We start from the raw sequence: 288,358 nt of genomic DNA on the forward strand, positions 1-288,358 counted from the left end.
AGAACAGGATACACTGTCAGTTTCATCTTTTATAAAAGGCTTTTGCAGCTTTCCCCCTCTCTGTGCTCAGACTACAGAAAACATAGTAAGAATAAAAGCAGCTCTCCAGCTTGTGATGCACAGCTGTGGAGCAGCCCTGGGCTTTCAGGGATGACATTTATGGCTGACATCAGGTCTGAGTATTTGCATTGGATTTTAGTGTCAGCATTGGAGGTGGGGCTTAGCAAGGACTCTGTTTTGTGTTTCTGATCTAGCTAAGAGGCAGCTCTGCCTGGAAAGATACTAATTTCCCCCCTTTCTGCTATCCTGCTTGGATCTGACTCCTCCCTCCTGCAGCTCTGAACAGCGCAGGCTGAATCAAAGAGCCTCTCATTCTCTACTATGTTTCTCCCTGAACCAGTGGGCTTGAGCATACCTGACATTCTGCCTTCATTTCAACTGAACTCTCGAGTAAGGCACATTGTCTGCTATCTGTCAAAAGTGAATGGTATTTTATTTCCGCAAGAACCCAATTTAATCATCCTCTTGCACTTGGAAGGATTATAAAGAACCAGCTCAACCCCCAAAGTCTGTTTTAAGGAGGAATTGCTTTTTTGTCAGCATCGTGCGCTCTTTGGTACATGTGTTAATGTTTCCTTTGATTTGATGGAGCCTGCTTTTTGGGTGTGAGTTATCCTGGATGTAGAGGACACACACTCCTGAATGTATCCTGATCAAGTGTCAAAAAGGAGAGTCTATGAAAACAAAGAAGAAACTTGTGATGTGGAGCAGTTCCGATTCAGCTGACGAAAACTTGCGGAGTCGGTGAGAAGGCAAAATAAAATCCCTAACAACCATGTCGGTAACACCTAGTCATTTCCCACTGAATGGGACAAGCCTCTTTACTGAAAATCATGGCATTATGGATATAACCAATGGACAAAGAACTTTGAATATCTTTCTTTTTTGCTTGATGTTTATAATTACGCTCACTACCCTGCTGGGCAGCATTTATTCACTAGTGTCCTTACTGAAAATTCAAAACAAAACCACACTTTCAATGATTGTGACTTCCTTGTCTGTGGATGATTTGATAAGTGTGGTGCCAGTGACTATCTTTATGCTCATGCAGTGGTCAAGCGAGGCGCTCCCCCAGCCTCTGTGTACCACATCAGCGCTGCTTTATTTATTTCAGGGCATTTCTAGCAATCTGAAAGGTACTCTTATAGTTTCTTACAACTTCTACACGATCAACAAAACTGTGATGTGGAGTCAGTGGACCTCCAAACAGCCAGTGAGCATGATATGGGCCATTCTCACTATCTGGACTGTCAGCTTGCTGGTGTGCATTTTGCCTCTCTGTGGTTGGGGCGCCTATGTCCCCACCTCTTGGGGTTGCCTCACAGATTGCACCAGTTCCTATGTCCTGTTTTTATTCATTGTCTACTCGCTGTGCTTCTGCCTTCTCACCGTGCTTTCTGTCCCTCTAACTTACCAACTGTTGTGCTCAGATGAGCAACAGCGTCTTTATGTCAATTACCAGGAAATCACCCGAGGCTATTTCACCCCTGGGACGCCCCCAGTCTGTAGCACCTCCCTTTCTCTGGAGGACCCCGTGGATAAAACCCTGAAGCATTTCCGAAATGCCTGCCCCAGCTCGGAGATAGTATTCAGGCAAAGCCCAGCTGAGCACTGTGGGCTGGACTCCCATTGCACAAACAGTGTGCAGAGCAGGAGCTACACTGTGGAGTTTGCTCAGAAACGATTCTCGCTGATTCTTGCGTTGACAAAAGTCATTCTCTGGCTTCCAACAATGGTAAAAAGTCAGACTTCTTTGCATATTTGTAATGATTTATTTACACAGGGAGAGAGTTTGTGTGATATTAATTGAAACAGTCATCCAGCAATTATGAACAGCATAAATCACATCCATAGAAGTCATTTCAACTAGAGCTGTGTTTGTCTGGCTTTCATCAGGATTGATACATTCATACAAAATCAGTGTATTTCAAAAATGAAAAGCCAGATTCATCATTGTTTTTCCAGTTTTACATCAGTGTAACGCCACTGAACCCAGCACAGAGCTAGGCTAATGGTAGGGGTGAATCAGGTTTTGTGTTTCAAGCAGTCTGGCAGGCATTAGGTTGACTCTCTGAGATCTGTGAGTTTTACTAAGGCAGATTGTTTTTCCTCCATCCTCACAGTTCTGAGTCACGCCCTTTGCCAGTCATCTCTGGGTAAGAAACTGAAGCTTGTCTGAGAAGTGATGAAGAATGTTTGTATCTTTGTAATTATTGAAGCATTACAACATTTTGATGCAATGTATGGAAAGGATAAATATAACAAAGGATACTTATAAGTGAGTCCTTTGCTGGGCATGTGAACATGTTGGGAATTGTTCAGTGTCATCCTTGTCCTATGGATGTGTATGGAGTCAGCCTCTCAGCTCCTTTCCATAAAGAATGAGAATTATCATGCATGTGAAGCCCAATCCTGCCTGGCACTGAGTGCCCTCAAACCCCATTGACTTTGGGAGTGGAGGATGCTCAGCGCCTCACTGGATTGGCTCAGTCATCCCTAAGAATTGCTTGGAATCTGAGCTGCTTCTTTGGCAGACCTCAGGCATCAATATTTATCATTTCATTTGCAGCATAAGGCATTCTGAGAAATAGAGAGAGAGGGAGAGGGACTGTATGAGGACATTTGTCTTCTAGCATCTGTCAAAGTCACAAAGCCTAGCAGGAAATCAATGAAAATCTGTGACCTCTATTTTTGTCACATTAACAATGTGATGTTTTTGTTATTCCTGGAAATACAGTATGTGACTGAAGTGATTTAATTTCTTAATGTTCTGCCTTTCAGATACAGATGGCTGTCCAGCACATAGTTGGTTTTCAAAGCCTTTCCTTTGAGACATTCAGTTTTCTGCTGACTTTACTAGCTGCCACGGTCACCCCTGTGTTTGTTTTGTCAGAACGCTGGATCCACCTGCCCTGTGGCTGCATCATTAACTGCAGGAGGAATGGATATGCCATTTCTTCAGAAGAAAGGAAAAGTAAGTGTGGGAGGTTGAAGGATGGGATATTGGTTTAAGTGATGTTCCATATGGCAACGGACTGTTAGAGTAAATTTTATAGTAGATTGCATAGAAAGTTGTCTGCAACAGTAACAATACTCTGCACTCCTGTAGCATATTTCATCTGAGGATCTGAAAGGTTTTCATGGACATTAATCAAATATGCCTAACAACATACCTATAAGATGGCTAGAGAGCATTATTATGCCATTTTACAGGCAGGGAAATTCAGGCACAGAGAAGTTAAGTGACTTGCCCAAAACCACACAGCGAGTCATTGTCAAACCTTCTAATGGAAACTATGAGTTCAAACTCTGACTCTTCCCCTAGCCTCCTCCCCACCCCTAGAAAAACCCATCTGCCAAAATATGACATGCATTAAGAAAATACATTGACTGTGTTAAACACATTTTAAAAACAGGCAAAAACACCTCTGAATTCTGAGTGACTTCATGCCCCGGAATTACAGGAATTTTGTCAATGAGAGAAAAGGCCCTTCGGATCCTACTGCTCACACATCCATCATGCAGCCACTGAGAGGCTTTTGATGTTGACAGGACCTCAAAGCCACAGCAATGTGTTGCAATTACTTTCAGATGTAATAATAGTTTTCTGTATTAGCCATTCAGCAGTGAGAGCTACTTGCAGATGTAGCGCCTGATTATCTTCTCGCTATAAGGGCCTGATCCACAGAAAATTGAAATCGGTAGAAAAATTCTCATTGACATCAACTGGTTTTGGATTAAATTCTTGTTTCCTGTTTATACCGGTGTAACTCCATTGACTTGAGTGGGTTTACTCCTGATTCTCATGGGAGTAAATGAGAGGAGAACAAGGTTCATGATCTTCAGAAAAGCACCTTTTGGTTCAAGTCATTTGTTCTCTCTGAATTGGATTCTTCTTTCAAATCCAGACCATGAACTTTTAACCAGTATCCCAAGGAGAGGGACTGCAGTTTGTCAAGAAAACTATTAGTTCCAGATACAGCTTTGCTCTGAATCTAATCTAATACTTACAGAGGTAAACTTATGATGGTGGTAAAAAAACAATTATATAATAATGTAAATAGTAGGGCTGTCAAGCAATTAAAAAAATTAATCGTGATTAATCGCACTGTTAATAATAGAATATCATTGATTTAAATATTTTTGAATGTTTTCTATGTTTTCAAATATATTGATTTCAATTACAACACAGAATACAAAGTGTACAGTGCTCACTTTATATTTATTTTTGATTACAAGTATTTGCACTGTAAAAAAACGAAAGAAATAGTATTTTTCAGTTCACCTAATACAAGTACTGTAGTGCAATCTCTTTATCATGAAAGTTGAATTTACAAATGTAGACTTATGTACAATAAATAACTGCACTCAAAAATAAAACAATGTAAAACATTAGAGCCTACAAGTCCACTCAGTCCTGCTTCTTGTTCAGCCAATCGCTCAGACAAACAAGTTTATTTACATTTGCAGGAGATAATGCTGCCCGCTTCTTGTTTACAATGTCACCTGGAAGTGAGAACAGGCACTCGCTTGGCACTGTTGTAGCCGGCGTCACAAGATATTTACATGCCAGATGCACTAAAGATTCATATGTCCCTTCATGCTTCAACCACCATTCCAAGGGACATGTGTTCATGCTGATGACGGGTTCTGCTTGATAATAAACCAAAGCAGTGCGCAAGTTCATTTTCATTATCTGAATCAGATGCCAACAGCAGAAGGCTGATTTTTTTTTGGTGGTGGTGGTTTGGGTTGTGTAGTTTCCGCATCAGAGTGTTGCTCTTTTAAGACTTCTGAAAGCAAGTTCCACACCTCATCCCTCTCAGATTTTGGAAGACACTTCAGATTCTTAAACCTAAATCTCCCATGGGTACCTTCTTTGTGTTCTTAAAATGAACAACATGTGCTGGGTCATCATCCGAGACTGCTATAACATGAAATATATGGCAGAATGTGGGTAAAACAGAGCTGGGGCATACAGTTCTCCCCCAGGGAGTTCAGTCACAAATTTAATTAACACATTTTTTTAACAAGCGTCATCAGCATGGAAGCATGCCCCTGAAATGGTGGCCAAAGCATGAAGGGGCATACAAATGTTTAGCATATCTGGCACATAAATACTTTGCAATGCCGGCTATAAAAGTACCATGTAAATGCCTGTTCTCACTTTCTGGTGACATTGTAAATAAAAAGAGGGCAGCATTATTGCCTGTAAATGTAAACAAACTTGTTTGTCTTAGCGATTGGCTGAACAAGAAGTAGGACTGAGTGGACTTGTAAGCTCTGAAGTTTTACATTGTTTTGGTTTGAGTTCAGTTATGTAACAAAAAAATCTGCATTTGTAAGTTGCATTTTCACGACAGAGATTGCACTACAGTACTTATATGAGGTGAATTGAAAAATACTATTTCTTTTGTTGATCATTTTTACAGTGCAAATATTTGTAATAAAAAATAATATACACTTTGATTTCAATTACAACACAGAATACAATATATATGAAAATGTAGAAAAACATCAAAAATATTTAATACATTTCAATTGGTATGCTATTGTTTAACAGTGCAATTAAAACTGTGATTAATCACAATTTTTTTAATCGCAATTAATTTTTCTGAATTAATTGTGAGTTAACTGTGATTAATCGACAGCCCTAGTAAATAGAAATGCTTTGTTTTTAGGATGTTCGAGCTAAAGGCTATTCTGGATTTTTAACTGAATAATGGTTGAGTTTGTGATTTCACACTTAATACTATCTTTTGAGAAATAGACTCTATATGCTGAATAAAGACACTATTTTATAAATGGTTCTCTGTACTTTGTGTCTTAAAATGTTTTTAGGTAGATTTGTGAGGAAAATGCTTTCATGATTTGATAAGAGACATACCTTTTAATTACTGTATCTAGTACTATGAAAATGGGAATGCAGGGTGAAGAAATGGAGGGAATTTATGGTAGAGGAGAGAAGTAATTAAGGGGATATGTGGAGGTAGAGCACTCTTACCTTAATTCCTGAACTACTATATCAACTAAAATAATTAGTCAGAGTCCTGATGTTAGAATATAATTTTATATGTGGAATGTATATATTGTCTCTGTATGAAGGTAAACTGATTATGGAATTAGTTTACCTACATGATTGTTTTCTAATGTAAAAATGTATTTTTCTTATTTGCCTCTTGGCACTGAAGTACAGTTCTGATTGATTCTCAGAAGTAGAACATAGGGAGGCTGTGGAATCACTGGAGGTTTTTAAGAACAGGTTAGACAAACACCTGTCAGGGATTGTCTAGATAATACTTAGTACTGCCTCAGTGTGGGGGACCAGACTAGATAACCTAAAGAGGTCCCTTCCAGTCCTATATTTCTATTATTCTAAGTGTATTTTTCTGAAAGCATGCTATGTTATCTTTTTGGGGTTTGGGGAATTTCTCATTAGCTGAAACTGAGATATACTGCGAAATGAACCATAATTTGGTTATTTACTTCTAGCATAACTTTTATAAGGCTTTGCAAATCCTGTTCTTTAAAAAATGATGGGTGAAACTATTCCTATTTTCTGGCAAAGAACCACCTTCAGAACATAGAAATTCTACCATGCTTTGACAAAGGAATAAATAAGCTAATTACCAGAATGTCTATAATGCTATGGTTAGTATTTAATTTTCCATAATAATTCATACATTTTGGATACCAAAAAGTCTGTTGTTAAAAGTAATCAACTTGTATTTTAGTTTTAAATTTACAGATAAAATTAGGCATTTTTTAAAATACATTTTCTAACGGTGTTTCTTTTATGTAACTTTTTTATGTTTTAACTAGAGCTTTTCTCTTTCTGTTTAGCAAAAAGGAGGGGTTTTGAATTCAATCTGTCATTCCAACAAGGTTATGGAATCTACAAGATATCCCATGAAAACCACCACCATGATGATGATGATGATGGTGATGATAACTCTATATCCTATCATAACCTGATGAACTATGACTGTGAAAACACACAAGAATCTCAGAAAGATAGCAGCAAAATCCTTAAATCTGCCAAAATTGAGTTCAGCACCATACCCATCGAGGATAGCTCCATGTTTAAAGATTTCAGCAAGGGCAAAAGTACGGAGACTAAACAAGAACTTGCCAAGGACAAAAGCATGGACCGTCTTCTTTCTGACAAACTAGGAGCCTTTAAAAGAGAGGAGGTCAGAAACTTTGACAAATCAACATTTTTTGAAGCGCAGGAAAGAAGGCTGTCTCATGAGGAGAGCCGTAAACCAGAACTCACAGATTGGGAGTGGTGCAGGAGCAAATCTGAAAGGACTCCCCGTCAGGTAGAGCATGGTTTTGTTCTTCATTCTTTTTTTCTTCTTTTGAAGAGTTTTAAAGAGTTCTTGTATAAAAACATCTTAAAATACATTTCTAATTTTGTTGAAAAATCCCCTTCAGCTAAACAGGTTCTAATTCCAAATATTTAAAGCCATATATTTTGGCAGCCTCTTCTCACTTCCCATCTATTTTCTAATTCTGCTCTTGGAATTGTGTCCCATTTGAACCAGTAGTTTATGGATTTTCCTAAAGTGCTACATGTGTTGAGGTGGTACACTATAATAAAAAGTTCAGTGTGAAGGGTTTTAAATGATTTTAAGTTTACATTGTGACACAATGCTCCTATTAACCAAAAGATCAAATTTTCAAAAGCAGTTTTTAAATGTGTGCCAACACTTTTTCATGCCTGAATTTTGGATGGGCAAAAATGTGTAAGCATGAAAAAATGAATATGTAGAAATACGGGAGTGAAGAACATGTGTGCAGAAATTGGTTTGCCTAATTTTAGAAGTTCAGTGAAGGCCCCTATAAAAACTGACCCACCAGTTCAAAACAGCTATAATATATATCAGTGGTCTTAGTTGATTCACCTCTGATGTGTTAGTTCTCTAGAAAGGAAAACAAAATCAAACATATTTGAAATGTCTAAAATGAGCATTAATACATTCTGCAATTCATAATTAAACAATATATAGACCCTTTAATGTTTTGCACTTTTGCACGTGTAGCTTTTCCTATGAGACTCTCCTGTGTGTAAGAATGGATGCATTAACCACACAGGGCAAGATTATGGCCCTTGCTGTATGCTTGTACAGGAGAGTAAAGGACATAAAGAACCCTCTTCTTCTCCTGCCTGCAGCTGCCATCAGTCTCCTTCCACTCAGATGGGAAGAGAATGTATGGAGCCTTGGATTTCCCTCCCTTAACATGCCAGCCAGTGCATCTGAGCTGGCACAGAGGGGGAAATAAGCTGTACCAGGAAAAGGGCTGGCACTTTTCTTCCCCCATGAAGCAAGAGAGGAAAGGGGCTGAACTGTGACTCTGACACTAGTTGTTCTTACTCAGGGCAGACTGTCAGATGGGAATCTATCTCATGGTAGGCGTTTTAGCAGAAGACCCAAATGAAATGTGACATGTCCTTTGGATGACATGCCAGGCATTTATTTATTCATACAACTGAGTGAAACGCAGTTGACTGTGGATTTCAATATGGGTATCAAGATTACCGTTCTTTTGGACCCACAACATTGCAAGTCTTAGTATGATTATCCCTTTGATTGCTTTATAACTTGGATAGTTACTAACAATGAGCAGTGCTCAGGAGCTGGTTAGTCTTCTAGTGCACTGTGGAATAACTGGTTCAAGATAAACTCCTTATATATGTCATTTTAATTTAATGATCTACTTAGGTGTCCATAAACTGGTCTCTTATAGTCCTGTAGATAAAGGACCTAATTCTGCTCTCACACTCAATTTACGGTGGTTTAATTTCATTGGCTTGAATGCAGTTAATTATCGCTTAGACTAGAGTAAGAGGAGCATCAAGGGCATAAGATGTATGTCATGTAAAACTGGGCTGGTCCTGATCCTGCAATCTGGTCTGACTCATATGCGTGCAGAGATTCCCACTGAAGTCATTCTAGTTTCTGCATCGTGGCTGAGATCTGCCCTTGTGGATCAGTTTGCATGATTGGGGCCTACATGCTTCCTCTTCCACGTGCCCAGCACTCATTTGTGTACTCTCTACCATGCTGATGACATATCAAGAACTGTTGAGACATAAAATGTATACTGATCTCCTTAACATGGTGATATTTTGCTCTGAGAGCTCCATTCCTAATGCCATTGCACCTTCATGGGTGTTAGGGACACAGGAATTTTTGCATTGATTTCTGACTATAATTGAGTTCAGCACCTAAAAGAATTCCTGTTACTGGTGACTACTTAAAGCTGTCATTTGTAACCATGGCACTGATCATTTGAAATGGGATCCAAAAAAATAAGCAGGGGTATAGAACAAACCTATGCCACATTAATGTCTTGTATACTGTATCAAAGACACAGGAGGACTCAGAAATGGGTACGACTATTTGATTTTCCATAATTAATGTGTTTGTTTTAGGAGCGCGGAAAGGCCTAGCAAGAAGTGATGCTGAAGAAAATCATGTTGTGCCTAACAGAAGGGAGAAAATATTTGTTAGCTAGCTCATCTGTATTGAATGCAAAGATCGTTGGTATTGTAATGCAGTCAATGGACACTTGGGTTTCCTGCCTCCTTAAAAGTTCATGATTATGAACTAAAGGCCAAATACTGGCTTCAGGATACATACAACCCTCTACAGCTATATCTATAATGGCACCTGTAGTGAGCAAGTGTTGTGCCTCAATCCTGTCTCCCCCAGGACTGTTGAGTTTACAGTCCAAAGACTCTTTACATGTTGAGCTGTGGAAAACATTCCAGGGCAGGTTTTAGGAGTGATAAAGGGTAAAGCATGTGTTGTTATTGCACAGCCCCATGATCTGCCCCTAGCTTGTATACACCTTCTCTAGCTTGAAGTGGTCATGCTTCTGCACAGCGATTTTTGGCCTGCCTTAATGCCAATAATGATATTTTAATAACCATGAATGTGGCTCATTTTCAATTTAAACCCCATGGAGGCTCTTTGAGGGGAGCGTTGCCTACCCTGTTTTGTGTCTGATAGTCTAATCACTGCTGTGAATTGGTTCTGAGACACTTTTAAATATCGGTCTTGCCTACTCACTTTCAGATGTCACCAGGCTCCTTCGGTTAAATCCTGAAGGTTGTGATCTGATGATGAGATGTCCAAGAACAAACATGGAGCATAGGCAAAAGAATGTAATGCAAAAGTCAATACAGAGCTTTCTTCATTACTGAATTACTGGTCAATTTGATCCTTCGTTTTATTTGATTGAAACCTCAGGAATCAGGTCACTTGTTTTGTAAATAACAAAATTTCAGACCTTTATTCTGATTGCATTTGACACTAAGGAGTGCTTAATTAGTTCATTGGCCATAGGAAAAACACCATTTAATCAATAAGGTAGTCTCCTACTGGCTTTTATACAGGGTTGTAATGCTGAAGAAAAACAAGAATCTCTCTCCTTAAATGAATGAGCAAAATATTACACGTAAAATGAAAGACTAGAATGCTCAAGAAAGATGGTTAAAATTGAAAAAGCTGCGTTACTGCATCAGTGACATTTTAGGACAGTACTGGGCTGTGTGAATTATTGTAGGTCCACTGCCCTCCAGTGGTCACACATATAAAACGACCAGTTGCCTATCCAAGAGATAGATTCATAGTTATTTAGGTCAGAAGGGACCATTATGATCATCTAGTCTGACCTCCTGCACAATGCAGGCCACAGAATTTCACCCACCACTCCTACAAAAAAAAACCTCACACCTATATCTGTGCTATTGAAGTCCTCAAATCGTAGTTTAAAGACTTCAAGGAGCAGAGAATCCTCCAGCAAGTGACCCGTGCCCCATGCTACAGAGGAAGGCGAAAAACCTCCAGGGCCTCTTCCAATCTGCCCTGGAGGAAAATTCCTTCCCGACCCCAAATATGGCGATCAGCTAAACCCTGAGCATATGGGCAAGATTCATCAGCCAGAAACTACAGAAAATTCTTTCCTGGGTAACTCGGATCTTACAGGAATAAGTGGAAGACTCTGTAAGCTCCTGGAACACATTTCCGGGGTAGGTGATAGGGTTTAATTATCCCACTTGCCAGAAAGCAGGAAAAAAGGGTTAATAAGATTCTTGGGAAAAGAGGAAAAGTACCTGCCATACCCCGAAGGGAATATCTAACTGCCTAGGTATGGAGGGAGGAGATGACAACTGGGTCTGATTAAGAAAGTAGGCTTTTTAAAAAGGCAGGATTAGGTCATGGGTGTGGTCTTGGCTCCCAGGGAGGAATTTGCCTTTCCTATGAGAACCCTGCCTGCAGGAGCCAAAGCTCAACAGCATGGTGAGTGGGACACTGATCTTGGACTGTTTGGGATTCCTGGTCCTGTTTGTGTAGCATTCCCTGCAGAATGGGGAATATGGTGTGAGTTAACTTTTCCAAAGGGTTGGGGTCTAACTGAGAGCTACATTGGGGATCAGGAAGGAATTTCACCTCAAGTCAGATTGGCAGAGACCTTGGGGGTTTTCGCCTTCCTCTGCAATATGTGGCACGGGTCACTTGCGGGTTTGAATGAGAGTAAATGGTGGAGTCTCTGTAACATGAAGTTTTTAAACCAAGATTTGAGGACTTCAGTAACTCAGCCAGACATTATGGGTGTATTACAGGAGTACATGGGTGAAGCTGTGTGGCTTGCGATGTGCAAGAGGTCAGACTAGATAATCATGATAGTCCCTTCTGGCCTTAAAGTCTACGGGTCTGAAAGGCTTTCATTAGGACCTACAAATGGAGGGGTGTGCCATTGTTTGTTTGAATCCTGAAGTCACCTGAAACCCTGCTGGAGCTGCCATAGAGGGCTCCAGTTAAATCAATAGGGGCAGATATTTGGGGCTGGATGGCTCCTACCTGTTCATAAAATAAAGAGACCATTTGAATATGTTGGATTTACTCTCCCTTTTTTTAAAATGCAAGTGTTTGGTCACTTACAGCCTGCACAGATGAACAGTTGTGCTCTTTGCAAAAAGTAAATGACCATTCAGCAGTTTTAATGCATTGGCCTTTGCTCATGTATCCTGTATAATCTAGTTGACGAAGTCAGATCATGCTGTAATAGGTTTATCACTAACTGTGACTGTCCTTGCGGTAGCCTCCAGTCACTTTTTCAACCAGAACTCCTCTACCATTTTTTTGGCTGTCCTTTCAAATTGCTCGTCCTGTTGTGACTTCTGCTTATAGCTAATGCCAGCATCTCTCTGTGAAGCAGCTAGCAGTGACTGCATGTGGCTGGCGTCCTTTGCCCTGGAGACTGTGTTTGTCACTTCTTGGACAGACTACTTCACCACTTTCCATTGCCCAGAATCCCAATTTGTGCTTTACTGACATTTTCCAAATTCTAACAGAGTGTGTGGTTGGCAGACTATTATGCTTCAAAGGTCTAAAGTTCAAGATGCTAGTTACAGGATCTCTTTGTTTCTGACATTCAACTCTAACTTGCAGATCTCCACAATGCTGACATTTGCCCCGTTGGCGAGAAGGGCAAGACAAGGAGATTCCCACCAGGATTAAAAGCAGAATTAAACTGCTGGGATCTTGGGCTGACTTGGGAGAAAGGATTGTACATGATTAATAAAACAATCATGTAGGTTAATTAATGTTTGCAAAGTGTTTTGAAAAAGCAAGGTACGGTGTAAGTGCTAAGCAATATTGGGCCAGGTCCTCAGCTAGTATAAATCTGCATATCTCCATTGACTTCAATGGGGTGGGATCAGCTCTCAGATCTGTAAAGAGGAATTTTAATAACTTAGTACAAGGCACATAACGTTAAAAGTGAACTTTAAATATTGTTGCAACCAACTAAGTGGACATACATTTTTATGTGTTGAATGCCCAAATAGCAAAGGACATGGGACACTCAGCTTAAAAACTAGCTTTGGGCTAACTTGTCAAAAACTAAATATCCAGTATTCTGCGGGTTATACTCGTTGGAGCAATGGACCTGAACCATAAGGACGTGAGCAGGTGTTACCTAGTTTTAAAGGTTTTTTTTTTCAATAGCTGTTTCCAAAGATTCTGAAAAACAATAACTGTAGAACTTTCAAAATCATGTAATGTTATTTGGCGAGGGGAAAGGAAACCACTTATTTGAGCATCTGCTGACTGGCTCTGTCGTACCAATTAGTTCCTAGTAACAGTGATGTCTGAGTAATGGATTTTTGGAGCATTCTAGTGATAAGGTATGGACAGAAAATCCATGGATGTGGTTGGCTTTATTTTCCTCTTACAGAAGGGTAGTTGCAAATTTAAAATTAGAGCAAACAAACTACCAGGAAATGTACTGAAGGGAACCAATAATTTAATATAAATGCTATGTTTATATATTATATACAATGTTTTAATAATCTGGAGATGTAAGTACAGTGCATTGTGATCAGCAGAGATCAACTCTCATTTAGCTTTATACTGGCTATCTTACATTCAGGAGGTGCATTGCAACTGGTTTTCATGCTTTCGTGCTAGGGAGGAGCATGGTTTGCCATGTTGCTTCCTGTCTGCGAGTGGAAAGCATCACATTTCTGCCATTTAACTGGGGCACGTGCTCACAGTGTAAGTGCACATTATCAGACAAGAATGCTATCAGTTCTGTCATATTGTTTTCCTTATGGCCAGGTCAGTGCTGTGCACCAGTTTCAAGGTCTGGATACAAGGTGAGAGAAAAGCAACATGGGGGAGAGAAGGAAGGGGGAGTACACTCAGTCACATACCCATGTTACTTTAGAGCAAAATAGCTGTAAGTCCACTTTGTTAAACGGCAACTCCCAGGAGCCTTTAAAAAAGCACTATTTAAATGCAGCATAGAAATCAAGAATGCACTTCTCTAACCCAGGTAACCTCCTTTTTCGAGTCTACCTTTTAGGGAGACCATTAACTAATTTACCACCCTCATTCTCCCTCACCCAACTAATTGCAGTCAGCCAGTTCCAGTGATTACAGAACTGCTCTTTAACAGCACAGAAAGAAATGGTTACTACAAAGGAGCAGGGTATAAAATGGTTACTACAAAGGAGCAGTTTTTATACCCAGAAACTGGGCCATATATACAGAATATCCTTCCCCTTTATTTAAAAAAAATGATGGTTTCCTATAATAAAGGTTCAAAACTCTGTGGTCACTCTATTGTAACCTCTAATGTTTCGGGCTATCCCTGCTGATTATGTATTGCAGTACATTTTATATGGGCTCCCATCAAAATGAACATGGAGTAGATTTGACTGGGTCCTTTCACAGACTGTTGTCTCACTCTATCTTTGAGAGTTGACCTACACCTACTGTACCAGTTTGGGGTCTAGTACAGGGGTGGGCAAACTTTTTGGCCCGAGGGCCACATCTGGGGAAACTGTACACAGGGCCATGAATGTAGGGCTGGGGCAGGGAGTTGGGGTACAGGACGGGGTGGGGGGGGAGTGGTGTGCAGGAAGGGGCTCAGGGCAAGGAGTTAGGGTGCAGGAGAAGTGTGGGGTGCGGCGGGGGGCTCAGGGCAGGTGGTGCAGAGTGTGGGAGGGGGCTCAGGGCAGGGGGGTTGGGGTGCAGGAGGGATGCAGCAGGAGGCTCAAGGCAGGAGGTTAGGGGGCTGAGGACAGGGGGTTGGGATTTGGGGTGCAGGAGGGGTCCAGTGTGCGGGCTCCGGCCCAGCACTGCTTACCTCGAGCGGCTCCAGGGTGGCAGCGGCGCACAGAGGGGCTAAGACCTGTCCGGCAGTAACTCCTGGGGGTGGGGTGGGGCAGGAGTCTCTGCCGCGTGCTGCCCTCACCTGCGGGTACTACTCCTGAAGCTCCCATTGGCTGTGGTTCCCCATTCCTGGCCAATGGGAGCTGCGGGGGGCGGTGTCTGCAGGCGAGGGCAGCGCATGGAGCCCTCTGCCCTTCCCCCTCTCAGGGGCCGCAGGCACATGGTGCCAGCCGCTTCCGGGAGCAGCGCAGGGCCACGGTAGGCAAACAGCCTGCCTGAGCTCCACTGTGCCATGGGGCTGGCAATCCTGCGGGCTGGACTGAAAGCCCTGACGGGCCGTAGTTTGCCCTCCCCTGGTCTAATATATAATATTCTAGTCGTACCCTACTCCAGATGTTAGACCAAACTCCTCTCTGGTGTAACTCATTTTCTCTTCAGTGCAGTTACCTCAGGGATTCATTTGATGGGTCCATATCACCAGTGCAGTGCAACAGCTTTATATTGCTGTAACTCCACTTATTTCTTTTTGTCACAGCTATGTTTGCTGCATGCATTTTCTATGCTATTTTGTGTGAGGATTATTCTTCTTTGAGCAACGTTAACAGAATTATAGAATCATCATAATGCCACTAGAACTATGGGTTGAGCTTCAACAATTCTCTTTACTGCATGTGCAGGCTATTAGCCCTTTGGGCCCTATCCTGTGATATTTTTTACGAGCAGTCATGACACCAATAGACCTAGTGAAGTCAAGTAGTCAGTGCTAGTATTCATGTAAGATGGCAGGTTTGGGCCCCTTACTTAGCTTAACACTACTTGCTGGGTGCAAGGAAGCAAGTCTGAGAGAGCAGGGAATGAAAATGTCTGACAGAACACGAAAAGTTTCTTCTTCCACTTCTAAGCCTTCCAGAACAGATAGTTTCAACTAGAAGTAAACTCATCATTGCTTTTTTATAAAAAGTATAATAGGCTCCCATTTTTCATCTCTTTATGGGATTTAGCTCAGGTATATTGGGAATTCGATTTGCAGGCTGTCTGAATTACTGTGAATTTTTGTTACTTTAAATCTAATCATGAAGGTTGAGATTTCAAAGCTGAAGAAGTGTTTTTTTTCTACCCACGAAAGCTAATGCCCAAATAAATCTGTTAGTCTTGAAGGTGCCACCGGACTCCCTGTTGGTTTTGTGTATAGAGACTAACACGGCTGCCCCCCTGACGCTATGGGACGTAGATGTACAGTTTCTATTGACACTGATGGGAATTGACCACCTAAATCCATGGGCAGATTTGAAAATCTCAGTGGAATTGTGTTTTCTCTGATAGATGGTTCTTTAAAAACAATATTTAGAAATGTTCCCCAAAGTGTTTATTTTGATCATGTCCATGTTTGTTTGCGCAAACGTTCGGGGAATGGCTGTTTTCCCTCCAAATACTTGGATACATATGTGAACAAGGCTCTTCACTGTTTGTTACTCATCGCTCATTATTTTCTCACTTTGAAAGTTTCCCGTGACCAATCAAGGAGCAGAAATAATCCCATATTAAAAGAGCCTATATTGTCAATAACTTAGTCACGATTAAGAACCAGACCAGATCTGGCTCTGTATTGGAATTCATAAATGGTTACTTTAGAAATAAAATTTGGAAATTAAGGTAGGAAGCAGTATGTATTCCTATTTACTTGCCATTTTGTTTAGTAACCGCTTGATAAAGTTTGTGAAACCATGCAATGTCAGAATCGTTGGGCGGCTGAATACAAGGTCCGGCAAACACGAGGTCAGCTCCTCAGCTGGTGTAAATGGAGCTATTAACAAGAAGACTTCCCCACTTGGTGTGGCAGCCTTGATAGCTATAGGCTGAGAATGAAGTAGTTAGTTATGCTTCTGCCAGGCAAAATACAGGTGTTGGAAAGCTAAGGATCTCCAGCCGTACAAAAATGTAAGATATAGGACACAAACACTTAGAGTTGGAGATCCAGATCCAAGTAGCTGTGATGGGAAGGGAGAAAGAGCTTTAGCCTTAGCCTGGAGGGGGGGATTCCTGAAGCTGTAGTGGCTATAATGTGCCCTCTCTCTGCAAAGGGAAGCTGAGCGGAGCTATGTAGCGGCAGATACTTTGGAGCCTCTGCGTTGCCATAATCCCAGTCTGACCTATATCCTGCATGCTGGCAAGTAGGGAGCCACCCTGGTTCTCAGTTCCATACTGCACAGGAGATGTGCGCCCACTGCATTTCCTTGCCCCCCACTTGCACATCAGAACTGAACCACTTTTGGAGCTATGGAGGAGGAGGAGCAAAATTTGTCCCTAAGATGCAATTCATCAAAATAATCTTTAAAAACCTTCATATTTTCAATAAATTACGGTAAAATAGACTTAGGGCAGCAAGCTTCTCCTGCTCTGGAGCACCTAAATCCTGTAGGAATGCAATCTTTTACGAGCTATAGATAGCACCTGCTCCTGTCCTTTTTCTGTATTGTGTCTGTTTAGCATGTGCAACAGGATAGTCTCATCTGTTTGTAAAGGATCCAGCACCCTGCTGGTGCCATTAAATAACAGTAATACAATATTCACTTGCTCCTTTTTGGTCAAATCAGCACCCGGTGACATAGCTGGTCCCCTGAGAGGCAAGCAGAGGAGGACTCAAAATTAAATCTACTGCATGGCTCAGGCTCAGAGACCTGTGGGCAGCTGTATTCACGGATTTCCCTGTCAGGAAATTTAACCACAAATTAACCATTTTCAGAATTAATTTTCTATTCAGTCACAATAGAGAGAAATAGAACAATTTCCTTGGTTATTCTTCTGGTTTCTTTAAATGCCATATTTATATAGAGCTCCATTTCTGGAAACACCCTACTCTGCCTGGCCCATTGACCTCAGTGGGACTACTTGTGGAGCAAGGAACTATACAGGACGAGTGAGGGGATCAGAATGTGGCTCACTGTGATCAAGGAACGAGTGGAAGTTATCAGCATGGTAAACTAAATGCTAACCTGATTAATGAGAACATACATATCTTGTAACACTAGTTCATATTTTATCTATCTTTAGATTGGCATGTGCTCCTATTTGTCACTTCTCATCTATTTATAGGTTTCAGAGTAGCAACCGTGTTAGTCTGTATTCGCAAAAATACTCCGACACCTCTCTATCCTCTTCTCCCTTCCTTCTCAAGTTCCTTCCTTGCTCCTCTGTCACCTTCTAGTAGATTTGCCTGACTATCTTGTTGCCCCAAGAGCTATGTTTCTGCCTCTGTTTTAACTATGGTAAAATACTAACACAAAAATAAAGCTGCTGTAATTTTTTTTTTCTGCAGAGCAAGCAAGGTCTCTGCTGAAAAGATGTGGATAGAGGCAGAATTAACAGATGCAGTGTTTTGTACTAAATCAGAGTGTAGATGAATCAAAGCTATCGAGGGATATCTTGCTTCTCCCACTAATGTTAATGGAAGTCAAGTGGCTAAATCCATACACAGTACATTGAAAATGTACCCCTTTCTGTCTTATAAAACTGTCTAGTACATTTTCTTCCAGGTCTGTTCCAATGCAATGTGTGTTCAAAGCTTATGCTGGTGGGTATATGCAGTATTCCCTAAGTCACCAGGTAACTCCAGTCTCATACATTCTAAAATCTTCCTTTTTGACTGGAAAATAATTCATTTTAAGAGACAGTGTACCTTTCCCTCATCATCAAACTTACAGATGTTGGGAAAGGTGTTCTTCCACGCTGCCAGATTTTCTATCTAAAAACCCTGTAGGGAAAGTGCACTGAGTTCTGATCTCACCTCGGTGTCACTTCAGGCACAGCTGGGAATAGCACCTGGGTCACTGACGTGACAGAACCAAGTTTTATCCATTCAGCTACACTGCATCTCAGAATGAATGTGCAAAATCTACGGGGTTGGATATACTGTCTCTAGTCATTGTGCTACCCATTAGACACACTCCCTCCCAAAGACAGAAGTAAAACCCGGGATTCCTGATCTCCAGTAGACTACTATTGTCTAGCAAATAGTTTTGTAATCCACTAGTCAAGTTTGTGTTAAATCCATCTCTACAGAGTGGTCCACCTAGGGGATAACAATTCCTCCTTTAGCTTAGCTAGTAAAGATCTGTGCTGGAGATCTCAGAATATGGAGTTCAAACTCAGCTGATAACCCATGTGAGGGAATTCTTATTTCTGCAGATGATGGAATTTGTCTTTTAGTTTTTTAAAAAAGCTAATTCACACAGTGAGATGGCATCCTTAAAAATGGATTTTATAGTTGCACACCATTATCTATCATTACGTATGGTACAGATGTTAAGAACATTTCAGTCCTTTCGTCACATTTTGTGTCATACAGGTTTGAAGGTTGAGAGTCAGACTGTCTGACCTTGCTCTAAAAACACTGGGGGAAAGAAGAGAGGGGAAGCGGAACGGAAAAATAAATAGTGCTAAAAAGTAAAACTGGCTCAAGGGAACAAATGCCTTAATCCAGCAGCTGAGGATATGTAGTTTGGGGTAGTGGCGGGGGTTTGAAGGTCAGAGATTTCCAGGGGTGTTGGAACAATTTGTGTAGTGGGGGTGCTGAGAGCCACTGAACCAAACAGTAAATCCTGTATATGATGGATACCACTTCAAGCAAGGGGGTGCGGTAGCACCCCTAGTTTCAGCACCTATGGAGATTTCTGATCTGTTTAGGTAGCTCTGAACAATGCAAACTTTTTCAAAATTAGAAAAACTATTTTACTGAAGCTGGTGAATAATGACAGTCTGACCAAAAAACAACAAAGGTCCAAATTTAGCAGTTCTTTGCCAGGCAAAACACCCATGTTATGTAACAGTAATTTTGTCTCAGTAAAGGATTCATCCCAAAACTTTCACAATTAGAACTGTCATTGCTTACTTTATTCTTGGTCAGAGTTTGGCAAAAATTCTGGTACTACTTCATGTGGACATAACTTGTAAAGAGACTGAACATTCTTCAGGGTACTTTACTGCTCTCCAAGGTAGATAACTCAGGAAGATGAGCAGGGTAGCGTCTCAGACTGTGTGTAATGCTCACTTACCTGAACTAATTCAAGGACGTAAGAAAGGCACGAATAATCCTTTTTTAAAGCTGCCTCCTCACCTTGCTTGCTGACTCCCTCTTCATTATCCAGCGATGCATGTGTAAGGATACCCATTTTAATTTGTATCTTAGAAAGCAGCATTGTCCTTTTTTTGTTATTTTAAGACCCTTAAAGAAAAACAGTTTAAAGGGCACCAATCATTTTCATTTAATGTTTTCAAGAAATAGGTTCCAAGAGACTGTATGTTGTACCCCCTAGACAGCATGTTGGAGACTTGGATATGTAGGAGTCTGTTGCCTGATTGTCTTCTCCCTTTTGAAAGTAATGAATCAAAAATCACTCCACTGATGTCAATGAGAGTTACACCACTATAAAACTGGTGTCATAGGGTAATGAGGCCTTCTGTCTTATATATCCACACACTAGCTCATATAGATGGGTATTGGAAAAGAGAAGTGCTCAAAACAAAAAAGGCTTAGAAAGTTCCCTCCATCGATAGAATCCGTGGAATTGCACTAGTGGTAGTAACAATGAAAAATTTGAGAGGGCTGGGAAGCTGAGTGTAGCCCAGGCTCTAGAGAAACTCTATCTAGGTCAGGGCTCAGTGACATTGACACAATAGAGTGAGGAAGCCTGTCTTGCATTGTGGCTGCTTATTCTGTAGTTCTTTGGTGAATAAATAAGTGTTCAGAGCTGACACTCAAGAAGCATCTTTTTATGAATACTAAACTCCCACAAAAAAGCACAGAAAAGCATAAGAATACCAAGCTATCGTCAAAATCAAAGTAGGCATTTCATCCTTCAACATCTGTATTTAAAGAACTATATTTGTATACAGGAGAGCGAATCTTGCTCCAAGCCACTACTGATATCAGACAGCCTGTTCTGAGTAAACAGACAATACCATGAACGAGACTGATATCACTCTGATGAAATGACCTAGGCTCCTTCTACTCCTTCTATGGGTATGTCTAAACTTTGAGGGGGGTGTGATTCCCAGCTCAAGGAGACATACTCAGGCTAGCTCTCGTCTAGCTAGCGCACTAAAAAATAGAGGATAGCTGTGGCAACAGGAGCACTGGGAGGGGCTAGCTGCTCCAAGTACTTACCTGTGATCTCGGATAGGTACACGCTCAGAGCAGCCGCACACTAATGATTTTACACACTCTTTATCGGGGCGTGATAAATGGTTTATTATATGATTTACCATAAATGCCTAACAGCATTATGAAAGCAGATGCCCAAAAGAAGTGAAAAATGATCAAATTCTCAATTGCTCACCTTAAAAAAATTATGCACGCAGATCGAAATGAGCAGTCCTATGTTCCCGATTATTTTCCACTGTAACTGTAGCATGTAAAACGGGTGTTCAGAGTGAAAGTAAATGTCTGTCAAAAACCAGACCCAACACCAAGTCCTGCTGGGCGAGTCTGTTTCTTTACTCAGTGGATTCGGTACTGATGTCATGCACATGATTTTGCACCCCTGAACCATCAGGTATTCAGCCAGCAGAAGACCTATTTAAATGCAATCTATTTGAGCGACAAAGATCCTTTTTTGTAGCACCATATTGATTGTTTATAATAATGTTAGCATAAGCAGTGTGTAGTGATAGAGCATCTTGTATTCTGCAGGATATCAGCAATTATAAAATGTAAAGAAACTGAGACCCATGATGAATGGCTCTCGTAAAATTTCACAGCAGGAAAAAAAACATGTAGTCATTTGAATAATATGAAGGTGATCAAGTAATGGTGTCTTGCTTAGTTGAAGAGAATGAAAGAAAACTTTTTGAATGGTGTTTCTTTATCTTCAGTTAAAACTTTCTGTATACAAAATATATCTAAATATAAGACTGAATAAACATGGTCTTGTATTTTGTATAAAACTTTAATTAAAATGTAGACCTGTAGAATGCTGTTGGTGAATTGCAAGAGTCATCTGAAAATACTAGGCCTGATTCACTAATATCTATTTAGCACATAGCTGCTCTAGACCTGGTTTAACTAGAACCTGGAGAACTCCCTATGTATATGGAGATCCAGTTGTGCAGCATCTGTGCTGTGCTTCCACGTGGTTGGTGGTTTAGGGTGGTTCCTGAGCTTGACTGTTCCCTGGGTGCTGTAGTTGCTGTTGGCAGCTAGTGTACATTACAGCAGTGGCTCTCAACCTTTCCAGACTACTGTACCCCTTTCAGGAGTCTGATTTGTCTTGTGTACCCATTTCCTCTCACTTCAAAAGTACTTGCTTATAAACGCAGACATAAAAATACAAAAGTGTCACAGCACATTACTGAACAATTGCTGTCTTTCTCATTTTTACCATGTAATTATAAAATAAATCAATTTGAATATACATATTGTACTTACATTTCAGTGTACGGCATGTAGAGCAGTATAAAAAAGTCCTTGACTGTATGAAATTTTAGTTTGTACTGACTTCACTAGTGCGTTTTATAAACTTTGTAAAACAAGGCAAATATCTAAATGAGTTGATAGGCCCCCTGGGAAGACCTTTGCGTACCTCCAGGGGTACGTATACCCATGGTTGAGAACCACTGCATTACAGTACCCTTTGTCTTATTCTGGTTTCTACTAGGGACCAGGCTGGAACCCAGCTAATGTCAGTGTTAGGAGAGACACAAAGGCTCTGAGATGCATTTTGCACTTCCCAGCTATGCTTCCCCAATGCAGGGCATGGCTAAATACCCCCACGTAGCACTATCTAATTGCTGACTATTAAGGAGTGCTGGCTGCTGAGCTCATTCCCTTCTCTTGCAGACAACAGACTACAAAAAGTACAGATGCCAACTTATATTTGTATAGCTCTTATTTTGAAAAAAGAAAAGGAGTACTTGTGGCACCTTACAGACCAACAAATTTATTTGAGCATAAGCTTTCGTGAGCTACAGCTCACTTCATCGGATGCATTCAGTGGAATTTTCCGATGCAGTGAGCTGTAGCTCACGAAAGCTTATGCTCAAATAAATTTGTTAGTCTCTAAGGTGCCACAAGTACTCCTTTTCTTTTTGCGAATACAGACTAACCCGGCTGCTACTCTGAAACCTGTCTTATTTTGAACAGTGTCTGTTGCTCCTTTTTATATGAATTTGCTCCAAGTACAGATCTGGACAGATTGCCATTGTCCTACCCAATGACTGATTTCCAAGTCACTTGGGGTGACCTCATCTCTTCCTTTAGCTACCAGCCTCTAAATTTACTGCAGTCAGCCTTCCAAAGGCCAAATTACTGCAGTAATAAATGTTACTGCAGTTAATTTTTATTTTAGGGGATTTGAAGAGAGTCTATTTTAAAGTAAACAGAAAAAACATTGTCCATGAAAAGCAACAGTGAAGGCGTCCGTGGAAACATTCTAAAAATATAGTTCAGCTATAGTCTGCATTCCTTTAAAGTTATTAGGCTCACAAACCCCTTAGAGGTTTACTCAGTTTTATTTTGCCATTAGGGGAAGCAGACAGGGCACTGGCCTAGGAGATCAGGGTTCTATTCCTGGCTTTGCTGCTGGGTGACCTTGGGAGTGTCGCTTCGCCTTTGTGTGCCTCTGTTTTTCCATCTGTAAAATGGGGATAAGACTGACCTCCTTTATAAAGTATTCTGACAGCTAGGAATGAAAAGCACTACATAGCTTATATTATTAAGGAGTAGACTCTTTGGGTTTTGCTATGGACTTCAATAGGGCAAGGATTTCACCCTCTGTGTTTAAGTTTATAACTAGCTTTTTGTTACAAACCTATTTTTAACCCTCTGACAGGGTATAGTACCCGTCTAGGTCCCAAGGGGGGCAAGTGTGACAGGGTCAGAAAGCCCTGGAGCTCCAGACCGGCAAAGCAAGGGTTAACCAGCAGAGCTAGGAAACAGCTGTATAGAAGGAGGTACAAGTCAACAACAGCTGTTGAAAGTGAGGAAGCAATTTGTGATGACAGGCCAACCCAAGCTCTACTTCTCACAAGGTTACTGCTTCTAGGGACTTGTCTACACAGGGTTACTCAGAAAATTAATCCAAATAAATTAAGGGTGTGAATTTAAAATGGATTACTTAAATTGCATTAAGTGTCTGTGTGGTTATTCTTATTCAGAATTAAAGTGGCATTAAATTCAATTAATCCTAATTTACTTCCACAGTTAAAAGATTTTGAGTTTGATGTAGCATGCCTCAGATATTTTCTTGAAGGAGGAGAAGGAACACCAAAGAAGTGTTCCTAACAAGTGTGCTTCCAGTCTGGCTTTATTTTTTGTTTTGAGGAATAAAGGAGCTCTACAAGGCTGTTTTCTAACATTTTGCTATTCCCAATTACTTAATGCAGGTCATAGGTGAAAATCTCCCTACATTATTTTGACTGTGGCTGTCTGCAGGCTAGCTACAACCTTTACTCTGTTCATGTGGCTTTGAAGAGGGAGAGGAAGTGGTCTAGGGGGAAACAAATCCCAGGGGCTATTTAGATATGAGACTAGGATGTCAAAAACAGGGTAGATCACAAGAAAAGGCTCATATGTGGCCTTCTCGAGAGGAGACTGTTGGTTTGTAATGCGATAAAGTATTGATGAGAAAGTATTCTAACTTAGCTGACGTCAGTGCAGTTACTGTAGATTTGCATTTGTGTAACTGAGATCTTAGTCTAGTTCTATATGAACTAGTGATGAAGCCACTTCTAAAGAGTCCCTGTTCAGTATCATCTGGGTCTCATTGGATGATTCTCCAGTCTGAAACAGGTATTCACACCCAGTGTTTATAGTTGTGTGAATAAATATTTATGGCAGCCAGGCCTTATCCCCTCCTATTGTGCGTAGATGTGCAAAGGTCCTCAGAATGAGGATGATAAATATAGACCATAGATGCACAGTACATAATGAGGATAAAACAATTTCATTCTTAATGCTGAATAATTTTTGCCTTTAATATTTTTAATGTCTTCTTCTATTTTTAAAGAAATTGCCGTTTCTAGCCCTTATGGTTGTAGAGAAAAAGCTTGAAAACATGAACCTAAAGGCTCCAAAACCAGAAGGAAAATTAAAAAGAATCCAGAATGTATTTTTCTTAATCTCCGATTCTTATGCAAACATCGTGATTGGGGGAAGGGCATAATTCATGACTTTTTTGAATGCTTGGGGCTGGCAATATAGCTGCAGTCATTTTTGTCTCACTAATTCACTCTGTCGGAAATTACTTGAGCCATCGTTCAACTTCTGTTTTGTTGCAGAGCACTTTTTCTCTGCTTTTAGCACAAGGCTAACACAAGTATTATCTGGCGGAAGACACTCTTGGAGCAGATTTGACTTTATTCTCTGGATAGAGTATATTAATAATCAATAAGGACATTCAGAGAATGGAGCTGGATTTTTTCCTTTGCCACTATGTAGTTCCTGCTAACAAATCTTTCCTAAAATGCTTCTTAGTAGGAGTTAAGCATGTGCTTAAATGACTGCACAGGGTGCAAGGCAGTGGAGACTCATACCCCCTGAGTTCAAGTTCCACATGTGTGAATAGAATAAGGTCAGTTGTGTTCAGTACAAAATGTCAAATATGCATAGAAAAGTTTCCCTGGTGAAACTGAGGTATATTAATAAATCATCCTCAAACAATACTTTTTGCCTCATTTTCTAGGCTCCCTCTAGCGAAATAAATACTTCATCTCCTCCCAACCCACACTTCTAACCAAAAGTATTTTGCACATGAAGTATAATTCCCACAGGAAGCAGAATACATAATTGATTATAGTGAGATCTAGCTGAGGAGCACAACATTAATGGCCTCACCATGAGGGCCCAAGGTGCTCAGCAACACTTATTTAAATCAATGGAAGTTAAAGGCATATGGTACCTTTGTAGGTGGTGTCTGACACTTTGCAGGAGCAAGCTCTATTTCAGCAGGTGATGATGTTACGACTTCCCTTAACTATGTACTTGCAAGTTAAAATCACTTTATTACTCTTTCATGGGTGCATAACCAACATTTCTTGCAAAAGTGGATCGAGTAGTAGTTTTTTGCCAGTTTGCAAAGGGAAATACAGCAGAAGATTCTAAAACTTTTTTTTCCTCACGGAACACCTTTATTATGGGTCAGATCCATCAGTTTCTACTCAGGCAACATTTCTAGTGAGTTCGGGCTGCAGAGAGACTAGGCTCCATAAATAGAGCTTTGTTATAACAAGAATTGCAATTTACGTGTCCGGATGCATTCAAACAATCTGGGGTTTATATTGCAGCCCTTTCTCTTGTGATTTCAGTCAAGTTACTCATGAGTCAGGCTGTAGAATTTGCCATTTTACTTTAGCTTCACTGGAAACAAGCTATACGCTGCACACACCCAGCATTCTTTCTATCTTGGCTTCCTTTGGGTATGAAATCTTATGGATAAGGCACGGCCCTGGACTCTTTCCTGCACTGTGATCGGCTCTGCACAGGAGCAAGAGGAAGCCATCAGAGAGCGAGCTATGCCTCCATGTTTCTTAGGGTGAATCTGAACCAGTCCTAGACTATTGGTGGTAGAGAAGCTCTAACTTACACCAACAGCTTGGCCATGTGCCAGTTGGCTGTATTGGTAGACCACAGCTGCCCCCCTTGTTCACTGCCTCTGCCATGGCTCCTTGGCCAGGTGGGCGTAGGAGCTGGCTATGCCTCTCACCAGCTGAGAGCTCTACAACATGGGGGAATTCTCAGCTGGTGAGCTAGGCTCAGATTCTGCCTGAGCAGCACAAAGTAGCCAGGAAAGGAGGGAGAATCTAACTCACTCTGTATGTGTCAGTGGGGGGAGGGTCATACCTGCCTCATAAAGGGAGGAGTATCTTCGATTCTCCACAATCATAATAGGCTACAGTGCGTGACTTACATGAACAAAAAAGGATTTGCTGCAGGGATTGTGCAGAGATTACTTTGCTCGGAATGACTTCCATTGAGGTATGAATGATGTATGTGAGGTATGAATACATCTGTTATTTATTCCACTGTAACTTTTCGTTTCTTCGTGTTAAAAAATGAATGTACTGGTATATGTAGTCCTCCAGTGAAAACAACATCCTAGATTCTAACAGACAAGATTGCCTTCAGCTATTCCAGACAGGAATTCATACAGATGAAGAGCCCTATGGTAAGACATGATGGAAGTACACATTGTTCACACAGTAAAAATAGAAAATAAAGGGCTTGATTCTGCATACACACTGAGTGCAAGGAACTCCTAGGGAAGTTAGTGTGACTTGTGCACATGGAATTGGGGCCCAAATCTTTATTTTTACTTAATCGTATGTTTCTGGCGTGGCATCACAGATGCAGATATAACATGTTTAAGCATCTTTAAAAATATTAACAATTTTTTTATTTTTCTCAGATCGAAGCACTTACATTTTAGTGGAAAACAAACTTGACTGATCTAAGGTGCACTGTACATACTGCTAGTCAAATTGTTCTTTGTGAAGCAAGGGCCAGATCCTAGGCCCCATTCTACAGCTCTAGTGAGACACTATGCTGTATGTGTCTGATCCTCAAAGGCCTGAGCATCCTTTGTTCCCATCAGTGACAGTGGGAGTTCAAGGTGATGAGAAGCTCTTGAAAGAGCTACTCGTTACCACACAGGGACTAGCTCTTCTGAAATGAATTCAAGTGTCCATTTGGCCTGAAGAGTTACAATAAAAAAAGACTGGTAGTGGCAGCATTTGTTAAGAACACATGCAGATCAGGCTGCTGTGGCCTGCCTCCATGAAACTATAACAAGTCATCATAGAACCAACACAGTGTTAGACTTAAAGAATTTGGAAGCAATATTCTAAATCTTACTCTAGCAGACTATGCTACTTTAATATGCAAATCTAATATGCTGCTAGACTGCCCGTATATCATGGATACTAAAAAGCATTTTCACTAGAAAGAGAGAGCTTTTTTTATTTCTAATGGCTGTTCACCCCTATGCAAATGCATAATTCCCTGATGCATTCAAATGGATGATGCATTAAGTCAAGACATCTTCAAAATTCTCTCTCTCTGAAGGTGATCAAGAGAATCAGACTATCAGTAGGCTTCCTATTCCTCAGTTAAAGAACCTTTATAATTATGCTTTTAAAAGAGGAGCTGTAGTATATACTGTGTGGGAGCAGTCTGAATTTTAAATTTATTTTAGAAATCATACTCTTTTTGTTGTTGTTGTTTTTTAAGTGTACCATTGTAATATAAGGCGCAGGGAGGGAGGAATGTTGAAAGAGACGAAAGGATGGAGTCTTCCTCCAAAAACATTTTGGGCTTATGAAGAGTGCCCTTGTAGATTATTCAAAAAGAGAACAGCTGATTGCTTTCAAATTTAATTGTATTAAGAATGAATCCTATCCCTGCTACATCTGCAGATACCATTGTTTCACTCAGATAACACTGCGGGTGATAAATGAACCTGACTAGAATAAATGGGAGTCCATCACTGAATTACTCAGACAGCTTCCTGCTCTTAATGTTTTTAAATTCAAATTGCATTCAAAGATTTATAATCAAAACATAAAGTCAGGTTTACGAAGATACAGAAGGCAAAATTCTGCCTCATGGAATGTACCAGAATCAGGCTTGTTTTGGACAGAAGTCATACTCCAAACGCTATACTTAATATTGGATTAGTTAGAGGTGCTGAAGTAGAAATAGTAGACCCATAATGGACATCTTTATAGAAATAAAAAGAACAGCCAGCTCTGATGTAGACAAACAATGACAAGACACACTATTTATTGTTATATCCTTGTAGGCAAACAATACCTTATTTTATAAAGATAATCAAGCTTAATAGAATCCAAGGTCACACTTTGCTCTTATTCATATCAGTTTACATCCAAAGTAACTCCACAGAAGTCAATGGAGTTACTCCAGGTTTACATGGGTGTAGAAAAGACCTGTATCTGGTCTGCTCTCTTGCAGAACGAACAAAGTTCTTCCTGTTCCAAGTCCATTCTCCCTTATATTAAATTTGATATGTCAGATACAGTTTCTACTTAGGCTATTTCATTCATGCATGAGATTTGCAACACAAGCAAACCAGCCTAGGTAAGAGATGTGAATCCACAATAGACCTTAACCTTTGGCTCACGTTGTTCAGTGCATTTTCAGTTACAAACTCTACATGAAGGAGTGTCAGATCTTGTTTGCATTACTGAGATCTAAATAGAGGGCTAATGGCCTTGTGCTAACTCAGTAGGTTAATAGGGTACTAGATTCCGCAAGTGTTCAAAGAAGGTCAGCTGCTTAGAGGGTTTTCATCTCTGGCTAGCCAGGAGGCTGAAACCACTCCAGGGGACCCCATTTTCCTTCATGGCCCTGTCACTTCCAGGCAAGACTATAGTAATACATTCAAATTAGAGCTGACCAAGTTTCACTAGAGTAGAGCGCAGAAGCACTACTTTTTAATGTGGTAGGCCAGTATGAACATGGAATATCAATACTCAAATCTCTGTCCTAGCTCTCACTTCATCTCCTAGTGCAGTAATAGGTATTGCTTTTATATGTATATTATAGAGAGGGAGAGAGAGCCCAGAATGCTCTGGGATGCAGTTAGTAACCAGAGCTGGCTGAGAATTTTTTTCTGTTTCGTTGAAAAAAAATTACAATTTGTCAAAACTGAAACTTCATGAGAAAGGATCAGTTCTGAAAAAATTGGGAAAAATGTTTTGAAACTGACAGCACATCCCACTTCAACATTTCAAAATAAATTCTGGATTTTGGTTCACAATGGCTTTTCATTTTGAAATGTGAGTGAATTATAGAGATAGTTTTAAAGTCAACATCAAAATTAAACATTTCAAAATTATCAAAATGAAATATTTTCAATTGATCCAAATCCAGCTTATTTTAAAGTTTTTTTCACTTCACAACATTTTTTGAGATTTCAATATTTCATCCCAATTTGGGAAAGGGAAAAAAGTTTGAAATCTCAAAAATGTTCCTGGGATGGGAGAGCCATTTTCTCCCCAGCTCTATTAGTAAACACCGTGGAACAATATAAGGCCTATTAACTTTATTTAGTACTAGGTTGATTTGGAGTTTTGTCATAATATTTTGCATTTTTTAACATGTTTGTTTCAATAACATTTGCTCTGTTAAAGCATGCAGGGGATAGATTACTGGCCATTTAAGTGGCAGTTTGTGAGTTTATGCTTTAAATTCTGTGTCTGCTACAGCTGTCATGGCTATAACGATTAATAATATTTATTGGCCATTAATACACAGGTAAATTATGATGTAACTATTGAAATTATATAGTTCATTGAACACTGGAAAAACATAAATTTGGCATGAACATTTGGCTACTTAAGATGGATGTTGATCTCTTACTCAAAAATAAACTATGCAGAAAGAGCAGCGAGAACTATGGCAGTGGCAATTACTCATTCTGTTCAAGAAAGAATTCACTCTGAAGGCCTCGGATTTACTCTGTCTTTAAGATATCCAATTTTACAAATTAGTAATATCTTAAACGAGAATCTAACCTTACACTTAATAGGTGCTAGCATGTTCAGTCCTTATTGATCTTGTTTTTTCATACACTCCAGATGTCCTTCACAACCTAAGTGTGTTTTTTAGAAAGTACTCCAGACTCTGAACCAGATTAGCTGCCAGAAATGCAGACACTAATAGACCCTTGAACAGAGAACTTCAAATGGTGCGGACTAAGAGCCTGCACAGCACAAAGAAAGTAGCTAGAGCCAGGGCTGAGAATTGAGTCCTAGGTCTTATCAGTTATTTGGAAATTAATTTCTGAACTACTTCACTCTCTGTCCTACTATCCTCCACTGCTACAAGGCAAACTGTTTCTGCCCTCCCTATGAATTCAGTTTTACACTGTGAATTGAATCTGGCTTTCACACACTTATAGACAGAACTAAAAGTTGGACCCAGACACAGAACATCCGCTGCCTCTGTTACTTAATGTAAACTGGAAGAATTCTTGACAAATTCTTTCTCTGACAAATCTATAAAGAAGGCAAATATTATTTTTATTTCCTTCCAGCAGGGCAGGCCAATTTCTGGCAGGGCAAATCAACTTCTTTTCAGGCTAGTTGCTTTGTCCAAGCACCAGACTAGGTCTGAGTCTAATAAGATTCTCTTGCACAATAGGATCCCATTTTTCTTTGCAAGTGCAGCCTTTTCATATCTGTGTTAAGGATTCATACAGCTTGATTATCAGCATGGCAGCCCTGTAAAACTCCTGACTCATTGTACCAGGTTGCATCACAAGATCTTTTCCTTAATAACCAGCAAATAATTGCCTTCCTTGCCCTCTCAAGAGCAAATTTACCTTTCATGTCAATGGGCTAAGCTGCTTTGATACTAAAGATTTGCTCAGCTTGACTGTGAAAGAAGATGAAAATCAAGGCCAGTCAAAATGGAGGAACCCTCTTTCAGTTCCCAAGTAATCCCAATACACATCCCTGTTTCCATTTATTTTACCTGCTTCCCTTCTAGTAGTTAGCCATTAGACAGAATATGGCCCCTCTACTAGCATTAGCTGAGAGAGTGTCCCTTTGACTCAAGCAGTGAAGGCCTGTGGTTTTTGGAACTGAGGAACTAGGGTTCTACTCTGACCTCTCCACAGTGTAGGATTTATCCAATATTCATGTCTGCCAGCTGTACGTGGCTTCATCACAACAGTAGCACAAATCAGAGGGAAATTCTGCTGACCTTGGAGCCTTTCCATCCAGTCCCTTTTTAAAGCCCTCCCTTGGGAAGGGTTAGAGGGCTAGTAGGTGCTGCCCCCACTCTGCCTGCCTTATAAACTTGTTCCATGTCTTGACAAATTTGCTGACATCGCTCTTTTTCTGTCCATTTCTTTCTGTCCATTTTCTCCCTCCAGTTCTGGTTGTCTGTCTGTTTGCAGGTTTTTCCCTTCTTGACATCCTTTTTCTTTCTGTTTATTGCCAGTCCCCTTTTGGCTGATTCTTCTCCTCTCCCTTCCTCCTCTGGTTACTTCATTCCCCTCCTCATCCCCCAGTTTACCAAAAAGCTAAGACCACTGCATTGGAATGGCGGGAGGTGAAGGGGTCCAGAGAAGAGAAACTGGGGCTGGTGGTTGCTTCTTGAACCTTCAGCCTTGTGTACAGCAGCTGCTCCTGTAGCCAGCTATGTTGGACCCATAACATGAGCAGGGAGGAAAGCTGGGTGACTCTCAAAGAGCTACCTGAGGCCTTACCTGCAGAGGGGGCAGACCCTTAAGGTCTGTCTTCACTGCAACTGGAAGGTGTAATTTCCAGCACAAGTAGAAATACCCACACTGGTTCTGACTGAGCTAGCATGCTAAAAATAGAAGGGGTAGCCATTGTGGCGAGAGGGACTAGCCACCCCTAGTACAGTCCCATCCGGGACCCTAGATACATACTCAGGGTGACTAGTTCCTCTCACTGCTCGCGCTACCAGGGTTATACTTCTGTTTTTAGGGTGCTAGCTCAATCAAAGCTGCTGCAGGTACATTTGCTTGGGCTGGAAATTATACCTTCCAGCTCCAATGTAGACATACCTAAGTGTCTGGGGATGTGGATTTGCGCTCTGCAGCTTTCCAGAGTCACAGTGATCTTCTCCTCTGCTCTGCATCCCTCCTCTTAACTATTCTGGCACCTCCTCCCAGGGTGGCCCACTGCAAAATTGGCAAGTATTCATCTGCCTGAGACAGTCTGCCTTGGGCAAAGCTCCTCCTGCCTTGGAATAAGGCTAATTAGAGATGCTGACCACTGCCCCTCTGGGGACACTCCAGGCGCAAACTGTAGCAGATCTGCTGGAGAGCAGGAGGTAGAGAAGCCCTGCAGGCAGGGGCAACTCTCCAATCCCTGTGTTCCAGGTAGCTCAGTCATTTGTAGCTTTGCAAGGACTGCAGTTACTACTGTCACAGTTGCCAGCATGCCCAATACCAGGGATTGAACTGGAGACCTCCAGAGTTAAAAGACTGAGTCTTCGCATTTTGAGCTAAAGTCCCAGGCTCTGAAGCAAGGAGCTGTAATCGATGATCCTTCTCTGTGGATCAGGCACAGAGGGGGACACAAAATATACAGACGAACCCCAGGAGGCTATGCTACTTCAGCCCATATAGAAGTGCTCAATTTCTTCTAGTCCTTTTCATGCAGATTCTTTCAATGACTCTCTTTGTAATGCCTGTACCTTTACTAACATGGTTTTTGGGAGGAATGTAACCTTTGGAGAGACTTTTCTCTGTGTAAACTCAAATGCAAATGCTAAGAATTCCTATCTGCAGCTTTACACAGGGTACCTCAGGACTGCAATGGAGTTTATTTTCAAATGGTTTTAACATCATGACTGTTCCTCTGTTGCAGGGGGGATTGCAACCCTTTAAAATCCTGTCTTGCTCTGGGAGCAGAACAGTGGTCGTTACTGTACAACCACGTTGAAGCATGGTAGTTGCTAGCAGGGTTCTAACACAATTTATCTGTAACCAAGTTAGTTCTGTTATAAATCTGTGCTATAGATTGGCAAAATTTATCTAGCACCCTTCTGACCATTCCCTCTCCTTCCCTCTCGGCCCCTACTGGCTTGGGAAACTGACAGAACCTCCCATTACCAACTGTGCTTTAAATATGTTCATAGCTAGCGCAGTGGACCAGGCTTTGATGAAATTTGAATCCTATAGAAATCTTATAATTAAGACCTTTGTGACCATGCATATAACTGAGTCATAGTCACTTTTATAATAATAATCTTGCCTTTTATATTAAAATGCATCATAAAGAGCCTTGCTCACTTTAAAGCACCTATTGTTTTCACCCTTTAAAAAAGTCATACTGTTGATTTAAATACCAGGCTTCTAATGTTCATAGAGAAAATGTACAGTAGTGAAAGCAAGCTAATAAACTAGGCATAATTGGCTTGTTTATAATGGATTTTGACTTCAGAAATGAACATTAAATAATGGCAATTCTGTTTCTTTCCAGCGCTCAGGTGGGGCCTTAGCTATTCCTTTATGTGCATTTCAAGGGACTGTATCTCTCCATGCACCCACGGGAAAAACTCTCTCTTTATCTACCTACGAGGTAAGCACTGAAGGGCAAAAAATAACACCCACATCAAAGAAAATTGAAGTATATCGATCCAAGAGTGTTGGTCATGAGCCAAACCCTGAGGATTCTCCTACTACATTTGCAGACACAAATGTTAAAATTCATTTAGAAGTTCTTGAAATTTGCGACAATGAAGAGGCCATGGATACTGTATCAATCATCAGTAATATCAGCCAGTCCTCTACCCAGGTCAGATCCCCGTCCTTGCGTTATTCACGGAAAGAAAACAGGTTTGTTTCATGCGATTTAGGAGAAACCGCTTCCTACTCTCTCTTTATACCATCAAACAATCCTGACAGCGATATTAACATATCAATTCCAGATACCGTTGAAGCTCATAGGCGGAATAGTAAAAAGCAGCATATGGAGAGAGATGGTTATCAGGAAGAAATACAATTGTTAAATAAAGCATACAGAAAAAGGGAAGAAGATGGCAACGGCAATTAAAAGACACTTAGAGTAGTAAATCTGATTTGACTGACACTCCTCTTCTCATTCAATTGATCTATCAAACACAATGACTTTTCTCTTCTGTAACATGAAATTTTATTTTGTTTGGCTATACCAATGGTTCCCAACCTGCGACCAGTGGGCTGCTTGCTCATGTGACATCCTCAGGGCCATACAGATACACTGTATGGATGAGGCCCAAATAACAGAGAGCTGCATACATGGCCCACAATGGTAAATAGGTTGAGAATCACTGGACTATACCAATAAGTAGGTTTTTTAAAATGTATGGGTGGGAAAACATCAAATAGTTAATTGCTTTTATAATATTGATTAGAGAATTGCAACACTGGTGGTGGTTGTGTTTTAGCTTTTGGTTTTTGTTACTATAATTTCTAAAACCTTTTCTGAATAGAAGTTTAGAAGCTGCTTTGGTTGCTTGTTGGCACTAGGCAATCTACCCAGGGAAACCTGTGAAAACTGAATGATCAAACCATTCCCATCCAAGGAAAGATTCTTAACATTTTTTGTCCTTCTGTCACAATTTTGCTATGACTGATGTCTTGTGCCTGAAGTATTTATCAGAAAACAGTAGCTAAAGTCAAAAGCTGAATACAGGATTTGGTTAAATACAGGATTAAAAGAGGCCTAAGTGCTTTAAGTTTCCACTGTTATGTACACAATTCCAATGTACCACATAAGTAACTAACCATTATAATATCAACTTTTGAATCTGGGTAGCTGAAATGTAAGCATGCACATTCTGTAGATATGGTAACATGTATTTCAACAAGGTTCTAATAGCTCAACATTCCTGTGTACACGTGTATCAATGTTCAGTTTACTTATCCCATGGAATCTAAGGAACCCGCTTCCTGCCCCCACCTTCTCTTCCCATGTAAGAAAAAGAAGCTTTCCAATCTTACAGGGTGTCTATACTTGATCCAAACAAGGGTCATGTTGGCAACATGCCAGGAGTCACCCCATCATGCTTAATTTGCATAAAATGCAGCTGCCTTCATCTTTAAAGGTTATCAAGGCCAGAGTCATCCCCATGCAAGCGCTAGCATAGAAAGTGTAGGTGACGTGCACTCCACCTCTGCAGAGGCTGCCAGGGATGATGCAACCCATGGCACAACCCTGAGAGTTGCCCTAACTTGCACTTTTGTTGCGATAGTCCCTACATGCCATTGCAGGGTCACAGTATGGCTGAGGTGAAGGTCTGTCCCAGCCACACATCCTCCTTCAAGAGGTCTGTTATCTCTCCCTCCACAGCCCCCAGTGCTACCGGAGGGAGGAGCCTGCTGCAGAGCTGGTAGAGCTAGAAGGGAGGGGTTACACTTGTTCTTTGACCCCTTTGTATCAGTCTAGCAAATGGACTGTAGCAAAATGATGTATCAAGCCCTTTTCTTCCATCTGTTTGTCAGGCATTTCAGTTAAATAGGGATGAACAAAATTAAGAGTTTTAAACAAAAATCACATTCCCTCTCAATCAGCTTTCATTTTCATGGTATATGTGATGCCCTAATCCCTTGTAGAGCTAGAATGATCCCAAATTTTCCAGGAGAGAAGTCTAGAAAAGGCCTGAATTTCTAAGGGATGGGGGGGAAATAAGCAGAAACCCTTTCAGACCTTCTTTAGAGACCACAAAGAAGCAAAACAAAACATGGGCTGACTTTATTTCTCTTTGCAGTTAACCCTCAATATTGAGGTGTGAACACAAATGACCTGATTCCCCTCTCAGTTACACCAGTGTAAGTTAGAAATAATTCAGTTGAAATCACTGGGTTTACACTGGTGTAAATCTGAGGAGAATGAGGACCAAAGACTGGAGGTTGCTAAGATAGAGACAGATCACGCTGTGCTATGAGTCGTGGTTTAATGTGCTGCCCTTCTACACTGAAATTGAGGGTGGTAACACTATAGCTGCTTCTTCATTTCAGATTTAACTAGAAACTATATTGTTAAGAAAAATCCATTCTAAGATCTATTCAACTATATTTTTTCTACAAATTGTGAATAGGCACCCTGCTATTTCTGAAATTACTGCTTTCTGCTGTCTTCTACAGAAAGCAGGTAGAAGGCAGTGTAGGAGCACAGCTTGATCTGATAAGCCCTTCTCAATTGAATTCCAGTCTAAAGCTCCAGATCAAAGGATTGTAAACATCTTGCTAGATGCAAGTCTTGGGGCCCAACAAGAAGACGTGGCATTCTTTAAAACTGGAATGCTTGGCTCAAAAATGAGATGGCAACTTTTCTCACAGGCTTGTTCAGCGCAGGAAAAAAATCCCAACTAAGTTTAAGCAAGTGCTTTCCTCAGAGCAGCCATTTATTAATCTATGGGCCACATTACCCCAAGCCCAGGACAACAGGAAATGAAGGGTGAAATCCAGTAGCCAAGATTGAAAAGCAATACACAGATGAAGTTCTCTTAATGTGGCTCCACTTTCCTTTTGCTTTGACTTGTTGGTATGTTTTGCTCTTGCCCACTGGATGCCATCTGATTACTTGAACATGTGTCCAGTGTGTTCCTGGATATATTTTAAAGTTTTATTTATTTGCTAAATTCAGCACCGATATCCTAGGTAGTGTCCCAATTGGGGCAACATACCCATAGGGAGAGTGGGCTAGAGGGGCAACATTTTCCCACCAGGGCACCAAAAAGGGTTAATCCATCATTACCTTGGAGTCTTCTTTGTTGATTGGTTCTTTTTACCACCTCCTCCCCCTCCCCAAGAGAGATTAGTATTGTGTATAGGAAAAATATTAACTGATGGTGTGTTAACATCTGATTGTATTTAGGAGGGATTCAAATGCAATCTAGATGCAGCCCTCAACTTGACCTAACTGTAAAGTACTGTCTTACTAGTCTATAATAAATACATTTTCTTCAGTGACGATTCTGTAAATAATTTGGTAATGTATTAAACATCTATTTTATGTTTTGTTTTAAAATGGTTGATACAATTAAACATTTGAAACAGTGTGAACACCCATGTCTTAATTATTCAACAGACACGAGCCATTTGCAAAGTGCTCCAGAAAACTTGCTTCATTTTCTCCTGGTTCATGTATTAGGACTTGTCTACACTACAAAGTTAGGCTGCTGTAAGCTGCCTTGCATAGACCTAGTTGTGCATGTGTCTACACTTAACTTGTCTCCCACCGATATAGGTTCCCTGTTACAGTGACACAGTAACATCACCTCCCTGAGCAGCACTGAGCCATGGTTGATGTAGTGAGGTTGACACAGCATAAGTGTAGACACTGTGTTACTTGTGGCAACCCAAACAGTCTCCAGCAGCTGCCCCACAATGCCCAACACTGACTGCCCTGGTCACAGTTGTGAACTCCATTGCTTAGAAGGTCACAGACACTGAAAGTCCCTCCCTCCCCTTTAAAGCCCAGTGAATTTTTGAAATGCCTTTTGTGATTCTCCATCCTGGCAAGCACACACAGCAGGTCTCCATTGTTCTGCAACTGTCCAGCTGACCACACGCCCCAGATGCGCTCTGGCTTGGAGCAGACAGGAGCTATTGGATCTTCTGGGCCTGTGGAGAGAAGTGGCTGTGCAGGCACAGCTACAGACTAGCTGTAGAAATGTGGACACCTACGAGCAGATTGCTCGGGGGATGCAGGAGAAGGGGTACGACTGGAACCAGCAGCAGCGCCGCGTGAAAGCAAAGGAACTGTAGCAGGCATAGCAGAAGGCCAGGGAGGCGAACAGTTAATCTGGTGGCAAGCTACAGACCTGCTGCTTTTTACGAAGAGTTGCATGCCATACTTGGCGGAGGCCCCACCACCACCCCACAGACCACCGTGAATACCTCTGAGAAGGACAAGTCACAGGCCCCTGGCATGAACAGCGAGGATGAAGTGGAGAAGTAAGAGGAGGAGGATGGGAGACATTCGACTAGGAGGTCCCACTGTGCCATGAACCAGGACCTGTTGAGACTTTACTGCAGTCTAGTCAGTCCTGACAGTCAAGCATGGGTGAGCCTGATGCAGGAGAAGGAACCTAAGGTAATTGTGTAATTGTATTTCCCATTACAATGCTGTATGTACTGATGGTACCCCATCTCCCCCAACTCAACAGGACACAGCTGACTTTTCATTAATTTACTCATACTAGAAGAGGTAGCAATGCAACGAGAGGTGGAGTTATCTTCTGTTCATGCCTCTGTAGAGTTAGGCAGGGGAGGTCATGTGGAGCATTTTGTTTATATGCAGAGATGTCCCTGGAATCCTCCTGAGAGATCACAATGAGCCTTTCATTACTCTGCAATCCTCTCCCTAAGGCTTTTAGGGATGGCAACCTTATTTCTTCCTCTGTGGTAGGACACTTTCGCATGCCAGTTAGTGATAACTTCAGGTGACACCATTGCAATAAACAGGCTAGCAGCATATGGGCCAGGACGGCTTCGGGATGCGAGCAGCCGCTGTGCTCTCTGTGCTTTTGTTACCCTCAGGAGTGAGATATCAGCTAAAATCACCACCACCTGTGGAAAAAGGTGCCAGTATTCAGTGCCATTTCATGCAGCTGAGCAATTCCCTTGTCATTACCCCAGCCGGAATACTCTCCACGGCTGGTTCTGTGAGTGGTGCTGTGCACAAGCACTCTGAAGCAGAAATGTCAATAGGCATGTCTTGTTTATACTTTAGGGGAGCAAGGGAAGAGAGATCTGAATCTTAACTTTTGCTTTCCAGTGTGACTATACTGACAGTGGTAATTCTGTGTTTTATCTGCAGCCGCTCCCATTGCAGCCTTGAGTGGTACCCCTCCACACTGTGGAACACCTGAGCGAGGTGGGGTAGGGGGGCAGGGCAGGGGGGAAGAGGAGATAGAAGAGGACTGGGGGTGATGTGTTCAATGAGACTGTGCAAGCCAGTGCTGCATCAGACCATGAGAAATGAGAGGGAAAGAGTGAACAGGAGAGAGGCCCAGCAGAAAAAGGAGAGGGAGATGCACTAGGGCATAAGGGGGCTTCTCTGGCAGCAAATATAGATGCTGCAGACACTTGTGGATCTGCAGGTTCTACAATCATGGACTCGCCTCCCTTGGCAATCCATAGAGAACTCCAGCACAGCATCTCCTTACATCCCACCCAACATTCCACATGGCATCAGGGGCCACATCCCTTCCCCTGCCACTCCATCCCAGGGGACATTAAGGACAACCACAGCTTCACATGCACTGACCTGGGAAAGCCACAGTTACAGTATGAGTAGGTAAAATTTTCTTTCTCCTTGTAAATTTCTGTTCCATTAATTTATTACATTTTTAATGTATTTGCTTTTAAATTACACCACTTTTTCTTTGTACTGGTTTTATTATGAATAAAATTCTATTATTTGGAAAATAATTCATCTTTATTAGTTTACAACATATGCTGCAGAGTGCTAAGCAGTTGTGAAAACACCCACTTGTTATTGTACAATGTGACAACTCATAGAATCAGTGAAAAAACAGTGTAGTAATCATAAATGTACAGCAAGCACTACAAAATTAATAGATGCATTGACACTGTTATATTCATAGATGTATATAAAGCACCACACAGTTCCTAACTGGCCCCAAAACAAAAGGGCCAGGTAGAGCACAGACCACAACGATGCAGTACTATCGCTCACTGTCCAAATGCTCTTTGAAAATCTCCCTGAGCTCCAAGTTGAGCTCTTCTAATAGCACTTGTGTTTGGCTGTTCAATCTCAGACAGCCATTCCAACTCCACCCTCGCAGCAACTTTTCCCCCTTTGCTTCAAATATATTATGCAGGACATAGCAGTCAGCTATAACCATTAGGATGTTTTTTTCAGTGAGATCCAATCTTGTGAGTAAACCATGCCAGCGTCCCTTCTATCAATCAAAAGCGCATTCAACTGTCATTCTGCACCTCTAAACCAGTAGCTGAATCTTTCCTTGGGGATGTCAAGGTGGTCGGTGTACGGCTTCATGAGCCAGGGGAGCAAGGAGTAGGCAGGTTCCCCCAGGATCGCTATTGGCATTTCAACATCATCAGTGGTAACCTGCCAGTCGGGAAAGAAAGTCCCTGCTTTTAGTTTTCTGAACAGTCCTGTGTTCTTAAAGCTGTGAGAGTCATGCACCTTCCCTGACCAGCCAACACTGATGTCAGTGAAGCGTCCCCAGTGATTCACCAACACATGCAAAACTAGAGAAAAGGAGCTCATTCTGTTGATATACTCTGTCGCAAGGTTGTCTGATGCCAAAATAGGGATACATGTGCCGGCTATTGCTCCACCACAGTTCGGGAACCCCATTCCTGCAAATCCATCCAGTGTGTCCTGCACATTGCCGAGAGTCACAGTGCTGCATATCAGAAGGCAATTAATGCCCCTGCACACTTGCATGACAGTGATTCCACAGGAGATTTTCCAACTCTAAAAATGATTTCTCGCTGACCAGTAGCAGTTTGGCATTGCAAGTTTCCACACAGTGATCACCACTCACTTGCCCACTGTCACGGCAGCTCTCATTCTGATGTCCCTGCGCTGGAGGGCTGGGATGCGCTCAGCACACAGATCCGGGAACGTGGCAGAAAAGTTTTGCAGCCTCTGCTCATCATCCCAAGCCTGCATTATGATTCTATCCCACCAGTCAGTGCTCGTTTCTTGGGCCCAGAAGTGGTGCTCCACTGTCTGCAGCTGCTCTGTGAATGCCACCAACAACCCTGACTTGGTTCCCCCTATGTCCCACAGAAATCTGTCCTCCAAGAAATGATCATGTTACTCACTGAGTCAGTTCTTCTTATGGCTCTGCAAATGCTAAAGGATCATGCGTCCTGTGCGTGCAATGCTTATTACAATAGTGCAGAGCTCTGCAGGCACCACGCTTCTGTCAGGGATGGTGGACAATGAGGAAGGCTGTGCAGGTTCGTGGGATTTTTAAAAAAGGTATGAAGGTTATGGGATATAGATGACATAATGGGATAGAGACAGTTGCATGCTGGGAAGTTGACCCCCTTGCTCCCAGTCATCCCAGTACGACTCATGTAGTGCCAAAACTTCCCAAAAGACAGCGTGCTGGACGATGCTGGGTTTCACACTGGGATATCTACCCATGGTGCACCACACTGTGCATTGACACAAGCACTCATAGGGAGTACACGCAGCACTGACGCCAGGAGCCAAATATACATGCACGCAGGGTATATATATTAACTGCAGTGGCTTTATGCCGACGTCACATGCATCGACCAAAGGTTGTAGCGTAGACATGGCCTAGTAAACACTGTACATTGGGCTCACTTATCACTTCTAGAAACCTAGGTGGATTTAATTTTTTAAAACCCTCTTGTAATAACTAGTAAAAAATATTCATATCCCTTTCCAGTTTGAATTTTTTTTCCGGCTGACCTTTCGTGCATCTTTCAACAACAGCTTGACATTTGTGGGCAGAGGGATGGTTGTCAAAGTGACCTTTAGAAGGTGACTTCAAAGAGAAGAGCTCCGTCTCTGAACAGAAACCCAATAAGCTGAAACAGAAAAAAAAATCCTTGAAAAATATGACATGTGTCTAGCACCTGAGCACCTGTTTGTAACTTTAACTATTGAATAATGCAAAGCATATTGCATTGGAAGCTGAGGAAAAAATATGCAGGGCAATTTCTGATAAACAGTATATTCATTGGGCCAGGTTCTTCTCCAACAACACCAGCCTAAAACGGGAGTAACTCTCAGTTAACAGCAAAGGTAAAGTCGATGCATGTAAGTCCAGAACCAGGTCCTGTATGACCTAGCTCAGAGGAATATGTTTGGTTTTTTTTAAAGGTATCAATCATAATGATGTAAGGTATTTTTACAATTTCACATTATTTTAACATTTATTTCCTGTAAATTGGTAATTAAATAACTGCAAATATTTTATGTTTATAGGTTTTGTGTTAATGGGTGACTTATAGAACTGGCGTACAATAGAACTTCCCGACATTTATCAATATAATGAAATCAAAGATGAGGGTACATGTGAATGTATTGTTTCACTGCCCTAATGGCATTAGACAACTCTTGCAGGCAGACTAAATTTTGCTTTCTCAGACTCAAACAAAAGCTTTTCATATGAATTACAACATCTATGTATAACTCTTGTTGATTTTGAGAAAATCTAATAAGGCCTTCAAATCCTTATAGGGATAATCCTTATACACATAATCTTTATTCACAGAAGTAGTCCCACTGACTACTTGCATTGCTACCTGCATTAGTAAGGATTACTCGTTGTAATTGTACAGTTAGGCCGTTTATTGTCATACCTCCTCATTTGCAATCGCATCTGAGCTAGCATCTTCATTGTACTATAGTAGAACCTCAGAGTTACAAACACCAGTCAGTTCCAGACTGACCAGTGAACCACACACCTCATTTGGAACTGGAAGTAGATCATCAGGCAGCAGCAGAGATTAAAAAAAGCAAACATAGTACAGTCCTGTGTTAAACATAAAGTACTAAAAAAAAAAGGGAAATTAAAAAAAAAAAAGATTTGACAAGGCAAGGAAACTGTTTCTGTGCTTGCCTCACTGAAATTAAGATAGTTAAAAGCAGCATTTTTCTTCTGCATAGTAAAGTTTCAAAGCTGTATTAAGTCAATGTTCAGTTGTAAACTTTTGAAAGAACCACCATAACATTTTGTTCAGAGTTATGAATATTTCAAAGTTATGAACAACCTCCATTCCTAAGGTGTTCGTAACTCTGAGGTTCTACTATATAGACTTGTATGTAAAATTATGTCTTTTCACATTATAATGGTTAAGTATTTTTTCATTACAAATGCCACTTTATTCCATTACAAATGGCACAAACGCCACCTTAAAGTAAGAGGCTCTACCTCTCACTTTAAACTACCGAAAGGAATGTATTATCTTTCATCTTTTTAGAATATGCTACTATGCCAGAATCCATCCTGTAGGGGTTCATTCTTTCACATCAAGATAACGTACTATTGAGTTGGACACAAAATTAATATGAACAGCAACCAAAAAAAGGGGCTGGGAAAAGCATGGCAATTTTTCAACTCACTAAGATTATACTAAGAAATGTCTAATTTTATTCAATTATAAATGCCACTTATGTGTACATGTTATTATAATTTTAACCACACTAAAAGTCTTTGCATTTTTATTTCATTACTTTTTTAAAAAATGTGCATTATCCTACTTTTAAAAAAACCTGATTGAAATGTAGCAATTTTCTGTATGAAGCCTTCAATCTTGCATAATTTCCAGTGTGGGCTTAAATCCTATTGATTTCAAGCATGTGCTTAGATGCTTTGCTGAAGTGGGGCCTATATTCATCTAAAATGTCAGCTAATAATGAAAAATATCTGCCATTCATATAACAGAAGAATTCAATGGAAAATCTAGGCTAGTGAATCTGTGGCAGACCAAAGAATATAATAAACTAGGATTCCCAAATCTACTCCCCTAACCGCTAGACTTCAGTCTTCCTGGGTGGTTCATACTTTGGTAACTTTAGGGTATGTCTACAATGCAAATGAAGATGGGATTGTAGCACTAATAGGCATACTACTAGTTTTAATCTAGCTAGCACAAGTAATAGTAGTGGTGTAGATGTGACAGCACAAACTTCAGAGTGAACCAGCCACACCAGAGAAGCCTACTAGGAAGCCTGGCTAAATACTGGGGTTGCTAGCTCATGCTGAAGTCGGTGCTGCCACGTGCACACTTCCATTGTTACCTGCCTTAGCTAAATTAAAGTTAGTGCAGGTATGCCTACCCATGCTATGATCACACCTTTGTTGGCAGTGTAAACATACCCTTAGATACATACAAATTATCACTGAAACGCGTTTGATTAATTGAAATTGCAAAAACTACAAAGGGCCTCAAATGGTAGAGAATTTTCTGGTCTTAAGTACTGTCTCTGGAGGTGGAATAAATTAGCGCAAAATAAGAGCTAAGTGGTCTAGGAGCGTAAAGGTAAGCTGAATAGCAGTACCATGCTGATGGAGTGGTATTACAAGTGATCTTATTATAACCAGGACTGGGATATTGCCACTGCAATGCTTAGAAATGCCCATGTTCTCTCAGTGCATGTTGAAAAGACATGAAACTATTAGACAGATTTTTCTGCTAACAGTACTGATTGATTCCAAATGACCCAGGGTATAATCATGTGGAAATACTGGGCCAAATGGAGCAACTCCAGTGAAGTTATATGACCATTCTTCCTGCAAGGTGGTGATGAAATCTGAAAAATCGGATTTTTTAAAATTATTAGCTTTGACTCTTCCCTTGCATCTGCTTACATGGAGAGGTTAAGTATCACATTTGCCTGGCTTGTAAATCTATGTGGTAAATCTATGTGGTATTTATTTATATAAATGAATTCAGCTATTAATCAATATTTTCTGTTGTGACATGGTCGGGCCAGATGACTATAGGAGAGTAATAAAAGGCAGATATATTAGCCCTAGGCTAAGTAGGTCCCCTTTCCCTGGGTAAGGTAACAGGGAAGGTTCCAGAACAATCAGGAACCTTCTGGAGACCATTAAGACAGGCTGATTAGAACACCGGAAGCCAATCAAGAAGCTGTTAGAATCAATTAAGGCAGGCTAATCAGGGCACCTGGGTTTTAAAAAGGAGCTCACTTCAGTTTGTGGTGTGCGTATGAGGAGCTGGGACCAAGAGGCACTAGAAGCTGAGAGTGAGAACGCAGACTGTTGTAGGACTGAGGTGTACAAACATTATCAGACACCAAGAGGAAGGTCCTATGGTGAGGATAAAGAAGGCGTTGGGAGGAGGCCATGAGGAAATAACCCAGGGAGTTGTAGCTGTCGCACAGCTGTTCCAGGAGGCACTCTAGACAGCTGCATTCCAGAGGGCCCTGGGCTGGAACCCGGAGTAGGGGGCAGGCCCGGGTTCCCCCCAAATCCTCCCAACTCCTGGTCAGACACAGGAGGAGTCGACCTGGACTGTGGGTTCAGAAAAACGGCCAAGCTGAGGGCTGCCGTGAAGCTCCAAGGCGAGCAAATCCGCCAATAAGCGCAAGACCCACCAAGGTAGAGCAGGAACTTTGTCACACTGTGTTTTGAGAATAATGAAGTTTGGTTCTATTTTCTGGGCATTCTGACTTGTCATCGTGATATCTATTTCAGAAACAGATGGGGAGATAAGGTAAGTCCTTGTAACCTGGTGGAGTACCCATTCAGCTCCATACAGTCAACATATTCATTGTAAAGAGTCAAAAAGTCCTCCTCTCCTGGATTTAGTTGTATTAATAAAAGTAATTCAAACTAACATGACATAAACCCCAGCCTAGACCTCCTGTCCTGGCTTGGCTACACCTAGGTTTCCTCCCTCTAGACCCTGTTTGTCCCAGCCCTTCACCTCTTTCCAAGAGGGTTAGGTTGTCCTCTCCTGGAGCATGTCTATGCTACAGTGGCACTGCTATGAATCTGTAGTCGTTGTGCCATAGTGTAGACACTTCCCATGTTGACAGAAAGGGCTTTCCCATCAGTGTACCTAACCCTTCTCTCCGAGAGGTGGTGGCTAGGTCAACGGAAGAATTCTTCTGTCGCCCAAGCCATATCTATACCAGACGTCAAACTACAGCACTCAGGGTGCAAAATTTTTCCCAGTCCTGAGCTACGTAGCTAGGTTAATCTAATTTTTAAGTGTAGACCAGGCCTTAGAATCATTGTGAAGTCTAATGAGTCTTTGAGCCAGCAGTAATTAACTGCGCCTTGGAGGCTGCCAACAATTGTTTAAAAACCTGGGAGGAATAGAAGAATCCCCTTATTCAAGCCTTATTTATAGGGTTATGATTAAAAAAATTTGGTATCGGTACCTGAGGACATCACTGGCTGACATCATAACAGGCCAGATGAATACTTGCATGTGAAAAACAATCTAGTTTTGTTTGCCTCCCATAAACAGAATTACTTTTTTTCTTCTTCAAATCAAAGGTGATTTCTCTGTTCCTTTTCCTTCAAAAACTGGAACCTGTGACTTCTGATTTAAGCAGATCCTGAGGAACTTTCCTTGAATGATGTGAAAGAAATATAAAAACAAAAACAAATAGGTTTTCAAAGGCTTAAACATGCACATAGATGTTAATGCAAGATGTGGCTATAAGTCAAGCAGCATTAAGAAACGTATTGTTGCCCCTTTTCAATTGAGCAACTAGTCAAGGTTTGGGGCCCTGAGGATGTTCCTCTTAGAAGCAGAAATTGGTGATAGTCATGTATTTCCCTGATGCAGTTTTCTTTATTTGCAAAGAATGTACCAAGTCCTCTGTCTCTGAATGCAGCAGGACCCAAGAACAAAAGGAGCAATTTCTTCGCTTACAGTCGAAAGTCTCTTCAGCCAACAGGTCCAAATAGGGTTGCCAACTTTCAAATTTCTTAAAACCAGACACTACAGCCCCCAACCCCTGGGTCGCTCACTCCCCCCTGTGCCCCGTCGCTTGGCTGCTCCCACTCCCCCAGTTGCTCGATTGTTCCCCCCGTCCCCGGGACTCACCTGCTGCCTGCAGAGCTGGGCTGGGAGCTGACATGGAGCCTGCCTGCCCACGAGAAGCAGGTAGGAGGTGGATTCCGACTGAGAAGGGGCTGGCATGGGTTGATGACCACTCACCCCCAGGCAGGGGGCAGGCTGGCAATGGCATTTCCAGGCAGTGACCCCCGTTTCAGCACCCCTGCAGGCAGTAACGGACTTTTGGTATCCAGTCAGTTGTGAGCAGACATCCTTCAGGTCCCCTTTTGACCAGACTTTCCAGTCAAAAACCGGGCACCTGGCAACCCTAGGCCCAAAAGCTTTTCCTATGGTCACACTGTGCTTACAGGCTCCAGCTTGGCTTTTTCTTGTCTCTTTTCTGCTGCCTCTCTCTGTTCTTATCTGTGACTTCAGTATCTGCTTGTTTTCTCACACTCCGACACACAGTTACCCAACTTAATACTCAGCCCAAAAGCTCCTGAGCAGGTAGATATACACCTTTTTGTTTTAAGGGAGACTCATATTTACGGTTATGTTAACTGAAGGGTGAGTTCACACGTATCAACCTCAATGGGGTTTTAACCCAACCCATAACCCAACCTCAGCTCTTACTAGTGTACTGAACTGAACATTGCTACAGGGACAAACAATTTAAGCACCGAATGGTGGTAAGTGCTACAAATGTCCATCGAATTATGATAAATCATTTCCTTTTAGCTCCCCACTGGTTTCAGACTATTGTAGGGCACTTCTCCTGTAGGCTATGTCGATTGATTTAAATCACTGGCTTCTAAATTAGAGATGCACTAATTGTTTTGGTTTATATTCATCAAAAGGCTTAAATCCAGACCAAAAAATCACTTTCACGTCCATCAGCTCACATTAGTTTTAAGAGGATGAGGGTTGGGAAGCAAGACCAACATTACAAGGGCATGAAAATTCTTACTTGATACTGTAGCTACCTGAGGGACTCTCCACTGCCTGAGATCTCAGATTAGCTAAATAGCTGTTGAAAGGTCACAGCTGCACTGTATTAGAAGAAGCAAGAGAACTTCCTCTTTGTCATAGGGTTGGAACTGCAAACTGTCGCACTGCACAAACAAGCTGAGAAGATGGGGTATACAGATCCTTTTCTCTCTGTCTCATCCCTTCTTTCTCTTCCTCTCAGGAGAATGCAGCTGTGGAATTCTCTCTCACTAAACACATAACCATGTTGGTGGCGCATTTCACAAATGAGCCCTAAACTTTTTAAAATTCCTTTTAAGAATTCTCAGTGTTTATTTTGTGTGATTTTGTTTGGCTATTTTCTGCATGTCTATTCAGTGTGTCTTTTTAAAAAAAATTGGCAATCTATTCCCTCCAGAATTTGTGGCCAGTTGGGGATTCTTTCAAGAATTCAGGTTTCAGAGTAACAGCCGTGTTAGTCTGTATTCGCAAAAAGAAAAGGAGTACTTGTGGCACCTTAGAGACTAACCAATTTATTTGGTTAATAAATTGGTTAGTCTCTAAGGTGTCACAAGTACTCCTTTTCTTTTTTCAAGAATTCAGTGTATTCATCATAAATTTGCAGTGAGGTGATGAGTGCCTCCTGAATAATGCTGAGCCCCCTCAGCTCCCATTGATTTTAGTGGGAATAGAGGACATTCAACACTCACAGGCTTAATAGATTGAATTTGTACTGAACCACAGAAAAGCCTCACACATGAGCACTTAACAACTATTACATATTCACGCGATAGAACATATTTGCATTTGGCAAATTCATTTGTCCATCTCAGAATGGGAGATAGGGACACCGTATCATCCCCCTGATAATGATGAACTTGCTCCCTTGTAAAAGCTGCCAAATTACCAGCTATCTCAGTATTTCCAAAGAATGATTTGATACTACACGGATTTTTGTGCATCTAGGTGAAAAAAGAAAATGGCCAATAGGTAAGTGGGAAATTACTTAGTACAATTTGCAAAGCATGATGATGCTCCAATCATGGACATCACAGTGCTATATTATTTTTGGCACAGTTTCAGCTTTGGGAAAAATTCTATTAGTGCTTGATTGTGTTTGAACATACTTCCTCCTAGGCACCACTTTGAAAATTTCTCTCCCATTAATTATAAGCAGAAAGCTTTGTTGTTTCTATAGCCGATCTTATGATCCTACATTGGAAGAACATGTACAGATTTAAAATAAACCTTTTTCTAATTTTCTCCTCTTATTAAATCTACAAATGTAGTGTTCATGAGAGACACCAGACTGGCAGTGCTGGAAACTATAGTCCAGTGGCTATCAACTGAACAGGTACAGTATGGACTAGACCTGTGTAATCTATGCCAAGATGGACCTAAACTGTGTAGCATGTCCCCTGTTTCCATGGCACCTCTGTTCTGAATTCTACAGAAAACTGGACATTCTGTCTCAGATTCTTTAGTTTGAGCACTGTAAATGTTGGGAAAGGGGCTTTGTGCATCTTTGCATTCCCACAGTCTTGAGGAAAGACTGCTCTGCATTGTGCTCTGCTAAACCAGGGATCGGCAACCTTTGGCACATCCGCAGGCTCAGCCGATCACAGCTCCCACTGACCGCGGTTCACCCTTCCAGGCCAATGGGGGCTGCGGGAAGCGGCGCGGGCTGAGGGATGTCTGCTAAATCGACTCCCTGTGCATTGATCGCTGCAGCGTCTATCCTCCGGTAAGTGTAGACAAGTTCTAACTCTAGTGTGGGAGGAGAGCACAGCCCAGTTGAAGATGAAGGTGGCTGAGAGTTGCAGTGTAATGAGCTCCCCATGGTGTTCAGTGATCACACAGTGCTTAAGGTACTTGCAAGAGCTCTGTTTTATTCTGTGTCCAGTTCCAGCTGGCTGTGCATGAGCTTCACAGACTCTCTGTCAGGGAATCTCAGCTCCTAAAGGCACATTCCCAATGCCATACCCATTAGCTGGGTTGAAAATGTGTGTGGCTTGAGAGAGGCAGGTGGAATAGGATTTGAAATAAAGTGCTGTTGTGGTCGTGGGTGCTGACTGTTGTCAGCTTTAGGGAAGGAAAATGCTGCAGTGTCAGGGCTCTGGCTATATTAAAATTAGTTGGATTTTTAAATAATGTGCTCTCACTTCCATTCCTTCAACTCCCCCTCCTGTTAGAATATTATCATCTTTCTTCTATCTATGAAGAACACCTCCGTGTTCCGCTATTTTAAAAATTAAGAGCACTTTCTCAAACACGGGCAGGTAACGATCTACACTAACAAAGGAAATAGAGAGAAGAAAAGCAGGAGGCTGACATTCAAATTTGCATTAAAACAGGATGTGACCAATTTTAATCCAATATTGCTCACAAGAGATAGAGCTATGCTGTATTGCTAATATTACTGCTACTCATTTACATGAGCTGAATGTTTGTAAAATCAAAATGCCCTAGAAAGAATAATGTCTGGATGTGAATACAGGGCATTTGAAGTATGCTAAAATATTTTAAATTATTTACCACAAAGAAAACACAGCACACTGCATTAGGTCATGATTCATTTTTATGGAGCTTCAAACAACCACCTACTGCGTTATTTGGTTTCTTCTGCCATCTTTAATTTTATAAAGTGACAGTCAGATAACTAGCTAAAAAAGTTTTATGAAGCTAAAAATTGATGACTTTATGCCAGATTTAAGTAAAGGTAAATGAAGCATCTTCACAGTGGTTCGTAGCAAAATCTAATATTTATTTACTTAATCTGATTTCTCAAACAAAAATGCACCTGTCCAAAGTTCTAGGCACCCTGCAAGCTCCTGAAATGACATTTAAAAAAAATCATACGGTAATACACCTCACTCAGCTTTGCATCTTAACAAAATCCAGCTGTACTAAAACAACCATACCATCTCAGCTCCTACCCTGTTCTCTATATCCATGAGCCTCTCTCAAGCCCCAGAAAACAAAGGAATCCTGCAACATGCTGTGACATCCTGCTTGGGGTATCCAGAACTGTGAGCCACTATGTTACCGTCCCCACAGTCTCACCAAATGAGAGCTTTGCTGCTGCTAAGCTATGTGTCAGCTCCCTGACACACTAGTTCAGGGGTGGGCAAACTTTTTGGCCCAAGGGCCACATCGGGGAATAGAAATTGTATGGAGGGCCATGAATGCTCACAAAATTGGGACTGGGGTGTGGGAGGGGGTGTGGACTCTGGGATGGGGCTGGGGATAAGGAGTTTGGGGTGTAGGAGAGTGGGTGTAGGGCTGGGACCGATGGGTTCGGAGGGTGGGAGGGGGATCAGGGCTGGGGTAGGGGTGCGGGAAGGGGTTCGGGTTCTGGGTGTGGGCTCTGGGGTGGGGTTGGGGATGAGAGGTTTGGGGTGCAGGAGGGTGCTCCGGGATGGGATCGAGGGGTTTGGAGAGTGGGAGGTGGATCGGGGCTGGAGCAAAGGGTTAGGGCATGGGGAGAGACTAAGGGGTGTGGCCCCCAACCCACTGCCCCCCGGAGTGGGGCCGAGCCGCGTGATGTGGCCCCAGACCCAGCACCCCAGCCGGAGCTCCAGAGCAGGGCCAAGCTACACGGTGCAGCCCCAGCCCCAGCCCCAGCCCCCCGGCCAGAGCAGGGCCGCACCACTCGCTTGGCTCCCGACCCAGCGCCCCAGCCAGAGCGCTGGAGCAGAGCCAAGCCGCTTGGTGCAGCTCAGGGGCTGGCTTTAAACGGCTCACAGGCCGTAGTTCGCCCACCCCCGCACTAGCCCATCTGTCTTGCCAGCAAACTCTTCAGGACTCTGCCAGTCCAAACCTTGCCTTGCAGTTAACAATCAGTGAATCCCAATTCCTGAGTTCTCCAGAGATGTCTGCCTGCAGTGTCCAGTCCCTCCAACTGGACACTCTCAGAAGTTATTAAGTTTGTTGCCTTCAAAGAGACAGAGCACACACCAGCCCGTTAGGTTAGCTGAAGACTCACACTTCACTGTAATACAGAGCCCTGTGATGGTTTTGTAAAGAAACAAGAATAAGTTTATTAACAAAGAAGAAAGGTTTAAGTGATAATAAGGAAGAATAAAAGAAATAGGTGTGGTTACAAATAAAACAAAACAAAACATGCTTTCTAGTGACTAAAACGTAATTTCAGCAAGTTTTTATTTTTGTCTTAGCAGGTTTCTCACCTATATGCAGTTTCCAGCTACGCTTGCCTCCCAGGCCAAGATGATCCACCTTTCAGAGAGCACTGAACCCTAAGTTTAGGACCAGCATGTTACCAGTTTGCATAAGATCCCTTACATGACACCTTTAAGATACACATTATGACAACAGTGTGTTGGGGAAATGAGTGGGTCAGGCCAGATGTGAGTAACAGTATGGTGTGCCCTCTACCAGTTAGTATCGAGTGGCTCCCAGAGACACACGTGCCCTGACTGTCAACATATCTGGGCTTTTTCAGACCAAGCTGAGGAGTGAATTCCAAAGCTGAGGAGCCCTGCCTGCAGATGCCTCTCCCTTATATACTAAGGGACCGAGTTTGAGCATATAGTTTGAAGTCAGCTCTCACAGGATAGCATGGGAAAGTGATTTCTCATATAGACATGTCCCAGGCCATTTTAGGCTCTGTATTTTGTACCGTGCCTACCACAATGGGGTCCAGGTCCATTTCTAGGTCTCCTAGGTGCTATGGTAATACAAATGATAACACCTTAATTTCTACTTGGAAACCGGAACACATCACAGAGAACTCATGACAGGTATTTATGGCATCAAGAACTCCCAGTAGGACACTCCACTTACCAAGTGAGCTTCTGAATAGTCTTACAATGTAGCTCTATGAGGAGCTCATAGCAGTAATCTAATCTTGAAGTGACAGAGATATGGATGATGGTAGCAAGAGCAGCATCTGGCGGAAGAAGAAAAAAGAAAAGGGGGGTGCGGGGAGCCTGCAATCTTCTGGCTAAGTACAGATGAAAGAAAATCTGTCCTGATCACAGATGCTACTTGGTCATCTAAAAGCATCTGCTGTCTAACCTGACCCCCCAACCTATGACTACTGGATGACTTAAAAAGGATGAATGTCAGATACCCATATATGAATTAATATTTTCAGCTACTATGCATGCTTCCAGGTTTTCAGTCCTTGCATGCCCTCTGTTGCTGTACAAAAACGAACAAAAAATCCTGCCTGACACTGTCCTAATGGGTAGACTTCTCCCTGTACCCCACTTCTTAGCTTACGGTGGATTTTGAGAGGTGGGAAGTGTAGGCTTGTAGTTGTACATCCCCTCCTGTATGATGCTTTTAGGGTGACTGGCTGGTCCCTCCCCGAATACAATCTTCAGAGGCAGGGTCAGCAAAGACACCCTCCATCCCTACCCCTACAAATCTGTGTTAAAATCTGAGAGAGCTGGCTGCCTCCAGTTCTGTAGTGGGGCAGGAAAAGCTCTTGCTACTATTGCCCATCTGCCTAGGACTCCACAGAAAGCAACTGCATGCAGTAACTAGGGAAACCTCATGAACTGTACTAAGCCTCCATGGTCTATGGCAGGGATCTGCAACCTTTGGCACGCAACCTGTCAGGGAAATCTTCTGGCAGGTGGGGACAGTTTGTTTACCTGCAGCGTCCACAGGTTCGGCCGATCGCAGCTCCCACTGGCCACGGTTTGCTGTTCGAGGCCAGTGGGGGCTGCGGGAAGCGGTGTGGGCCGAGGAATGTGCTGGCCGCCGCTTCCCACAGGCACCCCACTGGCCTGGAACAGTGAACCGCAGCCAATGGGAGCTGCGATCAGCCGAACCTGCAGGTAAACAAACCGGCCCACCAGCAGATTTCCCTGATGGACCATGTGCCAAAGGTTGTCGATCCCTGGTCTTACAGTGATGACTTTGAGCACTCCCACTGCCCTTGTCAAGACTCCCTTTTTATTTAATGAAGGGATATATGACTATAAGAACTCTGGATATAGAGATCTCAAACCCAGTGCTCCAATAGTTCTTAAACCATGAGCTGATAGATTGTGCCCAGAGTTTCTTCCATCACAATGTAAAGCATGAACCAGTACAGGAGAGGGAGAGAGACGGATTCAATTATGCATTCGTCTGTCCCAAACAAAGGGCAGTGGGTGGGTTAAGCATGTAGTCAAGCAGCTGCCCCCATCTGTGTTTCTGTGTTTATTTTCATCTTGCCTCCAGAGTACTGTCTTACTATTATTTTATGTAACCAAGTGCTGGAATTGTAAGATTAGATCGGGGTAAACTGTAGCATTGGGACTTCCGAGGGAAATTAGTCTACGAGAACAGAACTGTTTTAAGAGGCGGCTGTTAACATGAAACAAATTTGAGAACTAGTGCGCTGGATAGTTGGTATTTTGGAGAATCAGACTTCAAAGCATATGCTGTGAAGAGTGGTAGACTGACAACAAAGCAGAGAAGGCAAAGAATGCTATAGAGAAATGAGAGTCAAGAGCCATTTATAACCATTTATAGCAGGGATATTGTGATGCTATAAACCAGGGATCGGCAACCTTTGGCCCGCGGCCAGCCAGGGTAAGCCCCTGGCGGGCCAGGCCGGCTTGTTTACCTGTCGCGTCTGCAGGTTCAGCCAATCGCAGCTCCCACGGGCTGTGGTTCACCGCTCCAGGCCAATGGGGGTTGCGGGAAGCGGCGTGGGCCGAGGGATGTGCTGGACACCACTTCACACAGTTCCCATTGGCCTGGAGCGGCGAACCACAGCCAGTGGGAGTTGCGATCAGCCGAATCTGCGGACGCGACAGGTAAGCAAACCGGCCTGGCCTGCTGGGGGCTTACCCTGGCGGGTCGTGGGCCAAAGGTTGCCGATCCCCAGTTTATAGCATCACAATGTTACTCAAGGAAACAAAAGGAGTATTAATTTAATTAACAGTGAAAGATTAATAACCTAAAAGAATTAATTTAACATTTCAGAGTTTGGACAAAATTTACTACATAAAGCAGCAATCAACACAGAACATCCAGAACTAGTACTAGTCTAAATGTAGATAGAATATAAAAATCCCAATAATAGAAACACCCATCCTGAGCCATGTTTTTTTATAAGATTTATAGTTTATCAATAAATCAGAGAATCACATTGGATATTGCTGCTTTCTCCACAGTCATAATAGCTACCGCCTCAAGAAGGGAAGGGCAAACAAAATCTTTGGTTGAAACTACAGGCACATTTTTAAGATGATGTAACTACTCACATTGGTATTTAGAGATGACATGGGGGTTAATACCCATACTCTTGTGAAAAATAAGACTGAATCTTTTCTGACCATGGAGTATGGATTGTCTTTCAAAGAAGTTGGCTCTTCTGACAGCACAGCACCATTTAGGACTATTCTGGGACACTGGTTTTCTATGGTCTTAGACGGAAGTGTGTCACCTATAAAGAACAAAAAACACTTTACAGGGTGTTTTTAAATGTTTGGAAATCTTTAAGTTGACTTCAGCTGTTGGAGCAGAACATTTCTAAAACAAAGACTGTCAGAAATTCATATGAAAAGTAAAAGGCAAATATCTTATCCAGAGCTCTAAGCCTGGATTTCAGATGAGTTGGCCAAGATGTTTGACTAAAACTGTCCAAATAAATCCCTCAGATGACCATTCTGCTTCCATCAGCCTAGGTCATTTAACAGCAAGGCTAACCAGCGAGAATATGTGCTTTGGCTATTTTCTCCTTGCCTAATTAAAGCATTCTCTCACTTTCCTTCTGCTAAATAGTGTATGGTGACTCCCAGTGCAATAGAGGATCCATTATGATAACCTGATGGACTAGAATAGATGTCTATTGTTTTCTGCCCAGATAAACTGGCATCTCTCAAGCCACTGCACTAAAGCTGTTAGGCCTGTCCTACATTTTCAGGACATTAAAACAACCCTGAAACCTATCTGGGGATGATGCAAATGATGATGCAACATTACAACATATACATCACAATAGTGTAATGTGATAACTTTGTCTTAATGGACAACGCCCAAGAACAGTGGCAATACTTGATCTAGCTTCCAGTACATAGTCCCTACCAGTTTGTTGTGCTCCTGGATTTAGTGGCTCCTTAACTCAAGGCACTTGACAGTGCAGCACATGGCTTCTACTCTGTAGCAAGGTGCCTGGGTGCTGCAGGACTGTAGTGAAAATTCTTCGGCATCTATGTAACACCAACAGACCCTGGTTGGTGGCGGGTGGGGTCAAACCTGGGACCCATGAAGCTTAATGCATGAGCCAAAAGCCACCTGGCCGTTAGCCAGGGCTGTAGCAGACTCATTCATCTCTAAGTAGTCTTGGTACCATTTAGAGGGGACAGAACACCATACTCAGGAGGTGTGTGGGTCACATCTACAGATGTTTTTACATCACACTTTTATTTAAGCGTGACATGACTAGTAAAAGGAGTGCAGTAGCCCCTGCATTTTACGCTGTTCCCACATTTCTGGCTGGTAAGGTTGGACACTGATGTTGTCTGTAGGTTTCAGAGTTAACAGGGTGGGCAGAGGTGGATTCTAGGCCTTCCTTCTCAAAGGGAGAAAGGTTCTGAGTCACGAGCTGACTCCTCCCGCTTCACTGCATAGACAGGCACCAACCCAGACTAGAAAAAGGACCTGTGAGCTCATAGCGAAACACAGCCAGGACGCTTCACGGACCGCGGAGAAGGGAGGGAAAGTATAATTGAGCAAAGCCCCCATGCGGGCGGCCGGGATTAGAACCCCGGTCTAGGAGGGTACCAGGCGGCCACTCTAACCACTGCGACACGCTGGCACAGTTAGAGAGTCTGTTCCCCTCTCCCCGAATTTCCCAACACATCCCGCACAGCGCTCCCCGCTAGGTCTGCACAAGCAGCGCGCGCGCGCCGCCCTCCCGCGCGCCGGGGAACGTGCTGATGTCTGCCACAGCGACACACCAGCGCCCTCGGAGGCGTTGGGAGGTGGAACGGAAGTGAGGAAAGGGAAAGAGACGGTCGACTTCCGGTTCCGCCAGGCGCTGCCGCCGGCTTCTTGAGGGTGCTCCGCTCCCTGTGTCCTACCGCGTGCGGCGACCTGAGCGGAGGAGGATGAGCTTCGAGCACCGCAGGGACTGGAGCCGCGGAGGAGGAGGGGGCCCCCGGCCTTCCTCCTCCTCCGCGGGGGGACCCGAAGGCCGCGGGGGCCGGGGCCGGCATCCCAGTCACCTCAAGGGCCGCGACATCGGGCTGTGGTACGCGCGGAAGCAGGGCCAGAAAAGCAAAGAGCCCGACAGGCAGCAGGTAACGGCCGCGGCGCGTATCGGGCGCCTCTTGTCCGCCCCTGACTCCTGTCCGCCTCCTGGGCCCGGGGCTCAGCCCCCGCTGCCCCCCCGGCTCTCCCTCTTCTCCCTCTGCCCCTCGCCCTTCCCCACTGGACGGGCCGCCAGCCCCTGGCACTGTCCCCCGGCCCTGGGACGTTTCCCTGGCAGCGGGTGGGTGCAAAGCCCGGGTTCTGCTGCGCTGGACCCTGGGCCCATTGTCGGCTACTGTTGTGTGGTCTGTCGCTCTCTCCATGCACATGCACACCCCCAACTTCTTTGTCCCCCCCGGAGGGGAGGGGCGCATGATGGTCTCAGCCACGGAGCCGCATAAATACTGCAGTCAAATCCGCCCCGGTACCAGACTGCGTGCATAAAGAAAGCTACCTAGGGTGCAGGACAGGAGACCGCTAGTAAGCTGTGCCGCTTGGGCTGTGGTCAGGCATGGGAATTTTAGTCAAGATTGTGAGAAACAAAACTTTGCCCTGAAGACAAGTGCTATGAAATGTTTGGGCACGCAGAGTAGACAGGATGTTAGTTTTTAAGGTTTTGCTCAAAAAACAACAACAAACAAAAGAACCCCACCCAACCTGCCCTACTACAGTAATCTGTAGAGAATACAACCCAGCTTAAAGATGACATGCTGTATTGACAGGTTTTAGAGGGGTAGCTGTGTTAGGGCATGGCTACATTTGCAGATGTAGAGCGCTGTGAGTTAAACCTACTTTCGTAGAGCGCAGTAGGGAAAGTGCTGCAGTCTGTTGACACTGACAGCTGCAAGCGCACTGGCATGGCCACATTTGCGGCACTTGCAGCGGCATTGGGAGCGGTGCATTATGGGCAGGTATCCCACAGAGCACCTCTTCCCATTCTGGTGCTGTGGCTTGTGGGAAGGGGGCGGGGAGTTCAGGGTATTCTGGGTCCTCTCCCAACGCCCCGTGATGCATCGGTTCACATCCCAGCAATCCTTGTGCTTCTATGCACATTTGGCGCCATCTTTCAAGGTTTTTTGTGCTGCGCACTCTGTCTTCCCTTTCGGTCTGCGGGAATGGAGCCCGAACTGCTGAGGACTATGCTGACGAGTCTCGCCAGCACATCACTTTGGCAGTCGAGTTATTCCTTATGATCCAAAGTGACAGTGAGGGCTCAGACGATGATATCAACTCGAGTAGCGCATGTGATGCGAGTTTGCTTGTGGCATTCACGGACATGCTCACCACCTTGAAACGCCGTTTCTGGGCTCGGGAAACAAGCACTGAGTGGTGGGATCACATCGTCATGCAAGTCTGGGATGACGAGCAGTGGCTGCAGAACTTTCGGATGAGAAAAGCTCACCCCCACCCTGAGGCACAAGGACACAAGATTGAGAGCTGCCCTGATGGTGGAGAAGCTGGCAACTCCAGACAGCTACCAATCAGTCCCTAACCAGTTTGGAGCAGGGAAGTCAACCGTTGGAATCGTATTGATGCAAGTTTACAGGGCCATTAATTGCATCCTGCTCAGAAGAACCGTGACTCTGGGTAATGTGCATGACATTGTGGCTGGCTTTGCACAAATGGGTTTCTGTAATTGTGGAGGGGCAATAGGTGGGACGCATATTCCAATTCTGGCACCTGCTCACGTAGCCTCCAAGTATGTTAATCGGAAGGGGTATTTCTCGATGGTTCTCCAGGTGCTTGTGGATCACCGTGGGCATTTCATTGACATTAACACAGGCTGGCCCGGAAAGGTGCATGACGCACACATCTTTCGGAACACTGGCCTGTTCAGGAAGCTGCAAGCCAGGACTTTTTTCCCAGACCAGAAGATCACCGTAGGGAAGTCAAAATGCCCATTGTGATCCTTGGAGACCCCGCTTACCCTTTAATCCCGTGGCTCATGAAACCCTACACAGGGAGCCTTGACAGCAGCAAGGAGTGGTTCAACAACAGGCTGAGCCGGTGCAGAATGACTGTGTGCTTTTGGCCATCTAAATGGCCGCTGGTGCTCTCTGTATGGGAAGCAGGACCTGGCCGATGACAGCATCCCTGCGGTTATATCCGCATGGTGTACCTTCCATAACATTTGTGACGGGAAGGGTGGAAGATTCACTCAGGCATGGAACTCGGAGGTTCAACACCTGGAGGCTGAATTTGAACAGCCAGAGAGCATGGCTATTAGAGGGGCCCGGCACAGGGCTGCAAGGATTAGGGATGCCTTGAGGGAGCAATTTGAGGCTGAAAGCCACCAGTAATGTCTGATGCCCTGCACGGGAGTGAAGTGCAGTGGTTCCAATGTTAGTAGGAATCTGTGTTTGCTATACTGACTTGCAGTGTCTGTTTCTTTCCTGGGCTAAGGTATCTTTTACTTTATGCAATAATAAAGAATGTTTTCAAAGCCAAAAAATCCATTTATTGAAAAGAAAATTATTTTATTGAAAAGAGACACAACTGCTTGGGAAACAAAAAGGGCAAGGGGGTGGGGTGGGGAATGGTACAATCACCGATTTGCGTATGTCCTGTCTGGAGTGCTGTGCAATGAGTGCTGCACTTCAGGATGGCTATACTGCATGGTGATGGGGGTTGAGCGCAGTGGGTAAGGGTCATAGTTTTCAGGGCTGGGTGGTGAAGCTACAGGTGTTGGAGGCAGGTGTTGGTGGCGGTAAGAACCCGGATGTTGGGGAAAGTGGGTTGGAGGTGACATAGGGGCATAAAGGAAAGAATTTTGGGATAAGGGCGGTGGGGGTGGGGGGGCAGTAGTGCTCCGCCTGCATCGCTACGAGCGCTTGTGTCGAGTCCACTTGGTGCTCCATGATGCTTAGCAGCCACTCCGTGCTTTGGTGCCGGTGATCCACATTCTGCTGGCTGACCCTCCTTTCACTCTCCTGCACTCTTTGATTTTCATTACTTGAATGCTGCATTACTTCATGCAACATGTCTTCCTTGCTTCTACGTGGCCTCTTTCTGATTCATGGTTGCATCTATAAAGGCAAAATGCAACACTTAACAGAGGCAGCATTGTTCATACCAGACAGAGCAATGATTCCCCCATACTTAAGGGCAAGCACAGTCTACACAATAGCATAATTTGCCCGTCCCAAAGCGAGCGCACATGACCCACAGGAGCCCCAAAATGGTGAGTAAGCACAGGGTCAAGCGTGACTGATTGTTTCACAGCTGTACTTTCCTCTGGGTTTCTGTGCCTTGGGGAGAGCCATCCGCGGCAGGGGCCCCCTTTACTGAACACCGTCCCCACATTTTCCACAGGAGTTCGTCCTGGAAAATAGCTCACTGCTGAAGGTGACCTGGGAAGCAAGGGAGGGTCTTCTACTGCAATGCGGCTTCCGCCCTGGCCCATACGCAGCTTGCCTGTATGCAGCAATGGTTCCCCCGCCGCTCACGGCACAGTGGCACGAACAAGTTAGCCTGACTGGGACAAGGACCACAGTGGCTCTCTCGAGAAACCTGCGCAAGCACATTGCCCAATTTCTGGATGAGGCCCTTGAAGAGATCACTGAGGCCGATTACTACGATGTGAGAGAGCACATCATCGCCCTATTCCGCATCTAGGCATGCATGCAGCCCAAACCCTCCTCGCCCCAAGAGCCCGCACGAATAACTTCCTTCCCAAAATAAAAGCCGCTTACCGGGAACCTCCTCTGGTGTTTGTCCTTTATCAAGCACCAGCCGCTGCGACTGACTACCTTCCTCCTGGCTTGAGAACAGCTCCTGGCTGCATGCATCTCGGGATTCTGGGGCATCTTCCTCCATCTCAGCACCCTCGCTCCCGCTTTGCTGCTGCTCCTCCTCCTCCTGCCTTGTTGCACTGGGCTCTGAAGTGTCCATCGTGGTCCTCGGAGTGGAGGTGGGGTCGACCCCAAGTATTGCGTCCAGCTCTTTGTAGAAACGGCAGGTCGCGGGGGCAGCACTGGAGCAGCGGTTTGCCTTGCGGGGTCTGTGGTATGCATTCCGCAGCTCCTTCGCTTTAATCCTGCACTGCAGTGCATCCCGGTCATTGCCCCTTTCCATCATGTCCCTTGATATCTGCCTGAAGGTATAGTAATTCCTACAGGTGGAGTGCAGCTGGGACTGGACAGCTTCCTCCCCGAAACACTGATGAGATCTAGCAACTCGCCATTGCTCCATACTGGGGCTCGTCTGGTGCGTGGAGGCATGGTCACCTGGAAAGGTTCGCTGAGAGCACTCCACGCCTGGCTGAGCAAACAAGAAGAGATTTTTTCAAAATTCCCAGAGAATTTAAAGGGTGGGTCTGACGGTTGGTCAGCTGAGGGCAGGGCAGTAGAGTTCAAAGTGATGACCAGAGTGGCTAGCACAGGCATTGTGGGACACTTCTGGAGGCTGATCAGAACGCACTATAGGACCAGGACATCCACACTGGCGCCGCGGCACTCCAGCGGGGGCGCAGCAAACGTTATTCCACTCGCCAAGGTGGAGTACCAGCAGTGCTGTAGCCAGAGTCAGAGCACTCTACATGCCTTGCCAGTGTGAATGGGTAGTGAGCTAGTGTGCCCGGGGCTCCTTTATTGCGCTATAAGTTGCAAGTGCAGCCAAGGCCTTAGTCTGTATCAGCAAAAACAACAAGGAGTCCTTGTGGCACCTTAGAGATTAAATTTATTTGGGTATAAGCTTTCATGGGCATTAACCTTCATCAGATGCATAGAGTGGACAATACAGTAGGCAGGTATAAATATATACCACGTGAAAAGATGGGAGTTGCCTTACCAAGTGGGGGGTCAGTGCTAACAAGGCCAATTCAATTAGGGTATATGTGGCCCATTCCCAGCAGTTGACGAGAAGGTGTGAGTATCAACAGAGGGAAAATTATTTTTTTGTAGTGACCTAGCCACTCCCAGTCTTTATTCAAGCCTAATTTGATGGTGTCAAGTTTGCAAATTAATTCCAGTTCTGCACTTTCTCATTGAAATCTGTTTTTGAAGTTTTTTTGCTGAAGAATGGCCACTTTTAAGTGCTCTCCTGCTGGTTTTTGAATGTTACAATTCTTGATGTCTGATTTGTGTCCTTTTATTCTCTTGCGTAGAGACTGTCCGGTTTGGTCAATGTACGTGGCAGAGGGGCATTGCTGGTACATGATGGCATATATCACATTGGTAGATGTGCAGGTGAACGAGCACCTGATGGTGTGGCTGATGTGGTTAGGTCCTATGATGGTGTCCCTTGGATAGATATGCGGACTGAGTTGGCAATGGAGTTTGTTGCAGGGATTGGTTCCGGGGTTAGTGTTTGTTCTGTGATGTGTAGTTGCTGGTGAGTTTGCTTCAGGTTAAGGGGCTGTCTGATGCGTAGTTGCTGTCTGTCTGTTTGCTTCAGGTTGAGGGCCTGGCTTGTCTCCCAAGGTCTGTGAGAGTGAGGGATCATCCTTCAGGATAGACTGTAGATCCTTGATGTGCTGGAGAGGTTTTAGTTGGGGGCTGAAGGTGATGGTTAATAGCGTTCTGTTACTTTCTTTGTTGGGCCTGTCCTGGAGTAGGTGACTTCTGGGTACCCTTCTGGCTCTGTCAATCTGTTTCTTCATTTTTCCAGGTGGGTACTGTAGTTTTAAGAACGCTTGATAGATATCCTGTAGGTGTTTGTGTGAGGGTTTGGAGCAAATGCGGTTGTCTCTTAGGGCTTGGCTGTAGACAATGTATCATGTGATGTTGTCCGAATGAAAGCTGGAGGCATATAGGTAAGTATAGCGGTCAGTAGGTTTCTGGTATAGAGTGGTGTTTATGTGACCATCACTTATTTGCACAGTAGTGTCCAGGAAGTGCATCTCTTGTGTGGACTGGTCCAGGCTGAGGTTGATGGTGGGATGGAAATTGTTGAGGTCCTGGTGGAATTCCTCAAGGGCCTCCCTCCCATGGGTCCAGATGATGAAGATGTCATCAATGTAGTGCAAATAGAATAGGGGCGCTAGGGGACAAGTGGTAAGGAAGCGTTGTTCTAAGTCAGCCATAAAAATGTTGGTATACTGTGGGGCCATGAGGGTACCCATAGCAGTGCCGCTGACTTGAAGGTATAAATCGTCCCCAAATCTGAAATAGTTGTGGGTGAGGACAAAGTCACAAAGCTCACCCACCAGGTCTGCCGTGACGTTATCGCGGATACTGTTCCTGACGGCTTGTTGTCCATCTCTGTGTGGAATGTTGGTGTAGAGAGCTTCTATATCCATAGTGTAGACTATGGATGTAAAAGTCTACATTTCACCTATCCAGGTGTTTCTGGAAGATCACCAATGGATTGTAATTTCCTCAGGAAGTCAGTGGTGTCTCGAAGATAGCTGGGAGTGCTGTAGCATAGGGCCTGAGGAGAGAGTCCACATAGCCAGACAATCGTGCAGTCAGGATGCCAGTGCCTGAGATGATGAGGAGTCCAGGATTCCCAGGTTTATGGATCTTGGGTGGCAGATAGAGCCCTGAACAGGGGTATTCTAGGGGTGTATCTGTGTAGATTTGTTCCTGTGCTTCTTCAGGGAGTTTCTTGAGCAGATGGTGCAGTTTCTTTTGGTACCCCTCAGTGGGATCAGAGGGTAATGCCCTGTAGAATGTGGTGTCAGAGAGTTGCCTAGGCTTCACGCTGTCTTATCCCTCTTTCAGCTATCCTTTCCAGAGCAAGCAAGCTGCAGAAAATGGTAAAGGAAGTATCCCTGTGTCTGAAAAGCTAAATGGTTAAAAGCAGGTAGCCTGGGAGAACGCTGTTCATGTTTGTGCTATTCCTCATTCCTGTTTTTAAAACTCCCCTGCAGAAAAGGGGGATCGCTTTTTGCTTCTCTAGCAGTGACATAAAGAGCTGTAGTGGGAAAAGTGAGGATTCTCAGGGGTTGTGTTTTTTCCGCTATGGGAAGTATTGTATGCAACAGTACAGGTATTTCTAATAAGAAAAGGAGTACTTGTGGCACCTTAGAGACTAACCAGTTTATTTGAGCATGAGCTTTCGTGAGCTACAGCTCACTTCATCGGATGCATAGCATATCGTGGAAACTGCAGAAGACATTATATACACACAGAGACCATGAAACAAAACTTAATAGCATTTCTCTGTAGTATCTGTACACCTCCACAGGTGCAGAGAAGATAGGAGGCACGGAATATAGAGGAAGAGAGAGAGAGAGATTCTTTTTAAAAAGCAACGAAAAATTTATTATTTTGGTTTTGTAATTAATAGCTAACCATCGAAAAGTCCTAAATACGTCAAAGCTTGTCTTAACCTGTTAAAATGGTCAGAAAAAAGTCTCCTTGGTGGCTATTAACAGGATTCACTGTAAGTAGGGGGTTTTGGTATGTCGAGGTGACTAAAAAGATTAGCATTCTAGGAGTGAGAATGTGATGTCTCAGTTTCTTAAACTTGGTTCTCCTTACATCTGTAATGCAAAGAATACCACTTAAAAAATCCTCCTTACAAATAATAATTTGTGCATGACTGACTGCAAGTATATAGATAAGTCAAAATCTGTGTGGTTGCTATGTCTTGTAGGGCATGATGGAAAAGACCCACTCACCACCTACATTGTGGATAAACAAGTTTAATTTTGTAGTCCCATAAATTATACTACTGTTACAATTGCAGGAAAATGGAAAAACATTTTTATGGTTAAACCAAGCCTGCAAATAAATTTTGAACATGACTATATGCTCTTAAACACTGGTGGAAAAGCTGTTTTTCTTTCCTCAAATTAGAGAGCTGTGGTGCGTATGGATGAACGCAGGGAAGAACAGATTGTTCAGTTGCTGAATACTGTCCAGACTAGAAATGAAAAAGAACAAGAATCTGTGTCATGGTGGTCCGGTGAGGAAGAAGGGTAAAAAATCAATCGCTTATGCTATGGGTTTCTTTTTTAGAAAATGGTGGCAAACGATTTCGGTAGTAACTGCTAAAGTTAAAGGTGGTGTCGTCACGTGGGTTAGATTAAATAAATAAAATTTTATAAATGCTGATTTTTTTTTTTTTAAGTAGTAACACATGAAGGAAATAATTAGTTTGAATTAAAATTGTTTTCAAACAATTTTCTAGGTTATGCTTGAGTTCTGGGTTTGAAATTTTTACCCACAACAGAAGACTAAATGTACTAACCATAAATAAGCCAATAGGCGAGAACCTTAATTTTTCGTTTTTATTTTGTTTACCTGGGCATTTATAAGTGTTTGTTACAAAAATTAAATGGTTGAAAATTGGTGCAAAAAATTAACTTCAGTTTTCTGGATAAATATCGGGTTTAGTGTTGGGGGGACAGGAAGAAGCAACAAATAGTGGAAAAGATAAGAATATTGAAAGTAAAAGCAGTGTAATGCTGTGGTTTATTTAATGAACTGAATATCAACAGGATGTACACATATGCACACCTATGTGTCTGTGTGTATCTTCCGCCACATGGCCTTACTTAGTCTTGCATTTACACGTGGACTAATTTAATTTAATATAACATAAACACATCTACCTAATGTAATGGATTGGATTTTCTTAATGTAACTGGTATTTTCATGTACTTGTGAATTTGGGTGAAAATCAGTAAAAAATGAATAATAGTTCTTGTAAAATGTGGGAAAATTTGGGCAAAAAATATCAAAGGGCCATACTAATAGGAAATATTGGGGGGTAGAAGGTGGAGGAAGAGGGGGTATCTTCACCCAGCGAGTTCCACAGATTTTTACCTCTTTTTCATACCCAGCTGCTGGGAGGGAGGGGGCAGAATGCTGGACTTCCAAGGATGCTTGTGAACTCCATTTTTTTGATACAGTTTCTCTCTGGTCTTATGCTAGCAAACTTTATAGCTGTAATTCACCATTAGTGGCAACAACTGTAGAAGCTGTAGTGTAGAGGAGACTCTTCTTTGCCACTGTGGTATTTATTCCTACTCAGTTTAGATGTAATAAGAATTCCTGACTCTCTTTACACTGCAGCTTGGATATTTTAAGCGTGCATTAAGTCCCTAAAGCCAGATTTTTAAGTGTGTTTTGGTGCCAAAACTACCTTTGAAATCAATGAGAGTTAGGTGTCTAAATACCTTTGGCCTGGCATACTCTTAAAACATCAAAGTTAATCTTGAGTATCAGACTCTGGCTAGTAAGTATGTGATAAATGTTGAGGCTCCTCTTGCTGTTGGAAGGGAAGAGTGCTCTCTTTCCCACCCCAAAGATTGTTGGGGAATGGGTGTGGTTCTGAAACTGTCTCTGCACCCCAAATGCCAGAGTACTATCTTATTCTGTTCTTCCCAGGCCTCCATTTTTTGAGTTCTCCTCGTGAATAGGTTCAGCCTCAGTTAATGTTTTCCAAGCTGAAGTGAAATAGGCACACTTCTTGACAATTTCATTTCTCCAGACAGGATTCTCAATAGCAGTAATGAAACAAACCACCAGAATCTTGTTAATTTCACTCTGCCACAAGAAAAAAGTTATGGTCCTGTTCTTCCAGTCATATCCAATTATGAGATGGGGCAATGAGAATAGTTAAGGCAGTAGTTCTGTCTGCAGACTCAGACACCATTACATTGGTTTACAGTCGGTATTCTCTGCTACATAAGTAGGAGAAACCTATTTTAGATACAGACTTAAAGGGACACAACATAACAATCCTATGTTGTAAACAAAAAGTCTATTACTTGTAATAAAACAGACACCATCTACTTAGCAGTCACTCTTCTATCTGAATTTTTTTACTTGCTACTGTGATAAATTTTATGCATTTGACAGCAATTTGTATCTAGTTTTCCACAGCTCGTATGGATCTTTTGTAATGGGGATAAAAAAAAATTTTAAAGGAGGAAAAAGTGAATTGTAGAACCACAAAAATTGTCAGAGTGCTGGCAAGCATAGTACCTGAAATAAATTTTAACTAACTTCAAAAAATTGACTATATCTCAAATTGACAGTATTTTTAATACCAAAGATTATTAAAATTGAGAGCTTTAAAAATCCTATTTACTTGTCACTATACTCTTTTATACCTTTTTGCATTTCTCTCAGCTTGCATAACGAAACTCAAAGCCTTTATTTGTGTTTAGTCAGTTTCACTTGCAGATGGCTTGTATGGCAGTGATTGGGTTTCAAACACTGCAGTGGAATAGTTTGTTAAACTGTTTGAAAAAAAATATAATTTTAATTATGGTAATACTGTATGTCTATTGGTATATGTAAAAACAACTTCACCAAATTATATTCTAGGACAATTTAATTTTGTATGTATCTTAAATTTTGCAGAAATTGATAACGTCCCCATGCTCACCAGGGAAACTTTTGTACTTACCTCTGCTGAGTGGACTTTTTCAAGCTATGCCTGAGTTGATATGTGGAAATTGCATTATAATCAAATCTTTGTTTCTGATATAGTCCAGAGGTACCTCTAGAGAAACCAACCTTGGCGAAGACTTCTGTAAAGCAGAGACCAATTTTGGAGAAAACATTCCTAGATCGAGATTCAGAATATCTCTTTCAAGAAAATGAGCCAGATATTGATTTGAATGAGAAATTTAGAGAAGAGTTAAGAAAGAAGAAATTTGATCCTAGATACATTGAAATGCAGGTACTAGATAACGGTTAACTAGAAGCCACAACTTATGCTAATGTTTTTATTTATAATAGTTTTTTATTTTTATAAGCAAAAACTAGTTACCTTTTATACCCTTGTTAATGGAAAAGTGTCATTATGAAAACCTGTTTAGTGTCACGTGAAAATACTCTTTTTGATACTGTCATAATGTTCCTTTATGCAATTTATCAGCTGTCCACCACTTCAATAAACACTTGTACATGGAAATTACCAATAATATAACATCTGGAAAATATTAACACTCCTGTGACTACTTCTGAACATAAAAATTTATTTTGTATAATATTTTTCATATGAATTTCATCCTAAAATGCTAAAATCTAAGTGCAAGGCAGTGGACAGCATGATATGATTTATTTTTAAGTGAATGAATTAGATAATTGATCCATAATACCAGTAATCCACCTTTAGACCAGTTTTTGGCCTAAAAATCATTCTGGTTGCTCTGGTGGTGGTGAAAGAACCAACAATGTTGATGTGGACATATCAGTTGCTTTTGACACAGTTTATCGTAAGGTGATGCTGATCTGCCTTCAAGATCTTATGTAGGAGGATGGACTCATATCAGCTAATTTCAATTATTCCTTTCTGGCCAAATCCAGAAGGTCATAATATGACTCTGAGGCAGGGGTGGGCAAACTTTTTGGCCTGAGGGCCACATCGGGGAATATAGATTCATAAATACTAAGGTCAGAAGGGACCATTATGATCATCTAGTCTAACCTTCTGCACAACGCAGGCCACAGAATCTCACCCACCCACTCCTGAAAAACCTCACCTATGTCTGAGCTATTGAAGTCCTCAAATCGTGGTTTAAAGACTTCAAATACAAAGAATCCTCCAGCAAGTGCTACAGAGGAAGGCAAAAAACCTCCAGGGCCTCTTCCAATCTGCCCTGGAGGAAAATTCCTTCCTGACCCCAAATATGGCGATCAGCTAAACCCTGAGCATGTGGGCAAGATTCACCAGCCAGATACTACAGAAAATTCTTCCCTGGGTAACTCAGATCCCACCCCATCTAACATCCCATCACAGGCCATTAGGCCTATTTACCATGAATATTTAAAGATCAGTTAATTACCAAAATCATGTTATCCCATCATACCATCTCCTCCATAAACTTATCAAGTTTAATCTTAAAGCCAGATAGATCTTTTGCCCCCACTGCTTCCCTTGGAAGGCTATTCCAAAACTTCACTCCTCTGATGGTTAGAAACCTTTGTCTAATTTCAAGTCTAAACTTCCTGGTGGCCAGTTTGTATCCATTTGTTCTTGTGTCCACACTGGTACTGAGCTTAAATAATTCCTCTCCCTCTCTGGTATTTATCCCTCTGATATATTTATAGAGAGCAATCATATCTCCCCTCAACCTTCTTTTAGTTAGGCTAAATAAGCCAAGCTCCTTGAGTCTCCTTTCATAAGACAGGTTTTCCATTCCTCGGATCATCCTAGTAGCCCTTCTCTATACCTGTTCCAGTTTGAATTCATCCTTCTTAAACATGGGAGACCAGAACTGCACACAGTATTCCATGTGAGGTCTCACCAGTGCCTTGTATAACAGTACTAAAACCTCCTTATCCCTACTGGAAATACCTCTCCTGATGCATCCCAAGACCGCATTAGCTTTTTTCACAGCCATATTACATTGGCAGCTCATAGTCATCCTATGATCAACCAATACTCCAAGGTCCTTCTCCTCCTCCGTTACTTCTAATTGATGCGTCCCCAGCTTATAACTAAAATTCTTGTTATTAATCCCTAAATGCATGACCTTACAATTCTCACTATTAAATTTCATCCTATTACTATTACTTCAGTTTACAAGGTCATCCAGATCCTCCTGTATGATTTCCCGGTCCGTCTCTAAATTGGCAATACCTCCCAGCTTTGTATCATCTGCAAACTTTATTAACACACTCCCACTTTTTGTGCCGAGGTCAGTAATAAAAAGATTGGTCCCAAAACTGATCCTTGAGGAACTCCACTGGTAACCTCCCTCCAGCCTGACAGTTCACCTTTCAGTAGGACCCGTTGTAGTCTCCCCTTTAACCAATTCCTTATCCACCTTTCAGTGTTCATATTGATCCCCATCTTTTCCAATTTAACTAATAATTCCCCATGTGGCACGGTATCAAACACCTTACTGAAATAGAAATTGTAAGGTAGGCCATGAATGCTCACAAAACTGGGGTTGGTGTGCGGGAGGGGTGAGGGTTCTGGTTGGGGGTCCGGGCTCTGGGGTGGGGCTGGGGATGAGAGGTTTGGAGAGCGGGAGGGGAATCAGGGCAGGGGGTTGGGGCATGAGGAGAGGCTCAGGGGTGCAGGCTCCGAGCAGCGCTTATCTCAAGCGGCTCCCAGAAGCAGTGGCATGTTCCTTCTCCGGCTCCTACTCAGAGGCATGGCCAGGTGGCTCTGCACACTGCCCAGTCTGCAGGCGCTGCCCCTGAAGCTCCCATTGGAGAGCTGGAGGGGGCCATTGGAGCACGTAGAAGCTGGAGCGGGGCCATGCTGTGGCAGGAGCCACTTGGTGCAGACCCTGACCCAGCGCCCTGGCCGGAGCGCTGGAGTGGGCCTGAGCCACATGCTGGAGCGTCGGAGTGTCGCTGAGCCGCGTGATGCAGCCCCGGACCCAGCGCCCTGGCTGGAGCGGGGCAAAACCCAGACCCCATTCCTCAACAGGAGCCCGTGGGCCAGCTTAAAACAGCTCGCAGGCCGTAGTTTGCCCACTCCTGCTCTAAGGCCACAATCTTGCAAATGCTTACACACATACCTAAGTATATGAATAGTCTCGCTGACTTCAATGGGACTACATACAAACTTAGAGTTAAGCATACACATAAGTGTTTGCAGGACCTAGGACTAAGCGTGTACAACTTGTTATACAAGTAAGTTATCTTTTTTCAGATTAAACGTTTGTTGATCATAAACAAAACTGATTGTATTTTTTACCTCCAAAGCATAAGTGTATTTTAAAAATGAATATAACTTTGTTTTTTTCCCCAGAGATTCCGAGAGAAACTTCCTTCATATGGGATAAGAAGGGTAAATGTGTTTATTTTTACTTTGAAATCCAGTGCACCTCTGCTATTTTGTTATAAATATAGAAAAATAAGGGTTTGTAATTCAGACGAAAAATATGATTACTGGATCCAGATTTATAACAGAAGGCCTCTGGTTTGAAATATTTTTTTAGAGGAAATGTAAAGAATCTTACCACCTTCTAAAGACATCAGAACACGTGAGGTTTCATAATTACAGCTAATTTCTTTTCAGAAAAGATTTCGAGCACATTGACGTGCAATATAGGGAAGCTCACTCTGCTTATGTTGAACCATACAATTTTACAGCTAGGCAGCAGTCTCCATGGAAACCAGGAATGAGCACCAAGTATATTTAAAATACTATATAGCTTTTTCATCCTTCACTTTGCAGATTTAACTTTTAAAATGTTACATGCTGTTTGAAACTAAGGTGACTAATTGCCGTACTTACTTGTAATTTTAATAAACATTTTATTTACTGTATTTATATCTAAAATTGCCAGGTGTGGCTATTTTTATTGCTGGTCATGGTATGTATGTGAGACTTATGATTGAACATTGATTAAAATTTGTCTTTATTCCATTTTAGTCTCTAGATCACACAATTGTGGCTGCATGCTGTTTTATGCTACCTACGTGCAATGAGTGAATTATGGACCATTTTAGCCAAAGGGGGTTATTTTCATCTTAAGTTAAATAATTTGTATGTTACATATCAAGGTGAAAGTACTCCATATGCTTTCTTTTGTAGGTTTGTTAGACCTTTAATGGACAGTATAACTTGTACTGTAAATGGACACTTTGAGGTCCATTTTGGCCCCTGATTTTAGTTGTCTCTTTCAAAAAAGGACAAAATCTAAGAAACAAATAGTTCCATTGCTCTTCCGATTCCAGTAACCTTTTTGAGGGGTTTTAAACATTCCCTTGCTGTGACTGCAGCACAAACACTGAAACATTGTTCTGAAATATGTGAGATGGAAAGTGCTGCTGAATGCTATCAAGAAACAGACCAGTCTCTTTTCAGTGACTGAGCTGAACGAAATACAAAAGTCAAACAGGAAAAGTGAGAAGTTAAGCTTTCATTTTCAATTATCTAGGGCTAGCTATATTTTCAAAGGGGTCTCAAACCCTGTTTGTTCATAAACCAAAGTGTTTGTGCAGGACTGTTCATTGTGCAACCCTATTTTCATAAATGATAGTATTCATTCTGTATACACAAGTAAATCGTGCATGGCCTTAGTCATATATTTAAAGTGCATGACACACTTTGAACCTCTGGCCCTAAACTGTTAATAAAATGTGTGTCTAAATGTGTCCCTTTAAAGTACTGTGGCTTGTTCTTTTAAATTGAATTCAAAAGAATAGGGAATTATACAGTTTAAAAAGACTATTTGTCAACATAACATTATATTTTCTTTTCCTTTTAAAATAGGAACTGATAACTATGATCAATAATAATCAGGTGACTGTGATAAGTGGTGAGACTGGTTGTGGAAAGACGACACAAGTTACTCAGTTCATTCTGGATGACTGTATAGAGAGAGGGAAAGGATCTGCTTGCAGGATTGTGTGTACCCAACCTAGGAGGATCAGTGCTATCTCAGTAAGTGCAGTGCTGAAGAATTGAATTGTTTCTTTGAATATTAATTTCCTTTTGCAATAGAGAAATTGTGGGACAAATTATTTACTGCTTGTATTGCAGTACTGCCCAAAGTTCCTAATCAGAACCAGGCCTCGTTTTGCTAGGCACTGTACAAGCATATAGGATGTGTCATTCCCTCAAAGAGTTTACAATTTTAAATTCCCAATTCTGCGAATAGTTGCACCCATAATTAATGTATTTGAGTCATGTTGAAGCGTCTATCAAGTATGTATGTGCAGGATTGGAGTTCAGTGTTGCTTTTCTGAAGTAAGCAGCATTGAAGCTGAACTCTTTGGCAGGTCTGTGCAACCTGCAAGGGTAGTGGAAGTTCACCCAGAGCTTACCTATAGACCTTTGTGGATCTTATTAGTTGGGTTTCCTGCTCAGCACTCTTACCTAATATGGGCATAGTTAAGGGTAAAGAAAAATGTGAAAGTGTCTGTACTTAGACTCTTGCTTTTTGGATACTTTATGTCTTGCTGTTCTTGAGCTGCCCAGAAAGTGTTTTCCTATCACTTTCCTGGACGAAGCAGCACAGCTTCAAAAATTAGTGTCTTCTATGCTTACAGCCTCATTTCTCAATCCTGTGTGATGGTCACAGAATAGTACAGCTAACCGTTGCTAAACAATTCGATCTCAAACTATTGATAAAGAAAATTAGAGGTGAGCATTTCTCAGCTTGGTTGATCTCGTGAAGTTTGACTACTATAATGTACAAAATGCATAGTTTCCATTAAGTACAAATATGAGGTGCTGGGTTATAAAGAGGAGTTCCACTACTGTAAAGAGTTGCATGTCATGCTGTTAAGTTATAAGGGGGAGGATTGAAATACCTTTAGTTCCATCCTTTATAAAACAGCTCTACTGTCTTTTGAAATATATTTTGGGTTATACACCAGTTCCTGGATTGTGGCGAAGGAGTGCTGTATCCATCAGAGGAGGGTATTAAAGGTAGTTTTAGCATTATTATAAACTGACATGTAACTTCTTTATGGTAGATAGTTCCTACTGAAGAATACCTGTAAGTTCAGATAAGCCTTATTTATTTTTATTTTTTTTAACATGATGCTATTTGGTTTGATTTTAAGGTGGCAGAGAGAGTTGCAGCTGAAAGGGCAGAAGTGTGTGGTAATGGCAAGAGTACAGGATACCAAATTCGTCTCCAGAGGTAAATGATAGTTTTCTTGGTGTTTGTATGCTGACTTGAATGTAAACTGACAAATCCAGTACAAATCAAACAGGAAAATTTGAAATACTATTTTAAGCATAGACAGAACATACTTAACTGCTTTCACCCAGAGGGGATTCCTGAGCAATTTTCCTGTAAATGGTTGGGAGGAAAAATAAGTACTTACTTGAAAGCTTGACTACAATGGTTGAACTTTGATGCCACTTAAATTGGTGAGAAGCCAATTTTTGTAGTATAGTCTACTTTCCTGTCACGGGGGAGCAATTTTAAATCTGTAATTCTGTTAATTTAAAGGGGATTTTAATCCTTTATAGATAAACAAAATGAACACCATATGGTGGAAGGATTACAAATAGCACAGGGTAAACAGGCTATCAATATGCACATCTTAAACTGTTAAAAGGTGAGTGAGATAAGAGATGTGGTTGAGGCAGAGAAGGAACAAAACAATGTTATGGTTCAAAGACTTAAAAATATCTTTTGTACTAATTCTGGTTACACTGGAAACCATTTGACTGGTCAAGTTGAAAATCACAGCTTGTGCAATCTGGAAACAGCCTTATTACAACAGACATATAGAAGGGGGTGTTAAAGTTAAAAATGTCAACCGTTTTAGGCCCTGATCCTGTGAACATTTATGCATATGTTTGACTACCATGTGTAGTCTGATTCAAATCATGTAAGGTTAAGCATGTTGCGTCAGTGTTTGCAGGCTTAGGGCCCTAGTGTAGGTGCTGATGTATCTGGAATAATCCTTAAATGAAAAACTAAGCTGAAAAGCTAAAAATAGAGAATATGTTGTAATTTGATCTTCCAGTGTTGTTTTTGTGCCCAGATGGTTTTTATTCAGGATGTACAATTATTCATGGAGCTAAATTATATTCTCATGTATAAACGCTGTTTAACAGAGAACAATATTTTGCCTTGTCTTTAGTGTAACAACAATTTGGGATGAGTAGGGAAAAGCTAATCCTGACAAATAATGGCTGTAAAGCCTGGTACTGTTAGATTGCAAATGATCCATTCCTCATCATAGGCATACTGTGGTCTAGCCCTGACTTAATCCCGTTTTGCACTAATTTAGTTCTAAATGAGCAGGCCTAGAGAATACGTTGAATGATGTAGACTGTCATTATAGACACTTTAAAGTGCATTCTGCTTTGGAGCTTTCAAAGTACTTTCTAATATTTTACAAAAGAGAATTCAAGAATTCTTAATGCATCTCTTTTCAGTCGGTTACCAAGGAAACAAGGTTCCATTTTGTACTGTACAACAGGAATCGTCCTTCAGTGGCTCCAATCAGACAAGTAAGTATTTATATTTAAAAAGAAACTAGTGAATACAACTATCAGTGTTTTAGTGAGCTGGCTTTTTAATGCTTCTGTGTTTTGTTTCCATTCTTTAGCGCTTGGCGCTCTCTCTCTCTCTCTCTTTTTTTTTTTTTTTAAATGCCTTGCTTCTGCTAAACATAAATGTTATCAACTTTGCGTTCTTTTATTTTAGGCAGTTGTCCAGTGTTAGTCATGTTATTCTTGATGAAATCCATGAAAGAAATCTTCAATCAGATGTCTTAATGACGGTTATTAAAGATCTTCTAAATGTTCGACCAGACCTGAAAGTAATACTGATGAGTGCTACTTTGAATGCTGAGAAATTTTCAGAATATTTCGGTGGGTGATATGCTTGAATTGTAATATTGATAAGATATGTAACATACTTAATATTTGCTGTATATTTTGGACTTGTACTTTTTAATAATGCAGTTTTAAAAAAAGAAAAGTGTGGGTTTGACTTAAATCAAAAACAATGATTATATCAATGTTAAGAGGCCTCAAAGTAGGGTGCAATCTTAGAGATTCCTTGATTTATCCCATCATGGTTCTATATTGCTGCTTTTGTTTTCCTCCATGAGATGCCTTGCATTAACTCTACTGTTCTGAACACTATAAGTTGCCAAACAGAGGTTGGCATTATCTTTAATTTTTAAAACTCTCATTTAGCACCTGTAGAGGGCATGAGTGAGTGATAGGCAGTGCAAATCTTCCTGTGGTATTCCAGCCAGTCTACAAGTGGTTCATCTGCCTTGGGTTTCAGTCACATTGGTTAGAACGTAGGGAAGCATGCACTGCTGTTGCCTGTGGTGGTCTATTTAGTGACTTTCTGGGGGTGTTAACTTGATACTTTTCACAAGCATTAAGTGTACATGAAAATCAAACTTAATAGATATGCAGTTAAGTAGAAGGGAACTGTTTGACATTTTTTCTAACTATTTTTGATATAGAATATAGTTACAGTATTAAGTATATTTTATTAGTTTTCTCAGAATTAAGAAGTTGCACTCTTCCTCAATAGACAATTGTCCCATGATCCATATACCTGGATTCACCTTCCCTGTTGTGGAATATCTTTTGGAAGACACAATTGAAAAGTTAAGGTCAGTCTATTTCTGAAAGTAAAGATCCACATAACTGTTGGATACTACTAGGCACGTACGTAGAATGATGTTCACTTTTACTCAGCCTAGCAGTTTGGATTTTCCACAGTTACAAGTCGCATCACACCATGAATAAACTGATGTGTATTTCGGTCTTATTTCAAATGACAACTGACATTTCTGAACTGATAGCAAACATCTTGTTTTTAAAAAAGCATTTTTGACCATGGAAAATTCAGTAGTTTTTTCTGTGTTTTCACAAATGGCATCATATTTTTAGCAAGATGCTGTCAGTAGTCAAAATCAAATTAAAAAAAAAAATCTCAACTTGAAGTCCTTTGGTTTTTTATTTTTTTTTCCCCCTCCCAAACTAGGTCAATTATTCATGTTAAAATGCTTGATCATCTTTGCATTTTCAGGTAGCTAGAGAAACTTCAGTAATTCTTTTTCTGCCTATTTTTATGCTTTGTAGAAGTGGAGCCCACTTTGTAGATAAGGCTTCTTCAGCTGTTTTTCTTTAAAGCATAATATTACAAGGTACAACTAAAATCTTGCACGATATTATCAGTGGGCTGAATCACCAATGTATTTGTTAGTCTTTAAGAAGTGTTTTTTTTTAATTTTTAAATTAAAATAAAATATTACCATAATAAATGTGTACTTTAGATATACTCCAAAAGATACAGATTGCAGACCACGGTTGAAGAAGGGCTTTATGCAAGGACACATAAGCAGACCAGAAAAGGAAGAGAAAGAAGAAATCTATAGAGAACGATGGCCAGATTATCTAAGGCAGCTGCGAGGAAGGTAGGTATTATTTGTTCATTTCTATGCTGTCAGGTATTACCAATTATCTATGTACTTCTACAGCTGAGAAACATGCAATTAATTAGTTTTTATAACATGATTGCCAGTTACGTAAAGATGGCTATAACATTGTGAGTAGTACAGTTCAATGCTAAGTGTAAGTGTGTCCTACATGAGTCAACATACTAGCATAGTATCACACACGCTTGGTTAAATTAAAAGTTGCAGACTCCAAGTCTGATGTAGGGGAAGAAGTCGCAATCCGCCATTTACTATTGGCATGCGCATGTATAGTCCACAATTCTTTCTATTCATCAAACTGTCAGGCTGCTTATACTCTGATCCCTAACTATTTCCCTGATGGCTTCCCTACTTGCTCTATCTTTCCCTTTGTAGTAGATATTGCTAGTAGTCTGGCCTCATAATCAACAAAACAGAACAGTAAACACTCCACAATGTTTTAAAAATATTTTTGACATCCTTTTCTTCAGACTATTCCTTCATAACCCTCTAAACAAACGGATTAAAAATAACATAAACCAAACCTTTGTTATACTTACCATTTTAACTGATACTCTTTGATTTTTTTCAGTCCTTTCCCTTTGGTTGCTTACACTGCTTTGCTCTCATGGACATTACACTGGTTATTTCAAGAGGCATGATATAATCCATCCTAGAAATCCTTTTTTTGTGAATGGACAACCCAGCCAATCCTTCTCCCAGGACTGCACAAATTACATCCTGCTCACTTCCCTACCGTACTAACCATTTTGTCTATTCTGAGGCCATACTCCAAAACTGGATTATATATGTGTGGCTCAATTGTTTGCCTACACTTGAACACACAATTACAAAGATTCTACCCATAAATGACCAGTTGGAAGCCTAAATGTCAATTTACAAGTTTTGCAAGTGGACCTCTTTTCGAAAACATGTCCCTCTATGGGAGATTTTGTTTGAGCAAAATGCATTGGTCAGTTGCAGTAAGAAAAACAAATTGTAGCAGCATTAATATCCCAGGCAGTTAAGCCTTCCTTGCCCACAGGCTTTTGAGGAGTAGTTTCCTGCAGGAGGGGGAAGGGAAATAGGGTGACTGGGGAGCAAAAGTTATCTTAACCCCGTCATGTCTCACCTGTTTTTCCTTCAATAGGGTCATGACAGGGATAAGGAAGGAAGATCTCCTTTTCAGGAACCCAGTAAACACCTTTTTTGCCCCACTTTTCAGAGCTTTACACTACAACATTCAAGCAATGGATAAATGATTTAAAAAAAAAGGTTGTGCAACGTGTTCCCCACCACAGGGACATGTTGCTTCACTTGTCATCCCTGTCTTTTTCAAAGTTCACCACTTTCTCCTCTCAGACTTCTCTTCCTTCCCCTTTTTGCTGGAACTTCAATGATTTTTAATGACTCATTTATAATGCATTCCAAGGTCTTCACTGATTGGATAACTGCTGGCTTGAAGAGTTAAGTCCCTGAGGCACTTAATTAGTTTGAATGGTGAAGCATGAAATATTTGGCTGCAGCAACTTTGTTAAACCAAATAATTAATTTAGCTTAATTTGGGCATGTTATATTCAGAAACTTGACACTTCACTTTACTTATCAATGGAACTCAAAACATTTTGTATATGTTAAGTACATGGGCTAAATATTATGCAGTCTCACTTTGTACTAATTTTATGTCTGTCATAGTGTGACCTAACTGTCTCAAATTATTTAGAGCAAAGTATCATTGTCTTAAAGCTCTCACATTATTCCAGACACTAAATCTAGGGCAAATGTGGTATAGATCTATGCAAGTCTAGTGTATAAACAAAAGAGAACTATATCATACAAGAATACTGCATTTTCTTTGCTGTCAAATTGCAATTGCCTTGTAATAGAAACCCTTGAAACGAGTGAATGTTTTTTTTCTTAAAAGCCTGTCATTATGTACACACTGTAGGTATTCAGCAAGTACTATAGATGCATTGGAAATGATGGATGATGACAAGATTGATCTTGACCTTATAGCTGCACTTATCAGACACATTGTCCTAGAGGAAGAGGTGCGTTTCTCTATGATTTGCGTAACTTATTTTAATAAGTTAATTTTCTTTCTAGCTAAGATCACTTGACTCATGGTGTCTAACAGTTTTCAGAAAGCTCGATTTTAATTGTAGATTTGAATTATTATGCTGAAACCAAAAATCTGCCACTAACAAGCAATCCTGTAAATGTTCTCAAGTCATACTGCTTAGCAAACTGTTTTTCCTCCCACTAGGAGCTACATATCTAAAGGAACAAAAGCCTTATATGGACTTGTGCATGTTCCCATTGGATTTATATTTTTTACAAAATCACTCACTCCAAATAAAATATTTAAGTTAAGATTCTTCTCTGCTTGCAGTGGTGTTACAATAAAAATATTAGGTGTGATCTATTTTAATAGCCAGGGGAAAAGGATACAACGTTAGAACATGACACCACACTTCAGGAAATTCTGCACTGTGATCAGCAGTCACTAAAAATGTCAAAACGGAGATGGAAATTATTTTGGGTTACATCACTACATTGAGACTGAGATTTTCAAAACCACCTGTAGGCTTTAGTGCGTAATTTTCATTTAAGGCCCTGATTCAGGAATGCACTTAAGCACATGCCTTGTTGAAGTCAACAAGATTTAAGCATGTGCTTAAAGTAAGGAAGTGCATATAAGTGCCTTCCTGAATAGGGGCCTTTGACAAGAGTTTGCATCTAAATCTTCGTAGCAGCTTTGAAAATCTCACCCTAAAAAATTCATGCTTCTCTTAGTGATACTGAACCATATTACATAGCCCTTATTACCTAGACAGGGAGCATTGTTTAGTGAATAAAGCACAGAGCTAGATGTCTGAGAATCTCCTACTAGTTCTGACATTGACACACTTTGTTTTTTCCCATCTGTTAAGTGGGAGTAATAGTTTAATTGGATATTAAGGCTTAATAAATTATTTGTGAAGTGTTTTGCAGTCCTTTGATGGAAGGTAGCATAAAATTTAAATGAATTTATTGCTAATTGATATCTTTAAATTCATTGTTGTACTCAATGTGTATGTCAAAAGCAATATCAGTAGTGTAGTAATCAAAGAATGTAGTGAAGAATTTAATTGTGCAAAATCACATTAAAAACACTGCCTAGAAACTTCATGAACATAAAAGTAAATCACCAGCCTTCCACCTTCTTGCTCTTTGTTGACAAATGGGTAGAAAAATTAACTGTACTGTTTTGAGTTGTAATTTATTTCTTTAAGGTATCATGTACTGGGCAAATAGTTTAAATTATTTCAGCTGAGTAAATGCAGTGAAGCCTGTGAATTATTATAATTTAATGATGTCATATTAGTTCAGACATTTACTAAACACGCAACTAGGAGGCTCTTGTCCTGGCTTGTTTTAAGGCTGTTAACTTGTAAACTATAAACTTAGTATTAATATTTAATACAGCTTTTGTATTTTTTTTTAGTTAGCCCTGGAATTACATTACCCCATTACACCTCTGTATGTGCCTAATTACACATCTAACCCAATCAGTTATGTTTTGTTTGCTTAAAAATTAATGGACTTGAATTCTTACTATTGCTTACTTCTGCAGCATCGTGCTTTTGCGGGTGCTAGAAGCAGGATACCAGACTAGATTGCCATTGGGTCTGATCCAGTGTGGTAATTGTTTTCTCTTTAAGTTAAGCTTATTTAGAATTCAAGTTTCATTCTGCTGGTTTTTATTTTAGAAAGTATGTCACGGAATATGCAGACATACATTAGTGATTAAAATCCCTAATGAAATTCTGAGAAAAAGATATTTCAGTTACTTATATACATTGTCAAAAAGATTCTACACTTGAGACAGTATAATGGATATCAAGCACTACAATATGAGTTAATTATAGGAAGAAATAAGTGGACCATGGAATAATTCTGCCTTCTTTGGACAAGCAACGCATCTGTTGACTGTTACCTTATTTTAAAGGGATAGTCGGGTATCAAAAAAACCATATTTATAAATATCAGATTTCCTGTGTTACAGATAACTCGTTAGATAATTAAAACCTGAGAAAAATAACTTTTTGCTGTTTGTGCTGCTTACTTTGCATTCTTTTGTTTGGAAAATTAAAATAGACTTGTTCATAATTCTCATATTTAGTTGCACTGTCAGTTTCTCAAACTAGTGCAGAGCTACAATATTGTGGATTGCAAACACTATAGAACCTTTTAAAATCAAATTTCCATTGGAATTTTTTTAAAATCCAGATAAAATGTATGCAGTCATTCCTGTTTTTAAAAAAAAAAAAAAAAGAAGAAGAAAAGAAAAGCTCATAAAATTTTGTGGAATATTTGATTCAGTAGTGCCTCAAGTTAAATGTCATCTATCCAAGATATTTACACGAATGTACAAATGTTTGAGTATTTAGTATGTAATTTAATCTGTTTTTCCATTCATGTATAGGATGGTGCAATACTGGTGTTTCTCCCAGGCTGGGACAATATTAGCACTTTACATGACCTCTTGATGTCACAAGTCATGTTTAAGTCAGGTAAAAAATAATTATAAGAATAGCATTTTGTTCTTTCTTAGTGACCATTTCTTCAGCAACTTTTCTGGTTCATCCGCTTCTCCATCTTTGTTGGCATTCCTCTATTCTTTTCCTAGCTCCCTCCTCTCTGTGCTCATTATATATACGATATCTTTGCACTTATGTATTGTCTTTCATCCAAAGATCTTGCCGGTGACATTTATTCCCATGGTTGAGTTTCCATCTCCACGTTGATGACTCTCAAAGCCACATCTCCCTCCTTCTGTCCGTTCTCATATACAGAACTCTCCTGGATGGTCCATCTCTCTCCAAATATGAACTTTCCTTTTTTCCTTCCTCTTTGCTGTTGACAACTCCTTTAAAACTTATTTCTTCTACAAAGCTTTGTTATAATTCTGTCCAGTGATGCTTTTATTCCCTCCTGCCACTGAACTGTTTGCCCTGTGCTTTAGATACCAGTGGTTTGGGGAAGTGTTGCTTCTTCAAATAGCAATTGTTGAAGGGAACTAACAGTATGTTTATATTGCAGTTAAAAACCCGTGGCTGACTTGTCAGCTGATTCAAGCTAAGGGGCTGTTTAATTGTGGTACAGATGTTCAGACTGGATCCTGGGCTGTGGGACCTTCCCATCTCACAGGGTCCAAGCTCTAAGACCCTGTGAGATGAGCGTTCCAGAGCCCAGACTCCAGCCCAAGCCGGAACGTCTATACTGCAGTTAAACAGCCCCTTAGCCAAGTCAGCCAGCATGGGCCAGCCATGGTTTTCTAATTGCAGTGTAGACATAGCCTAAGTATTGAAGTGCACAAGTATATTAATAGGCTTAGAAGGGTTAGATTTTTATCTATAAACATTGATTTCATAGTACACCCACAAACCAACCAAAAAATATTTTCATTGATGACCAATGAAATTTACACACAGGCAAAGTCAGAAAAATGCTGCTTGAGGACTTATTAGAGTTTGATTTAAGGATATTTAATTTGTATATTTTGATGTGATGTTGACAATTTGATTTTTAATAGTTATAAAGCTTTAACTTTTTTTAATCGTCTACTGTCATTAAATAATTGTTTGACACCCCTCCCAATAATTCCTGCATCTATGAAAAATGTTAATTTCTAGAAATTGAAAATAAAACAAACATTGATATTATCCACTGAATTTATTTTAAAAAAAATTAAAATTGAATTTAGCCAAGCCTATATATAAAGCGTTCACTTCTGGACTTGTAAGTTAAAACTGGTTTTCATCACAAGAATACAGGTGTACAAAGTACCATTGTATAAAAACACAAACATGGAGTATATTCCTACCTCCAGTGATAATACCAAAGATGGTAATTTCCACAGCAACAAATTGTTGCCACATTTGATACTAGGTATAGATAAAACAGTAAAGATAGGTGATCTCTTAAACACTACTCTTGGTATATTGCAAATGCTTTCAATCAAGTATCTGCAGAATTGATACTAAATGATTTTTTGGTTTTTGCATATTTAGAAGCTCTCAAGTTGTGCTAACTAGCCCAAATACAGTACAGCAAGTTCTGTTCCACAGATCTTACCAGTTTCCTTTTTTTTCAAAATCTTAAAATTACCCTAAAGGTACAGATGTTACAGCACAGTTATGCTTAGAGGGCCACAATAAATGGATGCTATGATTTTTAGAATTAAACCAAGGACAATGGTTTAAAATATTTTCCTGTGGCTGACTGCCGCCTTTCTCTTCTTTTTGCTGATAACTTTGCTGTTGACCAACTAGAAGGCCATCAGCTCATATTTTCAATGCTGACAGTCAGCTTGTTGCTAAGCACTTCATCTGTCATTAACCAGCCAGTACTGCATTGCCAGCAGAAGCCACCTATGTTCTCTGTAGTATTGCTTATATGTTAGTGTGGAACCTGAACAAAGCATCTGATAGAATATGGATTGAAGATGAAACTGATCACAAATTAACTCATTAGAAATGTGTTAACCTTTTAAAAACTCCATGGAAACTGGTAATTTTTCCATAATGTATCAGTTAAATTAAACTGCATTATTTCATATAACTTTTTTAATCCCAAAATCAAATGGCCGAACACAAAAGTACAATTTTGTCACAATTGCAAAAGCTTGCCAGAACTTAAGAAAAAGACTTTAAAATGAAAGTGTTACATCTGTATCTCAACAGAATGCTCTGTATGTTTGTTTCTGTTTAAGTTTCACCGTATTGGGTGAGAACACACTTTTTGCCCTTGAACCTTTTTTCAAGGTTAACACTTGAGCAGAATTTTTAAGGCTGCTGCCCTTAATGTAGTGCATATAGAACAGGCTTAACCCTCCTATTTTGGAGTGTTTTGAATTAGATGTCCTTCTTATTAGTGAAACTTCACTAATTTTAGAAATGGAACATATTTCAGAATCAGAGTCCATTCAAAATAACTGAGTGGTCATTTGAATCAATGTGTTGTTTCTTGAATTGATGGTATATGAATCTGACTTGTGGTAGATCCAAAATGGAAAACTGTTCATAGAGAGAAATGAATTCTTTATCCGGAGAAACTGGGTGATTGCCATGTAGCTATGCTTGTCAAAAACCTCAGCATAGTTATAGCTAAACATTATTTTAATATGTTTGTTTGGCACAGGAATGTGTGTAGGTTTTTTTAACTTTAATTGTAGATGCTCATATCCTGAACAACCTAACAGAGATATGACCTGTTCAGACTGGGACATAATTCTGTATTTAGTAAGTGTTTCATCCCCTTTCTCCAATGAAAATTTAGAGTAATGCAGGTTGGCTGGATATGGTGTGGTCAAAAGAAGCGTTAACTTAGGTATAATGATGTATTACCAAAGTACTGGAAAGTACATTTATACCTGTTTGAAGAAAGGTGACTAGGAATGAGAAACAGTAGATTTACAGCTTCTCCTTTTTTATCCTTTGTGTCCAGATGATTTAGTTTTGCAGTACAGCACTGAATTTTCCATGACATACCATTATGATTACTGTTTTAACTTTCAGATAGATTCATTATTATTCCTCTGCATTCACTGATGCCTACTGTTAATCAGACACAGGTATGTTTCATTACTTACAATATTCTTAACTTTTATTGTGTTAAACTATAGTAAACATTGGTAAATTATAATAAATGTCTTTTTGTTTTAAGTGAAATCTTCTAAACACATAGATTTTGAGGATAAAAATGTTTTGCTATAGGTTCCCCCCCCCCCCCCCGCCCAATATAGCCTATGCATAATTTAAAATAAAGCTAAGTGAATATTAAATTTCTCTTTGGCTTGTAGGAAATAGTCCATTTATATTTTTATAGTGCTTATCTGTCCAGATAGCACTGCTGCAGGTACCTTTGAACATGGTGTTGATTATGGCATTGTTTAGCGCACACGTGTATGTGTATAAAATACTCTTATTAAAGAAGATATTCATCACCATAATATACTTATGTTTAACTATATTTAGGGAATACACGTGAATTATTGACGTTCTCAGAGTAGCAACCCTATAAATATTTATGACTGGGATACTTTCACAAACAATTTCCAAGTCCGTTAACTGCATGAAAGCAGTTGCTGGAAAACAGATAGGAGGGCAAGTGTAACTGTTCAGAGCTGCAAAACACTGAGAATGACTGTGCTTTGTTTGATTTTGATAAATAGTCTGTTTTACTTCTGTTAATTATATATCTTTTCAGGTTTTTAAAAAGACCCCTCCTGGAGTACGGAAAATTGTAATTGCTACCAACATTGCAGAGACTAGGTAAAACATATTTTTGTTTCTACGTAGGTAGCCACGTTTTAATCAAATAACACAATTCTTGCAAAATAAATGCTAAATCATAACATTAAAGCAAAAATGTAAATCTGTTAAATATTTCTGAAAACATGCATTTGGTTATTCATAAATAGGTGGTACAGTGAATTAGGGATTTTTCTTTATAAATATGCTAGACTAGATTGATTAAATCTTCAACCCTTTTTATTGGACGCTGATTGCTCTGTGGAATGGTCATAAAGTGACTCAGTGAACAGATCTGTAGTATTATTAATCTGAGCTACTTACTACTCCTGACAAGCTTTTTACCCCTTTATGTAAATCCTGTTACCACTGCAGGGCCTGGTTGTCTCTTTTTTGCATTGCTCATCAACATGACTGACTACATTCCACTGTAGAATTCTGACAGTTCATGCTTAAGAAAATATACAAATTGACTGTAAGATCCCATGTTGAGTTTGCAGAGCTGACAGTTAAACCACCTTTTCACTTGTAAACTGAGAAAATATAGAAGTTAAGACAATAAACATGAGCTTCCATAATGCCGTCTTTAGATGCTTGAAGCTTTTTAAGTATTGGTCAGACTTTTCATATAAATCAAGCTAATGTACATTAGCCCCTTTTTACCATGCTTATGTTTTCTTAAGTTCTGTCCATTACTTTCTATAGTTATTTAAAACTAGAGCACCCTTCTGTAAATCGTCCATACTTTCTTATAACATGTAATGTAACCTATGCCAGATAGCTTCAGCTATGAGTCCTGCTGAAGCATGGAGATCATCTGCAGGGGCTCATGTAAGTGTCGATTTCAGTTCATGGCAAAGCTTTAGAAATTCTTTTAGCATATGGCATGGCTTTGGAGAATTAATTTTACTGTTTTTGGTATATGAAATGCGTTTTTAAAAACACACACAAATCTTCCACTTATTTGCCCCTTTTAGAATGATTCTGTGGTAATGTGGCATCTACTAGTGAGTGATACCAAATATTATTATCACTACATTATACTTGCTGTTGTGCTTCAGCAGAGCAGGAGCTGCTTAGCCTTACTTCAGAGAAATGTGAAATGAATGTTTTTAAAATGTGTGCAGGATTGTCCCTCTATTCTCTTGACGTGCAGCAAATACATTTGTGTATTTGCAGAGCTCTTAAAATGACACCAATGAAGTTTGTAAATATAATTCATCAATTAGTACAGCAAGTAGATAAAGTATATCCTGCACTCTGTAGAATAACTTTTCTATGCATACTGTAAAGATACGAAAACCACTTATTTTTGACAGCATTACCATTGATGATGTGGTGTATGTCATAGATGGAGGAAAAATAAAAGAAACTCACTTTGATACACAGAACAACATTAGCACAATGGCAGCAGAGTGGGTCAGTAAAGCTAATGCCAAACAAAGGAAAGGTCGAGCAGGAAGGTAAGAGAAATGACTATCGATATCAGAAAATTTCTGGGGCAATACACTCTAAAATGGAAACAAATGTGATCACATTAGACATTAAAGTTTTCAACTTTCAATCAATTACAGTAGTGTACCTTAAGACACTTTCAAGTGCTTTCTATTCTGTTTTTCACTTTCCATTATAAAGCATAAGCCAGTATGACTGTCTCATTCCTTTCCTGTGGAATGACTTTGGCATAGTTCTGGGTATGAGTTCTTATTTAACTTGATTGGCTTTTGAATATTTCTAGTAGTAGTACTGAATTTTTTAAACTCCATGGTGTTAGTAGTCTGTTATCTCTTCATCTTCGCACCTTGGGAGAATGAAGTACATTGAAGCAAACATTTGTCTGTAAACTTAAAAACTGCTTTACTAGTCAAACACTACATGGACCCCTTGTTGTCTAGCTCATAAGACCTTGTCTATGCTCCCCCTCCAACCATTTCACTGCTCCTTCATTACATGTTGCCACCAATGGTTTGTTGTTCTCTAGTGCTTCTGCTGTCTGAAACATTCCTCCTGTATCCTTCTGCCTTACTGGCTCTTCATTGTATTTCAAAACTCTGACATTTCTTTTTTCACCCCATTTGAATACACCTTTTAACTTGTATACCTTTATTTTAATGCCTTGAAGTGTTTTGGGATATACTATGAATTTTGGAAATTTTTGATTTTGGGGGAATATACTATTAATTTTTGAGTGTTTGGGAGAAGCTGTCAATGTAGTTGTAAGTATTGTTGAAAGACAAAATATTTCTTACACATTTTGAATATTAGAGTCCAGCCGGGTCACTGTTATCATCTATACAATGGTCTACGTGCCAGCCTACTGGATGATTATCAATTACCGGAAATCCTAAGGACACCTTTGGAAGAACTTTGTTTACAAATCAAGGTAATTATCTGATATGGGTTAGTTGTTCTAATATATTAGAAACTTTGCATGCTGATAAGAGAGTGAAGGGTTTGGCATTAGGTACTGTGCTCAGAAACTTACTCTGAGTCTGAGGTTGTTCCTAAGCATAACTTGATATAACAGATTACAACTGTTTTGACAGACTATTTGACAGACCATACTTTTAAGTAATTTGTAATAGTCTCCTAAATACCTGGTTTAATATTAAATAAAAGACGAACTCTATTAAAGTAAATCTGAATTATGCTGTTTCCATGAATTCATATTCCCACAAGCCAGAGAATTTTTTTCTTCCTGTTCATTAGCAGGTCATAAGACATGGCACCTCAGAGATGGGTGTCACATAATTTACTAAAAACGATTAAAGCTGACTGAGTTCACTGGCTTGCCGTTTTGTGTCATTACTTTTATTGAGTTTGTTTCTTTAGTAGTTTTGACATGGCAATTTTCAGGGAAATTGGCTGAACTATTTGCTGTCACTCTCACATCCTGAAATATGAAGTCATGGAGATAATTTAAACAAAAACGATGAAGTTCATGACTTGTAACAATTGTTGACACAAGTGCTGGACGTGTACCTCAGATGAGGAGTGGAGCCCTAAACAAAACTTGTGACTGCACTAATACCTTTTCATTTTTTTCGGAATTTAACTGATTGTAGGAAAATAAAGGAACACTTGATAAATCTGAGTTCACTAACCTAGTGAAATTCAAACTTAAAAGTTCTGATGTATTAGTAACTTTGCAAATTAGGGAGTAGCAGCTCAGAGGTCTGCAAATGTACACTGAATTAGTGGTAACACATAATGTGCACTCAGAATCATATCTGTCAGAACTTGCATCTCTTTTATTTCAGATTCTAAGGCTTGGTGGAATTGCTTATTTTCTGAGTAGGCTAATGGATCCACCATCTCGTGAAGCTGTGATGTTGTCCATAAATCATCTAATGGAACTGGTAAACTAATACTTAAACATATGCTAGAGCACGTTATGGTTCATTGTGTTGACATATCGAACTACAGAAGTCGCTCTAAGATCAGTACTCAGTAATATTGTTGAGTTACCTTATTATAAGATAATTCAGACCTTGCTGATTATATGCATTTTGGTTATTGGAGCCAGTCAGCTTCTAGTGGCTCTATATGCATCCAGGCTGTACTTTACTTACTGGAGGCACTACACTTTCTCTCATGCCTTAAGAGGCATGCAGTGACTGGTACTAAGCAGTGACCTGCCTTCCAGGGTCCTGTGTGACTGAGGTACAAAGGGGAAATAATTTTAATTTTATTTTAAATATTGAAAATGTTTACTGTGCCAGATTAAAGTCACTCTCCAGGAACTTGACTTTCTAAATTATTCACATCTATGCAACCTTTTCTTGAGGTTTCCTAGCGGAGCTTTAATTCCCCTGTCTCTGCTGCTTGAAAACTGTGCCATCTGCTTATGACTGTGTCTACCCAAGACATCCCAAAATAGCCAGATCGATGAAGTGTTTTGAGATTTTTCCATGGAAAATAAAAGTAATTGGGAGGAATAATCTAATTGTGAACAGCCACTTGAATGGCAATAGGATCACAGGCATAAGTGGGGACTGAGGCCAATAAACAAAGTAAGACAGAAAAGTCACTTTGAAGTATCAATCAGTTGTCAAGTGTAGCTTTGGTTTTCAGATGATGGGGTTTAGTGACACACTTGTGCTGATGATTTTTCAGTTGGTACTTTTTGTTACCTACGCATATCAATTGAAGCAGCCTGTTTAGTTGCAGTGCAGCATTTGGAAGGATCCACAACGTTATTCACAAGTTGGAGGGATTGTGAACAAGTTTAAGCAGAAGGAAAAACTCGGTGGCATAGCTGGTAAGGGCGTGGGAAGAGAACATTAGTAGCAAAAGGAGGGGTAAACAGAGTCCCGAACAGAGAGGGGAAAAGATGTAGGAATGGTAACAAACGGAGGAAAAAAAACCAGAAGAGCACTGAGAAAAAAGAGCACTTTATAGTGTCTTCAAATCTATTGTTGTCTCTTTTTTCCATCTAGGGTAGTGCCTTCAACATACTCAAGAAGTACTTTGTCCAATAAACTTTTACTAACACCAATAAGCTTTTTAAAGCCTAAATAAAAGGATGATTGTTGTTAAAGTAGCCTTCTTGAAGACATTCTAGCGCTCCATGTTCTGTATTGCATAATACATAAATGAAACTCAGAAAAATTCAAGTTTGATTCTTGATTCTTCAGCTGTCATGTTTTCCCCTTTTCCACTAGGTACAATGCCTGTTTTCAAAAAATTCTTCTCCTACCCCCACATTCAAGAAGTGTGTTTCTTTTTCTAACAGAATGCTTTGGATAGACAAGAAGAACTGACTCCATTAGGTGTCCACTTGGCACGATTGCCAGTTGAGCCACATATTGGAAAAATGATCCTCTTTGGAGCTTTATTCTGTTGCTTAGATCCAGTACTCACAATTGCAGCCAGCCTCAGCTTCAAGGACCCCTTTGTGATTCCACTGGTAAAGTATCTAAAAAGAGAATTGCAAATATAATGAACAAATTCTTTACATTTTAAAACTTGGCAGGATATTAGTAAGAGGCAGTATAAATACTTCAGCTTAAAAACGTCAATCTAAAATTTGTTTTCCATAAGTGTGGCCCACCAATCTGTCACAATAGTGTGTTGTTGTTACCTATTGGAGGTAGCTTTAATTTGCATGCATAGAGTATGCTACGTTTATCCTTACTATAAAAAAAAAAAAAAAAAAAAAAAAGGGGAGAAAAATAGCTTGCCAGAGTCATGGATGTGTGGTATATTCTAATTTTATTTTTTCTTTAAAGGGCAAAGAGAAAGTAGCAGATGCAAGAAGAAAAGAATTATCAAAGAATACTAAAAGTGACCATCTAACTGTTGTGAATGCTTTTGCGGTAAGTCTGTTTTAATTAAATGTTCAGTTGGCTTAGCCTTTGAAGTTGTGCTTTCAGTTTAACTGAAGAACTCTTGAAACAAAATACTTGATTCAAAGTCAAATCTCATTCCCATACACTCACAAAGCGTTTGTGTATGGCCTCTTCACACAACACAAAACCGTGTCTGCCCTGTTAGTGTTTCAGAACCTTGTTTCTGACATGATAGTAATAGTAATAACCTAATTCCCTGTTGGTAGCATTAGGGAGAGGTGGGGAGAAAGGGTAACTTCATAGATATGTTGCAGATGTCTAAATAGCTATTAAATATAAAATGCTCTGTATTGAATATATGGATATCAAATCTTTTCTTTTTAGTTTTAGTCAATTCCACTCATCCTCCCTTAAAAATCAACAAAGTCCATAATTTTTCTCTCAGACTCTACAGGGGGCTGGTACTGACTGCACCAGTCTTGGGGAGATTCTTTCTTTAGCTTTTCCCATGTTTCAATGAGAACTAAGAAAATACTTGGCCTAAAAGTCCTGCTGCACTATTAGCTCCAGGCTACTGCTATTGTCATCAAGAACTGTTGTTAGCAGTGAATGGAGTTATAACAGCAAAGATTAGAGCTCAAACCTAATTTTTAACAAATAAATATCCAATGCACAACTAGACTGATTAAACAAAAAATGAATCAAAATGTCATTTTACTTTTTCTATATACTAACTATTACCTTCACCTGGCAGATTATTTGCATTACATGAAAATCAAACATAAAAAGGTGCACTTCTGATCCCTTGGGGAAAAGTATAGCTATACTTTTTGCCCTTTTCTGTTTTTCACATATAGATGTTAGTAAATATGTGCCCTTTTGAACTGTAGTTGAAAGTATTTTGTATTTTCAGGGCTGGGAAGAGGTCCGGCGACGTGGTTTCAGAAGTGAAAAGGATTATTGCTGGGAATATTTTCTCTCTTCAAATACACTTCAGGTAGTCATCTTAGTAGTGTGGTGTGACAGGAAATGTTTACTTGTGGGGAAAAAAATGTTTGACAGAGCATCATTCTCCAAGAAGAGTTATGTTGTACCCTGATATTGTACCCTAGATGCTGCTTAACATGAAAGGACAGTTTGCTGAACATCTCCTTGCGGCTGGGTTTGTGAGTAGTAAAAACCCCCGAGATCCCAAATCTAATACCAACTCAGGTAAACAGTGGAAAAAGACAGAGGATATTTGATCGTCTAATTCATGGTTTGTAGAATGGATTATTTACTTTGTTGTCTTCTACAGATAATGAGAAGTTACTCAAAGCAGTCATCTGTGCTGGTTTATATCCAAAAGTTGCAAAGATCCGTAAAAGCTTTAGCAAAAAGAGAAAAATGTAAGGCTTTAATCTCATGTTTGTATTCAAATTCTTTGCTGCATAGGTAGTTTTTAGGTGTTAACCAGTAACTTTGAAGTACTTAGATGCAATCTTCCGTGTAACTAATCATAGATGTGGGTTAATTTATGTGAGCTATGCAGTTAATTAAATCGGCAATACTTACAGTTGGAGACCTGCAAATACATCCTTAAAATGATGACCTGACAATGTTGCATAAACGTGTAATATCACAAATATGGAAACAGCATGACTCTCAAAGAATCACACTATCAGTTTTTCTCTGCAATTACACTTGAGACATTACATCCTCTCCCATCCCCTTCGGTGGCTGGAAAGAAAGAGACCCCAGCAGCACTAGTCCACTTGCTTACCACTTCCTACGATCTACATGTTTCTCATATTAATAGCATGAGTAGTGCACCTTTGATGAAGACCCAGTTCTTGTTGACACTCAGCCTGAACTGAACCTAGTCTGCTTGATTAGGTGCTGGAGATCATTAGTGACTGAGTCCCCAACCTTACCATTTTTCAAAGTCAAAACTAAAGTTAAACCAATCCTAAGAGCGTTTTCTGTAGCTTCCTCATTCAACTCAGTAGGATGGGGCAATACTGCATTTCTGCCACCAGGTTAAGCGAGGTGAATGTAAATGAGCAGCACTGGCCCAGTTGCAGGATTCTACTGCTGCCTAAAACAATTGTTTTGTTCTACAGACCACTTTGCAAGAGGTTCTCCTATTGACTGCCTCTCTTTCCAACACCCCAGTGCCCACTTTGTAAAACACTCCCTTCTGTGGGCCAGTAGTAAGCAAGGCTTTATGAACCACTTTTGGAAAATCACTGCCCTGAAGTAAGTGTACTCAATTCTGGAACTCTACGATAATGAGCTCCAGAAAGAAGAAAATAACTATGCAATGTGCATCTTGCAGTTGGTTTCTCCTCCTCTTGTTCCCTTGGGGACTCAGAAAGGGGATTTGATTTAGTGAGGATTCCTGTAGGTTATCCATGCAGTACCCTTTTACTTGATTACTGGGCTAATTATTGCTGTAAATAATATTTTGTTCTATTTTCCTACACTCTGAATCTCAAGTACCTGTTATAGAGAGAGCTCACATATGCAGGTGATTTGCAGGTGTTTTCCAAGAATTTTTTGGCAATTTGCATTGTATGCCAACCTTTCTAAGTAAACTCATAAGTGCTCCCTTTTGAGAAAGGGTGAAAATGTCATGAATGTTTCCCTGTTTGAAAGAAATAGAGGTTAGATATAAATGCCTAAAAACTGGGTGCGATATCTGGCTTCACTAACAAGGGACAGCTTAACCTCTAATATGCATTCTTAACCAGGTACAGGTTTATGGGAAGAGGTAAAAACTGTTTTTGAATGTCACTTATTTTCAGAAATTTAGAACAATGCAGTGCAGAATTTGATGAAAAGGCTATCAATTTTTGGATAAAATACGGATGTACCTTTTCAGAATCTGTGAATATCTATTTACCTTTAACTGGTGAAAAATCTTTTTTTATAAAGGGTGAAAGTTTGCACCAAGACAGATGGAACAGTTAACATTCATCCTAAATCTGTTAACGTGGAAGAGACAGAATTCCATTATAACTGGCTTGTGTATCACTTAAAGATGAGAACTAGCAGTGTAAGTGAACACTTTTACTACTTTCTGAATCTGTATGGTAATGTATTCTTGAAACTAAATAAGTAAACTTTTTAAAACATAAAGCCGCATTTTGCGTTTGGTACAACTTAATATTTGACATAATAAAGTGGACAGGTAACTTCTGTTAAAATCAAGACAATATTGCATTTTATAAATGTATATAACTAGCTCATTAATTGCACCTACTTAGTATCTTGACTACGAAAACATTGTCTTAAAAAATAGGATGTTTTCAAGAAGTGGGCTGCCATCTGGCGTGATGCCAACTGTTAAATCTTTTCATATTGAAACACTAAGTATCTTACATATTTTAATCTGCACTCCAGACAGCTATATTAGCTGCAATTACCACCTCTCATGAACTTGCACAAGGTAAACACCCTGAATCTTCAGGAAGCTTGATAGCTAATGTGAATCCATAGGTGATGGTTGGCATGGCTGCTGCAAACCTCACACTGCTGACCATCTCTGCCATTAGTACTTTCCTCTGTGCCCATCTGTCTCCTCTCAGTCCCTCCAGAACTCAGCTGCTGAGATGCCTTTTCCTGCTGGTGTGACAAATCAGCTGCTGCTCTCTTTAGCTTCTCTCCAATTTCTAACTTTCCAACCCCTACTTTACCTTTTCCCACATCTCCTTCTGCACTCCTTCTGACCATATTTCTGGTTTTGACAGCCCCCTTGGCTCTCTTTGCCCACATTAGAATTTTGCCTCGGATGCCATCCCATTCTTCTGGAACAGTCTTCAACTTAATGTTTGTCAATCTCCCTCTGTTTGCTTCTTGAGGATTGAGGGAAATTTCGAAGGGCCTGCCTTTGTCATGTAGAATTCTGCATATAATATGCCCACTGTTGGGTTTTTTTGGTACTCTTTTGAACTTACATGCCTGCAGATTGTCAGTTCCCTGGGGTAGAGACCTGGGTTCAGCACACTGCATCTATAGCGTAGTGCATTGTGTACTGATACCTTTGGATAAGTCTAATGGTAAAACAACTCCTTCTAATAAGATTGTTCCTTCACTTGATACCATTAAGTGCATCTGGAAAGGAAAGGTTTTTTTTGCTCTAACTGGGACTCCCATGCAACTACCTTAACTAGGAGGATAAGTAATTGTTTGACTTCACCAAAGCTTTGTGCTAAGGGAAATTGTCAGCATTCATGAACACTTTCAGTCTTCATGTTAATCAAAAAATATGTTTATATAATAGTGTTAGAACTGAGTGATTCGCTGCAGGATTGAAATTAAGTTGATTTATTGATTCAGAAATGACTTTAAACAAATCATCTTAGGTAATGTTTTTTATTTTTATTAAGTAACATAGTAATGTCATTTTGGATGTATTAATATGCTTTCTAGTGTTACTGAATACTTTTGACTTGTTACAGATTTACCTGTATGATTGTACAGAGGTCTCTCCATACTGTCTTTTGTTCTTCGGCGGAGATATTTCCATCCAGAAGGATAAAGATCAGGATACTATTGCAGTGGATGAATGGATTGTCTTTGAGTCTCCAGCTAGGATAGGAAATCTAGTTAAGGTGATAGTCCATTTGCCTTTGTTTTATGCAGCTTTTCATAGTAATATCAAAAATAATAACTTGCTTAGACGGAAGGGCCCTTTAAAAACCTGAAACTCCATATACTCTTTTGTAAATAGGTATACTGTGATCTGTTTTTTGAACTTCCATCTAACTAGTCCTTTTTAATTTGACTTCCTGTTTTAAAAAAACAAGGCTTTGTGTTAATTCTTTAAATGCATATTTACACAGGAGGTTCTTAGAACCATAAAGAACTGTCTTGTTCTGGTGGTTCTCGATAGTGACTGTCCTGTCCACCAACTGAAAGATATTACCTTACACACACACACACACACACTCACACTCACTCTCTCTCTCTCTCTCTCTCAAACTCATGTGTGACTCAGAGAGTAAGATGCATGTGGATGGCAATCAAAATGATATGATTATGTTTTTTTGCACTGTTGTTGTAGCCGTGTTGGTCCCAGGATATGAGAGACAAGGTAGGTGAGACTATCTTTTATTGGACCAACTTCTGTTGGTGGAAGAGGCAGAGATGAAAGTTTGTCTCTTCCTCTTCCACCAACGGAAGTTGGTCCAATAAAAGATATTCTCACCTACCTTGTGTTTCTGTAGGTGACAAAGACACAAGCTTTTGAGCTTACACAGAGCTCTTATTCAGGTTCAAGCTCAAAAGCTTGTGTCTCTGTCACCTACAGAAGTTGATCCAGTAAAAGATATTACCTCACCCACTTTGTCTCTTTGCTTACTTTAAAAGCAGATTTTGATCTTTTAAGTGACAATGTTGAAATTAGTTGGATGTTATGGTTGTCATGAGGGGTATGATGGCTATTTATAGCAGGATAAAAGATACTTGTACAACTGAGGGTCCACATGATTTTTAATAACTTGCATAGTAGTGTTAAACGATAATTTTCTAGATTGTATCTATTTTTATTCCAACAAACTTTCTTATTACAGGATTTAAGAAGAGAACTGGATGACCTTCTACAAGAAAAAATTGAAAACCCACACCCTGTGGACTGGAATGACACTAAATCCAGGGACACTGCAGTGCTGACAGCCATTATAGACCTAATCACAACACAGGAGAATGAAAGTCCCAGAAACTATGCCCCTCGATTTCAGAATGAACGTTACAGTTGACCCTATTATGTTGGTGTTTGAGAAGATGACACTTTCACTAGTTTCCTTTTATTTTATAGCTTTTTGTCTAGCTAGATGAAAGACTTTTTAGGGCAACTCAGTAATTCCACTCATATTGAAGAGCAGTTAATTTCAGTAGTTTATAATGGCTGTAGGTGCATGACATCCAGTGTTTAATGTAGCTTTTTAAATATGACAGTGCAATGATGTCGGCGTCCATTAGTGTATGTGGTTTATTTTGTCCGGTCTATACTTGGCTTCTTTATAACTGTAACTCTTTCAAGGAAAAGGTGTGTAAAATTCAAAATATTGTGTTATATTGTACTATCTAATTCGTCAGATGTTCCTGCTGTCCATGGAAAATATCACATTAAGGTTTTTTTGGGGAAAAGTAATCAGGTCTAGTAGTCAAAAGGGGTTCAAACCAAGCAGCATCTTTCTTTCAGAATTTTCAACTGAAAGTAACTATATTCATATTTAAATGTAAACTACAGCCAACTTCTAGACAAAGCAGCTGTTAAAGTGTACAGTGGTAAGAATCAAATTCTCCCTCTTCCATCCCAATTATTCCATCACTCTTGCTTTTCCTTTTGTACCCAGTGATCAGTATTGACTGAAATTTCAGAATAAAGCAGTGACTTATGGTAGATAAAAATCATGGCAGGAATACGCTGTGCAGGATTAGGTATTGTCTAAATTTTCCTTTAGAAAATGGAGTAAATGTAAGGCGTACATAATGTTGCATTAAATGTTTTTTGTTAAAGCTACACTTGTTATATCACTAGTTCTGTTTCATGTTTGATTGCAATATGGTATTTGGAATTCCTTTTGTGAATCCTCTCTGAATATACATGTACATCTTAAGTGATGACACATTTGCCTTCTTTAGGATTTGGCACATCCTCCTCACATGTTGGATTAGGGAATTCCTAGCCTTACACTGTTTTAGGTCAATTTTCTTCAAGGTATCAGTCTTCGGTCTCAGTTCATTTTTTTTTTTTTTTAAATGCAAATCCTACACAACATATCCTTACCTAGTGGGATGTAAGGATTTGCATTAACTCTAACATGACCGATAAACATGGAAAGCTTTTTCTATGGTTGCCATCATGAAACAAATCTAACTTCTTGGAAACCTTACTCTTTCCATTTACACTATATCCAAAAAGTGCTCATATTAAGTTTTGGGTGCCCTGTCATCCATTTAAAAATATGCATCACAACAATTAGCTCGCTACAACAGATACACAAGATAAGGAAGACTTTAAAAAGAAAAAAAAAAGTGTAGGGGGAGGCAAGAGTGTCCGCCCTCACTATTCAACCTCACATATCACCCCTCTGCTGGTTGGAGTACACCCTGAAGGTTGATAAACTGGGTGTGACAGGTTGGGTCACAGAAACCCCCTTGGGACTGCCACCTAATGTGCTGGGACTACCTCTGAGCCCGTTTTCCCTGGCAGCTTGGGACTTCAGTACCTTGCCTGGTTGTGCCAGACACGCTAGCCTGCTACAAACACAGACCCAGGTCTGAACCACGTCCCCCAGAAGCTGCAGGATTAACTGAAAATAGCTTAAGAAGAGCTCCTGTCTCCAACACCCAGATACCTAGTTCCCAATGGGATCCAAACCCCAAATAAATACGTTTTACTCTGTATAAAGCTTGTACAGGGTAAACTCATGAATTGTTCGCAGTCTATAACACTAATAGAGAGGTATGCACAGCTGTTTGCTCCCCCAGATATTAATTACTTGCTCTGGGTCAATTAATAAGCAAAAAGTGATTTTATTAAGTATAAAAAGTAGGATTTAAGTGGTTCCAAGTAATAGACAGAACAAAGTAAATTACCAAGCAAAATAAAATAACACATGCAAGTCTAAGCCTAATACAGTAAGAAACTAAATGCAGGTAAATCTCACCCTCAGAGATGTTCCAATAAGCTACTTTTACAGACTAGGCTTCCTCCTAGTCTGGTCCAACAATCACTCACACCCCTATAGTTACTGTCCTTTGTTCCAGTTTCTTTCAGGCATCTCTTTGGGGTGGAGAGGCTATCTCTTGAGCCAGCTGAAGACAAAACGGAAGGGTTTCCAGGGGCTTATATAGTCTCTCTCTTGTGAGTGGAAACCCCTCTCTCCCCCTGTGTAGAATCATAGTTACAAGATGGAGTTTTGGAGTCACATGGGCAAGTCATTTGTCCATGCATGACTCAGTTCTCTACAGGCCAATGCCACTGCCCACGTGTTAGTTTGAACGTTCCCAGGAAAGCTCAGATGTGGACTGGCGTCTTTCAATGTTCATTGTTAATTAAGTACTCCCAATTACTTGAATAACCCCTTCACGATATGTTGACCAAATCTGTCTTATGTGCTTCCTACAGCAAACACTTTAAATACAAACATAGAGCCAATGCTCATAACTTCAGATATAAAAATTATGCATGCATACGAATAGGATGAATACATTCAGTAGAACATAACCTTTTCAAAGATACGTTACATGGCATATGTAGCATAAAACATATTCCAGTTATGTCATATTTACATTTATAAGCATATTTCTATAAAGCATTAAGGGGTGCAATGTCACACTAGGCCTACAGACCAGTGGAAGGAGGGAACTGAAGAGAATGCCCTGCCAGCTTCCCTCCTCTCACATCACTGGTGCTCCACCTCAAGTGCCTCTCTCTGCAGGCTTGTGCAGGGGATTAAAATTTTAAGGAGAGGTGTGGCAGTTTGAAGTTCTCTACTCAGTGAGCCATTAGAAAAATGCAACACTATGAAAATAAGTTACAGATCCAGATAAAGCAAGTATACATGTTCCCAGCCCAGACACTCTTAAAAGTAGGATTTAGTGGGTATCCAGAGCTGCTCTGCTTTGGGAAATGCATGTAATACATGGGTGGATTCTTCTGGCTACTGGTTTTGTTTCATCCCACGTGCACAGTGGCATGTGGTTTCCAGGTCCTTACGTTTAGAAAAAAATTCTTTAGTTCCGGGCCACCTGGAAACTTGTTTGAAAGCTAGTGCATTCACTGCAAGATTTTAAGAACAGCATGGTATTCTTCTGATTGTATTCCTGGACTATACGTAGAAGAAGAAGATCAGTCTCCAGCCACATGAATTGTACAATGTGTAAATTCAGTGTTTATGAACAAATACACAAAATCTATTTTTTCCCCCATTAACTACTTTCTCTATATTCTACTCAAGTTGCATCCATTGTCACTTACTGAATGTAACATTCTGGAAGTACTCCTAGGCTGGTCCACTAGTATAGCTAAGAACGTAAGATGAAGCTGTTTCAAAACTCAGGTCTGAGTTTTGTTGTTTTGTTTAAAGCAGGGGCTTTTTTTTTTTTTAGACTTACATGTAGCACTAGTTTTATATCTGAATTACTGTTTTCCCATTCAATTTGATTTACGTTAAAATTGCCTTTTAATTTTACTTGGTTATGTGTACATTTTAATGTATTGTACAGTGAATCAGCTATTCACTGAGACAGTACACAGTAATATATACCACAAACACTTTAAGATTTTAAACTGCTTGATGAATTTCTGAATCTAACTCTTTCCCATGTTGTTGGGGGCATGAATAAATCTCAGCCATCCCTGCCTAGTCTGGGTTGCATTTTGCTAGGGCTAGCCGGAAAACAAAAATTCTGTTTCACAAAAAAATTCAAGGTTTGTTGAAAACTTTTTTTCTCTTGGAACAAAAAGGAGAACTTTTTAATTTTGTTGTGAAAAATCACAAGAGACCGCAGTAACGACGGCACTCACCTAGGATATGAGAGACATAGGTTCAAATCCCTGTTCTGCCTAACTCAGAGGAGGGACTTGAAGCTGGGTATTTCACATCCCACATAAGTACCCTAACCACTCAGCTATGGGCTATTCTGCAGCCTCTCTCTCTGGTTTTCACCATAATTTCCACCCTCAACCTGAGAATTTTCCCTGATGCAAGTTCTTCCAAAACTGACACTTTTCCACAAAATTTCTGTTTTGACTAATCAGCATTTTTGACTTTTTTTTGGTCAAAATTTCCAACCAGCTCTACACTTTGCATGTCCTCTATACTGTTAAATCCCAAATGGTTTCCCTTGAAGTACTGTTCAGTGGAGGGATTCTTTCAACTGGACCCATTTACATGTTCCACCAGCTACCCAATGGCATGCCTGCTTGTGGTAGACCCTCTGGTTTTATTCTTAACACGTCCTAGATATTTCTGTCTTTTCTAGATAACTTTGGAGATAAGTTGTTGAACTTTCTGGTGAATCTCAGCATTTGTTATAAATTCATTCCTTTTCATATCTACTATCTTCCTCAAGGAATTAGACATCCGTCCATGCCTTTGGTGTATTTCCAGTTTTCACACCCATATGTTAAAGTAGAAATAAAATTTGAGTTGATTTGTAGTTTTGTCTTTAAATTGCAGATTTTTGATGACCAAATCTTGTTTAATCTTGTGAATTCAGCTGCCACCTTGCCAAGTTGTGACATTCTTTCCTTCTGGATATCCCCATGGACTTGCATGTTACTGCCAAGGTATATGAATTGCTTTCCTTTGCCTTCTAACATACTGTTTGAGTTGGCAGTTACTGAAATTCTCATTAATTTGCTTTTTCATAATTTCATATTTATTTCACAATACTGGAGAGTTTTTTGATATTTACTTGTATGTTGGTTGAGCTGTCACTTAGAGCTACGTTGTCAGCAAAATCGAAATCTCCTAGTGTACTGTTATGTGATGCCTATGTTGTATCTGTCTCTTCTATTTCTGATAATAAAGTCAACGGTAATACCAAACAAGAGAGGTGCATCCTCATTTGATACCGGTGTGTATGTTAAACCATTTGCTCAAGTCTGCATTTGCTTTAACTGCAAGCTGCATCTGGATTTTTTTTAAAAAGCCTTAATGATTTTTTTTTTAATTGGCATACCATAACACTTCAAAATGTTGCAAAATGAATCACAATGGAGGCTGTAAAATGTTTTCTTAAACTGTATGATGAATGGGTTTTGCCACTTGATGTGCTCGCCAGTGATTGTTCCTAAAATGAAAATCTGGTCAGCCCATGACCTTCCCGTCAAAATCTAGCCTGCTCTTCCCTTAGCTATCCCTCAACTTCTTTCTTTATCCTGTTTAAGATGATACTGCAGAAGACTTTGCTGATCACTAAAAAGGAATGTAATTCCTCACCAGTTACTGCAGTCACTTAGGTCACCTTTCTTTGATATTTTGACTATAAAGCTATTTTTCAATTGTTCTGGAAGCTTTTTCCAGTTGTATACTGTGAAAAGTTCAGTGATTTTTATCAGTGGTCTCATCACAAGCTTTCACTTCCTTGGTGACTTGGTCTTCACCTGCAGCTCTTGTCCCAGGTTTTAACTTTTATTGCATCTTCCATTTGTTTGTGATGTACAGTATCTGGCACTAGGTGTTAAAATTCTTTGTCAGTCAACAATTTCTTACAGTGTTCTGTTTAGCACCTTTGAAAAGTGCACTGCCCAGCACCTCTGAAAAGTGCACTGCCCATCGTTCTTTGTTCTTTTTTTGTTCAGGTCTTTCCTTGTTTATCCCTAACCAGGTCCTCCAGCTAGTATAAACTTGCCAGATAGAAACTTATTGGCTGATAAACTGTTCTTCTGCCACCTTATTCAGCAACTGCTTCAGCTTCTTTGGCAATATTATCCACATACTTCCTTTTTATCTCGTCTCACACGTCTTTGTCCTTGGTTTTTATACAACTTTTGCTGATTTTTTGAGTTGATATTTGCTTTGGCATTTTTCCTTTCTTACACATAGTTTCATGTGTCCTCACTTATCCAGACTACAGGTTTGCTTCTCTGGAAACTAACTACAGTTGTGGTGGTATCTATGATAGTGTCAAACAGAAAGGACCATGACATATCAATGTTGACTTCTTATAGTAGATCTAAGGGCTTGTATCCACTTACCAGGGGATCGATGCACGGCATTCGATCCACTAGGGGTTGATTTAGCAGGTCTAGTGAAGACTCGCTAAATCGACCACCGAACGTTCTCCTGTTGACTCTGGTACTCCACCAGAATGAAAAGCATAAGGTAAGTTGATGGGAGAGTTTCTCCCGTTGACCCAGCATGGTGCAGACACCGCAATAAGTCGACCTAAGGAATTGCATAACTTAAGTCAACTTAGCCCCATAATGTAGACCTGCCCTAAATCTTGTATCACCTGAAATCTGTTCTTCAATTCAGTTTGAAATTGCTGCTCTAATGTCTAGTTTGTTTTTCATTTGCTGACAATTTTCTTGGTGCTTTTTGGGTTGGTTTGTTTTTTCTCAAGTTTGATCTTCAGTCTTTCCACACGCAAATTGTGGTGCCTTCAGATATATGCTCTGACCTTCTGGAGAGTTGATCTAAATTTCCTTCCAATACCATGGCTAGTCTGATTCCTAGTGACTTCATCTGGGGAATTCCAAGTTACTTAATAGGTATCTTTGTGTGAAAATAGTTTTCCACCAATTATGAGGTCTGATAGCAGGCACAGTTATACCAGTTGTAATAAACAAAAGGGGGTGGGGGGAGGTAGCTCCCTTTTATGGACACCCACCCAGCCAGTTAGCTATAAAATCCCTTTTAGTAGTTCTCTACTTGCTTTACCTGTAAAGGGTTAAAAAGTCCACAGGTAAAAGGAAGGGAGTGGGCACCTGACCAAAAGAGCCAAGGGAAGGGCTAGAACTTTTTAAAATTGAAACAAGACTCCCCTTTTGTCTGTCTGGGTTGTTCTCCCGGAGAGCAGGGACAGGGTCTGAAACTATGCTGTAAGAACTTGCTCCAGGTATGAAAAATCATCCAATCATACCTAGAAACTACTCATTTGAAACCCCAAATATGTAAGCAGATCAGAAAATGTCTAGGAAGACGCGATTAGGTTTATCTCTTTTATTTCTGTAAGGCTTGTGGACTCCTCTGTGCTAACCCCCAAATGCTTTTGTTTTGCTTGTAACCATTAAGCTGGATCTCAAGAAAACCATTTATTGTATTTGCTCTTTTTAAATCTAGCAATAGCCTAAGTTCCAGATGTATTTTTTCTTTTTGTTTTTAATAAAATTTACCTTTTTTAAGAACAAGATTGGGTTTTTTGTGTGTGTCCTAAGAGGTTTTTGCACAAGTTGTTGAATTAGCTGGTGGCAACAGTTGATTTCCTTTGTTTTTCTTTCTCAGCTCTTCCCGGGGGGCGGGGCAGTGAAAGGGCTTGAGGGTATCCCAGAGGGAGGAATTCCCAAGTGCACCTTCCTGGGTCCCAAAAAGGGGTTTTTTGCACTTGGGTGGTGGCAGCATCTACCCATCCAAGGTCAGAGAAAAGCTGTAACCTTGCGAGTTTAATACCAGCCTGGAGTAGCCAGTATTAATTTTTTAGAATCCTTGCGGGCCCCCACCTTCTGCACTCAAAGTGCCAGAGTAAGGAATCAGCCTTGACACCAGTCTTTAACTATTCTTATTTTGGGAACCAAGGCCATTCTTGCCCATTCCTTTTTCTCTGTTATCCCCAACCTTGGCACTGAAGTTCCCCAATACTAAGCAGATGTCATGATTGAGAATATTGTCAGAATTCATAGGCAACTGCAGAATGGATCTCAACGTTGATCTCATCATTGGCTGTAACATAGAATTGTCATTTTGTTTGAAACCTAGCTTGGAGCAGTTGGCTCTGAGTCTATAAGCAATTTCTCTGCTTTGGAAGTCATTTAGTGCTACTCCCTTTGAGTGATAATCATTTTGCCTCCCCAAATATATTATGGCTTTATTTTTATTTTTGAATTGCTTTTTCTCAGGTCTTGGCCATTGACATTCACTTGCTCACAGGATTTTAAGATTATATGTGTCTTATTTCTTTCTTCTGCTGCTCGTCTTTTGTTGATAGCCATTATTCTAATAGTCCAGAAACCTACTTCCATAGATTTTTACCTTTACTAATGAACTTCTTAATCTGGATTTCCTGATGACTTTCACTAAGGCTTGTCATTCCTGCCGAGAAGGACTTCATTATTTTTGCATGCTGTTTGATGGAATGGCTACCTTGTTGAGTTTCTATAACTTAAATATATTCATTACTATGTATTAGCTCACACATGGTAACATCACTCCTTAAAATCTAAAGGCCACACTACAGATCTACTGAGTAAAAAGGTGCAATTTTCACCATCACTTATCAGAGTAGTTCCACTTTAAAGCATTTGAAACATTTTCTGAATATCTCTGTAGCTAAGTCTGTTTTTATTTGCTAGATTCATGGTTTCATTCAGTAGGAGGCTCATTATACAATATGAGTACAACGTAAGAACACGGAAAGTAACCTAAGCGAAAAGTACTGTATAAGAGTGAGGCATTATAATTGTTATAAACTGCTAGACTCTCTAATCAATGAGAGTACACAATTTGTGCTCCTGAATCAGTTTTAAAATGGTTTGTGATGGTATTTTTTTAAATACCTAGGTGACTAATCCCATGCTTCTGAAGATAACAGACACTAGTGACGAAGGGAAATGATGCAGACTTTTCCTTTATGCAGTGCTCTTCAGTTCTTTACCATTGTGCTCAACCTACAATTCTGCTTAGTGCTTTCTCACTCCACTTTATCCTTGCTACTTCTGTGGGTTTGGTTTTATGGGGGTTTTACTTTCTCCCATTCTCAGCAATGTGTTTTCCTTGATGATGCCCTATGTTCTTGGAACAGACTCTCATTTCCTATCTGCCAACATTCCTCCTTCAAATCCTTCCTTAAAACACTTTTTACTTATATAATCCTTGTGTTGTCATCCCTGGTCCTGTTCTGAACCTTTTTTCCCTGTACTCTGAGTTTGATATTCACCCCTACAGAGTTTACAGTCTGAGGTTTTTAGGTGTTTTTCAAAGTGCTATGGACCCCTAAATCACTTGGTAACTAACCCACATCCTATGCAAGGTGAACATATGACAGATTTTTCTATGAGCATGAAAGTGATAAATTTATCCATGAATGTGACTGACAAACCACGATAAGTAATGTATGTGCAATTTATAGCAACTTGCAATACCACTGTGGAAATCACAAAACTCCTGTGATTGTGAAAATGTCTTGTGTAATGGGATGGAAGAGACATGCTCACCTCCAGTGTGTATGTCAAACTTCCCCATTCCAATACTACCACCCTTGTAGTATCGTCTATGATTTGTAAGCTTAAACACCAGGTGTTTGTACAGCACCTAGCAGGAAAGGCTCCTAGAGGCTATAACATGTGAAAGAGGCTTGGTTCTAGGAAACAAGGTGTACCTCGCAGTTGACAACCTCCCAGTGACTGCGCCGATGTAACAGGGCTGCTCATCTTCAGCTGCATGAAGGCGGGAGGGTCTGTCAGCACACTAGGATTCAGTTCAGGATTCTCCATCTCCTGCAGCTGGGCTTAAAGGACTCAATCTGCTGAGGGACTGGCGCAAGGGAGAGGCTGGAAGAGGGTCAGTGTATTAAAAAAAAATAATAACAAAAAAACAACAACCCAGCCTAGAACACCAGGAAGGCAGCTCCAGAGGGCGCGGGATGAGTTGCTTTAGCATCTGCACCCTGGCCCTGGCCCTCTTTAACCTGGCCTGAGCGGGGCGCGGGCTGGCTGCCGTGAGAGGGGCCGGGCTGGAGGGGCGGGTGTAGCGATGCCCTGCGCCCCGGTGTTGGGAACCAGCCGTCGCCGCCCGCGCTAGCAGGAGCCGTTGGGGAGGAAGCGGTTGAAGGCGCCTCCTGAACGGCCCTCGCTTCTTTCCCGCCTCTTTCCCCGCGGGGGGCGGGGTCATGGCGGCGGCAGGGCCGTTGCGGGCGGGCTGTTCCACGCTGCTGCTGCTGCTGGGGTGCCTCCTGCCCAGCGCGGGCCATGATGGGACTGCGGGGCTTCCCCGCTACCAGGTGACGGTGCCTCGGCGGCTGGCGCCTCCTGGGGGCCGGGAGGCCGAGGGGCGGGTGTCCTACCAGCTGCAGGTGGGTGGGAGACTTCTGGTTGCTCACCTGCAGCAGAAGGGCCTGTTCCTGGCCGGCCACCTCCCTGTGTTCACCTACGAGCGGGGTGAGCTGGTGAGGAGCCAGCCCTTCATCCCAAGCCACTGCTACTACGAGGGCTACGTGGAGGGTGCCCCAGAGTCACTGGTGGTGCTGAGCACCTGCTCTGGGGGGCTGCGGGGACTGCTGCACATCGAGGGGACGAGCTACGGGATCGAGCCCATCAAGGCCTCCTCCACCTGCCAGCACCTTCTCTATCGGATGGGAGACGTGAAGGGCACACCTGCCTCATGTGGGGTGACCACTGAGGAGCTGCAACACCAAGGAACCAAGATCCAGGTCACCGGGCCCGCTGTGGCAGCCGGACGTCACAGATGGACACATGCCACATATATTGAGTTCTGTGTGGTGGTGGAGAAAGAGCAGTTCATCCTTTTTAGAAGGAATGAAAGCCTCCTGACCAGCCAGGTCCTCGAAGTGATCAATATGGTGGACTCGTTTTATCGTGCTTTGGGGGCTCATGTCATCCTGGTTGGACTAGAGATCTGGACAGAAAACAACCTCATCACATTACCCGATACTATAGGCAATGCCCTTCCTGAATTTAACCGCTGGAGGAATGATGTGCTCTATCGTCGCCTGCAGCATGATGCTGGACAGCTATTTATGGCTAAAATATACAGAGGGCGTGCTGGGCGGGCATATGTAGGAGGCATCTGCCTTGTGACGGATGCAGCATCCATTGTCACCTGGCGTTTTGCTTCTGTGCCATTTTTTTCAGTCACTGTTGCACATGAGTTGGGTCATAATCTTGGCATGTATCATGACTATGATAAATGTCTTTGTAACAGAACTGTTGGCTGCATCATGGCTGCTGTGCATGTAACTACTGATCAGTTCAGTGACTGCAGTCGTGAAGTATATTTTAATCTCCTCCGTGAAGGCGCTGGATTCTGCCTATATAACATCCCAGCACCCAGCAAAATATTTAGGATGAAGCGCTGTGGTAACAAGGTGGTGGAAGGGGAAGAGGAATGTGACTGTGGCTCAGAACTGGAATGCAAAAAAGACTTGTGTTGTCAGTCCATGTGCAAACTGAAACCAGGTATGGCTTGTGCTTTTGGAAAGTGCTGTAAAAAGTGTCAAATTCTTGCTGAAGGAAAACTATGCAGAGCAGCTGTTGATGAGTGTGACCTTCCTGAGTATTGCAATGGGACTTCAAAGTGGTGCCAAGATAATGTGTATGTACAAGATGGAACTCCATGCAGTGACATGGGCTACTGTTATCGGGGAAGCTGCCATAACCACAAGAAACAGTGTGCAGATATCTTTGGAAGGGGTGCACAAAAAGCTCCTCTAAGTTGCTTCAGTAACCTGAACACTCGAGGTGACCGGTTTGGCAACTGTGGTGGTGGTGAAACTGGAGCAAATTACAAAAAATGTAAAATCAGTGATGTCTTGTGTGGAAGGATTCAGTGTAAAAATGTAGAAAAAATACCTCCTTTGAAGGAACATAGTACTGTCGTACAAACTCCCATAGGTCATATCTGGTGTTGGGGTACAGACCATCATGCTGGGACTGATGTAATTGATACAGGGGCAGTGAAAGATGGCACATTTTGTGGTAATGGAAAAATTTGCCTTAATAGGACATGTGCAAGTGTGCCAAATTTGAATTTCGATTGTGACGCTAAGAAAAAATGCAACAGTAGGGGAGTATGCACCAATACTAAAAATTGCCACTGTAACTATGGGTGGGCCCCTCCAGACTGTAAATTCCCAGGATATGGAGGAAGCATTGACAGTGGACCTGTTCCAGTGTCTAAGCCTATGGTAAGTATATGGAGCAGCAGTCTGGGTAATGTTATCTGGATAGTAATTGGCATCAGTATTGTTCTCCTTGTTTCTCAGTTTTTTAGGATACTTACAAAAACTGGATGGATAAAAGTGTTTGGAAGGCTAGATGCCACACAGAGAAAACAAACTGCTGCTGCTTCTGCTGGTGGTAGACAGAGCCTCCATAAGAGCGGCAGTATTAGTTCAAAAAAGTAAAAGAGCCAACATTTTTTCTAGAAGGGTAACAGATGTTTTGCAGGTCAAAGGATCAGAGTTTATCAAAGCAGTTATTGAAAGAATCTGCAGCTGAGTCTATGCTGAGGTAGTGATGGCTTGGCACTGCCTGATCCCGAATATAATGTAACAATGTATTATATAGTTAAATGTAGCATTTTGGGTGTGTGAGAGAGTCTCCCTTTTTTTTTAAAGAAAAAAAGTAAATAAAAAATTGGTTTTTATTTTTTTAAAATAGGAAAGTAATGGAAAACATTTCGCATTCCTCGGAAAGAGATCTTGTGAGTGATGATATTTCCCCAAATGCCCAGCCATTTAGTCGTATAAGTTGATTCTGTAGTAATAGTCTACAATGTAGTGTTTTATAGAGCTATATTGCAGACATATCAGAGCTGCACACAGAAAATGGGCAGTTTCTCTTCCAGCCAGCTTCCTAGTTGTATTGTGCACTTAGTGGAGGTTGAGTCATCCTTCATCTTGGAGGTACTGATGTAATTTGGGGCTCTCTGGGATTTTGTAGTGGCCTAGACTCCATTGTAAATCATTAATTCTCCTTGGAAGGTTGTAGAATGTACTGGGGCCTAAAAGAGACAACAGGATTCCTTTAAGAAGGGGGAATAGAGCTGCTGAAAACCAGCCAATGAAGAAAGAAGAGCACCCCTATGAAAAACCAAGCCTGCCTTCTTCCACCCTGCTACCACTCTATGACATGTGCCCCCAAACTAGCAGCATACCCTTCCTCTGTGCTGGTGACGTGTAACTTCCAGTTGTTGTGAATGATTTTAAATTACAATATTTTCAATAAATAGTTTAAATCAGCTTTTTCTTGTACCCACATTGGTGCATAGACATATTAAAACCAGATTTTAAATGACAAATTACTCAAAAAATTGTATAAGCATTAGGGCTGTGTGTTAAACAATAGAATACCAATTTAAATTTAATAAATATTTGTGGATATTTTTCTACATTTTCAAATATATTGATTTATGCTACAGCACAGAATACAAAGTGTACAGTGCTCACTTTATATTATTTTTATTACAAATATTTGCACTGTAAAAATGATAAACATAAGAAATAGTATTTTTCAGTTCACCTCATACAAGTACTGTAGTGCAATCTCTTTATTGTGGAAGTAAGCTTTCGTGAGTTAGTCTCTAAGGTGCCACAAGTACTCCTTTTTTTTTGCGAATACAGACTAACACGGCTGTTACTCTGAAACCTTTATTGTGGAAGTGTAATTTACAAATGTAGATTTTTTGTTTGTTACGTAACTGCATGCAAAAACAAAACGATGTAAAACTTTAGCGCCTACAAGTCCACTCAGTCCTACTTCTTATTCAGACAATTGCTAAGACAAAAAAGTTTGTTTATATTTAGGGGAGATAATGCTGCCGGCTTCTTTTTTACAATGTGACCTGAAATTGAGAACAGGCATTCGCCTGGCACTTTGTAGCTGGCATTGCAAGGTATTTATGTGCCAGACATGCTAAACATTCATATGCCCCTTCATACTTCAACCACCATCCTGGAAGACACGCTTCCATGCTGATAAAAAAAATTCATTAATTAAATTTGTGACTGAACACCTTGGGGGAGAATTGTATGTCTCCTGTTCTGTTTTGCCCACATTCTGCCATATATTTCATGATATAGCAGTCTCGGATGATAACCCAGCACATGTACATTTTAAGAATCCTTTCACAGCAGATTTGACAAAATGCAAAGAAGGTATCAATGTGAGATTTCTAAAAATAGCTACAGCACTGGACCCAGCATTTAAGAATCTGAAGTGCCTTCCAAAATCTGAGAGAGACGAGGTGTGGAGCTTGCTTTCAGAAGTCTTAAAAGAGCAACACTCTGATGCGGAAACTACAGAATCCAAACCACCAAAAAAGAAAATCAACTTTCTGCTAGTGGCATCTGACTCAGATGATGAAAATGAACATGCTTGGTCCGCTCTGCTTTGGATCGTTATCTGGCAGAATCCGTCATCAGCATGGACAAACATCCTCTGGAATAGTGGTTGAACCATGAAGGGACATATGAATCTTTAGCACATCTGGCATGTAAATATCTTGTGATGCCAGTTACAACAGTGCCACACGAATGACTGTTCTCACTTTCAGATGACATTGTAAACAAAAAGCGGGCAGCATTATCTCCTGCAAATGTAACCAAACTTGTTTGTCTGGCTGAAGTAGGACTGGGTGGACTTGTAGGCTCTAAAGTTTTACATTGTTTTATTTCTGAATGGAGTTTATTTTTTTGTACGAAAGTCTACATTTGTAAATTCAACTTTCATGATAGAGATTGTAGAGATTGCACTACAGTACTTGTATTAGGTGAATTGAAATATACTATTTCTTTTGTTTTTTAGAGTGCAAATATTTGTATTAAAACTAAATATAAAGTGTGTGCTGTATACTTTGTATTCTGCGTTGTAACTGAAATCAATATATTTGAAAATATAGAAAACATCCAAAAATATTTAAATAAATGGTATTCTATTGTTTAGCAGTGCAATTAATAACATGATTAATCATGATTAATTTTTAATCGTGCGATTAGTTGCGATTAATATTTTTAATCACTTGACAGCCCTAATATACATATAATACAAAGTTCTGTTACAATGCAGAGAAAAAAGTTTTAGAATGAAATAATTCTTAAAAGTTCTGATAGTTTTTAAAAAACTGAGACTCATACAGTTAAGAAATTGCATCTCTGTTCTTTGTTTCTTCCATGAAGTAAATTTCCTGACACATTTTAAAAAACACTGCTTCTTTTAGGGGACAGTTTTTAAAAGGCAGAGTACAGTTATCCTCTTTTGCATCTCATAAAATAGATCTTTACTTATTATTTAAACAAAAGCAAATTTAAAATGCAACAGAAAGCTTTTAACTCAGCTGAATTTTTAAAGGCAAATAGAGGTGTATTTCACATGAGCTTCCATTATAAAGCAAAATTACCACTGGCGTTTGCAAAACATCACACTAAAGACACGGTCTTAACATCACAAACTGTTCTAGTAATTTACTTTAAAATTAGGATCAACAATGTAAAGGTTTATGTGGTGAGTGTGAGATACAGTGTATACCTATTTTTTGTGTGTGTACGTATAAATAAAATACAGTACTGGGAGAGTATGCATTTCAGAAGACTATGCAGTCCTCATGATGGACTATAAAGGTATCAACTAAGGGAAATGTTCAACACTGTACTTTTCATGATCTTATCTGGAAGCAAATTTGAAAGACTTTTCTGCAAAGGCATGTTTTGTGATCTTTCAGCAAGTCAACTACATACAGTGGGGATTAAATCATGGAAATGAGAGTGAAGGCCCCCAATATTGCATTCTAATCATTACTTTAAAAATGTCAGCACACTTGTTTGTGCTTTTTATCCTGATAGCATACAAATACGAAAAGCATTGTTATTAGCTGTTGTTTTTATTTGTACAGTAATAGAAAAAAAGAGAGAGAGAGAAACAGTGAGGTGGCAAAATTTGCAGATGATACAAAACTGCTCCAAATAAAGTCCAAAACAGATTAGGAAGAGTTACAAAGGGCTCTCACAAAACTGGGTGACTGGGCAACAAAATGGCAGATGAAATACAATGTTGATAAATGCAAAGTAATGCACATTGGAAAACATAATCCCAACTGTACATATTAAAATGATGGAGATATATATTACCACTCAAGAAAGAGATCTTGGAGTCATTGTGGATAGTTCTCTGAAAACATCTTCAGGCACTGTGGAGGCAGGCAAATTGCAACAATCCGACACTAGAGAATATGGTTTGGACCAAACACAATGGAGAACTGGATCCAAGCTGTTGTCAGTGAAGCCAATCTCTGACAGTTGTGCAAAAATTGTTACCTGTGGATGTGTCAAAGGGTGCATATAACAACACTGAAGCTGCAGAAATGCCACATTCACATGCACTGGGGCCTGTAAATACATGGGGTGCGTTGGCACTTGTAGGAACTGTTCAATTATGCTTGTCTAAACAGTGTGCAGGATATATAGTTACTGCTTGTAGTGAATAAAAACTGGAAATTTAATAGTTTTTCAAATTTAACTTAAAGGTTGAACACCAATTTAAAAGTCAAATATCCAAAATTCAGCTTGGTAGGTATTTTTTTCAGATTCAGACCATTGTAATTATGAAAGATAATGTGTTTACCTACTTGTTTACTCAAAAATGTCTTCTACCTCTTATTCTCTAGAAAATGTGCCCAGTCTGCTTGGGAACTAGTGCCCTAACAATTCCTCCGTGGTGTTTACAGCCTTTAAATACTTGTAGATGGTTATGATGGCACCCTGAGTTGTCATTTAGCCATGCTGTACGTATGCAGTTCTTCTAGTTTCTTCTTCTTCTTCTTCATCTAACTCAAACTTTCCAAGGACTAGAGCTGTACAAGGAACTTAGAAGTAAATCTGGATGTAACTATTGAACACTGCACATATAAGTATCTTAAAGTGCTGTAGATCTTGTTTAAAGGCACAGTATTAACTCTATGGAAAATATTTGGAGTGCTGCTAAATAGCTGTGCGTGAGCAATAGGAATGGCTTCTGCATCTTGCCATGTTTCACAATGGATGTAGCACATGATCACACTTTGACCAGTGCATATCGCTGTTTGACTAACTGCCACAATTTGGCTAACAAGCACAGGCTTCACCTAGCTCTGTCTGTTGTGTGAGGTTGCAGTCTGTGCGTTGAAAAATGAAAGCCTATCTCATTATAAAGGCCAGAGGTGAAATTGTGTGCTTCTGTCTCTTATGTCTACACTTAAGCACGTCAGCCTAGCCATTTGCTGCAGCAATGGGAGGAGTTCTCCTGTCACTGTAGTTAATCCATTTTCCCAAGAGGTGGCAGCTAGGTTGCTGGAAGAACCTAGCACTGTCTACACTGGGGGATAGATCAGAGTAACTACATCGCTCAGGAGTGTGGATTTTTCATACCCCCTAAGCAACCTAGCTCTGTTGACTTGGCCTTAGAAGTGAAGCACAGAATTCACAAGTGTAGAGGGCTAGGCGCCTAAGGTGACTTAAATCTATCTTTGTGTCCTTCCAATGTTGGGCTGCTCCTAGCTCTGTAGGTCAGTCTAAGTTACTGCAGCCAGTCCAACAGCCTCCACAGTGCCATAGCCCTGCTCATGGCACATCCTTGTAGACTAGGATTTGCAAGAAGGTCATCAGAGGACAGTCTTATGGCTGTCGTTGGCAGTGCCGGCATCAGTGGAATCTTTTCTCAACTGGATCCAGGTTTCATGCTGCTCCAGCCCTTTTACTCAGCATACAGGAGCTGGAGCAGGGGTGAAAATCTCATCCCTCCTGAAGATCAAAGTATAATGTCTCAATCGTAAATTTTTAATAATATGTTCAGAATAATATTGCTGTTTCTCATGGGGTGCTCTTATTCAACTATATGTGGATCATTTCCATGTAGGTCTCCATTCTATTTTCACAAAAATAAAGCCTGTTTATTCTTCATTAATAATGCTTGTCTAATTTAGCTCAATAGAAGGATTAGAGGTCAAAGCAGGAGATTTGAAAAGCTAAATTCCCGGGATAGACATGTTCAAATTCCCATCTTAAAAAAAATAAAGAGCAGAAACAGAAGGGTCCAGAAATGAGCAACAAAAATGATTAGTAGTCTGGGTAAATTTATTATCAGGAGCGACTGAAAAGGATAGAACTGTTTAGCTTAGCTAGAAGACATATACAAAGGGATATGATGGAGGCAAATAATTAATGGCACTGAGAGTAAGTCAGGGACTCTTATTTACACTCTCATAGAACAAGACCAAGGTAACATTTAATAAAAGTGAGAGGTATCCACTTTTTAAAATGAACTACAGGAAAATCACTCCATCTCACTCTCTCGCTGTCTGTTTTGTCACAACACATGCTGTAAATATGGAACTCATTGCCACAAGCTAAAAGTTCAAGTGTTTGGTGGGATTCTAAAATGATGAGGCATTTCTATTGATAATTATATCCACAATTATGTAATAATGTAATAAACCGTCAGCATGTAAAACAAACACTAGTGGTCTGGGAGCAGGAAAAATTTTTCCGTAATGGGCCGATTATTCCATAACTATCTGGTGTGGGGTTTCTGTCTATGAAGCAGCTGCTACTGGCCACTGTCAGGGACCAGGTACTAGACTAGATGGGCTAGATATTATGCTAATTGCCGTGGGTAGAGAATAAAAAGAGGGGATACTTGTGATACATGAATAAGATGGCTAGTCTTCAAAGCAGTGCTCATTATGCTGTTGTGTTTTTTTATGCGCGCTCTCATCCTTCAGTTTATTGCTAACGATTAATGGTTTGGACATGCCCACCCGAGCTTTCAAAGTCAATGGCGAGTCTGCATCGTTAAAGGCTGTAGTCTGAAGCAGTTTTTTAAAGGTGTTTAGGCAGTGCTACACTCAGCATTGCAACACCTAACTAATTTAGGGGGCCTAAATCTCATTTTCAAAAGGGATTTAGGCACATAGGAGCCTACAATGCAATGATGATCAATGGGATTTTTAGTTCCTCTGTCCCTACCTTGGGAGTGGGAATTAGCTCACGTGGTAGTGCACTTGCTTTACAGGGGCGAGGTAATAGGATTTCGCTCCCTGGTCTCCAGGTACTTCCCTGGTCCTTGTTGGCTGATCAGCCAGCCAGCTTGCCCTTCCTGTAGCAGGCAGACAAAAGAGCATACCCACCCTCTGGGTAGCTACAGAATGGCCAGCATATGGAGCAAATGCCCTTGATGTTCTGAGTATGTTTGGCCAGCCCTCCCACACTGCCTGCAACCCATTTTGGAAGGAGCACCAGGCTCCCATTGGAACTATGCAGCCTGTGGCATGACATGAATGGATCAGGGCCTGTCACACAGCAGATCAATTAGCTCAAATGCTCGCCCACGAGAGGTAGCGGGTGGCAGTGGGTGTCAGGCAGGGGAGGATGAGGCAGTGGGCCACATGGAAGATTAGTATGGGGAAGGGTCAATGAAGGTAAGTCTGGAGGCAGTTGCATCACCAATGCTGAGTATCATGTCAGTGGGTGGGGGGGGGAGGTCATTGCGAGCAAGGCTAAAGGTAATGGGGCTCAGGCGGGGGGGGGGGGGGGGGGGGGGGGGGGGGGGGGGAAGGGAGGTCAATGAGGCTGAGTATCAAGGCAATGAGGTAACAAAGTCAGGAGCGCAACACTGAGAGTACTAAGGGGGGGGTCACAGATGGTGTTTGGGGGGCAGGTAGGTGGGGCGAGGGGCCCATAAGGACCTGTCAGGAGGAAGTGGGGTTCATGAGGCCAGTAGCAAGGCAATGTGGGGTGGGGGGGATCAGACGCAGGCACATGGAGCAATGCTGAGGGGGGCATAAGGCATTACGCTGAGGTCAAGTTTGGAGACAGTCAGAGTCACGAAGCCAATGTCTGGTGGAAATGGGGTCATAGAGGTGGAGTATTAAGTCGGGCGGGGGGGGGGGTGGGCACACAAGGCCCTGGAGGGCAAGCCGTAAGGGACAGGGCAGGATCATTGATGACAATTTTGGAGGTAGTTGACATCTTAGTGGACTCAAGATTGAGGGGCTAGTGGTAGTGGGGGGGGGGTCATATAGGTTTCAATGTCCCTATCAGGGCAGTTGGGGGGGGGGTCACAGGCATGCACACTTGCCGGGGGGGGGGGGGTCACTGATGATGCTTTTAGCAGCAGACATGGTCACGGGGGTGGAGGGGGGTGTCAGTGTCTGGTTATAATGGCGGGGACAAGGTGACTGAGTGTCAAGGCAGTGTGGCTCGAGGGTCAAGCTGTCACTGATGACTTGGCATCAGCTGAGGGGGTGTGTGTGTCAATAAGTGAATGTATGACAGAAGTGGGTTATGTGTGTGTGTGTGTGGGGGGGGGTCAATGAGTATCAAATTTGTAGAGTCACACAGCCTTGGAGTGCAAACCTGGTGCATCGGGGTTGGGGGGGAGGTGGCTTGATGATAATTTTGGAGATAGTCAGGAGCTCAATAAATCAGTATTTGGTGGTAGTGGGGTCATGGGGGAGGGTCACTAAGGTTGAGTAATATAGTAACTCCTCACTTAACGTAGTTATGTTCCTGTAAAATGTGACTTTAAGCGAAATGATGTTAAGCGAATCCAATTTCCCCATCAGAATTAATGTAAATGCGGGGGGGGAGGGGTGGGTGTAGGTTCCAGGGAAATTTTTTTTTTTGCCAGACAAAAGACTATATTTTTCGCTCTCTCTCTCTCTCACACACACACACACGCACGCATGCTCTCTCTCTCTCTGTATAGGTTTTAAACAAACAATTTAATACTGTACACAGCAATGATGCTTGTGACGCTTGATTGAGATGGAGGAGTCAAAGGGTGGGATATTTCCCAGGGAATGCCTTACTGCTAAATGATGCACTAGCAATTGGCTGAGCCCTCAAGAGTTAACTCATTGTTCATGTAGGCTCACACGCTACAAGACAGGAGGAATGGAGGGAGGGGAGACAGCACGGCAGACTATGTGTGTGTGTGAGAGAGAGAGATGTGCATTTCCCCTTTAAGTACGCTTACCCACTGTTAAGTACACTGCCTTCTTAAGTTACTCAGCAAGCTGAGACCACAGCTGCTGCCAGGAAGCTCCCTCCATCCTGAGCCCTGTCATGTGTCCCCCTCCTCTATGGAGATGGGGTAAGCAGGGTGCAGGAGCAAAGGGGCGGAGGACACCCTGACATTAGATGCCCCCCACCCCCCGCCCACAGCAAGCAGGGGGCTCTGGGAGCAGCTCCAAGGCAGAGCGCAGGAGCAGCACATGGCAGTCAGGGGAGGGACAGCTGAACTGCCTGTAATTGATAGCCTGCTGGATGGCTGCTGCACAGGGAACTTACTTAGGGGAGTGGGGAGCTGATTGCGCGGTGGGGGGGGGGGGGCTGCCGGTCCACCCTGGTTCCAAGCTCCCACCAGCTAGCTGCAACAGGCTGCTCCTCCTGCAAGCAGTGGACAAAGCAGGTGGCTTCCAAACAACATTATAAGGGAACATTGTGCAACTTTAAACGAGCATGTTCCCTAACTGATCAGCAAGGTAATAACAAAACAACGTTAACCGGGACAACTTTAAGTGAGGAGTGTCTGTGGCGGTCCCAGGGAGCAACAATGGGAACAGTGCGGTTCATGAAGGGGTCATCGATAAGTTTGGAGGCAGCTGGTGTCACAGATGGATCAATGAGGCAATGTCTGGGTGTGGGAGGGGGAGAATCATGCAGGGGTCAATGAGGCAGAGTAGCAAGGCAGTGGGGTCATGAGGAGCAACATTGTAGATAGTGAGGTTCAAAATGGGGTCACTGATGGGGGTGTCAAGACGAGAGTGAATGGAGGAAGTGTGTGTGTGGGGGGGTCAAGGATGCTGCATATCAGGGCAGTGGGGTCACAAATGAACACTTACTGATGAGTATTTTGGCAGCAGATGAGGAGGGGTTAATAAGTGAATGTATGGAGGTAGTGGAGTCAGGGGTCAATGACATGAGTATCAAGCCACAGAGTAATGGAGAGCAAGCCTGGATAGTAGTAGGACTGTGGTTCTCAAACTAGGGGCACCGCTTGTTCACGGAAAGCCCCTGATGGACTAGTTTGTTTACCTGCCAAGTCCCCAGGTACAGCCAATCGCAGCTCCCTCTGGTTGCGGTTCGCCACTGCAGGCCAATGGGGGCTGCGGGAAGGGCAGCCAGCACATCCCTCAGCCCGCCCCGCTTCCCACAGCTCCCATTAGCATGGAGTGGTGAACCAGGGCCAGTGGGAGCCGTGATTGGCTGAACCGGCGGACTCGGCAGCTAAACAAACTGGCCCGGCCCACCACGGGCTTTCACTGAACAAGTGGCACCCCTAATTTGAGAACCACTGTAGTAGGAGGTAACCACTGCTAATTTTGGAAGTAGTCAGGGTCTTGGAGGGGTCCAGAAAAGAGTAGCAGGTAGTGGGCCAATGAGGCAGATTATCCAGTTTGTGGGGTCACATATGGGAGCTACACTGGGGGAAGTCAGGGTCATGCAGAAGTCACAGATGATCAGTTTGGAGGCAGATGGGGTCACCAAGACATCAATAAGGGAATATTTCTAGATAGTGGGGTCATGCATCCATCAATGAGACTGAAAATGAAGAGAAATAAATATATGCCATGCTCTTTAGGCACCAAGAAGTAGGCTGAAGCATTCACGAGCTTTGGTCAGTGTGTAGATGGAGTCAAGACATCCTGAAGAAACACTACTTCTCCCATTCTCCTGTCATAGTTGGTGGGTGAGGATTGTCTCATGGTTACTGTAATTATCCAGCTTTCTTGCTGTCCTCTTAAAGGTATTTTGCCTGGCTATCCGTAACAATTTTGGCTTAGTTTCTCTTAAATTAGAGATTGATAGCAAAGAGGCTAACAGCTGCAGCAAGTCAAGGGTTGTAGTTTTGCTTAGGAAAGGCTAAGAAACAGATTAATTGGTCACACTTTTTGCTACCTTTTACTTTTCCCCTTCTGTTGCACTACCTTATTGTTCGGGGATTTGCCCTCCTTCTCTTACAGAGAGGTGGTACTCTGCTGTGAAGATTTGTTCACTGAAGTTGTCTATATGGGAAGAAAGGCTGTTTATAGAGGGCTGTAGGACATGAAATTTGTTATGCAATCCACAATTGTTGGTATTTAATATTGTGCACCTCACCGCAGCATTCACACCAATGCTGAGGTCTGGTACTTCTTGGGTCATTAGCTCTAGCTCCCCTGGTTTGGCTTATTGGTCACCATCTTGAGTCTTCTCAGAACTGGCTCCTCATTTCTTTGCAGCAGCACATTTCAAATTTTGGTTGTTACTTCTTTCTGGAATTCAGGGAAATATCTAGGTTTACTTCTCAGAAGGGGTATCTGATTTTACAGTCTGTGAACCTTCAGGACAATGATATTTTCAGCATCTGACCAAAATCTTCAAGGCAACATCTAACTGGCATAATTTGAAATTATTCTCCCCTGCTGAGAATATCTATTATGAGACTAACTTGGCCCTAGGTCAAGGTATAGGCAACAACAGTGGAAGGTTATCTGCAAGTTTCTTGTTTTCTGGCAGTTATCGTATAGAGTCTGTGCTATATTTTTCACCTGCAGCAAACAAGTACTGTGCACATTCAGAAGATTGTTAAAATGTGAGGTCCTCATCCTACTCTAGGATCCACATGAATACTATTTGAGGCCTAAGAATCTGTATCATGTGACTGCATAACTGATGACATCCTACCCCAACAAACTGCTGCAGGAATGCTCTCATTGCATTTACAAATGACACCTACAGCAAGTCCCTATCTCTTGAAATAACATTCCAAAAGCTGAATGTATGCAAATGTGCCAACTCATTCATTAAGTTATTCCCCAGTTCTACTTATTAGGGATCTTAGACACTGGTCTCCTGAATTTCCCATATCTTGGCTTCCATAAATTTTCATTTCACAGGGAAGCTTTAAATATCTATTTTTGGAAAAATTTTAATCAGTTCTTCTTTTAAGAAAATTATCTGTAAAATTTTAAGTTAAGTAAAATCTATATCTCTTAAATTGAGAAAAGTTAAGGGCTTTATTCTGCTCTTGCTTGAACACCAAAAAAGGGGGTAAGGGAGAGAAATGCATTGATCAGGCCTTTCATTTATCATACAGTTTGTGCATCTGCCATATTAGCACTGGAAGAGAGAAGTATCAGGACTTCCATTGACATACCAAGAGACTTTCCAGTTCTATAACTCTCACAACCATTAAAAAAAAAATCCCATGAGACATTTAAAAATAATTAGCGTAGTTATTGTGCTTTACAGCTTCAAAGCATTAGAAAAAACATGGAGGAGGCTCACCACGCCACAATTAACCTTCTAAATACAGGTATGTGCAAGACTCATCAAATCTACAGATGTCCCAAGAGCCACAGGGAAATTTGATGGTTCTTGGGACATCCACGCAGGGAAAGGTACCTCTGAACAGTACCAAGCCTCTTCCAATGCAATCCAGTGCAACCACCTGCAGACACATTGCTGTGGGGTTGTAGGAGCATGATCCTACAGAGAGTAGTTATCCCCTTGACTCTGGCCCTCCCACCATGACATGCCATTCCCAGGGCCGGCTCCAGGCACCAGTGTTCCAAGCAGGTACTTGGGGCAGCAGTTAGAAAGGGGTGGCAGTTCCTCTGGCCGCGGTGGCTATTCGGCGGCAGCTTCTTTGTTCCGCCCGCCGCGGTGGCAAATCGGCGGCAGCTTCTTCCTTTTGGTGTCCGTGACAGCAGTTTTTTTCACTGCTGGGGGCAGCAAAACTGTAGAGCCAGCCCTGGCCATTCCCTCAAGTTCAGGGAGTCCAAATCCCATGGATCTGGGGTGGAGGCAGAAGTATACCACAGAGCTATTGCTCTCCCCTATTTATGGCTCCTGGACTTTCATCCATGTTAGCAGCGAGGTGCATAAGGTCCAATTGAATTATGGTTTTGTCTTAAACAAGAAAGACAAAGGTTAAAAAGATCCAAACTAATTCCAACAAAAAGGATGACAGCAGGGATTTTTATGTGATGTTTGGTATTTTCCTAGTAAAAGTCAAAGCTTTTTTTTTTTTAAGTAAAGTTTTTAAAAGCATTTTATTGATTGTTGTCCTATAAGGTCACTGATGTCTAATTCCTGCAGAATTGTATCTGATAAAAGGAGAAATGGAAACATTTATAAAAACATTTGAAAAAACTAGGTGTGAAAAATATATACAATGTATTAAAAAACCTGAATAAAATATCTGGATTTATACATTCAGTTACTGTGTTAAACATCTGGCTGTATACAGTAGGATTTTTTTAATTATTTGTTAAAAAATTAGCATTTTTTTTACCTATGTTAAATAAGACTGTTCAATTTACAAAGATTACAATATGCTCATTACTGTTTCATCAGTCCACTTATAAATTAATTCACAAGGGTATATAACCACATGTCAAACTTCCAAGGTTGTGAATCTTCAAACTACTTTATACAAAACTATTGCTTTTCTAATATATTTTTAAGTGTAATTGTTACAGGGATACCTTATGAACATTACATTCATTTACAAATCAACATATTACAGTATATATTACAACATGCAGCCCCTCCAAAAAATGGAGTGAAAATATTACAAGCAGAAAGCCTTTCTAATATAAGTTTTTACCTCATTTTTTGCGCTAACGTTTATTCAACCCTGCCGAGTGATCAGCTGTGTCTTAAAAGGATTAACATATTTATAATACATACAGTGTGCAAACCATAACACCTAGTTACAGAAAAGATGTTTTGAAAATTATTTCCTGTTTACAAGTGCATCTTGGTCAGACAACATTAAATGGTTGTTTCTCCTGTGAAATTCTGAGGCTAGGCTGAAGATGCCAAATTTGGCCAGTGATGCTTGGAGTACAATCTTGACAGGTACTCTCTAAGGCAAAGGAGAACATGTGTTCAGCAGCACCAACGTGAGCTTCTACTATTCCCTCTCTCACCATCATGTGCACAATGGAGTCTCCAATCAGCAGGTCAGGTCACAATTAGGAATGGGAAGGCGAAGTTGACAAAACATCATATTACTCTATAGTCCCTGCAAACCCTCCCTCATTGCCAGGCCTTCTCATTTTCTCCATTCTGAACCGTATGACCAAGAGTTTAAGTCAATACTAGTGCTGCTCTCTTATATAATTTTCCCTTTCTGTATCTGTAGTAATTAACATGTAACAAGGACTGAAGGTGATGGTATCCTGGAGTTCTGGTTCATACACCTCTTTTCCCAACAAAAAACAGGAAATTAATTTTACCACCTCTGCTACAGAAATGGGAAAGTTAAAAAGCACTCCACTCTCCCAGCAAAACCTTGAACGAAAGCAACAACACATCTTGAAATCCTAGTTAAATTTATAGGCAAAACTGGAATTGAAATGAAATGATTAATAGAATGTTTCCCAGAGATCAACATCCTCATGTATTTTCAAATAAGCCAAGAATTCAGCATTATAATCCTTGCCCTGTGGGAGTGGAAGTTAAGACACAAACTGATAAAATTCAGATCTTAAGATACCCCTGCAAAGGTGTTCACACGCAACTGTGTAACTATTTTTTGTAGCCACAACTTACAGCATGAGTATTAAAAACATGTCTGTAAATGTATAAAAGTGCAAACTTCTCAACAAGATACTGTAATGCTACCATAATGGACAATAGGGGGAGCCAAATCCTACATCTCAGCTTGTGCGTAGCCTCCCCAGACACCAAATCAGCACATGCATGTGTGTGCCCAGAGCACAGAAGGTTAGTTTATTCTGTGAATAAATAGGGCCAGGGAAGTAAGAGAAATGACACAAGAGAAGATGTCAGAATCAGCTGGCATGGGACTCCAGTGAAATACTGTGTGGAACTGGATAAGCTTGGAGAGAATTATAACACAGAAAATCAGATTGCCTGACTGACACAGAGGAGCAGTGTAGAGCACAGAGCTGCTTATACTTATGGAGAATATTTTTTAAATAAGAACAAGCTGAAACAAGCTAAGGTATCTGATGGGCACGTACTCAGGGTAGCTAGCCAGTCCTGCTGGTCACACTGCCGGGACTATGTTCTGATTTTACTGTTCTAACTCAATGGGAACTAGCCTGAGTAAGTCTCCTTGAGCAGGGAATTATATCCCCAGCTAAAAGGGGAGACATACCGTAAGACTGGTCTGTTCTGGGAATGGAGGCTGGAGCCTTGGAGACCAAGCTTACTTTCCCACACTGAAAAAGTTCACTGCATACTTCTTGATTGAAAACCCTTCCCGGCCCTCTGAACACTGAAGCAACACTGGAAGGAAACAAAATCTGAGCTGCTTGAATAGATAAAACATCATCATCAGCGAAAAAGACCAACAGAAAACCATTCTGGATTTCCCCTCTCAGTCCCTGGAGAACACATTAGCTTTGTTAGCTGGGATAGAGGTACTTTAATCCCTGCTTTCCAAATGACAGCTTTTAAAAAAAATCGTGTGTGTGAAATAAGAAGCCATCATTTGGGAAGAGAAAGCCCAAGGAGTGAAGGTTTTAAAGGATTAACACAAAAGGTAATCTAATGTTATGAAAACCCTTCACTGAAACAGACATATAGATAGATGTAGACAGAGAGCCACAAGGAGAAAGATGAGAAGACCCAACAGAAGGATGCTCTTATATTACAAAAGTAGAGAGCTGTGCACTCTTAATTTAGTGGAATATTTTTTACTTGGTCTACGTCTTCTCTGGAGCCTTATCGGGGAGAGAGCACTTTATACAGTGTGTGCTCATGGACTACATTTTAGGCCATATGAGGGGCTAGCGAGCTGCTATTTATCCCCACACATAGCACCATCTGGTGCTAGCAGTACAGCACTGCAACTTTCCCCTGAGGAGTGGGAAATCCCCAAATATTAGTTGTTTGTTGCTGCTTCCTTGCAGGGCAACATGTTTGTGGGTGGCTGGTGGGAGGCCTGGCCAGAGGAAGCTAAGGTGCTTTTAAATGATTACAAAAATAAACAAGAAAAAAAAAAAGTGTGTGTGTGTGGTTGGACAGGTGTGAGGAAACAGCACATAACGATAAAAGGGGCGCAGCAGCTAAAGACAAAGGGAGGTGAAGTCAAAGGTATGTGGAGCTGCTCCCAGAGCTTACTGCTCAGTCCCAGTTAGGATTCAGTACAGATAAGACTGACTCAGGCCAGGATTCAGTTAGCTCTCTTACACTGTAAAATAAGGAAGAGGGAACTATCTAAAGATGTCACCTGCATTTTGTTATGGGAACTTTAGAAGTTCATTTACTTTTTTAGGGGCTTTTAACTTAAAGTATCCTGGATACACAGTGAACTGCTGATTTCCCCCCCCCCGCCCTTCCTCCTGACACTGATTTTACAAATCTGTGAGTCACAGCTCCCACGCTACAGCTATAGTGGGACAACAAGCACAAAACCAAGCCACCACTGTGGGCCCTTAGTGCAAATCCTGCAGCAAAGAAAAAACTGATCTTAGGGACTCTATACATTTGTTTCAAGTCCAAGCAAACGTCCCATCCGTTCCATGTTCTTGTCAATTGTGGCTTGACATGTGATTTCCTTGGCACATTCCATTGGAAACCAACCTCTCTCACCATCCCGCAATCGTTCACCTTCATGCCAACCTGCAAGGGAGAATGGGGAGGCAACAACAAATACATGTGTAATATACGGTGTATGGCATGTTTATAGAGAGACTCCTGTACGCACAGTCTGTCACTGTATCTGTAATATGGTTATGTTTACAATGAGTCAAGTATAAGGTATAGACAGGCTACGCTGTTTGGAAACATTGTGCATGCAGATTAGGAATAATAAAAATAAAGCAGTAAAGGTACAGTATATTTGAAAAACCACACATCTTCTTTGGATCTCAGGAATATAAACAAACAAATCAGCCTGAGGTTTTCCATTTGTTTTTTACTCTTTACTGTCACAAACAACTGGGTTAAAGCTAAGGGTTGCCTTCTGCAAGGTGCTGAGCACTCAAGTCCCACTGAAGCTACTGGGAGTTGACTGTACTCAGCATCTTTGCAGGACATGTTCAGCATTGTTATAACATTTTTATTGTGGTAGCAATAAACAGGTTGGGCCCCAACATGATTAGCATTTACATAACAAATGACAGTCCCTGCCTCATATGCTGCAAGATTACCCCTTAGAGAGTCACCATGTACTGAAGCACAGCACAAGATGTAAACACCTTGAATGTGTGCAGTATTCAGACAAATCAACAAATACATTACTCACAAAGCAATGATGACTCTTGAGAGAGAGAGAGAGAGATTTAAAGAGGCCTTAACCTAGTTTCTCCTTTATGGGCACATGGCTCCTGGGGGGGAGGGGGAATTATACCCACATTGCTGCACCTGAAATTAATTATCTATGCAAATCCTCTGAGTTGGATGGAAATGTACTTGAATGCGGCCACAATGCCTGCATAAAGAGTGGTTGTCCTTCAAGAACCTAGGCCTAAACCTATGGCTTTCTGTGGCGTGTCTTCTAGGCTGACACGCCATTTCATTGTGAAGCTGATACTAGACTAGGACTTTGTTTCCCAGCTTGACTAATCTATCTTGGTGGTAGCAAACTGGAAAAATGTTTACTCACCATCATTCACTTTTTGATAAACCAGAACCACATCGGCAACCTGAAGAGATAGTTCATCTGACTGCTTTGCAGTGTAAGTTCTGACAATCTCTACCTGTGTCAATGCTGAGGAAGAAACAGGATAAACTGAACCACATGATGTGTATAAGCAACTGAATACCTTTATATTTAAGCAACATACTCAAAAGTCATTTTAACATCCCATTTTAGAATGTGCCAAAACAAAACAACCCAAGTAATCTCAGTAATGGAGCACATTAAACATGCTGGCTTCCCAATGGGGAACTACACACAAACATGAATTTGGGTCAGACATAAAATCAGCTTGCGTTCTCAACCTAGTCACTAATAGGCTGATACAACTGGCCAAAGCAGTTTTAATGAATGCAAGTAAAATAACTACTTGTACCACAAAAACCTTGAAAAAACTTCCTCAGAAAAGGTCTTGATAAACAGCCTCCACAGAAGGTCAACAAATATGTGCTATGCTAGACCAAAAGGAACATCGCAAAGGAAATCTGGATAATTTGGTTTTTTGGAAGGAAACACATTTATTCTTACAGTCTACACTTATTCAAGCTATCCACTGAGGGGCAGTATATTTCTATTTTCACGTTAAGTTTCTGAAAAGTCTTACTGTCTTCTCACTTACTTGTCCTGTCTGCATTCTGTCTGTCACTGTTCTGTCCAAGTGCAGTAATCCAGCGAGCTCTTTCACTCCTGCAACCAATAGAGACAAGGTCAGTTTCCAAGACACCTGACCCTTAGAGTGCTAGAGATCACACCTTTTTCAGGATCCTAGATTTAAATCTTTCTTCTTTCTCCTGGGAAGAAACCATATTACTTTCTTTTTTTTTAATTAAAGTCCAGAGCTTTCTTAAAGATAGCAAGATATATTTTCCTGTAAACACTTCATGATTCAAGTAAACTGAAACATATTAAGTGACCAACAATAATGGATTGCTTAGAAGAAGAGGTGGTATTCCAATAAAGGAGGAACAGAACAACATTCTACACATTTGGGAACTGTTTTAAGAAAGTTGCCTAAAAAGGATGGTCTCTTGTGCATATTTTCATTGTTTTAATTAGCTTCATTAAAATAAGCTTTGTCCTAGTATCTGCAACTAATGGCCTTCATATTAATTATTAGTCTAACACACACCACAGAACTTAAATAAAAATAACATTTTAAATGTGTATTTATAAGCAGCCTTCTCCGCAAAAAATATGCAGCATATCTGGCAGATTTAATGGGCACAGCACACCATTCATATGTAATGTAAGCAGACAAAAATCTTCTGTTTCCCTGTAACTAACAATTGGCTGGATGTATATTTGGAAAGAAAAGCAAGTCCCTTACAAAAATCAAATGGTGCTCTGAAAGGGCCACGTTCTGTCACTGATGTGCTCACTTGGGAAGTCAGAGAGATGTGCCACAAACATACAAGAGCAGAATTGTGCGATAAAAGAATAATTTAAACTTAACCTTGGAGAACTAGATAATAAGGTAAAAATTGATTTCAGCTAGAATATCTCAATATTTCTGAAGAGACGGGCAGAGGAATAATTAGATTCTAAGTATCACACAGTTCTCCCAAAGGAGCAAATTGTTAACAGAACAATTTTTGAGGGGATTGCGTGTGTGTGTGGCGGGGGTGTGTGTGTGTGAGATGGGGGTAAAAGAGTGGTAATGGACAGGAGATGAAGGAAAATGGTACGAGATTATGTAAACGATATCCAAATAAACAGCAGAGCCATAATAATTAAATCCAAATGGATTTGGGTTTTGACAAATTAAGGTCTGAATCTGACGAATCATGCCTTGGTACAATACAAAGTGTGAGTGTTTCAGTTAAACTAATTCTTTTGTCTTGTTGAAGGGAGTCTCACACACTGAGATGGTTTAGGCAGCAGGAAAAATGCCACCCACCCGCCTCAATGGGTGGAGGAACTTGATGGGGCCAGTGATGAAAGGGGCGTCCCAGCAGTTAGCAAGGGAGACCCTTGCTGAGGGACACCAGGTAGCGCCTCCTGCCAGGAGTCTCTGGCAATCATTGTCCAGCTGTGGGGGAGGGGCCACCGAGGTGCGGGGGGGGGAGAAGTCGTCTCTGGCAGTCATTGGGCCAGCATTCCCCAGCTCCCAGGATTTAACCCGGCACGGGGACCATGTGGAGTCTCTTTTGGCTCTGTTCCAGCAGGCCACCCTACCCACCTGTCAGAATCCAGCCTGACAGAAGCTTTAGGTCTAGCTGATCAGCTGTTTGGGGGTCTGTAAGGAATTTTTTCTCACATGGGCCAACTGGCAGAGGACCAGGAAAGTTTTTTTGCCTTCTTCACAGCACTTCCTAGCCAGGAATGTGCATGGAACCTAACTCAGGTAACTTGGGGGTTGAGTGGTTAATGTGTTGCAACTTGCGGCCAGTTACCAGTGTGGTTAAGAGAATAAAATGAACGGTTCCCAGAGGTAAAAGACCTGGGATTTTGGTGATGGGCCTCGGGCTCACAGGATAAGGTGAGATCTTGTGGCACTTGCAGGCCAAGGTCCTCACCCTTCAGCACCCTCTGTTCTCCTCATGTGGGTTGGGGAAGATGCTAGGACTCAGAGAGAGCCAAGTCCAGGGCTGTATGCTGAGGAGAGCCTACCCAACTTACAGGTTATATGGTAAGGAGCCATGTAACTTCCACACTGGAACCAATGAAATGTCTGTAGGGGGACAGTAGGGGTGACGGCAGGTAGTGCCCCCCTCCTGTGCTAAAGTTTAATAAAAGTTGGATCCTGTTACTTCACTCCATGCATGTGTCTGTCCTCGTTTCTCCACTGTGTCTGCCTCAATGCATTTCAGTAAAAGGTTAGAGTGCTTTTAAAATCTGCAATCAACATTACTTTTAAAAAACAGTTACTGTACATGAAAAAGATGAAAAGCCTTTATATCCCATGTTTCAGATGAACAACTATGTGCATGAAACTGGCAACATGCTCAGAGGTTTATCAACTAATACAATATTTCAGTACATCAAAAACTGTTTTCAAGGGAATAAGAAATCAAGAGAACTGAAAAACAGAAGCGTTAGGGCAGTCTGAAAAGGTCACCAGAAAAGAGAATGTCATCTTGAAATCTCCCCTCGCTCCCCTCCAGTCTTTTGAAATGCTGCTGCTAAAAACATCTTCTGACATTTGGACCATGTCACCTCCCTCTTTGAAACCCTTTCCCTGGCATCCCCTCAACCTCCCATGTCAAATTCAGAGTAGATATGGTGATGAAACATAATCCTGGATGTGAACTTTGAGGTGTTTGGAACCTAAGCCTTACAGTTGGTTCCCCTTTCTCTTGTGAGTAAAAATCCTTTATGCAAACCAAACTGTAGGGTTTAAAAATCCCAAATATGAACCAGAGCCCCAAGATTCAGTTCTGATTTGGGCACCTATCTCCTTCAAAGCTCTGTACAACTCTGTCACTGCCTGCATTTTGGCTATCACGTGCTCAAGATCCCCATCTTGCTGCCTATACACCTCCCAAACGTCTCATTTGAGCGCTTCCTTGTGCTGCCTAATCTATCATGCCATATTCTAGGCTTGGCTCTTCCCTCCAGATGTGCAAATTCCTCCTTAGAATACATTTGTCCCACAAGTCCTTTCCATTATACCCTCCTAACAGGATGCTGGCTTGACTCAAGTGGGGGTTATACAATAAAAGTCTAATGATATTGTGCTCTCTTATAAAGCATTGGTTACACTGCCTTGGGGGCATAGTGTTGTTTAGGTTACCTTACTTGAAGAAAACTATGATTAAATTAAGGACACAATGGTGTAAGGCAACAAAGAGGATAAAATGGAATACTGAGTTGTACTTAGATTGACAAAATTAGGATTATTTAGTTTTGAGAGAAGATGCTTCAAGGGTGACATGATCTAGATGAGGGTTATTGTCTCCAGATTATTAATTAATCCTGATTATTGGTGGTTGCTGGGCACACCAGAACTAGGGGATAAAGGTTTAGTTGACAGAGAGAGAGAGAGAACATATGTTGAAAGAATTTGAGGTATTAATTTACAGAGTGATAAATAGTTGGAATGGACTTCCAACTTAATATACATGACCAAAAATTAGATATTATATGAATAATATTTTAATATTGTACATTAAATTCAGCAAGTTAATGGGATATTAGTAGGGCTGGTTGAAAATTTTCTGATGAAATATTGGATTTTTGCCGAAATATTTAGTGAAAAATGTCACCTGAAAACCAAACAATTTCAGTTAGGAAATGCTTCCACGGTGCCTTGTAGGAATGATTGTTTCTGTATCTCATGTTCTCATTCTCCTCTATGGGCCACGTTCCATGGCCAAACTCCACCTCTCATGATGCACCGTGGAAACGGAACTCCCATGAGGCACAACAACGGCTCAGCAAGAGGGGAGGTGCTGCCTCAAGGGAGATGGAGACTGTCCAATAGAGAATAGGAGTTTGAGGCATCTGAACTATAACTCCTATGAGGCACTGTGGCAGCATTTCAGATTGAAGTTTTTCAGATGAAAGTTTGGGGGCTTGGTTTGGGGGGTTTTTTTGGCCAAAAAGTAGAAATTTTCCCTGGCCACCTGCTCCCTGCCACCCCAGTTTTCCAACCAGCTCTAGGTAGTTTTGTGATTAGAAAAAGCACTTGTTGGCTGGAAGAAAATTTTGAAGAATGCTTCTTTCCCCACATAGGCTTCGGGCCATTTTGCATGGGAATATTTGTATTGTCCTCTGGAATATAGAAAGTAAAAACACAACTTTAACATTTTAAAAAGTTATTGCATCACAAATACTCCTCCCTTTCCCACTGAAAATTTCCATACATGAATGGCCCACAGCCCGCTTGTCATCCTCCACAGACAAGGTAATCATCAAGTGCTGATCACATATTGATGACTAAAACAAAAATGAGAGAAAGATCCACTAGCTTCAAGAAGATTAGCACTCTGTCCAGGAATACTGTATCTTTGTTTCATCATTTGTAATTCTGTACTGTACTGTACTACCCCACTAACTTGTGTAGTCATTTACAGCTGTGCAGAGGAGTGTAAAACTCTACCATTCTGATCTGGTGGCATTTTACACCCACTTTGCACAGGTGTGAACAATAGAAGGTATAGGATAATGGAAAAAAATAGATCTTCTCTATCTCAGGCCTTGTGTACACACTAAAGGTATGATTTAAAATCAGTTTAGTTAAATTGACGCAAAAACCTTTGTGGACACTCTTAAATCAACATAATTCTAGAGTATGCTGATACAGCTTAAATTAATTAGAAGCAAGTTTATGCTAAACTGAAATACACCACTCTAAAATTAATAGAAGAGTGTATTCAGTGTGCTTTGAATGAGTTTAATTTAAATCTGGTTTTAACAAATGAAAAACATACTGCTTATGGATTCATATTTTCCATTTTTATAACTGTGTTGTAGACATTTTTAATAGGAAAACAATTATCTTCATGGCACCTATCATTCCTCTCAGGCAGCTCAGAGAAATAACAAATGGTAATTGACTGCGCTGTAATGTAAACGTTAGCGTCTTTCTAATCTCTCAGTTCATTGCACTGTACACAGAAAAGAAGAAAACATGCAATGGTTGGTGCATATGCCATCTAGGCAAGAAAATGTTTCTAAACTTATTCCAACTATAAAAACAAAGAGCAAATATGATTTTGAACAATGTGCAAAAACTGAAATGCACTCTCTTCTGGAACTTTCAAATAAGGTGTCAAGAGTCAGATTAGTCTTGTGTGGAAGCCAGTGTGGTGACCAGATGAGTTGAAATAAAGATAAAAAATAGATGCCAGTGCCAGTAATGGTTTTTCCAATTCTAAGTGACAATTTAATTTAAATAATTGTAGTCGGGGGCAGGAGCCTTACAGCTATCCCAAGAAGAATGTGTAAGACATGGACTTTAATAATGCTCATTAAAAAGCACATTAGATTTTCTGATGAATGGCTCTTTATCGATATTGTTTCCCTTTTTTGACCCAAGTGGCTAGTCACAGTTTGGGGCCCTCCGGATGTTCCAGTTGGGAGGAGAAATTGGTGATAGTCAGCTATGCCTTTGATGCAGTTTTGTTTATTTACAAAGAATGTGCAAAGTTGTGTCTCTCTGAACACAGAAGGAATCAAATAGCAGGAAACAGCTTCTCTCTCTCACAGCACCAAGCACACACTTTTCAGCTCTCTTACAGGGCCCTGCTTTCAGGCGGGCTCCCTCTATATTTCAGTCTCTTTTGCTTTCCGACACACAGACCCATACCCAAAACAACACTCAGCAAAAGCACCTGGTTAGTTCACACACTATTTTTGTTTTAGGTGGAGGCGTATGCTTACAGCTGTCTTAGTGAAGGGTGAGTTCACACCTATCAATCTCAATGGGGTTTTAACTCAACCCATAACAAGGTTTAATCCAGCTCATAACAGCATCTCCCCCACCACCTCAGCTTCACCCATAGTCCCAATGTGGCCTAAAATGATGATATCCAACAACCAATCCCAAACAGAATGAAAAGAAATAATTTAACATATTAAAAAGGATACAAGGTTAACTATTTGCATATGTACACTTTTTCTGTCAAGATATTTTCACATTACCAATCCCCAAACATTTTATGTGCACTCCATTTTGTCTCCCTAGATTTCGTTTAATAAGCAGCTGAAAAATGCCTATTGTTTCCAGGAAACTTGCTGGCTACGGCAGGCCCTGATCAGTTTGTTAGAACGGGGAATTAATCTCTAACAACTTTCCCAGCCTCAACTTCCACAGCTACATTCTCAGATTCAGGGGGCAGTTAAAGTGCAGCTTGCAGAACCCCCCACACTCCTCCAATTCTCTACCTACCAGACTGGGGGGAGGAGCTCTGGACCTCTGCCTTACAGTGAGGTGGTGGGGTAGGACCTTCTGCCCAGTGGGGAGTGGGGTCTTGGGCTTCAGCCGGGGCAGGGCTGAAGCCATGAGGCCTGGCAGGCACTTCCCGCAGGGCTGAAGCCCCAAGCAAAATGGCCAGACAACCAAATTGTGGCTGAGAAATTAAGTGCATCGTCGAATTAACAACAATGCATTACATTTAGAAATGCAGCGATCTCTACACCTATAAGCATCTCTAACCCATTCAGTTTGGCCTGCTTAGTGCAGATATTTTCCTTCTTTGCTTTCTCTACTTTTAGCATCCAGTCTTAAAAGAGAGTGTAGACTGCTATCAAATTCCTGTCTGGATTCTTCCTCCCACCAAACTTTGTGGTATTGGCATTTTTGTTTTTTACCTAGTGCCATATAACAAAGTAATTCTGTAATTGTCAAGAACACAAACTAGTAAAAAATACTAAAGTTTTACTAAACGTCCCCTCCCCCCAAACAACTAAAAAACGCACACAGTTTTTGCCACGAAGCATGTCATTCCAGAACATGTTTTACTCATCCTCTGATTACAGTAATGAGGTCTTTAAAGAATCATTAATGATCTAAAGCTTCTTTCAGGGTTATTCTAAACTTTGAAAGCAAATCTACGAGTAAAACTTTCCAAGCACGGATATGCCCGGAGCATTGTGTGGTTAATGTTTTAATGTGTTCCCTCCAGTCTTTACAGTCCAGTGAGACAGATAAAATCTTTCACTTTTGTGGAGGGCAGCTTGGATGCTAATGGCATCTCAGAGATGGCCTCTCACAGGGATTTGTACCAGAGAGAACAAGACACTATTTGTTGCTGTTGTCTAAAGCAGAACACTCCCTGAAACAGCTCCAACAGAACAAGGACCACCTCTATCACTGCTTCCCCTAGACTATGCAAAGTTCTTTCAACACAGCAACTACTGTTTAACAGAATGCTGTATCTTCCAAGCGTTGTGGTAAATAATACTCTACAAATCAGTTACAAGAACAAAAATTACATTTTTTTTGTTACTCCTAATCTGTTACATCTTAAATTAGGACTGTGATTTGCCACAGCTCCTGATTGTACTACAGTCTGTGTCTAGACCTAATTTTATAAAATGCTAAGATGCTAAAAATATTAACCAACAGTTAAGACTGATATTCTACTACACCAATGAGGGAAGAGGTTCAGAAGGAATTAAGGGTGCAGAGGAATTGTTTGTGTCACTGTGGTCAGTATTAGTTACGAACTTCGGAACTCATTTCGAAAGGGGGTCTTGAATTGCAACCTTTATAAAACCAGCAATTTTCCCTGCTTTTCTGCTCACTTTTGGTTGCTTGATTAGCCAACATGCACGGGCAAATATGAAGTTTCACAAACAGGTGTGCCTGCAATATTTATTAATGCAGTTAGGGAGAGTATGAAAATGTGGCCCTTGACATTTAATTTGCCTTTGAAAAATTCTTTCCTTTGAGATTTTAAAACATGCATTAGTTATCTCAGAGACCGGACCTATTAGTGCTCCCACCCATTTGGATGAATAGACATTCATGCTTTCAAATAAATGCATATTATTTACCCTTCCAGTTTACTGTATGCACTTATTCTCTGGATATATGCAAGGAATTATAACCACCACCACTTTATGCTATCCTTCATCAGAGAATATTTACAAATATTAAGATGCACAAGGCAGGAAATATCATACCAGTTCTTCAGATGGGTAAACTTAAGCAAGAAGATGTTAACTCAGCGGGCCAGTAATAGAATCCACATCTCTGGAGTCCCAGTCCTCTGCGCCAATACTTAAACCAGTGTTGTCAAGTGGATGGGAATCAGAGTAGTCCACATTACCTCTCAGTTTGAAAAACAAACAAAGAGCAATAAAACTTAGCGTCTGGTCATGTGCTTTAGCCACTTTATAAAGAGACCAGGTAGGTGAGCTAATTACCTCACCACCTTGTCTCTCTAATATCCTGTGACCGACACAGCTACAATTACAGTCACTTTCTGTAATGCAACACCCCAGCTCTTTTATTAGTTTCCTTTAGAATATCTAAAACAATTAGACCATGGTACTGGACATAACACTTAACTTCTGGAAGCATTTTTGTGCATTTAAACTCAAAATTGTATTTCATGTGCTATGACAGATTGAAAATGGCCAAAATAAATTACATTTAGAGGAAAAACAACAAAAATAAACCCCTCCCAAATGGAGATTTAAGTTGCAGCTCAGACTGAATTGCTAAGGCCATCCTTCAAGGAACAAGAGAGTTCACAAAAGAACTCACTTCTTCCCACTATCAATACATGCACAAGAGGGTGAAAGCGAAGTGACAGGAGTAGAGGCCTGGCTTGGTGGAATACATAGTGAACCCTACACTTCCTCCTCATTCTCAGACACTTAGATCTAATTTTTCTGACCTAAATCCCTTCCCTACGGTGCTTACTTGTTTTCCTCTTCTTTCATTATTGAAAGAGCTTTGGTTATCCAAATTATTACTGCATGAGCTGTGAAAAGCCATGAACTGGCCTTGTGTAGCAGTATTAGCATACAAACTTTTTTCTTTTTTAAATCTGCACAAAATCAAATTGTTAAAAATACCCAGTGCCACTAGGCTAATTCTTCAATTTAAAGAGACAGTGAAACAAATCAAGACTTTATATTTTTGAATAGAATACTCCACCTACATTTTTGGCACCAGTGGACACTGGAGAATGCCTATGTTCCTAGCATGCAATAAGCCATAAGTGATAGAACTGAGTATGGAGCTATAGTCCTTCCCCACAACATAAGACTTGTATATGTATTTCTCTCTGCCCTGTACTTTGAAGAAGATAGGCTTTGGGAACATCCCTAATAGTTGTGTTCTGCTGCCAATGTAAACTGTCAACTGTTTTAGTGCTCCAGGTGTCTCCTTGCTTTGTCTACATGGTACAGCCAGCTCTGCAAGATACAAACCTAATGGCTTAAAGGCAAATATCCTTGTAATTTTGATGCCTTTATAAGGTCTAAATCAAATCAAAATTATAACAAAGGACATAAATGGAGAAATATAGCAGGGATGGACAGATTCAACAGTGCACACCACTTAGAAACACAGTACACAGAAACCAGTAAATAATCAGCATAACAAAAGTTGATAATCATTTGCTCTGCCTCTTCTTAAAACACATTAGTCCTATCAATCTAATTAATCTTTTAAACGTAACAGTCAGTAGTTGCAAATTATAACTCAAAACTACTTCTTTTACTATCTGCAATACAGTTCCCAAATTAGATTGATTATATGGCGTTCTCCTCAAACTGTGTGAAGATAAACCAGTATGGCTGACTGTCAGTTAATATGATTGTGTCTTTCCCTGCAAGCTTCCCCCACAGATTTTTGCTTTGAATTTTCTCACTGATATAAAGAATTATCCTAATAAAAAGACTGTCAATTTACTTTCTGATGTTGATTAAATCATCAACAGGCAGGCAGGAAAGGAGGCAGAAAAGTTAAAGAAAAAATGCATTCATCAAATTGTCTCAAAGACTGGTTACTTGGATGGCTTATTACTGATTGCATTCACCATGACTCCCTTTGTTATGAGAGGAAACTTTCTGTAAGGGTTTTCAATTACTAGGGAGGAAAAAAAAAATCACAAAATTAAATCTGAATAATTTACTGCATGTTGATCAAGCATGCTGATAATTCTTGAGACACACAAGGTGGATGAGGTAATATTTTTTATTGGACCAACTTCTGCTGGTGAAAGAGACAAGCCTTCGAGCTCCACAGAGCTCTTCTCCAGTGCTGGGTGTAGAGCCTGAAGACTTGTGTCATTCACCAACAGAAGTTGGTCCAATAAAAGATATTCCCTCACCCACCTTGTCTCTGTCATATCCTGGGACCAACATGGCCACAACAACACTGCAAACTACCACTAATTCTTAGCATTCAGCAGACTTATCCCAGTTGAAAAACAGCCCAGATTCACTTGTCTATTTTGAAGAATATATTGTGTTGTCATTTCTATTGTCCATGTCAGTTGCAAGCATTTGTGATTCATCTTGATGAATACACACAAAAGGGTTGTTTGGGTGGGTTTTTTGGCTTGCATATTCCTCTTGGAGAGAGTAGACCTAGACTGCCTTTGACTTCAATGGGCTTTGGATCAGGCCCCTAATGAAAGCACATTTGTGCCCTGTACTGCAACCTGCAATATGTACAGCTAATAACTGGTAGGAATTGTATTAATTGTAACTTTCCAAAATGCGTGTAAAACTACATGAAGTGCTTTTATATTTACAATTTTAATCAATTTTGTTATGTCACAACAAAAAATTAAAACATTCACAAGATAACAAAGCTTGATACTCATTTTAATTTAAGTATCAACTTTAATCGATGAGCACCCCAAACTGGGTTGAAAACTTCACTAGATACATGTAGAAATGACTGTCTACCACTGTATGACAGTGACACAGGTGAAACAAAGCATTTGTGAAATAGAGCAATCACTTAACAGCAATCATCAATAGTATATAATGCCTAGGATAGGAAGTGAAAATAGAATATATTCCAACGAAAGGTGATTTTAAGTAGAAAAATTATTCAAGGTGGAATTTGACCAGGGTTAATACACTTACTGCTGCAAAAAGTGCGAGCGGCTTGGCTACACTTGCAAGTTAGAGTGCATTAAATCAGCCCCGGGCGCCCTAACTCCTGAGGTGTCCACACTGGCAAGGCACGTAAAGCGTCTGGACTCTGCAGAGGGAGCGCTCCTAGTAATCTACCTCCACCAGAAGCATAAAGCTTGATGTGCCCTGGCTGAAACGCCCAGGCGTCAGTGTGAACAAGGTGTTGCATTACTATGCTGTGATTGGCCTCCGGAAACATCCCATAATCTCCTGAAGTCAAGTAGCCACTCTTGTCATTATTTTGAACTTGGCTGCAGGCATGTGGATATCCCCTTTCACAGCTCCGTTTCTGACAGCTGGCTGCTTATCTGCTCCGGGACAAGGCAAGCCATTACTGTGGAATGCTGCGGCTGCGAGTGTGAGAGAGAGAGAGGCTGGGGGAGGGGGGTCTGCTGCTGTCTGAAGTTACAAGACAGCATGCTGACGCACTCTCTGATCCCCAAAACACACGGTCTCTCCCGCCACATACACACGTCACACTCCCTCCCTCGCCATTTCAAAAACATGCTGCAGCCACTTGCACACTGGGATAGCTACCACAATGCACTGCTCTTTGTGGCATTGCAAGAGCTGCTAATGTGGCCACACCAGTGCACTTGCAGCTGACAGTGTAAACACACGGCAGCGTTTTCCCTGCTGCGGTCTCTGAAGGCTGGTTTAACTCCCAGCACTCTACAAATTAGCTGTTACCACTCAAGAAAGATCTTGGAATCATTGTGGATAGTTCTCTGAAATCATCCACTCAATGTGCAGCGGCAGTCAAAAAAGCGAATAGAATGTTGGGAATCATCAAGAAAGGGCTAGATAATAATACAGAAAATATCATATTGCCTCTATATAAATTCATGGTACTCCCACACCTTGAATACAGTGTGCAGATGTGGTTGCCCTGTCTCAAAAAAGATATATTGGAACTGGAAAAGGTTCAGAAAAGGGCAACAAAAATGATGAAGGGTATAGATAGAACAGCTTCCGTATAAGGCGAGATTAATAAGACTGGGACTTTTCAGCTTCGAAAAGAGACGACTAAGGGGGATATGACAGAGGTCTATAAAATCATGATTTTATAATAGGTAGGTGTGGAGAAAGTAAATTAGGAAGCGTTATTTACTCCTTCTCATAACACAAGAACTAAGGGTCACCAAATGAAATTAATAGGTAGCAGGTTTAAAACAAACACAAAGTATTTTTTCCACACAACACGTGTCAACCTTTGGAACTCCTTGCCAGAGGGTGTTGTGAAGGCCAATACTATAACGGGGTTCAAAAAGGAACTAGACAGATTCATGTAAGATAGGTCCACCAATGACTATTAGCCAGGATGGACAGGAATGGTGTCCCTAGGCTCTGTTTGCTAGAAGCTGGGATTGGGTGCCAGGGCGTGGATCACTTGATGATAAACTGTCCATTAGATTGGGGCACTTGCCATTGGCCACTGTCAGAGGACAGGATACTGGGCTTGATGGACCTTTGGTCTGACCCAGTATGGCCATTCTTATGTTCCTACCTGCAAGTGTAGCCCAATTCCAAGTGGCCAGGGCAGATACTGTAGACAGATAGATGGATATCACAACTGAGTATGTATGAACTTTGAGATTTCTCTCCCTGAACACAATCTGAACAAAAACAGAAAATCTGGATTTTCCCAATTGTATTGTGTGTTGAAAAGCATCTGTTTACATTTCTCATTGAAGAAGTCACAAGTAATTAGCCAATAAATTAAGTCAAATATATATTTGCAGTTTGCAATGGATTGCTGGATGGATTCTGTAAGTGCTCAAACATTACGGTTCAAATCCTCAGCTGTATAAATCAGCATGGCTACATAGGTTTCAATGGAGTTACATTGACTTAAATAAGCTAAGGATCTGGCCCTCTGACTGAAAACTCCCTTGTGTCTGGATGAAAACCAGATGAGTTTTCCATTTATAAATGCCCTACTCCAGTGTTTCTCAACAGCTGGTCCCCAAGATCTCCCTGACACAGTTTAGGAAGGCAGCAAGCCTGTCCCTAGTATCAAAAAGGTTGAGAAACACTTCCAGTCAGAGCCTCCTGGCAAGAAAAGCACAATACAAAGACCGGCATACGCCCCCGAGTGATCCTTCTCCATTTTAGAAGCAATCACAGTTGCTGCCAAACTCTTAGATCATCTCAGGCAATTGTTTTAGGCCTTGAGGCATGATAACCAGTGCATTCCTGGAGTTACTGCACACCTTGGCTTCCCATCTCACTCCTTAAACCATCCAAGACAAACAGGCTATGTCTACACTGGGATTGGGAGCAAGCCTCCCAGCTAGGGTAGGCCGATTCATCTAGCTCCACCCCCAACTGCAACATCCACATGGCTATTTTTAGTGTGCTAGCTTGAGCCCCGCTAGCACGAGTCTGTCTACCTGGACTGGCTCACATGCAGCTGCAGTGCAGACATACTCATCCCTCCACCACAAAATGTACTGCCTGGCATATTTTTTGCTGCTTATATAACACAAACTGCAAAGTCATTTAACTATTGAGTGGGGGCTCTTGACATGGGTATGAAATTACTGACATCAAATCAGAATGCTTCATTTGTAACCAGGTTCTATTTCAGAACATACTAGTTTCATATGCAAATCAGTTTTGATTATGTCGCTTTTTCTCCTCTTCTAACTCTATTCCTGCTCTCTTACTGCATCAGAGCCTGAAGTAACTTCTGCTAGTAAGGGTATTGAGTAGCGGTCTTCATACCTAGAGCTATGCCATTGTTTCAGTGACTGGAGAGTTGATAATCTTCATGGCACAGACATTCTGATTTCTTGGCACCAAGATCTAATACAAACACGGTGGTACCTCATAACAGACAGATTTTTCAGTACCCAGGATTCTACCTCGTTCACTCAATATCCCTTGTCCCCCAGCACACAAGACCAATGAAGGAGGAGTTAAGAGCAAGTAACCACTGCATCACTGATGGTGGTACATCCCTGCAGTGGTGGATTAGCCACCGGGCCAATGGGGCCGGTGCCAATTGAGGCACCCCTGCGCCCCGACCTGCTCCTGCTGGGGAGTGGGATCGGAGCCCAGGGGCTTGCCCTGCTCCACCTGGCACTTCTGCCAGGGCATGGGGTCAGGGTATGGGGGTTTGCCCTGCCCCACCTGGCACTCCTGCTAGGGCATGGGGTCAGAGTGCAGAGGCTTGCCCTGCTCCGCCCACCCAGCATTCCTGCCAGGGAGCAGGGGAAGCCCCCGTGCCCCGACCCCATTTCCCAACTGGATTGGGGGACTACAGACAGAAGGGGCGCCCACTTGCTCTGGCCCAGGGCCCCACAAACCCCTAATCCACCTCTGCATCCCTGATTCTTAGGACTGAATGTATTTTCCCAGTACTAGGTAAAGTTTTAGTCTCAGCTGGAAATCAGCTACAAAAAAATTACTATTATTTATCTTATATTTATTCTCCTCTTAAAAATTATACCCATGGACTACAGGCTTTTAAAAAAGCTCTATTTATTCTGAATTCATGGCCCGTGAACTAACACAGCTCCTTTTTGAAACAACTCCCCATGTGAGACATCAGAACACCTACATGAACTATTGGGGGGGCTCAGTCTTGGGTTCAAGGACTTAGCAAACCTCTAACATATTCAGAATCAACACAACAAATACGATCACATGCATTATTAAGGCTGTTTACCAAACTGAAGTATAACCAGTGAATAAACATCCACAAAGAAGAGTTTGTTTACACAGACTCAGTGCAATGTAATCAACTGTGTGCTGTATGGTTAGTCATAAAATGCAGAGATATATAATTACTCAATCCTTTCATGACAGGATTATATGAGACAACGGCTGCCTAGCTTGGATTTATTGTTTTTAAAAAGAGTCTCTCTATAAAAATGAGTTAATGATAGCAGATTAACCTGTAGCAAACAGGAGTGGAAGTTTCTGACAATGCAAAAAAATATTTCATATACATAGGTATGTTTTACAGAACATATAAGAAAATGGCTTTAAGTGGTGTAATTCACCCACATCTCACTATGAAAATTGACTCCTAACAGCTGGGTTTAGCACCTTGGACTGTGCCCCTGAAGTCCATAATGTAACTCACTCACATCCACTGTGATAATTAAACACCACCATTTCCACCAAGCTGTTATAAGGCAGTTTTCATCCACCTAAAAGTAGACACATCTCAAAGTGTCTTACAAAGGTGGGAAAGGGTTATCCGCTCTTCACAGATGGGAAACTCTGACACAAAGGGGCGACTGACCAAGATCACATTACAAAGTCAGTAGCAGAGCAAACAAAACTCAGGTCTCATGACTGCCAATCTTGGGTTCTATCCGGTGGACCATGTGCCTCCATGAATCTATGGCCACACTAAGGATTTTGGAGAAGGCCAGCAAGATGGTTCTTTGGATCTCCTCTAACTCAAACTTAACTGTCTCATTTCTTATAGTAGGGTAATGATTTACGAGCAGCCACTGCCCTTCTCTGCTGCAGAATAAATGGAGCCCAGCTCCACCTATATATCTGCCAACACAGTTATATTTTCAGATTTACCCCTTGAAAAATGGTTGATTTGAAGGCTCCTAGGCCGTGCCCCCATCAGCCAGAAGGCTGTGCATAAATTCCAGTGAATTCTGCTTTCATCTCCAACCCAATTTTTAATCCAGAATAGGCAGTAATATCCATATTAACGTAAGTGCTCAAAATACCCATCACATATCTTTCCCCAAAGCATGGAGATCGATGTCTGCCAATGAAGTATAATTTTATTTATGCTCCTTTATTGAAAACACTAACTTCTCCATTTTTGTGTCATTTGACACTTTTCTTCTTCTCCCTTTCACCTCACTCACTCCATCCACCGCCATATTTTATTTTTTCCTCTTTTTAATATTCCCTTTTCTCTAATTTAATTCTATTTCATATTCACCCACATTCTGTCTTTAAACTGTCCAGGAAAACCTGAAGATCTCTGACAAAACACCATTCATGAACAACATTCAGATTGTGCCTAGATTTTACCTAAAGGCTTGTATACATTTAGTTCACAGCAGGCTGGGCGACTCAACCCCATACTAGCTTGCCTCATACTAACTTTCTGTGTGGAGCTTACTTTAATTTTCTCCCACTGCAAAGTGGGGTTGATCAAAGCACACTAACAAATTATTAGTGCACATTTGCAGGGTTCACATGGACAGTTAGTGCATGGCAGGCTAGTGCAGAGTAGATTCACACCTAAGCTTGTGGCAAAAAATGTTCATGTAGACAAGCCCTTAGATCAGTGGTTCTCAAACTTTTGTACTGGTGACCCCTTTCACACAGCAAGCTTCTCAGTACGACACCCCTTATTAATTAAAAAAACTTTAAAAAATATTTAACACTATTATAAATGCTGGAGGCAAAGCGGGGGCTTGGAGGTGGAGGCTGAGAGCTCACGACCCCCATGTAATAACCTCACGACCCCCTGAGGGGTCACAAGCCCCAGTTTGAGACCCCCTGCCTTAGATAGATGAAATATTTAACAGCTAACATTTGTATCCTCAGAATGACTCTACTGCTAAGATATGTAAGTCTTTTTTCATTTGCTAAAGTCACTGACTGACAGAGGCCAACTCACCACAGTTTACATCCGCAACAGCGTGGTGGGTTTGAGGTATGCTAGGTTAAAATTAATTTCACTTTTAGATCCTGTTTTGTGGCCAGAGAGGTTTGGCAAAAATCACTTACAACTTTTGAACAATGAGTTTGACATAAAGTAACCTCCTACACTTAATTGCTGGGTTATCATCACTAGAAGAATGCATGACCCATGGTTTAAAACATAACGGTATTTTCTGTTTCAATATGTATTTGACTCTTTCATGCTTCTGAAAGAAGAGACAGTGAGGTAGTGAAGTGTTTCATTTACCCAGAAGCAGACAGAGATATTACCTCTCATTAGGGTTTTCCCTTAATGTTCAAACTTTAGCCCTCCCCTAAGAGCAGGAGTAACAAACCACTTTGTCCTCAATCGTTCTTGAGGAAGTCTGATCGACATGATCAGCTGGAGAAATAACAACTGTTCAAAGACTGGTAAGATCAGGTAAATCGGGATTGTGATCTCGAGGAAGAGGCAGTAAAAATTAGTTTTAAGAGGCCAAACACCCTGCATAAAATTGTTTGCATGTACAATGGCCACCATCACCTAGCCAGATTTAGTTAATCTCTGTTGAACATATACACACTGGCACCTTTAAAAAGGACTTAAGGCTGCAGTCAGTGGAAAATTATCTGGGTAAGGTTGATGTTGAAAGTTGCAGGAGTGGAAATAAGGAAAACACTTTTCACTTTGAACTCTCATGAAAACTTTTTGTGAGCGATATTTCACCTGAGCCTTCGGTGACCATTCTGAAAGATTCTGCTTTGGTAAAGCTGCCAGAGGCAATGACTTATATTGCACCCTCTACAAGTCCTTGTTCACTGAATTGAACGTGGAATTTGGCATTTTGCCAACTTGTTGCAGAATTTCATGTTCTGGCCATGGAATCTGCTCTTTGGATGCAGCCAGGGACCTGGCATTTTGTTCTTTCTGCCCTGCTGGGATCTAGCTGCAGCTTCCTCTTTCTGTGCTGCTCTCGCCACAAGGGGAAGTCTCACTAGCCACACATTCTCCTGCCCTGTTGCCCACAGAAGGAGACAGAAAGCAGGACAACAGCTCTCCTGGCTTGTCAGGACTGCCCTTGCCTATTTTTAAAAGTGTGTGCTCTGGTGCAGGTGACAGTCTTGGGCTGAGCTGTAGGTGCTGAGCAGAGCTCAGCAGTCATCCTATACTCTAGTCATAGAACTCCACAGAACCTAACAGCCAGCAATTAATTATGCTAGTGCAAAACTGCAGATAGCTACATATTACCATTATCTCAAGTATGGAGAAGTTTGCATCTAAGTTCTCTTATACTGATGCAGGTTTCAGAGTAGCAGCCGTGTTAGTCCATACCCGCAAAAAGGAGTACTTGTGGCACCTTAGAGACTAACAAATCTATTTGAGCATAAGCTTTCGTGAGCTACAGCTCACTTCATCGGATGCCGATACTGCTGCAGAAATGGTCTCTAATGCACTCCACAGAGTTTTGTAGTGTACAGATGTCAAATAATATCCCAGGCTAACATTTCATATTGCTCTTTAAGTATGGGCTGTATCTTGACGTGGGTTGACATTATATAATTTGCATACACATTCAGAGCACGGGAGCATCCATATAGTTTCTTTGTCCTGTTCTAGTTTACCATGGCTCCAGTAAAGTTACTGATCTGACTAGTGAGACATAATTATATGAGCTTAATCAGCTCAAAGAACAGATATTCTGATTGGAAAAAGATAAAAAAACCCTACCTGTACAGAACCTGGAGTGGAATTCATTTGATACACATGAGAGAAATACACGAATTTCCCCAGGAGGCAAATTCAAGTGCCACTATAACTGCTCCCTTAACTGTTATGGGTAGAATTTTGCATATTCTTTGTTTTTATGCCATTTTGGTCCAACACATTATAAAACTATAATAAATAGTGACTCTAACACTTAAAAACCACAAGCAAATCACATACTGTGCATACTTTTAAAATCTTATATGAGCCAACAATATGCAGCTTACTTCTACTATAAGATGAACAGGTTAAGTTATTATATTTGACCAATACATTGTCTAGCAGAGTGGGTCTGGAATTGAAAATGCTGTTTCATTGAAACCAACATTTTTGGTGGGAAAGGGTCAGTTTAATCAGAGTCAGAGAGCAATAGCTGCATCCTATAATAGTCGATAGCCTAATGGTTAGGGCACTCACCTTGGATGTGGGAAAAGCAGGTTCAAGTTCCTGCTCTGCCTGATTCAGACTACTTGCTATTCTGGTGTGGGTCTCTCAATCTCTTCACAAAAAAACCTCAATGTAGAATGGGGAATTTTTGAAATCACAAATTTTTTCACAGGATGGTAAAACAGCTTCTGGCCCAGCCCTACTATCCAGTGCAGTTAGTGTAATGGCTTAGCCCTGGTCTACACTAGGGCTTTAGGTCGAATTTAGCAGCGTTAAATCGATGTAAACCTGCACCCGTCCACACGATGAAGCCCTTTATTTCGACTTAAAGGGCTCTTAAAATCGATTTCCTTACTCCACTCCTGACAAGTGGATTAGTGCTTAAATCGGCCTTGCCGGGTCGAATTTGGGGTACTGTGGACACAATTCGATGGTATTGGCCTCCGGGAGCTATCCCAGAGTGCTCCATTGTGACCGCTCTGGACAGCGGTCTCAACTCAGATGCACTGGCCAGGTAGACAGGAAAAGAACCGCGAACTTTTGAATCTCATTTCCTGTTTGGCCAGCGTGGCAAGCTGCAGGTGACCATGCAGAGCTCATCAGCAGAGGTGACCATGATGGAGTCCCAGAATCGCAAAAGAGCTCCAGCATGGATTGAACGGGAGGTACGGGATCTGATCGCTGTATGGGGAGAGGAATCCGTGCTATCAGAACTCCGTTCCAGTTTTCGAAATGCCAAAACCTTTGTCAAAATCTCCCAGGGCATGAAGGACAGAGGCCATAACAGTGACCCAAAGCAGTGCCGCGTGAAACTTAAGGAGCTGAGGCAAGCCTACCAGAAAACCAGAGAGGCGAACAGCCGCTCCGGGTCAGAGCCCCAAACATGCTGCTTCTATGATAAGCTGCATGCCATTTTAGGGGGTTCAGCCACCACTACCCCAGCCGTGTTGTTTGACTCCTTCAATGGAGATGGAGGCAACACGGAAGCAGGTTTTGGGGACGAAGAAGAAGATGATGATGATGAGGTTGTAGATAGCTCACAGCAAGCAAGCGGAGAAACCGGTTTTCCCGACATCCAGGAACTGTTTCTCACCCTGGACCTGGAGCCAGTAGCCCCCGAACCCACCCAAGGCTGCCTCCTGGACCCGGCAGGTAGAGAAGGGACCTCCGGTGAGTGTACCTTTTAAAATACTATACATGGTTTAAAAGCAAGCATATGAAAGGATTAATTTGCCCTGGCATTCGTGGCTCTCCTGGATGTACTCCCAAAGCCTTTGCAAAAGGTTTCTGGGGAGGGCAGCCTTATTCCGTCCACCAGGGTAGGACACTTTACCACTCCAGGCCAGTAACACGTACTCGGGAATCATTGTACAACAAAGCATTGCAGTGTATGTTTGCTGGCGTTCAAACAACATCCGTTCTTTATCTCTCTGTGTTATCCTCAGGAGAGTGAGATATCATTCATGGTCACCTGGTTGCAATAGGGTGCTTTTCTTCAGGGGACACTCAGAGGAGCCCATTCCTGCTGGGCTGTTTGCCTGTGGCTGAACAGAAATGTTCCCCGCTGTTAGCCACAGGGAGGGGGGAGGGTTGAGGGGGTAGCCACGTGGTGGGGGGAGGCAAAATGCGACCTTGTAATGAAAGCACATGTGCTATGTATGTAATGTTAACAGCAAGGTTTACCCTGAAAGAGTGTAGCCACTGTTTTATAAAATGTGTCTTTTTAAATACCGCTGTCCCTTTTTTTTCCCTCCACCAGCTGCATGTGTTTCAATGATCACAGGATCTTCTCCTTCCCAGAGGCTAGTGAAGATTAGAAGGGAAGATTCTCCTTCCCACACACTCGTGATGAAATGTTCTCTGAGCTCATGCTGTCCTCCCACACTGACAGAGCACAGACGAATGCGTGGAGGCAAATAATGTCAGAGTGCAGGAAAGCACAAAATGACCGGGAGGAGAGGTGGCGGGCTGAAGAGAGTAAGTGGTGGGCTGAAGAGAGGGCTGAAGCTCAAATGTGGCGGCAGCATGATGAGAGGAGGCAGGATTCAATGCTGAGGCTGCTGGAGGACCAAACCAGTATGCTCCAGTGTATGGTTGAACTGCAGCAAAGGCAGCTGGAGCACAGACTGCCACTACAGCCCCTGTGTAACCAACTGCCCTCCTCCCCAAGTTCCATAGCCTCCACACCCAGATGCCCAAGAACGCGGTGGGGGAGCCACCGGCCAACCAGCCACTCCGCCACAGAGGATTGCCCCCAAAAAAGAAGGCTGGCATTCAATAAATTTTAAAGTTGTAAACTGTTAAAGTGCTGTGTGGCATTTTCCTTCCCTCCTCCACCACCCCTCCTGGGCTACCTTGGTAGTCATCCACCTATTTGTGTGATGAATGAATAAAGAATGCATGAGTGTGAAGCAACAATGACTTTATTGCCACTGCAAGCGGTGATCGAAGGGAGGAGGGGAGGGTGGTTAGCTTACAGGGAAGTAGAGTGAACCAAGGGGCGGGGGTTTCATCAAGGAGAAACAAACAGAACTTTCACACCGTAGCCTGGCCAGTCATGAAACTGGTTTTCAAAGCTTCTCTGATGCGTACCGCGCCCTCCTGTGCTCTTCTAACCGCCCTGGTGTCTGGCTGCACGTAACCAGCAGCCAGGCGATTTGCCTCAACCCTCCCAACCTGCCATAAACGTCTCCCCCTTACTCTCACAGATATTGTGGAGCACACAGCAAGCAGTAATAACAGTGGGAATATTGGTTTCGCTGAGGTCTAAGCGAGTCAGTAAACTGCGCCAGCGCACCTTTAAACGTCCAAATGCACATTCTACCACCATTCTGCACTTGCTCAGCTTGTAGTTGAACAGTTCCTGACTACTGTCCAGGCTGCCTGTGTACGGCTTCATGAGCCATGGCATTAAGGGATAGGCTGGGTCCCCAAGGATAACTATAGGCATTTCAACATCCCCAACAGTTATTTTCTGATCTGGGAATAAAGTCCCTTCCTGCAGCTTTTGAAACAGACCAGAGTTCCTGAAGATGCGAGCGTCATGTACCTTTCCCGGCCATCCCACGTTGATGTTGGTGAAACGTCCCTTGTGATCCACCAGAGCTTGCAGCACTACTGAAAAGTACCCCTTGCGGTTTATGTACTCGCAGGCTTGGTGCTCTGGTGCCAAGATAGGGATATGGGTTCCGTCTATGGCCCCACCACAGTTAGGGAATCCCATTGCAGCAAAGCCATCAACTAGGACCTGCACATTTCCCAGGGTCACTACCCTTGATATCAGCAGATCTTTGATTGTGTAGGCTACTTGCATCACAGCAGCCCACACCGTAGATTTGCCCACTCCAAATTGATTCCCAACTGACCGGTAGCTGTCTGGCGTTGCAAGCTTCCACAGGGCTGTCGCCACTCGCTTCTCAACTGTGAGGGCTGCTCTCATCTTGGTATTCATGCGCTTCAGGGCAGGGGAAAGCAAGTCACGAAGTTCCATGAAAGTGCCCTTACGCATGCGAAAGTTTCGCAGCCACTGGGAATCGTCCCAGACCTGCAACACTATGCGGTCCCACCAGTCTGTGCTTGTTTCCCGAGCCCAGAATCGGCGTTCCACAGCATGAACCTGCCCCATTAGCACCCTGATGCATGCATTGGCAGGACCCATGCTTTCAGAGAAATCTGTGTCCATGTCCTGATCACTCACGCGACCGCGCTGACGTCGCCTCCTCACCCGGTATCGCTCTGCCAGGTTCTGGTGCTGCATATACTGCTGGATAATGCGTGTGGTGTTTAATGTGCTCCTAATTGCCAAAGTGAGCTGAGCGGCCTCCATGCTTGCCTTGGTATGGCGTCCGCACAGAAAAAAGGCGCGGAACGATTGTCTGCCGTTGCTCTGACGGAGGGAGGGGCGACTGACGACACAGCTTACAGGGTTGGCTTACAGGGAATTAAAATCAACAAAGGGGGTGGCTTTACATCAATGAGTATTTCAGGCAGGACTTCACGGAGGGTTCCAATAAGAAATGGTGCACCTAAGTAATTGTTCTTATTGGAACAAGCAGGTTGGTCTGGCCTCTGATTGATACATGGCTAGATTTACCTCGCTGCACCTTCTCTGTGAGTGACTGCAGTGTGACCTAGAAGAATGAGTCCCCTAGACGGGGGAGGGGAGGAAGCAAATGAGTACAAAACAAATCTGGTCTATTTCTTGTTTTGATCCACTCCATCTATCTTTTACATCTTTGGCTGGCAGCAGATGGTGCAGAAGGACTGCATGCCATCCACATCTCACGGCTGCTTGGCAGAGGATGGTGCAGTAAGACTGCTAGCCATCCTCATCTCTTGCCTGCCTGGCAGAAGATGGTACAATACGACTGCTAGCAATCCGTATCGCCTGCCTGCTCACCATAAGACGGTTCAATAGGACTGACTGCAGGACTAAAGAGAATGACCTGATCAAGTCACTCCAACTTTAGTCCCTGTGCACACGTCTGCCCAGGCGCTCCCGGTCGACGTGGCCAGGAGCACCTCGGACATGACGATGACGGCTACCAGTCGTACTGTACCGTCTGCTGCCACAAGGCAATGGGTTGATGCTGCCGTGTAGCAATGCAGTACCACGTCTGCCAGCACCCAGGAGACATACGGTGACGGTTACCTGAGCGGGCTCCATGCTTGCCGTGGTATGGCGTCTGCACAGGTAACTCAGGAAAAAAGGCGCGAAACGATTGTCTGCCCTTGCTTTCACAGAGGGAGGGAGGGAACGGGGGCCTGACGATATGTACCCAGAACCACCCGCGACAATGTTTTAGCTCCATCAGGCATTGGGATCTCAACCCAGAATTCCAATGGGTGGTGGAGACTACAGGAACTGTGGGATACCTACCCACAGTGCAACACTCCGGAAGTCAACTCTAGCCTCGGTACTGTGGAAGCACTCCGCCGAGTTAATGCACTTAATGCACTTAGAGCATTTTCTGTGGGGACACACACACTCGAATATATAAAACCGATTTCTAAAAAACCGAATTCTATAAATTCGACCTAATTTCATAGTGTAGACATACCCTTACACTGTCCAGAGAGATATCTGGATTTGGCAGCAGTTCCGTTTTGTTTTGTTACTTTGACCACTACAGTTTAGGCCTCTCATCAAGATGCTGTATGGGGACTCTGCTATGTTTTTTAGACTTGCTGAACAAAACAGAGTAGAATTGAAGAAGCTCCAGCACCTTAGATAAAAGAAAAATGCCTCAAATGGGAGGAGAGGGAAGGAGAGTTGGAGAAGTTTTTAGTTATCTACTTACTGAGTCTCGGTCCCCAGTAGCATCTCCACCTTCTCTCCTGCATGGTTGCTAAGGACAGTTAATCTGAAGAGGTGACTTGTAGAGCTCTGCCGCGAGTACAACATAGTGGAACTGTTCTTTACAGGTGAGGAATTCAGCTCCTCACTGTCACATTGTTCAACCAACAGCTGGTCCCTCAAGGAATAATCTGTGACATTGTAGCTCTCCTCACTGCAAAACAAGGAAAAAAACCTAACACTTTTGCTCAGAGTAAACAATTCTCCACTAAACGTGTCCAGAAGCAAATTCAGGAGTAGCACCCATTTCCAATGCTTTTCTATGGCACATAATTATTCCGACACTTTCAGTCCTTTAGCAAAAAAGTTTTTTTCAAAAATTTAAAAAGCATCTGCTTGTCAAAGATGCAGAAGAAATTAATCTTTGCGCTTTAAGGCACTTCAGTCAGCAGCACAGTTTACATGGCTTTGACACTCCTTGGGTGATGTAAGCTTACCTTACTCCATAGCAAATGGAGAATAATGTCTTCTGGTTTATTTTCTGTAACTCCTAAGCAATACCTGACATCCAAAAGCAACTCTGTTTTAGAATATAATTTACTAGAATGTTACACACTTTGTTGCTTCTGTAGGCTAAGCACACTACACACACCAGGGGCTCTTTGCCCCCCCCCCCGTATGCCACCCTACCATCTACTTCTATTTCAGGGACTCCTTGCAACCTCCACCCTCATGCCAGGGACCCTGTGCACCTCCCCTTCCCCCACACCGGGGGCTCTCTGTCCCCCCCATGGCCCCCATCGCCCATATAATTGTCCCTCATGCTTCCCCCAATTGCAGCTCTCTGGGTGCTCCTTCATACCCCTCTTTCCCTCCACACCAGGGTCCCCCATTGTTCCACCACCACGGGTTCTGTATTCTGCCCCCCATTCCCATCTTCTTTCCCCTGCCCACTCAGTATGCACCCGAGGCCCCCCACAGCAGGGCTCTCCATTCTCTCCCGCTGCCAGAGGTTTTGTTTCTGTTTACCCCCCATTTCTCCCATGGCCGTGTCCCCCATTTCTCCCTCAGCCATGCCAGGGGCTCTTTGAGCTTCCCCATTCCCTTCTTCCCCCATCATTCTTTTCCCCCCACCCCACTTTCTGGCTCGGAGAGAAGTCATTCAGAGTGTCAATATTTTTTTAACTGTATTAGGAGGCTGAGTAAAGCTAAGCTGAGCTGGAGGGTATTACGCTGGAAGATGTTAATTGTTGCCATCTTTGATCTACAGACAATTACAAAGGTGGCTGAAGTGCTGTGTGCGCTAACCAGATGCCTGGGGCACTGTGTACTCCTCATTACTCTCATTTGGTTTCCCTTTTTTTTTTTAAAATATATTTTCACTAAAATAGGGTTCTACCCAATGATTCCTAGGACAGTCCCTGAAATTTTGGACTTGATCAGATGCAACATTCAAAAGTTAGCACATTACAAAAACAAACAGAGAAATGCCACTGAATCCATTAAACAGAATATACTTTCCCCACTTCCATTTTTCAAGTTTCCAAAAGTACGAACGCCTACATTTATAATGGATTGTGCAATATAATAAACCTGTGTTTAAAAAGGAGGCAGAGAAAATGAAGCTTTTTTGTTAAGCTTCTTGTTAATCTGCATGTACAGGAGCTGGACCACAATCTATTTTTACAAAGTTTCAAAAATTGCTATATGGTCATAACGCCATTATGGCTTCAAGCGAATAGTTGATAACTGCTGTCACCTATTCTTCTCACCTTGTATTGGCCTTGCTGAAATATAGTATAGTAATGTATATCTTTTAGACACATGATCTCTTTTCCCATATGAGATAAATAAAAAGATACTATCTATTCTAGTGAATACAAAAAACAAGACCACTGTGCGTGCTCGATAACTGCACTAAAAGTATTCAAAGACACACTGACAAGAGGTAGAGCTCAAAAGCTCCACTTTACCTTACAATGCTTATTATGAGGTGGCTTTGGGGAAGAAGGTGGGCATGGATGTGTCATCTGAATTCTATAAAGATATGTATTTTAAGATACTACTTTTCTTTTTTTTAAAAAAAAAGTGATACTCTAAAACAATACAATGTGTGTACCTCCGTGCAGGCTCTGAAAGCAGCTGTTAACTGACAAACACTCTTTACACTGCTAAGCACATTCCTGACAAAAATAATCAGAGGATTCTGGTGTGAAAGAACTAATAAATTATGGCTACAAATAAATACACCACAGCTGTCAGCTAACCACACACATTGGGTAATAGACATTTGGAAACAGAAGAACTCAGGACCTCTTTTCAGTCGGGTAAGGATAGGTTACACCAGTTCAGACAGTGGTGGTGGTGAGGGGAGGTGCAGAGGGGAAAACAAACACGAGAAGATGCGACATTCCATATAGTAGAGGGTGGTGGAGCGTGCACGGGCGCACACGCACACACACACACACAGAAGCTGTTTGTTACAAACCAAGGAAGCAAATAAAATGAAGCACCATTAGCATCTGAAGCACTACTCTGAATCATATTCCAGGATTATTTGGACATGCAATAGCACTTTATATATACACTTCTGCATTACTTTTGTTTAGGGTTACTAAAAAATACGATTTTAAAAAATCTGTTACCCAAGCACCAAGACTTAAAAACTGACACTCCTTCTCCCTAAACAACTTATTCATTCTCCTAAATCTGAACTACTCTAGCTAATCAAAAAATCTCTCTTTGCCATGCCTTCAGCTGTTGCGTAAGAGAATGCCTGGTCAGGTCATCTTGTTACTTGAAGTTTCTGTGCGCTGTCAGTAAACAGTTACTTCAACCCCTCCCGGGCCCCAATCCATTAACATTTATCTGTGACAACAGGTGCCTGAACTGTGGAGTCTCCAGACATCAGAAACATGCCTAAGCACTCCACACTGTGAATCCAAGCTAGTTTCTTTTATATTTGTTGTTTTAGCCAACTTATTCATTCATGTCCAATTAGTGTAAAGAAATGCTAGAAAAGCCTTTCAAGGAGAAGTTCATCTTAATTACATTTCCAGTTCTTTAAATTGTTTACCTGCATTCAGCTACCAAAACATGAGTTAAGGAGCATTTGAAAGAATTTGCACCACTTACTTTGGAAACAGAAAAGGAGTACTTGTGGCACCTTAGAGACTAACCAATTTATTTGAGCATAAGCTTTCGTGAGCTACAGTTCTTTTTGCGAATACAGACTAACACGACTGTTACTCTGAAACCTGTCATTTGGAAACAGAATTGCTCAGCTAGAAAAAAGGCAAATTGAAAGCCTTTTTTCCTTGCATTGGATTGTGTGTGTGTGTGTGTGTGTGTGTGTGTGTGTTTCCCGTAATTGTCTTATATGTGATCGTAAATTCACCAGCTGTTCATCAAGATGAGATACTTTTTAAAGGCAGCTGATAACTACCTAGCTATCAGATTCAGTAAGGCTACTCTGGATTGTAAACTGTGACAAGGCCTCCACTACTAAAACCAGGCATGGTCATTTTTCAGATTTATTGCCCCCCAAGGGCTTGATGAAACAAAGAAAAATCCCAAATCTACTAATCTTCTGTACAGCAGCACAGAAAAAAAGGATCTCATGGTCAATATATTTCTCAATTGTTTTTGATTGTGCAGTAAGAAATTCTCCTTAGTTCAAACCAGTATAGTATTTATAGTTATACTAGCTATACTGGTATGGACTACTAATCCACGAATTAACCAGTCGCCAGGATCTGAACCGATTAGATACTAACCATCTAGCAATGAGATATGAATAGAAGACAATAATAATTCTACGTTTCACAGTAACTGCTCTGTTTAATTTCAGAATGTTTGCTTTATTCAGCTCCCCTTAAACAGATAATCCAACTGAACCATTGCTCTTTCAGAGACTGACTCGATGAAGTGAGCTGTAGCTCACGAAAGCTTATGCTCAAAGAAATTGGTTAGTCTCTAAGGTGCCACAAGTACTCCTTTTCTTTTTGCGAACACAGACTAACACGGCTGTTACTCTGAAATCTCTCTCTTCAGTGAGTCAAAATCCATACTAAAGCTTAGTCAAGTCATGGACTTCACTTATGGCCTATGGGGTACAATATGAGTTGCACGGCTCCACTGAGGTACAATCTATTCTGTAGGTCTTTCCTTATTGTCTGCAGTAGAGAGATAACAGAAGTGGATAGTGGTAATAGCTGAAGTCTGAAAAACAAACTGACTCAGGATAATAGGTGGATATATACAGAAAACTGAACACCTTTTAAGATGAATTCTATCTATTTCATAAGAATGCCCATAAATCCTTATCAATTCAACAGTATAATAGTAAATGAATCTATATTCATATGAAGAAATGCATTTTTAATCAACTTCAGAATATTTGCTACAATGGAACAGCGCAAAAGTCCATTCTGCCTCAAAGCATGAGCCCCTCCTGATGCTTTAGTACCCTGTGAAGCACTAGGACCATTCTTTTCTGCCCTACATAGCGAGCGGTTTATGACTGAAATTTGTGAATTAGTAGTCCCTGCCAGCGTAGTTTATGTAACTATGAATATTCTTCTTATTCACTCACTGGGATTGTTTACACACATATGTACTTTTGTTCTGCACAATCTCCAAACACTTATTTTATAACTTTGTGAGAGCAAATTTCTAAGAGATTTAGGAATTGAACAAAAGTCAGTTTGCATTATATTCTGGTGCCTCCAAAGAGTGTGTGTTTTGCCCCTACTGATGTTGGCAGATATACATCAATTCACAAGCACATGCACTGTCCAATAGAAGATGGGAGACTGAAGTCATTAATTGCCTGAAAATACCAAATGCAAGCCCTGACAAAAGTCGCATAACTATTTAGCACTAAAAAGATTAAACAGCAACTCAATCAACATCCTATTTTGCATTATCTAATATCTATGTTCATCTTTTTGAGATTACAGTAACGTTGATGCTTATTTCCAAGAAGTTCTTTCAAGCTTTCTTCTCTAGGCAGTAAATCACACAAAACAGACAAGAGTACAGCCCCAAGGTATAAGATTTTACATCGCACATGATCATATTATTGTACAACCATGCAAGATAAAATCAGCACCCGGTCAAATCAGAACATATGGTATATGCTTCTTCCCACACACAACTAGAGACTTTTCCCCTGTCAAGGTTCCTTCCCCACTCTGAACCCTAGGGTACGGATGTGGGGACCTGCATGAAAGACCCCCCCTAAGCTTATTCTTACCAGCTTTGGTGGTGGCAGCGTTTAACCTAAGCGTTACACAAAGAACAGGGGAAGTGCCCACTTGGAACCACCGCACCCCCCAAATATTCCCCCAACCACTACACCCCCTTTCCTGGGGAAGGCTTGATAAAAATCCTCACCAATTTGCATAGGTGAACACAGACCCAAACCCTTGGATCTTAAGAACAATGAAAAGCAATCAGGTTCTTAAAAGAAGAATTTTAATTAAAGTAAAAGAATCACCTCTGTAAAATCAGGATGGTAAATACCTCATAGGGTAATCAGATTCAAAACATAGAGAATCCCTCTAGGCAAAACCTTAAGTTACAAAAAGACACAAAAACAGGAATATACATTCCATTCAGCACAACTTATTTTATCAGCCATTTAAACAAAACAGAATCTAACGCATATTTAACTAGATTGCTTACTGACTTTTTACAGGAGTTCTGACCTGCATTCCTGCTCTGGTCCCGGCAAAAGCATCACACAGACAGAGAGAATCCTTTGTCCCCCCGCCCCTCAGCTTTGAAAGTATCTTGTCTCCTCATTGGTCATTTTGGTCAGGTGCCAGCAAGGTTATCTTAGCTTTTTAACCCTTTACAGGTGAAAGGGTTTTTCCTTTGGCCAGGAGGGATTTAAAGGCGTTTACCCTTCCCTTTATATTTATGACACCCCCTTTTTCTGATTTTTTTTTTAAGTAATGTCTCTGCTCAGCAGAACAAAGATTGAAGAGAGCTAGTTTAAGATTCATTTCAACTTCTGGAAAGCCACTTGTAATATGTCATTGACCAACAGCTCTGCTTTCCTTCTTTCTGCTTCTTGAATTCAACCAAAACATCCAATTTAGACACTGGCAAGGTTCAGAAGGCATCAAACTGCACAGAACCTCACTGCAAACTCAGATGTTTAAAAATACTTATTCCCTGTCCAAACAAAGTCACAGTGAATTCAGTGTGTGTTTTGTTATGGGACTGTGACATTGCACTCCATATGTTTTATGGAAATATGCTTATGAGTGTGAATATGATGTAACTGAAATATGCTTTATGCAAAAGGTCTCTTGTAAGGTATCATAACAAAGGTTATAAACTACTGAATACATTCCTCCTATTTGTATGCATGTATCTTTTTTATCTGAAGCTAGAAATATGAAATATAACTCTGAGATCCTATTGTAATTATGCAAACCGTGGGCCATTAATGGTGGTTTAGAATCTTGATGGCTCCCATTGACTAGGGCAATTAGTTGTAAATGGCTCTGTTTACATGCAAACCTTCCGGTGTATGTGTGGGCCAGCCCTGGAAGAATGGAGGCTGGGGTTTCACAGGACATGTGAACATGTCAATGATACTGGAATCCATCTTAAACCTGGTGCTTTTCCATTTAGAAGGAGGGGTGGGGACCCAGAGAGACAAAAGATTCCTGCCTTGTGCCAAAGCTATAAAAGGGGGTGGAACAGAACAAAGGAGACTTCCAGTCATGAGAACTCCCCTAGTTTCCACCTAAGATGTCTGCTGGAACTAACAAAGACCATACCAGGGGAAAGGACTGGGCCCAGACTAGGAAGGAGTCTAGTCTGTGAAAGAAGCTTATTGGAACATCGCTGAGGGGGAGATATTACCTGTAATCAGTTTCTTAATGTATTAGACTTACACATGCTTGTTTTTGCTTTATTTTGCTTGGTGACTTACTTTGTTCTGTCTGTTATTACTTGAAACCACTTGAATCATACTTTTTATACTTAATAAAATCACTTTTGTTTATTAACAAATCCAGAGTAAGCGATTAATACCTAGGGGAGCAAACAGCCGTGCATCTCTCTCTATCAGAGTTATAGAGGGCAGATAATTTATGAATTTACCCTGTATAAGCTTTATACAGAGTAAAACTGATTTATATGGGGTTTGGATCCCATTGGGAACTGGGTATCTGGTTGCTGGGGACAGGTAACCTGCTGAGCTGTTTTCAGTTAAGTTTGCAGCTTTGGGTGTGTGGACCAGACCTGGTCTGTGTTGCAGCAGACTAGCGTGTCTGGCTCCACAAGGCAGGATTCTGGAGTCCCAAGCTGCCAGGGAAAACGGGCTCAGAGGTAATTTCAGCACATCTGGTGACAGTCCCAAGGAGGTCTCTGTGACCGAACCCGTCACAAGGACTATGTCAATTATTTTAATATAATTAAATAAAAAACCTGATATCGTCTAGATAAGGTTCCTCTAAGCAGTGGCAGGACTCTGTGCCCTAAATCATATATCACCACTGTACAAACCAAAGTAAGCAGTACTATATAATACAGTAGGCAAGCCAACAAAGGCATCAACCTTGTTCTGGCTTATCTCTGTGTCCGTGTAATACTGTAAGCCAAAGAAATGCCAACCCAGTGAGTATGTTCTTGTAAGGATAACGGCCTTATATAGCACTCCATGGGTTTTCTTATGAATAATTGTTTTGGACAGATTCCATCACTTGGCATGGACTTTAACTTGGAGCTGCAGCACCTTCATTTGTTGTAACTAGCCAGATCTATAATCTGAACCAGCGGTTCTCAAACTGTGGGTTGGGACCCCAAAGTGGGTTTCAACTCCATTTTAATGGGGGTTGCCATGGCTGGTGTTAGACTTCTGGGGTCTGGGGCTGAAGCCTTAGCCTGAGCTCCACTGCCTGGGGCTGAAGCCCAAAGACTTCAGCCCTGGGCAGAGGAGGGGCTCAGGCTTCGGCTTCAGCCCTGGGTAGCAGGGCTCAGGTTACGGTCCCCCCTGGCTGGGGCTTCGGCTTTGGACCCCCGTCCTGCAGCGGTGTAATCGTTTTTGTTGTCAAAAGTGGGTCGTGGTGCAATGAAGTTTGAGAATCCCTGATCTGAAACATCATTCTAATGTGCTACTCTCTCCCTTCTACTTTATTTTGAAAATATGAATATGGTAAGTGCATTTATGAATTAGAAATAAAACAGTAACGGTGCAAGCAGTTTTTGTTTGGTCTGTCTACTGTACAGGTAAAAATGTATGTTATTTTACAGGACTGTAGGAAATCAAAGAGTTTTAATTTTTAATATTAAGTCTCAAGGTATTAAGAACAGAGTATACAACCAATGACGCATACGCCCTCAGACCTCAAAAGTGTATTTCCTCTCTTGCAAAAATATAGTTGTGGGGAGGGAAGTTAAATTACTTTGAGATATTTACACTCTACTGGAGGGCTGGACCTCCCTATTTTAATAGTACTCTATATCTGTATACTCTATAATATTATATAAAGTATAGCTGCTTAAAAAAACATTTGCATTATATCTTACTGCTGGCAATCTCTATAGGAAAATAGAGATTTTGATATTTTCAGTTCAAGCCAGATTCTTGATCTTGATAGTTTTACACTATCATAAAGGAATTCCTTCTGACTTACACTAGCGTAAACCGAATCAGTCAGATCCCAAATCTATTTTGTTCACAAGGAGTGAGAAACAGCTGCAATTGCCAGACAGAATGAAATTTCAGTTTTTGCACTAAAATTAACACACAAGAGTCTTCAGTCCCCACACACCCAGGAAGTTAATTTCCTGAGGAAGCAGCGTGTATTGCAAAGACAGACAGAGATAAGCACAGGTGCATTCTATTGGGATTGTCATACTGGTGCTCTGAATAATTAATATGATTCCACCCCTTAGGAAAAAAAAAACAAAAAAACCCCAACAACTCATACTCATCCCAAATCTCAAAATGCCACCTGCAACCAGGAAATAGCAGCTCTGACAGACAAACAAAATATGCAGATAATATGTAAAACTTCAAAGACTACACTATAGCAAGCAATTTTAATGATTTTTTTAAAAAACAAAGACCAATTTTGAGTTAGATTGTAATCTGCAAGTTAGTTTTCTAGGCACCAACTCAGCAACAATATAGGATTTCCCACAGTAAGCAAGCTCATACAAGATTGCAGAAGCATACTTTCATAGATATATGAGACAAAGAAGCCAGAACTATTGTGTTGCTAAACTGGACTTCCTTAAGATTTGAAGAACTCATTTTAATCCCCGAGATGGAATAATATTTTACAATATTGGAAGATTTCAGTAAATGTTAAAAAAAAAAATAAAATAAAATAAAAATAAAAAAATTAAGCGACATGCAGTTGAAGAGTTATGAGCAGCTTCCACTTTTCAGCAGGCAGGCAGTTAAATTATTAGATTTTGCAAGACCCCGTTATAATCCACCAAGAAGCCCAAAGTCCCCACCCCTGCCCCAGCTCTTCCTGCCCCCACCTCACCTCTTCCCACCCATTTTCATCCCCTCCCCCAAGCGTGCCCCATCCTCGCTCTTCCCCCTCCCCCAGCAGTGCCTCCTGCACGCCATGGAACAGCTGATCACTGTGGGTGGGAAGCACTGGGAGGGAGAGGGAGGAGTTGATTGGTGGAGCCACCAGCGGACAGGAGGCAAGGGGGGGAGGAGGGGAGCTGGCTGTTGATGAGTGCCCACTAATTTTTTTGCATGGTTCCTATGCAATAGCTATGCCCTGAGACCCCCCAGAAATCTCCAATAAAATCATGGGGGGTGGAATAAAAAAAAAAAAAAAGACAGACTTGACAATCCGGATAGTTCTAAGCTAAAAGTAGTTGTTATTGGGGCACTGGATAAGGTACACCACATGCTGGGATAGGCATGTGTGGAATCCAGGGATCTTGAAAGATGTGTTGTGGGGGGGTGTTGATCATTGCAGCAGTGGAGCTATGTCTGCAGGTTTTGCATCTGCTCTTCCGGCAGGATCTGGTACTGCTTTGAGAGTTGGTGTGTCCTGGTCTGTGGGGAGCTCGCTTCTTATGATAAGCTTGGAGAGATTGGGGAAGGGAAGTGTTTGAAGGTCAGAAGTGGGGGTCCAGGAAAGATTTATTTCCTGAATTAAATGCCCCAACAACTATGTGGGTAAAACCAGACAATTCTTCACTCTCAAATGTACTCACACAGGAAAATGATAAAAGACAAGAACACCCTATTACCTGTTGGCGAACGCTTATCACACAGCGATCACTTGACATCGGACCCATCAGTCCTCACCTTCAAAGGAAACCGGCACAACACTTTCAAAATATGAGCCTGGGATCTTAAATTCATTACTCTGCTCGACACTAAAAATCATGGACTGAACAGACACACTAGACCAGTGGTCTCCAACCTTTTTACGCAAAAGATCACTTTTTGAATTTCAGATCAACCCAGGATCTACTCTGCCCCTTTCCCGAGGCCCCACCCACTCCATTTCCCCGTCTCTCCACCGCTCACTGTCCCCCACCCTCACTCACTTTCAATGGGCTGGGGCAGGGGGTTTGTGTGTGTGGGGGGGGGGGTGCAGGCTCTGGGCTGAGGGGCAGGTGGTTGGAGTGTGGGAGGGAGCTCCGGGCTGAGCCTGGGACAGGAGGTTGGGGTGCAGGATTGAGGGGTGCAAGCTCTGGGAGGGAGTTTGGGTGCAGGAGGGAGCTCTGGGCTGGTGCAGGGTGTTGGGCTGTAGGAGAGGGTGAGGGGTGCAGGCTCTGGGAGTTTGGTGCAGGCGAAGGCTGTGGGCTGGACCAGGTGATTGGGGTGCAGGAAAGGGTGTGGGCTCTGGGAGGGAATTTGGATGAGGGTGCGGGCGCGAGGTGCAGGCTCCGGCCAGGAGGCGCTTACTACAGCTGGCTCCTGGTTGGCGGCACAGCGGGGCTCAGGCAGTTTGCCTGCCTGCCCTGGCCCCACACAGCCCCCAGAAGTGGCCGGCTGCAGGCACATCTCTGCAGCCCCTAGGGGGGACAGAGGCAGTCCATCTCCGTGCGCTGTCTGCGCCCACAGGCACTGCCCCAGTTCCTGGCCAATGGCAGTGCGGAGCTGGTGCTCGGGGCGGGGGCAGCGCATGGGGCCCCGTGTTCCCCCCGCCTAGGAGCCAGACCTGCTGCTGGCCACTTCTGGGGTGCAGTGTGGTGTCAGAACAGGTAGGAACTAGCCTTCCTTAGCTGGGCAGCACTGCCGACGGTACTTTTTAATGGCCCGGTTGGCGGTGCTGAACAGAGCCACCACGACCCAGTGCCTTACATTCCACGAGCCAGTACTGGGTCGTGACTCTCAGTTTGAAAACCACTGGAATAAAAGACTTTACCTCACCCTCCTGGCCTCTCCAGTATCCCGAGTCCAACACGGCCACAAATACACTATATAAGTTAAAAAAACAAAAAACAAACAAAAAAACAAAACAAAAAAAACTCCACAACCCTAGAAAACGTAAGATAAAAAATCCCAAATTATTCCTTCACTCTTTAAAATGGGTCTTTTAAAACCAATAAAATGTAAGTACCTCCTATTTTAGCTTACCACCATTAAGAATACTTGCAAGTTACACACTGAAATCTTCAGTATTTCATTACAAAAGTTGCTTCCTTTTGTTTGTGATGCGGTATCTAACTTGCCTCTTTAATTAGGAAACTAGGTTTTTCCTTTGGGGGGGGGGGCAATCTGGTACACAAACCCAGTTTTGCGAGCAGCTGCGAACAGGTAACATTCCGAAGTATTATTTGACCTTTGGGTGGTTTCCAATTTATGAAGTCCAGCTGCATTCCATTGCCAAGATTATCTCAGGAGTTGACAAGCCATGCAGCCGTTAAACAGACATGATTTTAGTGAGCTAAAAACATTTAATAACTCTATATCCTCACTAAAATAGAGGTATCCTTGCAGTTTGTGAGAAACCTTTTAATAATCTACAATATTGCAGTCTGAGGGTCTTTTTTGAATGGGTGAATAAAGAATGTCCGCTTCAACTATAGTTAAACATAGCATGAACTCACTACTTCTTGAGTAGAAAGGGAGGACCACAGCATGCCAGCTCAAATGCAGCCACTCCAGATTGAAAGCTGGAATCCTTAACCAGACCTTCTTGATCCCAGGACTGTGTGCATAGGAGCTATCCAATCCAGGTAGGTTCAAGAGGGAGCTCTGTTCTATCCTTAGCGGAATGCTGCTATGGCAAACACTTCCAGGCTTCAGTCAGAAGTTATAGGGCTGTTCCTACAGACAGTTCATTTTCTGAGCTCTCTGACTGGTTGGGAAAATGTAGGTTATAGAAACAACAAGGAGTCCGGTGGCACCTTAAAGACTAACAGATTTATGTGAGCATAAGCTTTCATAGGTAAAAACCCCACTTCTTCAGATGCATGGAGTGAAAATTACAGATGCAGACATAAATATATTGGCACAAGAAGAGAAGGGAGTTATACTGTGATAAATGGCAACATATGAAGAGTTCTCTGAACTTAGCAATTCCATAACAGTGCCTCGGGTCAAGTTCAGAATGGATATGTTTTATATACACAACTGTAGCAAGAGGAGAGGGGATGGCCCTGGAAGTTCAACCTGGGAGGAACACATAAAAGTAAGATTAATATTACCTAACAAAAATATATAGATTTCTATTGGGGTACCTTTCTTTTAAAGCAGCGCTGTCTGTATCTCAGGTGTCACATGTAAACCCTTGTATAGGTAGATTTAGCCTGCTTGAGGTATTTATGTGAGGTATTTACATTAAATACTTGGTTTCTGTAGAAATGAATATTCATTTTAAAAAACTGCTTGCTCTCATAGTTATGAAGAAAACCTTCAAGATGTGACCCAAGTACAGCCAATAAAGTGCTGTCCACCTGATACAAAAAGCCTGAAATAACGACTCAAGAGACAAAGGGTGTGAATTCCTCTGCCCCCTAGGATGTTTACATTTGAAGGGTAATTACTGGACTTTAATGTCAATGTGAACCATTTCATTAGCAATCATATTAGTAGATGTAATGGGGATAAGAATGAGTGTGAAGCACAGAGTACTAGAATTTGGTGTTGCTGCAGGAAGGAAAATGCAGAGGAAGAACAAGAAAAAAACAGGGAAGAAGGACGGGAAAGGTAGGAAACAAAGTAAAAATAGTGGTGGTAATTTTTCTCACTGAGCAATGATGAATACAACATATACTGAATACATACATAACAATAGCAGCTGAATACTTAAGCTGTTACTTAAGGGCCACTGTCTACCATTAAATCTTTGATATCAACGGGAGATCCGCCATGCATGGTGGTTAGTGACCGGCACTAAAGTTATGCCCCAGTCCATCAACCATAAAAGTGGGATTTGAGTCTCTCCAAGAGTCTGACACCCTGGATACATACAGTCTTCCATCATGCATTCAAGAGATAGAAATCAAAGTTTGTATTAAGAAGGCCAGAAAAGTTTACGTAAAAAGTCCATGTGTGATTTTTACATTAAAAATGCAGATATCGTCTACGTCCTGGAAGAGTCCACAGAAGCTGGAGAATAAACTGAATCAGGATCACAAGAAGCTGAATGCTAAACAATGGAGAAAGGATGGAATTTTTAGCCACTATTTAAAGCTCTGGGCCAGAAGGTAAAAAAAGATGCTGGATTCAGGCTATAACTTGCCAACTGTTAATTCCCCCCAGCAAGGAGGGATGTGGAAGACAGTGACTCAGTTGAGGTAAAAACAGCGGAGCCCAGGCCTCTCACACTTTTGAAGGAACAGTGAAGAGTGAAGCAGTGGAAGAGCCACTCAAGCAGGTTCCCTCAACCAACCTTGTGGATTTAATCATTAGAAATCCATTTGGTGTTAATGCTCTGTGGCCCAATGGAACCATGCTGCCAGCAGGCCAGCTGCACAAAAGCACAGGGACTCACTGGGTGTCTCCTGTGATCTGCTAGCTTCAAGGGCCAGGCTGTTCCGCAGCAGACGCTACAGTGCCCTAACCCCTCAAAGAACAAGCATGCTGAAGCAACTCTGAGTTTCCTGCTTCTTTGTGATACACAGAAAAGTAAATGGGGCCCTAAGCGATCCCCAAAAGCGCATTTAATATACTTATGCATGATTGGGCTGCAAAGCAGCATGATGTTTAAAGCATAAGCCTCTAAAATATTTCAGAGTTCCATGGGATTTGGCCATATGATGCCCATTAAAGCAAGGGGAATTGGGTTGCTAAATCCCATTCAACTATTTGAGAACATAAAAGGTAGGCCATTAAGTCTTACCATTACAAATGCAGGATGAGCTCAAACTAGGGGCTGTGGATGGATCTGACGAGGAAAGCACTGTAGGAATGAAAGCCTAAAACCTGATGCGGAGCATGCCTACATGTACAGTATCATGAGGTTTCTTGACCTTTATCATCTTATAGCTAAATCTCACTGAACAAATGCTTTTCTGGAGTGCTTGCTCACTGTAATACACAAATGCAGTTCTTTTAATTATACTTCTGGTAGGTAAAACTTTTGTAACAAAGTCTTTGTATCAAGATTTGAGGATTTCAGTAACTCAGCCAGAGGTTAGGGGTCTATTACAGGAGAGGGTGGGTGAGAGTCTGTGGCCTGCAATATGCAGGAGGTCAGACTAGATGATCACGCTGGCCCCTTTTGTCCTTAAAGTCTGAGTCTAAACGTAAGTACTGCTCTACATGCTGCACGTTGTTGGACCAACACTGCTTACCAGTTATCTGTGGGACTACTCTGACATACACCATCAATCCTGGCCTTTAAAGAATTTGGACTTAATCACTCCTCATTGTGCTAACTGAGCTCTACAAATATGGTTAATGACTTGGACAGGGCAAGTGAAAATAAGCTTCAGGATACAGAAAGAAAACTCATTTTGTACAATTTCAAGCAGCCGAATGATTAGGACTTATAATGCAGGGGTGCAACAAAGTGATTTTTATGGCAGCAGTGAAAAAAGCATGTGAAACCCAAATGTGCAAATGTAAACACATAGTGTCTTAAACTTGAATATCACCTTCAAAATATCCCTGGTTAAAAACTAGAAGAACTGTACCAATGGTGTTAGTACAGTCATTAAATTATTTAATGTTATAACATGTGCAGAAGCCAGTTCAAATTTAACTTTGAAAAACTGCATGGGAATGGATTTTTTTTGCACAGCTAAGGTGCAATGGATCACATAAAAGAATGTAATTATTAAGTTTGTCTGCATTTGTGCAGTACATATTTTGTGATCAGAATGACTGTGGTAGGATCACAGGAATCAATACTTTTCAACTTCATGTGTTTATTTAGAAAGATCTTGGTACAGTGAATATATAAACTCCATAATTAAGATCAAGTTTTATTTATTGTAACTTATAGGGTCCACTAGGATCTCACAGATTCCAACAGCTGGAAGATGTTATAAATCAAAAGAGCCAGAGTTTGGAAAGAACACATTATTACAAAAAATTATCTTAGAAGCTGGGTAACCAAGCTATTCCACAGGAAACCAATAAACAATGTAACACAGATAATAGACTTTTTCATTGTTTTCCAATTCAGAAGTTTACTTAGCTACCAGCAGAATAAAATTGTAACTCTAATCCCCTGAGAACAGAAAGAAACACACTGTTTAAAGATGCGTGATACAAATCTTTGATGCGCTGCTAATGTTTCAAAAAGGGGCTCCCATAAAAGTGTTCCCTGTAGCCTGTGATAAACCCTGTGTCCCAGTGGTGTGCGTACTACAGTGAACAGGCTGTGGAGAAATCTATTCACTTGAATATAACCAAGAACTAAGGCAGCAAATAAATCATGCCGTACTTTGCTGGAAGTGTTCACATTTTGTTTCTGAAAAATGCATAAACTACAACAGAATTAGAGTATAGTGCTCAATCGTACTGTTTGAAGCACAGGCTCAAGATTTTCGAAATCATTTTTAAAATACCTGATATTTGGTGTAACTGGTCAACCCAAAAGCAAAACATTTGCTCTTCAAAACTATTTTTTAGTAACCACAAGAGCAAATCATCTCTGTCAGGAACGAAAGAGCAGCATCTGCAGAGGGCATGAACTCCATCAAAGGCAGAGGAATGACCGTAACGATCCCTTCAATTTGGTGGTGGAATTTTAACAGGGTGCTCCCAGCAGCCTCCTCTATCACATCACTGATACAGATTCTCCAGGAAAGAATAGTATGGAGAGACATTCCTGTTCTACATATTTATTTATCTTGCTAAAATGTATACCTTTGCTGAGTCACTATGACTGGATTGGATTTTCATTTCTGTTTGACCTCCAACCAATGCAATTCTGAGTATGGTCTGATGGAGAAATAGGAGAGACTCAAAAATGCCTCCTTAATTCATTCATTCTTTGTCAGGCACAGCATACCAAAATGTATGACTACAAAACTGTAGATGTTTTGGCAGCACTTAACGCATTTTTAGTCAACATTTCCACTCACATGAGATTTTGTTTTTGTGCTGCAAGCGTATTATGCATAACCGCTTCTTCTCATATCTTCCTCATTCACTCAAACATGAAAACAGTTGCTAAAGGAATAATCTAAAAAGGCTTTGGGAACAATAAATTATACTTGAGGTAAATATTGAATAAACTTAGCCGTTGTGAAGCCAGGAAGTTTACGTTCTCATTTCCCCAGGGTGACTCATGCAACATTCAAGACAATTGTGGCTCGCGTGTGACTCAAGGAATTAGACACACATGCAGTTTTAGCGTGTCGAAGCGCTTACCTCTTCTTCTTTGTGATAATGAGAACATCATTGAAGAGGAAGAAGTACACTTGCTGCTTACAGGTCCTTTTAGAGAAGAGTCCAGTGTCTTCCACATATGCTGTTAATTCACCCCTTTTCACTAACCACCGGGAAGAGGAGACCAATGGAAATGGCTACAAAATAAGAAAAAAAAACGTTTTAATCATAAGTCACAAGCCTTCTGTGAGACAAAGGAGTATCAGGATCACTTGGAAAAATGCATGAATAAACTCAAAAACATAAAGATAGGCGTATAGGTGTCAAATAGAGACTTCAAGATTCAAAGTAATGTACAATGCAGGAGACACCTGCCAACAGTGGATGCTTTAGAAGTACTGGCTACCTTCACACTACATCTGCTCAAATCAATTAAGAACAAACAGAATCTGGAACTGAGCACGCTGTGAAATGGACCTACCAGCATATTTCCACCTAATGCAGAACTAAGTAAATCTCTTCAAAAGGGTAGAAATAAAATGGCGTTTAAATATTCCCAGACCACCGTCTCTCATAAAGCAGAATTCAAGTTACAAACAGAAAAATTTACCAGATTAGAATACTGCAGTTACTAAAATAGAAGAGGTCTGAAAGTCAGTAAAGTCACAGCAAAAGTTAAAAACCAAAAGCAAATGTATCTGAAAGTCAAAAACCCATAGCTATCAACTCCTAAACATCAGAAAAAGAACAGTTACTTGCCCTACTACAGTAACGGTGGCTCTTGGAGAGGATGTTGTCAGGTATAGATCTTACAGTAGCGCACATGTGCCCCATGTGCATGTGCCCTTTTGCAGAGCAGTCCACTGGAGCCGCACATGCATCCCGTGCCTCCTCATGCTCCTCTATGAGAGCAAAATGGATTGGACCGGCTGTGACTTTCCCTTCGTTCCCTCACAGTTCAAAGCCCACGGTTGCAGAGGACTCTGAAAAGCAGGGATGGAGGGTGGGCGTGGGATCCAAACCGACTGCATCTTATAGCTGCTGTTGGGTAAGTAACCCTTCTTTCTTCTCAAATGTGTGTCAGTATGGATCCCTTTGTAGTTGACAGGCAAGCAGCATCCTCTAAAGAGTGGAAATGATTAGTGAAATAATGATTGCAGCACCGCTCCCATCAACTTGGCATCTGACCTGGCTGCCATTTCAAGGGTGTAATCTTTAATGAAGGTAAGTGAGTTGATCCATGTTGCTGCTTTGCAGATCTCAAATAGCAGCATATTTCTGAAGCTCAAGGATCAAGACACTGCCTGTGCCCTAGTGGAGTACGCCTTGATATTTGGAGGCACAGGCCCATCGGCTATCTGAAAGCAGGCAGAAATACACTGCACGATCTACTCAAAGTCTCTACGATGAGACACACTGGGCTTCTGATGGGCTGAATATAGCCACAAATAGGTGGGGACATAACCTAAAAGGCTTGATCCTATTAAGGTAATAGAGCAGGGGTAGTCAATTATTTTTTTATCAATGTCCAAATTTCTTGCTCAAGGTATAGTCAAGGTCCAGACTCCAGAGCAAATAAAAAAAACGAACAATAATGATCATAAGTAAATAAAAAGATTTCAGGGTCCATTCAAAAGTGTCTGGTGGTCTGGATTTGGCCCGCTGTCCGACTGTTGACTACCGCTATAATAGAGCTCGAGACATCCAGAGCCCACAGCTTCTTTTCTCCCAGCATCAAGTGAAGTTTTAGGAAGAACACTGGCAGGTTTACTGACTGATTGACGTTGAATTTGGAGACCACCTTAGGGATGCATTTAAGGTGCAGTCTCGACACAACTTTATCTTTCTAAAAGGTTGTAAAAGGAAATCTGGTTAGAAGGGCTTGGAACTTGCTGACCCCCTCCTTGCAGAGCAACTATAAAAACACATCTTGAGGGTAAAGGGGCGTACCAAGCCATTTGACAGTGGCTCAAAAGGAGGCTCCATATATTTTGGGAGGATGACATTGAGGTCCCACCTGGGGTTGGGTCTCTAACAGGAGAGTAGTATACAGAAGGGCTTTGAGGAAAATGGATACTGTTTGATATGAGAAGACTGAGCAAAACTGCACCAGAATGTGACATGCCAATGTTACTACAAGGTGGACCTTGAGAGTTAAATGCTAGGCCAGTCTGAAGCTCAGCACGTAGTCGAGGACTCTCAGGGTCTATACTCAGTCTAGATTGTCAGGTTGTCAATATGGAAAATCTTTTCCATTTAGAGGAGTAGGATTTCCTAGTAATGACTTCCTGCTCTGGATGAGAATTTCTTGAATCTGTATAGAGCTATGTCTGTCTGTAGCCAACACCCAAGCCATTAAGTGCAATGATTGTGGGTCGTGATGCAATACCTAACCATGATTCTGAGATATTATGACTGGACAGGCTGGGAGATATACTGGAGGCCAGCTGGGTATTTGCAATGGGTCTGACAGATAGAACTGCCTTGGCCAGGGAGAAAGCTGTCTAGACAAACATGGTAGTTTGATAAAATTCAGCCTTGGACACTGGAAAGCATGTTTTATTATTTTGTTTGTTACCATACCTGTTTTTTTCCCCCCTCTTACTTAGTATCACTTACATCTATTTTCTTTACTATAAACCATCTCAGTGCTGTTATACTGAAGTAAAGTGTCAGTCCTCAGCTAAACTAACAGGCTGGTGTGTGCACTGTCTCTTTGGAAGCAGCGAACTTAAAAATTTCTGGGAGTGTCCAGTGAGAGGGACTGGACACTGCAGAGACACATCACTGGAGAAGTCTGGAACTGGGGTCCACTGACCGCTATGTGCAAGGCAACGTTAAGACTGGCAGCGTCTCAAGAAGTTAGCTGATGAGGCAGGGAGCTGACACAGATTAAAGCTCCAGCAAAGCTCTCTCTTGTGAGGCAAGGAGGTAACACAGTAACTTACGGTTCTGGGTGCCCTGAGGAGAGCGTCACCCCAGGTTGTTGCTGGTTCCTGGAACATGCCAAAACAACAGGATTATCCTGATGACACCATGTCCACAGCCTGATGGCTTCTTGGCAGAAAGGGGATAAATGAATGCCTCCTTGTTTGTTTGTTTATAACAGTGCACTGAGGAGGGGTTGTTTGTAAAGGTCTCCCCTGAGGAATTCTGCAGAACAGACAGAAATCCTACACAGGCCAAGCTTATGGCCCTGAGCTCCAGGACGTTTACACAGTTTCAAGTCATCCTGGGACCAGGTTCCCTGCATCTGCAGATGGTTCAACCTGTCCCTGAGGTGTCTGTGAGGAGTGTTGTTGCCAAGGCAGGGTCACAGCATTCTTCAGCTGCAGCCATGAATTCAGCTACCACAGGACCTGAGGTGGACCTGTGGCTCTTGTTCAAGTGGTGACTAGATAGTGAGTGATCTGCCATAGAATTAGGGACTGCACATGAAGCCTGGCAATTGGAATCACATAGGCACATGCTGACAAGTAGCCTACTAGTCCTAAGCAAGCATGTACCATTGTCATCAGATCAGATTTTAGGCAATTTGTCACTGATTGAAGAGACTAGAACCTGTCCTCTGGGTGGTAGGCTCTTGCCAACTGAAAGTCTATGACAGAAGCCCTATGGGCTATCATCTGTGATGAGTTGAGAGACAATTTCTCAAAGTTCACTAGGAGGCCTAGCTGAGGAAACACGAACAGGACATACTCTAGGGCTGTTGCAGTCTCCTGTTGAGACCTGCCTCTGATCAGCCAGTCTTCTAGGTAAGGATAGATGTGAATGCCCTGTCTTCTTAAACATGCTGCTACCACTGCCAGGCATTTTGTGAATACTCCTGATGGCATGGAAAGTACTGGTAATGGGTGGACCCTATTATGAATCTTAGGTATGTCCTGTGGGCTGCCTGGATAGCATATGGAAGTACACAACCTGCAAGTCAAGCAGCATAAAACCATTCTTGAGCCTGAAGAGATGGGAAGATGGAAGAAAGTGTTACCATCTAGAACCTGAGGCTGCGCATGTATTTGCTGAGTATTTGCGGGTCTAATATAGGACAAAGATCCCCTTTCTTTTTGGGACAAGGGAATGCCATGAGTAGAAAAAAGCCTCTTCCTCCCAAATTCTGCTGGCACTTTCGCTGGCTCTTAGATGAAGCAATGAGGCCACTTCTGTTTGTAACAGGCTCTTGTGAGAAGGATTCCTGAAGAGGGTGGGGGAAGAGGGGATGGTAGGAGCTACGGAGTGAAATCGGATAAGGCTCTCTAGCACCAATCTGTCCAACTTTATGGCAGACCATGACTTGTGAAATGGGGAAAAGTGGATTCAGAAGGTTGCATGCTCTTAATTGGCTCTGTTGTTGTTCCTAAAAGCCTTATTAAATTTGCTAACAAGCCACAGGAGCAAGGTACATCACTGAGGAGAAGGAGGAAGATGGTGTTTCCGGCTTCATCTGGGCTTCTCCTTGGGAGGCTAATCAGGCTGTTTAGCACAGCATAGTGGCTTCCTCTGTCTCATCGGGGTCTGGGGTATTGTCAGGGTTCCCTCCCCACTCTGAACTCTAGGGTACAGATGTGGGGACCTGCATGAAAGACCCCCTAAGCTTATTTTTACCTGCTTAGGTTAAAAACTTTCCCAAGGCACAAATTTCGCCTTGTCCTTGAATTATGCTGCCACCACCATGTGATTTAGACAAAGAACAGGGGAAGGACCACTTGGAGTTCCTATTTCCCCAAAATATCCCCCCAAACCCTTACACCCCCTTTCCTGGGGAGGCTGGAGAACAAACAAGATAAGCACAAACCAGTGTTGGATTTTTAAGACCCAAAAAGCCCAGTCAGATTCTTAAAAAACAGAACTTTATTTGAAGAACAAAAAAAGATGAGAACAACTCTGTAAGATCAGAATGGAAGATAATCTTACAGACCGTCAGATTCAAAACATAGAGAATCCCTCTAGGCAAAACCTTAAGTTACAAAAAAGACACAAAAACAGGAATACACATTTCCTCCAGCACAACGAATTTCACAAGCCAAAAACAAAGAAAACCTTACGCATTTGCTTACTTACTAACTTTACAGGAGTTGGAGGGCTTGCATCCTTGATCTGTTCCTGGCAAAGGTATCACACAGACAGACAAAAGCCTTTTCCCCCCTCCAGATTTGAAAGTATCTTGTCCCCTCATTGGTCATTTTGGGTCAGGTGCCAGCCAGGTTACCTGAGCTTCTTAACCCTTTACAGGTAAAAGGACTTTGCCTCTGGCCAGAAGTGATTTTATAGCACTGTATACAGAAAGGTGGTTACCCTTCCCTTTATATTTATGACAGGTATAGATCCCTGTGGAGTGCCAGGAAGCCTCTGTGCCCTTTAAGGAATGTAGTGTGTTATTTGTGTGCTCACTGAATAACTCCATCTCTTCAAAGGGCAGGTGGTTTATTGCGACTTTCACTTCCCTGGGAATGCCAATGCTTGAAACCATGAATCCCATCGCATTGTCACTGCTGTGGCGATGGATCTAGTCACAGTGTTTGAAACATCCACTGCAGCTTAGAGGGCGTTTTAGGCACTTACTGGTCCTCTTCAACGATATCCTTGAATACTTCTCAGGTGGGAGCTTAGATAGAAAGGCCGTTACTTCATCACAATTCAGGAAATTATTATTTGGCCAGAAGGGTCTGACAATTTACACCTGTAGGTGAAAGGAGGTATAGCAGTAGGATTTCTCCCCAAACAGGTTGAACTTTGTTGGGTCCTTGTCCTTTGGGATGCTTTTGCTGGATGTGGATTTCTCCTGCACTACTGAGATGACAAAGAGGTGGGCGTACAAGTACTCAAACTTTTTTTTAGGAACTTAATACCATTTTCCCACCCTTTCTGCAGCAGATGGTATAATGGCAGGTGTTTGCCACAGGGCCTGTGCAAGGTACCCATTTGTTGGAAGGCTGATCCTGGGTGGGCCTGACATTGCTAGTACATCAGGTTTATCAGACCCATCAGGAATGATTAAGAGGGCTGACAGCTGAGTGGGAAAATATTCTTCAAGCATGTGAAAGGTTTTCCAGAAAGCACAAGAAGGCACAGGATGCATGCATAGCCCCAACGGACACAGCTGTTCAAAAGACTCCAACCTTGCTTGCATGAGGCGCATGTGCACCTACACGGGGATCTGTACGGACATCATCATCTCAAAGACTAACATGGAAATACTTGGGCTAAGTCCAAACATCTATGTTAAAAAGGTTTCTGGCTAGGATTTTATTTTCTTTTTATGATAATGAAAATGTCTGATGTATATTTCTATTTCTCCTGTACATAACTTAAAAGTATTAATTTTCTTGGTTCTCCCCCAAGAATAGTTATGAAAATTGTTATAATTCTAGTTACTTGTGTGTATGCTTGTAAATTGCTTGTAAAAACAAAAAATATATACATAAAGTTTAATGACCCTTATATGAACCAACAGGGGTTCTAGGACTATAATGTATCCTTATAGATGGTTGCAGCAGGAAATCAGCCCCCACCAATTCAACACCCAGCCAGGAGAATATGACACACCTTCTGGGACAAGGGGAATATGGAGAGATTCACTGCTGCAGAGTTTATAAACTCTGCTAGAGAGAAACTCTGACTGCATTCTTGATGTGAAAGCCAGGCCCTATTGAAGTAAATGTCTAAACTCCCATTGTCTTCTGGAGCTTATAAAATCACTGAGCGCGCCAGCCTCAGCCCCTCTTTATGAGACACAGATAATCGCAGAAGACCTAGCGAGAGATGCTGGGGCTGGGACCAGGGAAACCCACTGGGTCAGGGCAGACTGTGGCGCTTATCAATCCTGCCTGTTCATGGTGTCTCTTTCTCCAGTCCTAGATGCCAAGGGGTGCCTGAGCATGGTGAATGTGTCTGCTCCTGCACAACTTTAAAGCCCCATGTGAGTCACAGCGAAGTATCCTGAGGTGAGTGCTCATGTAGTCGACCAGAGACCCTGGGAGACTGGTTAAATTCTGATAAAGCTAGAGGTGGGTGGAGGGGGTGTCAAAACTGAGTTTATAATGGAAAGCCAATCAAACTTTAACCATGAGGGAACACACTCTTTCACTAATATCCTTGTGTTTGATGATCACGTGAACCAGAACCAGTACAGGAGGAAAGGAAATCTGAGAGGTTTTTAATCCTCCATTACTGTGGCAGAATCCTAATACCACTAACCATTTCCCACAGTCCATTATGAAATTTTGATTCTGCCCCTCCCTCTGTTATCTCACTGTTCTACCACCACCAGTGACTGATTTTTCAGCTACGGAATTTCTCTGCACCTGAATTTAAACTTTCTTGGCTGCTGCTGAAACCCATTACCTGTCTTGTCATGTTTGACTAATGAAGACAACTGCTTTATTTCGTCTCTAGAACACCCCTTTACATGCTCATAAAATATTTCTCCATGCAGCTGTCAGCCCTTGTAATCATTCCTTATATGTCTTATTTTTCTGGCTTTTAAGTATTTTAGCTGCCCTTTCCTGAACTGTCTCCAATTTGTCTGTATTTGTACTGTAATATTATGTCCAAAAGGGAACACAGTATTTCAGCTGTGATCTCACTGGTGCAAGAATTAAAGGGTGAGAATAAATACATCCATAGTTTTAGAGGCAACAACTTTCTTCTTGCATATGAAATATATTACTGCATATGCCTTTTTAATGACAGTAAAATAATAAAATTGTTCACAAAGTGCCCTTCCTGCCTATGCTATACAACATAGAAAAGCCAATATAAAATACAGTAGATGCTGGGCCAGAATCTCTCTCTCCACTCCCGCCAGCTGCTTTTCACTTAACAAAACTTGCAAGTTCTTGTTCAGTGAGGACTTCCCTTTTAAGTGTCCACAATTTTCTATTATCCATTAATTTAATCTCTTTTCTACTATTTTTTCCAAGTCATAAATATACTAAATATTGTTATGCCCTCTTTTAATCTATATATGACACCACATAGCAGTGGTGTCATATATAGATTAAAGCAGATAATGAACCAAACCCCAATTGCTCTCAGTGGACTAGAGTGTACAATCAAACTGGTTTTATTTAAATTGAGATTATTCCAATTTACATCCATGCAACAGTACAGAATTAGGTACTGTGTTTGGTTTTCTAACCAGATTTGTAACCAATTTACAATAAATTCTAACCAACCCACATTTCTCAATTTTTCCTATAAGAATATCATATAATTCGCTTTATCAGTAGCTATCTCACCTTGTCACTGTCACCTCATTGTCACCTTGTTCAAACTCACATCCCATGGAAGGTCTAATTCAGCGGTTCTCAAACTTTTGTACTAGTGACCCCCTTCAGACAACAAGTCTCTGAGTGTGACCCCCCCTTATAAATTAAAAACACTTTTTTATATTTAACACTATTATAAAAGCTGGAGGCAAAGCGGGGTTTGAGGTGGAGGCTGACAGCTCGCGACCCCCATGTAATAACCTCAAAACCCCCTGAGGGTTCATGACCCCTAGTTTGAGAACCGCTGGTCTAATTAGTTCAGTACTTGGATATGAAACTCATAAGAAACTCCTCAGTGCTGCAGGAGGTATTGAGTTTCATCATTATGAAATCAAAGTAATAAGTTTCCACAGTTTCATAGCAATATTTGGCTTGAAATTTTGGCTCAGTTTGAACCAGAAACTCAACCCACTCATCCAAAACTCAGGGATCACGAAATCATGTGAATCAAACCTAACATTGCTAAGACAAATGCCGCTTCCCATCTTTCTCCACCAAGTGATCAAGACTCCAATTTCTGTCGGAAGTTGATCCAATTAAATATATTAACTAACCCATTTTCTCTCTTTAATATCCTGGGACTGACACAAATACAACTAAATGAATATCCCAATATCATGTTTTCATAACCATGCAAACACAGCTCTTGAGTTTCAACAACGGTCTTTGACAGTAGCAGTCACAAAATGCATGCTGCTCCAAATAATTAAATTCTTATTTCTGTCTGCAGGAAAAAAGCCTCTCACTTCCCCACTACTGTACATGAAATCTCAAACTGAACGACACTGAAAAAATATCCTCTAATCTCAACTAAAAATTAAATCTTCAGGATGGGCAAACAGCTGAGTAAGTACATAAAAAGGAAACTAAACCATTTTTGGAGTGGCTTTGGTTATTCAAGCTTCACGAATCAAGTTAGATTGAATGAAACATTGTAGCAGTTCTAAGAATGTCATATGGGGGCCTAGAGATTATTTTATAGTTTAAATTATGTGTATTTCTAAGAAAGACAGTCCCAAGATATTCAATTATTTTATACCTAAAAAGGGCTTAACTAAGCTTTTATTTGCTATTAACTCAACATACCTCAAAATTTCTTTCTATGCCAAATAAATTCAGCATATGGTCTCCTAACAGGTTAGATTCCAGAGAACACTTGCTTTGACTTTTAAAAATATTTTTTTCTAACTGTCAAATATATGTAATGCTGAATGCAGAATGTCTTCTTCCTATATACAAGAAACAGGCTCAGCATTATAAAGTGTATTGAAACTATGCCAAGAAAAATCAGCCTTTTACAATCCAACTGGCAAACTCTCAAACCACAGCTAAATTTTAAACCACCAAGGAGTCATGTTTAAGATATATAGAATGGTACTCTAGCAAAAAAGCTAAAGAATAAAAGTTGCTTTTATTCCCATGAAACTGATGAGAGGGGGAAGTTGCAGTATACATTCTAAAAGAGGGTACACTGTAAGAGATTGATCCTTCTGCCTAAATCAAGAACAACAGATTATGGACATCTTTTGTGGTGAAAATAAAGAATATAAGCCATTTACAGTGGCATTTAGAGAGCCTTTTGGCTATAAAAACTCCTAGAAATTACTTAGACTTGAAGGCTCTGGAATGACAAATCTGAAAAGATGGTCTCCCAAATCTCTTGAGAATATTATCCCAAGGTCGTTAGTGAACTTCATGATCACCTTATAAAGAATTTCTTATTTTATTTTTGTTATTGTAAGTGAATATTTACACCCTATTTTTCTATTTTTATTGGAAATATGTCAATAAAAATGCTGTGGACCCTTTGACAAGTCTTGCTCCAGAGTCATGAACTTTCCCTAGCCAAGATGGGGGTACAGAAATCCTTTAAAATATACAGACTTTAAAAAAAAACAATACGCAAAATGGTACATTTTGTCACTGCATTAGTAAGAAGTATTCTTGAGAAATAATGTCATCCCATGGGTATGATATTCCACTTACAAAATGTTGTTTTAAATGAACATTTTTGAGGTACAAAGAAGATTTTTTTCTATATTGCTGATACTTTGAAAATGCCACCAAAAACTTTGTAAATCACATTTGACTCTTGTTCGACAGGACACTGATAAAGGAAACAAACACCACAATCTGTAACTTTGGTTGTACTCAAAAGATTTGGAAAATATCACTATCATATGCAGCCCTTTTAATAAGTACTAAACTCTAATCATTTTAATGAGTTTAACAATATGTCAACAGGCAAAACAGCTGTGAATTTAATAATGTCTGATACTTGTTTTTTCCTGCTAAACAATATATATTTTACCACTTTTAAAATATGTTTTAGTTAAATTATTACAGTATTTTTAAAATGCACTGCACTTCTCATAGTATCTTCTTAGTTTATTGAAAATATCCAAGAGCTGACAAACCCCGAAAAGGTGGGGAGAAAGAAAGAGACAGAGAGAAAAAGACCAATGAACGGTTCTATATATCATCTGTGTTTAAACATTTCTACAGAACTTCATGAGTTAAAGAGACAAGGTGAAATCCTAGCTCCACTGAAGTCAATGGGAATTTTGTCATTAACTTCAACAGGCGGGCAAGATTTCACTGACAGTGAGACGCTTTCTGTCCGAATATCCTGGTTTTTATGTCAGGTTTCAGAGTAGCAGCCATGTTAGTCTGTATTCGCAAAAAGAACAGCTTATGCTCAAATAAATTTGTTAGTCTCTAAGGTGCCACAAGTACTCTTGGTTTTTATGTGTAACTCGTGTAGGGTGACCAGATGTCCCCTTTTTTGGGACTTTTTCTTATATAGGCACCTATTAGAATCATAGAATATCAGGATTGGAAGGGACCTCAGGAGGTCATCTAGTCCAACCCCCTGCTCAAAGCAGGACCAACCCCCAACTAAATCATCCCAGCCAGGGCTTTGTCAATCCTGACCTTAAAAATATCTAAGGAAGGAGATTCCACCACTTCCCTAGGTAACGCATTCCAGTGTTTCACCACCCTCCCAGTGAAAAAGTTTTTCCTAATATCCAACCTAAATCTCCCCCACTGCAACTTGAGACCATTACTCCTCGTTCTGTCATCTGCTACCACTGAGAACAGTCTAGATCCATCCTCTTTGGAACCCCCTTTCAGGTAGTTGAAAGCAGCTATCAAATCCCCCCTCATTCTTCTCTTCCGCAAACTAAACAATCCCAGTTCCCTCACCCTCTCCTCATAAGTCATGTGTTCCAGCCCCCTAATCATTTTTGTTGCCCTCCGCTGGACTCTTTCCAATTTTTCCACATCCTTCTTGTAGTGTGGGGCCCAAAACTGGACACAGTACTCCAGATGAGGCCTCACCAATGTCGAATAGAGGGGAACGATCACGTTCCTCGATCTGCTGGCAATGCCCCTATGTATACATCCCAAAATGCCATTGGCCTTCTTGGCAACAAGGGTACACTATTACCCCCCACCCTCTGTCCTGTTTCTTCACAGTTGCTATCTGGTCACCGTACTCAGGTGAGTAGTGTTAACTTGTGTAATTACTTTTTGTTTAAAGCTCTAGCTGCTTGGTGTTCGTAACTGAGATTTGGTTAGCAATGGCATCTGTTGGTCTTTGAGCATTCACAGCCTCAGCTGCTCTCAGGAGACAAACTTTTAGTCTTTTGTTGAAAGGTCAGTTCAGCATCATGGCTTCTACAGTCCCCAGCTAATTTGCTTCATTTTCTCTGGCTGTGAATCTGTCAGTCTTAAAACTTAAGGAAAGGCAAAAGTTCTGCACATGCTAAATGAGTTCATGAATGGAAATATCATACCTTGATTCTAAATTCCAGCTGGTTGTTAATTGTGTACATCATTTCTGTCCTTTCCATTTTTCGAGCCCCTTCGTTGCATAAACGGACCAACTAGAAAGAAAAAGGAAAAGTGTTCCTACTTTAATGTATTTAGATATTGCATTACTAGTTTTTCCTTTACATGGCAACTTTTCTGTGGAAATGCATACCACTGAAGAAGCAAGAAAATCAAAGAAACTGATTTTTTTACAGTAAACCACAAAGAGGATTGATTATTCCACACAGAGCAGTACAAGTGGCACAAAGTATCTAACTCAAAAGGATCGCAGATCTTCAGTCCAAAAAACTTAATGGGCACCCTGAGAGAACATAAACTCTAACTCTGGCAAGTAAGTGAGTTGTATAGTTGTGACCCAATGTTATATGCTGCCCTTATAACTGCAGACATGCAAATTGTTTATTGAAGGACCAAGGCAAACGTTATGATGCTCTTTTGGCAAGCTAAGGAAGGTAGTATTTTACAAAACTATTCACTCATGCTTTAGAATGTGATTTGAAAATTTGTCATATTCCTCTAGAACCCCCCCCCCCCCCAAAAAAAAAAAAAAAGGGAGGAAGATCAGGCATCCAGATATGTTAAATGGAAAAAATAAAATACACTCCTGGACTCCCCAAAAATCAATGGGCCCCTTCTTGTTTCTCAATTCCTGGAAGGGGAGAGAGTTATGTCTGAGCAACAGCATACTCCATTGATTCACTCAGTTCCCCAGATCCTTCCCGTAACACAGCAATTCAATGAAAAGGATAGCTAATGTACTGAATGCTAACACCATGACTCCTGCTAATCCCTGTCAGTGTTGAGTGGTGGAGAGTAGGATGAAAGTAGGAACACAAATCAATTGAGTCTGTCTGGATAGCCTTCTCTAAGCTAACTTGCAGCATCAAAAGTCTAGAAAGGACAAAGGAGCCTTCCAGCTTTTCGAATAGGAAAAAAAGCTCACCTTTTATTTTGCTATAATTGTTGTTGGGGAGATAGGAAGCAGCATGTTAAGCAAGTTAGGCTGTTATATTTTTAGTGGATTTTATATAGGAGACAAATTAAACTATTTTGTTGCACACGACTAGGCAATGAATTCAGTGCAACAACTGAGTATTTGAAGACGATGGGGACAAAGGCCTTATACACTAAGCTCTAGATATCCTTCCCTGAGAAAAAAAAAATTGTAAAACATTTGTTCTACAGGAGGATTTTTATGAGTCAGGGATAAAAGTCATGCTTATCGGGTATAGTTAAGCAGCATCCGGAGAAAGAGGTATGAACAATATCAGTCAGGCAAATTCTCCTCCCCTTTCTCCTATTCAGTCTGAATACCCTGTACACTACAAGAAGTTCCCACAATAAAATTCAAGTGTGTTGGCCGCAGTATTGTGTTACTGCAGCAGTTCAGAATTTTTTCTGAGAAACAGAATCATTTAAATGTGAAGCTGATCTGTCAGTGACTGTTCCTGAATAAAGCAATTTGACATTTTCATCCTTCATTACTCTTCCATTTTAAGAGAAAAATTGTCAATTTCCATGCATAAATAATTTAAATGAGCCAGGAATGCTCAGAGCCTAAGGCAGTGTCTAGCCCTAACATGTAGGGAACCTTATTTCAGTAGGGGTATGCCCAATCCATCAAATTTAATGACATTCAATTGTGTACTGTAGGGTCTCAAATTCTAAGATCTCAGAGGCTAGTTTCTAGATTTCCATTTCAAACTGTCTTTCTTTTTATTTCAAAAAGCTTTCGAGGCCAACAGTTTTCATTGTGAAGTTGGAAGTTGTCACCAATGCCAAATTCTAAAACCTCATTATCAGCTTTAAAAGAAACCCATTGGAGGTTATTACAGAATTAATTATGGGCAATATTTATTATTTGGGTATTAATGGATTGCTCCTCTATTGTTGCGTGTACTCAATACTTGTTCCAAGCTGAAAAGAGATTTTGAACACAGCTCTTATTGACTGAAATGGTTTAATTTCATTAAAAAAAAATCCTTAAATGTTGTTAGGAGCTCCAGTTTTCTAACTCTAGAAAATCCATGGCAGTTTCCAGGCTTTGGGTGTTGTACCACTTTCCTTTTTTTGGACAATGACGGGAGAATAGAACCGAGTTGTCCAATTTCATTATGAAATGCATGATCAAGAAAATAATGAAGGAGGTAAATAATACATCAAATAAGTGGTGCTATATATAATAAAAATAAGGGGCCAAAGCCATTTGGAAAAACAAAAGTGAGCATGTCTCAGATTGGCATATTGAATTGGCCAAAGCACCCCGCACAGCTGAGGAAGAAAAGAGTCTAAATAGAAGCAGGTCGGCTGTGTAGGATTTGCTTTTTAAAAACATACCTTGCTCACTTCTTTTAAGGCTCGTTTGCAGATCTCATATTTTGGTGAATCTTTAGGGGTTTTCTGGCAGATGGTCTGAAATAAAAGTCAATCAATTCACAAAACTGAAATCTGTATATTGTTAAATCTAGAATCAGATGAATACAGAATTACAGTACAATTAATGAAATTAAACATGGAGGGGCAACATAGAAGCATATTTTCCTACCAGCCAGAACTCAGTGCACATGGGGTGTGTACCTATTTATGTGCTCTTCAGGGAGTGCAGCATGCCGATACCAATCTATGGTCTAATGCTGAGGGAGGGGGTAAGCCACGGACCTGCCTGCTTGGAGCACCATGTCCTCCCAAAGGCCCTGGAGCGAGCAGAGCCTGTGCTCCCTTTCAATTGTCTCTGGCCCTTAAGACGACCATGGAAAGTGAGGAGGGAGGGAAGCTCTTTGCACCCTTTATTCCTACTGTATAAAGGGTCAACATAATCCAGTCACTAATGTTCAAAGCACTGTGGAACTTTTGCTGAAAGCTGGCTAACCACGTGAGTTGGTCATGAAAATAAAGTTCGGCCAAAATAAACACCTTGTATCAATATGTTCCTAACAATGAAGGGGCTAAATTATGTTTTTGGTAGAGTTACACAAATATTGTAAGACCTTTAATGTGAAACCATTCTTCAGGTGAAATTATGTTTTTACAGTCTGAATGTAAGAAGAGAATCATACTTTTCATATTACAGTTTAAGTGAAACAATGAAAACTCACTATAAAGAAAAAATTTCAAGATAAAGTTTGCAAAAAGAAAAGGAGGACTTGTGGCACCTTAGAGACTAACCAATTTATTTGAGCATGAGCTTTCGTGAGCTACAGCTCACTTCATCGGATGCATACTGTGGAAATCGCAGAAGACATATACACAGACACCATGAAACAATACCTCCTCCCACCCACTCTCCTGCTGGTAATAGCTAATCTAAAGTGATCATCAAGTTGGGCCATTTCCAGCACAAATCCAGGTTTTCTCACCCTCCGCCCTCCCACAAACAAACTCACTCTCTTGCTGGTAATAGCCCATCCAAAGTGACCACTGTCTTCACAATGCGTATGATAATCAAGGTGGGCCATTTCCTGCAGAAATCCAGGTTCTCTCACCCCCTCACCCCCCTCCAAAAACCACACACACAAACTCACTCTCCTGCTGGTAATAGCCTATCCAAAGTGACCACTCTCCTTACAACCTGCATGAAAATCAAAGTGGGCCATTTCCAGCACAAATCCAGCTTTTCTCACTCCCCCACCCCCATACTCACACAAACTCACTCTCCTGCTGGTAATAGCTCATCCGAAGTGACCACTCCCCCTACAATGTGCATGATAATCAAGGTGGGCCATTTCCAGCACAAATCCAGGTTTTCTCACCCTCCCCCCCCCCACACACAAACTCTCTCTCCTGCTGGCAATAGCTCATCCAAACTGACCACTCTCCCCACACTGTGCATGACAATCAAGGTGGGCCACTTCCAGCATAAATCCAAGTTTAACCAGAACGTCTGGGGGGGGGGGGGGGGGAAAGGAAAAAACAAGGGGAAATAGGCTACCTTGCATAATGACTTAGCCACTCCCAGTCTCTATTTAAGCCTAAATTAATAGTATCCAATTTGCAAATGAATTCCAATTCAGCAGTTTCTCGCTGGACTCTGGATTTGAAGTTTTTTTGTTGTAAGATAGCGACCTTCATGTCTCTGATTGCATGACCAGAGAGATTGAAGTGTTCTCCGACTGGTTTATGAATGTTATAATTCTTGACATCTGATTTGTTTCCATTTATTCTTTTACGTAGAGACTGTCCAGTTTGACCAATGTACATGGCAGAGGAGCATTGCTGGCACATGATGGCATACATCACATTGGTGGATGTGCAGGTGAACGAGCCTCTGATAGTGTGGCTGATGTTATTAGGCCCTGTGATGGTGTCCCCTGAATAGATATGTGGGCACAGTTGGCAACGGGCTTTGTTGCAAGGATAGGTTCCTGGGTTAGTGGTTCTGTTGTGTGGTATGTGGTTGTTGGTGAGTATTCGCTTCAGGTTGGGGGGTTGTCTGTAGGCAAGGACTGGCCTGTCTCCCAAGATTTGTGAGAGTGTTGGGTCATCCTTCAGGATAGGTTGTAGATCCTTAATAATGCGTTGGAGGGGTTTTAGTTGGGGGCTGAAGGTGACAGCTAGTGGCGTTCTGTTATTTTCTTTGTTAGGCCTGTCCTGTAGTAGGTGACTTCTGGGAATTCTTCTGGCTCTATCAATCTGTTTCTTCACTTCCGCAGGTGGGTATTGTAGTTGTAAGAATGCTTGATAGAGATCTTGTAGGTGTTTGTCTCTGTCTGAGGGATTGGAGCAAATGCGGTTGTATCGCAGAGCTTGGCTGTAGACGTTGGATCGTGTGGTGTGGTCAGGGTGAAAGCTAGAGGCATGTAGGTAGGAATAGCGGTCAGTAGGTTTCCGGTATAGGGTGGTGTTTATGTGACCATTGTTTATTAGCACTGTAGCGTCCAGGAAGTGGATCTCTTGTGTGGACTGGACCAGGCTGAGGTTGATGGTGGGATGGAAATTGTTGAAATCATGGTGGAATTCCTCAAGGGCTTCTTTTCCATGGGTCCAGATTATGAAGATGTCATCAATATAGCGCAAGTAGAGTAGGGGCGTTAGGGGACGAGAGCTGAGGAAGCGTTGTTCTAAATCAGCCATAAAAATGTTGGCATACTGTGGGGCCCTGCGGGTACCCATAGCAGTGCCGCTGATCTGAAGGTATACATTGTCCCCAAATGTAAAATAGTTATGGGTAAGGACAAAGTCACAAAGTTCAGCCACCAGGTTAGCCGTGACATTATCGGGGATAGTGTTCTTGACGGCTTGTATAGTCCATCTTTGTGTGGAATGTTGGTGTAGAGGGCTTCTACATCCATAGTGGCCAGGATGGTGTTATCAGGAAGATCACCGATGGATTGTAGTTTCCTCAGGAAGTCAGTGGTATCTCGAAGGTAGCTGGGAGTGCTGGTAGCGTAGGGCCTGAGGAGGGAGTCTACATAGCCAGACAATCCTGCTGTCAGGGTGCCAATGCCTGAGATGATGGGGCGCCCAGGATTTCCAGGTTTATGGATCTTGGGTAGTAGATAGAATATCCCAGGTCGGGGTTCCAGGGGTGTGTCTGTGCGGATTTGATCCTGTGCTTTTTCAGGAAGTTTCTTGAGCAAATGCTGTAGTTGCTTTTGGTAACTCTCAGTGGGATCATAGGGTAATGGCTTGTAGAAAGTGGTGTTGGAGAGCTGCCGAGCAGCCTCTTGTTCATATTCCGACCTATTCATGATGACAACAGCACCTCCTTTGTCAGCCTTTTTGATTATGATGTCAGAGTTGTTTCTGAGGCTGTGGATGGCATTGTGTTCCGCACGGCTGAGGTTATGGGGCAAGTGATGCTGCTTTTCCACAATTTCAGCCCGTGCACGTCGGCGGAAGCACTCTATGTAGAAGTCCAGTCTGCTGTTTCGACCTTCAGGAGGAGTCCACCTAGAATCCTTCTTTTTGTAATGTTGGTCGGGAGGCCTCTGTGGATTAGTATGTTGTTCAGAGGTATTTTGGAAATATTCCTTGAGTCGGAGACATCGAAAATAGGATTCTAGGTCACCACAGAACTGTATCATGTTCGTGGGGGTTGAGGGGCAGAAGGAGAGGCCCCGAGACAGGACAGCTGCTTCTGCTGGGCTGAGAGTATAGTTGGATAGATTAACAATATTGCTGGGTGGGTTGAGGGAACCATTGCTGTTTGTGGGAGGGCGGAGGGTGAGAAAACCTGGATTTGTGCTGGAAATGGCCCAACTTGATGATCACTTTAGATAAGCTATTACCAGCAGGAGAGTGGGATGGGAGGAGGTATTGTTTCATGGTGTCTGTGTATATGTCTTCTGCGATTTCCACAGTATGCATCCGATGAAGTGAGCTGTAGCTCACGAAAGCTCATGCTCAAATAAATTGGTTAGTCTCTAAGGTGCCACAAGTCCTCCTTTTCTTTTTGCGAATACAGACTAACACGGCTGTTACTCTGAAACATAAAGTTTAGAAATTATCTCCTAGAAAAAACTGTTTTGTAATTTTCCATTCTGTTCAGCTTGTTAGATGCTTTCATACCTGAAGAATAGAGGTATCCTGAATTTAAATAGTTTGGATTTTTTCTTTTTTTAAACAAACACAGGGATTTACTGAACAGTAGAGTAGGGCCCTGTGGCCAGGATGTCTAAACTAGCAACTGTAGATATATATAAAGGACTATTATTTAATCAACCACTGTGAAGTATTGAACACATCCCCATAGTTATAGCAGTATTCATGATTACAGAGGAGACTGACCTGCATAAGTCCTGATCTGGGTCCTACTAAAGCCAGAATTCAGGTGTGGATTTTAATCCATATAATTGGCAGCAGTGCAGATCACATTCAGTCCTGGCATCCAAACCAAAATGCCACAGACCTCGTGAGTATGTATGTTTCCATCAGATTTCCACCTCTGCTTCCTAGAACGCTCCCTCACTATAGGCTCACCCAATCACTGCAGCTGTCTGTTGGGAGAGAGATCCCCACATACCCCACCATAACAGGCTGGTTACTAGCTGTGGATGTAAATGAGGTTTCCCTCTAGTGGCTTCCCCGCTGCATTGAGGGCACAGGAGCAATTACTAAAATTGTTGGCTACGGATCAGATTGTGACCCCCTTAATTTTCATAGTGCCAAAAGGACTATTCCTGTGAGAAAAGTGGGGTGCACAGTCTGGCCCTAAAGGAGAGGTCCTTTAGTCTGCATGGCAGAAAGCCTATGTTTTGAACTGAAGGACCAGGTTCTAGGCCCAATTCTGTATGTGTGTAACTTCTACGGTAGTTGTGTCTTAACTTTGACTTCGACATACAGTTTCATTAGAGACTGGTGCCCAACTGTTTGACTTGATCTTCTACACAGTTCCTCGGTCAGTGCAAGTGCAAATAAATGCCACTATCCACTTCACAATTTCCTCTTTGTTGTTGACAGACCAGTTTATGGCTCCAGTCTAAACAAAGTAAGGTGGGAATGGGCCAATAACTAAAAAAAGAAAGGTTGCTTAATTTCCAAGGACACAATATACAGATAAAAAAAAGAATCTCTGTTCTCACATCCATCAGCAATGGAAGGCGTGTAACCCTCTGCATTGGAAGAATGAGGAAAGAGATCATAGGTAAATTCCTGCAGTCTTCATGGGACTCAATCCGTGATAGCATTTCTTTGAAGGCTGGATTTGTAGCTCTGAAGAAAAAAAAAGAAACCACAGGTTTTTAAAAGATTGCTTACATTTAGAAATGTGAATTTCTCTTTTCAAATAGCAGTGATGTCACTAAATCAGAGGAAGGGCAGTCTGAGGGAATCTCATCCTTTTAGTGTTCAACAGTTATATTTAGAAATATTATACAAATATAACTGATATTTAGATACATCAGTGCGCGCATACACACAAAAATCAACAAAATGCAATACATGATACAAAGGGAAAAGTATAAAAGCACTGCTATGAAGAAACTAGTAAAACTGTGCTTGTCAATGAAGACAATTTAGCACATGACTGCAAATAGGATTGGACTCTACAGCCAAGTATATTTTCACCCTCAATTACATCAATGGAATTAAACATGTGCTTTAAAATAAGCATGTGCTTAAGTGATTTGCTGAATTGGAGCCCAGATGTTATGCTTTAAGAAATCCTGATTGCTGCTGTTAAGGGGATGATTTAAAAACATGCATTTTAAGCATAATTTCTTACAATAGTTTCTGGAGCGTTCGCTGTTGGTAGACTTCATTAGTACAGTATTTCACATATGGGTCAAATGTTGATGCAGTATGCTTTTCAACAATATCACTAATATCCTCTATGAAGATATTGTTCTGATGCCTTGCTTCAAGTTCTTTAAAGAACCTGCAAAGGAAGAGAAGAAATTACCAATTTCACTAAACATAATTCATAATGGTTTGCCTCTTGTAGCATTTCAAACCTCACCTGACACGATATGGGATCATTTCACAGAACTTTTAACCACATAAACAAACAAGGGGCAATACAGGGACAATCTGAGAAATTTGGGGACTCTGTAGGGGAGGAAAAGATTAACTGATGTGAGATCCTCATCCCGTGGGCTCAACTGTCCATGTATTTCTTGCACAATATATGTAAAGGAAATGTGGCGTAACCCATCAGACTCCAGCAGAAGCAAAGCTGGTCAAGTTATTTTTCACAATCAGTCAAAACAGAAAGAGTACTACTAATAGGGTTGCAACGGTACTTTTCAACAATACGGCTGAAAAGGAAGTGAAACTACTTGAAACACATCATCTATGGTTCTATGAGTACTGAATCTTTTCTCCTTGTAGTAATGGACGTGCAACAATAACCGGAAAACTCCACATCAACTTAAAAGTCAACTACAAAACTAAAAAGAAAAAATTAAATTGCTGGTTGATGTGCTGAATGACCTGGTAAACAAGTAGAGTTCCCACCCTGCTCCAAATAGAGCACACGCTACCTGCTCTATACCATTCAGCATACCATTGAAGTCAAACCCAGAAAGGAGATACTGAAGCCTAAAACTTAGGTTGACCTAAGCTACGTCACTCACGGGCATGAAAAATTCACACCAGAGACACAGTTAAACCAACCTTAGCCCTGGTATAGATACCGCAGCATTGACAGAAGAATTCTTCCATCAACCTAGCCACCACTTCTTGAGGGAAGGGATTTACTAGAGTGATGGTAAAACCCCATCTGTCGCTGTAGCAAGTGTCTACACTACAGTACTGTAGTTACTGACAAAGCTGCTGTGATAAATGAAGGGGGTTGGGGGTAACTCCCTTTTATGGACTCCCAACCAGCCAGTAGCTATAAAATCCCCCTTAATAGCTGTTCTCTAATTGCTCTACCTGTAAAGGGTTAAAAAGTCTCACTGCTATGCATAGGTAAAAGGAAGTGAGTGGGAACCTGGCCAAAAGAGACAAGGGAAGGTCTAGAACTTTTTAAAATTGAAACAAGACTCCCCTTTTGTCTGTCTGTTGTTGTTCTCCCGGGGAGAGGTGGACAGGGCAACAGCTATGCTGTAAGACGCTTGGACCAGGTATGAAAAACCATCAGTATCATACCTAGAAACTACTAATTTAAAACCCCAGACATGTAACTAGATCAGGAAACGTCTAGGAAGACGCAATTAGATTTATCCCTTTTATTTCGTTATGGCTTGTGGATTCCTCTGTGCTAACCCCAGGTGCTTCTGTTTTGCTTGTAACCTTTAAGATGGACCTCAACAAAGCTATTCTTGGTGCTTAATTCTTGTAGTGGCTCTTTTAAAATCTAGCAATAGCTTGAGTTCCCAGATGTATTCTCTTTCTTTCTTTCAATAAAATTTATCTTTTTTTAAGAACAGGATTTGGATGTGTGTGTCTTAAGAGGTCTGTGCACATGTTTAATTAGCTGGTGGCAACAGCTGATTTCCACCTCCCGCCCTTCTCAGCTCTTCCCTGAAGGGGTGGTGGTGTGAAAGGGCTTGAGGGTACCCCATAGGAAGAAATTCCCAAGTGTGCCTTCCTGGGTTCTCAAAGGAGTTCTGCACTTGCGTGGTGGCAGCATCTACCAATCCAAGGTCAGAGAAAAGCTATAACCTTGGGAGTTTAATACAAGTCAGGAATGGCCAGTATTGATTTTTAGAATCCTTGTGGGCCCCCACCTTCTGCACTCAAAGTGCCAGAGTGGGGAATTAGCCTTGACAGCTGCTGAAGAATATGGTTATAAAAATATATTCAGCGTTGTCTCCCTTGCAGTTTTTCTCTATTGATAGAACAGTCTTTCCTGGCTGTAATGACCCGTCTCCAATTCTAAGAGGCATAATCTCACTGGAAAGCCTCTAACCCCTGCCCCTCTCATTTCAAAGGATGAGATAATATAATATAAATCAATGACAATGTATATTAAGTACTGTCCATGTGATTTGGAGAAGAGTAGTGGCTGGCAAAGAACACCAGTCTGCAGTTCTATCTCCTACTACATATGCTGACTTACTCATTGTGAACTGGTGGTTTGCCAAAAGAGTCTCTGGAGGCCTTCAGAATTCTACTAATCAAGCAGGGCAAGTTTTCAAGTTGGGTCATCTACTATGTTATGAACTACAACATTCAGATTTAAAGTACAGACCAATTTAGGTGCTGTCATGATCCACGGATATCGAGCCCAGGTCCGCAGGGTTTACAGGAGTGGCCAAGCTCCAACCTTGTACCTGCCAGCTTGCTGAAAACTGCTTATCTGGGACCCATGAAACCCAGCCCCAGTTTGAGGCTCCACCCCTGAGGTCCTACTGATGGAGTCCCAAAGCAGCCAGCTGGTCCAACAGGAAGCTGTCTAAAAACTGGGCTCCACCCTGCTCCTGCTCCACATGTTGACTTCCTGGCATCCTGACCAGGGTTGACTCTTGGCATCTGACTTGTGGTTCCTGACCTCCAGTTTGTCTCCTACCTCAGACTCCCTCGTATCTTGACCAGGCCTATCATTCCTGACTCATGGTTCTGATCTCAAGTTTATCTCCTGCTTCTGATCTCCCAGTATCCTGACCCAGCTGACTCTTGACTCCTGTCTTGTGACTGTGGACTCTGGCTCTGACACCACTAGGTCTGGCTGCCTACAACCCGACTGTGACAGTTGCAGGCAGTGACTAGAAACCATTTCCACCATTTTTGTAGTTGGTAGAAACTCCTGTATAAAATTAATCAGCAATATGCTAAGAAATGATGAACTATGACATTTCTTCCCATTTCATATTCTGGCATGCTGAAAAGATCATAGAATCATAGAAGATTAGGATTGGAAGAGACCACAGGAGGTCATCTAGTCCAACCCCATGCTCAAAGCAGGAGCAACCCCAACTAAATCACCCCAGCCAGGGCTCTGTCAAGCTGGGCCTTAAAAACCTCCAAGGATGGAGATTCCACCACCTCCCTAGGTAACCCATTCCAGTGCTTTACACCCTCCTAGTGAAACTGGTTTTCCTAATATCCAACTTAGACCTCTCCCACTACAACTTGAGACCACTGCTCCTTGTTCTGTCATCTGCCACCACTGAGAACAGCCTAGCTCCATTCTCTTTGGAACCCCCCCCCAGGTAGTTGAAGGCTGCTAGATGTTTGAACTAGAAAATTATCTTTATGTTTTAAAAATTAAATCATATTTTTGGCATCAGGTGCTCAGTCCATAATCCTTTCAGGGAACAGTAAAAATCTAGGGTAGGAAGGTTTTAGAAGACAAGGGAAAAATCACACTTATTTAAAAACAAAAAAACAACCTACCTAGAGCAGCAGGCTATTCTTATACAGAGTGCTATGAATCAAGATTTGGATCAACAGGTTCCCTTTGTGCATCCAGCTTGCTATAGCTTATCAGTAAACCAGCTACTTCAATAAATCCTTTAGGTTTGAAGATTAAAAATTAGTTCTGATCAATCACAAGAGCTGCTCATCACAAACTGTGTCTGGCCTTTTAATACCAGAAGACTTAAATAAAGTGTTGCTGTTTCCTTTAAATCTAAGAAATTTTTCTGATTAAACTTTGAACCCATTTAAGCTAAAGTCAGATAAGACCTTGAAAGAGTGTCTAATTCTTTCACCATATCTTTGGTAATTCAAATAAATATCCGACCTGTAATTCGCTAATGTAAGTCAGGCTGCCTCTTTTTTAAGGGCTATATAAATTTATTTAGAAAATGCATCTTCATTGATTTCTTAGATCAAGGAACAACAGACTAAGCTTTAGTCAATCCTAACTCCCTAACGAGAAAGGAAGACTCTCTCCAAATGCCTGTTGCTTTAATTTGGCAGCTCTTTGTTAAGAGCCTTTCTATGTTTTAAGCTGATCATTAACCTTCAGTTAAGCATTACGCAGGAACAGTGCCTTGATATTTGTGCTGGCAATTTGCTCATGCTATGTTTTCCTGCTAATATGAAAAGTTTTAACCCCTGATTTACCATCACAAATGCCATCACAGTTAATTGATATAATTCATATGAGCTAACTACTGTAGGGGCCAAATCATGCCCTATTTACACAAACAAAATTCTCACAAACTTCAGTGGGAGTTTTGTACAAAGCAAACAGGAATTTGCTCCAGCTAGTAGCTCTGAGCGCCCTAGAAGGAACCAACACCTTAAATCAACCATTTCATTCTGGCAAACATTTCCTCTCAAATTAACCACAAGAGTTACTGAACAAGACTGACAAATTTGAAGACACTTGGCAGTTGAGTATGCATTTACGTGGACACTTGAGTCCTTTAACCAGGATAATTTAGGACTGGATCTGTCTCACATTAGGACACACTAAAGTAAATCGGATTGCTTCACAAGTGGTCAGTTTGTACTTCTATTTCTCCATGTGCTATTGATTAAAGGGGTCTCTAAGTAGGGAGGTAGACAATCAGAACTTAATTTCCTTATCCTATGTGCACTATTTAATATGAAAACTACAACTATAGCAAGAGAATATAACTCGGACATCTCTAGGTATAACTGGGTCCTAGACTGCTTGCTTTGTTTCCTTTGCTGTTGTAAATTAGGGCTCCATTCTTAGAAATACTGAGCATTGTTGCCAGGTGCTAGGCCTTCAATTCCCAACCAAAGTCACTGGCAAGTGGGGGTTATCTGCACCTCACAGGAGTGCTCTTCACCTTGTAGGATTGAGGACTCAAAAGATCCTTTTCCATCCTCATGTTATTTAAATGTCCTCCAGTTCTTAATTCATAAAAAGCCATGAGAAACAGGCTTACTCTGCATGGATTCAGAGAGCTGTGTGGCTCTTCTGGTGTCTCGGCCTTTTCTTCACTGGTTGTCTAGCTAAGTACAAACATTATTCGCTCTCCTCTGCTCCCTGCCCCCAAAGAAAAATTTCAAACTGCCCACTAAAATTATTTCACTTATGTCTTTCTCCACCCAGGTTCTTATTGTTTAAATTACAGCATATTTATTGTTTCACACAGGGGACTAGGATGTGCATCATGTTCTAACATGCTAATTTCTTCTACAAACAATGTAATAGTTTGGTGGGCTTTTCAAAATCCTTCCACCAATTTCTGAGATCACCACTAAACAACGGGTCAGATCCTCAGCTGGTGTAAGTGAGCATACCTTATTGACTTTGATGGAGCCATAGTGATTCATACTAGCTGAGATCTGGCCTTAAAAAAAAAAAAAAAAAAAATCAAGTCAATCTTATCACTAGGAAGGTTTTAAATTAGGGCTGTCAAGCAATTAAAATTAATTGCAATTAACTGCTCAATCGTTCTGTTAAACAATAACAGAATACCATTTATTTAAATATTTTTGGATGTTTTCTACATTTTCAAATATATTTATTTCAATTACAAACACAGAATACAAAGTGTACAGTGCTCACTTTATATTTATTTTTTATTACAAATATTTGCACTGTAAAAACAGAAGTGTGGTGGGGCAGTGCCCCACCCTCAGGCCAGACTGGGCTACAGCAGGCCAGAGCAGCTACATAGACAGGCAGTCAGAGAGGGCCTGCGGGGAGCCAATCAGGGCTGAGCAAGAGGCAGCCAATCAGGGCCAGACTAGGCCCTATATAAAGGCTGCCCAGGCGAGAGGCAGTCAGTCTCTCCCAGACCTTCAAGGGAAAAGGTCTATCTCCTGAGTGAAGGAGACCAGCACCCAGAACAGCGCAGTGCTGGGTCATCATCCAAGACTGCTATAACATAATATATGGCAGAATGTGGGGAAAAACAGAGCAGGTGACATACAGTTCTCCCCCAAAGAGTTCAGTCACAAATTTAATTAATGCATTATTATTTTAATGAGCATCATCAGCATGGAAGCATGTCCACTGGAATGACGTCCAAAGCATGAATAGGTATGAGTCTTTAGCGTTATCTGGCACGTAAGTATCTTGCAACACCAGCTATAACAGTGCTATGCGAACACCTGTTCTCACTTTCAGGTGACACTGTAAATAAGAAGCGGTCAGCATTATCTCCCATAAATGTAAACAAACTTGTTTCTCTTAGCGATAGGCTGAACAAGAAGTAGGACTGATTAGCGCCTACAAGTCCAAAGTCTTACATTGTTTTATTTTTTGAGTGCAGTTCTGTAACAAAAAAATACATTTGTAAAAAGCACTTTCATGATAGAGATTACACTAAGGTACTTAGTATTTTTCAATTCACCTCATACATCTTTTTTACAGCACAAATATTTGAAAAAATAAAGTGAGCAGTGTACACTTTGTATTGTGTAATTGAAAATGTAAACCTAAATATTTTCAATTGGTATTCTATTGTTTAACAGTGCGATTATTTGCAATTTTTGAATTAATCGTGCATAACTGCGATTGACAGCCCTATTTTAAATATTTATTTTTTAAGCTAGACAATAGGGATATTAGAGGCTTGATGTCAGTTTCTCATCTCAGTTATGCTGTTGTAAATCTGGAGTAACCCTATTGACTGCAATACTTATGCTGCATTTACACCAGCATAAGTATTGCAGTCAATAGGGTTACTCCAGATTTACACCAGCATAACTGAGATCATTATCTGCTCCTTCGTCTTAAGAGGCATTTAACATATTCCAATTATCTAAGCATTGTTCAATGAAACCTAGAGTTATATCATGCCTTATTATTATTTACTGCCGTCCCTATTCAGCACTTCACATGTTTCAAAAGACTTTACAAATTTTCTACATTCCTGTAAAGTATTAGCCCCACTTTACAGATCTGGAAAATGAGACAAGTGATCTGCCAACGGGAACATAGTAAATCTATTGCAGAGACAGGATAAGAATGTATGTCTTCATAATTCTTGATCTTGTACTCACTCCACTAGTTCATTCTGCCTCATGCAATCAAAGCATTTACTCTTTGCTCACAAAGTCTCTCATTCTAAATGCAAAGTGTTAAATAATATACAGAGCACTGAAATGCTTTAGAAGCTACTCTGTTGCTGCTATAAGGATGCTAAGTTCCTTTTCTCCAGCTCTAATATAAGAAGGAATACAGTCAGAAACCCACCAACAACAGTAACTTGGCCATTAATAGTATACAGTCAAGTTGCTTTAACTAACATAAAAGATTTGCCAAAGTGCAGGATTAAAAAAAACCAAGACTTAAGGAAGTAACTGTTTTGCATTAGTTAGATAACCAAAATATAAATAAAGTGATTGCATAAACCATAGTTTGCTTTGCCTGATGTCAATAGGGGACTCTATTCTTTTTGACACTGGAGTCCTCTCAGTGGGGTGAAGTAGGGGAGGAATAGGAAGGGAAGGGTGGGGCTACTTTTGCATCAAATTGCTCAGCTTATATCCATTTTGTTCTCATCAGTGTAAATGACTTTACAAAGTCTGATGTGTTTCGGAAAATGCTTAACAGGTTGACCAACCAAACCCGGAACTTCATTATTTCCCTAATGAATAAGTATGAACATCTCTCAGAGAAATGTTCAGTTAGACCAAGCAGTGACAGTTAACAGCAGTTTTTGCAGGGCAAACTGTTTAGAGAGAAAAGCTCTGAATCAATGTACTGCACCATGTATAACTGCACACCATGCATACCATATATACTGCATACCATGTGAGGTTCAACAAGGACAAGTGCAGAGTCCTGCACTTAGGACGGAAGAATCCCATTCACCGCTACAGACTAGGGACCGAATGGCTCGGCAGCAGTTGTGCAGAAAAGGACCTAGGGGTTACAGTGGACGAGAAGCTGGATATGAGTCAACAGTGTTCCGTTGTTGCCAAGAAGGCCAATTTTGGGATGTATAAGTAGGGGCATTGCCAGCAGATCGAGGGACGTGCTCATTCCCCTCTATTCGACATTGGTGAGGCCTCATCTGGAGTACTGTGTCCAGTTTTTGGCCCCACACTACAAGAAGGACGTGGAGAAATTGGAGAGAGTCCAGCGAAGGGCAACAAAAATGATTAGGGGACTGGAACACATGACTTATGAGGAGAGGCTGAGGGAACTGGGATTGTTCATTCTACGGAAGAGAAGAATGAGGGGGGATTTGATAGCTGCTTTTAACTACCTGAAAGGTGGATCCAAAGAGGATGGATCTAGACTATTCTCAGTGATAGCAGATGACAGGACAAGGAGTACTGGTCTCAAGTTGCAGTGGGGGAGGTTTAGGTTGGATATTAGGAAAAACTTTTTCACTAGGAGGGTGGTGAAACACTGGAATGCGTTACCTAAGAAGGTGGTGGAATCTCCTTCCTTAGAAGTTTTTAAGGTCAGGCTTGACAAAGCCCTGGCTGTATGATTTAGTTGGGATTGGTCCTGCTCTGGGCAGGGGGTTGGACTAGATGGCCTCCAGAGGTCCCTTCCAACTCTGTTATTCTATGGTTCTATAACATGTCGGAGTTATTGCTTCAAACCCTCACGCTAGCTTCCAGCATCTTTAAAAACTACAGAGAAGTACAGATAACATTTATTTCTGAAAGATTTATTTTCCTCATGCTGTAGCCAAAAGGTCAGAGTAAGAACACTGCACATTTTAGAGTGTTTTGTGGATTTTTATAACTTCATTTTAGTATGCATACACGAAACTGAGTAGAGCACAGCACACGTCTGTTTTACATGACTTCATCTGGTTTATTGTTTAACTTGAGCACATTTTAATAATACTACTACTTTCCCCTTCTTGTTACATTATAGTTGACAGCCCTCAAGGACTGTCCTGGAGTCTCCAGGAATTAAAGATTAATCTTTAATTAAAGATTGTCATGTGATGAAACCTCCAGGTATATGTCCATCCAAAACCGGCAACCCATTGCTACCTAAATGCAGTTGTCAGAAGCTACACCCACAAGTGACAAATTAGTTTTGTCTTCATGGTCTGTTGCTAACACTGTCAAACTTCTGAGTTTAAAGGCACACTTCCCTGCTACACACTTTTTGCTGTAACAATTTGTTAAATTTGGCATTTAACCTCTGTACTTTAAAAACAGCTCACTCACTGGATTGACCTTGTGCCCATTTACCTATATTTAACACAGTATTTACAATGATAGAAAACAGAAGCACAAAAGCTGGAAAGAAAAAAACAGAGAAAACATAAGCAGAAAGGCCATTGTTATCCCAGAGGAATGAACAGGATAAACTAAAGACTATTTCAGGACTCCTGGATGTGAGAGGTCACTAACCACCTATTTCAACTTGCTGCTTTGCCAAACCATTTATATTCATCAGCAGGTGACTCTCCCAGGACGGACAAAAATCAATGATTTTTAAAAAATTTATTTAAATAGGTTTAGTTTTAAAAACTAAACATATTTAAAGCTGACAACCTACATTAAGGTCTACACTATTATAATTTATTAAAATCACTTAAATAAAAATCAAGCAACACACACTTGCTCCCAAAGTTTTAAATAGTCAAACCACAGAACTGTTGGAAGTCACTGGATAAAACACATGGAACCAGAGTTTGTTGAACCAGCTTTTGACAGCAGTAGCCTTTTCTGAAGGTGCAAAGAGTATTTTCTTCATTGAAATTTATTCAACTAGTTTAGTTCAATGACTAGTTCATTCAGAGTTAAAGTAGAAAAGCCTGTTTTCCTTTTCTAATGGATGAATAAAAACTAGGTGTGAAAGGGTGATATCTACTAGTTCTAAAATCTTGAAGGACACAGTGACCAGAAACAGTCAGTTGATTTCAATACAGATACTTCCTTTGTTTCATAAATTAGTTTTAAATGCAAAACATGTTTTGGTAAATGTCTTGTGTATCCAGCACACTTAAAACAGCTTTAATTTAAAATAAAATGCTATTTTGTGCATTTTAATTTAATTTAAATTTCCATCCAAATAGGGTTTGGCACAAACAACAAGTAAAACTTTATCATCAGGTAAAACATTAAGCTACACAATTGGTTGTATAAATGCAGTGTATCTTCCTGGTTACCAAAAAAGCACCAACTTTAGGGGAAGGCTATATTTAGTTGCCAATCAAGTGTTATTGTTACCAACCAATGAAAGTAGTTATTTTCCTTCTTTAAAAAAAATGTTAAAAGGACAAATGCAAAACATGATTAGGACTGATTTATTTAAATCAATCCACTTGGGACTCTAATCTTAAACTTAATTCTAGCCTCAATAAATCGAAACCACAGTCTAGCCACCGCAACTGAAATAGTCTTGCTTCATGAAGTCACATTTGCAATGTATTTGCTTAAAAAAAAAAAAAAAATCCATAACATTCCCACCCTTTACACAGTGATGTTTGGTAGACAGATAATCTTTAAAATACATAAAAATTATCCCATCTGGGTTTAAATGTATTCCTGTTAATTGAATGCCTGGTATCAGAACAGTGAAAAAACATTTAAAGTATGCACAACTTTAAGGCTACTGGTATTTTACCAGCCAGTCTCTGAGAGCCTTTCCTCGAACATCAACATCCAAATTCTTACAGAACTTGCTAACTTAACTGCAGCTGAGGTCATAAATTTTGGCCACTTTCCATACATGTACATTAGGGCTTGATACTCTGTGCACTAGTCAGGTATGCGTTGGCTCATTTAGGAGCATACATTGAGGCAGCACAGAATCAGGTTAGTTTCCATAGACGCTCCCATAAGGCAGCTCTCTCAGGGCCCCATCGTACAAATACTTAGGGATGACTTTAGTGGGACTACTCAGCAATAAGCATTAACCTCACTATTAAATGTGTAAAAAAAAAAAAAAGTGTATGATTATGTAATTAAAACACTATCACAATGCATATACAACATGCTCGGACAACCTTAATTGTCACATTTCCTAATTTTTGAGTATTTGACTTTGCAACTAACAAACATTCTTCTACTGTAGTTTTTGTAGATGAATTATACATAGAATCAAATCTTGTCACCTACACTGAAACTCCTACATAAATACATTCAAGGGCTGTTTTAATTTCACCAGCTCCATAAAATTTCACCAATTTTAGATTTTTACAGTAAAACTAGTACACAGCATCAGAATATAGTAATTAGCAACTTTTAAAATGTTTTCTTACCAAAAAATATCTGATTATTGCTTATCAATGTGAGTGGTATATTTATTTCTAAATGAAGAGTGGCAATGAATGGAAGGGAAGAATAGTACTTTTAGTCTAGAGCTACAATGGTATTGGGCAGGGGGGGAAGAAACGCTAACAATGTTTTGTATCAAATTTAATTTTGGTACAAAACCACAGCATGAACTGGTCTTAACTGCATGATGTTAACAGAGCAATAAAAGACTTCTTGTTTGTTTTGTCAGTGTATGCTTGTACAAGTCAGTCACACGGTTCTGTCTGGTCATCCACATTGCCAGAAATGTAGCTCAACAGCCTTGCTTTTAAAGTTGTTTTGAGCACTATTTAGGGATAATATAGCAGGTCTCCCTGAAAACTGCAGGTGCGCGCACACACCTCCCACCCCTTTTGACAAAAATATAAACTATGCTTTCTAAGCTTTAATACTCAAGGACTGATTCTGGCAAAATCCCATTTCTGGCAAAACATAGGATCACAGCTTCAGATTTTTGAACAACTTACTTGGAAAGATGCAAAATACATGTTATATAAAATTATTATTTACATACAATACTTTTATATAGTTTTTCTCTACAAATGTAGAACTGGAGACAATAATTCTTCTTACATGAATACTGTGACAGCTTCCTAAAGAAAGATTAAACCAGCTGTGCTGCAATAGGTACTTTTCATGCTCCCTGCCTGCTCTGGCCCCGCGGAACTCCCGGAAGCAGCCAGCATGTGTCTGCGGCGCCCGGAGGGGAAGTGGGGGCAGGGGGTCTCCACGTGCTGCCCCCACCCCAAGCGCCAACTCCGCAGCTCCCATTGGCCGGGAACTGCGGCCAGTGGGAACTGCGGCGATGATGCCTGCGGGTACAAGGGCAGAGCACAGAGCCTCCCTGCCCCCACTCCCAAGGGCTGCAGAGACATGCCGTCCACTTCCAGGAGTGGTTTGGGGCCAGGGCAGGCAGGGAGCCTGCCTTAGCCCTGCTGCACCCACCAACTGGGAGCAGCCCGAGGTAAGCACCACCCAGCTGTAGCCTGAATCCCTCACCCCCTCCCACACCCCAACCTCTACCACAGCCTGGAGCCTGCTCCTGCACCCAAACTCCCTCCCAGAGCCCGCACCCCCTCCTGCACCCAAACTCGCTGCCCCAGGCTCAGCCTGGAGCCCCCCCAGAGCGCACCCCAACCCCCTCCCCAAGCCCGGTGAAAGTGAGTGAGGGTAGGGGAGAGGGGATGGAATGAGCAGGGTGGGGTTGAGAAGGAGCAGGGCAGGGTTGTTTGGGTTTGTGAGATTAGACAGTTGGCAACCCTATGCTACCAGAATAAAGCACTTAAGAGCCAACAAAAAAGCACACTCAGCTGAAAGGATATGTATGTGTAACAAGCTTCCAGAGGAGATGGGATGAAATCAGTAGTCTGACCTCCTTCAGAAAATGCTGCAAAAACTTACTTGATAAAGCTTTTCCAACCATAACTAGAATATTCAAATCTCTCTATCCTATCCAACCACTCCCCACCCCCCCAAAAAGCTTACCTTATTCAGAGCTTTCTATAGGCCTGAAAAGATGACAAATCAGAGACTCCATGAAGCCCACTGGAAACTTGGCTACTGGCATTCTATTTTACATAGGAAAAGCTTAGACACTATGGGCAGTTTGAAAACACTATGATAGACAGAAGTCTCATCAGCTTGCATACAATAAAGCAGGGGTCGGCAACCTATGGCACGCGTGCCAAAGACAGCACGCCAGCCGATTTTTAATGGCACGCTGCTGGCTGCTGAGTCCCAGCCACCAGCCCCGCTCAGCCCGCTGCCGAACCCAGGCCGGGACCCCGGCAGGCAGCAGCGTGCCATTAAAAATCCTGCCCGCTCTTCTCCGCCCCCCCCCCGCACCCCGTCCTCTCCGGCAGGGGCAGAGTGAAGAAGCTTGGTCCTACCCGCTGCTGCTACAGGGCAAGCGAGCCCCCCCCCCCCGCCTCTTCCCCCAGAGTGCTGGGTTCCTGCCCCTCCCCCTACCTCCCTGCTGCCGATCAGCTGATGGCCCTTGCAAGGGAGGGGGAGAAGTGGAGCCCCAGCGTGCTTGCTGCTCCGGGGAGGAGGCAGAGAAGAGGTAGGGACAGGGCATATCCCCTCCAGCCCCCTGCCATGAGCCGCTTTCGGCAGGGGGCTGGGAGCACCCCCACGACCCTAGCCCACGCCCCCAGCCCTCTGCGCTGACCCCTGTACCCCCCCCTCACATCCCCCAGCCACATGCCCTGACTCCAGCACCCCCCCACACCACATGCCCTGACCCCAGCACCCCCCCACACCCCAGCCTCCTGCCCTGCCCTCGGCACCTCCCATGACCTCAGCCTTTACTCCAGCCCCCCCACACTCCATGCCCTGACTCTTGCACCCCCCACATTCTCATCCCCACCCTGAGCACCGAACGGGAGCTCCTGCAACCCCCCCCCCCACATTCCTGCCTGCACCCCTCACACCAAATGGGAGCTGCCCAGGTAAGCACTCCACACCCAAACCTCCTGCCCCAACCCTGAGCCCCCTCCCTCATTCTAGCTCCTGGCCAGACCCTACCCCCCAACCCCCAGCCTGCTCCTTCACCCCCAGCCCTGTGCTCAGTGCAGAAAGAGGGGAAGAAAAATGGCTAGAATCAGGGAGAAGGTTGGTACCCAATCTATGTGGGCAGGGCCAGCTGAGACCCTCGCTGGTAGGAGCCAGTGGACAGAACCCCGGACTAGCAGCGGGTTGAGCTGCTCAGTGGTCCCGGCCGCCGGCCCCGCTCAGCCTGCTGCCGGTCTGGGGTTCTGGCTGCCAGCCCAGGGTTCTGGCTGCCAGCCCGGGGTTCTGGCTGCCAGCCCCTTGCCAGCCGGGGTCCCGGCCGCAGGCCCCACTCAGCCTGCTGCCGACCTAGGTGAACGGAACCCCAGACCAGCAGCAGGCTGAGCAGGCCGGGGGCGTAAGATCAGCATTTTAATTTAATTTTAAATGAAGCTTCTTAAACATTCTGAAAACCTTGTTTACTTTTTATACGACAATAGTTTAATTATATAATATATAGACTTAGAGAGAGAGACCTTCTAAAAAACGTTAAAATGTATTACTGGCAAGTGAAACCTTAAATTAATGTGAATAAATGAAGACTCGGCACACCACTTGTGAAAGGCTGCCGACCTCTGCAATAAAGTGTAATGTGGTAACCTACCACTCTGGTGCTGAAAAGTTCAGTACACATGGAGAACGTGGAAGCTAGAGAAAGCAATGTTACATGCAGTGCAAAGAATCATCATTTTCAGTTGAACTTAAGTGGTAGCTGTTATATTTAATCCCTATTATTGCTATAGTTCAAACAACTAAATTAAAACATCCTTCATAATCATTCAGAACTGAAGGGATACTATGCTACAGATAACTGGGTTCATTTAATCTTTGTGTCATATAAGTATACTGTGCATACTCTAACAAAGATCCTTATTTTCTTTCCTTACATCCACTGTGCATTATGGGAGAATTATGGGTTCCTCATACAGCTTGGTACCTCTCTGTTTTACTTCCAATATAGCAAGCTACCATTTGCAACTTACTGAGGGAGAAACAAAGACCGATAAAATCAATACTCCTTTTCTTTGGCCAGTTCTCGTGTTCCTTCTCTGACCACTAACACTTACTTTATTGAAGATGGTATTGCAAAACCAGAAAAAAAAATTTAAATGCAGCAGAATTTGTAACACAATTTGCTGCTGAGAGTTTTAAAACTGCATCTGTAACCGTAAATTATTCCATTCTAACGTTTTAGTATCCATGAACATCTCAGTTACCGTTATCTAGTCAATTCACATTAGACAGTTGGATGTGAAAGTTTCAAGGTCAAGCAAATCTGAGCTAGTCAAATCTAATGTGGAGGTACATCACAAACAAGAGTTTTTTTCTGGTTACTGGGTGGCAAGTCCAACAATGCGTTCAGTAATGTTGAATATTTCTGTTTTTATTCCTTATTTTAAGAAGGTGGGGAATGAATCTGTTAAATTATTATTGCACTGAAAAAGAGTGAAATACTGACTAGTGGGGAGATTTTCAAAGATACTAACTGCAGTTAGGCAACTGATTCTCACTGAAAGTCAATGGGAACTAGACACCAACTCCATTTGGTGCCTTTGAAAATCTGTACCTGTGTATCAGCACATAAGGAAGCACAATGCATATCGCCCCACCCATCCCTAGCGGTGCACCTTTTAAGTTATTTTCCAACTTCGTCTTATGAGTGGGGTACTGAACTATGCTTGCTCACCAAGGGCCATGGTGTTCCAAGTGCAAAAGTCATCAGAAATCATTCCTAACACTACTATGAGACATAATTTTTGGCTGGAATATTTTCAGTTTTATGGCTTGGATAACTCAGATTTCTGAGATTACTGCTGGTGATAAACTTATTTGTTGATACATAAGTACAAAGAAATATAAGACTAATTCAACCAATCTTTTTAGAGGGCTGACATACAGAAGTGTGCGTGTGTGTTTTCTCATTGAGGGAGTTGTTGCCAAAAAAAAAAAAAAAAAGGCAGATTGGTAATTTACTGACATTATCAAAGATAAAAAGTTAGATAATAAAGAATCAGGCAGGATAAGGACTATTAATTCATGTGGGAAAAACAGAAGACAATCTGAACTGAGCATGAGCCCCTCTAAACATACTTGATCCTAGAGGCAAAAGAAAACTGGGACATAGAGAAGTCCTAGGCAACAGATCTGACAGAAGAGTGTAGAATAAATCCACAGTTATAAAAGGGAATGCTCCAAAGGGAGCTCCTATAGTGAAACGCTTCTCATAAATATGTGGCGCAATGAGTTATGTGCCATCTGTGTTGTATTTCTATAGGGAAGACATACTGATGGAATAGAATTCTCCAGAGTCATAAATCTTTCAGAAAGGGGCACAAACGGAGGGAATTCATTTGTCAGAATACCCTTAATAGAAGACCACCACACAAAGAATACTGACAATCAAAGTAGGAGTGAAGAAGCTTCTATAGATGGGTTGCTAGGTAATCAGATAAATTTCACTAATGCTCCGTTTTAGGTCTATCACATAATTGAGGCCAATTTATCTGAATGGGGAAAGAGCCAGAGGTAAAATACAGAGACATTTTAACTGTGGCTAGATTAATCTAAGAAAAGCTGCGAAGTTTTTTTAACTGCAAAAATGATGACATTGAACAATCCTTACCTTGGCAAGCACATCAGCCTTACTGTTAGGCCTCAGTGATCACATACTTCAGAATTCATAAACACATTATGATGGAGCAGTTAAGATTACATGTGCATTAGCTTTGATATTTCTTGACCTTGGGGGTACTTAACTATTCTTTCACCAGCGTCTTTTTCTATGGAATATACATATTACTTCTTTCACACTATTAGATTTGCTGCTGATTCAGTGTAAAAGAGACAAGGTGTACGGACTAACTATTGAAAAAGAAGAATATAGAAACAGTATTACAGGAAAGACCAAGTAAAGGCCTTTTATGGGAAAACACCTATCCAAACAGTAACAACGAATGTTTTCTCTAGCCACTTGTCTCTCCTAAATGTCTCTAAAGAGCACCAGTTGCCTCAACTTTACATTAACCCTCTATCATTGCCCTAAATGTCATTTAGAAAATTATTCTTAGGAAGTGAAAGTGTATTTTGTGCTGAATGGTTGACAAAGTTATTGATACTGCAAATGCTAAAATTCATGTGCTGGCATCTACAGAAATCCATGGCCCGTAGCTAGGAAATGGACACTGATACTCTGGAACTTGCTGCTCTAGAGCAGTAGTTTTCAAACTGAGGTACGCAAACTCTCACCAGGGTTACTCCAGAAAAATCTTGCAATGGCGGACAATGCATTTTATTTAGTAAGGCTTGGCAATTTAATCATAGCTATATTATGACCCTATCTCAGATTGGGGTACACAGACTACATTATTTCGAAAGGAGTACGCAGCCTAAAAAAAGTTGAAAACCACTGCTCTAAAGTCTCTGGGCTCCTCGGAATTTTGTGACAGCCACAGAAGGTGCAAAATGCAGGATACAAGGGGATGCTGGGAAAGGCAAGGACTGCAAAGGGGAGATGCAGCAGTAGGGTGACCAGATGTCCTGATTTTATAGTCCTGATATGAGGCTTTTTCTTATATAGAAGCCTATTACCCCCCCACACACCCCAATTTTTCACACTAGCTGTCTGGCCACCTTATGCAGCAGTCCCCTGCAACGTGGAGCCAAACTCTGCTGCAGATCTCTGCATAGTTTTACTCTGAGTAGAAGATTTGGGCCGAACACAGGAGTAATAGGGTACGGTCAACAAGTCAGCACACTGCACGGGTCCACAGGCCACCAGCACTGCTAGTGCAATAGACTACAAGTAGTAAAACAACTCATGAGTTGTAATAGTAACAGCCATGAATCAGCTGAGTAGGTGCTTCTCACACCTTGCTTCCAGATTACATGGGAGGGTTTTATCCCTCCCATCTCTGTTTGTCTGCCCTCTTTCTCAAAGCCCATTCACTCAGATCTACTGCCAAGGAATTAGATTTCCCCCTTACAGATTAACCCATTGTGTCCAATGTGAAAAATCAGAGTTCAAATCTTTAAACATAAATTGGTAATGCTAATACTGTGGTTTTACCTATCCGTGTGCTTCCAACTTGATTTAGAAGCAACACCTTGAGGGGTTAGAGAGTAGCTAATTCTCCATGTGCATTCAGTTTAGCACTTGGCCTGTTTCTGCTGAAATGGCTAAAAAAAAAAAAAAAAAAGAGGACAACTGGGATACAGACACTTGTCCACTATAAATTGGACTGAGAAAACCAACTCATTTCAGGCCACTGTAGAGTTAGCAGATGGTAATGACTGTTAGTCTCTTAGATTGCACTCAAACTGGTGATCTAGAATTTGTGAAAAATTCTTTCGTTACCATTCACCTACTATACATTAATATATTACACAAACTCCAAACAATTCACCACTTCTAAAGATCAAAAACGATTAAGAGTGTCAGTATGTACCATCTCAATAGTATGAAAATGAGAGAACATAACAGGAATATTCACCAGCAGGAAGAGTATTATATGGCAAAAGCAAAAAGTGCACAATATCAAGATATGGGCAAGTATAGATACATTAGTTTGATTTACAAAGCAGTACTATTGAAAAGCTACCTGTTCCCAACACAGGTATGTCTTACATGTGTAGCTCATATGCAATATATATTTAAAAAAAAACGTAAGAATGGCCACACTCTGAGTCAGACCAATGGTTAGTCTTTCAACAGAAGCCAGTGCCAGATGCTTCAGGGAACATAAGCTCCCAATATGTGCTAGGTTCCTCACAAGCCACATACCTCTGAAATCATTAGGCATTACATAGTCTAAACAACTTTGTGAATCAATGTGTTTTCTATTTCCTTGTCTTTCTTCCCTATTAACACTAATCTTTTGATATTCTATAGGTTCCTAAGCATTTGTTGAACTAATGGGAGAAAAGGGAACACCGCAGTAAAACTCCCAACAGTCTTGTAAATTTGTTGTTTAAGGATGTCGGATAAACTGTTTTCAGAGATGTTTAAATAATTTCCTTTTGCTTTTCCTTTCCAAGACAGATTCTTGGGAAACTGACCATTTTTGCTCAATGCATTGAGATTCAAGCTCTTTATTTGACTAGAAAACTGATTTATTCTCAGGCTATACAAACTTTTACTTCAGTGTAAATCAGCCTATTACATCCCCATTAGCTTCTCTCCCAAGACAGTCCACCTCTCACTGAATTTTGATAAAATTCATGTGATTTTATGCATACTGTATATCCTTTGTGAACAGGCATATTATATAATCAGATATATACACATAATTATGAGACTTTAGCTTTTTGAAGTAATCTTGCAAAGTACTTTATAGCTAAACATGACTGTGCATATTGTACCCTACACAAATTATTCAAATCAACCCTTCTTTTCTGAGGAGAGATATGTCAATAAGCTTCCAAATGCAGAAACAGGCTTTGCTGTCTGTTTTTTACCTGTTACAAAGAGAGCTTTGTTCAATTAGGAATGGCCTTGTCATTTATTAGAAGCTTATCTTGACATTTCTGGGGAGCTTTTCCACTGAACATGTTCAACCTCAAGATACCAGATATAAACTACATGTGATCTTCATTAAAATGTAGTACGTTTGCCAGTGCATTTGTTTTTCAGTAGCTACCTTCCTGTCTCAGAAGCCAACGAATTCCAGCTATTACCCTAATATGCAATTTGAGACTGTGTTTTTAAAAACAAAAGGAAGTTTGGTTAGAATATACCATGTAAAATAGGACAGCTGTATTAAATTACTACACTTTCGTGACGGGGGAATGTTTTTACACCACCTTTGAAACTTTTGAAAAGGAGGTCAAACAGTTTTGATGTACTAAGAGAAAGGTTTTAGTTGCAAAATCCTTTCCCATGGGCTTGTTTGTATAGATGAAGCTGCAGAAAGATAGTATTTCAAAAGCACCTTGTTCACTATGGTTTTACAGAATCCCGTAATTGGGGAAATAAAATATGCTTTAAGTTCTGAGAAAGGAATAAACAACTCATTTTTCACTCCAAACTACAAAAAAAGTTCTTGAGCCACTAACTAAATTTTCATGACAAGCAGAAATAAAATTATAATTTTAGGCCAGTTTGTTATTTTCCATTGTTTCCCCTCTCTCCTGCTCCCCCTCCCCCATTATTTTGAAGACAATTATTTAAAAGGAGTTAGAAAGATTCCTCTAAAAACTTTTGTTTTCCTTTTGCTACTTTAAAATTCTCATTTAAAAATAGTTTTAGTGAATTTAGTCATAAGAAAAGCTGATGATTTACACTGGATCCCAGTGTAAACTTGATCACTGATATGCCAGTATGCTGTGCCCTACAGGAATGATCCATAGGGCAAGGAAAGTTTCTAGGCTAACTAAATCGTTGCTCTGTATTAAGCTAACAAAAACAGGTGCCAACTACTACCTATAGCAAGAGTGGTTTTGTAACATCAACACCTGTCCATTAAGAACTGGAGAGAGATAACCAACTCATATTATTCTACCAAACAACCGTCAGACAATATTGGTTTTCAGAATTGCCAACCTGGGGCCTTGCAGATGAGTTACCTGGAAATGAAAGATTCCATCATCAGCCATAAATGGTGGGCCATTTCATTTTATTTGCAATGCCCTTACTAATAAAACTACCAATTCCTTAGAACACAGAATTATTTAATAAGTGGAGTATAAAACAGTCAGTGACAAATGTGAGAGAGCACTCTAAGCCGTTAGACTAAAAGACTTACCTAGACAGGCTCTGGGTTCTAATTCAGACCAAAACATTCAATCTTTGTGGGTCAGATTTTCACATCCTTAGTCAGGATGCTCCTGACTCCTGTTGGCTTCATTGGGACTACTTGTGAAGTAAAGATCTCAGAATCTAACCCTGCCCAACTTGGGACAAGAAACTTTTAAATGTACTTGTGCCATTTACCACAAGTTGAGTAAAACTAAGACATCACTAGAAAAGAGATGCTGTATCTGTGTTGTGCTTTATGGGGAAATTAATCCAAATATTGAAATGTACAGACACATTCCAATCAAATAGTTATTAAGTATATGGCAGCAGTGTGCTTTCTCAAATCATTTTGTCCACTCAGATCTTATACTTAAGCCAAAATCCAGATTGTGTTTGATGTATACCACTTCCAGTTTCAAACTTTGAGAAATAAAATCATATTACAGCACAACCTTGGGGGATATGAAACTATACTACCACACAAGGGACATAAGATTCACTGGGATACTTGAAATAAATGGGAAGCAAGAGGTGAGGTCAGTGGGGCTAGAAGCCTCCAGAATTTATAAGATGCACTAGGGTGAATGGGGAGAGTCTTTCCCCCATATGGCCTACAAATTCTGCAGCCTTAAATGCTAAAGAAATTCAAGCCACAGCAATTTCTACATAGAAAAGGATACAAAATGAAGGACAGAAGAAGAGGGAAAAGGTAGCAAATGCAAACGTGGAAGGATGGTCTATGATTGAAGTGCTAGCCTGAGACTCGGGAAACCTGGGTTCAGTTCCCAGCTCTGCTATAGCCTTCCTGTATGACATTGGGCAAGGCACATAGTGCCTCTGTCTCTCAGTTGCCCATCTGTAAAATAGGCGTACTAATCCCTACCTCAGATGGGTGTTGGGAGGATCAATACATTAAAGACTGCAAGGTGATAGGGGCCTTTGTTTGAATCCTTCATCCAGTTTGCTGACTTTCATATCAGAAACCAGGAAGAGAAAAGAAAAAAAATAGCAAAAGCTTTAATTTCTTTTACTTATTTGGGACATAGCAATTCAGGCCTGTCAGCCAGTGTAGTACCCACTCACCAGGCTGTGGACAATGCACAAACTATAGTAATACAACCCCTGAGAAATTAATTGGATTGAGAATTACATATGTACCAGAAGTGTAGCATACGCATACACACTCCATGAAAAAATTACTTTGCCATTTTTAGAGTACAAGAAAATGACTGAAAAAAGTCTTAATATAAATACAAATAAAAGTCTGAACAGTTGGCCAAAAAAGAAACAAAATTAGACTTTACAATGTTAGCAACCATTTAAAGATTTGCAGACACATCCGTTTCATATGAGCTCTGTTTATCTAGCACTTCTTTCTCTCTCTGGTGACTGTCTACTCAAGAAAGTTCCTTTCCAAACACAATGCAGCTTTCTGTAGACAGGTGCTATGACATACACAGACACTGTTCAAGAACAGTAAAGGGACTATGCACTTTACGAAAAAGATAAAATGGAATGCTGCACAATGACATTCAACAGAAGGTAAACAGTTACTCACTGATTAAAGAATGCATTTGCAAGAGCCAGTACTTGAGGACAAATATTAAACTGTTGCTGAATTTAGGACAGTTCAATAGACTCATATTAAGATTAGTTTAAAAATCCTGAAAGACTAAATATGGCTGTTTTATTTTCCAATTTTTGGTTATTAACGGTTTAATGATAAAAACAAATGTGTTTTAAATCCAACAGGTAATTTTAAGAGTACATTAACTTATATTTTCAATTTTCCCCTCTTTCTGGGCACCTATCCCTACCTGCCTAATTAGAGTGTGTTAAAACAGTGTTTCATGTTCTCCTGAATTTGAAGTGAACTGCTAAGCAATATATTTTTGCATACTTCCTTGGAAATAGTAGACAATTCTTCAACTATCCAGGACTGGAAGTTGTAATGGATATAGACAAGGCACCTGTAGTTGTACTGGATAGTGCGGACCACTGTACCCTAGAGATGCAGTGTTCTAACATATTTAGATGTATTTATATGCTCCTCCCCTCCAGCTACTGTAGGTCAATTTCCCAAACTGATTAACAACAACTGGCATTTAATTAATACTTTCTATTAAATCTAAATAATTGTCAAGACGCACTTCTGACCAGCTCCATTCAAGCATTTTCTCATCTAGTCACTACAGTCACAAAAGCAATTAATTATCTGCTGTTTATTTTGCAAGTACTGTGGTGAGGAAAGCATTAGAAAAAGCTAACAAGATAAAAGATGGGGGCGGGCTAGCTCAGTGGTTTGAGCATTGGCCTGCTAAACCCAGGGTTGTGAGTTCAATCCTTGAGGGGGCCATTTAGGGATCTGGGGCAAAAACTGGCGACTGGTCCTGCTTTGAGCAGGGGGTTGAACTAGATGACCTCCTGAGATCCCTTCCAACCCTGATATTCTATGAAAGATATCTCTCAGTATAAGAGCCTGTTCAAGATACAGCCCGAGTCCTGCAAATATTATGGTAGGACCCTGATGATACAAGATCAACAATCTCAAGAAGCTGCACATCAAGAAAATACAATCCAAATCATGGGACTGCTTCACTAAAGGAGTCACTCTCTAATATTGATTTTTAAAAAGTTAGAATCTCAGACTGGCAAAATCCAAGCTATGGAAGTTAGGTTGATAGTCATGAAACATGGTTCCTCCGGCTTGAAAGCAGAGGGCTCAATCTTCAAGAGCTACACTTTGAACATATTGAGAGTGGTGCCAGAGCTGACATTATGCCACTTGACCATCTCCACCCAATCTTGGTCCAGCCAGAGGCCCATTGCACTGGCTTTCACCAGCCCCAAGGGGCCATTATTCCAGGCAAAGGTTGCTAGAGTAGCACAAAGGAACCAGGATCTGTTCCAGTTTCTCTTTCAATTAATGCAAGTAGCAACCAGATTTGCTGCTTTCAATAATAAAGTCTATTTAACCCAACGGAAAAGGCTGAATCCTGAAAAAATATTGGAAATAGGTTTCTGGATGTTGTCAGAAAATTTTTTTTTTTTTTTTTTTTTACCATCAGTTTTTTTGGTTACCCATCTGATGCTCGTTTCCATTGATAGCTCCACTCTGGACAGCATCCCAAATGTTTAATGTATTAAAGAAAAAAAATGGCACTGACAAGATGCAATTACACATATGGTTATTCCATGACTTATTACTGTAATCCACAACTTTTCTTTCCCCCTTCTTCACTCTCCATTACTGTCATCATCCCTTCTACCCTAATTCAGATTAAAAACTCCATGAGGCTTGGAATTATTTTAGTTGTCTGTAATGCATCATGCACACCTATGACATTGTCTGTAACAACTAAACCCTACTTTTAAAAAAAAAAAAAAAAAAAAAAGGAAGGAAGGAATATGGTCAGATTATTTCTGCAAAAAGATTTCCTGTTAGAAGAGACTTCAAGAATTGAAAATGACATTTGATATTCCACAAATGAAGAACCTAAGTCCCTGATTCTGCAAACTTTGTGCTTCACTTTATACACTGCAAGTAGGTCAGTGAAGTCAGTGGGGAAGCCGTATGAACCAAATCTCAAAGGACAGCAGGTGGGAATAGTATTCAGAAATATTCTTCTATTCCCTTCAAATGCTATGACATTCCAGGGATAGAAAGAGGTCGTTTTTCTCTTATCACTTCATATCAGTATAATATCAGGCAATGATTAGTTGTAAAGTTATAATTCTGAGCTTCTACCATGAAAGACTAAGGGCATAATCCTGAAAGGTACTGAGTATCTTCAACTCCCACTGAAGTTAACGGTTTGGGCCCTAAATGGGAGTTTAATTGTTATTTAAAACAGTATCTTTCTCGCAGAATGTTTTTCCTTCTTCTTATACTGTTCATTCTATCGCAGTACTTTGCTCTTTAGTATTGTGTTATTTCCTTCAAATTTATTGAAAAAGTAAATACAAAATAAAGTTTTAAAACTGATCTCCAGTATTTGCATTTAATATTAATTTCCAAAAAACCTGTAGCTGGATATAAGAACATTTATAATATAGCTGGACATCAGTTTGGTAAAAAGAATTAGACAGAGTCAAAACTCCAAAAACTTGTCTGGATGAAAACTAGATTTGAGGATATGGTGCTTGGACAGAAATAAAAAAAAAAAAGTGAAAAGACAGTCTGATAGAAATTTTACACTTTATTCAGAAGAGCCTACTTGATTTCAGAGCTTTAGGTACAAAAGGAAAGAGTAATTACATTTAATTTCAAGTTGTATAATAAGCTAATTTACCTGTAGCATACTGGTTTTCAAATTCTGACACACAATACGTGCCCCCAAACCACGTAAACAATGCAAAACAGAAAATGTATTGTTTCATGGGGAAAAAAAAAAAAAAAAGAGAGCTATGCAGTCATTTCCAACTACATAGTACACTGTTTTGTCATCAGTCTTCTTGGCAACCTCAAAACACAAAGGGACTAATTTGGTACGGATTTCATTTCATTCCATGCAGGACTGGGATTAATAAGCACAAAATTTGGACCAAAAACTAAAGAATGAACAAACAAAATGAATCTCCCTCCTCCTCCTCCAGCCAAACACAGACACATTTGTGTGTGTACGATACAAGCAAGATAAACACGGAAGTAGTTTCTGCAGCACCTGTTCAATTCACAAAAAGAATCATTGAAATATTTTTCTGCTGTTTTGGTTTGACTTAATGATACTCATGCTATTTCTTATTTCATATTCCTAAGTACTTAGAAAGTTTTATCTCCCTTTTAAAAAACAAGAATGTTTATTTAATGCCTTAAAATATTCCAGAAGATTAACCCCCGTTTTGACATCTTCTCAAAATGATTTCCATTCAGTTTTAATGTATTATTTAGTAGCTATTTTTTCCTCTCAGCACAGAGTTATAGTAAGGCAACAATAAATCTGTTGCTAATAACTGGTGACATACCATAACTCAACACACACCTATTACGGAATCCATCTTCTCAAACATATTTTGTTGTTTTTAAACAACGAACAACTTCATTTCCTTGTCAATCATTAAAAAAGTAACTGAAGTACCACAATTTTATGCTTTAGTTATTGTATTTTACTTATTCTGAACTGCTGCAAAATGTATTTTACTATTTTAAAATATGACAGGACCATCTATCATCTGAATGTATTAGTCTTTTTAAAGCATAAAATATCAACCTTTTGTATTTGTCATTGGAGACCATTCGGTTTTAATGAAAATTAGATTTGTTTTTTTCTTGCTATCACCACAAAAATCAAGCAAAGATGCTTCCTACTGAAGTCATGAAATATAATGCACACAGTAATTTATTTCTGCGCATAACCACCACTCTCAGAATTTCATGCAAATAAAAAAGGGTTTTGTCCTTTACAATAAACTTACTTTTTGCTGGCTTCACAGACATCAGCAATATTGGAGAAAAGATGGTGTTTTTCTGTTTTGGTCATTGTTAAACTCAGGTCTTTGGAATTTTTAAACATCCGGATCAGAATCTCCAAGCTCAGCAAGTATGAATGTTCAGATGATATTACTTCAAATATAGCCTGCACGGTAGGAAAAACATACTTACAATGAACTGTTTTGTTTTGGATGAGTTATGGTATAAATTACAACAGAAGAATTTATCATCCAGACTAAGTTTGCCAATACAAGTTTAAAAGTAGTCACAAAATTTACTTTTAAATGTAAAGTGGAGTACTGCAAAAAAAAAAAAAAAAAGCGCAGCCTTTTCAAATCTGACTCATAGTCAAAGGGTATGTCTATACTGCAATTAAACATCCACGTCTGACTCACATTTGGGCTGCAATATTACAGTATAGACGTGGATCCCAGAGCCTGGGCTCCAGCCCAAGCCCCACGAGTACAAGTGAGCTGATACAGGCCAGCTGTGAGTTTTTAACTGTAGTGTAGACATATCCAAAGAATGTTAAGCCAAGTGTTAAACTCAAACCAGTTGTGATCTTTCCAGTTTTGCAGACGTCAACATGTCTCTTAAAAGATTTGCCCACTCCAGTACTCTGGGGCAGAGAATTTAAACATAGGCAGGCTGCTACACATCAGTTAATGTGTCTTTTCAAGTTATCTGCTAGGGCAACATTCTTGTGTAATGGAACCTTGATTACCCAAAAGTCTATGGGAACACTTAAAACCTTTGGATAATCAAAGATTCAGCTAGTAGACAGAACTAGGAGGGTGGAGCAGTTAGCCGAGGAGGAAAGGGCAGACCTCTGGCACACATATACAGCCTCTCGCAAAAAGATTTCTGTCACTGCTTCTCTCTCTCCCCATCAGTCAGCCAATATAGCACCACACCCCTGGGTCTTTCCTCCCAACTCTTCCTTCAGCTGGCTGGCATACATAGAAAACCTTAGGTGATACAGTTGATCTTTGAACTGCAGAGGTTTGGTCAACCAGGGTTTTACTGTTTCAGATGTAGAAATGTATCCAGTTGTTGTAATATCCTCCCCCGCCCTGCTTTTAGTTTTTCATTTGAAAAATCTAACTGGGGTTCCTGGATCTCGCTGTATATACAGACTGGCTGATCACTAAAGAATGTTGACCCTTCCTTTTTAAATAGCACCATGGGGTCCCACTGGCTCTGAGATATTTGTTATTCCATCTACTTCCTAGAAATTTTTGACTGTCTTACAGTAAGGACACTTGGATTTATAGAACTTGGCTTTCAATATAACAAATGTAAATATCTTCACATGAATTTCAGGAACTATTTGTAATTAGTGTCTCTAAGCATCTTCAAACCTGAAGGGAATATACTTCAGAAGCTGACTGTATGCTGAAAGTTCTGATTGTGGATTTTTACTAACTGAGAAGTAACATATATGTTGACAAACATGTTGAACACATTGGACCTTTCCAGCTTCTGAAAGAACTGATCAGCATCTCAAGTACAGTGGACTCTTCTGTAGATGATGTTAATGAATGCCCTTCAGTGCTTATGGATGCTCATGATTATTCTCTTCAGATCCCAGGTTTTTTATTCAAAATCCTTCACTTACTTCTAAAATCTCTTCTCCTTCAAAGAACTGGGATTTTAAAATTGGAAACAAGTAACAGGTATTGGATAGTTTAAAAACTCCAGCTTTAAATCAAATCCACAAAAATGTATTCCTTCCGTGATTGGGTGTACTAGGGCTCTTCATGGCCCTCTGCTGGAAGCCCCATGGTCCTACTATGCCGCGCCCCAGGAGAGGAGCGGCAAAGGTGGCTCCTCCAGGCCTGCCTAGAAAGGCTGCATGGAAGCAGCCAATTGCTGCTTTATCCCAGCAGGCTCAGATAAAAGGAGTTTTAGCCCTTGTCTACACTAGGAGTTGAGGTCGAATTTAGCAGCGTTAAATTGATTTAACCCTGCACCCGTCCACATGACGAAGCCCTTTTTTTTTTTTGACTTAAAGGACTCTTAAAATTAATTTCTTTACTCCACCCCCGACAAGGGGATTAGTGCTGAAATTGGCCTTGCCGGGTCAAATTTGGGGTAGCGTGCACGCAATTCAACGGTATTGGCCTCCAGGAGCTATCCCAGAGTGCTCCATTGTGACCACTCTGGACAGCACTCTCAATCCAGGTAGACAGGAAAAGGCCCACAAACTTTTGAATCTCATTTCCTGTTTGGCCAGCATGGCAAGCTGCAGGTGAGTGCAGAGCTCATCAGCAGAGGTGACCATGACGGAGTCCCAGAATCGCAAAAGAGCTCCAGCATGGACCGAACAGGAGGTATGGGATCTGATCACTGTGTGGGGAGAGGAATCCGTGCGATCAGAACTCCGTTCCAGTTTTTGAAATGCCAAAACATGTGTCAAAATCTCCCAGGGCATGAAGGACAGAGGCCATAACGCAATGCCGTGTGAAACTTAAGGAGCTGAGGCAAGCCTACCAGAAAACCAGAGAGACAAACAGCTGCTCCGGATCAGAGCCCCAAACATGCCGCTTCTATGATGAGCTGCATGATATTTTAGGGGGTTCAGCCACCACTACCCCAACCGTGTTGTTTGACTCCTTCAATGGAGATGGAGGCAACACGGAAGCAGGTTTTGGGGATGAGGAAGATGATGATGATGAGGTTGTAGATCGCTCACAGCAAGCAAGCAGAGAAACTGGTTTTCCCGACAGCCAGGAACTGTTTCTCACCCTGGACCTGGAGGCAGTCCCCCCCGAACCAACCCAAGGCTGCCTCCCGGACCCACCAGGCAGAGAAGGGACCTCTGGTGAGTGTACCTTTTAAAATACTATACATGATTTAAAAGCAAGCATGTTTAATGATTAATTTGCCCTGGCAATCGCGGCCAGTACAGCTACTGGAAAAGTCTGTTAACGTGTCTGGGGATGGAGAGGAAATCCTCCAGGGACAACTCCATAAAGCTCTCCTGGATGTACTCCCAAAGCCTTTGCAAAAGGTTTCTGGGGAGGGCAGCCTTATTCCGTCCACCAGGGTGGGACACTTTACCATGCAGGCCAGTAGCACATAGTTGGGAATCACTGCAGAACAAAGCATTGCAGTGTATGTTTGCTGGAGTTCAAACATCCATTCTTTATCTCTCTGTGTTATCCTCAGGAGAGTGATATCAGTCATGGTCACCTGGTTAAAATAGGGTGCTTTTCTTAAGGGGACATTCAGAAGTGCCCGGTCCTGCTGGGCTGTTTGCCTGTGGCTGAACAGAAATGTTCCCCGCTGTTAGCCACAGGGAGGGGCTAGCCACGCCATGGGGGGAGGCAAAATGCGACCTTGTAACGAAAGCACATGTGCTATGTATGTAAAGTTAACAGCAAGGTTTACAGTGAAAGAGTGTACTCATTGTTCTATAAAATGTGTCTTTTTAAATACTGTCCCTTTTTTTTTTTCCTCCACAAGCTGCATGTGTTTCAAGGATCAGAGGATCTTCTCCTTCCCTGAGGCTAGCGAAGATTAGAAGGCGAAAAAAAACACTCGCGATGAAATGTTCTCTGAGCTCATGCTGTCCTCCCACACTGATGGAGCACAGACAAACGTGTGGAGGCAAACAATGTCAGAATGCAGGAAAGCACAAAACGACTGGGAGGAGAGATGGTGGGCTGAAGAGAGGGCTGAAGCTGACAGATGGCGGCAGCATGATTTAATGATGAGGCTGCTGGAGGATCAAACTGGAACATATTAGTGTATGGTTGAGCTGCAGGAAAGGCAGGAGCACAGACTGCCGCTACAGCCCCTGTGTAACCAACCACCCTCCTCCCCAAGTTCCATAGCCTCTTCACCCAGACGCCCAAGAACGCGGTGGGGGAGCCTCCGGCCACCCAGCCACTCCACCCCAGAGGATTGCCCAAGCAACAGAAGGCTGGCATTCAATAAGTTTTAAAGTGCTGTGTGGCCTTGTCCTTCCCTCCTCCACCACCCCACCCGGTGCTTCCCTCCTCCACCACCCCTCCCGGGCTACCTTGGCAGTTATCCCCCTATTTGTATGATGAATTAGTAAAGAATGCATGAATGTGAAGCACTTTATTGCCTCTGCAAGCGGTGATTGAAGGCGGGAGGGGAGGATGGTTAGCTTACAGGGAAGTAGAGTGAACGGGGGGGGGGAGTGGGACGGGGAGGAGGAGGGGAGTTCATCAAGGAGAAACAAACAGATTTTTCACACCGCAGCCTGACCAGTCACGAAACTGGTTTTCAAAGCTTCTCTGATGTGCACCGTGCCCTCCTGTGCTCTTCTAACCACCCCGGTGTCTGGCTGCGCCTAACCAGCAGCCAGGCGATTTGCCTCAACCTCCCACCCCGCCATAAATGTCTCCCCCTTACTCTCACAGATATTGTGGTGCACACAGCAAGCAGTAATAACAATGGCAATATTGGTTTTGCTGAGGTCTAAGCAAGTCAGTAAACTGCGCCAGCGTGCTTTTAAACGTCCAAATGCACATTCTACCACCATTCTGCACTTGCTCAGCCTGTAGTTGAACAGCTCCTGACTACTGTCCAGGCTGCCTGTGTACGGCTTCATGGCATTAAGGGGTAGGCTGGGTCCCCGAGGATAACTATAGGTATTTCAACATCCCCAACGGTTATTTTCTGGTCTGGGAATAAAGTCCCTTCCCGCAGCTTTTGAAATAGACCACAGTTCCTGAAGATGTGAGCGTCATGTTGATGTTGGTGAAACGTCCCTTGTGACCCACCAGTGCTTGCAGCACTATTGAAAAGTACCCCTTGCGGTTTATGTACTCGCAGGCTTGGTGCTCCAGTGCCAAGATAGGGATATGGGTTCCGTCTATGGCCCCACCACAGTTAGGGAATCCCATTGCAGCAAAGCCATCCACTAGGACCTGCACATTTCCCAGGGTCACTACCCTTGATATCAGCAGATCTTTGATTGCGTTGGCTACTTGCATTACAGTAGCCCCCAGAGTAGATTTGCGCACTCCAAATTGATTCCCAACTGACCGGTAGCTGTCTGGCGTTGCAAGCTTCCACAGGGCTATTGCCACTTGCTTCTCAACTGTGAGGGCTGCTCTCATCTTGGTATTCTGGCGCCTTAGGGCAGGGGAAAGCAAGTCACAAAGTTCCATGAAAGCGACCTTATGCATGTGAAAGTTTCGCAGCCACTGGGAATTGTCCCAGACCTGCAACACTATGCAGTCCCACCAGTCTGTGCTTGTTTCACGGCCCAGAATTGGCGTTCCACGGCATGAACCAGCCCCATTAGCACCCTGATGCCCACACTGCCAGGGCCCGTGCCTTGAGAGAAGTCTGTGTCCATATCCTCATCACTCTCCTCACTGCGCTGATGTCACCTACTCACCCGGTTTCGCTTTGCCAGGTTCTGGTGCTGCATATACTGCTGGATAATGCGTGTGGTGTTTAATGTGCTCCTAATTGCCAAAGTGATCTGAGCGGGCTCCATGCTTGCCGTGGTATGGCGACTGCACGGAAAAAAGGCACGGAACGATTGTCTGCCGTTGCTCTGACAGAGGGAGGGGCGACTGATGACATGGCTTACAGGGTTGGCTTACAGGGAATTAAAATCTACAAAGGGGGTGGCTTTACATCAAGGAGAAACAAGAACAACTGTCACACAGAATGGCCCCCTCAAGGATTGAACTCAAAACCCTGGGTTTAGCAGGCCAATGCTCAACCCACTGAGCTACCCCTCCCCCCGGTATTCCGGGCAGGACTGAATCTCCATTGAACTTTTCAAGGTGCCCCTGAAAGACCTCACCGAAACGAATGTCGGCTGTTGATTTCATGGAGGGAGGGAGGGGGAACCTGGTCGAGTCACCCCTATTTTAGTCCCTGCACCCATGTCTGCCCAGGCGCTCCTGACCAACCTTACTGAGGTGGCCAAGAGCACCTTGGACATGACGACGATGGTTATCAGGCCTATTGCACCATCTCCTGCCAAAACGCAATGAGCTGCTGCTGTGTAGCAATGCAGTACCGCGTCTGTCAGCACCCAGGAGACGTATGGTGACTGTGAGCTGAGCGGGCTCCATGCTTGCTGTGGTATGGCGTCTGCACAGGTAACTCAGGAAAAAAGGCACAAAATGATTGTCTGCGCTGCTTTCACGGAGGGAGGGAGGGCCTGACGACATGTACCCAGAACCACCAGCGACAATGTTTTTGCCCCATTAGGCATTGGGATCTCAACCCAGAATTCCAATGGGCGGTGGAGACTGCAGGAACTGTGGAATAGCTACCCACAGTGCAATGCTCCGGAAGTTGACGCTAGCCTCGGTACTGTGGAAGCACTCCGCCGAGTTAATGTACTTAATGCACTTAGAGCATTTTGTGTGGGGGGACACACAATCGACTATATAAAAACAATTTCTAAAAAACCGACTTCTATAAATTCGACCTAATTTCGTAGTGTAGACATACCCTTAGTAGGTCAGGTCCTGGCTGGGAGCTCCTCTCTGGCCACAGGAGCATGACCAGCTGCATTTGCTTAAATTGGGAAAGAGAGGGCCTGAGAACTTTAACCCTGAGGTGTGGGGTGAAGATAAAGGGGCTGTGGGAAAAGGCCCAAAGTAGCAGCAGCTAATTCAAGGAAACAGAACGTGGCTTCTCTTTATAGGGATCTGGCCTGGGACCCAGAGTAGCGGGCGGGCTTGGGTTCCCCCGCTGGCTACTGACAAAGCAGTCTAAGCTCTGAGAAAAGGACCAGGTGCATTTAGAAGCCAGAGCGAAGAGCTGGATTTAAAGGGCCCTGGTGATGGCAGATGGACAATTTTTGTTGGACTCTGCTACCCCAGAAGGAGTATGTTTGGACTGTGAGACCCAGCTGGAGGGCATAGCCGTTGAAGACCCACCAAATAAGGTTGACAAGCTATAGGGGCTGCCAGGAGCAGGAAAGGCCTGTAGTATTGCATGTAGCAGCAGGAGGCGCTCTTGTTACACTTTTCTAAAGCCTTTGCTGTGTAAAGAGAAGGAGCCAACTCCAAGGGAAAACTGTAGGGATGCCAGAAATGTCAGAAAGGTGAGCATGTGGGATGTTCCCTCCTCCCCACTGCTTGCCACTCTCAGTTCCCTCCACAAGATACCTGTATAGCCAGCAGACTCAAAACAAAAAGGGATGTGACCAGAAACATATCAGGAGCCAGATAACAGCTGCATTAAACAGCATGGTCCTTGTAAAAGTGCATTGTCTTAGTATAAGGAGATGTATAAAGTTAATGACATTTAAAACGTTATATTCCAGCCTGATGTATCCCTCGGCCCTAGAGGTCTACAGAATATAGCCAGATGCTAGCTGGACTAAGGCAACAAAGCTGCCTGGTCAGCTATACTTATATGGCTGATGTAGGGGGAAAAGGGTGTCTGAACACAGCATTCTGGCCATTTTCCTTTGCTCACCACACGTATTTCTAACTTCACCCTGGCTACATTGCGTTTCCTCCAGCTGCAGTCACCAGGAAAGGATTTGCCTAAAGAGAACTGCAGTGTTCCATGACTAATTTGTTCTGATCTATGCATTTTTGAACTTAAGGAAACACATGAGCCTTCCCTTCACTGTATTATTGAGGAGCTTCTTTGTTTCTGATTTTTATGAGAGCCCTCATTGACTTCTTTCAGTTTGAGAACTGCAAGGCCATGCTAGTGTGTTTGAAAGTCAGCACTAAAGCCAATTTGCTGTTAATATCTGCTATGTGATGACTGCAAAGTGCAAACAAGCTTTGGTATAATACCACTTTCTACCCAAAACACTTAGCATGACAGAACAAATCAAGATAATCTTAGGTTCACATATACAGTAATAACAGTAAACAGAAATAGAGAGAGAAAGCTTGAGATCATATGTACCAATTACTACTTTATAGTCAACTTAGGAGACTTTCTATGAAAGAGTCTGAAAGACTTCATTTGCATTGCATGAGCAGTTGTCTGTATCGCAATAGCTAATGAGTGCTTCATGAAAATATTAACAGACTGGTGGGAAGAGCAGTTTTGTGTAGTGGTGCAGAAGTACATGAATTCAAGATTAGAACCTGATGGTTTGAAGGGAAGTGAATGTATTAAAAAAAGTATTACTAGTTAGAGCACCATAATTATAGAAGAATTTCCTTTGGACACAATATACACACGACTTAGCATATTAAAATCACAGTTAAAGGTAGTGCCTCAATTTAAAATCTTGTTCCTCTTAAACCCCACCCAACAGTAGCAAACAAATTTTTCCAAAAAGTTTCCATATTAATGGTGTGTTACAGAAATTTAGCTAACAAACAGGCTTTTAAGGTTAAACTACACACACAATGAGAATGGTGTAAAAACACCAACTACAGGCATAGCTGCATCCTAGGATTACTTCTTTTTGACTCCTGTAAAAGCTGCCTCTGCTGAAACACTAGCACAAAAAACACAAAAACCTGAGGCTTGCAAGACATATTTTGGCTAAATCTAAAGGCTCTAACCCTGAAAGGCACAAAGGACTTGCTCTCTCTGAGAAAGTATATGTAGATCTGACTTCAGAAAGCTGGAGTAATGGCTCCTGAGGAATTCAAAGGGATGAAAAGGAGGCCCCTCTCCCAGGCCCAAAAGTGAAAACAGGCCAGAGGGTATAGCACAAGTGTCCACTAAGGTGACAACAGGCAGAAGGAGAACCCCTGGTTTGTTCAGGGACAGGTCACATCTCTTGGGATTCTCCTCATCCATAAATAATGAAATACATCAAAATCCTGCAGAGAGCAGACAAGAAATCCAAGGGGATGGGGGAGTTGCAGAGAAGGAGACGGTTATAAATCTTCTGAACACAATCTAGAGATAATGGCCTATATTCTCTGCTTGAGGGTGGAAAGGATATCACACAAGGCACTAGCTGCAGCTCTGATTCTGGAGCTGGTTCCATGCTTGCCCCAGCATAGTGCAGAGGGGCTGACTGGCTGTGATCTCTAAGGAGCCATCCATCAGCTAGAGTTCACTGGAGTACAGCCTGCCTCAACCACACTTCTACCAAGAGCGCACAGGGGGTCATCCCAGCTACCCAAGCTGGAGACTCACATGCTAGGGAGTTCCAGTTGGTTTTACTGTCCCTTGGTGCAGGCAAAGGGGTCACAGTGAGGGAGAAAATCCAGCCCGTTTTATAGGGCAGCAAAGAATGGAACTAGGAGGTACTAAAGTTGTCCCCCTTATGGGCAGGCACATAAAGGAAGTTCACAAAATATCAAATCAGGCATGCTATATATTACTAAATAATCAACAATTTAAAAAATTACTTAAAGAATACCTCTTGCCTCTTTCTTTCCTCCTGACTGATCGTCTGAGACAGTCCATTCTTTTTCACCTAAAAGACAAATTTTAATATCCTTATGAAAAACACTTTCTTTTACATTATCCAAGTAAACAAGGATTCAAGTTTTGTGCTAAGAATTAAGTGGCAGATTTTGCACACACAAGTATTTAAGCGTGCAGAACTTTATTTTTAAAGTTAAATTACTTAACTTGCATACACACAACATACCTGAATGCAATTTCTGAGGCCTCCTTGAAAATTTGTCCCTAAATATTTTCTCTCTCACCTCAGGGCCTTTTTAGAGAGATTGTTCATTGACTAAAATCTGATGCTGGAGGAGCCCTATACATATCATATGGTAAAGATCCCATCATCACAAATTCACTTGAGGCGGACGTTAAATTTATAATTTCGCCTGGTCTCACCTTTCCTACTCCTCCCCATCCTACTCCACAGCCACTCAGTCTCAACTCCTACCTATCCCCTCTAATTCTGTCTCCCAGCCCCAGCCTCTCCCACTACATTCTACCCCTCACAGCCCCATCACAACCCTTTTAAGCTCTGCACCATCCATTCTCTCTCCTCCCTTCCGACTCTTTCTTAGCCTACCAGTCTAATCTAAAATTAAATCATCATCATCAGCAACTTTTTTTTCCCCCTCTACCTCCCACTCTGTTATATCATCCCCATTCCAATGATATTCCACCTCCCTCTCTGACTTTCAGCTCTTGGAATGTCATTTCACCCCTACATCCTTTCTACACATAATTTCAAACAGTGATGTGGTTTTGTGAGATATATATATATATATATATATATATATATATATATATATGCGCATGCAATCTGGGTTCATTATTTTAATGAGATAATGCATATCTGAATATACAAACTGGGATATTTCATATCTGCAATTTGCGTGCAATTTTTCAGGACTTAGCATGAACCTACCTCTGAAAAAATCAAGCCACATCTAATTAGATTTCTAAATACAGACTAAGAAACCTGACTTAGGCAGCAAAGTTTGAAAACGTGGGCTTACATGAATGTCAAATTTTTTTCACAAGTAAAACATTTCAATAGCCCCTTTTAAAAAATAAACAAAACAAATCCAATTTAAACCTGGTGTTTATCAATAAAAACATCAACCTTCCATATTAAGGCATCACAGATAGTCTCACTAATCGTGCAACTATGAGCTAAACTTTGAGAATCATTAGAACCGGGGCTCTCAAACTTCATTGCACCGTGACCCCCCTGCTGACAACAAATATTACTACATGACCCCACAAGGGGGGACTCAAGCCTGAGCCCACCCAAGACCCACCACCTGGGCAGGGGAGAGGGCAAAGCCAAAGTCCCAGGGCTTAAGCCTCAGATGGGGGGCTTGTAACCTGAGCCCCATCTCCCAAGGCTGAAGCCTTTGGGCTTCAGCTTCAGCCCCGGACCCCAGCAAGTCTAATGCCAGCCCTGGCGACCGCATTAAAACAGGGTTGTGACCCACTCTGGGGTCCCAACCCATGGTTTGAGAACCGCTGCATTAGAAGAAACTGAAAATGCAGGACATTATGTGAAAGTACAGAATGTTGAATGTTTATTTTTATGTTCTAAACATTAAAACCATATACTAAACAATTCCTTTCTATTGGTAATCTGATTTCAGCTTGGGTTAACTAAGTTAATAGATCATTTCTCCCGCCCCCGGCCCCCGGGTTCTCCCGATGCAGGAAATATCTAAACAGAGACAGACTCATGGTGCTTGCCTGCTATAACCCTGGGTAAATATGCACCTAAATGGCTCTCTTTGTTTCTTCTATTACTTCCTTGATAATGGGTCATAGTATTTACTTCACCATAGAGGCAGCCTATGGAATTTCAAAAGCATTCTAGACTTACTGCCAATAGCTGCATTCAGCCACTGACTCTACTTGTTTTCATATGTTCGCACGCTGGCCATAAAGTTCAGAGAGTAAACTTAGTCCCTAAGAGATCTTTGGTACAAATTACCTAAAAAATGAAGGACAAAAAAAAAAAAAAAAATCAGATTTTATTCAAAATCCTGAGAAATAATAATAAATAAGTTTCAGATATAGGTAAGATAAAGAACTCAATTTAGAAAACAAAATGGAAAATTAATCTTTTTCAGTTCCTCTGCAATGTAAGCGTAAATTTAAAATTGGGAAAAAACCCTTGAGATTAGATTAGGTGAGACTGGACTGGACGTCACAGTGAGTTTCAGTCCCAGTTCTGGTGGCACGTTAAAGATTAACAGATTTATTTGAGCATAAGCTTTCATGGGTAAAACCCACACTTCTTCAGATGCACGGAGTGAAAATTACAGATGCAGACATAAATATACTGGCACATGAAGAGAAAGGAGTTACCTCACAAGTGGAGAACCAGTGGTGACAGGGCCAATTCCATCAGGGTGGATATAGTCCACTCCTCATCTATTATTGGGAAGTGTCAATTCCAGGAGAGGCAAAGCGGCTATTGTAATGAGCCAGCCACTCCCAGTCCCTATTCAAGCCACAGGAAGGAGGCCCTTGAAGGATTCCACCTGGATTTCAACAATTTCCACCCCACGACCAACCTCAGCCTGGACGAGTCCACACAAGAGATCCACTTCCTGGACACTACAGTGCAAATAAGCGACGGTCACATGAACACCAGCCTATACCGGAAACCTACTGACTGCTATACTTACCTACATGCCTCCAGCTTCCATCCAGGACACACAACACGATCCAGTGTCTACAGCCAAGCCCTAAGATACAACCAAATTTACTCCAATCCCTCAGACAGAGACGAACACCTTCAAGATCTTTATCAAGCATTCTTAAAACAACAATACCCACCCAGGGAAGTGAGGAAACAGATTGACAGAGTGAGACACGTACCCAGAAGTCACCTATTACAGGACAGGCTCAACAAGGAAAACAACAGAACACCACTGGCCATCACATACAGCCCCCAGCTAAAACCCCTCCAGCACATCAACGATCTACAACCTATCCTGGAAAACGATCCGTCACTCTCCCAGACCTTGGGAGGCAGGCCAGTCCTCGCTTACAGACAGTGCCCCAACCTGAAGCAAATACTCACCAGCAACTACACACCACACCACAGAAACACTAACCCAGGAACCAATCCCTGTGGCAAACCTCGTTAACTACTCTGTCCCCTTATCTACTCTAGCGACACCATCAGAGGACCCAACCACATAAGCCACACCATCAGAGGCTCATTCACCTGCATGTCTACTAATGTGATATATGCCACCATGTGCCAGCAATGCCCCTCTGCCACGTACATTGGCCAAACCAGACAGTCCGTACGTAAAAGAATAAATGGACACAAATCGGACATCAGGAATGGTAACATACAAAAGCCAGTAGGAGAACACTTCAACCTTCCTGGACATTCTATAACAGATTTGAAAGTAGCCATACTTGAACAAAACAACTTCAGAAACAGACTTCAAAGAGAAACAGCAGAACTAAAATTCATTTGCAAATTTAACACCATTAATTTGGGCTTGAATAGGGACTGGGAGTGGCTGGCTCATTACAATAGCAGTTTTGCCTCTCCTGGAATTGACACCTCCTCATCTATTGTTGGGAGTGGACTACATCCACCCTGCTCAAATTGGCCCTGTCAACACTGGTTCTCCACTTGTGAGGTAACTCCCTTCTCTTCATGTGCCAGTATATTTATATCTGCATCTGTAATTTTCACTCCATGCATGTGAAGTGGGGTTTTTAACACACGAAAGCTTATGCTCAAATAAATCTGTTAGTCTTTAAGGCACCACCAGACTCCTTGTTTTTGTGGATATAGACTAACACGGCTACCCACTGATACTTAAGTCCCAGTTCTGGCACTGACTCCTTGCTTGTGCATACAAATTACTTCACCTTTCTCTGTGTCTCAGTTCCTCTGTCTGCAACACGGGCATAATAATACTCTTCCTTCTAAACGTTGGGAGCTGGTTAGTGAATTTGGAGCTAAATGCTTCTCTGGGCCAGGATCCATATACAGAGACGAGGCACCTCAGTCAGGAGAGAAGGGACAGGGTTGTTTTGTGGGGTTTTTTTTGCATGCTGCTATCTCATGGAGTGGAAAAAAAGTAAGCAGAGAGTCTGAAAGCACTACTACGTGTGGACAACACTTTGCCATTGTCTTCTGGAGAAAGACATTGAGACTGCAGAAGGCTGGAATGTGGAAGAAACCGAATTTCTGTAGGAGGACTACTGTGACGATGGGGGGCGGGGGATAGAGATGCAATTCTGAGGGACAAAGGGAAAACCAGGTCTGATCACGTGGCCAGATTTTGTGGGCCTCATAATGACTGTGGTTGGGAGCAAGGGATCAAATATTGGGAGGGGAGCACTACTGGGACCAGACAAGAATTAGGTATATAAATAGTGTTGGATGAGTCTGGAGAGGAGGGTGTTATTCCAATGCTCTGAAGTGTAAATTCCTCAAGACTTGAACTTATAACCTTCTTCCATAAACTGTACCGACCCCCAATGCCAGCATGTAGCTAGTGCCTAGGTCCACCTGGGACCTCCTCTTGTCCTGGTAGGCATGCTCCCTTTCAGCCATCTGTACCTGGGGACTCACGGCTGGGTCCTGGGGCTGGCAAGGAAGGTCAGTTAACAGAGTGCACTCCAAACACTATCCACAGTTTCTTGTACCTCCACAGAAACAATCTGCTCTCAGTATTTATAAAGGTCTATGAAGATGAAGAGTGTTTATAAGTGTGTGTTATTATAAAGGGCTGTAGCTGAATGTTTCTCTCAACAGGCAACTAGGGATCAGCTGTGAACGGGAGAGCGCGCTATGCCTTACGAGTGAAATGGCATGTGTATGCTTTGTATTTTAATTAGCAATCATAAAAAGAACAAAACAAACTACTAGGAAAGGTGGTGCCACCTTTTTTGATGCTGTTGAATATTTGCTAAAAATTTGCAGAGACAGGGAGTACCTATGAACATGTACAAGAGAGCTTTAGAATTCCTGCTACTACAAATGACTAAATTTCCAGTGATGGTGCTATCACATTTTCTGCATTAGTTTTCCAAAAATTGCAGGTTTGTGTTACAATTATTTTGCTAAATATGGGCATGTGAATACAAAGATAATTCCTCTTGTTGGTAAGTGGTTCAGTACTGTGCACACAGAAGTCAATGACAGAACTTCTCTGACTTCAGTGGGAGCAGAACTGGGACCAAAATGAGTACAGAACTACCTTCTCTACTCTCAGAAGGACTATACCGTTTCCACTTTGCAATGAGGCAGGGATGCTTTGGCAACAATAGGTTGAAAGCAATGGGACCACTGAGACACTAACTAGTGATCCAATTGGCTGGCGGTCTCAGGGGTTGGCATACCCATACAATTGTCCAGCTCACATTCTAGCACCATTTCAGTTTCTGCTTCACTGCATCTGCTTGGGTAGGTGTTTTAGGCTGTGCACTAGTCTGGGGAGCAGGACTTCCCCAGGTCAAATCTCAGAATACCCAGTTAAGAAACACACGAATAGCAAAACTGGATCAGATCTGAGATCCATCTAGTCCGGCATCTGATCTCTAACACGGGCCAGTATCAAATGCATCATAGGAAGGTATAAGAACCCTGCAGGAAGTAAATGTGGGAAGTCTACCCCAGACATTAGGCCTCATCCTGTTCTCTTAATAGTTACAGGTTGGCTTAAACCCTGAAGCACGAGGTTTAATATCTCTTCCAACATTTTTATCTTGAAAACAAATCTGGATATTCTTTATATCCATATAAGTGAATCTTGAAGTTCTTGGCCTCAATGATTTCCCGTAGCAAGCCAAAATATGTATTTCCTTTTACCAATTTTGAACTAGCTACCTTTTAATTTAATTGAATGTTTCCTTGTTCTGATATAATGAAACAGGGAGAATGGAAGTTCCTGATCTACCTTCTTTAAATCATTCATTATTTTAATATGCTTTTATCATGTCTCCTCTCATTAGTCTGCTTTCTAGAGTAAGCAATTACAGTCTTTTCAATCTCTTTTTTCCATGTCCCTGATCATTTCTTGTTGCCCTTCTCTGAACCTCTCTAATTCTGCAATATCCATTTCTGCAAAATCCAGCTCTGTGCTTATGGGTAGAAGAGAGGAGCGGTTAACAGTAAAAGGGCTGTAGTCTTAAGCAAAATAGTTAAGTGATCAAATAACTCAATGAGAAAAATATTGGAAAGTAAAGCACAGAGAAGTGAGAAACAAACCTTTTTAATACACTGCATGCGCTGTAATTTTCTTTTTTATTATCTATGTAGCAACAGTACCTACAACGGGCAGAAATGGCACTATCCAAAAGAATAGTGAAAAACGAACCCACCTAAAAGAACTCAGAATCTAAGATGACAAACAACAAATGAAGATTTGGGGCAGGGGAAGAGAGATAACATCCGAGCTCTTTCTCTGCTTCATTGTTAGTTAGATCATGTCTTATAGCCATCATGATAGAAGTGGGTCTTGAAAAGGAATTTGAACAAGACACATTTAAATGCCATGACATTTCAGAGCTTTGAAATATTCTTCAAAGCTCAATGTTACTTTCACATGCATATGTGTAGCAAGAAGATGGGAACACCAAAATCACTAATTATACCATCCAGGAAGATTTTGCTTATAACTCCTAAGTAACCAACACAGTACCTTCAGTTTCATATTTGTTCTAATGAAAAGGCTGACTTCAGCCCAAGCCTGCATAGCTGGTTTAACCAAGTTCTGCATGTCTAAAGTTACCTTTTCAGAATTTCCAGATTCATTTTATTATTCACCTTTTTATATGTTTATAGCTTAGATAATCAATTTATTTTCCTGCCCTCATTACGGGTTGTGAAATTTACTAGTTTGGCATGATTTACTGGACAATCTCTTATTTAGTTCTTTAATACATCACTGCACCATTTAGCTTTCCCACAGAACTGAAAACATGCGCTCTTTGAGACCCAGTGTGTCACATCTCACAGGAGCTATGCTTGGTTTTCAAAGCCCTCTCCTACCCAGTACTTCTCTCACTGCCCCACTTACGAAATCAAGTAAAGAAGGGTAAGCAAACATCCTGATACAAAGTCTGATGTGCTGGGGGTGAAGGATGAAACATGTTATGCAAGGTGACCATTAATAACTACAACCATGGCATATCAACTCTAATTTAAATCAGACTTTTTTATGCTATGTCTGGCACCAGTGTAAATCATCAATAAATGTTCAAAAGCAGTTATTTTGTAATGGGCAATACTCAATAATAGGTATCCAATAATGAAAATAATACTTTAAAGAAGCCTGGCTCACAGAACTAGATATAGAGATATAGAAAGAGAGAGACAGAGACAGACAGACAGGGCTTGGTTATCACACTAGCATCAAGAATGTAACAAAGAAATAGGTGAACTCCTGCCTCCAGTCTCCTAGTAGTCTTCTTGTTATTTACACAAATGCAAAGATAAAACCCTAAAACATATTGACATTTGTCTTTTGTTGCATAATATTAGTTTGTTACTATAACTAAAATTAGTTTAAATTCTCAATTTGCTAAAGAAAAATATGGACCTGTGTTGCTGGAGTTTTCTTCAAATACCAACAAGACTTTTATTGCATTGACTGCATTTTAAATTGATCCATACAGAAAGACAGATTTCATTAACTGGCAATGTAACAGCATGATAAGTCAGTTGAACTTCTAAGTACTTAAATAAGGTGCTCTTATAATCACAAAGGCATCTATATAGCTGTCCATAGTACAAAACAAATGAAGACTTTAACTTATAACTAATGCACGTAAGGGTAGAACTTCTCCTATTACACTACCTGGAACTGCAAAGGAGCCAACATCAGTAAGACAGCTCTTACGAAATTTACAACCTAAGTAGGATTTTATTGAATCTTAACAACTAGTGCTGCAGTGTGAACAGCCAGCAGTCCAAGTTGTCAAGCACACAACTTGACCTGTTAACATGTGACCTCTATTTTACATCCAAGCTAATCCTTTTTAACTCCATATATAGAAAAGATGTTCTGTTATAGCTTAAGAATGCAATGAACAAAACTTTCCCACTCCATAGGCATCATCCAAAAGCTATAAACAGCAGCATTCAGAGGATTAAGTTAGGTACAAAATCGTGGAACTTCTAACTTTTTCTTATTCTCACCAGACATAACCTCAGGATTTTCCAAATTGTACCAATTTAGCATTATTGTTCCTTTGTTCACAGAATCATACAATATTAAAGTTGGAAGGGACCTCAGAAGGTCAAAGCAGGACCAATCCCCAACTAAATCATTCCAGCCAGGGCTTTGTCAAGCCTGACCTTTAAAATCTCTAAAAAAGGAGATTCCACCACCTCCCTAGGTAACGCATTCCAGTGCTTCACCACCCTTCTAGTGAAAAAGTTTTTCCTAATATCCAACCTAAATCTCCCCCACTGCAACTTGAGACCATTACTCCTTGCTCTGTGATCTGGTACCACTGAGAACAGTCTAGATCCTTCCTCTTTGGAACCCTTCAGGTAGCTGAAAGCAGCTAACAAATCCCCCCTCATTCTTCTCTTCTGCAGATTAAATAATCCCAGTTCCCTCAGCCTCTCCTCATAAGTCATGTGCTCCAGACCCCTAATCATTTTTGTTGCCCTCTGCTGGACTCTCTCCAATTTTTCCACATCCTTCTTGTAATGTGAGGCCCAAAACTGGACACAGTACTCCAGATGAGGCCTCACCAATGCTAAATAGAGGAAAATGATCACATCCCCTCGATCTGCTGGCAATGCTTCTACTTATACAGCCCAAAATGCCATTAGCCTTCTTGGCAACAAGGGCGCACTGACACATATCCAGCTTCTTGTCCACTGTAACCCCTACGTCCTTTTCTGCAGAACGGCTGCCTACCCACTCGGTCCCTAGTCTGTAGCGGAGCACGGGATTCTTCCATCCTAAGTTTAGGACTCTGCACTTGTCCTTGTTGGACCTCATCAGATTTCTTTTGGCCCAATCCTCTAATTTGTCTAGGTCCCTCTGTATCCTATCCCTACCCTCCAGCGTATCTACGACTTCTCCCAATTTAGCATCACCTGCAAACTTGCTGAGAGTGCAATCCACACCATCCTCCACATCATTAATGAAGGTATTGAACAAAACTGGCCTCAGGACCGACCCTTGGGGAACTCTGCTTGACACTGGCTGCCAACTAGACTTGGAGCCATTGATCACTACCCGTTGAGCCCTATGATCTAGCCAGCTTTCTATCCACCTTACAGTGCATTCATCCAGTCCATACTTCTTTAACTTGCTGGCAAGAATACTGTGGGAGACCATATCAAGAGCTTTGCTAAAGTCAAGGAATAACACGTCCACTGCTTTCCCCTCATCCACAGAGCCAGTTGTTCCCATATATTAATACCTTTATGGGGTTGCTAGTAATATCGTGGTGATGACTTAAACAGCTGGATCTTAGTTGGTTTCCTGTCACTTCTGAGGAAAAACTACTGTGCATACTGAATGAAAGACTGCAATAAGAACGGCGGTGAACACCCATCCCTCGTCTACACACAGAATTTGCACTGGTTTAACATACAACAGTTTAAAAATTATTTAAATCAGTGCCAAAACACTTATTTATAATGGCTTATTTCAGTTTAACTTAAACCTATGTTTAAAACATGCTAAAATTTGTTTCAAGCCAAGTTTGTATCAGTTTAAGAGTGGCCACATGGCCTTCTGCACTGGTTTAACTAAACTGATTTTAAAATAACACCTGTAGTTAAACTGATGCAACTTTGCTTGTCTGTAACCCTCTAGCTATGCCCAGAAACCAACCATGTGTCGGTGGAGAGGGGAAGATCAGAGAAACTGTCCCTTCTCTCCATACATTTTGGAGTTACTCCTGGGAAATGAAGGGGAGTCAAAGAAACCACCTGCCAAACAAAGTGAAAATGACACGGATTACTTCTGTTAACTAAACCACTTTAGAGTGGCAAAAAAACACTCTTACATAAGTAACAAACCTCTACCAATAGCCCAAGAAATTTGTTGAATAATGAAGTCAAGAGTTTTTCCTGCAGCCAATTCACCATATTCCTACAAGAAAGCGAACAGAAGCCTCCTCCAATAGCATGAACCTTTCCTTTTTTACCAGTATAAGCGAATTTAGAATGCTCTCATAGCTTTGACAGACACAGCATGTGTTTCTGGCACTGCAAACTCAACCTCATCCTTTTGATAGGATCATAAAAAGGAAACTCTTCAATACTCCTCCTCCTTCTGACTACTACAAAAGCATGTAGAAAACTCATAGAAATGCCTATACACGTACTTAGATTGCATGCTCTTTGGGGCAGAGACCATCTCTTTGTGCTCTATTTATACAACACCTAGGACAATGAGGTCCTGGTCCATAACTAGAGCTCCTAAGTACTATCATAATACAAACAGAAAATAATAATTTTTTGCTCTCCATCTTCCATGCCTCCAAAAATCATCAACGAGGAGAATTAATCATCAATATGCTAAAAAAAAAAAAAAAAAAAAGAAGTAAACTTTTCTAAAGATAGCGGACAATCTCTGCATAAGAGGTGCAAAACTGTTATGTGCATTAGAGAGACGAGTCTGGCAATCTCACAAAACATGAGAATGTGAAATTATCCCTGTGGCTGGTGGTTAGAATTCCCAGGTTTACCATCTACATTTGTTCCTTTCATATTTCACTATTAATCATGAACTCTTTGGTCACTATTTTTAATGCACCAAATATATATGTAGAAGCAAAGAAATGCAGCAACAAAAATAATATTTAGCAAGAAGTCACCACATTACATACAGCACACTGAAATGCAGCCCCTTTGGAGAAGACAGGGGGGTTGTAAAGTGTGATGCACGTGTGGGGGAAGTGCACTGTTGACTAAAGGCATCCAGGCAAACCTCCATTCTTATGAAAAGTCTCATGGGAACTGAAGAGCTTTATTGCTGTCACCAGAGAAGCTTAGGGTCACATGCAAAAAGCACGTGTATCTGAGCACCCAATTTGCATGTGCAGTTACCACAATGGTATGCACCTAGATTGTATATGCAAGTATTTGCATGTGAGGACATCTGGTTGAATGCCTAATTGTCCAGTTGTATCTAGAACTGTGTGCATTTATGAACTTTTAAACACATGACCATGGCCTTTTCAAATTTGAAATTCAGGAGCTATATGTCCATGCAAAACACAAGAGCTCTCAGGTTAAAATGAGCTTCTCCAGTCACAAAAGTCACTTTCTATGACAGTGAGCATCAAGGGGAGTAAACCTCCAGTCCTCCATGGTCTTCTTCTAAAAATCAAGGGTCGTGTAAAAGAGTTCACTCACGGTTTATGGTCCTGATCTAAAGATTGTCCATAGCCCTTGCATGCAAAGAATAAAAGTGCAAACACATAGAACTCAGTTTAATCTAAAGGGCCATGTCCACCCTAGTAGAATCAGAACCAGTTTATCCAGCAAGTCTGGATATTTTGAACGTGATCCTTCAAACAAGGGTAAACTGCAGCAGTGTAAAAATTCTATCTATTCTAGGGGGTTACCATGATGTGGCTACACCAGTGCTAAAATCCTGGTGTAGACAAGGCCTGAGCAGTAATCACCGTGCCCTGTAGGAAGTGTTTGCAAGATCAGGTCCTTAAGATGGCAAATGTGCAATTATTTTCTGGATTGTGGCCATTCAGCACATCCTTTAGTTTGCATTTTTTTAAATTATTTATTTAAGTTTGCAAGTCATTTGTAAGAACGTAAAGCTGAACTGCAATATACTATCCTTTGTTTTACACATACATTTTTAAAAACCCCTTATTTTGATTGCAGTGTTGGTCCAGCCATGTTGGTCCAAGAATATTAGAGAGGTGAGGTAATATCTTTTTTCCAGCCAACTTCTGTTGATGAAAAAAAAAAAAAAAACCCAAGCTTTCAAGCCTACACTGAGCTCTTCTTCTCTTTCACCAACAGAAGCTGGTCCAATAGAAGATATTACCTCACCACCTTGCCTCTGTTTATTTTGATTGACAATATATACACCAAAAAGTGTCCTGTTAATCCAGAGCAATCATTTCCATTTGTATCAAATGATTCTCTTCCACAAGCGTAGGCCAGCATTTCTACTAGAATGAGACTGAAATTACTAAATCCTCAGGTCACACTTACTTTCTCATGTCACCCACTTTATTTAATTTTGCCTTATGTTTTTGTTCTATAGATACTAAATTTATCTTAATACTTCACAGATACTGGCTTTTGTCTTTTTCAGTAAAGAGACATTTCCAATAGGCCTTACTAAATCATCCGGAAGAGTAAAGAGATTTGTGCAGGTAAGAGCTGAGTAAAGCAGAGCTAGGACTTCAGGACTTGGCCCCATATCTGTAACACATGGGCAACTACAACTTTGAGTATTAATAAAATGTCCACAATCACTTTACATTTGAGAAGGGGCTGGAAGTCAAACTTCAGGCAGAAAATGCCACTGGCAGATAAAATCCTTGCTTATATATATTCTTGCATACTATATTTTTACTGGCTATATAACCATTAAATACTCACCACTGATAGCTGACTCCATGTTGATCTCAGAGGCGTATACTGAATAACTATCCTTTCCTCTGATTTTTGTTCTTTGGATTCAGAATCTTCATCAGAATCTATGTCCAGAGCCTTTTCTTTGTAGTTTTGATACAATACCGCATTTTCTACAATGCAAAGGAGAGTGCCATTAATTGTCAGAAAGTTATAACTTTTGAAAACAAATGGCATAAGTAGCATTTAAACAATGAAATAAAGCAAATTGTAGATGTTGCTCACAAACTGCATGAAGACAAAGATAGTGTCTTATTAAAGATGGACAGTGGCACAGTAACAATGGATCACTGTACCACTATTAAAAAAAATGCCTTCCGACTGAATTAAAGAACAGATGTGTCCTTTGTTGAGGAAAGCCAGAAAACAGCTTTATTTCCCCCTAATTTGTTGTGCAATGTGTCATAACAAGCTAAAGATTAAAAAAACAAAAACATCAGTACAGTAAGGTCAATCATCCAGGTGTGTGATTATCTCATGCACATAGTAAAAGGTATTAAGAACCTATTACCAATGGCAATTTTTACACTATTAGCCTTAAAAAATTTTCATTTCATTGGGGAAGGGGGAAAAATCATCCCAAATTTTGACTTCAGAACTTTAAAATCAGGACTGACCAAGACAGAGCCTGTGGGGCACACCCAATCATCTTCTGAGACATGCTAAATGTGGGGCCTGCACACTTTCATGTGCACTCAGATTCCTTTTCTATGTGCTTCAGTGCTACCAGTATTAATGCAACAAAACCACATGGGGAAGGAGCACAAACATGGAGACCAGCTTCTTCTAGTGCTCACACTCTATATATTAAGCACAAGCACATGGGGAAAGAGGGAACTCAAAATACAGGAACTAAGCCATGAAGAGAAGAAACGTTTTATAGGAGAAAGGCTGATGATACTTTGAAAGGCAAATACTTCTATAGGAGAAGGGCAGGTGTTTTTTACAACCTACTATTTGTAGGAAGGAAAGTGAAAGAGATTGAGCTCCTCAGTGAGTCTTTAAGAGTCTGCTAAAGTCTTTCGTCAAACTGGTCAGATTTGCTTTAGCTGTGTCCATTAGCACTTTGCTCAAGGGTTGTACGTAAGGGCTAGAGTTTATAAGGTGCGTACACACATCATATAATCATAAACACATAGCATAACTGCATATGGTGCTGTGTAACAGGGGAGCTCTGCCAAAAAAAAAAAAAAAACCTAAGACTTTGCCCAAAGACTTTACAATCCAAAGAATTACATTAAGAAAACAGAGTGGGCCAGGATCATTATAGACAGCATGCTCCAAAGAATATGTGAGATTTTTATAAACTTTTTGAGGATGGAAGCTTGGTATATAATAACTGAACCCTGAATGCCATTCTAGGGAGCAAAGAGTAAGGAGTGAACAACAGAGATGAAGGGAGCAGTCAGAAGAAAACCTTGGACATAGAATCAGGAGAGAGGAAGGAGGTATCTTAGAAAATGAAGGCAGGGCATATTTGGTGATTGCTTCAAAAGCAACGAGTTGCTTAAACAATGCATGAGACCTGAGAAGTTAAGAAAAGAAGAGGAGACAAAGCAGTGGGAAAGGAAGATGTTCACAGCAACTAGGTTTTGAATGGACTTGGGGAGAGATCCAAGATAGGCAAGCAGAGACAGTGCCGATTACCATAGTCAGGAGAGATTACAAGAGTATGGACTAATGTTTCGTTGTAAAATAGAGAGGAGGGGACGCAGTTCATCAAAAATCAGAGTCAGAGGAACAGGGAAGAGCGAAGACAAAGATGACATCGAGACTACAAGCTTATGGGTCAGAACGGCAACATGAGAAAAAGATTATGTTAGACTGCAGGGATAGTTTTCATAAGCATTGGTGGTTTACACCTAAAATCCAGAGAATGGCACCTTGCCCCCGCCCAGTTCTGCAACCTGAATCCACATAGGTTAATCCTGACACTCACATAGACCTTTGACTTCACTGGGGTCTATGTATGAGGTCTGACCACTGAAATCAGCTTGCAGGAATTGGCTTTATTTTATGCAAATCCCACAGTGTTTTTTTTATAAGAGCTGAAGCTTAAACTATATACACAAATACATATAAATAGTTCTTTTTTATATTCCAGTGTAAGGTATTGTTTACCTGCCTTTCTGTATTCTTTAAGCAATTCTACAAACAGAATTTAATGGCAGTTGTATTATTATTAAAAGTATTTCCCGCTGATAACTGAAATCTAAAAATCTTGAACTAACATGCTTTTCTTTGATAAAATCTACAGTATTTTGACATATTGTTCTCTTGAAGTCAGCTTCTCTTGAGATTTATTTGGTCATTTGAAAGCTTGGGTTTTTATCAGAACATGCATTCAAATAATAAAAACCAGTCTCCACAAAATCCAGTGCTTACCTTCCCCATCAAATGTCCCTTGTCCTTTCGGTGCTTTCTTCTAGGATGTTTTTGTAAAGAAAAGAAACATGAAAATAAGAATACAAAGCCACTGACTGCAGCAAAGGGTATGCTATTTTATTTAATATTACCTAAGACACTGAGTTAATTATTCCTAGTTTATAAACTTTTGACAATTAGCAAATTATTCACACAACCATTGTTTCACTACAGATGTGACATTAAAGTTGCTATGGACTTTCTTCTAATTGCTTAGTCATTCATCAGGTTGCATTTTTCCTACAAACTGAATAAAAAGCCATTCAAAATTATTTCATACTATAGCATTACAAGAGTTCAATAAACTCGCATTTCATTGGCTCTGAGCTATCCTATCAAGTATACACTGTTCTTGTTAGAGGGACTAGCTTTCCTTCTTCTCATGCTACAAAAAATTCACATAAGGCACCATGTAAGCTATTTTCTGAGACCATAACAAACCCTCTGAAATAAAACAAACTTATTGCTGAACTACATTTTAGACCTTTATGTGCTTCAATACTATTAGTTCAACTGGCAAAACAACAACAACAAAAAAAACCACACTAGCAACAACAACAAAAAGTCATCTCTGTATAAAGACAGGGCAATATAATGTCTTCCTATTTTAAGCAGAACTCCTCAGTGCTTTCACTGGGGGAGGTCTGTAGGAAAAAAAACTAATGGAATGATACAGCCTACAATCTGACCTACTGAAACTGCTTGTTTGTGTAATTTCTGTGAAAGCTCCCAACCCCCACCCCCTAAATTTTTTGTTTACCTGAGAACTGTCATACGCTTGATAATTATTCTACTAGTTACAGCTATTATGCCTTGCCTGGAGTGCTTTACTGCACAATTCCAAGTCACCCTGCAGAGCTTTTTAATCTACCAATTTATTAAAAGCATTCGATGCTTGAAGGGTAGAATGCAAATGAAACACAACAAAAAGACAAAGATTAACATTTTTTCAAGCCAGAAAAAGTTTTTACAATTTTTTTTAAGCAAGGTTTTGTGGCATAATTATAATATAATTAATTTAGCAAGAGAAAATGTAATAAAACTATTATTCAAAAAGGATTAAATCTGAGGACTGAAATAAGATTCTACTTTTAGGATACACCTGAGGCTGTTTCAAGATACTTTAAAAGGACTCTGTCAATTTAAAAAGTTCACTTCTACCTGAATTTTTTAAAAATATACTGTTACAAGTAACAGGCAAGGTTACCATAACTGAAAGAGATGGGGAGGGGGAGTAGTTGGACTATTTTTTTGCCACTGTATTTACTTTTTACATTAGGCAGCACTTTGTGAAGTCAGTTTAATTGTCTCCCCTATTCAAATGTATATAGGGGTGGGATAAACATTTTTAAATCTAAGCAAATATGAATGCAAAATAAAAACTAAATTGACAGGGGGATTCAGTGACAAAATGTAAAATATGAAATTACCTTTAACTCACATTTTAAACTGGCTAGGTTTCAAATTAATGGTATCCTTAAAAGTACTGTTTTCATTACAGTAAAATTGAGGAAATGTTAAGTGACCATTTATACCTGTCAAATGTCACAGAGGAGTTTCTAATAGTAAATAATGAACTCAAAAACAAATGCATTAAAAGAAAAATACTTAGACTGCTAATCACTACCTTTAAAGTGGCCAGTACCATTCCAAAAAAAAAAAAAAGCGTAAGTTTCATCTACCAGTTTACTCACCTTTATTCTTCCTAAACTAGAAAATTTCTCCTTGTCCTCCACAACAGCTTTGAGTACTGGCTGGGACATTCTATTTTTTTTCTTAAAATTTGTAGAACTGTCAAAGTCAATGCCACTCACTACTGCTCTTCGATAGGAAGTAGACCTCAATCCTCTTCTCAGTGCCCCTGGGCTATTCAGGTTACCTTCGGTCTCTCCATCACCATCAGCTACCAAAGGCATATTAAGCACCTCCAACATGCTACGGACCTTGAGGACCCTTTTGTTCGGCTCCACATTCTGGTTGCTGGTTTTGTTTGTCACTTTTATCTCAGAAGCTAAACTCCTAGGAATGATCTGTTGTTTCCCCACTTTGAGCGCAGCAGGGCTATTTGTACTCAGAACTATTGACTGTTTTTCTGGGAGTTGGTTCTGATCAGATGTCAGTCTGTGGAGAGTTAAGTTTTGCTGTGAGGGAGCTGTCTGGGAAACCAATGAGGGTCCCACAAGTGCCTTTTCTGGGTTTTTAAAAAGCTGGTAGGATTGTAACTGCAAAACAGCCATTGTGTTATTACTCAGTGAAGGCATATTTCCAGGTAAGGACCCAGGAGTTGGCATAAAAGCAGTCTGTTCATCTTCTGGGATAAGTGCTGATTGACTGGAAATCATCACTGGACGAAGCAATGTGTCATCTGGCGAGGTTACTGTAAATCTTATCAAGTTATCTGAAACCAGTTTCAGAACTGGAGATGCCTGGTCAGAAGAAAGTTGGGGGGAAACAGCTTTATACTCTGGAGATCCTATTTTTCCGTTTGGCACAGATCCCATCTTGGACTTAAAAGAGGAGGGGCTCCTTTGGATTAATCTGTTGTCTAGAGAAGTAACTATTGTTTCAGCGGGCTGAGTCACAGTGAATGTACCCCTGTCTTCCACAGGGAAATCTGTGAAGAGGACCCCGTTGGGGCTCTGGTAAGACTGGGGTCTAGGTTTGCTCTTGGTGCGTTGCTGGGGGGTCGATCTCCTCCTCCACCATGGCGTTATGTTGTTACTAGAAAAATCCACTTCACTTTCCCCATCCATAGCAAATTCCTTAGGGTCACCACTAGTGCAAGAAGGAAGCAACAAATCCTGCAAAGGCTCAGTCCTCACACGCTCTCCTTTTACTACGAGGAAACAGCAGTAAGCACAACTTTGTCATTCCACACCCAGCCCCAACAGGACTTACAGAAGGAGTTTTCTTGTAATGCCACTTACACCGCCACCCCCGCCCGCGCTGCGGTGACCGCACGGCGTTAGAAGTTGGAGAGAGTTTTCAGAGAGTCCCCCACCCCCCCAGCAGCCGCTAGAGCTACAGCGGCTCCCCCCGGCCAGGGAGCCGAACTTGGCGGGTGCACACCCAGACCCGCAGCCCACCTGCTGGGCGCCCCACGGCCGGAGGGGGACCAGCACCGAAGGAGCCCACTCCATGCCTGCGAGCCCCGCGGCGAGAGAACTTTGCACAGAGCCACGCGGCCCCCTGCGCCTGTCCCACAGCTGCCCCCGCCGAGCCCGGACCCAGGCGCAACGATTCCCCGCGGCGCGGCTGCTCCTAGGGACTCACCGCATGGCCGCGAGCAGCCGCAGGAGGGAAAGCCCCTCTCGCCCGGAGGGCAGGGGGTGGACGCTCCCGTCCCCACCTGCCGCTCGCTGCCCGCCTCTGCCACGGACTGCGGTGCACGGCCAGCCCCCACCGCGCTCTGCTTCAGCGGGATTCCCCACCCACCCACGCAGCCTTCAACCTGAGCCGTCCGCGCCCCGCCCGCCGGGAGCTAAGCGCCGCCCCTGCAGCCCCGCGGAGCAGGGAGGAGAGACGCCGCCTCCCCGCGGGCACCCGGCGAAGCCCCGCGGCCGGCCGCGCTCGCAGCGAGAGTCACGGCTCCAGGCCACCCCCCTCCCCTCGGGGCGGCGAGTCCCCGGCCCCGCTGTTTCGGGTGGTCGGGTGGCTGCGAAGCCCAGGCCCCCGGAGGTCGTGGGACGGTTCAGGACTCCCGGACTGGCCCCGAGCTGTGCGAGTCGCCCAACCCCGGGCCTGTTGGGGAAGTCTGGAGCCAGACGGGCTTTGTCTCAAGCCAGCGCTGCTGGCAGTTGTAACTTTGAGCTGGGAGCAGGGCAGCGCTTGGACATAGCGTGGTCCAACACACGAGCAACATGGAAACTGCAGGGGTGGAGCGCTAGGGCTGCCGTTAACACAGTATGGCCCAATTGTTTCATAGGGCAGCGGGCCGAGAAGACAGAAGACTGTGGGAGTACTCAAGTGCATACAGGGCACAGCTGCAGCAGGCCGCGTGTGCGCGACACTCTTTAATAGTTTACACGAGTATAACTGCATTGCTCCGTGGTGTGAAAAATCCGCCCCTCTGAGCAACGCTGGCCCGGCGTGGACAGCGCTCTATCCCCCATAGGGCTTCTCCGCTCAACGTAGCTACAGCCTCTTGTAGAAAGGGACTAGCTACACCAACCACAGCAGCTCCTCCACTGGTGGAATAGCCTCTCCAGTGAAGTGCTACCGCAGCACCAATAAAGCTACAGCATTTAAGTGTAGGCCTGCCCTAGGTCTAGACAGGAATAGGGGCCTCAGTTAGCATCCAGCTCACCTTTCAGAAGGTTTCCGAGTTTTGTCTACACAATGGTGTGCTCGGAAAACTCATTTCAGGTGGACTTCAGGGAATTCATTTAAACCTGAAAAATAAGGGATTGCAAACCAAGACCTTGACCCTGCTTATGCAGGAGTACTCTCATCAGGCCTGCGCTCTCTTTGAATTCACTACTGCTGTCCATAAAGTTAAGGGTTTGTATAAATGCAGAATTAGGGACTAAATCTGAAAGAGAAAAATCACACCCTGGAAGAACCACCACCCACTTCAGATCATACAGGGTAGAACTCAAACTTGTACATGCGTGAATAAAGGGATGTTTTGAATGGAGTGGGAAATTTCAGTGGCCCTCTACACCCCAGTCAGACATTTTCTTATTAAATGTAATACTAATCCAATCAAAAGTAGCAGTGACAAAAAGTTAGTACTGTCTGAGTAAGGTAAGTTTTGAGGCCAAAGCCTGGTCCCTAATAGATAAGTATCCATATCACCTAGACCACCACCCTTGTACGTAGCGCTAGCTTACAGCGCTGTAGTGCCCAAACATTCCAAGAGGCCATGTATTGAATGTACATTGCCAATTCCTCCCTTGTTCAGGGTTGAGATAAACTAAGGGTCACAGCCTTTCAGTACAAATGTGTGCATAAACAAGAGACTGCAATCTCCAGGAACGACAATCCAGCAATTTCCAAGAGAACCATAAATATTTCAACACTATGCATATTAAAAATAATTAATGTTGTATTTAAAAAAAAATCACAAAAGCCAGCATTTTGTAACAAAATTGCTGGACAGCAGTACCATCTCACGTTGTGTCTTCCTGTGTATATTTAGAGATTTGTGGGGGTGGCTACTGGCAATACTGAAGATGGCCAAAGGTTTGCGTAAACAGTTTCTTCCAGCAAACTTGTTCTTTCTTCTCGAGAGGGAATCAGAGTTGGCTAGCTCAGATTCTTTTGCTGCATGCCAAACAAAGGTTAGAACAAATCTGGGAAAAGGGTAGAACTTTTTGGTAAGAAAATAGGAAATACACAGCAATTCTATTGGCAGTTAATTCTTATGAATTACATAAGCTTGAAAAATTGTGGTTGTAATGATTTTGCAACTTTTATATGGCTTTGGTACATAATGTATCTTTTCAAGAGAAATAAAAACAGACTAGGTATTGGGGAAAAAATTCAAAACTGCTTCACACATGTTCCTCATTGACTGTAAAAGACTCCTCTCCTACGTACCATACTATGATACCATGATTCAATATAATATAATTCACTATACTATGATTCACTCATATAATGCAGGCTTAAACTCAAGGACATTGAAAGTTGCACCGGTGGTAAATCTCGCTCACTTATTTTAGAAGAGACAATTGTGCCCTTATTCTCTGGGATCTGTACTATTTGTCCAGCTAATGGGGTCAGAACAACCCCGTAAATGGACACTCCCTTAGGGCTGGACTGGCACCTTGCAATCCAATTTGAGTAAGGGGCAACGTATAGTTGTGGAGCACCATGCTCGAAGGAGGGAAGTAAGCTGCTCTAGCCCTTTTGCAGCTGCAGTTTACTTCCACTCAGTGAGGTTAGCTGTGCTGTGTCAGTGCAGGAGAGGGTGGAGCAAAGATTTTTTTCTTTCCCTCACTCCTGCCCATGTACCTGTACAGAAAAGGAAGTAGCATCTCAGTAGTAGTGAGTCTCCTTCCCATGCACCGGCAGCAGATGCAGGTTGTTTCCTGTGCAAAGAGCGATGCTAAAGCAGGTTAAGTTGAGAAAGTGGAACTTTATTAATCCCTTCGGCCTGTTCTGTCAATGTAGCAGAGTTGCTTCCAGCTTAACTTTCTGGACTTCCCTGTTTCTCTGGTGTCCCATCACTAATAGCCCCCCCTCCCCTCCCCCCAGGGGCCCTCTAACTCCAGTGCCACTGATCGTAATACATCTTCCCTATTTTACAAACATACATTAAAAACAAGTAATTGATGCCCAGATCCCTATCCTTTGGCAAGAGGTTGCTAGCACATAATAGAGATCTTAAGATAGTTTGGTGTCCTCAACAGGTGACCACACCAGGAGCGTCCTATCTCTGTCTCACTAGACATACTCTGAGACAGGTGACAGACTGCAATTAAAAATCCATGGCTGGCACCTCAAAGTCTAGCAACTATTTCTCTGTGGAGTCCCTTCCTTCCCTGTGGGCTTGGCCTCAAGATGGCTCTTTGTTTCTCTGTTCTGGGTGTTGTATCTCCTGGCTCATAAGTGCTTCCTGTTTCTTCAGATCCCTTGTCTCTCTTGTGTAGTCACCTCATATGACCTGGATGCCACTGAACCCCTCACGATTCCTTTAGTTCACTCCATCCGGTGTCTCTCTAAATGCTGGATCCGCACAAGAGTGCCTGTCTCCAAGGCTGGTAGGTTCTTGGCTGAACTGTCGTACCTTAGTGTCTGCTTTTTCTAACTGCTGGTCATCTCCTTTTGGTAGTGTCCCCATCCTTCTGGCTGCAGCAGATCTCCCCTTATTGATAACATGGGTTTGGTCCTTCCTGCTGTCAGTGCCTGTGTTTTGGCACCCCTGACATACGGTACTCCTGTGTGCCAAAAACGCTAGCAAGGGGTCTGAACCAGAAGAAACAACCTTGTGAAACAGCCTTGTGTAATGCTGTTTTCACAACTGATTGCACATTACCATTACTCTGTGGGTATTCTGTGGAGGAGATATTGTGGTGATCAAACTCCCATTTGTGTGCATATTCCTTAAATTCTTTCAAGACAAACTAGGGGCTGTTACTGACTACAGTTTCTGGAATGCCATATCTTGCAAAGTGGGCTTCAGTTTGACAAACACTGACTTGCTTCTTATATCAGGCAGGATATTGGCCTCCCAATTTTGAATTCCACTGTAATACAATACTGCATTTCCTTTCAAGTAAGTCCTTTCCCACAGGTCAGGTGAGCAGGTCATGTGGTAATAATCATACAACTGGCAGGTTTCAGACCTTCTATCAAGGAGTGGAGTTGTGTATTTATTCCCAGGTAGTAAACACAGTTGTCAATGTGTGAAGCATGTATTTTTTCATAACGAGGTAAGACAGCTCCCTGCCATGAAAATACGATTCTATCCTGCACACACAACTCATCTTTAATTTGAAAATGTGGTTCTGCTCCTACTAGTAGTTGGCTTTTATCTTCTGGCCACTCTTCTAGTATTGTTCTCTTGACTGCCTGTAGTTGGATGTCCTTTCTGTAACCTCTTTGATTTCTATCAGCTTCACTGTTGAACCTGAGAGAGAGCAGCATGTTAACGGAGTCAGTGTCCTGATCTCCTTCCCACAACTCGCTGATGCTAGATATATATAGCCTGGATTCTAACAGCAGTAATGGCCCTGAACAATGTCTGATCTCTATCTGGTAGCACTGCAGGCACCACAACTTGTTACAATCTCTTTGGAGCACTAAGGAGGGACTTTGTCATGTTTGCTTCTAGGGCAGTTGTCCCCAAACTGTGAGGCACACCCCCCCAGGGTCACAGAAGAACATCCAGGGGGCACGGTGAGCCTGGGTCAGCCCCCTAGGGCAGGGAGGGAATGCCACTGTGCCCCCTGTTCTGCTCCAGCCATGGCTCTTCGCCCAGCCACAGCTCCCTGCTGCAACCCCCCGGCCAAAGGTTGCCAGGTGCCTGGTTTTTGACCAGGAAGTCCGGTTGGAAAGGGGACCTGGCAGTGTTCAGTCAGCACTCAGAGATTCTGGCGGCTCCCCCATCCTGCCCTGAGCGCAGCTTCCCCTTCCCCACCCTGCCCTATTCTTGGAGTACATGGCTCCCCCTCCCACACTCACCCCACCATCCCCAGAACATGGCTTCCCTGCCCCCATCCTGCTACACTCACTCTGCCTCAGCTCCCAAGGGGGTGCACACCATGTAAGAGGCACAATTGAAAACGTTTGGGAACTACTGATCTAGGGTTTTGTGGTCTGATTACACTATTACTGGATGGCCATCGGTGTACTGATGGAATCACTCCACTCCAAATACCACAGTCCGAAGCTCTTTTTGTATTTAGGCATATCCCTGTTCAGTCAGCGACAGGGTTCTGAGGGCATAAGCAACCGGCTGCTCCTGCAAAAGAGCTACACCCAATCCTTTCTCCAATGCATCACACTGGAGTGTCAGTAGCTCTCCTGGCTGGTAGTACTTTAGGAGAGGAGAGAGGCATCCATTATCAGTTTCAGTGCGTTAGATGCTTGCTGTTGGGGACCTGCCCAGTCCACTCAACATCCTTCCTTAGAGTCAACATACAGGTTCTGCTACTACAGCCAGGTGTGGACAGAACTTTGGAATGATACATTTTCCATCCAAGAGGCACTGTACCACTTTCACATCCACTGAAGCTGGCATGCCTCTGACTCCTTGATCTTGTTGGAATCTGTTCAATCCCTCAGTTGTGAGCAGATATCCGAAGTATATCACCTCATGCTGTCTGAGTCGTATTTTTGCTGGATTGAGTTTTATGTTCTTGTCCCTGCATCATTGTAGAAAAGCTTATAATTTTCTGGCATGGTCTCGTTCAGCTTCTGTATCATTACTCCCTTCACCTATGAGGATATCACCTGCAATTATTTTCACCCCAGGAAGTCCTTTCAATGCTTGGGTGAATCTCCTCTGGACCACCTCTAGTGCTGGGCCTATGCCCATCACCATGAGCAGCCATCTGTTGTGACCAAATAGCATTGCAAAAGTTATCAGCATGCTGGAGTCTTTATCCAGGTTTATGTGATAAAACCCATTCCTCACATCAGACCATAAAAATTTTGGCTTTGGAAAGTTCAGGTAAGATGTCATCAGTTGTGGCCAGTGAATACAGTGGCATATTTTCAATGCTCACTTCAGTGGCTCTCTCTCTATATAGATGCATAATTTGCCTGATGGCTTCTTCGTCACCACCATGTTGCTTACCAAGGTTATACCAGCCTCTACAGGTGCTAGGATATCCCTGCTCTGTTGACTTTTGAGCTCCTGGAGTACTTGATTATGTAGTACCCCTTGAATTTTCCTTTGTGATAAGCATGCAGGTTCCATTGTCGAGTCTACTTCAAATCACAGATTTCCTCTGAGATACTCGGTGTCTTTGGAAAACATCCCCATATGCTTTCAAAATTGTCTCCATTATCTATGGACTCATGGAGAGAGTTATGGTGTTGTTATCACCACTGTCTGATGTGCCATCCCCCTCTTGTACAAGTCTGAATGAATCTTTCTGAGACCTTCCTCTGCTCTTGCATACACTGCTAAAATGGTTGAACTTGCCACATTCCATGCAATGCTATCCTAGTGTGGGGCACTTCTTTACCTGTTTGTGCTGTCTCCCACAGGAAATGCATCTCACTATGGGGATGGAACCCTGACCACTTGCTCTCCTTTGCAGTTGTCTCACTGCATGTACTTCTGGGAGTGTGGTGCCTCCTCAGGCTTACATCCTCTCTCAAGGCTTCCGCTGCACACCCCATGTCTAAGCATCTGTCTAATGTAAGATTGCCTTTCTGGAGCAGCCACTCCTGCAAATGGTGATCCCAAGTGCCAGAGACTATCCTATCATGAAATTAGGGAGTCTGTCAAACCCCATCTCCCCAAAATTGCATATAGCAGCCACTGTGTGTAAGGCAGTAACATAGAGGTCTATCCCCTCCCCTTTGGAGTCATCTCTAGAGAAAAACCTGTGTCGCTTCACAAGAACATAAAGTCTGGCAAGTCAAGTGTAAAAGTATAATTAGACAGGCCAAAAAAGAATTTGAAGAGCAAAGAGCCAAACTCTCAAAAAACTAACAGCAAAACGCATTTTCAGTACATCAGAAGCAGGAAGCCTGTCAAATAATCAGTGGGGCCACTAAATGGCTAAGGTGCTAAAGGAGCATTCAAGGAAGATAAGGCCATTGCAGAGAAGCCAAATGAATTTTTTGCATCAGTCTTCACTGCAGAGGATGTGAGGCAGGTTTCCATACCTGTGCCATTCTTTTTAGGTGACAAATCTGAGGAACGGTCTCAGATTGAGGTGTCAAAAGAAGTCACCAGGACTAGATGGTATTCACCCAAGAGTTCTGAAGACACTCAAATATGAAATTGAAGAACTGTCCAACCTAACATCATTTAAATCAACTTCTGTACCAGATGACTGGAGAGTAGCTAACGTGACATCAGTTTTTAAAAAAAGGCTCCAGAGGTGATCCTGGCAATTATAGGCCAGTAAGCCTAACTTCAGTATCAGGTAAATTTGTTGAAACTATAGTAAAGAACAGAACTATCAGATACATAGATAAACACGATTTGTTGGGAAAGAGTCAACATGGCTTTTGTAAAGGGAAATCATGCCTCACCAATCTATTAGAATTCTTTGAGGGGGGTCAACAAAACGTGGACAAAGGTGATCCAGTGGATATAGTGTACTTGGACTTTCAGAAAGCTTTTGGCAAGGTCCCTCACCAAAGGCTCTTAGGCAAAATAAGCAGTAATGGGATATGAGGAAAGGTTCTCTGATGGATCTGTAACTGGTTAAAAGACAGAAAACAAAGGGTAGGAATATATGGTCAGTTTTGAGCATTGAGAGAGGTAAATAGTGGTATCACCCAGGTATCTGTTCTGGCACCAGTACTGTTCAACATATTCATAAATGATCTGGAAAAAGGGTAAACAGTGAGGGGGCAAACAAGTTTACTCAAGATAGAAGACTTACAAAGGGATCTCACAACACTGTGTGACTGGGCAACAAAATGGCAGATGAAATTCAGCATTGACAAATCCAAAGTAATGCACATTGGAAGACATAATCCCAACTATACATACAAAATGATGGGGTCTAAATTAGCTGGTATAACCCAAGAAAGATCTTGAGTCATTTTGGATAGTTCTCTGAAAACATCCATTCAGTGTGCAGCAGCACTCAAAAAGTTAACAATGTTAGGAACTATCAGGAAAGGAATAGACAATAAAACAGAAAATATCATAATGCCACTTTATAAATCCATGGTATGTGCACACTTTGAATACGGCATATAGTTCTGGTCATCCCATCTCAAAAAAAGATATATTAGAATTGGAAAAGATACAGAGAAGGGAAACAAAAGTGATTAAGGATATGGAAGAGATCTGTAGAGGAGAGATTAAAAAAGACTGGGACTTTTCAGGTTGGAAGAGAGACAACTAAGAGAAGATATGATAGATCTCTATAAAATTGTGACTGGCGTGGAAAAAGTGAATAAGGAAGTGTTATTTACCCCTTCACATAACACAAGAGCCAACAGTCACCCAATGAAATTAATAGGCGACGGGTTTAAAAACAAACAAAAGGAAGTACTTAATGCACAGTCATTGCCAGGGGATACTTTGAAGACCTATAACAGAGTTCAAAAAAAGAACTATATAAATTCCTGGAGGATAAATCCATCAACTGCTATTAGCCAGGATGGTCAGGGATGCAATTCCATACTCTGAGTGTCCCTAGCCACCGATTGCCAGAAACTGGGAGTAGACCAGAAAGGATGGATCACTTGATGACTGTCCATTCTTTTCATTCCCTCTGATGCACCTGGCATTGGCCACTGTTGGAAGACAGGATACTGGCCGATATGGACCATTGGTCTGACCCAGTATGACTGTTCTTATGTAGAGTAAAATAATAGTTTTACTTACCTGTTGCTGTTGGCCTCCTGCATGGCCAGGTCTCTGAACAGCTCAAACTCCATCTTCCACTGTGTCAATCACGGGGCAAGGTTTGTGTCTACAAAATCCAGGACTCTGAGGGAGGAGTTAGACGGATATCCATGGTTCATGCTGTCAGCTGCTGCACTTCAGAGAACTCACAGCACCAACACTTTCATTTGTAAAGAGTGATGCTGAATTTAGGTTAAGCTGAACAAGTGGAAATTTATTAAACTCTTTGGACTGCTCTGTCCACGTGGCAGAGTGGATTCCAGCCTGACTCCAGTGGCAATGTTCCATTTCCCTGGTGGCCTGTCAATAACAGTCCCACCAGGGAACATGGGCCCTCTGACTCCAGTTCCACTGGTCATGATACACAGGTAGCCTTCACAGCTAAGTAGAGAAGTACCTTACATCCAATTACACCCAATTTTCTCCCCTGTGCAGACATGTAGCAGAGTTCACAACTGAGCAGTGTGCTTCAATAAGATGCACTGGGAGGACAGACTTCAATAAGATTTGGTCAAGGAGTTATAAATTAGCATTTATCACTAGCTAGAAAAAACAAAGCATGGATAATATGACAGAAATGCAAAATATACTGTACAGAAAACACATTACTAAGGCTGATTATTAAGATGTTCATGCTATTAGAAAGTTTTGTATAGCTGAGGGTACTTCTCTCTGTCTTATGTATTCATATTATAATAGTCCTGGTAGTATTTAGGTACTCTAACTCCACCTTTTCCTTCTAGACTCAAAACAATTAAAATCTGTTTCATTTTATCTGAAATTTAAAATTAATGAAAAAATAAGAAAAAAAGTGATACTTTTCAGAATACTTAACATAAGCAGATTTCAGAATAAGTAATTTTTTTAGGTCCAGTATTAATTGTTCATACCAGGGGTCATATGCTAAAAGGCCATCAGAATATATTTAGGGTACAAAAACCCCAAAACAAGAACACTGATTTGGTATCTCCTCAGACTTCCATAAGTGAACTTCCATAAGTCTGAGGAGATACCAAATCAGATCTGAACTTCATAGCTCAACTTCTACATCAGTACTGTATAATGGACCTGAACTGGAACACCAGAGCAGAAGTCTCTTGAATTGTGAAGAAGTTTTAATTCAGATCCTCACTGTTTGGCTTAGGACCCTCTTCAGACTGGAGCTTCATTTACAAAAACAAAAAACCCACCACAACTGGGACTGTGTGGTGCATGCCTACTGTCTATTGCTGTTAATCTTGGCCTGGGCTGTCCAGTCTTCTGCCACCCAAATTAGTTTTTGAAATAGCATTAGGTCATTTCTGTCTGAAACAGAGTTAAAGGAAACAGCTGAAGTAGCTGGAGCCAACAAGAGCTTTGTTATACTTAACCCAGATTTCCTTGCACCTGGCTGAGAGGGCACTGTGCTTTCAGTACCTGCAAAGTGTGGACTTGATTTTGCCACAGATTTTAACTTTAAAACAATAATACAAAAAAGCTTTGAACTTGAGCCTACAGCCAATCTATTCTACAACATGCAATAGTAATACAATAGAAGAAATGCTTTGCAGAGTGGAGATCTGCCACCTAGCAACCATTTGGAAGGGTTTTCTTCAGTAGCCTGAGACCCACGACACAGACTTTACAGAAGAGAGCTCAGGGGCTAAGGGGAGGGTTGCAAGGCTGCTCTCTGCGTCTGTGACACAGACAATTGTTGAATGAGTGATTAGGACTTCATTCTCAGGGAAAAAACATGCAGATTAAGAGACCTGTTTAAGTCAGGCTCTGCTGTTGACAGGAATAAGGGATGTTCATTTTATGGAAAAATGTGTTTACACTAAAAAAGGAAGGATCCTGTTTCACAGAGGCTTTGGACTCTGCAGAGGACATTTCTGTGATGATGGTCATGTTTGTTCTGAGACAGGGATTTACTTGATGCAAAAATTATTATAGGAGATTTAATTACTTTGAGAGTGAGAACAACTAAGGTAAGGACAGATTTTATGGCAAAGTGGATTACAAAAACCTCTGGACTACCCACAAATATACACAGGATTATGGAATCAGTAGGATGAAAACCAGCATGTAACTACATGAGTGTTTCCTCAAACAGACCCTGATTCAGCCAGGTATTTAAGCACGTGCCTGTCAACTCACTGAAGTCAATGGGATGATTCATGTGCTTAAAGATAGGCACATGCTTAACCAGCTGGCTGAACAGGTACTTAGGAAATACATCAGAAGCGGCAGAATAAATTTGAAATCTAGCAAAACTCTTCACAAAAAAACTCAGATTATTGCTAGAAATCATGCAGGTTTCCTTTCTTCATGGATTATCAAGCAAAACTGCAACTTCCCAGAGCCAAATTTCTACTCAATGCCATATTTCTGACCACAGAGTGGATTATGAATAGACATGATACAGATGACAGTAAGTTAATTGCCTTACATTCACTTGAAGTTATGTTATTCGACTGAAGAAAAAAAAATCAAAAAGAATATATTAAGAGTTCTTTCATATTAAAAAGGTAAAGAAGATTTGTCCTAAGCCTTCTTAAAGGGTGGGCCTAGGTCTCTGAAACAGAATGTAAATAAAATCATTAATTAAAAAATAATAAAAAAAAATCAGGGAAAAAACAAAACATATGGGGAAGAGCCAAGCACATGTACAAACACAGATAAAGCCTAAACAAACGAAACATGTACTCCACAAACAATGCAGGAAACATAAAATCTGACTAAAAATAAAATGAAACAAACCAGGAAAAAATTTAAATGAAAAAAAAAAAAAAAGTATATGTCTCAACAAGACAGAACTCCACACAGTCATATGAGAAAAACACATGCTTCTCTCAGAAACAAGCACGAGGGGGAAATGCCACAGCCATAAGTGAGGGAAAACATAATGTATTATGTTCAACCAGAGATTTTTATCTCTACTAACTGCAGAATACAAGGGAAAAAACACATCCCAAAATTTAAAAAAAAGGAACAGGTAGGTCAATTGTCAGTTATTGTTTCATAGCACGTGAATGGGAATGTTAATATTATGTAGCCAGGATTTCTTTTTGAATGATCTTTAGAAAGTTTCTTTTGTGTACTTTTCTATCTGTTTCACCATCAAATCTAACTCATCATACAACATCGTTAAGAGGTTTGGTATTGCTCCAGGCACATTACTGAAATAATCAGCATTCCTAAATCCACCATAATTAATAATTGCAGTACTCACATTTTACAAGATTGTCTGATTACATAGTTCTTTATTTACGCTGTAATTAATAATTGTGTTTCTATAGCAACCCCCTTGACCCCACACACTGCATTTTAGACACTGTACAACAGAATACAAATTTATACAAAAAACAATTAAAAATATAAAACAAAAATAAATGTGGTCTTCAAATATTTAATGAGGAAAGAATTAGATATATTGCAAATAAAGGCTGTTATAAAACAACTTAGAAGGGGAAAAGCTTTACGGTGTTTTTCTAAAAGTAACAGAGAATTAAATGAGATAAAGTTCAAGGGAGAGTGAGTTACACACCATACAGGGCCGGATTTACACCTTACACACTCCTAGGCACAGCATCTTCAGTGCCCTTCTCCTCCCCCCACAGCTGACCATTTTTCCATAAAAAATGAAATCTTTAACCCACTTTTAACTTTTAGGCGCCCCTACACATATGCCAACTGTGCCTAATTGGAAATCCGACCTTGACACCATAGGGCCCATCACAGCAAAAGTGCAATTGCTTGACAAGTTCAGATGTGAAGACGGAAACCTGAGACAGCTTGTGATGTGTGAACTCAGATACCCATCAGTAGAATGCTCAGTGAGATGGTCTCAAAGGGAACCAAGGCCAACTCTGCTAAGGGCTTAAAAAGCACAGGTGCCAATTTAAAGTTCCATCCACCATTTTCAAGCCAATGTAAAAGAGTAGGACTGGCAATGGGCTTGATCCTGCAAGACGCTGAGCAGTTGGGCCCTGATTCAGCAAAGCACTTTAACAGTGCAGGAGGTTAAGTGTTGGAACAAACTACCAAGGGAAGCAGTGGATTCTTGATCTCTTGATGTCTTCAGATCAAGAGTGAATGCCTTTCTGCAAGATATGCGTTAGTCAAACTCAAGTGTTTGAGCTCAATGCTGGGATAACTGAGCGAAATTCTATTGCCTGTGACAGACATGAGATCAGACTAGATGAGCAAATGGTCCCATCTGGCCCGAAAATCTGATCCATGAATCTACTCATATGCTTAAAGTTAAATGCATGTTTAAGTGCTTTGCTGGATTGAGGCCATCGTGCTTCAGCACCTTGCAGGATCAGTCCAGTGGGATTGTGATAACTCAAACCGGCGAGCTGTTGGGCCACTGCACTCCGAACACGCTCAAAGTGATGGAGCAGCCCCACTGAGAGCCCTAAAATAGGGGAGTTAAAATAGCTGTGATACATGGTCACAAGGGCATACATTTGCTTTTTGTGAGCTCACCACCGAAGAAGTAACCACACAAATTCCTGATCTTGATAGTATGGTTTACAGACAGCATAGATCAAAGATTCAAATATTTTGAAATATTATTTGATATTGTCAGTGAGCTTTGTCACAATTGTGATTGGATGATCCTGTATTAACTGAAAAGCCATTTGATTATTTGTAAATAGAAAACCTAGCTAAAAAAAAAAAACATCAGAGTTTAAAACACTGCATTGACTTATCCAAAGGAGACTGAGAAATACTTTGGATCCAATGTTAATAATGGAGTCACCTTAAGGAATCGAAACTACCATATGGTATTGTTTTTTGGAGCCACCTTGAGAGTCAAAAATTAAATAAAATAATAGTGTCAAGGGAAGCTTCAAATAGATTAACATGCTGGGAGAACGGGAGCCAGGGACTGCTAAGTCTTCCTGCCATGGGCACTGGTGTCAGGTTAGAAGGCAATAGGAGCGGAGGGTGCTCAGCAACATACTGGACCTATCTCAAACTGTGGTAGTGCCAGAAAAGTGAGTGCATAAAATTGCCACCTTGTTACTTGTCTTATCTGCGGCTTATGTGCCTTCTGAATCACACCGCATGCATATTCCTGCTTTACTATTCAAAGCAATTTCTATGACTCTTTGTGGTCTTCAGTGATCCCTTAGGGTACATGTATACTGCAAATAAAGGTGCAATTGTAGTGTGGGTAAGCATAACTGTACTAGCTTTAATCTAGCTAGTATTGGTAATGATAGCAGTGAAGTCAAGGTAGCACCGACTGTGGTGCAAGCCAGCAATCTGAATATATAATCAGGGTCCCCGGTGGGCTTGTACTGGGGCAGCTACACTACGCTGAAGCCTGTGCCACCATATCTTCATTGCTATGGTTACCTGCACTAGCTAGATTACAGTGAACATGGGTATGCCTACCCATCCTACAGTTACACTACACCTTCATTTGTGGGGTAATCATACCTTCAATGCTTCAGGTGCTCTGCCTGGGATCCTCAGCCCTTAAAAGTCATAGTCCCCAAAACTACACTCTTAGCTCTTCAGAGCTTGCTTAGCTTTGGAAGAGCAAGCTTTCTTTACCTAACCCGTCCATCTATCAATTTCTATAATATATACACAGGACCAGATTCTCAGTTGGTTCAAACTGATATTGCTCAGTTGAAGTCAGTAGAGTTATGTTGATTTACACCAGTTGAGAATATGACCTACAATATCTAGTCAATATTATCTGCATTCTGCTTTCCACATTATTAGGCATATGTAGTAGTTGTGAAAGCACATTTATAGGCAAAAATTTGGCCCTGCATTTTGATTCAAGTCTTTATTGCAGGTGATAGTGTATGAAGCAAAAAGGATACAGCTTGATTTTCAAATGTAGGTTGATCTTGCAGAACTGTTAAATTCTGAGCAAATGATTTGATTTTTAAAATTACTTTACTAACCACTTTAAAATCAGGTGGCCCCCAAAGAACGAAATATACTTAAGTCATCATAAATTCCAGAATCTTTGATGAATGTGACCCCTTAAGAGTATTCAGAACACTCTGGGAATCTGTTTGGATACAAAGAAAAATATACATTAAAATTGGCAGAATAACTGGCTGGCATCAGATGTGTTTATTATTGCATGTAATTTATTTGGTAAATCCTATTGTGTTTATTATCCACATCTACCAGATGCTCCTAAACAAAATATGCTCTGCCAGATCAATTCTGTATGTACTTGATGTCTAACTTAAACAGCATATGGATGTTAACATAATTCAGTTACCAATTCATCCACATTTTTTTCTATGTAGAACCTGACAAAGTGTTTCTGATGTGATAGTCTAATTTTGCATGTCTTTAGTTTCTGCAGCTCTTGCATTCTGTGCTATTTATGAATGTTCCACTTGATCTTTAGTTGGATGCTCAAAATTCACTACCTTGCCCATAATAATAATATAAATATAGCACTCATTTTAGGGCTACCAACTCTTCTGTCCAAGTGAATATAAGTGAAGCACATTTTCATGCGTCTTCTTCATTGTTATTTAAACGCAAATGGATGATGGATAACGTCTCAGATGAATGGGGCAATAGTAAGAATTCGGAACTAAAGACAGGACCACATTTTTGTGATAATACCTTAGCTTCAATAAACTTTAAATAAATCAAATACAAATTTACATGTAGTTACTTATAAGAAGATAGTTAAAAAGCAAGGGACAGGACCATGCTTTCTGGCAAAATATCTGTGGGAGAGTAAAACATACTTTGAAAACTCTTCAAGATTCCAATTCCAGAGTTTTCAAGGAGTCATGAAGTTGGGGGCTGTTATTGCCTCCCCATGGAGTGGACTGCAACATAGCTCTTAAACCCTGCAAATGTCCTGAGATCTGCAGGGAAAGGCTCGGGACATTCACAGAAGAATGGGGTATTCCATGGTGTGTCATGCTAGCAATGCTGCTCAGCCTTTGCCTCTGCTTTTGCTAGGGAATTTAAAGCATGAACCAAGAAAAATGACAGCATCAACAATAATTCTGGTGGATTTGCAATAAGATATGCCATTTTGGATGCTGTGCTTTGGCCAGGCCTCTTCCAAACCAGCCCCACATCTCTAAAACCTGAAGAGCTATGCAGATGTGCTTCACCAGGCCTGGGGCAGATAGAATGAAACCACAGAGTATGGCTACACTGCAATTAAAAACCTGCAATGGGCCTGTGCCAGCTGACTTGGGCTCACAGGGTTCAGGCTAAGGAGTTGTTTAATTACAGTGTAGGCATGGAGGCTCAGGCTGGAGCCTGGGCTCTAGGACTCTATGAGGTAGGGTCCCAGAGCTTGGGCTACAGCCTGAGTGTCTATACCGCAACGAAACAACCCCTTAGCCTGAGTCAGCTGGCATGGACCAGTGACAGGTATCTAACTGCAGCATGGACTAGGTCAGAGGGGGGCAATCTACGACCCACAGGACCCTTCCCTCGAGCTCCTGCCAGGGAGTGGGGTCAGGACAGGTTTGCGGAGGAGCCAGCCCAATTCCCCAGCAGCATGGTGAGTGGGGTGGAGGCTAGCCCCTGGCCCCTCGCCTTCTTCTCCCCTCCCTCACAGTCACAGTTCCCCCAGCCCCAGCAGGGTGGCATGGGGTTCTGGGGGGCTGGATAAGGGGGGGGGGAGACCACACCTCGCTGTTTGGGGAGGCAGCCTTCCCTCCCCCAACCTTCCCTACCAGGTCCTCCATATAATTTCTGTACCCGATGTGGCCTTAGGGCCAAAAAGTTTGCCCACCCCTGGACTAGGTTGACCAGATAGCAAGTGTGAAAAATTGGGATGGGGAGGGCAGTGGGGGGTAATAGGGTCTGTGATACAGCATGGCCAGAGGGCAGCAGGAGAGTGTTTGAAGGGAGCCTTATTCCCTGTATAGGGAAGAAAGTTTGCTATAAATTAACTAAAGCACCTGAAGCCAGTCACATGATAAAAACTCCCTGCTTCAATCAGACAAGAGGAGGAGTTGAAGCAGAGTGGATTGGTGTTGGAGCAGAGAGCAGTTTGGAGGAGTTGAAGCAGAGGAGAGTTTGGAGAAGTGCTTTGGTGGGCTAAGAAGACCAAGACTCTAGGAAAAGGGACACCTGGTTTGTGCAGAGGGAGGGCAGGAAGCCCCACAAGCTGAAGGGCAGGAGAGGGAAGTAGCCCAGGGGAAGGAACCGCTAGTTCTAGTGGTTTACCGCTATCCCTAGGGTCCCTGGGTTGGGACCTGGAGTAGAAGGCAGGCCTGGGTCCCTCCCTCTCCACTCTCCTCCTCTAGGACACTAGTGGGGCAGTTAATACCCCAGTTCAGGGGCAAGAAACGGTGTCCTGAACGCCCTCCCCCTCCCAAGAAGAGAACGCGAAACCCATCATAGTAGCGCCAGCAATTTGCCACAGGTCCTATACAAGACAAAACTCCTAATATTGGGACTGTGTCCCAATAATACCCATAGACATACCATTAGGGTGAAGCCCAGTTGTACAAACTTCCTGTTTCCTCCTCTGGCTTAAACAGGGGCTGCAGCCCAATCAGGATCCTTGGACCTCTCCCAATCAAAGCGTAGGGGTGAGGCTTGAGCCCCAGTTGGGCTTCATGGACTCTGGTCCCAGCTGCTGCCCCTGAGCTGCTGGGTGAGGACTGGAGAATGATAACCCTCACAGACTTGGCTTTGAGACCCACAGGCCCTCACAGGAGGGGACAAAATTGCCCTAAGTGGAAATGCCCAAATGCAACCAGTTAATAAAATATAAATGTTAATAATTGAATCCATAACTTGTATTTACATTATTCATACATTATTCTTTAAGAAAAATCACTCTTTTAAATGACAGAGGCAGGCTGTTGACTTCCCTCAGTTCAAGTTTAATGCAATACGCTATCATTTAATTAGCATGAGTGAATGAATAAGACTCATACTGTCTCACAAAAAAAACACCAGGGGAACAGAGGTCATTACAAAGTGAGACATCCAGGCAGCTGGTAAAATACATCTGGTAGTGCTTTCTTCATTGTCAGGGACATGAGCCTGTAGGGAGCTCCACTTCTTGCCAATGTCAGGAGCAGACTTTTACTGAAGGATACACTTGTCAAATTCAATAGCACAGGTGTCCCAAGACAAGCTCAGGAAATTTATAAACATACTGAGCAGAAGAGGAAGGAGCTCTTGAGCCTCAATTTTTTCGTTTCTGTGTGAATACAGATTACGAGATCTCTTATTTGAAGGCTAGTCAGCTCAAAATGTTACCTTTAAACCAGGTACATCAGAAGATACAATATGTCAGAGAAAAGTTTAAAGAAAACGTTCTTTCAGTGGATTTTAAACTGATCAAGAGATAAACAGGCTGTATAACACTAACTTAAGGTTATTTTAGAATGACCGTGCCATACGGAAATAATGAAGAACCTGTGAGCATTTGTATGCTGATCTTTTCAGATGAGTTTGTAAACAGTAATGTTCTATACTTGCGTTGTGATTTCAGCTCTCCAACACGTTTTTTGTTCTCAAACAAAAATTCATTTTATTGCCGCCATACCATTCCAGCAGTGAACTTGCCATAATTCAAAACTTGGCAGCATAGAGCCTGGTCAGTACTTGGATGGGAGACCTCAAACGCAAATGCAGAGTTCTGCAGGAAATGCTGCTGGTGCCTCAGTAATTGCTACTCTTACCAGCAAGTATGGTATTCCAGGTCCAAGATTTTGGGAGTGGTATCTTACTGTGGAGATGTAAAAACAAGGTTCTGTACACTTGCAGTAACTAGAGTTGTTAACTTCACAGCCCTTGCTAAATTCCGATTTGGGTATGTACAGCTCTGCAGCCCAAAAATCTCCCTGCATGTTCACATGGGTATTTTCCCCCCCACTTTCTGTCCTAAACAATTGCATGATGTTGATTAAGCGCCTGCCTTATTCTGCCCCAAAGTTGGTTGAATGTCAGTGATCAGTGAAGTGGTTTCTCAGTTATAGGCAGAGTTGGTGGTGCCTCCTATAGTAAAGGTTGCCCTTATACTTCCCACTATAAGACCTTGTTTCCAGTGGTTTATAAAAAACTTTGCCATACTTTAACTGTTTGAGCTGAACTTTTCCATTCTGGGTATCTACCTCAGGTGGACTTTCTGTTGGAAAACTTTAGCAATAAATGGTTCATCCATTTTGGAGAATGAAATTGGGGGTGGGGGGGAATACTTTGTTTTGCTCATGTTAAAAAAATTCTTACAACCTTTTAATTAAGAATCTTTATCGCCTCCTTGCTTTGGAGCAGGGACTTGAAATTGGACAAGGGGGTTGCTCTTGTGTCAGGCCATTTGCCATTCCTATGAATATTGACCCAAATTTAGGTGGGTTTTAAGCCTCTGGAAAAAAATCTCTGTTCACACATCCTTAGTAGAAACTTACTAGAGTTGGCACCTAAATTCTTTGACGATTCTGTCTGTACTGATCATGCTCCATCACCTCACAACTCTTACATGCTGATTGGAGTGACTGAATATGCTACAGCTCAGGGTTGCAGGGACTGAACAAGACTTATCCTGCAATTTCTTCTCCTGGCAGCCAAAGGCTGCTGTAGGACCAGGCACAGGAACTCAGAGCAGGGAGACTCTCTCTGGTACTCTCAATGATCCTAGGCAGCACAGAGAAGGAAGCAGCCTGACTCAAATGCAGATAGAACAAGGGATGGATCTGGCAAGGGGAGGGGGAGTAGACTGTGAGAGGAGCCTGGTGAGGGTGGGTTGATCAACTTGAGTTTAAGCTGAGTCAACTTGTGAGTCATACTGCCATTGTAAATCATGAAAAGAAAGCAAGGTCATCTCCTACCACTACAGGAATATATATTTACCTCTCCTCCATACATAAACACTCAGAGTGGAATTAAAAAATTTGGCAATGTGAAACCATTCCAAATCAGTTAGGCATGATAATCAGTTACAAGTATAAATACAATATATTGATTTATTTTTCAACATACTTGTTCTCTTCACACCACACGTGACTTTAGAGCAAATGATTTTTTTTCTAATATGTCTTAGGAATTAACGATACATTTAGTAGTAAATAAATTGTACCAGATATGTCAGATAGAACATACATATGCCTTCAATCATCTAAAGCTGAATCCTTATGTTTCATTAGTTTCAAAAGAACACGTCACTCCAATAGCTGGAGAAGAGGATAAGCCAGAGGTGGGCAAACTACGGCCCGAAGGCCACATCCAGGACGTGGGACCCTCCTGCCTGACCCCTGAGCTCCTGGCCCGGGAGGCTCGCCCCTGACCCCTCCCATGCTGTTCCCCCTCCCCCGCAGCCTCAGCTCACTGCGCTGCCGGCGCAATGCTCTGGGCGGCGGGGCTGCGAGCTCTTGCCGGGCAGCACAGTTGCAGAGCCACAGCCTGACCCGGTGCTCTGTGCTGCGCGGTGGCATGGCTGGCTCCAGCTAGGTGGTACGGCTGCCTGTCCTGGTGTTCTGGGCGGCATGGCTGTAGTGCTGCCAGCCACCGGTGCTCCAGGCAGCACTGTAACAGGGAATGGAGGGGGTTGGATACAGGGCAGGGAAGTTCAGGGTGTTTGTCAGAGGATGGGGGTGTAGATAGGGGTCAGGGCAGTCAGAGGGCAGGGAACGGGGGGGGTTGAATCGGGGCAAGGGCCCTAGGGGGGCAGTCGGGGGAGGGGGGGTTGGAGGTCAGATAGGGGGCAGAGGCTGGGCCATGCCTGGCTGTTTGGGGAGGCGCAGCCTCTCCTAACCGGCCCTCCATACAATTTCAGAAACCTGATGTGGCCCGCAGGCCAAAAAGTTTGCCCGCCCCGGGATAAGCAGAGCAGGGTTAATTGTGTACACATTGAAGAGCAGTACAATGCAGCGAGCAGAAGATGACGAAAAGAGAGAGACAGGTTTTTTATATATCTCTAGGTGACAGGTGTTAAACTTTACCTTCATTCTTTTCGAAAGTGTTCAGGTGATATAAGAGCCTACATTTCACTTTCAAAATGACTGAGGCAATACATTGGATCTTTGCACACACAAATGATGAGGTATCCAAATTTCAGTGAGCAACCATTGTCATTACACACACAAATTAAGAACATAAGAATGACCACACTGGGTCAGACCAAAGGTCCCTCCAGCCCAGTATCCTGTCTACTGATAGTGGCCAATGCCAGGTGCCCCAGAGGGAGTGAACTTACCAGATAAAGATCAAGTGATCTCTCTCCTGCCATCCATCTCCACCCTCTGACAAACAGAGGCTAGGGACAAAATTAGGCAACAGTTGTTTACAAAATTTAGCTTGTTGTAGTGGGCACCTGTTCTTTTAAAAATCATGCCCTAAATATTGGAAACCTATGCTTTCAGACCTCAATCATTTCCATTGCTACATAATTCCACAGAAATTTTTATTTTAGCACACATATGGCTTGCTACATAGTCACACAATTAATTGCCAGGCTTCTAGCCAGCCTCTGCTGTGGAGGGCTGTCACTTGAAAGTTGCTAAAAATAGTAATTATAAATTATTATTTTTTGCGGATTTTTCACTCAGCATAGTGAAATTTAATTTGCAGGGAATATAATATTTCCAGTTTCAAGGCCTGATTCTCATTTACACTGAGGCCCTCTTTATACTACTCTGGCACTTTAAAGGGGCTTTGGTTTAAGAATCAGGCTCCTAAAATATAAAGTGATACATGTATTCATTTGGGGTGAGAGGGCCCATGCAATACTCTACATGCCACATTAATTCCTCTTAAGCCATAGGGTGGGATTTAGTGACACAGGCACACGCAAGGGTGTCTGTACCATTCTGAATTTCATACTTGAGGCTGAACAAAATGAAGTTATTAATTCATTCTACTTAATTTTTCTTCCATTCCCTCATCTGTGCTGAAGATGGCAATCAGACCTGCACAATTTTATGCAAAATTTAGTATTTATTCAATTTTTCTGTAAATAACCATAAATCTGGATTTTGATGCAGATGGACGTGACAGATGTCTTTCTACTCAAAAGAATAAAATGATAAATTGCTAAAGATATTATTTTTCTTAGAAGAAAACTTTTATTAGCCAGATATGATTGGGTAAAGAAAATGCCAGTTGGATATTTACACACCCCTATGTGGGAGAGAGTATTGCATTATTATTAATTATGAATGTTTCTAATAGTGCATACAACATTCTAGGTGCTGCACAAACTGTTGCGGAGGGCAAAGGCGGCATGGTGTAGACAGGCTACGCTGTAAAAAGGAGCTTAAAATTTTATAATGGATTTCTATGTAACTAAAAGCTAGCCTGCTAGGAGCATACTTAAAATAGGAACACTCCATTGCGTCCTTGATCAGTCCAAGTCTTTTGAAGATTTTTTTTTTTTTTTTGGCAAAGAAGAGTTATATTATGTACCTTATTACCTTAACTTTAGGTTAGTACAGTGATTCTTAATGACATCCTTTCTAAAAGATGTCTTTCCCCAATGTCTTCCCCAAAATATGCAAATAAATACCCTTAAAATTCAGTTAACCCCATTTTGTAGATCCGGCTCTGATGCAGCTCCTTCTGTATACATTTGCATCCAGATCTATAAATACATCCTTTTATTTACTCTTAAAATTTCTAACACTCGTAATCACTGTATTACAAAAAACAAACTCCTTCCCTCAACATGAGAGGGTAAAATGGTCTCTTGATATTTGTTGTGAGTAGAAACGTTTGCGGATAAGCAAAAATTATGCTCCTGGGTAAGTGATTGCTATCCTTGTAGAAAAGCTGAAGTAATTTATCAGTCTGAAATTCCCATAGCAACCTATTTTCCCCCTTTCATCTGTAGCCAACAACTTAGGCTCTCTTCCCTCGCAGCAAGTGACCCCTTCCCATCCCCAGCCTAATGGTGTCTTCCTGCAACTGTGCTGGGCCTCTGTCATTCTCTAAAAGTAATGGACTGTGAGCCACTTCAAATCCCAATGTATGTGTGAGGGGGTTGGGACTCACAACCGCAGCACCTCCTGTTGGTACCTCCGGGAATTAGCTCAGTCCATGTGGAGCACCCTCCGCTGGTGGTGTTCTGTCCATCTCTCAGCCTCTGTTGGCGTCTGGACCCGCGTTGCTCCCTTCTTGCTGCATCCTCTTCAGGACACTGCCCTCCAGCAGTGCCCCCTAGTCCATGCTCACCCCCTTCCGGGGGAGGTTAACAGCAGTCTTTCCAGTTTGCCCCAGCCACAGTGGCTAAGCACACCCCCAAAAGTCTAACCCCTTCTGTCAGGGGTCGGGTGCAGTCCTCTATGGCCAGGTGTAATACAAGGGGGAAAGGGGGGACCCAGGCCCACCCTCTACTCTGGGTCCCAGCCCAGGGACCCTCTGGTGGCAGCCTCCCTGCCCACCTTCGCAGTGTCCAGAGATCAGTCTCCTACAGCATTAGCTTAGTGGAATAAATAAGAAAATAGCTGTCAGCGTACCTTCTTCCTACATTGTTTGTAGAGCTAGTCAGGAATTTTCAGATTAAACGTTTATTATTGGAGAATGCTGATTAATCAGAATCAAAACTATTCAGTGGAAAGGGTTGGTTTTGACAAGTCTTCCAATAGAAAAAAAAATTGAAACTTGTTTTTAAAATTTTTCACATTTTCAAAACAAACCCCTTTTTCTGGTTTGAAGTTGTGTTTCAAATTTTTCATCTTTTATACAAAAAAGGTTTAATCTTTTAAAAGAGCATAAACAAAACCAAACAAAACATTTCAAAATCAAAATGAAGTATTTCAATTGACTTTTTTTTTGGATTATCAATTTGCAATAATTTTTGAGATTGACTATTTTTTCCTGATTTAGGATGGGGGAAAAAAATTCAAAGTCTATTTATTTCCGTCAGCCCTTGCACCACTTATTCACATGTACTTCACTTTGTTTACTGTTAGGCTAATTTTTAAGTATAAACCAGATCAACCCAACTATGTCATTCAGGGCTGTGAAAAATTGTGTGCCCCCTGAGCACCGTAGTTAGGTACCCTAATCATCAGAGTAGCTCCAACCTCTCAGACACATGGGTTAACTAAACAGACAGAAAGCCCCCTTCCATTGATATAGGAAGTGTCTACACTATGGCGGCACAGCTACAGTGGCATAAACATGCCCACAGATTCAGTCCCAGTGTTTCAGATCCCATTAATCCTGCATCTGACAGGAGAATGTTTAGTGGAAGAGTCCCTAAAAATTTTATCATAAACCTTTTCTACTGATCGTTATTCATAAAATATTGCCATTTAAACAGCTTAGCATTTTAAACTTTGCATATAGCACCAGGAAACTCAATGTGAAACAATGTCTGACATAGTTCGATACATTTTGTGGTTGCTATTGGAAACTGAAGAAAGCTTGGAAGCTGGCAAACCAATGTCTGAACCACAACGTTGTCTTTGTTGCTGAAGGATGCTATTTTCTTGGTCTGTCCTTTCTTTATTCTCTTTGTGTGCACGGTGCACACAAACTGCCTGTACAAATGACAGAGGGCACAGGGGATCGTTATTGTCGGAATATCTATAAGGAGCTTGTTATCTTTTTAAAGTTTAAGATAAAGGGGGATTTAGAACAAACTTTTTTAGAAAAAATTTCTATGAAGTTAAAATAAGAATTCTAGAAAGCTATTATGATTTAGATCAGTTTCTTTAATAATAAATCAAAGTATGGCCCTGATTCACCACTGTTATGCCAATATTACACCAGTGTAACTCCATGGACAAAAATGGGCTCCCACTGGGTAAATGAGCTATTTCTGTAGCACCTTCCATTCAGTCAATCTGATATAAATTAAGTGCCTGATCTGCTCAAGTATGGCTACAGGAGCTGCAGTTGTACCCTATGACTGCACTACAGGTACACCGTCAAACATTTCAGTGAGGAGTAGGGCTCTACCGAATTCATGCTCCATTTTGGTCAATTTCAATCAGAGGATTTTAAAAATAATAAATTTCATTATTTCAATCTGAAATTTCAGTGTTGTAATTGTGGGGATTCTGACCCAAACAGGAGTTGGGAGGGAGGGGTCACAAGGTTATTGTAGGGGGGATGGGGCACCTGCCTCACACTGGGCTCTAAAGGGTTAATAGAGTTCTAGGGAGGCTGCACAGAAGGCAGCCAATCAAAGGACGACTGAATGAAGCAGCCAATCAGGCCCATATAAAAAGGGAGCTGCAGGGCAGAAGAGGGCAGTTCTCTGCTGGGAGCCCAGGGAGGAAGGACTGTCTCTCTGGAGGTCTGAGAGAACTGCCAGCACCCTGGACAGAGCAGTGCTGCTAGCAGCGACTGGGGGAGCAAGAGACAGCTCCTGGCTGGCCGCTGGGGTTTGCAAGCTGAGGCAAGAGCAAAGATGAAGGTGTGGCCATAAGGAAGTGGCCAGACAATTTGCTGCAGTAGCCACTAAGGGAAGTGGCTGAACAGCAGACTACAGGTTCCACGGAAGAGGGAGTACAGCGTGTGGCACTGCCAGAGGGCTGTGTCATTGAAGAGGACGCCACGGTCCTAGAGCAGGAGTGCTGGTGACAAGGCACCACCTAAAGAGGGCGCACTACCATGCAGAGCTAATTCCCAAGACAACCAGCAGGAGGTGCCAGAGTGGTGAGTAGACCCTATCATGGGGTGGTTGTGGTACTGCTGCCCTTACTTCTGTGCTGCTGCTGGTGGTGCTGCCTTCAGAGCTGGGCAGCTGGAGAGCGATGGCTGTTGGCCAGGAGCCCCGCTCTGAAGGCAGAGCTGCCGCCAGCAGCAGCACAGAAGTAAGGATGGCTCGGTACGATATTGCCACCTTTACTTCTGCGCTGCTGCCTGCAGAGCTAGGCCCTCAGTCAGCAGCCACCACTCTCCGGCCGCCAGGCTCTGAAGGCAGCAGTGCAGAAGTAAGGGTCTCCCACGTGAAATCTGTATAGTAAAAGCACTCAAAAAGACCAGACGTCACAGTCTGACACGTTTTTCATGGCCGTGAACTTAGTAGGGCCCTAGTGATGAGCCATTCCCCTCATTGTACCAATTCTTTTAGATAGGGACATACTATGTGTAAAATGGTTTACTCTCTTTTAAGTCTCAGTTCTCAGTGATCCCAGATCCATTCCATTAATCTTTGTCCAAACAGCTCGCTTGTTTTCTTGATGTTGGAAATTCATCTTCTTTCTAATCAACATTAATATATTTAGAAGGTAGCACCTTTTGCATCCATTTTTGAAATTTGAGGATTCTCTGCCTATCATCAATTTATTAGACATGCTCATGATTTAATTTTGAACCATCTGGTTCACTCAGATGCATTTTAAATTGTCAAAATTTAGTCCCTAGTGTGGGTCAAATTCCACCACAATTCCTTAAACTACAGGCTTAATTTTTTAATGGTTACTAGTGTTTAACTGTTCCAGACACACTGGGGCTCCTATTTTCTAGCAGGCTCGGGTGCTTTTCTCACTTGGAACTACTTTTGTATCATATTTTGTTATTCCCTCTTTCATCCTTCACCTTAGCGGTGACTCCTTTCCTAGAGAACCACACAACTGCAATGTCAAAGTTCATTGACATCTAAGTATTCAACTGCTTCTTAAAAGGTCCTTACTTAAAAACTCCTCATTCCAGATTAAGTTGGTTTATTACAACAATTTGTAAAACGGGCTACTCTATCTTGAATGGTTCCTTAAAATATGTGCTGACTATCTAGGCTAAATAATCTGTTCCACCTTGCATTTAACTGTGATGTTCAGAGTACCTTTCCCAGACCTGAAGAAGGCCTCTGGGTAGCTTGAAAGCTTGTTTCTCTTACCAACAGAAGTTGGTCCAATAAAATATATTCTTTCACCCACCTTGTCTCTCTAATATCCTGAGGCCAATACAGCTACAACACTGCATACAAGGCCTTTTAAAACCATTTTAATTTTTCCTCTCCCTACCTCCCTTTAGAAGAGCTTATAGTCACGGAATTTAGGGGACTATTATCAGTGACCTGAGCTAGCCACATATAATATAGGACAATCCACACAGCCCTAACGTGCCATTTCAACTACCTTAAAGATTTATAGATATAAAAACATACATATAATATGTTTTGCTTTAAGGATTTTTGTAAGTGCTACTGATAGTCTTCAAAAACACTTCAACACACAAGTGTTAAATTAAGTTTCAGAGGTTGCTTTAATTTATGTTGTTTTACAATAGGCCATACATTAAGGATTAGCCAGATAACACTTGCACACCAGCCCTTACTCCCATCACACCTCCTTGCACTTGTTGCACACCAAGCCTAGAGCTGGCAACACAAGCTTTATGCAACATTACAACATCCCTAAACCAGGAGAACATCCAGCTTTCCAGCTGCTTTCCTGCACAATGCAAAGTGGCCAAAAGAAAGGCTGAGGTTCTGGGTCTATTTTCAAATAGAAAACAACCCATTCAACGTCCCCCATTGTAACAGACTTCAGGAAGTATTTCTTCATGCAGGAGTGTAGTGTGAGTGAGCACCAGTGTTGGGATTGGGAAGATTTGTGTTTGCACAGGACTCTCTGAATGTTCAGTGCTGCATACGTGCAGGGTTGGCCCACAACATTTTGGCACCTGAGGTGGACAGTTCAAATGACACCCCCATCCCCCTCGCTTGGGCCAAAACTTTGAAAGCTCTCAATTCTGCCTCCTTCCTATTCTACTCCTCTCGTGGTACTGCTCTGCTACCTACCCCAATAAAGGCGAACTAACAACTTAAAATGCCTTGTTCAAAAATTTTAAGTAACACTTAACTTTCGAATGCCTGAACAGTAAATGTAACTTTTCTTGTCTGCATAGTAAACACACTGGCATTTTTATCTGTTTGAATAATCAAAGTGGTGCCTTCTTCATTGCAAAGATTTGAACTGCTTCCTGCTGAAGGTCCACAGTCTGGGCCAGATCATGCTCTATTGAGATAGTTGCAAGGCCGACCAGCCTCTCCTGTGGAGCATAGATGCGCTTTTTATAAACTTCAGCTTGGAGAAGCTGCGTTCTCCACTGGCAACTGTTACAGGAAATGTTAGAAGTATGCGCAAAGCAACGAAAGCATTTGGAAAGAGGGTGGTCATCTTATTTGTGCACATATATTCCAGAACAGTCTTTGAAGTTGATCCTGCTGAAATGTATCTTGAAAGGGTTTTCAGTTCATCACCTAAATCACTCGCATCAATATTGTGCAAGTCATCATGTGTCAACACTGTCTTTAGTGCCCTGCATTGCTGGTGTGGGTCTTCTTCAGGTATAGTGAGGAGTTTTGGAATATCATACAACATCCCAAATATACTGCTGTGTTCCTTGAGCTGCATGAAACGTTCCACCGACTGTGTTGCACAATCTAGCACCTGGTTAAAGAATTCAACTTTGAATTGTTGTTTGGGGGGTCTCTTATAGGATTATCCCGTGCCTCGTAATCAAAATGTCATCTTCTTCGGTAACTCTTGTATTCTTGAATGGGTGGGAAAATAGCTTCAGTGTGAAGTTCCTCTGCCAACTTCTGAAGAGTTCACAGAACGTTTTGAAATTCCTCATCTGACTGGTAAGACTGTAAGTATGACTTTGCTTTGTCCAGTCGTTCCATTGCTCCAGATATATCAAGGTCAACACCTTGGAGTCTCTTGCTTATAACATTTACTTCAAACAGTATGTCATGCCACAACACTAAGCCACACAGAAATGTGAAGTTATGTATGTTTCTGGTGATTCCATTTCCCTCTGCCACTGTTCTCTCATGAACAATTCCTGTCATTGCATTATCCTCCATAATGGCAACTATGGCATCCTCTATCTTCCCAATTTGGTGTTTGATAGGCTTTATCGCCTCCACTTGACTTTCCCATCGTGTGGCACTCAGAGTTTGTGTCAGAGGATGTTCCCAGATGTTGCTTCAAAATTTGCCATCGATGAGTTGATGCAGAAACAAAATACATAGATGCTTTGAATTACATTTAAAAAATTCAGCAGCCTCACTAGAAGCCGATGCTGCATCACTGACCACCAAGTTCAATGAATGAGAACTGCATGGGACATAAAAAGTTTGAGGGTTTAACTCTCGGATCACTGTCTGAACTCCTTTGTTCTTTCCTCTCATGTTGGCACCATTATCATAGTCCTGACCTCTCATGTCAGCTATCGCAATTCCCGTATCATCCAGCTTTTTAAGAAGCACATTTGTCATACCAGCTCCTGTAGTATCATCAATGTCAATAAATTCTAGAAAATGCTCTGACAGTCACCATTGCAGGGACATTTTCACTAGGTTCTGTTGTTGTTACAAAACACACCATTAAAGTCATCTGTTCTGTATGGCTGATGTCAGGTGTGCAGTCCAGCATAACAGAGTAATATCTTGCTGACTTCAGATCTGCCACAATCTTCTGTTTGACTTTTGTTGCCAGTAACTGTATGATCTCATTTTGAATGGTTTTTCCAAGGTAGTGGCGTGTGTACATTTCTCGGGTGGTGACTCTTCTTAGATGCTCCTGGAGTGCAGCATCAAACTCAGCCATCAGTTCCACAATTTTAAGGAAGTTTCCATTGTTTGGCACATACAGCTGATCTGAAGTGCCACGCAGTGCTAGGTTTTGGGTAACAAGCACTCACAATGGCAATAAGCCTTTTCAGAACATTTTGCCAGTAAAGACTATGATGCAATCTTCTCTTGATGCTGATCTATGGTGGTCTTTAACCTTAGTCTCATCTCAAACTCTTTCCACCTATGGAATGCTCTCTGGTGATTTGCTGCCTTCTCATGGCTTGCCAGATTTCTAGCCAGATTTTTCCAGTCCTTTGTTCCTGTAGAACCCAATGTGGCTGGAAGACTAGACTGGAAGAGTTTGCAACAAAAACAGTATGCAGCATTCTGGGTTTTTGAGTACATAAGCCATGGCCTCTCCACTTTGTCACCATTGGGGATTTCACGCCAGTAAGGTGTTGGATGGAAACTTCTATTTTCATTGTCTTTGGGGAACATGAAGTTTTTCACTTGCTGTGGCCCATGCAGTACAAGGAAGTCCCTCAGGCTACTGCTCAAGTGGGTCCACAGTCCTGGATCATCTAGACTTAAGGAACTAAATTTAGCAGCAGCTGTTTCTTGTGCCTCCACCACACTCTTCTCTGATCTACACTTTTCTTCAGGAATGTACATGGTTACATCCATTTGAGATGGAGATATGGATGCTGCAGTAGCTGCCAGGTCACCTGCACTCTGACTAACTGGAAGATCAGGCATCTCCTCACCACTCACATCCTCACTGGGGCTGGAAGGCTCACCGTGAACATTTGTGTCTATATATCTCAGGAGAGCTCCTTCCTGCTTAGACAGAAAAGCTTCCTTTGCTTTCTTTTTCTGAATGCTGCCCCAGAGGGGCGTTTTCTTCTTTTTTCACTCATGACTGCTGTTCTGTGCCAGCAATAGTGGCTCTCACTCAGTTGAAGGGGACAAATAAGCAGGCTGGTAGCAGAGCCTGAGTGAGGGAAGATATCAGCATCTTAAGAGCCTAACTGGCTCCTACTACTTCAGTTGACTGCCTGTTCTCCTCAAGTGGGTTCAGGGAAGCAGCAGGAAACAGGCAGCTCCCTGCGAAACTAGTGTTAATCAGTCCAGGCTCCTGGGGGTGCTAGAGAGGTCCATAAGAGGCTGCTACTCCTCCTCTCTCTCCCTGCAGCTCCTGCTGCTTTCTGTTATTCCCCCTCACCTTTTCTCCCACCTGCCAGTTGTCTCTTGTGCCCTCCTTCCTCCAGCACAGCACTTCACCATCTCTGTGCATCTAGAGCAGAGAGAATACATATGCACCAGTAGCAGACCCAATTTTCTACACTCTGGGTCCTAGTGGCGCCCCCCCCCCCCCCCAGTCTGGCACCTGAGGTGGTCGTCTCAGTTCGCCTCATGGTAAGGCCAGCCCTGCATACGTGTTAAGTGTTCAGCGTCATCATCATTGTGTTTGTAAATGGCAAGGGACATTCTAGATTTGACAGCCGTGACCTGGGAGCAGAAGGAAAGGGAGTGGGCCTGCAGAAGAGGGTGGTTGCAGGAAGAGAAAGAAAGGCCTTAAAGTCACAGCAAGAGAAAGTTTGAGGTAGAGAAAGAAGCTTGGGAGAATAGAGGAAAATCTTTTTGACATAGTGAGGGAGAGAGAAAGGATGCGATGAAGAGAGGCTTGGAGAGCCAAAACAGAGGGAGACGGTGGCCTTAGTGCACAATACCAACAAAGAGGGAGCTCTGCAATCAAGAAGGGAAGAGAAATATACAACAAAGGCCATTAATAAGAGAGATTGAACAGGGAGTTCTGTCTGAACAGTAAGAGACCATCTGAGCTTATTCGTTTATAAAACAAGTAAATTGTTTTGATTGATAAAGATGATTGCATTGCTTCATTGTAAGTTCCCAAAACAAATCATGGTTGCATCCCTGGTGTAAATCCACTGGTTTCAGTGAAATTGGAGGTGATCAGCACCAGGCAGAACTAGGCCCAAGATAAACAGGAAGTCTTCCGTGTGTTGCTGCTGTGGAGAATGAGCAGTAGCCCAAATGTTTTTGAAGCTCAGAGAAACCTTAAGGTAGGAGGAGACTTGTGGGTTGAAATAGAATTGTAGGTCAACTTGGTATTGCCCACAGAAATAGAACTAAATATAGAGCTGCCTGTAAGAAGTTTTGTTTGAGGATCAAAGCCCTTCTAAAAGAACAATGACCAAATTCAACTCTGGTGTAAGTAAGCAAAGCTCCATTGACTTCACTGAAGCTGTGCCTGCTTACACCAGAATTGAATTTGAGCTTAATTCTCCAGCTATGCAAGCAACCCACAAGCCATATATAATGATCTGGGGTAACTATTGCTTTAGCAAGATCTTCTGAGATGAGTGGTTATAAGACACTATGGCTGTCCTCCTTTAACATGTCTTCAGGCTAAAGAAACATGTTGAGTTTACCCATGGTTTTGTACTTCTTAAGACTCTTTACAACATGGGATACAAGGGCTTGCCTGTCCTACTATGAGATGGCCTTCAGAGTTATTATAGGGGAAACAAGCTAACACTGACCCACATTGTCTCCAGCAGGGGGCATGGGCACTGGATAGTGGGAGCGTCCAGCTCACAAGCTGGCTGTAACCTTTGTGTAAGAGGCAACAAATGCTAGCTGTGGATTGCTAATGGCTCCTCATCAGAAGGGCTGCAATGCGCAGCTCCCTAAGGTTTCTATACTGGCTGGCTGATTTTCTCTGGAGGAAGACTTACTGACCAGTTATTATGCTTATCTTGGCTCTGCAGGTCAGGACAAGACTTAGCCCATTACTTGACAGCTATTGCATTCTACACAATGCTGCTTGAGTTTTCTGGGTCCATGCATGGTGCCAAAATGGTTTAATAAAAACCTAATTAAAAATAATCTTACCCAAAGAAAGAGGAGTGAAAAGCTAAACTTAAAAATGAAGGAGCATAATAAAGTTGGGAGCACAACAAGAAATACGGCTTACATTCAAGCGTATCATCATTTGGAAAAGTAAAAAAACTGAAAACACAGCAATTTGTCTTTCTAATTCTGGAAACTGTTTCCTGTTCTTGTTTCCAAATGTTCTTTTTTTAATGGATTCCTGGAAAAAGAGGTATGAAATGAATAGTGCCCTCTGCTTCCTATTGCTGCATTTTGTCCTTCGGAATTAAGTTAGTGTTGTTTGGGGCAGCAATCAGAATACAGAACCAGTCTACTGTTGTGCCAGCAATGATACTGGCTGAACAACAAGTTACTGAAGAAATGGACAACACTGGGTAGATAATGCTGTGATGAGTTTATGTTCCTGTTTGTACTTTAAGCAATAAATTCAGAAACTGACATGAAATACATAGAGAAAAACATGTTTTCTAAGAAGAAATGAAAGAAAACATGTTACACCTCAGTTTACTGCTTATCTGATATCCGTTTGCTCTAAATCACAAGTAATTGTTTCCTGAAATAACAAAATAAATTTACTTTTTAACATTCATACTTTTTATTGTAGAGGCTCCTTTCATAGAGCAGTTCAGATTTTAGTACCTAGATCAAGAACGTTAAATGTTAGGTATAAACAATGATATAAAGAGTAACTCCCCATGTACTTAGTGGGAGAATGATCTCCTTTGTCAAGCAAGAAGTTGTCTCCTTTCAAAGTATTTTGTATAGATTAAACTGCATTAATATGTATCTATATACAAATTCTCATGCATCACGGTGTACCCTTATGATGCGAAAAATAGCAACACAACAACCGATACAACAAAGTTCACAGTTTTGTACCACAGCTCAGACTGAAATGGAAACCCAGTCTACACTCAAAGTTGTACCAGTTTAACTAAAGGTGTGTTTTGTAATCAACTCGTTTAAACCAATGTAAACTCCCAAGTGAACACTCTTAAATGGATTTATTGATTTAGTATAAGCCTTACACTGAATCAATAAAAGCCAGGTTTAAATCAACTTCAGAGAGTCCACACAGGAGTTTGCATTGACTTAATTAAAATAGATTTAATAAGTTTTAGTTAATTGATGCACATTTTGGATGTAGACAGTTCCTCAGAGATATAAAATTCCCTTACAGGAGTTAAGGCCATGAGCACATGTTCTCTAGCCAAAGTAACCATTAAGTCATATACCTCAAATTTGACCTCAATTTCTATTAGTGTTACCAGAGCATACTATGAGTCATTGTAGACATTTATACATTAAGAATCACAATATACAAAAAATAAATGGATAAACATTTTTACAGAACCATAAAGATGTGTGTGTGCTTTAACAGAGTAATGATGTGATCTTATTGTACCCGGTCATGGGGTAGGTCCACCTGTCAGGGGGTATCAGGTTGTGGGGGAATTAAGGTAGAGCTTGGACAGCCTAGTCTCCCAAGTCACCACAGCAAACCTAGCTCCTTGGGCAGGGTGGCCTATTGGTCACAGTCAGTGCAGCCGTTCTTGGGTGTCAGGCAGTGCGGCCCAAGTCAATAGGACTACTCTTCTGCAGCAGGGCAGTGTGGCCCAGCAGCCAGAGTCAATAGGACTACCCGTTGTGGCAGGGCAAGTGCGGTCCAGTGACCGAAGTCAGTAGAACTGCCCTTCTGGGCAGTGCAGTGTGGCCAGAGGGGAGGTAAGCTGCCACCCCCAGGGGTGGGTGGTGGCCAGGATAGGGGGACCCAGGCCCTCTGTACTCCACTGGGTCCCAGCTGGGGGCCCTGTCTGCGGCAGAGGTATCCGCCAACAACTCAGTAGGGATCCTTCTGAAACAAGCCAGGTCAAACCCTGGTTTTATAACTGGCTCAATGCTTAGTCCCCCTGGGCTACTTACTACCTGTTCTTCTGCAGCTGGTAGTCGTGGGGGTGCCGCAGTCTCTCCTCCATTTGCGGTATCAGGTGGCTAGGGGGTTGGTTGGAGCCACAGCCTGGCTAGCCTCTGCGTCTTGGAGTGTCGGCCGTCTCTCCGCAGAAGCCTGCGACGCACCTCTGCTCCCTTCAGCGGCCAGCCCAGCCCGAGCATGTCCAGCAGGGATAAGGGGATGTGGCCTCCTTAGCCCACAGTGTGTGATTAACCTCTGCTGAACCAGTGCAGGATAGATACACCCCACCACATACCTCTGGGTCGACTTTCTGCTCCATCTCCTTTTTGTTATTGGCTGGTAGAGTAGCTCAGATGTTCATTAGGTCCAGCGAAAAGATCACTGGATTCATGGTGGAGACTCTGAAGCTGTGAGGAAACACATGAGCTCTCTCAGTGACACAGGTGTAGAACAACTAGCTCCTGCACAGATATATTCACAGATATAGCCCAACTCTGGTGACCCGAGTATCTAAAATATTTAGATCAACTCCCATAACAAGGAGGGAACATATCCACATTGATAGAACAGCCACTTTCCCACTTCTTTGTTCTTCACAAGGTTGGTGAATCACTATTAGCTGGCCAGGACCAGAAGTGCCAAACAGCGTCTACATCAGAGGTTCTCCACCTTTTTCTTTCTGAGGCCCCACCCCACCCAAACATACTATAAAAACTCCACAGCCCACCTGTGCTGCAATAACTGGTTTTCTGCATATAAAAGCCAGGGCTGGCGGTAGTGGGTAGCAAGCCAGGCAATTGCCTGGAGCCCCATGACAAAAGGGGACCCCACGAAGCTACATTGCTCAGGCTTCAGCCTCGGGTGGCGGGGCTCATGGACCTGGGCTTCAACCTCATGCAGTGGGGCTTTGTCTTTCTGCCCTGGGCCCCAGCGAGTCTAATGCTGGCCCTGTCTGGAGGCCCTGTCTGGAGACCGCCCTCCCCCCCCGAAACCTGCTTGAGGCCCCCAAAGGGGCCCCAGACCCCTGGTTGTGAACTACTGGTCACCATCATCTACTCAGCTCTCAGTGCATACCAGATCCATGTGTCCTTCCATGACAGAATCGTGACAAGCACTAGCCTTATTCACAACAGCTCTAGCAATACTAGTAAAAAATGCATGCAGGAGGAATCCGAATGACCCATTACACACCGGTAGTTTTCAATTGGAGCCAGGGACAATCTTCCAAAGAAGCCTGAATTAAAATGCTTTCCCTCCATCCACAAGGCTGGTAACTTTAAATCTGCAACCTCATTTAGATTCCAATTGATCAACAGGAGTCTCGCCATTGATTTCAAAAGTCATTGGAACAGGCTTTTATTGCACAGTATCAGTAAGAGCAGACTACTAGATATCAGTCCCTATTTAACGGATTATATAAAGTTTAACAACCAATTCCAAAGCATCCCAAATGTTCAAAAGAAAATATTTAGGTCAGGAGTAAGAGAGACTTTAAAAGACAGCTGGATACAGATGTTCATGTGTTTGCAGGGAGGAAACCTGGAAGATGCTTGAAATATTCCAGATAGTTATGACTGGCTGGAAAACTCCACACCAAACACCTATTTTTTGCTTAAAGTAAACCATTAGTTATCTTTATATTACAAGAAAAATCCACTCAACATGATAAAAATACATGGTTAACACCCTGGCATAGATCAAATGCAAAATTAAACTGCAACTAGCCAGTCAACACCCAAGCTGTAAAAAAAAAATGAAGTGTTTCTAATTAGAGCTATGAGAGTCGCAACCTGCCTGCAGAGCAAGCTCCTGTTAACCTAACATTTTTGCAAAAAGCCCTTGACGCTAGAGAGGGGCGGGAGAGGTTCATTAAAAGCATATTGTGTTACTTTAAGAGAGGCCTTGCTCTAAAATTTAGAGTCTAAAAATAGCATTTTCCTTTTGCCTTTCACCCCGAAGGCAGAATCCCACCCTGAATGGCAGATTGATTTAATTACAATATAACTAGTAATCTGTCTTTTTCCTCTGGCTGTGTAATCCTACTCTGGTTCTTTAACCTTGAATTAAATCAGATGAATATTTTAGTCTCAAAATGAAGTCGCATCTTTAAAAAAAATTCCTCACCTGTGGCAACACCACCATCTCATATTATTGCACTTGAAAGGATTTAAAAATCCTGATATATTTTGCACCACTTATGCTGTTTACATTTTGCGCTGAACTCTTCCTGGAAAGTGAAACTAGCCAAACCAGTTAAATTTTCTGCCTCTCCCTCCCCAGCTCTATGTATGTACATCTGGAGTTCAAACACCACAGGACAATGTTTAAACATTTGATATAAGCGGTTTTCATATATTTAATACAGAAAATGAAATATAATTAATAATAATAATAATAATAGAAATATTTCTGTTCAAATGTTAGGCTCCAATCCTGCAAAGACTTATACATGTGATTAACTTCATGCCCTGTAACGTAGTCCCATTGAAGACAATAGGACTACACATAAGGAGTAAACGAATCACATACACAAGTCTTTGTGGGTTAGGGCAATTGTTTGCAGCTGTCTTGTACCCCCTCCACTTGGAAGAAAAATAAATACATCTTATTTTGGTCCTAAAGTACATGACATCGTCTATTTAAATAGATCAGTCTGAAGACCAACCTCTCTTACTCTCTACTCATTTGGCCCAAATATTCTACTCCCCTGTTTGCATAAAGTGAATTGCACCTTAACTCCCTTTTTTTCTGGCCAAAAAATTACAACAAAACATATGTTTCACACATTTTGAAAAACTGTAAGCTTAAACTGTAATCCTGTAAAGAGAACTTATCCATGTGGTAATATATCCACCATGATTTCAGTTCAATGTAATTAGAAGCTTCTCGCAGTCCTTGGCATGCTGAATGAAAGCCAAAATGAGATAAGCAACCCGGTAAACATGCAAGCATCTATTCTTTCAGTGCCACTTTTTGTTCTCAGCGGTGCTATCGATCAGTGTTTCTTAGCCATAGAGATGGAGAAGCAGGGATGCATTTCTGAGATGTTGGAAAGAGGCTGATGATCTTTACTATATAGACTCCTGTCAATTAAATAGTTTGGCTGTATTAGTTTTTTCAGTTCTCCGGGGAGCTGCTGCTGCCCCTCCCCTGCACTACCATGTGCATCTGCAACACCCTGCCCCTGCCCTCTCCTCTCAATTGTGTGCACAGGTTTCCATTGGAGCGATGACAGTTTACACCAGCTGAGAATCTGCCCCCAGCATCAGATCTTGTACTGCATCTTGCCAGAGAACAGACATAGTATGGGAAGTGATATTTCATGCTTTCCAACACTGGTTCACTAGTCTGCCTCTATCCTGAGCTGGAAGGAAAAATCCCTGATTGACAAGTCCTATACAATTTTGGAGGGAATGGTAGCCTTTCTATAAGGTCTTTAACCCACATATAAAATGCTATAACGATAATATAACTCTATTACACTTTATAGGAGTGTCCACCTATAGGAAAGTTATCATTTTCTGTCAGATTTTATAAAAGTTTCTTCCATGAGGGCCTACTGAGGAAAGAGAAGACTTCAGACTCTGTGCCCCTTCAGCCCCTGGCCGCTCTACTAAGGCTATCAATAAGTGCACTAAACTAAATGTTAGCTCTGATGTGTGGTAAATTTTATCAGGAGACAATGTATATCATCTGTTCCCTTGATATGTTTGCATAACTCCTGTTACATTTAATTAATAGATCCAAATGCAAATCTTAAACAACAGTTGCCAGGGAAAATACCATGCCATAAAGGTACATCTCCTGATCCAGTGTCAGAACTGCAAGAGGAGTATTTTGCATGCCTTTCTTACCTACTGGATATAAACAGCTGAAACTTGTTAAAAAAAATATTTACTACAGCTATGCATATATGTGGAGATCTGTGGGTTTTTTTTTTTTTTGGAGAACTGTAACTGAATCCACATAAATATAGCCTCTTTATTGAGAAGGATGCGGTTGCTTTCTTTCCCCCCCAAAAGAAAATGGGTATTTTGTTTATTTAAAGAAAGGATATTAGGTAGGTAATGGGCTAAGATAAATGAGTTGCCCTCTCTAAAAGTATACAAGTCCTTCCACCCAGAGGCCGAAGATGATGCCAAGACAGTAAGGCTTTGTATGCTAAAAGATACAGGACTTCTCATGGCTTAAAAAAAAAAATAATAATAAATATATTTTATATATATATAAAGATAACAACTGGGTAGCAGCCACTGCACATATATAAAAAGACTCTCAGAGCAAAAGAAAACCTCAGCATGGCTTTAATGCTGTATGTTTAAAATACAATATGAAAAGCTCTTCTGAATGCTAAACAGAAGCATGTGAGGTAGTTAAACAACTGCTGTTTTTTGAATAAATAAAAAGGCCCAAAATCTCTTTTAATGCTACATTTCCTCTACTGGACTGTGTACCATCATTTTATTTATGCACGCTGCACATTTGTTTCATTTTTTTTTTTTTAATTCAGAGGATGAAAAATGAATAAAGATGTCCTTACAGAACAAATTGGAATGGAATATGTGGAAAAGCAGCATTTACAATAAATATTTTAAAAACCCAAATACATTTAATAGTGAAAACAATAAAAAAAAATCAGGACACTAAAATGTATGGTGTAGAGAAAGCGGGTAAGATTTCCTATAGGTTTAGGAAGAATTTTATTAATAGATATCAAGACATCTGAAGGTTCAGATGACAGCACAAGTATCATGTCTTAGCTGAAGTTCTGTTACAAAGCAGTTGTTTGGAAGATACTGTGTTCTTATCAGGAAATAATGTAGGAGGAACAAAACATGACTAGAATAATGTGTCAAGCATTCATAAACGTGACTGAAGAACAGACAGTTCCAGAATCTGTTTTCCCCAAGCTAAAAATACATTCAGTGAAAATGAACAAGTTTCTTAATCATTTTAATAAATGTCAGTGTCTGATTTCCAGGGCTTGAGAGAAATGTCTCTGTCAGGCTTCTTGTACTTGACAAGTTTAAGGAAGGGATGATATGATGGGATAGCTTAATTTTGGCAATTAACTGATCTTCAACTATTAGCAGTAGATATGCCCAATGGCCTGTGATGGGGTGGGATCTGAGTTACTACAGAGAATTCTTTCCTGGGTGTCTGGCTGGGGAGTCTTGCCCACATGCTCAGGGTTTAGCTGATGGCCATATTTGGGGTCGGGAAGGAAATTTCCTCCAGGGCAGATTTGCAGAGACCCTGGGGGTTTTTCGCCTTCCTCTGCCTCCTGGGGTACAGGTCACTTGCTGGAGGATTCTCTGCACCTCAAAGTCTTTAAACCACGATTTGAGGACTTCAGTAGCTCAGACATAGGTTAGAGGTTTGTTACAGGAGTGGGTGGGTGAGATTCTGTGGCCTGTGTTGTGCAGGAGGTCAGACTAGACTATCATAATGGTCCCTTCTGACCTTAAAGTCTGATTCTATGACTTCCACTGTGCCTGATCCAGAGGCAGGAGCATCTCAACAGCATTCCAGAGCTATGGCTCATTCCTTAAAAAGAATTTTAATGGACATTAGAAGCCTGCATACCTGTAAGGATCTAGGCCTACATTCTAGCAGCATCTCTCTCTAGGACTTAGTATGGTGATGCGTGCCATATATCTGTAAGCCTCAATCTTTTTCTCCTTGTCTCATCAATTGGGGTTGGTGGCACTTGTTCTTTAACTCCAAATGTTCTTTTCAAGTTCGTCTTCCAAGCTGACATCAAACTTCTTTGTGTCCCCCGTCAGCCTCTAAAACCACTTTTTTCCTAGGTCCTCCTCATGGTCTTTGTCCCATGACTACTAGTTATTGTACTCTCTGGCCAACATATCCCACATCTCACAGGACCTAGCCATCTCAGCTGATGCTCCCTCAGCTTTTCCATGACGGGTGCTACTTCATCATTACTATTACTATTTCAATGTGTAGTTTGTGTCTTAATCAGCATCCACCGGAGCATTCTCATTTCAGTGTGAGGTAGCTATTCTCTTTTCCTCATTTGGCAGCATTAGCACTTGTACACCATGGCTGGCCTAATCATGATCTTACCCACTTTGCTCTTGAGTTTACTTGGCATATTCTTATTGCAGAGAGTGTAGGGCCAATTCCTAAATCACCATTTTGTTTACCATGTTGGTTGTTTGGCCTCCATGTTGGTACCCCTCCTTGTTTGTTAAGTTGGGGCCCTCTGTTTAAACGAAGGCAGGAACTGATTATGTAGCAAGTGTAATCTGCCTAGAGGTAGGAAGTTATATAAGGACTGAGAGCACAGCACTCCACGCTGTCTGCCTCAGTGGCAGTCCAGTACCTAGTGTGTGATCCAAGCTGAGATGTGAAGTCAAGACAAGACCAGACCTACTTACCTGTTGTTCCTGATAGAACAGTGGAGGAAATCAGAAACGATGTGTTCCTGGGTTGTATTCCTAAATCCTTATGTGATCCTGTCCATCAGTGACATGGTGATGGATTAGTTTTCTTGATTTACTGTATACCTACCAACCACCTATATTGTTTGGGGTCTTTGGCTTCAGGCCTATTTGTCTGTTAGCAGCCAAGTGCTTTACTGTTTGTTCACCGTTATTGGTTGTGGGGTCCTTTGTTTAATAAACCTTGTTCTGTTTGTACATTTACATTTGCCTCCTAGTATTTTGAGGGTCATTATTACCCCCAGTGATAGATTTGGGAAGGTGGGGGGGCGTGACTCCATAGTGGGGGAGCTTAAGGGCAAATACTAGCTCCCCATGCTGTCGACCTGCTAGAAGGTTTGTTGTAGTGGCCTGCCTAGCCAATTAACAAGAATTCCAATCAACTCCCTCCATTTATTCCAAGTGCTATTCATGCAGCTCCTAACATCCACATGCTGATCATGGCTCAACACTGAGCTGAGCTAAGCTATTTAAATTGTTGACCTTCCTGGCATAAATCCAAATTGGCTGTCAATTACTTGATGCTCCATGTTCTTGCAAAAGTCTTTTCTTGACAATTATTTCCATCCATTTCATGGGTGACTCATTAACAGGATGGGTCAATAATGGGTCAATAATTGCTACATTAAGAAATCAATTTGCAAACACCTAGAAGATAATGAGGTGATAAGTAACAGTCAGCATGGATTTTTCAAGAACAAATCACCTCAAACCAACCTAATAGTTGACAGAGTAACAAGCCTTGTGGGGTGGAGATGGGGGGCGATAGATATGGTATAACTTGACGTTAGTAAGGATTTTGATACTGTCTCGCATGGCCTTCTCATAAACTAGGGAAATACAACCTAGATGGAGCTACTATAAGGTGGGTGCATAACTGGTTGGAAAAATTGTTCTCAGAAGTAGTTATCTGTGGTTCACAGTCATGCTGGAAGGGCATAATGAGTGGGGTCCTGCAGGGATCAGTTCTGGGTACAGTTCCATTCAATATCTTCATCAATGGATTTAGATAATGGCATAGAGAGTACACTTCTAAAGTTTGCAGACGATATCAAGCTGGGTGGGGTTGCAAGTGCTTTGGAGGATAGGATTAAAATTCAAAATCATCTGGACAAACTGGAGAAATGGTCTGAAGTAAATAGGATGAAGTTCAATAAGGACAAATGCAAAGTACCACACTTAAGAACAATCAGTTAAAACACATACAAAATGGGAAATGACTGCCTAGGAAGGAGTACTGGGGAAAGGGATTGGCGGGGGGTTGTCATAGTGGATCACAAGCTAAATATGAGTCAGTGTAACGCTGCTGCAAAAAAAGCAAACATCATTCTGGGATGTATTAGCAGGAGTATTGTAAGCAAGACACAAGAAGCAGTTCTTCTGTTCTACTCTGCGATGATCAGGCCTCAACTGGAGTATTGTGTCCAGTTCTGGGCGCCACATTTCAGGAAAAATGTGGACAAATTGGAGAAAGTCCAGAGAAGAACAAAAAATTATTTAAGGTCTAGAAAACATGACCTATGAGGGAAGATTGAAAAAATTGGGTTTGTTTAGTCTGGAGAAGAGAAGACAGTACATAAAAGTTGTTACAAGGAGGAGGGAGAAAAATTGTTCTTAACCTCCGAGGATAGGACAAGAAGCAACAATCTTAAATTGCAGCAAGGGTGATTTAGGTTGGACATTAGGGAAAATATTCCTAACTGTCAGAGTGGCTAAGCACTGGAATAAATTGCCTAGGGAGGTGGTAGAATTGCCATCATTGGGGATTTTTAAGAGAAGGTTGGACAAACACCTGTCAGGGATGGTCTAGATCAGTGCTACTCAAAGTGGTGGTCCGTGGACCGGTGCCTGTCTGCGAGCCATCGGCTGCTGGTCTGCGTGCACATTGGGAAAAAAAAATTGCCGGTCCCTCACATCAGATAGCTTGAGAAGCACTGGTCTAGATAATACTTAGTCCTGCCTTGAGTGCAGGGGCCTGGACTAGATGACCTACAGAGGTCCCTTTCAGTTTTATGATTCTAGGATGCTTGCACATCTCCTTTACTGTGGAAGGTAGGGACCAGTGTGCTCTTCGGTCACTTGCTGGGCAATTTTCCAGAGAATTACATTGAAAAATGACCACCATTCCCTCATGGCCTACACTTTAAATGCCTCAGTTGGTACACCATGCAGTCTCACTGCCTTCCACATTTCATCATCTTTAGCGCTGTCTGAACCTCCACCACAGTGACAAGTATGCGTGAGGAACAACTTTGCAAGACCTATCCTTTATTCCATAACTTAGCTTTTGTCTCCCTGTGACGGGCTGTATCAACCCGCACCAGTGCAGCAGAGTGGCTCAGTCTAGGCTAACCACTGGTGAGAGAAAGGAGGCGTGCTGCTGACTCCTGTGGGAGGACTACCTGCATTCCAGGATGTGGAAGCCAACCAACCAGAGACAGATCCCTGCGTACAGGTTTGAGACACCACAGAGAGGGGAGAGACTGCAGAGATGGCAAACTGCTGAGAGAGTCAGGTAGGAAGTGACCCAGGGAAATCTTGGCAGAGAAGTGGTTGTAGAACCAGAGACAGGCTCTGTGTGTTTCAATAGAACCCCTCCTGAGCTAGCGGCGGGCAACCCAGCCACCGTCAGAAACTTGGATACAACTAAGAACACTTGTTCTTCTTTCCAGCATTCACTTCATGTACCACAGCAGTAATCACACCATTTTCAGTTTGCTTTGCTGGCCTGCTTTTACCCTCTCTTGAAAATTCTTTCCACAGAGACAGAGTCCATCTAATACCTCTTCAGATTTCTTTCAGTGAAATTTAAGGATGCTTTCACTTATCAGGTATCCATTTGCTCCATTCAGTATGATTGTTTCAAATGGAAGTGACCATTTGCAGAGTACTTTAAAACATGAACATTTTCTAGGTATACTGCACTTAAAGATTAGAATTTCTTCAACACAACAACCTAAAAAGAAAAAAAAAATAGTTTCCATGAATCTCTAGAGTACATACCTAATGTTAGTCCAAGGATTAAATTTCAGACATTGGCAACACTTCACAAGAGGTGACAGGTCATAATTAATTCCCTTGCTATTCATTGTAATACTTGAGCTGTGGTGAACACTTTTGGCAGGAATGTGGGATATAACATGTAACTTCATTGGAATCCCATTGCTGTCAATGACAACCCTTTACAGTAAAGCAGAAAAAGTATTTATAAAAGCACTAACAACTTATAGTCACGTGACCAAATAAGGGAAATATCTAGTAGGGCCTCAGTGTAGTCATCCCAGGACAAATAAACCTAATCTAGATAAGACCTAATAAATTGCCAATCAGGAAGATCATTTAGCATCAGCTGTCTTTGCACAGTTGTTGAACATACACCATGATCTATTGTATTAGTGGCACCTTAGAGACTAACCAATTTGAGTATAAGCTTTCGTGAGCTACAGCTCACTTTATCGGATGCATTCAGTGGAGATGGTGAACTATGCCTGGGCAGGGTGAAGCCAGAGGAAACTCTGGTGGAGGTCCGTAGCGGTCCTGACGTGCAAAATCGGTCGTCCGACCTGGGTATAGGGGCGAAAAACTAATTGAACCATCTAGTAGCTGGCTCCCTCTGAATATCCCTCAGGATAGCTGGCACTCGTCCATCTCTGCAGTTTTATGTGGTAAAGCGAATGATTAGAGGTCTTGGGGCCAAAACGATCTCAACCTATTCTCAAACTTTAAATGGGTAAGAAGCCCGGCTCGCTGGCGTGGAATGCGAGTGCCTAGTGGGCCACTTTTGGTAAGCAGAATAGCGCTGCGGGATGAACCAAACGCTGGGTTAAGGCGCCTGATGCCGACGCTCAGACCCCAGAAAGGGTGTTGGTTGATATAGACAGCAGGATGGTGGCCATGGAAGTTGGAATCCGCTAAGGAGCGTGTAACAACTCACCTGCCTAATCAACTAGCCCTGAAAATGGATGGCACTGGAGCGTCAGGCCCATACCTGGCCGTCGCTGGCAACGAGAGCCACGGGGGCTACGCTGCGACGAGTAGGAGGGCTGCTGTGGTGCGCCTTGAAGCCTAGGGCGTGGGCCTGGGTGGAGCTGCTGCAGGTGCAGATCTTGGTGGTAGTAGCAAATATTCAAAGGAGAACTTTGAAGGCTGAAGTGGAGAAGGGTTCCATGCGAACAGCAGTTGGACATGGGTCAGTCAGTCCTAAGAGATAGGCGAGTGCTGTTCCGAAGGGACGGGCGATGGCCTCCATTGCCCTCAGCCGATCGAAAGGGAGTCGGGTTCAGATCCCTGAATCCGGAGTGGCGGAGATGGGCACCACGAGGCATCCAGTGCAGTAACACAACCGATCCTGGAGAAGCCGGCGGGAGCCCCGGGGAGAGTTCTCTTTTCTTTGTGAATGCATTCGATGAAGTGAGCTGTAGCTCACAAAAGCTTATGCTCAGATAAATTGGTTAGTCTCTAAGGTGCTACTAGTACTCCTTTTCTTTTTGCGAATACAGACTAACACGGCTGCTACTCTGAAAACTGTCATGATCTATTGTGGAAATTCATACTTCTGCCCAGAATCTACCACACAAGATGAAGATGAAAGGAAATCAAGTGTGAAACTGATAGCCCACAAATCCTGTGAGAATTGCATTGTGGTTAAAGCTTAATAGCCCACCATGAACTCAAGCTATTTGTCTGGCCTTTCTTCAGTAAAGGCCAATGACTGTTTCTTGTGTGAAAGGTTTGCGTTCCGGCGGTGACGACTGAAAGAGTTACACAAAATAGGGTGTGTATTAGCTATAGGAGGGACCAAGTGTGGGATAACTAACCACCAGGACTAACCACTGCTATTTCAGAAATAGCATTTCTGGCAGCAGTGTCAATGAATCAGACAGGTTTTCTGCCTGACACAGCGATAATATTTATGTCAATAAAGAGTCTTTACAAACAAAAACAAAATAACCCAAAATAGTCAGTCAGAACATAATTACTAGGAAGTTTTTGTAATACATTCATGGAGCAGAAACTATACCATGTGACTTGGGTGACTAATCACACACCATCAGAGAATAGTCAACAGGAACATTGTAAACAATCCATAGTAGACATTTGTTCAAATAGGCATGATCCTAAATCCATTTGACTCAGTGGAAAGATTCCTATTGAATTCAACAAGTTTTGAATCTGGCTCAAATTGTTTGGCAAATGAACGTATTTCCAGGATTGGCTGACAAACAGGAAAATAGGTCTACATTTTCAATAATTTACAGTGAATTATTTGACTAGCAACAGTCACAGCTTAATGTAAACCCCTACACTGTTTAATATAGCTTTTATAGAGATTAAACTAGCTGACAGTGTAATACAACCAAAGTATTACAGCTAAATCAGACTGATATTTGTGTATATGTTCAAAGAACGAGATACAGAATTTGTCCATTTTTAGAGTTCTGTTACAACATAACAACGAGTGGCATAAAATGAGGAATTGCCTCTTTAATATTGTAGGATGGCCTTTTGGTTAAGACATTGGACTGGGAATAAAGAGATCTGGGTAGAGCTGAGCAGATAAATCACTTTCTATTTCGGCAGCCAAATGAAAAAAAATCTGAAGGAGGAAAAATAATCATTTTGTGTTTTTCTTGGCTAATGAGATTTTACTATTCACCAAAAAAATTTCACCCACCTCTATATCTGAGTTCAGCTACCAACTCAGACACAAACTACGTGTGTAAATTTAGGGTAGGTCTATGCAGGACTCTGGCTGCGGGACTCAAAATTGCACTGTAGATGTTCAATCTCAGGCTGGAGCTCAGGCTCTGAGACCCACTCCCCCTATAGTATCTGAGGACCCAAGCCCCATCCTTTACACGTCAATTTCTAGCCCTGCTGCCTGAGCCCCATAAGCCTGGGTCAGCTGACCAGGGCCAGCCATGGCTATACTGTGAGTCTTTTATTGCAGTGTAGATGTATCCTTAGGCTCCAGTCCTGCAAACCTTTATGCACATGGTTAAGTTTAAACATGTGTGTAGTCCCAGTTAAGTCAATAGGACTACACATATTCTTAACTGTAAGCACCAGTAAGCATTTGTAAGACTGGAGCTTTAATCTCTCTAGACCTCAGTTCCCCATCTGTAAAATGGAGATAATTCATCCTGTCTCTTAACCATTTTCTGTTTTATTTAGAAAAGTTAAAGCCTGCAGACTCTTTCAGGGAGGGACTGTTTTATGTGTATCCGTGCATGCGAGTACAGTTCCTAGCACAGTGGGTCCTCAGTTGGCAGCCTTTAGGTGCTAGCAAAATACAAATTAACACTAGTTATTTTTTAATTATTATTTATAGTAGTTTAGGTCAAATTTCCAAAATTAGTTGCTTGATGCAAAATGGAAACAGAAGAAATGCAGTAGGATGTCAAGATAACAGTGAGCTCAGGGAATACATATTTTAGAAGATTGTCTGGTATGCTGACTCAGTGTCTGAATACATTTAACAGAGAGGAGGTCAGTCAGTAAAATGGAACAAATATATAAAAATCCCAATCCACATAATAGTTGCAGCTTTGCAGGAAATGTCAAAGTGTTGCAGCCAGAAAAACAACATAGAATTTGTTCCCCCGGTAAATTAATTTTGCTAGTACCTCTGACTCCATTTCATATGGTTCTTTATAGGAAACCCTCTGCCCAGCAAATGGAGAGAAGAAAATAAAACGATCAGAAGTTGAAACAAATCTCTTTTATAGGCAGCCATATATTCCTTGCCTTCCTGACGTTCCGCCTACAATCTACTGTAGGATTTTAAGCACACACCTATCACTGCAATATCTGAGCATTTAATCTTTGAGTGTTTCTAATAAGAGGCAGCTGCATCTCTAGAAGAATGGTTCAAAAAAATATGGGAGGCGGTAGCTATGGAAAAATGAATGCACCAATTATATACCCAGCAAAAAAAGAGGACAAATTTGGTTACCAATTATTTAATACTCAAAGTACATTCACCAGCAAAAAAAACAACTCCCCAGCACCGCTGTCCATTTAAAAACAAACAAACAAACAAAACAACCACACATTTGATAGGCATGCCTGGTGTGTTAAATGTATGTAATCAGAGAATGCACTCAATTTAATAAAATCACTAGAAAAAATGCACTCAATTTAATAAAATCACTAGAAACATGTCATGAGCAGTGAAGAGATGCTCACTCTAAACATGATGACACTACGCTAAATAGTGGGTGCCAATGATTACTACTACTGTATAATGTTTCTATAAGAAACAGCCCATTGTTGTAATGGTTACTGCATTGTCTCCGATATTTACAAGGCTATTATT

At 41.7% G+C, this 288,358-nt stretch overlaps 4 protein-coding genes and 1 long non-coding RNA gene across 7 annotated transcripts; 4 read left to right on the forward strand and 1 right to left on the reverse strand.

The window, feature by feature from the left end:
• The first annotated feature begins 229 nt into the window (after positions 1 to 229).
• GPR149 (G protein-coupled receptor 149) lies at positions 230 to 37,287 on the forward strand. The gene is made up of 4 exons (XM_007057434.3): positions 230 to 1,795; positions 2,842 to 3,034; positions 6,904 to 7,382; positions 33,726 to 37,287. The coding sequence occupies exons 1-4, from the start codon at positions 836 to 838 to the stop codon at positions 34,296 to 34,298; spliced, it is 2,205 nt and encodes a 734-aa protein (XP_007057496.2). The 5' UTR covers positions 230 to 835; the 3' UTR covers positions 34,299 to 37,287.
• Positions 37,288 to 56,359: 19,072 nt separating this feature from the next.
• DHX36 (DEAH-box helicase 36) lies at positions 56,360 to 96,749 on the forward strand. 2 transcript variants are annotated; one of them, XM_007057364.4, is made up of 25 exons: positions 56,360 to 56,982; positions 64,675 to 64,796; positions 67,321 to 67,513; positions 70,544 to 70,582; positions 72,014 to 72,184; positions 73,312 to 73,391; positions 74,645 to 74,719; positions 74,916 to 75,082; positions 75,765 to 75,846; positions 76,513 to 76,653; positions 78,602 to 78,704; positions 81,122 to 81,209; positions 84,216 to 84,271; positions 84,907 to 84,971; positions 86,270 to 86,413; positions 87,216 to 87,333; positions 88,211 to 88,309; positions 89,686 to 89,859; positions 90,182 to 90,268; positions 91,155 to 91,238; positions 91,354 to 91,453; positions 91,539 to 91,629; positions 93,158 to 93,278; positions 94,684 to 94,836; positions 95,797 to 96,749. In XM_007057364.4, exons 1-25 carry the CDS (start codon positions 56,791 to 56,793, stop codon positions 95,980 to 95,982), a joined length of 2,931 nt encoding a protein of 976 aa, XP_007057426.1. In that variant the 5' UTR covers positions 56,360 to 56,790; the 3' UTR covers positions 95,983 to 96,749. The 2 variants fall into 2 exon arrangements, with proteins under 2 accessions (XP_007057426.1, XP_037764411.1); XM_037908483.2 differs by lacking the exon at positions 56,360 to 56,982 and having other exon boundaries at positions 64,675 to 64,783.
• An 8,901-nt stretch (positions 96,750 to 105,650) lies between these two features.
• Positions 105,651 to 108,040, forward strand: LOC102939851 (disintegrin and metalloproteinase domain-containing protein 21-like). Its single transcript, XM_027819850.3, has one exon. It carries the CDS (start codon positions 105,788 to 105,790, stop codon positions 108,038 to 108,040), a length of 2,253 nt encoding a protein of 750 aa, XP_027675651.2. The 5' UTR covers positions 105,651 to 105,787.
• Positions 108,041 to 120,683: 12,643 nt separating this feature from the next.
• Positions 120,684 to 240,852, reverse strand: ARHGEF26 (Rho guanine nucleotide exchange factor 26). Of its 2 annotated transcripts, none has more exons than XM_037909179.2 (15): positions 240,593 to 240,852; positions 239,014 to 240,155; positions 237,281 to 237,317; positions 234,863 to 235,008; positions 222,254 to 222,310; positions 212,937 to 213,097; positions 186,906 to 187,058; positions 186,265 to 186,394; positions 181,082 to 181,156; positions 178,708 to 178,797; positions 166,683 to 166,837; positions 149,907 to 150,116; positions 125,890 to 125,957; positions 125,238 to 125,342; positions 120,684 to 124,252 (listed from the first exon to the last, which is right to left on the reverse strand). In XM_037909179.2, exons 2-15 carry the CDS (start codon positions 240,070 to 240,072, stop codon positions 124,110 to 124,112), a joined length of 2,589 nt encoding a protein of 862 aa, XP_037765107.1. In that variant the 5' UTR covers positions 240,073 to 240,155; positions 240,593 to 240,852; the 3' UTR covers positions 120,684 to 124,109. The 2 variants fall into 2 exon arrangements, with proteins under 2 accessions (XP_037765107.1, XP_037765108.1); XM_037909180.2 differs by having other exon boundaries at positions 237,281 to 237,320; positions 240,593 to 240,759.
• A 42,250-nt stretch (positions 240,853 to 283,102) lies between these two features.
• LOC122461785 lies at positions 283,103 to 284,662 on the forward strand. The gene is made up of 3 exons (XR_006283963.1): positions 283,103 to 283,114; positions 283,454 to 283,456; positions 284,515 to 284,662. It is a non-coding gene; the product is annotated as an uncharacterized LOC122461785 (long non-coding RNA).
• The last annotated feature ends 3,696 nt before the right edge of the window (positions 284,663 to 288,358 follow it).

The sequence above is a fragment of the Chelonia mydas genome, chromosome 9 (assembly GCF_015237465.2).
Source record: "Chelonia mydas isolate rCheMyd1 chromosome 9, rCheMyd1.pri.v2, whole genome shotgun sequence".
NCBI lineage: Eukaryota > Metazoa > Chordata > Testudines > Cheloniidae > Chelonia > Chelonia mydas.

Coding starts and splice junctions, on each gene's coding strand:
- GPR149 (XM_007057434.3), top strand. CDS start 836: ATGTCGGTAACACCTAGTCATTTCCCACTGAATGGGACAAGCCTCTTT. Junction 1,796..2,841: donor TTCTCTGGCTTCCAACAATG/GTAAAAAGTCAG, acceptor TCTGCCTTTCAG/ATACAGATGGCTGTCCAGCA. Junction 7,383..33,725: donor CTGAAAGGACTCCCCGTCAG/GTAGAGCATGGT, acceptor GTTTCTTTCCAG/CGCTCAGGTGGGGCCTTAGC.
- LOC102939851 (XM_027819850.3), top strand. CDS start 105,788: ATGGCGGCGGCAGGGCCGTTGCGGGCGGGCTGTTCCACGCTGCTGCTG.
- ARHGEF26 (XM_037909180.2), bottom strand. CDS start 240,072: ATGGATGGGGAAAGTGAAGTGGATTTTTCTAGTAACAACATAACGCCA. Junction 181,157..186,264: donor GCCTTCCATTGCTGATGGAT/GTGAGAACAGAG, acceptor CTTTTATTTCAG/ACCATCTGCCAGAAAACCCC. Junction 166,838..178,707: donor AGCTGGAATTTAGAATCAAG/GTATGATATTTC, acceptor CTTATTTTGTAG/CCATTTCCATTGGTCTCCTC.
- DHX36 (XM_007057364.4), top strand. CDS start 56,791: ATGAGCTTCGAGCACCGCAGGGACTGGAGCCGCGGAGGAGGAGGGGGC. Junction 72,185..73,311: donor GGAGGATCAGTGCTATCTCA/GTAAGTGCAGTG, acceptor TTTGATTTTAAG/GTGGCAGAGAGAGTTGCAGC. Junction 94,837..95,796: donor GGATAGGAAATCTAGTTAAG/GTGATAGTCCAT, acceptor TTCTTATTACAG/GATTTAAGAAGAGAACTGGA.